A 247,023-nucleotide genomic window follows, 5' to 3' on the forward strand; every position below is an offset into this window, starting at 1 on the left:
AATCAGATCTGATTTAATGAATATCAGGTGCCTACCGCATACCTAGAACCATCCTGAGCAAATTGCTTCCCGCTGTCAAAATGACTATACTACTCAAAGCAATCTACAGATTCAATGCAATACCTATCAAATTACCAATGGCATTTTTCACAGAACTAAAACAAAAACTTTTACAATTTATATGGAAACACAAAAGACCCTGAATAGCCAAAGCTATCCTCCAAAACGGAGCTGGAGGAATCAGGCTCCCTGACATCAGACTATGATACGAAGCTACAGTAATCAAAACACTGGTTCTGGCACAAAAACAGAGACAGAGATCAATGGAACAGGATAGAAAGTCCAGAGATAAACCCACGCACCTATGTTCAATTAATCTACAACAAAGGAGGCAAGAATATACAATGGAGAAAGGACAGTCTCTTCAGTAAATGGTGCTGGGAAAACTGGACAGCTCCATGTAAAAGAACGATATTAGAACACTCCCTAACACCATACACAAAAATAAACTCAAAATCCAAGACCTAAATGTAAGGATGAATACTATAAAACTCTTAGAGGAAAACACAGGCAGAACACTCTCTGACATAAATCGCAGCAAGATCTTTTTTGATCCACCTCCTAGAGTAATGAAAATAAAAACAAAAATAGGGGGCTTCCCTGGTGGCGCAGTGGTTGAGAGTCTGCCTGCCAATGCAGGGGATACGGGTTCAAGCCCTGGTTTGGGAAGATCCCACATGCCACGGAGCAACTAGGCCCGTGAGCCACAACTACTGAGCCTGCGCGTCTGGAGCCTGTGCTCCGCAACAAGAGAGGCCGCGACAGTGAGAGGCCCGCGCACCGCGATGAAGAGTGGCCCCCGCTTGCTGCAACTGGAGAAAGCCCTCGCACATAAACGAAGACCCAACACTGACAAAAAATTAAATACACAAAATTTTTTGTAAAAATAAATAAATAAAAATAAATAAACAAATGGGACCTAATCAAACTTACAAGCTTTTGCACAGCAAAGGAAACCATAAACAAAACGAAAAGACAACCCACAGAATGGGAGAAAATATTTGCAAATGATGCGACCAACAAGGGATTAATCTCCAAAATATACAAAAAGTTCATGCAGCTCAATATCAAAAAACAAACAACGCAATCAAAAAATGGGCAGAAGACCTTAATAGATATTTCTCCAAAGAAGACATACAGATGGCCAGTAGGCACATGAAAAGCTGCTCAACATCACTAATTATTAGAGAAATGCAAATCAAAACTACAATGAGGTACCACCTCACACCGGTCAGAATGGCCATCATCAAAAATCTACAAACAATAAATGCTGGAGAGAGTGTGAAGAAAAGGGAACCTCCTACACTGTTGGTGGGAATGTAAATTGGTACAACCATTATGGAGAACAGTATGGAGGTTCCTTAAATAACTAAATATAGAACTACCATATGATCCAGCAATCCCACTCCTGGGCATATACCCTGAGAAAACCATAATTCAAAAAGATACAAACACCCCAACGTTCACTGCAGCACTATTTACAATAGCCAAGACACGGAGACAAGCTAAATGCCCATCGACAGAGAAATGAATAAAGAAGATGTGGTACATATACACAATGGTATTTTACTCAGCCATAAAAAAAGAATGAAATAATGCCATTTGCAGCAACATGGATGGACCTAGAGATTATCATACTAAGTGAAGTAAGTCAGACAGAGAAAAACAAATATCATATGATATCACTCATATGTGGAGTCTAATTTAAAAATGATACAAATGAGCTTATTTACAAAACAGAAACCAACTCACAGATCTTGAAATCAAACTTATGGTTACCAAAGGGGAAGCATGGCGGGGAGGGATAAATTAGGAGACTGGGATTAACATATACACAATACTACATATAAAATAGATAACTAACTAATAAGGACCTACTGTATAGCACAGGGAACTCTACTCAATACTCTGTAATAACCTATATGGGAAAAGAATCTGAAAAATAATGGATCTACATAGGTATGATATATATATAACTGATTCACTTTGCTATACATCTGAAACTAACACAACATTGTAAGTCAACTATACTCCAATAAAAAAATTTTTTTGTTTCCTGCTGGAACAAGGCTTTATGTCCCTTTAGAACAAATCTCTCCAACTCCTAATAAATATCTCAGAAGCTAAGTGGTCTTTCCTACGACTTCCTTCCCATTTTCTTTGCAGTTTCATAAAGTGATTTTGTTTTATTTACTCCAGTGAGTCATTAGCATAAGGAGCAAAATGACAACCGGTAACAAACAATTAGAGAGAAGAAACCACATTTTATTTGTTGTTGCATATCTAGCATCCAGCACATAGACTAGAGCTCTGGGATTGGCTGGTTTTGGTTTTGTGGCTTTTCGAATGATATAACACACATTTACTATCTGAGGTGAGGGAATATGACACACAGATTATTTTATTTTAAGGAGAGAGATTTTTCTAGACCTTCCAGTTTAGGTGGGTTATGATTGAAAAACTAACTAGGAACCCTCTCCCCTCCTCCTGAATCCATTAAAAATAAGGGGGAAACACTGTTAAAAAGAAAAACTAATTGCAATGGAGCAGGACCCTGTGGGGACCTCCCCATGGCCCCTGCCCCTTGTTTGTAGAAAACCTTTAGCCTTCTAGGCTTTCCCCCAGTTCCAAAGAGCAAATGTAATCAGGGAAGTGAGAAAAAAGGAAAATAGTGAAGCAAGACAAAATAATAATAGTTCAGCCATAAAACAAAGTCAAGGACCTTTAGTTCCTCCTCAAGGGCTATAGATAATATTCTAAGCCATATATATCCTTGAGCTGTTTTGCAGATACTGAAAACCCCACCAGGTGGAAGAAGTTAACTGCATGCTGACCACAAGCCCATAGACCTCAGACCGGTTGGAACTTGATGGCTGATGATGTTGATTCCCCAAATACCACCCTGTTACCTCACTGCCAACCAATCCAGAAGGATGTACACAAGCTCATCTGGCACATTACATCCTTACCCCTAATATTGCCTTTTAAAACCCTTCCCTGAAAGCCATCGGAGAGTTCGGGTCTATTGAGCCTGAGCCGTCTGTTCTCCTTGCTTGGCGCCACGTTGGGCACCTTGGAATAAATGCCACACTTTCCTTCATCACAACCTGGTGTCAGTAGATTATCTTTGCTGTGCATTGGGCAAGTGGACCCAAGTTTGGTTTGGTAACAAAATCAGTAACAAACTCCTATGCTCAACATCACTAATTATTAGAGAAATACAAATCAAAACTACAATGAGGTATCACCTCACGCCGGTCAGAATGGCCATCATCAAAAAATCTACAAACAATAAATGCTGGAGAAGGTGTGGAGAAAAGGGAACCCTCTTGCACTGTTGGTGGGAATGTAATTGATACAGCCACTATGGAGAACCGTATGGAGGTTCCTTAAAAAACTTAAAATAGAACTACCATATGACCCAGCAATCCCACTACTGGGCATATACCCTGAGAAAACCATAATTCAAAAGGACACATGTACCCCGTGTTCATTGCAGCGCTATTTACAATAGCCAGGACATGGAAACAACCTAAATGTCCAATGACAGAAGAATGGCTAAAGAAGATGTGGTACATATATACAATGGAATATTACTTAGCCATGAAAAGGAATGAAATTGGGTCATTAGTAGAGATGTGGATGGACCTAGAGTCTGTTATACAGAGTAAAGTAAGCCAGGAAGAGAAAAACAAATATCATATATTAATGCATATATGTGGAATCTAGAAAAATGGTAGAGATGATCCTATTTGCAGGGTAGGAATAGAGACACAGATGTAGAGAATGGACATGTGCACACAGGGAAGGAAGGGGAGGGTGGGATGAACTGGGAGATCAGGATTTACATATATACACTACCATGTGTAAAATAGATAGCTAGTGGGAACATGCTATAAGGCACAGGAAGCTCAGCTCGGTGCTCTTTGATGACCTAGGTGGGTGGGATGGGGGTCGGGGCGAGGGAGGTCCAAGACGGAGAGGATATAGGTATACATATAGCTGATTCACTTTACTGTACAGCAGAAACTAACACAACATTGTAAAGCAATTATACTCCAGTAAAAAATTTTAAAAATTAAAAAAATAAAAGACTCTTGCAAGGGAGCAGGAAGGAATATACAGGTTGCGTTATAGGTTCTCCATAAAACCTAGCCTAGAACTGGAAAAATATTAGAATATTTCAATATTCTTCTTAAAATTGATAGTTAAAATATCTGCCCAGTGTGATGGTTAATTTATGTGTCAACTTGGCTAGATTATGATCCCAGCTGTTTGGTCAAAGTTAGATGTTTCCATGAAGGTATTTAAATATACATATATATATATATATATATATATATATATGTATATTTAAATACCATTTTGTATCCTGCTTTTATAAACATCACATTTGGAGCATTTTACCATACCATTAAGTATTCTTTGAAGAAATGATTTTATTTATTTATTTATTTATTTGGTTACACAGGGTCTTAGTTGCAGCAGGTGGGCTCCTTAGTTGAGGAATGCAGGCTCCTTAGTTGTGTCATGCGAACTCTTAGTTACAGTGAGCATGTGGGATCTAGTTCCCTGACCAGGGATCGAACCCGGGCCCCCTGCATTGGGAGCGCAGAATCTTAACCACTGCGCCACCAGGGAAATCCCCTCTGTGAAGGTGTATTTAAATGTGATTAGTATTTAAATCAGTAACTTTGAATAAAGCTGATTACCCTCCATAATGTCCATGAGCCTCATCCAATCAGTTGAAGGTCTTAAGAGCAAAGACTGAGGTTCCCCAAAGTGAAATGAACTCTTTTCAAGACTGAAGCATAGAAACCCTGCCTGAGTTTCCTATTGTCCTGGGGATTCAGACTCAAGACTGCAACATCGGGACTTTCCTGGTGGCGCAGTGGTTGAGAGTCCGCCTGCCAGTGCAGGGGACGCGGGTTCGAGCCCTGGTCCGGGAGGATCCCACATGCCACGGAGCGGCTGAGCCCGTGTGCCACAGCTGCTGGGCCTGTGCTCTGGAGCCTGCGAGCCACATCTACTGAAGCCCACATGTCTGGAGCCCATGCTCCGCAACGAGAGAAGCCACCGCAACAAGAGAAGCCCACGCACCGCAACGGGGAGTGGCCCCCATTCGCCGCAACTAGAGAAAGCCACGCGCAGCTACGAAGACCCAATGAAGCCAAAAATAAATAATAAAATAAATTTATTAAAAAAAAAAAAAAAAGACTGCAACATCAACTCTTCCCTGAATTTCCAGCCTGCAGGCCCACCCTGCAGATTTCAGACCTGTTGATAGAGATAGATAGATGATGATAGATAGATAGATAGATAGATAGGTAATCCCATACTGTTTTTATTTCCCCTCTGGAGAACACTGACTAATAATTTTACTATACCCCAGCAGCAGGGCTATAGTTATATTTCACTATATCCTGGCAACAGGGATATAGTTATGCTTATAATTATAGTAAAATATATTGTGGTAATCATCTCATAAGTCAAATCATTATGCTGTACACCTTAAAATTATACAGTGCTGCATGTCAATTATATCTCAATAAAACTGGAAGGAACAAAAAAGAATTTCAATTCGGGAGACACAGATTCATGTAAAACTGTTCCGAGAGAGAGTCAGGGGCTTATAAAGACAAAAAGCCACAGGTTGGGGGCTTCCCTGGTGGCACAGTGGTTGAGAGTCTGCCTGCCAATGCAGGGGACACGGGTTCGAGCCCTGGTCTGGGAAGATCCCACATGCCGCGGAGCAACTGGGCCTGTGAGCCACAACTACTGAGCCTGCGCGTCTGGAGCCTGTGCTCCGCAACAAGAGAGGCTGCGATAGTGAGAGGCCCGCGCACCGCGATGAAGAGCGGCCCCCGCTTGCCGCAACTAGAGAAAGCTCTCGCACAGAAACAAAGACCCAACACAGCCCCCCAAAAATAAATAAATAAATAAATAAATAAAATTAAAAAAAAAAAAAGCCACAGGTTGACAAAAATTGCCTGATGAGAATTATGACTGACTCTGATATGAGTCAGGAAATACTTGTTCTTAAGGGATCACAAGTTATTTTAGGGTAGGGTCCAAGAAGTATCTTGAGTTTCTGGCAGATGTTCTGGATGACTTCATTAGGACAATAAATGGTCAAAAGGTCAGATTCCATCCAGGCTGAGATTTGCATATGTCACACCCCTTAATGGCCTCCCAGCTCCATTTTAGAGAGCCCTCTTTAGGGACCATTACTGACTCCATCTTTATTTTTCTTTCACAAAAGGCAGTATGAAATTTGTCCCTGACTTCTGCTGAAGTGAACAATTGTACAATACAAAGCAAAGAACCTTCGTATTCTATTACAAGTTAATCACTGAAGGGATGTTGCCTGTAAGCTTAAATTATACACAATGGCCCATCTCTGGGAACCCTGCCTCCCAGGTAATGAGCATTAAGCTAAACTACCTTTGTTTAGCTCCCAGGAAGCATGCCAACCAGGACCACCTGTGAATGACTGCAGGGAGGGGAAAAAAGTAACACCTCCCCCCAGGAGGCTGATGGGAACCAGGAAGTGTTTGACTTTACTCCCTCCCCTTTCAGTATAAAAGAAGCCTGAGTTCTAACTCAGGCTAGATGGTTCTTTGGGACATGAGTCCACCGTCTTCTCAGCCTGCCAGCTTTCCAAATAAGGTCGCTATTCCTTGCTCCAACAACTCGTCTCTCAATTTATTGGCCGGTCCTGCAGCGAGCAGTATGACTAACACAATGACCCCACCTCAGCTTGAAGGCATTCAGGTGAGCTTCAACTCACTGGCTAGTGTTGTATGGATAACAGAGTTTGCCACAGATTCCTTCCTTGCAGGCGAGGCAAAGTCTGTGCCACTTGTAAATTAGCATCGCTACCTGTACTAAGGTACGTGCTGTCGGGGAGAAAAAAAAACCTTCCTCTATCCTTCTAGGTTCGTCTGGCTGGTCTAAGGATAAAATTGATGTGAGATAGATTAACAGGAGAAAAACAAAAAAAAGCTTAATAACATGTATACTTCCTGTACACATGGCAGAGACCCAGGAAAACTGAGTAACTCACCAAAATGGCTAAAACCCTCCCCTTAAATACCATCTTCAGCTAAAGACAAAAGACGATGTTATGGGTAGTGGTTTGGGACTACAAAGTGGAGGAAGGCAATTCACATGGAGATGGAAAAGCCAATGTTTGGAACTCCCTGTAAATATCTGGTGTTCTCTTTACCGCACCTAGCCCATATTCTTTCTAGGTGTCTCTGGTGATGGCGGTCTTCTTGGACCAGGCCCTTTATCTAAACTCTTCAACAGTTAAGGGGGTGGTAAAAAGAAAGATTTCCTGAGTCTTCCACTTCTTAAAATTATTCAGCCTAAAATAATTCTCATGCCAAAGAGACACGTTTTGGGGTGACAAATTTTGCTTCCCTACAGTGCCTTGGGCCAGGTAGCAAAGGTTGATATGGAAACACAAGGAGGAAGCCACCTGCCTTTCCAAGGTAGTCCCTAATGGTTTGGAGGACTCGGCTAGATGCCTGAATCTGAGATTTGGAGGAGTTCAGCTGAGACCAACTGCTTTTGCTAAGTCAGGGTCCTGCTGATCGTAGCTCTGATTAAGTGTTGGCTAAGACAAGCCCAAAGGATTTGGTGCCCACCAATTTCAAGTTTGGTTGGACTGGTTACAGTGGCCGATGTTGGGGCTAAAACTCCTTCCGGAATGAGGGGTGGAATTGTGGGGAAGCAAAATTTCCTGGGATTTCTCAGCGATCTTGTAAAAAGCCCTGGCCCTCTGAGACTCTGTGCAGCGTGAGAGTCACATCTACAGCCATTTGTCTAGTTAATTGCTCTTATCTGAAAGGATTCATAAAGTTTCATCCCCCTAGGAGGACCAAATAGTTACAGCTCTGAGTAGTTCCCCGAAGGTGCACCATCTCCCTAGGAATTCACATTTCAAGGAGGAATGAGGCCCAGAAACTTGGAGACTCCGGGTCTGGCTCCTGGAGAGATTTCATCACTGGCAAAGCCCATTAGCTGTTCCCAGGAAATAAAAATAGAATCTGGGTAGTAAAATAAAGTCTAACCTTTTTTGCCTTTGTGCTTAGTCTGCTTTCACTGGCTCACAGGGTGCTTCGTGCAGAGGCCTCGCACCCGGCACTTCAGACCAGAGTTCCCGGTGTGAAATGGCTGTGCCAATGCTCCAGCTGGGGGTGGGAGGACCGACCGTACGCAGGAACGCTGCACACGACACCCCCATTCAAGATGTAGGTGGTGGGCCATGTGGGCACTGCGATGGGGAGCAGCTGCGCCTGCGCCTGCCCCTGCCCCGCGAGAACTCCTGCCCCGCGAGAACTCCACCCCCTCCCCTGCTGATGGGATCCCTATGAAGCAGCCCCGCCCACGGCCTCTTGAGCCGAGCTTGTGCCTCTTCATTCTTTGATCAGAGTAAAGCTTTCCTTTGCTTCTGAACCCAACTCATTCTACTGGTGGGAGCGACACTGGGCAGAAGGACCCTTGCTGGGGTGGGTAACAGTTTTACTTACATACCAAAGGCCAGAGTGAGGAGGAGATGCTTCCCAGGAGAGGAGGACGGCTAACTCCCGCCCCTTCACAAGCAGCAAAGAAAACCAGTTTCCTCCCGCCCTTCACCTGCTGGCGTAGAACAACTGACCTGTTCTCACCATGTTGCCCCAGGTGCAGGCCTGGACGAGGGGGGAAGGCCTGTGTATTTACTGTGCGATATTAATAAGAACTCTGTCTCCGATCACAATACGTTGTGGGTGCATTCAGGATAAAATTAAAGAGTATTAAAAGCCCAGCCAAAAGAAGAGAGTGTCTCAAAGAGGTCAGTTATATTGAATGCCAAGAGAAATGAGAAATTCAGATAGAGAAAGACTGGAAAGGTGTCACTTTGATTTAGCGATGTGGAAGTCATCGGTGACTTCGGAGTAGTTTTGAGAGAATGGGGGAAGGAGAAGACAGCCTAGAGTGGGTGGGGATACAGGCAAATCTTTCAAGAAGTTTGTCGTGGGTAATGAGATTACCTGGTACACATGAGAGGGAAAAAACAGGGTGAAAAGTTTACAGAGAGGAGATGTGAAATCGACATTGTGAAGAAAGAAGATGCAAATTAACTAAATAAAAGTAGTAGAATAATTTTCTTCAGCAGCACGTAGATGCCTGGGTGGAGGTAAGGGGGAAGAATGATAAGCAATCTCTTACGGAGTTCTGCCAACTAAGTACACTGAAAGGACAGAAGAAAAGGGAATAAAGGATGTAAGTTAAGAGTTACTAACATTTTAGCTCTTGGAATTGTTGGGAAGGAAAACACTTCCTCTACCCTCTTAGGTTCATTAATTGGGAATCTGCAAATTAAATTGACAAAAGCAGATTACCATGAGAAAAAACATTTAACTGTGTATGACTACATGCAGGGTTTCACAAAGAAACGTGATTTGAAGGGGTGGCTACAACTGGGGGCTTATATACTACTTAATCAGTGACAGGGAGTAGGAGAAAGGCATCTTCTGAAAAACATGACTTCTTGGTGGGGGGAGGGAAGGGCACTTATGGGAGAACAAATGACATTTAGGAAAGATAAATGTTACATTAGGAGAATATATGGGAGATATGGTAGTTTTATGAAACTGTCTGTTTGAGTCTGGTGCTTGGAACTTCCCTCTAATTTTAAGACTGTTTCCAAAAAGTAAGTAAGTAAATAAATAGAAAAGGTGAAAAGTCTTAGGCAAATTTTATTTCTCCAGGAGGAAAGATCTATGAATGAGTGTTTAAAGTTATATATACTAAGTTTTATGGCACTATAACAATCGTTATACATCAAAACATTGACAATAAGGACTTCCCTGGTGGCACAGTGGTTAAGAATCCTCCTGCCAATGCAGGGAACACGAGTTCGCCCTGGTCCGGGAAGATCCCACATGCCATGGAGCAACTAAGCCTGTGCGCCACAACTACTGAGCCTGTGCTGTAGAGCCCGTGAGCCACAACTACTGAGCCCGCGTGCCTAGAGCCCAGGCTCCACAAGAGAAGCCACCGCGATGAGAAGCCCATAGCCCTCGCTCGCCGCAACTAGAGAAAGTCCGCATGCAGCAACGAAGACCCAACACAGTCAAAAATAAATAAATAAATATTTTTTTAAAAAAACAAAACATTGACAATAGCCATAGCAGCAGTATATCCAAATGATGTCTGTCTAAATCTTTAGGTCTATATATAGTGATAAAATTGGAAATACAAAAAAGCTATCAATCAACACCACTATATATTAATGACAAGTTTGGTTGTCTGGGTGCTGGTATCAGGGCTCAGTTTGAGTATGTAAAACTCAACAGTGTTTTGATTCACAAAATCTGCTTAAAAGTAAGTTAGATGCAGAGAAACATGGTTTAAAATACTATATAAATTTTCATCATACACATATAATACAAAAATATTTTCCTTTAATAAAGATTTTCACATCATGTTTAATGGGAAACAACTAAAATGTTATGCAAACAACCCAGTAGGGAAATTTTTACTATTTATCTTTTAGATCATATAATTTTTCTTCAAAATCTGTACATATTCTTGTGACGTTTTCAAAACTAGATCTTGATTTAGATTTGACTCATCAGTAGCTCCTAGAGGAGAAGCTCTATAGGATCCAGATTCACATTCAGCAGCAGCTGAAAAGAAAAAGAAAGGATTATATTCTTTACCTAAAATACTTGAGTTAACTAAATATAAGTTAGTAAAAAAAAAAGCTGAGACCTTTCTAAGTGTTCAGAAGAATGAAAATTATCTATACACGACATAACACAAAATACAAGATTACTATTATATAATTTGCCCGTGGTTGCACGATGAATTAATTGCTCTTGTGGCTGAGTATCAGAGCTTCTGGTTTTCTCATTCTTCATTCATTTACTCAACAACCATCTGCTAAGGTGCTGAGACAAGCACTGAAATTACAAGATGAAGGTGACACAGTCCACCCTGAAAAATCATATACTATAAACTGGAAAAACAGACAAACAGGCAATTTCCATACAGAGTCATAAATACTATGACAGGTATGAAAGAGGGTACAAGGAACCCTCAGAAGTGACACCCAGCTTTGTGTCAATACTGTCAGCTCTCTGGTGGAGGTGGTATGTAAGTGGATACCTGAAGGACACGGAAAAAGTACGGGAGACGGAGGGAAGAAGCAAATACAAAGACTAAAGGTGAGGAAGAGCACCTGTGGGATTGTAAGCAGTCTATTTGACTGGATGCAGAGCAAAGGGGCAGAGGAAGGGAGTAAAGAGATAAGGCTGAATACTATGGCAGGACCCAAACTGATTTGGGTGCTTTTATTCCATGATAAGGAATTTGGAATTTTTCCTGAGAGCAAAAGATAAACCAATGACAAAGTCAATGACAGGAAATTTTAATGTCAGCCACTAAGTGACAGCTACACGAACGTGACTGCTTGAGTCTGGGTTTTTTGGCCTTAATCACTACCAGAAACTTGAGAAGTTGATGAACCCCATGTTTTCTAATAGTGTCAGTGTGCAGGCTGACAGTTCCACAGGGATGGCAGAAGTAGAGGAAGGATATAGCCAGAAATAAAAAGAAATACATAGACTTTTTGAGATTTTTTTTTTAAAGCTATGGAACATGATGAATAAATGAGGAATCAGGATATTTTTCATTATGAATGTTCATGCTTTCACATTTTTCATTAGATATGTATAAGAAAAGATATTTAACCTATCAATAGTATCTGTAATCCAAACAATGGAAAGAGATGCCATTTACTATTGAATATTTACAGTTTATTTCAGAAATCAATGTCTAAATTTAATTCATAAAGTTCGGCAACATACCTTTTTCTAGTTCTCTAGTTATATTTTTTTCCATCTCCTGCTGCATCTGAAATAAGTAAAATATTATTTATGTTTAAGTTAGACAAGAGACATTTTTGTAGGAATGATGTATAGCTTATGAAATGTGGCCTTTAAATAATACTTCTAGAGACTAGACCTAATTTGAGGATTGCTTAAACAGAAAAATAATCACATAAATAAAATAAATTCCTACTTATTTTGATTTTAGATAATAGAGAACATATATATGTAATGTTGTTTAGATTAATCTGATAAAAAGTACAATAAATATCAGTCTATTGAATATACATATTTCAGAGGGTGATATTTGATCTTATTGGTACAAACAAGTTTAAACGATTCAAGTCATATATTACAATGAATGCATTACTTTGCAATTCTTAGAAAAATTGCTCTTTATAAAAGTTTAATCAGTTTTTTTACTCTAATGGATTTTTCCTTAAAATGAGTTTTCCATTCTTACACTTCTATAAAACTAAAATTTTAAGGTATGTTCTATGGTAATAATTTTTCAACATAGAATCTTAAATACATAAAATGAAGAAAATGGTTCTGTTGTAATGTCATGTCAAAATTCTACCGGCAAAAATTTAAGTAAAGGTATTTTCCTGTCTATGTTAGGACTAAAACATTTATTTCAAAAAATCTGCAAGAAGAAAGGAAAAGTAGAGGCTAGAGCCAGTTTTCAAACTCAGTGTCTGATTCATGACTTTCTAGAATTAGAAACAAGGAAAGCAATATATAATTCTTTAACTGTAACTTTGTTTCCATTCTAGAAATTAGGGCCAACTTTTTGAAACATTTGACTAATTATAGTTATCTACTTAATTATGAAATGTGTGGGAACATTTCAAACTGTATTACAAGTGTCTCCACCTAGAGTGTTCTTTTAAAAATCTTTCTTATAAAAGGCACCCTCTCACTAAACAGGGTCTAAAATAGTATACTGAACATAATAAACACTGTGATGATAATGATAACATGATAGCCAACGCCTTTGTAAATTTTAGGTGCAAAGACAAATTTTTTGGCTAGCAGGTTTCCCAATATTTTCAGACTGTTTTCCATAACACTTTTCTGACAACAGCACTATAGAGAGGCCCTGTAAAATGAATAATGTGACAACATTATTAGACAGGTCTTGTGAAATTAATAACTCATAACAGATGAAGGAAGAAGGCTTTACCGAAATGATTTTTTATTACCATTAATAAACACTGCAAAATGTAGGTCACATTTTTACACGTGTTGAATTAGGGAATGACCCGTGTAACATTACTCTCTTTTCCCCCAAAAGCTCTTTTCCTAAATATGTACTTCCGAGACCCTTATGTTGATTTCTAGGTGAGGATAGTATTCAGCTGGAGGCAGTAGTTGGAAGTCGAACATTAATAAGGAGAACACACCTGCATTTTTCTTTAAACTTTTCCATTTAACAAAAACACAGAAAGGTGAGAAAATTATACACAGGAAAACAATATATCAGCAAGTTTTAATCCTAAAGATTTTTAGTTAGAAGGATTCTCTCATAACTGGTAGTTTCCAAACTATGTCCCATAGAAATGGAAGGTCCCACTGAGGACACTGCAGGATTGAAGGACAGAGAAGTCACAGCTTCAGGGTCTCCGGCCACTCCTTTAGCTAAAACAGCTCTATATTTGTCTCTGTTTTATATAATACAGTTTCATGCAAAAATTTTTTTTTTTTATAAAAGAAAGGTTCTTTTCCTTGAAAAAAAATTTTTTAAGGTATGAGAGTCATTGATTTAGTCAAAGTCCCTAATTTTACAAAAGAGGTAACAAAGGCTCAGAGAGACTTTGCCTGGTGTCACAAAGCCAACGGCCTTCTCACTGAGTCTAGAGTTCTACGCCAGCTACTTCCTCAGATTAAGAAGAAAAACACATAGATTTTTAACTATAACTCAGAGAAAATAAATATGTAAAACTTTGTCATGTAGCTCAATAATGTTTGATGCATGAGACATGAAATAGTAGCTTTCTAACTAAATTATGTTTTAAAGGCATGAACAAGAATAAATTATCATAACTCCTATTAGTAGCAGTCAATATATTTAATTTATAAAGCACAGAATTTTTTTTTTTAACCACAGGACAGGGAACTTAAAGGAGAAAATCTTTAGTTGAATCACGCAGGCCAAAACTGAGGAGATTCTTCTTTAAAAGGATATTCGTTTCCTCCAAATAAAACTTGGTTTACCGAAATGAGTCAACAAATGAATTATCCACGTTGCAGGTTATTTACGGCAAAATTTAAAACACAAAACAGATTTCTCTTTACCATCTAGCATACTTCAATCTCTCATCATTAGTTTGCATGTACAAAAAACATGAGTGTAATCTCAATTAGAATTTAAATCCAGTCAGAAATTACAGGCTAATTCCTTGGCCTAAAGTTTCAACGTGAGGACTTACACTCCTACCCTCCTCATGAGAGGAGGGGAGGTTTACCCAACGGGTGAATCTGGGAGAAGGAACTAAGAAGTGCTTGCTTGCTTCCGAATCTCTTCTTTGAGAAGGTGTGTGTGCCCTCGGCACTGGGAACTGGGGTCTGCTCTCATGCCCGCAGTAAGCAGCCTGCCCTGGGGCGGGGGTCAAGCATTTGCTTCCTCCCCTTAGGCCTAATTTGGGATGAAGTATTCTGAGGCCCACTGTGACTGCACACCTAAAGCACGTCCTCCAATTCATTACTTATGTGTCAGTAACAAAGCTCCTTAGTTGATCTCCAGCTGCTGACTCCCGCGTGCTGAACTCAGAAGGGGAAGAGAAGTGTCATCTGCCACCTGCCCACCACAGGTCCAACAAGGCAGAGGACCACACGACACTGAGGGAACGTTTTCTTCTTCTCCCCTGACTTTATAATTAACGTACATTGTTCAAAACAACCCCCACTATAAAGTAGGGGAAAGGTGAAAGGAACATTTTAGAAAGAAACGTAGTGAAGCCAATAACAATACGAAGCACAGCAAGTATGTGTTCCGTTCACTCAACCATAATGTATTACTGTTAAATTATATCTGAGACTGCAGGCTGGAAAATAATGTTGCACTCTCTTTTTAAGACCAATTTGATAAATATATACACACCACACACATACACATGCACACTCATTTCCAAAGTTAATTTATTTTCAGTAATTATTGATACTTTAAAAATTTGATATCACTCATTTTAAATGTCATGAAAATGTAATAAAATCAAGTCATTTAAACCACTTCAATTCATTATCCAATTGTAAACAGGCTAATGTATGAAGGAAATTACACTTGGCAGTCTGTAGACATTAAATACATGTATTTTGCTGCAGAGAGAAGAACTGAGGAAGAATTTGTAGATCAAAGAGCTGAAAAACTAAGTACAGAAAAAATAAAATGAATGAAAGAAAAAGAACTGTAAGAAGTTGAGCTATTACCTCTATCTTTCAAAAGAGAAAACGCCTACTCATTTGTCCATGTGGACAAAATGAAGAGGGAACAAGAAGGATTATACTGATATAATAAACTGAGACAATAAACAAGTTAACTGAACTCTGCCTGTGCCTTATGAGAAACTAGCTTAACTACTGTGGTAATTTGATTAGAGTTAAAACTCAGAGTGGATAGGCAGTGCCTTGGTGATGTAAAGAGGAGGCCTATTTTTTTAAAAGAAATGTGACTCAATATTCTGGTGAGACACAAAATGTTGTATCATATAAAAAGTCAAAGTCTTAGGAATATTAATTGTTTTAGCTTCAGTGCATTTGTATGACCATATTTAGAAAGAGAGTTGCTAAACTGAATGGACATTGCAGCAATTTTTTAAATTACTTAAATAAATCATTAGAAAAATTTTGAAAGTGTCAGTAATGCACCAAAAGTCCAAAATCAGTCAATGTAAAATATAGTCCTCCTACTTAAGACAGATTTAAAGGGCATTTATTAACTACTGTGGCCATGCATCGTGTTTGGCACACAAATACCTAAAAACTCTTGAACATAAAAAAATCTTCAAACCAGCGAAATTGTGTCTGTTATAAAATTGTCTGGAATAGATTTTTAAGTTTTCAGTTCTTGAAAAAATTCTATGTGCAAGAAAATCTAACAGTGATGTAGCTGTTCTGGCTAATGTTAACTTTTTGTATTTTATAATAATATAATTAAATAACACAATTGAAAAAAACTGTAAAATTACTTCTGATATATAGGACAAAACATCCCAGAATTAACTAGAATGTGAAAACTGAGGGTAAAATTAGCAAGACAGATACGTAGTAATCTCCTACCCCCACAATGGTATCAACTGACAAGACTGAACTTCATGTACTGGTGAGGGAGGTAATAAATCTAAGTGTTAGGTACATGGAGAAAGATTGCTGCTACAACCAGCGCAACTGAAACCACAGACATAGAGCAGTACTTTGCTATAATTATTTTCCTTAAAGTTAGGGGAAAATGCTGAGTATTCCTTCACAGTAGGAATAGTCCAAAATGTTAAAACCTTGCAAATAAAGGAGACTGATAAACAAATGCAATCCTAATGCCATTTTTAACATTTTACTTTGTAGAATCATAGCTAAAACCTTTAGAAGGCTATCGTTTTGTAATGTCCCATCCAAAAACCCACCCCCTTCTATCATTTTAGACAGTACGTTAACACCTCTCATAGTATTTATGTTTTCCTAGTAGAAATAATTATATTCCTAGCAATTCTAGAAGGCACCTTCTTTCTGTAAGTCTTACTAAGAATTATGTGAACAATAACTGTATAATAACTCTTCTGCGGCATTCTGTAGTGATTATGGAGACATGTCTTTGCATCTTGATAGAGTAAGTAGTGCTCTTCAATCTCTCTTATTAAAACCAGCACGATTTGGCAAAGACCCCACGAGGGAACTATGTATACCTAGTAACTACAACATTGAGTTTAAAATAAACTATTTTTTGATTTATCTAGAATTACTAAAAAAATAAACACCTCTTTCCTCCAAAAAAATTAAAGGAAAAAATTCCCGCAGAAATTTTCTCTCACGTTGTTTTTGCATTCACACACTCTTTCATCTTCATCTTGTAAAATGATACATTGTCTGATTTTTTGGGTGACAACTCATGAGAACATTCTAAGTTTACATCATGCTTAGCAACTGACAGAGGGCTTGACATCCATTTTCTTTTTGACCCTGGAGTCCAGTTTCACGGCTCTGAAGCACTTAGACCCAAGTTAGCCACAGCACTGTCTAAGAAACCTTAGCTTTGCTCTTCTATGATTTGTTACGACGTGAAGCCAAATGAGAAAACAGGCTGAGACCTCATTTAACAAGGGCTACTTTTCTCTGCATCAAGAACATCATGAAAACACCATCAAAACCATAAACCCGTGTGCACTGAGTGAAATGGATATTTTAATAACAATGATACACAATGAAAACTAATTGCAGTTTAAAGACTCCCCATCATTGCCATCTTAGTCATCATTCATCCAGGTGATGGCAAGATAGAGACATAATTGGACTTCATTTTAAAAATTTAAATATTTGCTTTATTTAACTATGTATTTAGAAATGTTCTACAATTGCTCAGCAAGACATTTTATAAAAATTCAATAAAAATGCTGTAAGTAAAATAGCAATTAAGGCTGCACTCTCATGTATGAAAATGACAAAAAATTTTAACTTAAAAACAGAAATTAACCTATTTAGTGCTACAAGTCTATTTAATTCACAAAAAGGATTTATCTAGGATTCCTTTAAATTAAAAAAATCCATATATGGTTAAGTGTTTGGATGCCAATCATTCACTTATGCTTAGGGGTAGAAAAACTAGGGTGCAGCAAAGCTTGAAAATGATTATGAACCATCGCCAAACTGAAGTCAATTAGAAAGTATATCTTTGGTTATTAGGCAATAATATTTAATTTCTAAAATAGAATTTAACTGCAGCTTTTCAAGAAATTTAAAATTTGTCAGTTTAATTACATTTACTGAATAAAGTTAATGATAAATCTCTCTTGAAAATGAGAAATCCAGGGACTTTAAAAAATCATAAAATTTCTGTCTATTTATTAGCACAATTAATTATGGCTTTTACTTCGTGTGCGTAAGTCAAATAAACAATTCAGAATTTCACCAAATTAAAAACAAGAATTATTATCAGAAATCTGAAACCCAAGGAAAAAAAGATAATATAACTAACCTTAGTCAAGTAAGTCTCCATGCTCTTATTTGAAGGGCGTGAACTTGAGGTAGAAATCTCTAAGTTTTCTCCTGGAGTAAGATTTCTATTGAGCACTAAACTATTATTAAGATTTCCAACACAAGGTGGCTCCAGGACTGGCCTCGTAGTAAGAGTGCTGAGTAAAGATCTGTTCTGCTGTTTCTCCACCAGTAGTTTGGTACTGATCTCTGCCAGCCTCTCATTAGTCCTGGGAAGATGGCAAAACACCAATTTCATTCATTTCATTTTCCCTAAATGATTCCTAAATGATTTGCATTTTTTAAATTGCCATAATAGTAAATGGAATGTCCCATTAAACCACGTTTTAACACTGAAAATAGGTCAGAGCAGACCTACTATAAACAATTCTAGGTGTAAAATTGTTCTAAAGAAGTATATATGTGTCTGAGGGATCCTTAACTAACAAGCAAGTCAAAGTCGGGAGAGGAGAGAAATGGCTTAGATGGCTTAACAGGTGACGCTTGCTGCCTTCTGCGATGGCTGCACTTAGACACTCATCTTTAGTGAACCAGTTCAGGGATGAAAAAACAAACCATACCTCAAAGACATTTTCAAGCATTTGCTTTCACCACCCCTGTATACACATTTCACTCATTACCTCAGAGAAATTAAGCATTCGGCACTGAGGAATCATCTAGAGCAGTGGTCCCCAACCTTTTCGGCACCAGGGACCAGTTTCGTGGAAGACAACTTTTCCATGGATGGGGGTGTATGTTCAGGCGGTAATGCGAGCGATGGGGAGCGATGGGGAGCAGCAGGTGAAGCTTTGCTGGCTCGCCCACCGCTCACCTCCTGCTGTGCGGCCTGCTTCCTAACAGGCTGCAGACGGGCACCGGTAACACTGTTACTGAGGCACTGGAGGTGGGATCTGCCCTTGCGGTCTTCCACACACCCCCTCACGCAGGCCACCGTGTTATTTTTAGACACTTTGTGAATTATACAGCCCTTCGCCCCTCTGTTACTTTCCCCTTGTTTCACAAGCATGCCTTTATGTAGAGTAGAAAAACTTCAAATACAGTAGTTTGTCTCAGGGCGCCCTCTAGCGATGATACCAAAGATCATAATCAAGAAAGTAAATTTACCAAATGCTAAAATGTGACGCTTTGCGTTTAAGCTGTAATCTTCCAAAAAATAATTAAACTCGTTAATATTTCTATTTACGGGAATTCCAACAAGAAATTTTATCTAAATTACAAAGTTTCAAAAACACTTAGCTTAAAGACTAAATCAGGTTAACTATTGGGTTGGCCAAAAAGTTCGTTTGGGTTTTTCCAGTAACATCTTACGGGAAAACACACACGAACTTTTTGGCCAACCCAATATATGAAAATATAAAAAATAAAGTTATGTGAAACCAACAAAAAGGTGGGGAGATGCAAACTGGACTAACATTTTAAAGGTGACTTCACTTACTAACATCATTTTCCAAAGTTATACTACCTAGTTAGCTTTCACTTCCTACTAATCTCATGAACCTGGCTCAATAAAAATTATGCTTTGGAGGCAAATTAATGAGCTAAATTTAAATTTATTTTCTATGATTCTATGTTTTGACTTACTTGTTTAGTTTATTTGCCAATGACTTTCTAACTTTTAGTTCTTCAAGGTAGAGTTGCTTATATTTTTCCAACTCTGCTTTATTAGAATCTTCTTGAAAAGTTTTCATTTTGGAGAGTTCAGATTCCAGATCTTTAATTCTGAGTTCCATTTGACTTCTTATTGAAGCATTATTATTCTCTCTTAACTGCTGTAAGTTTTCTTGAGATGCTGCTTGTGTCTAAAGTAAAATAAAAAGATACATGTTTAAAATAATTATAACCTGAATAATTATATTTGTGCCCTTTAGTTTTGCATCAATGATTCAGAGAGCAATTTTAAATGTGAAAAAAAAGCTGACCTTTAAAAATATTTATCATCAATGCAAACTGAGTTAAATCTTAATTATAAAATTAAAGTTGAATCATTCTTATATTCGTACTCATGTAATCTGATAATTCAAAGAATAATAGGACCAATTTAAACATTTTTAAATTGAACAATACAACTAAGAATAATCCAAGAGTACAGTACAATTTCTAAATCACAATATTTTTTTTAATCCTAATAGTTTTGTTTTATACCAGTTGGTCTTAAAAATAAAATGATTCTCTAGTGAGAATTGTTCTGAAAGATCAATTTAGTGAGAATAATGATGGAAACTGAAATATTTAAAGGGAGAAACAAATGCCACCTTCCTTCCAGAAATTTACAAAACAAACTGCTATAAGTAGAAGAAACACATAAAATGTATACATCCGAAATGTAATTTATAGTGAAGTGAATTAAAGCACATTAAAGATCAATAAATTAACCTGTAAAAATAGGTTGACTTCTTTTAATTTTTCTATTATATCCTGTCTTGCTCTTTCTTCAATCTCCCGTTTATACTGCTCTACTTGACTGTGTTCTATCATATTCATTTCTATATGACTTTTGAGGTTCACTACTTCTTGTTCCAACTTCTTTTTATTCTTCTCTAGTTTTTCACATTTCTTTTGTATTACTTTCATAGACAATAACTCCTGTTGAAGAACTTGATTTTTTGCATCCAGATGTAGACATTTTGAAGATGCAGTTTCCAGTTCTGCTGTAAGGTCATCAATCTGCATGAATAAAATAAAATCATTTGGTAATTAGAGACGTAGACTGAGAATAGCCTAACTCAAAACCAGTATCAACTTTTGAAATAAATTCAGTTACAATAAAATGGTATCTATATTGTAGCATGTAGGACCTTGAAGTACTAAGAAAATGAAGAAAAAAGTTCAAACCACCAAGAGCCACAAATATATATCCTTTACTGTCATCATTGTTACACAACATTTGCATTTGATTTTATACTCTTTTATTCTTCTATTGTTTCATGTCTGTCCTCCATAAAATGACTATAAGTCACCTCTTAGTAGAAAGCCTCTTACTCCTTCCCCACCCCCATCTTAACCCTCCATGATTTTTAAAGTTTTAGGGATATCATATTGAGTTATTTAGGGCTGAGTTAATAAATGCCTCCCAAAATAAGACTCTGAAAATCAGGCTCTAATTAATGAGTCTTGTCAATATGGCTTCTAATACCATAAGCCTTTTTCTGAATTACAAATATTTTATGCTAACTTGAATTGCATTCCAAGGAGAAATGCTTCGCAGGGTTAAGGCGAAATCACATCTCCCAGTGTAATAGTTTAGCGAGATGATCCACACATTTTCCTGAACAAAAGAGTGCCATTAATTCTTGTAACGCTTTGCTACTTTCCACAGAATAAGAGAACATACTAAACGAAACAAACAAAAAAACTTGCTGGAATTTCAACGACACTGAGTTGGGAAGAACTACTTCCCTTTAGACAGAATGATTATTTGGTAAGACAAGGCAAGTGGATGTGGTAGTTTTAAAACATGTCTACAAATTCTTTGACACTTTTCTCACGAAATTCCCAGGGCTTCACAAGACTGTTAATGGAAGCCTGACGGCCCTTGAAGAGGCTGAAGGTGACAGCTTCTAGGCAAGGGAAGAAAATGACACTGCAACTTGGAGGAAGGGGGACTCTAGCTACAAAGCAGCTGAAAGTAAAATTGATGAGAGGGATAAGCTAAAAAAAAAAGACTATTAAATATAAAGGATCCAGGACTCATTGGATTCAAATATCTTTATCCCATTTACAGCATCTCCACATGCCCAAATAATGCTAAAACAGAGAAATCGCTTCTGGGCTAAGATCAGATTTAGGGTGCTGCCAGGAAAACATGGTCTAAAGATGAAGCCAAGACTGTAGAACCCTTTACTAAGACCCTGGAAAGACTTAAGTTGGTGCCTCAAATTCCTTTAAGGATCTTAAAAAAGCATAAGAATTTTAAAGGCATCATCCTACAAAGTTTCCCGTCCTACAACAGCTTCACAAGAAGCCCAAGGGGAAGAGCTTATCTCAAAAAGATTTGGGAGGGTAGCTTTTCCAATGGCATGAAGCCCAATAAAATTCACAGGACACTCAAAGCTTTAAAGAGAACTGTGGTAGCAAAAACACTGCTTGCTAGCTTGGATTAACAAAGACCAAGACAGTACAGAATGAGAAGAGGCCTTTGGGATTTTCTTAGAAGTTCTATAAGTCCCCCTTCCTCCAGGTTTCAGTGTCCTTTTCTTCCCTTGCTGGCTTGAGAAACACTACTCAGCTGCAAACACAGGTCATTTCTTATGAAAAGGACAGAACAAAGAGCTCAGAGGGTACAGCAAAGGAGAATCACTTCCATGGTCGGGACTAAGTCCTAATCAAAGAGCTGGCAGCAGGTATCAGGCTGTATTTCAGAACTGCTATGGACCAGCATGTCTTCCATTTTCCATTTCTGAATGGGAGAGTCCTTAGCAGTTTAACAGGATGTTGGGTATGTGGGTGGCAGAAAATTTGTCCCTTTAGTTCTCAAGTCTTAGTACTGAGAGGATTGGTACTCAAGGGGCTATACTCTAGAAACCACACCCAGGAGCCTCATCCCCATCTGTACCCGGTGAAAGATGGTAAGATCCTGGACTCAAGCCTGAGCCTGACACTGTAACAATTGAGACTTGTGGGGGAACTGGGTAGGGATAAGTGTATTCTTCATGTGGAAGGAATATAAAAAATTGTGGCAGTGGGTAGATTATGCTGGTTTTTAAATGTATCCATAAATTAAAAAAAAATTTATTCCATAAAAAAAGGTAGACTATGGGCCAAGCATAAGTGACTTATTCCTAATGAACAGAATATGGTGAAAGAGCTGCTGTGTGAATTGCAAGGTGAGGTTAAACAAGACAATACAGCTTCTGCCTGGCTCTTAACCTTGGAACCCAGCCCCATGTTGTGAGGAAGCTCAGGCCACAAAGAGAGCTTAGATGTTCAGGGTAGGTGTTCCAACTGAGGGGAAGAGAGGCCAGCTGTCCTGGCTATGCTTTTCCTAAGTGTAGATTGTGAACAAAATAAACGTTGCTTATTTAAGCTACTAAACTTTGGGGAGATTTTTAGGAAAAAACAGAAAAGTGGATAAAAAAAAGAGATAATAAGAAACATAACTTAGACACAGTAGAAATTGGTTTCCTATAAACTGGAATCTAATAAGTGTTGAGATTAACTTAAAATGACAAACAATGCTGATGAGAAGAAGCAGATAACTAGAAGAAAGACCTAAGAACTATTCAGGAGGAAGTTTTCGGGGGGTTCCCTTCACTTACAATTTCTTACAAATAGGCAGGTATGCCTCTTTAGAATTTCCCCTCAAGTTTGAAGATAAGGAAGATTGGTAAGCAAGGAGACATATGAAGTATAATAGTTGAAAAACAACTAGAAATCGTCAGTTTAATTACCAAAATCAGACTTTTTTTACCTCATCTCAATTAACTGAAATTCTAAGGGATAGGCAGCTTTGAATATTTATTAATCTAGGACTCAATCTTCATTGTCCTTTCCTCAGAGAGGAAATAAAACATCATGGAAGCATTTTTAATCTTCTTAGTAGTAAAACAAATGCAGTGTCCTTTGGCAGTATATAATTAAATATAATTTTTCCTTTACCTTACTTAAATCTTGTTTGTAAGGGAAGGTAGGACTATCTCATTTTTACATTGTACCACAGTGCTTCTCTATATCATACAAATTGGCTTTGAAATTTTGAAATTCAAATTACTAATCTATTATTTATCCCAGATAAATTGATCGACTATTACCTTTTCTAAAAAAAATTTATTTTATTTTATTTATTTTTGGCTGTGTTGGGTCTTCGTTGCTGCATGCAGGCTTTCCCTAGTTGCGGTGAGCAGGGGCTACTCTTCATTGAGGTGCACAGGCTTCTCATTGCAGTGGCTTCTCTTGTTGTGGAACACGGGTTCTAGGTGCATGGGCTTCAGTAGTTGTGGCACACAGGTTCCACAGTCGTGGCTTGCGGGCTCTAGAGTGCAGGCTCAGTAGTTGTGGCGCACAGGCTTAGTTGCTCCATGGCATGTGGGATCTTCTCGGACCAGGGCTCGAACCATTGTCCCCTGCACTGGCAGGCAGATTCTTAACCAATGCACCACCAGGGAAGCCCTACCCAGTTTTGTTTTGTTTTTTAAAATTATTTATTTATTTATTTATGGCTGTCTTGGGTCTTCGTTTCTGTGCGAGGGCTTTCTCTAGTTGCGGCAAGCGGGGACCACTCTTCATCGCGGTGCGCGGGCCTCTCAGTATCGTGGCCTCTCTTGTTGCGCAGCGCAGGCTCCAGATGCGCAGGCTCAGTAGTTGTGGCTCACAGGCTTAGTTGCTCCGCAGCATGTGGGATCTTCCCAGACCAGGGCTCAAACCCGTGTCCCCTGCATTGGCAGGCAGATTCTCAACCACTGCGCCACAAGGGAAGCCCCCTACCCAGTTTTTAACAGCTATACTCTTAAAAATTTTTCTTTGGATGGGATGAAATAGTTATTCTATTCATTATGTGTTAAGCTATAAAGTACAGCTATGCATCTCTTTCTTTTTAAATAAAAGAAGGTAGATACAGAGAACTGTGGTTTCTGAGAATGCAGGATCTATGTCAAGAACAAGATCAGCGCTAGTGTTATACACAAGAACCACGTCAAAAGATGATTTAATTGTGAATTGCAACATGATGGCTTAGCGAGACTTCCAACGAGGAAAGCTGACAGCCCAGACTTAATCTTCTCCTAGATGGTGAAATCTATGGATGAGTCTATGAATTATAATGAGCTAAACATAATGAAGCAGATAGCAGACTAAGTCAGCAGATCTTGTGACCAAGATTTGATGGAAACTGGAGTGAAGTGGGAGGCACTGGGTGAGAGACTAAAGGTCTGAAAGGAGGGAGAAAAAAAGAAATGGACTTTACCTTTGTAAACCTACTTCCCATCATGTCATGGGGTCAGTGAGGCATAAGCTGGCCACAGGCTCCTTCAAGAGGCAAAAAACCTCCACAGAAGTGGAGTTAAAGACATTCCACTACACTGACTTTTTATTATTACATAAAACAACTGGTAATATGCAAGATGAGTAAGAAAGAATTCTCATAAAATGACTTGGTACTGGCATAGGACAGACATATAGATCAATGCATTACCATTGAGGATCTAAAAAGAAAGCCCCACATTTATGGCCAACTGATTGTCAGTAAGAGTGCCAAATAATTGAATGAGACAAGAATAGTCTTTTTAACAAATGGTACTGGGACAACAGAATATCCACATACAAAAGAATAAAATTAGACCTCTACCTCATACCATATGTAGAAATTAACTCAGTATGCGAGAGCTAAAACTACAAAATTCTTAGATGAAAACACAGGTGTTTATCTTCATGACTAGATTTGGCAATTCTTAGATATGACACCAAAAGACAAAAATCGACTAACTGAACTTCATCAATATTAAAGACTTCCGTGTTTTGAAGGACACCATCAAGAAGGGGAAAGGGCAAGCTCCTGAATGAGAGAAAATACTTGAAAATCCTATATCTGATAGAAGATTTGTATCTAGGATACAAAAAGAACTCTTATAATTCAATAATAAAAAGACAATCCAACTTAAAAATGGGCAAAAAGTTGAATAGACAGTTCTTCAAAGAAGATACACAAATAGACAATAAGCACATGAAAAGTGCCTCAACATTATTAGTCATCAGCAAAATGCAAATCAAAACCACAATGAGATACCACTTCACATCTACTAGGATGGCTATAATCAGAAAGACAGGTAATGACAAGTGTTGATGGGCATGTAGAGAAATTGGAATGCTTACACACTTTGGATAAAAATGTGAAATGGTGCAGCCACTCTGGAAAACAGTACAGCAGTTCCTCAAAAGGTTAAACAGAGTTACCATGTGATACAGCAATTCCATTCATAAGTATATTCCAAAAAGAAATGAAAAAAATATGTTCACACCGAAACTTGGACATGAATGTTCATAGCAGCATTATTAATAGCCAAAAAGTGGAAACAACCCAAAGGTCCATCAACTGAGGAATGGATATATAAAACGTGGTATGTCCATACAAATGAATATTATTCAGCAATAAAAAGAAATGAAGTCTTGATCCATGCTACAAAACAGATGTACTTTAAAAATATTATGCTGAATGAAAGAAGGCAGTCACAAAGGACCCCATATTCTGTGATTCCACTGACATGAAATATCCAAAATAGGCAAATCTATACAGACAGGGAGTACAGTCATGGTACTAGGGCTGGGAATATGAGGAAGGGAAAACTGGTACAGGGTGATGGCTAAAAAGTATAGGGTTTCTTTTTAGGGTGATGAAAATGGTCTAGAATTGATTGTGGTGATAACTGTATAACTCTTTGAATATACTAAAAGTCAATGAATTGTACAGTTTAAATGAGTGAACTGCATGTTATGTTCATTATATTTCAATAAAGCTGTCACCAAAAAATAATGGATGCTTTGGGGTAATGGTGTGCTGCTCAGCTTCAGATCACCAGCCATGGTTCAAGACACAGACAGTCAAAAGTGTGCCCTTTTTATGGAAAAATGATATAGGAAAAAGCTGTCTTTTTTACTGGTATCAAATCTAAAAAATTAACAGACAAATCTGTGTTTCACTGCTCAAAGCATGAAGTGATTTATATTTCCCCAAATTAAGTGACTTTTGGGTCCCAAAACTGATTAAAAATTACCTTATGTTTTAGCATATTAATCTGAATATCCATTTCAATTTGATTGGTTTTTAAATCTCCATGGAAACTAAGCTCTCCATTTTCATATTCATTTAACTTCCTTCTTGGCATTTTTAAGAGTTTCTTAAGTCTGTAGAAATGCATAGAATGAATAAGTCAAGTTCTTTAAGAGTAGACATTTAATAATTATTTAAACAGATATATGTTCTATCATATAAAATAAACTCTATAAATTATAATCCTTTCTCATCTGTTCTAATCTAATATTGCTTGAAAGCATAATAACTAAATTATAATCTTAGGTAAATAATATGAAGAAAAATTTTATGACACATGCTAAGAGTTAATATAGTGTGTGTATACATATAAAATATATTACATATATTATACAGTTCTTATAAGTAAGCTGTTATTAGTATCCATTTTTAGTATGTTAATATAAAATATTAACTTATTATTAAATATTAGTTATAAACCAGAGATCAGTAACCAAGCTGAAGAAGAAGAGCATATCATATATGAATGTTTTGAAAAGACACAAAAAGACATTTTGGTACTGACTGACCACAGCCTCTACAAGAAGCAAAGAAAGAACACACAAAAAACATCGACACTCACTCAAAATAGAAAAAGAAACAAGAAAGAAAAATCTTTGGAGTCTGAGTTGATGGGGAAAAAAACCAGGCTGAGCTTCATAAGAAAGGAAATCAGCAGGGAGAGAATGTGTACCAGTCTCTTCAAGCTGTTTTAAGAGATCTAGAAATCTTGCCCAGCACAATGTTAACAAAATGCCAAGCAATGTAGAGAAAATTAAATGAGAGAAAAATACTAATGAGAATCAGGGAAGAACCATAAGTATAATACCAAAATCCACAGATGCTCAAGTCCTCCTAAGCGCATACTTCTGTATACTTTAAATCATCTCTAGATCACTTATAATACCTAATGCAAGGTAAATGCTATGTAAATAGTTATAAATACAATGTAAATAAATGCTATGGAAATAGTTGCCACCTGAGGCCCATCCAAGTTTTGCTTTTTGGAACTTTCTGGAATTTTCTTCCCCCTGAATACCTTCAATCTGAGGTTGGTTGAATCTGTGGATGCTGAGGGCTAAGTGTGCTCAGCAAATAACCAGAAAGGAAGCCATGTGGAGGCATCACAGACATTGGGAAACACTCTATTTTTTTTTTTTTTTATCTGAGTGGTCAAAACATGATCACTAATTTTATTATTCTTTAAGTCATACATATGTTTTTGTATATATATTTTAGAACTAAACTTTTAGAGCAGAAAGAAAATATAAGCAAAATCAAGATAGTTTTTGAGGTTGTTAAACAGTGACACAAATAAGTTTTTAGATATTAAAATACTTGAACGCTGAAAGGGAAGAACACAACTAAAAGAAGGCAGGGTTACCAGAAAAGAGCAAAGATATCTTGCAGACATAAAAATTCAAGGTAGATGATGAAGAGCAGAGTGACATTACTATAGGCAAGGCACACTATTGTTATTGTTTTAGAAATCATTAAAGAGGAACTATAATACTGGGGCACTCAAAACAGTTTCAGATTGTGCTGTGAGTTTCTAAAGTAAACTTTTAAATAGGATGGATGACTTGCTGAAGTATGAATATACACATATAAAATGAATTTGTATCTAAGGTTTTAATAGAACAAAATTATAGTTAAATCAATTAATAGTTGAAATTATCAGAAATATTAAAATCTTACCCAGTAATCTCTTTTTCTAATTCACTATTTTTCTTCATTTCTTGATCCAAACTATATTCCAGAGACTGTTTTAACTCAGTACATTTCTTTAATTGCTGCTTTTCACCCTCAGACTTTGAAAAAAAATTTAAATTATTTTTTAAAACCTAGAGACTTACTCTTCTTTCTTAAAAATATTACTTCTCATGAGTTCATGAGTAATATATGTTTATAGTGAAACACAGTTTATAAACCTGATGCCAATAAGGACAGATTTCAAAAATAATGACTTTTCTTGAAACAGCTTAAATTGATTTTTCATTTTCATCATTTCATCATTTTTCTGGAATTTAAATTGCCAAAATTTATTTGTTAAAAACAGATGTTTTGGGACTTCCCTGGTGGCATGGTGGATAAGACTCTGTGCTCCCAATGCAGGGGGCCTGGGTTCAATCCTTGGTCAGGGAACTAGATCCCACATGCATGCCACAACTAAGAGGTTGCATGCCACAACTAAGGAGCCCACCTGCTGCAACTGGGGAGCCCGCCTGCTGCAACCAAGATCTGGAGCAACCAAAAAATATATATATAATTAATTAATTAATTAATTAAAAACCCAGAGGTTTTTATACATGTTAATGAAATTTTTTTAAAGAGTGGCTATATTTACATTTTAGTTTCTAAAGATGCCCTAGAAACATTTTCATCAATGGTTTAAGATATTCCAGGTTTTGTTAAATCACATCTTACTAATATAATTTTTGAAAAATTCCCACGCAGCATGAGATAAAGCCTTTCATTCTCTGTAAGCATTCTTCCATAGGTTTCAATTTCTCCATTTCTATTAACCATTCTTCTCTTTAAATAAAGTTTAAGTCTTCTATACACTAAATAAAAACGTAACTTCTTCTTGATTCTTGTAGCTTTTTCTCTCATCCTTTTTCTCCCCCACCCCCGCCACTGGACTCTTACATTCTTTTTTTTAATTAATTAATTAATTTTATTTATTTACATTTGGCTGCGTTGGGTCTTTGTTGCTGCGTGCGGGCTTTCTCTAGTTGTGGTGAGCGGGGGCTACTCTTCGTTGCAGTGCGTGGGCTTCTCACTGCGGTGGCTTCTCTTGTTGTGGAGCACGGGCTCTAGGCGCACAGGCTTCAGTAGTTGTGGCACTCAGGCTCAGTAGCTGTGGCGCACGGGCTTAGTTGCTCCGTGGCACGTGTGATCTTCCCGGACCAGGGCTCAAACCCATGTCCCCTGCATTGGCAGGCAGATTCCTAACCACTGCGCCACCAGGGAAGCCCTATCTGGTTTTTAACAGTTATACTCTTAAAAATTTTTCTTTGGATGGGATGAAATAGTTATTCGTTGCTACGCATGGGCTTTCTCTAGTTGCGGCGAGCAGGGGCTACTCTTCGTTGCGGTGCGCGGGCTTCTCATTGTGGTGGCTTCTCTTTGATGTGGAGCACGGGCTCTAGGCAAACAGGCTGCAGTAGTTGTGGCTCGTGGGCTCTAGAGCGCAGGCTCAGTAGTTGTGGCACACAGGCTTAGTTGCTCCATGGCATGTGGGATCTTCCCAGACCAGGGCTCGAACCCATGTCCCCTGCATTGGCAGGCAGATTCCTAACCACTACGCCACCAGGGAAGCCCTGGACTCTTACATTCTTTAACGCATGGTCTCATCCACAATTCATCTTTCATCACTTATTCTCTTCTTTTACACTAAATTGACTTTCAATCTTGTAACTCCACTAAAATTTTTGCGGGTCATCAAGAACCGTTTCTTCAGTCCTTACCCGGCTTTACTTCTCAGCAGCAACTGCTAACGTGACCACACTCTGCCTCAGCTCCTCTGAGCCCACCTCCGTCTGAATGACAGTAACCATTGATGTTCAATCCTTGACCCTTTCTAATCCTCTTTTTAAATTCTCTCAGGGTTCCTTACATCTCAAGGCTTCGTACCGGATTCCCTAACCTACCTTTCCAGCCTTGACCCCTTTGCTGAGGTCACCTGTACTCTTCTCTCCCCCTTCTCATTCCTCATAGACAACATCCTCAGCCACACTCATGAGCCACTACTCGGTGTGGATTATCCTTGTACAGAGCTATTCTTGGACACTTTATGTTTATTCTTATTGGTGTTACTTTGAGTGTAGTGTTATTTTCTAATCTTGGGGGGCACCCTCACCCTTAGGATGTTGACCAGCATACTTTGTCTTTATTTTCTTTTATAATGCGAAACTTTTTCACAAGGGTCAGATTACCAATTATTTGCCTTTGTTTTCTTTTTTTTTTTTTTGGCTGCGTTGGATCTTCATTGCTGCGCACGGGCTTTCTCTAGTTGCGGTGAGTAGGGGCTTCTCTCCGTTGTGGTGCGTGGGCTTCTCACTGCGGTGGCTTCTCTTGTTGCAGAGCACAGGCTCTAGGCACGTGGGTTGCAGTAGTTGCAGCACACGGGCTCAGTAGTTGTGGCTCGCGGGCTCTAGAGTGCAGGCTCAGTAGTTGTGGCGCATGGGCTTAGTGGCTCCCCAGTGTGTGGGATCTTCCCGGACCAGGGATCGAACCCGTGTCCAATGCATTGGCAGGCGGATTCCTAATCACTGCACCAGGGAAGTCCCTGCCCTTGTTTTCTTTTGAATAATTTCCTATTCCATAGAGACCTGACCTTATGGAAGTCTTCTGACACTACTTTCAGGTGAATACTCAACTATATTGTTTGGAGTCTTGAGTCAGCCAGAGCTCTCTCTTCTTCCCAGCCCAGATTCTTCACCTCAGCACTGTGCTGATCATATATCTTAACTCAGGTTGGCTCTGGCCTGGGGATTCCTGAGATGAGAACTTTCTAGAGAAGCCAGGGCTATTGACTGAGTTGGTGAAAAGCCGTCTCATTAAATTTTTGATTTGTGTAGACCTTAAAGTGGCCAATAATTCTGTGTCATAATCCTAACTCATTTCTATAGGAATCTACAGAAAATCCCTCATTATTTTTTTAATACGCTTAATCAGTGTGGGGTATTCTTACAAAATTTTCAATTTCTGATACCCGAATAGATTTCTGTTTGACAATGTAAGGGGACATCTGGCACTCTCATTCACAGAAGACTCCTTTTGTCAACATATTGTATTGTCACGTGTATGAAAAGTATGCTAATACAATGTGACTAATTTATATCAAGTCTAGAAAAAATAATTTTCAATGTTTCTTTGAACACAAGAAGGACCAGTCAACAGAATGTTCTAGTTCCCCTGACAGGTATATCTGTATAATGACACTGCATGAATCTAACTATTGTGATGGAAAGAAATGAGTTGTAGGTGCATCTACCTCATCCCTCCAACTTAGGGTTCACAATACAATCTTCTGATTTTTAAATCATAGGTAGCTTCCCCTACAAAGGAGAGTATAAACGGCAGGAGAATCCCTTTCTGCTTGGTAAATAGTTACATAGCTTTCACTATACATTGATAAATTGGAATCCTGGATTACACATCAGTCTTTTCTGAGACTGGCTGTTACAACTTTGAAAGGCTGAGTAACTCAAGTGTCTGGGAAAAAAATTGTTTCTGAACTTGCTATGCTAGGAGCACCTGTTACTATGTAAGGCCCTGATTGAGCAGCCATTTCTACTTTTTCACGGCATCTCTTTTCTTTTTTTAAACAAAAAAGGGGGACTTCCCTGGAGGTCCAGTGGTTAAGACTTTGCCTTCCAATGCAGGGAGTTCGATACCTGGTCAGGGAGCTAAGATCCCACATGCCTCGCGGCCAAGAAAACCAAAACATAAAACAGAAGCAATATTGTATCAAATTCAATAAAGACTTTAAAAATGGTCCACATCAAAAAAATCTTTAAAAAATAAAGTAAAATAAAATCAAAGAAAGGAAAAAATACATTCCTTTCAGAAAAATGCTTGTACAGTGACCTACTATTCCTTCTTGATAAAGAAAACGAACTACAACATTAAAAGTAATTCATTCTCAAAATAGCACTGGAGGATTTAGATTACAAGGGGAATTCAGAATTCTAGATCAAATCATTACTCAAATTTCTGGACTCAAACAGATATTTGTGTACCTCTGTTCATAGCAGCATTATCAACAATAGCCAGAAGGTGGAAAAATCCCAATGTTCATTGACAGATGAATGAATAAACAAAATGTGGTATATATAAAATATTGCTTTTGGACTGTCACCATCTTTTTAATTAAAATCTTACTACAAAAATCAATTTTATTATTTCAGTCAACTTCCTCTATAAAGAAGAATTATGCTACTAGTAGCAAGTAGTATCAATATAAAAATAAACTCTTTTATCAATGAGACTTTTCATATTGTCCAAAATATTCTTATATGTTACTAGTAAAAAAATTAAAATTCCTTTTCAGCATGACAGAAATTAAGAGATTGACTTACTGAACTTGTACTTAACAGGTTTTTCTGAAGCTGTTCAATTTTTCCCGCTTGCTTTTTGACTGTAGCTTTTAACTTGGCATTTTCAATTTCAAGCCTAAAATGCATATTTTAAAATAATTATTCTCACACATAGATTTTTAAAATACCACACATTTTCTGAACAAACACCTGCAGGTTCAATTACATACATTCTTAGAATTTTGAAAAGTAGATGATTTGGCAATTGTGCCATTTTCTAGTTGTGTTCTGTGGATAATGTGCAAAATTTAGAAATAATGGAGAAAAATTATGCATTTCAAAATAGCTCAAAGCTGAAATGTTTACCCAGCTTCACAATGACGTATTTATTGTCATTACTGATATAATTCTCATACTATACTGCTTATCTGCTCTATAGTTATACTTAAGTTATTTTCTGTGCTGCTTTAAATTGTACTTTTGGATGTGATCCTGCGTCTTCTCAGCACATCTCATGGCCTCTGTACGTCGATCCTGTGCTTCTTGCAACTAAAAGAAGAAAAATTTTTTTTAAATTACTGATAATCTAGCAAATCCGCCATCATCTGTTTTTGTGTCTTTCATCTGCATATCGTTTATGGCTACTTTTCTGTTGCAACAGCAGCGTTGAGTTGCTACAACAGACACCTTGTGAACCACAAAGTCTAAAATATTTACTATCTGGCCCTTTACAAGTTACTGACCTCTCCTCTAGTACTAAACCACAACATCATTCATGCTTTAAATTATATTTTATCAAATAAATACACAAATTTATAAATTGGCCAAATGGGGAAAGACATTTATATTTTTTATTCCATGCTCTATACCAACTATAATTTTAAATATCCACATATGTGAATGACCACAGCTCTTCCAGTGATTATGAACGTTCACACTACACACTACTGTTGGTGACAACCAGATGCTTCAGGGACTAGTGTGAGAGGCAGTATCTACACAGGAGCCAGAATGCGTGGGTCTGAGTCCCAATTCCACCAGTTATTTGCTGTATGTCCTTGAGCAAATTACTTAAATTTTCTGTGTCTCAGTTTCTCCAGCCGTAAAATGAAGATAATAATAGCACTGACCTCACTGGGATGTCGGGAAGATTAAACTGGGGGGTATACATAATGTATTTAGAAAAGTACGTGGTACATAGTAAATGCTAAGTGTTTACAATTATTACTATCGCTGTATTTTATGTTCTAAACAATTGGATATTTTAGGCAGATGGCATGCCAACAGAAGTGGTCTCCTGTGCAAGTCACACTGAAATCATTCTCCATACCATTGAAATTGGCAGTAAATGGGAAGCATGAGGACCAGAATGTACGTGCCCAGTACTTCAAAAACTTTCACTGATTCCACTAACCAACCAGTACTTTTTCCCACTTATAATAATTTATAACTTAACTTCCTCTCTGTACTACTCAGTGGGCAGTGATCATGGATTAAGATGCAAATAGCACCTCCTGGATTGAGTGGTACATAACTTACACGACCATCAGAGGAAGGGTTAAGTCACTGGCATGGAAATATCACCCTATTGCTAAATCAAATTTCTGAATCAATTCACTCCCAGCGACTGTTTATGTCTAGAAAGTACTCGGATGAGAAAATTAAGGTTATGTGGTATGGATATCGGAGAAGCTATCCACAGAGCTTTACAGTTGGTGAAATGCTGTAAATGTGAAAATCCCCAGTTCTGGCTGCATAATGAAGGAAGGCAAATTCAGATTTTTTTTTTTTTCCAGAGTGAGGGGAAAAAAAAAACGAGCATTTAATTGAACAATTCTCCTCTATTAGATTAAGAGCTTTTAATTTTATATTTAATTGCTTAAAATACATTTTAATAAAAGATTTATTGTATCAATATCTCCAAGAAGAAATTATTGGTATGGTATAAAGTACTTAATTGTATCCCAGCAACTGTTAAGCTAAAATATTTTCAATTTATGCAAGACAGGTACCATGCGCATATCAATAAATATTCCCTGTTAGACAAATTTATACTTAAGACAAGATTCTCTCTCATGAAAAAAATTAAAACAGTGTAAAACTAAGGGCTAAACTGTTCTTCACAGACTAGATGACAGGGTCAATGAGAGCTAGGACAGTCAGAGAGAGCTTCATGGAGAAGACTGGGGGCCAGGTCTAAATAAATGGAGGATTAGGCAGGAGGAAAAGAAACTGTAAAGACAGAAAGGACAGCATGAGTAAAGGCCAAGAAAAGGTGAAATCAGCCAATTAACTCAGAGGATAAAATCCAACAGCAGGGAAATAAAAATTATGTCCACACAGTAACTTGTAAATGAATGTTCACAGCAGCATTATTAACAACCCAAAGGTGGAAATAACCCAAAGGCCCATCAACTGATGAATGGATAAATGGCTTAGCCACATAACGTGCTGTTCAACAATAAACAGAAATGGAAGTACTGATATGAGCTATAACATGGATGAACCTCGAAAACGTTATGTCAAATGAGAAAAGCTAATCACAAAGGACCACATACTGTGTGATTCCATTTATATGAAACACCCAGAATAGGCACATCTACAGAGACAGAAATTAGACTGGTGGTTGCTGGGGCTGAGGGAGATGTGGGCCATGGGTAATGGCTAAGGGATGCAGGGTTTTCCTTTGCGGGTGATGGAGATGCTCTAAAATTGACTGTGGTGCCAAGTGCACGACTCTCTGAATATACAAGGAGAGACTGAACTACACATTTTAAATGGGTGAATTATACGATATGTGAATTATATCTCAATAGTTTTCTTAAAAATACAATGGCAGGATCTAGATAATTTTCTTAATTTTCTATTTTGGGTGTACATACTATACACGATCTGAGTATCTCTATGCTTTTACAATATATCTAAAATGAAAAGAAAATGAAGGCAATGCCTAACTTCAACTGGTTTGTATAATGACCTTTCTGCACAAGTTATTCTGAAATCCATGAAATAAATATACACAGATACTATATCCATTCACGAAAGTGAAGATGAAAAATGACAATTTTATGGAACATTCCATTAAACATTATCCTCTGATTTTATCTGGCTTGCTTCATCATGGTAGTAGAGATATCACTAAAAAATACTGTTTAATAGAAAAAAAAGTCTCTCAACTTCTGTGAGGAATCATGCACAATTCTCAACTTTCCTAAGGGTAAATATTGTAAGAAAAAATATATAATGCAAATGGCAGAATGAAAGTCAGAGTTTAAGAAACAAGTGCATTATAAAGATAACAAAATTGTAATAAATTTACTTGTAATGAAAATACAAAAGAAAGCCGTCCACGAAAATTAGTGTCCTAAAACACTTTATCCTATACATTAAGTACTGACACGTTAAATTTCATACATACCTGACTTGTGACTTGACGTAATTTTTTCTTTAAATCCTGTGCCTCATCTTCTAAATTAGTACGATAACGTGACGTGACCTCCAGTGAAGCCTCTGACATAGATTGTTTTTTTAGGGTATCAGCCAGTTCTTGTTGAAGTTGTCTCACAAGTGCCTAATAAGATACTCTATCACTGATTTTATAAATTACCTTATTATTAAGTTATGTTAATAATAGATAACTCCAACATATGTACTTTGAAAACTATCACCACAGACATCAATTCGCCTCCTTCTTCTTGTATGTGCACCTTCCTGCTCACTGAATTTGGTTAAAGACACAGAAGGTGTTACCCTCTGGCCTTGTCGCTATTAAGTTATTTAGACAATGGATTCAGTCCCGCTATCCACTCCCTGCCCTTCCCGATCAATTTGCAGAGCTTGAGGACCTCCTCAAGTCTCAGAAAGAAATGGGTGTGTAGATGGCATGAGTGGTGGGAACATCTTCCCTCTTCTCTACTGGGGGCTTCGATTAACTTCAGAGATCCTCACATATTCAATCCAGTGCTCAATAGATTCCTATCTCAGAATTAAAATGAGGTCATTCCCATTTCAATTCCTAGAATTAAAATGAGACCTTCAGGGCCTCCGATGCCTCCCGACGGCAGCCCCTATGACCCTGTCCCCCACTCTATTCTTGCTACTCATGAATCTGCCACCCCTCACTAGTCTGAAAATGGGAGTCCAATGCCAAATTAATAAGTCACAGAGAGCTACAATTCTCTTTGTATTGGACAAATTTATATCCAAATGATAGTAACTGAGGCTTGAAATGAGAATTATGAGCAAATTATTTGTAAAAATGTTCCAAGTAAATTATAAATAGAAGTGGGAAGATTAAATCAAGTATAGTTTTGCTAAAACTCACTACTTTAATCCCAAATTATGATTTAATGAAAAGTAGATGCCTTTAAAGAGTTGAGAGGTCATAAGAATACATGATTTGAGGCTGAACTATTTCCCAAATTAATTTAAATTGACATGAATAAAAATAAAATTATATCAACTAAAAAGTTATGACAAGCTACTGAAAGAAAAGTACTATGAGATATGGCATCAACACATCAGTTCATCTGGGAAATCTGGAATTGACTGTCAAGGTAATCCACACAACTGAATCTTAATTTCAAAATAATTCATTTTAGATCTGAGCGTTTCATTTATCTGCTTCATCATACTAAAATGTGGTGACATAAAGATTAAAATTATTATCTTAGCAGTAGAAGAGTAAATTACTAATACCTGTCTATACCCATTAACAATTTATAACTTAATCTCTTAAAATTTCATAGGTGACACGATGTCTCTACTCAAAGTAAAATACCTCTCAGGTCTAATTCTTTATTTGCTGGATACAAGGTATGCTTTTAGGCTGACTTACAGCCTATAGATTTATAGTCTATATATTTTTTATATTCAACTAGATTCAACATTTAGCCATAATCAAAATCACTTTGAATTTTCTTTCAGGAAGTCTGAGAATTATTTCTCTTCTTGGATACTTACTTCTCTTTCTGTTTTCTCATTTTCATACTGATACATTCTCTCTTTTAAATGATTACATTCGTTGATTAACTCCTTGTTTCTTTCCTCCAGCATCAGACCTTGTTTTTCACTTTCAGCTTGAAGTTTTTTCACAATATCCTGAAACTGGTCTTGGATGTTAATTACTGTCTTCTCTTTACTGTCCGCTTTGTTTTGCGCATCATCCAGTTGCTGTCTGAGCAACATGTTTTCACTCTGGAGTTGAGATAATCTCTCTTCTAAGGATTCCTGCTTTCCAATGTATTTATTCACTTTGCCTTGTTCGCTCTGATACATGTGTTCAATTTCCTTCTTTTGACACTGTGCTTGGCTTAGGTCTCTCTGTACACGTTCTAACACCAAAGTCTTTTCTCTGAGAGCATCTCTCGTGTGATGGAGTTCGGTTTCTAGGCTATTGAATTTACTTTCAGCTTTAGAAAGTTGCTGGGAAAGCATCTCGTTGTTATCGTTCAGGTTAGACACATCAAAATTCATTTTGTCCTGCAAGCGTAACCACTCATCTCTTGCTCTCTGGAAGGCAAATTCCAGGTCTCTTTTTGATGTCTGACTTTGATGGTGATCATGTATGGCAGTAGCCAGTCTAGAACGGTAGGATTCCACTTCTGTTTCCAGTCTTTCTTTGCTTTGTTTTTCATTCTCCAGCTTAGAGTTTAGCATTGTATTCTCAGCTGTCAGAACATTAAGCTGTCCAGTATATTGGAATATTGTCTTTGTTAATGTTTCCTCATTCAGTTTTATTGTCTTTTGAAGATCATTATTCTTTTCTTTTACAATTTCAATATCCTCAAAATATTTCTTTTCCTTTTCCTGGTTCTGACATTTTATTGTGTCTATTTCCAGTCTTAGCATGGCAATTTCATCCTGCAACATGTGGTTTTTATGTAACAGATCTTTTCCTTTTTCAGGACTAGGGGACACCTAAGTGAAACAAAGGAGATTTTTAGCTAGTACTCAATAAATTGACATTTCATGATTTCCTCTGAAAGACTAACCTATATGTTTTATACAATGAAAAGACTGCAATAAGTGGATATCCAACTGGAAAAAATAGGTTGGATACAAACCTCAGACTTCTTACAAGCAGAAATCTTCAAAAGTTCAAAAATTTAATTGAAGACAATGAATCCATGAAAGCAAAAAAGAAACCACAAGAGAATTCTTAAGAAGCTCAGAATTGGAAAGGCCTTTCTCTAAATTATAACAAACCCAGAAGGCTTAAAATAAAAGATTAATAAATCTGACTACACTTAAAAATTGCATCTGATGTGACATATTTATACAATGGAATACTACTCAGCCATAAAAAAGAATGAAATAATGCCATTTGCAGCAACATGGATGGACCTAGAGACTATCATACTAAGTGGAGTAAGCCAGACAGAAAAGACAAACATCATATGATATTGCTTATACATGGAATCTAAAAAAATGATACAAATGAACTTATTTACAAACAGAAAGAGACTCACAGACATAGAAAACAAACTTATGGTTACTAAAGGGGAAAGAGGGGGAGGGATTCATTAGGAGGTTGGGATTAATATATACACACTACTATATAAAAAACAGATAACCAACAATGACCTACTGTGTAGCACAGGGAACTACACTCAATATTTGGAAAAAGAATCTATAAAGATATATATATATATATATATATATATATATATATATATATAAAACTGAATCACTGTGCTGTATACCTGAAACTAACACAATATTGTAAATCAACTATACTTCAATAAAAAATAAAATAAAATACCACCCGCTAGCTTAAAAAAAATTACATCTGCTATCTAACCTATACAGCTACCCCATAGTAAAAGCCTTAGCTCTGTATATATTTTGACAGATTAAATTTCCTAAAAAATTTTTTTTCCTGAAAATATTCCATAAATATTCTACGTTTCTCATATTTTTATAGTCAGTTAAAAGAATTACATCTACTGATAACTGTACTAAGCACTTCTACAAATATCAATTAACTCATTTAGCTATGACAGTCCTGGAAATGAGGAAGTTAAAAATACAAGCAAGCTGCAGGCTTCTCCCCAGGTCTTCTGACTTTACTATGAGTCCTCTTACACCAAACCACAGCTAGTTCTCTAGTACAAACATATAAATACAAAATAAACCTTATATTTCACTAATGGTGCATACACTAGTGGTAAATAAGGTAAAATTTATAGAGATCCTAGAAAATCATGAGATTATTCGCTGCTGCAATAACTTTCACTCTCTCTTCATAATGCTTAAAATAGTAAGGTAGGGGGAAATACAATGAACTGTTTCACTAAAAATAAAATACTTAATAAATTATCACTAAATAAATATTATGGCATATCTATCACTATTTTCAAAAGTTCCTTGTACTGAAATAGGACACTACATGGAGCAAAGTGTTAATTTTCTCACAAGTAGAAGAATGACACCCAAAATACGGTCTCTGAACTGGCTATACCTTTCCTCCTTACCATCAGTGGAAGGGATAAACTAACCTCTCTATTAATCTATCAAGGAAGTGAAATCACTGCCAAAAACCATAATGTTGTTTTGTTTGTTTTGGGGTTTTCTTTTTTTGTTTGTTTTTATAAACTTTTATAAGTTTATTCTAAGGAAATAATTTTTTTAAGTGCTCAAAAATGTTTTTACAACTAATGTTGCAGCTTTTACGATACTGAAAAATTGTAAGTGATGTGAAAATGTCATTGATGGGGTACTGGTTAAAGAAATGACAGTGAAACCAAGAACAGACTCTGATTTAGACACTGAAAATGATGAGGTGCATAGTGATTGACATGTTCACTCCAAAGCAGAGGGCACGAACGTATTCAGTGCTGGGATTTGGTCGGGTAGTGTGGTCGATGGTGGAGCACACATGGTCTTCCCTGCCTAAACCACCATCAGGGTGCAGACTTTTCTAGATTGTAGCAATAGTTTTGAGATTATGAAAAGTTCATCAGTTCCTATGGAAAATATTAAAAGCCTCTCCTTGGATGAGGCTATTGTATGTCACTGCTTGACTGTTGCAGACAAATGGATTTGAATTAAAAATACTACTTGAGGGGCTTCCCTGGTGGCGCAGTGGTTGAGAATCTGCCTGCCAATGCAGGGGACGCACGTTCGAGCCCTGGTCTGGGAAGATCCCACATGCCGCGGAGCAGCTAGGCCCGTGAGCCACAATTACTGAGCCTGCACGTCTGGAGCCTGTGCTCCGCAACAAGAGAGGCCGCGGTGGTGAGAGGCCCGCGCACCGCGATGAAGAGTGGCCCCCGCTTGCCACAACTGGAGAAAGCCCTCGCACAGAAACGAAGACCCAACACAGCCAAAAAAAAAAAAAAAAACTCTAGAGGCCAGCTTTCTTTCTCCCTTTCTTTCTAAAAAAAAAAAAAAAAAAAAAAAAACTTGAATTAAATTTAATCAAATATAATTCAATTATGTTTGAATTAAAAATATTAAATATCACCTCCCCAAAATATACTTAAATAGGTTTTAAATATCCTCTATACTGTCTATGATGTATAGTATTGGTTTTTAAAATACATACATATACAGATACATACACACAAATATTTGAAAATGATTAAAGAAAATACCTCAGAATTCATTTCCTTATTAGTCATTTCTATCTCCTTTTGTTTGGCAAGGTGATTGGTCAGGATTCCATCTTGCAAAATTCTGGCATTCTGTTCTCGAGAAAGCTGCCTCTGAGTGTCATTTCGCTCTTCTACAACCTGGAGACACATTTCATGAGGTTTTTGGTCTCATACCATTAAAAAAAAAAAGTCAAAAGCTTAAGAGCAGAATTAAAAAAAAAAAAAAAACTGTTAAAAGGAAGTAGCCTTTTTAAATAAGCACAAGGATGTTTATCCCACATGAATAACTCAGATTTTAATTTAAATGACCGCCAAACTTATCACAAAGCAAAAATACAGGGAGATATAGTATTGTGAAAGAAAATCTTTTTACAAAGCATTTAACTAGTTCCATCACAGTCTCAAGGCAATTTAGCCTGTATTTTAACATAAAAAAGCCAAAATTAACACATGGATTGGAATTAAGAATATTACTTTCGAATGGACCAAAAATGCCAATCATTATGTTAATGATTAAGCTCAATTTACCTTCCATTCCTCCATTCAGAAAACATACACAGAGCATGTATTAGAAGCTAAGAATGGCACGAAATTAATAATTTAAGCTATAAATGTCATAGTTCATATTTAGGATGAGATAACACTTTTTATTTGTTTTAAACCTAAATAATATATATTAAATCAAAGAGATATTATAAATAATACTGATGAAATAGTGTTAGAAATTTGAAATTTTCACCAAAGATTAACTTACCTGATTCAGATTATTTCTCACAGTCCTCAGTTCCATGTCTAGCGCTCTGAGAGTGAGTTCAAGTTGTTGTTTCATTTCAACTTCTTTACTGTATTGCTCTTCGTTTCTTCTTAACTGCTCCCTAATTTTTTCATATAACATGTCAGCATTTCTTCTCTTCTCTTCTTCTTGTTTTAGGGTGAATCTGCAGTTAAATATGCTTACCTTAAAATGTGTTTTGTTAGAAAATAAAAAGTTCATTTTATGATCTGTCTCTTCACCCGTTGATTTAGTATCCTAATGAAATTTCTGTTCTCCAGTTTTTTTTTTCCTTTCTAGGTCTCATATTTTTAATTCCTCACTTCAATCTCTTCATAAAGATATATACACTTGAAAGGTAGCACTGAAAAAACATTCTGCCACTTAAGTAAGTTTTAGTCAAGAGTAACTCCGGTGAATAGTGTAGGAAAGAAATTTTGAAATTATTCAGTGAAGTTAGGTCGAAAATTACCCTGTTTTCCACACTGTCATAATTACTCCTCCTTTAGGACAGATAATTTAGTTACTAATTAAAAAGAGAAGCTGTTGTTTAGAAACAAGTTTATAAGATCACTAGAAATAAAATTTCAACTTCATAAAATACTACAGGTACCCCTAAATGACTTACAGTGCCAGATAAAATCTGCAGATGTCTTTTACAGAACATATATCTTCAGACGCTGTAATCCAAGACTAGGCTAGGGAGTCTAATATCTGTTGCACCACACTTTTTATGTTTCTTCTTTTGCAACATTTTCAACTTGTTGATTATTATCTATTTAATAAATCATTTTAAATCCCGTAAGGCAGGATCCATATTAATTAATTAAACAATAAAGAGTATTTTGTGCTTTCAGCACAAACCTTTGAACTAATTTTATCTCTGTATGAAAGAGAAATTGAATAAACTAATCAGTAATCACCTTCCATTTTTACCTTTTATTTCATCCATGCATATGTTAAGAATAAAACTGCATAATTTTTTTTTAATTTTGTCTTGAGAAAAATGGCCATTTCATACTTCTGTGGGTGGGAGTGTAAAGTAATATAAACTTTCTGGAGAACAATTTAGAAATATGGATCAAAGACCTTTTTTAAAAGTTCTCATACTTTAACCAAATAACACAACATTAAAGAATTTATTCAAAATAAATAATCAGAAATGTAGAAATGAATTTATAGAAGAGACGTTCCTTGTAGCATTAAATATAATACAGAAAAATGAAAAACAACTGAAATTCAATTTGTTAAAAAAATAATGACCATAATTCAAAAAGACACAAGCACCCCAATGTTCATTGCAGCACTGTTTACAATAGCCAGGTCATGGAAGCAACATAAATGCCCATCGACAGATGAATGGATAAAGAAGATGTAGCACATATATACAATGGAATATTACTCAGCCACAGAAAGGAACGAAATTGGTTCATTTGTAGAGAGACGTGGATGGACTTAGAAACTATCATACAGAGTGAAGTAAGTCAGAAAGAGAAAAACAAATATCATATAGTAACGCATATATGTGGAATCTAGAAAAATGGTACAGGTGAACCGGTTTGCAAGGCAGAAATAGAGACACAGATGTAGAGAACAAACGTATGGACACCAAGGGGGGAAAGTGGGGCGGGGGGATGAACTGGGAGCTTGGGATTGACATGTATACACTAATATGTATAAAATGGGTAACTAATAAGAACCTGCTGTATAAAATAATAAATAAAATTTTTAAAAAAAAGAGATTACAAAAAAAAAAAAATGAGGCTTCCGTATGGAGGACTTCTGTATGGCCATGAAAATGATGATTTGGAAATATATACATTCAATTATTAGTAGAAGTATTCACTGTTAAGAACTTGCTGTATTATTTCCAAGAATTTCACACTCTACAATACTAATGAAGTTTTCTCCCCTGTAAAATCCCAGCAGGTAAGTTAGCAATTATAAAACTTCCCATAGTATTAAAGTAAATACACATCTGTAGTATTACAGTAAATAAAAACAATTCAAATATTTCTTTAAAACCAAGATGTTCAATACCTCAAGCTGCAGAGCTCTTGTTCCCACTCCACTTTTTGATGCTCTAACTGTGATTTCATTTCTTTTGTTTCTGATAGCTCCTTTTGTAGCCCACTAACCTTACTTTCCATTTTTTTATTTTTTCCTGTAAGTAGTTCACAGTGATTTTTTTTAAGTTCTATTAATCTTTCATATGAGAGAACTGCATCCTGAATTTTCAATAAGCTAACAGAATCTGCATTAGGAAGAAAACAAAGATAGAAATAAAATATATGAGTAATTTTTGTGTATAAAGCACTGTGCATTTTCACCTTCACTCATCCATACATTGAACAAATACATTTTTTTTTTTTTGGCTATGCCCCACAGCATGAGGGATCTTAATTAATTCCCTGACCAGGAATTCAAGTGGCTAAATATACAATGCCCTAAAGAGGTGGAGGAAAGAGACAGAAAAAAAATATTTGAAGAAAAGAATGGCCAACAACTTTCTAAACTTAATGAAAACTACAATCCCACAGATCCAGGAGGATCTGGCAAGGAGAGGAGAAGTGGAAGTAAACTCTTTTGTAATATTCTTACCCTATATATGATGTGGTACAATATTACTTGAAGGTGGACTGTGATAACCCTAAGTAAAACACTGTAAACCCTAAAGCAACCACTAAAATAGCGAAACAAAAGAGTTACAGTTAATAAACCAAAAAAACAAAAAAGAAATAAAACTACACCATAAAAATTACTCGATTAATCTAAAAGAAAAAGAAAAGGGGAACAAAGAACAGATGGGACAAACAGAAATCAAACAGCATAATGACAGATTCAAACCTACTATATCAATAATCACATTAAGTGAAAATGGTCTGAAAACCTCAATTAAAAAGCAGATTGTCAGGGACTTCACTGGTGGTGCAGTGGTCAAGAATCCACCTGCCAATGCAGGGACACAGGTTTGAGCCCTGGTCCTCCCACATGTCATGGAGCAACTAAACCCGTGCGCCACAACTACTGAGCCCACGTGCCACAATTACTGAAGCCCATGGGCCTACAGTCTGTGCTCCACAGCAATAGAAGCCACCGCAATGAGAAGCCTGCACACCACAACGAAGAGTAGCCTCCACTCGCCGCAACTGGAGAAAGCCCGTGCACAGCAATGAAGACCCAATGCAGCCAAAAATTAATTAATTAATTAATTAATTATTTTTTAAAAAGCAGATTGTCAGACTGGATCAAAAAGCAAGACCGAACTGTATGCCACCTATAACAAATGCACTTTAAACATACAGACATAAATTTGTAATAAGGTTAGAAATAAGATATACCACACTAACATGTGACAAAACAAAGCTAAGCTAGAGTGGCTATATTAATACCAAACAAAGTAGACTTCAGAGCAAAAAACATTACCAGCAATAAACAAGGTCATTTCATAATGATAAGAGTGTCAATTAATAAGAAGCATAACAGGGCTTCCCTGGTGGCGCAGTGGTTGAGAATCTGCCTGCTAATGCAGGGGACATGGGTTCGAGCCCTGGTTTGGGAAGATCCCACATGCTGCGGAGCAACTAGGCCCGTGAGCCACAACTGCTGAGCCTGCGCGTCTGGAGCCTGCGCTCCGCAACAAGAGAGGCCGCGATAGTGAGAGGCCCGCGCACCGCGATGAAGAGTGGCCCCCACTTGCCGCAACTAGAGAAAGCCCTCGCACAGAAATGAAGACCCAACACAGCCATAAAATAATAAATAAAAATAAATAAATAAAGGGAAAAAGATGGTTTAATTTAAAAAAATAAAATAAAATAAGAAGCATAACAACCCTAAACGTTTATGCGCCTAATAACTTCAAAATATATAAAGCAAAACTTGAGAGAAATGCAAAGAAAAATAGACAAATCCACAATTACAGTCTGAGATTTCAATACCCCTCAATGAATAAGTGATAGAAAGAGCAGGCAGAAAATCAGCAAGGATACTGTAGACTTGAACACCACCATTCTTTTCAAGTAGCCATGGAACACTTACCAAAAAAAGACTATATTCTGGGTTATAAAATAAAGGAGTAAGTCAAAAGGATTTAAGCCATACAAAGTATGTTCTCTGACCACAAAGCAATCAAATTGGAAATCAAGAACAAAAATATTTCTGGAAAATACTCCAATATTTGAAAACTAAATAACACACATCTAAATAACCCTTGGATTAAAGAGGTAATGAAAAGAGGAATTACAAAGTATTTTGAACTGAATGAAAATGAAAACATAATATATTACAATTTGTAGAATGCTGCTTACTTGCATGAAAATTTATAGCATTGAATGTCTATATTAGAAAAGAAGGTCTCAAATCAATGACCTTGGCTTCCAACATAAAAATCCAGAAAAAGAGCAAATTAGGGGACTTCCCCAATGGTTCAGTGGTTAAGGATCTGCCTTCCAATCCAGGGGATGCGGGTTTGATCACTGGTCGGGAAACTAAAACCCCACATGCAGTGGGGCAACTAAGCCCGCCAACTGCAACTACTGAACATGCAAGCCACAACTAGAGAGCCAGCATGCCGCAACTACAGAGCCCACACACGCTGGAGCCCACACCCCATTTGGAGTGTCACAAATACTGAGCCCACACACCACAACTAGAGAGAGAAGCCCACGCGCTGCAACAAAAGATCTCGTGTGCCGCAACTAAGACCCAACGCAGCCAAAAATAAAATAAAATAAAATAAATAAATATTTTTTAAAAAAGAGCAGAGTAAACCCAAAGCAAGCAGAAGAAAGAAATAAAAAACATCAAAGAAAAAATCAATGAGAAAAAAACAAAACAAACAAAACAAAAAAGACATGGAAAAATCAATGAGGGACTCCCCTGGTGGCACAATGGTTAAGAATCCACCTGCCAATGCAAGGGACACGGGTTTGATCCCTGGTCTGGGAAGATCCCACATGCCGCAGAGCAACTAAGCCTGTGTGCCAAAACTACTGAGCCTGCATTCTAGCGCCCGCAAGCCACAACTACTGAGTCCGCGTGCCACAACTACTGAAGCCCATGCACCTAGAACCCGTGCTCCACAACAAGAGAAGCCACAGCAATGAGAAGCCCACACACTGAACGAAGAGTAGCCCCCGCTCGCCTCAACTAGAGAAAGCCTGCGCACAGCAACGAAGACCTAACACAGCCAAAAATAAATAAATAAATAAATAAATTTTTTAAAAAATCAGTGAAACCAAATATGTTCAGAAGATGAATAAAAGTGATAAACCTCTAGCCAGGCTGATAACGAAAAAAAAAAAAAAGAGAGAGAAGGCACAAATTACCAATTTCACAGAAATGAGTAATGAGAAATTACTACAGATTCTATAGATATTAAAAGACTAACAGAGTAATATTATGAACATTATGTAAATAAATTTGACAACTCAGATGAAGTGGGTAAATTCCTTGAAAGAGGGAAATTACCAAAGCTCAATCAAGAAAGAACCAATAAACTAAATAGTCCTATATCTAAAAAAGAAACTAAAGTCCTTGTTAAAGACCTTCCCACAAAGAAAATTCCAGGCCCAAATGGCTACACTGGTGAATTCTACCAAATATTACAACAGTATACACAAAAAGGCTTTATATTTATACCATGGTCCTACCTTTACACTCCATGCCAAGTTGTTCAATTAGCAACATGGAATTCTTATAATTAGAGTAAAGCATCTGGCAATCCTCAAAAGCTGTTTCAGATGACTGAGTTAAGTCATCAAGGTCATCCATAGAATTAATTTGCTCTTTGACCTACAAATAAAAAATACTATTTCACGATGTCCCCAAAATATTTATAAAATATACTAAGTGTACAGAGGTGATAAATATCTCTTTATTAAAGCAAAAACACAGATACTTCTTAAAAGAACAGATTTTTATCAAAGGGATAACTTTATCAACAGTGTTTCTAAATTATTTTTTCAAAGTAAATGTCTCCACAACAAAGGAAGATTTTCTATTTTTCCACTATACCTTTTACAAAGTAATTTTTTACTACAGGATAATATTTTTTATAATTAATTTTTTACTATACCTTGTTCTTTTCGTTAGATGTTTCCTCTGCAGCCCTAAAAAAACAAACGATTCTTTTCAGGCAAATATTAAATACTTAAAATACAAAGAATACCTAAATCTATTGTTTTTTACATAAAATCTTTGCATTGGTAATTAATTTTCTATAAAAGATTAAACAATAAATAGAAAGAGTAACATTAAAGGACAAAGAAAATATACCATAATAATATTAACAAAGCATTAAATTAGATCAAGCTGACAATCAAAGGAAAAGGAAAAACATAATGTTACTTGCATTATTTGATAGGAAGAAATATACCAGAGTTTTTTGTTAGTGTCATTTTCAAGAAAAATTAATTTTATGGCACTAAAACCTATTTGGAAAGTATTAAGTCCTTATATGAAAGAAATCCTTTTTTAATAATCATGATATTAGCTTTTTGAGGACTTACTATGTAACTGCTATGCATTATTATAAGCACCTTACATGTCTTAAAGGCATTTTAATCCTCACAACAATTCTGGGAGAGAGGTAATACATTAGGTCCTTTACACAGGAAGAAATGGAGCACAGAAAGGCTAAGTAACTTGCCCAAGCCCATACAGCAGATCAGCAGCAGACCCAGAATTCAAACCCAGGAAATCTGGCTTCAACACTTGTGTTTCACAATATGATGAGAAGGTAATATTTATTTTTAAGTGTTTTTAAGTAATATGATAGCAAATGAATCTGTACTATTATTCCATGTCTAGTTATAACTATAAATAATAATTTCTGAATCTTAGACATATTTTTTAAAAATAAAAAGACTTTAGACCTAGGCAATATTGGAATTCTATTTTCAGTAAAGATTTGCTTTTTGTAAAGAAATTCATCAACAGGCATTCATTCACCCATTCAGCTGTTTATTCATGCATTCAACATATACTTACTGAGCGCACAATACGTGTTAATGACACTTTTGGTACAGGAAGCATGACTTTTGTAATTTAGAACTTTATAATCCAAAAGTAATAATCTGTGATAGACTGTTACTAGTTTTTTTTTTCTATCGAATATAAACAAAATCTTACCCTTTTCCCTGGAATCTAAACCACTGTGAAGTTAACATAATCTGTTTTAGAGTACCTTACAAAACCATAGCCACTCATGATGATACTGTCATCTAGAATTATCAAGGAATGATTAAATCCTATTCAGTATGGCCTAAATGTTTGTAAATTTATGATTATATAATTTTTAAAAATCTATGTATGAGAGAATAACTTTTAAGTAATTATCTGCATATTCAATTATATAAGAATATTACACTTCAAAATCAATGAATAAGCCCTTACCATAAAACTATACGTGAATAGAAGTATTATGTACAATTAGTTTACTATAATATTTTAAAGATAATGTAATACAATCGATAAGCTTTCTAATATTGGACATGCAAACAAGATTAAACTGAATAAACGCATCCTCTACTGGCTCATTTCCAACAGCATACAAACATACTCTAAAAACTCCCATCTTAACATAAAAAGAGAAAGGAAACTCCCTTGAACTCCACATTCCTCTTCAGTTACCATCCAGTTCTCTATTGCCTTTCCCAGTAAATATTCCCTAAGGAGCCATTTATACTTATTCACTACAGTCCAGCTTCCATGGGGAATATTTATTGAAACTACTTCTGGTCAAAGCCACTCATCCTCATCTTAAACTTTCAGCAGCGTTAGTCTGGTATAGTTGAGAATTCTATGTCGTGGCCTGTACACTATATTATGCTGTTCTATTTCCAGAAAAAGTATTCAGTGCTAATATTTCTTGACCTAAAAATAAAGAATTTGTAGATTTTACCTGCCATCATCCTGATCTACTCCACTTAAACTGCTGTCATCATTCATGTGTAGCAGACCACCAATCAGTGAATCAGCCTTCTCAAACACTGGTGTAATCACACATTCTTTTGATGTCCACTTTTCATTTTCATTTTTCTTTACTTCCTTCATATGCACGCCAGGACCGCTACTTTAAAAAATCCATAAAAAAGCCAATGTTTTCTAATAATTCTACTGATAAAGAATAAAAAACCAATTTTTGTAAAATCCCAACTCTTACCCATCATAAGTCATTTATTAGTTCACAAAACAGTTATGAAGTACCAACCATATGTAAGCAAATACAAATTCTTGCTTCAAAGACAGATATACAATTATGATACAATGTGATATGTAAGAGTTGACATATGAAAGTTATAAGTGAACACAGGAAAGCTTTACAGAAGAGGTGAAATAAACAGAGGAGGTCATGAGGAAAAGAAAAGGGAGAAAATCATTCTACTTGGTGATTAGAATATGAGCACAAAGATTAGGCACATGGCATCTAGGTGTTTCCTAGGAACTTGGAAGGAAAAGTACAAAATACATGGAAGGAAGCAGAGAGATGAGTCTGGAAAGACATTCTGAAGAACCTCAAGTGCTACACTGAAAAGCTGAAGTTCACTGCCTAAAAGCAATGACTCTTAGACATGGGAGTAATAATTAGATTTCTACTATATTTTTTTGTTTTGTTTTGATATATAATAATGTTTAATTTACATGATTTTTTAAAACAACATGAGGTACATATAACATGAAAGAAGAACTCAAGGAAATATCTTGGGGGGAAAATTTACTTTTAAACACCCACATGTTGGGGTCATGTCAGCATCAGGGCTGAAAAATAGGTACCTCATAGTATCCCTCCACTACCAGCAACAATTTGGCATCTATCCATGGACAAAAGTGGCTTTGTGGGAGTTGCAGGATCCAGCACCATACACCAAGGGACCTGGGAAGAGTCCTGCCCACCCAAGTGGTAACAGACATACAGACCACATCCCAGCTGTGGACCCTGCATGGCCCATGAACTGGCTCCAGCCACTCTTAGCAACATCCAGGGAACCCCTGGAAAACACTGTCTTAGACAATCACCCACAGACGAGACAGCCTTTGTGGAAATCCAGGTTTCCAGCAGAGGAGTGCCAGCATACCACTGGAACAAAAAAATGCAAGTTGGGATACACTGGAGAGGGCAGTTATTAAAGACTGGAAGAGGTGACTGCTACTTCAAATGCACAGACAGCAATGCAAAACTTCAAGTAACATGAAAAAAAATTAAGAAAACATGACACTACCAAGAGATCACAATAATTTTCCAGTAACAAATCCCAAAGACATGGAGATCTGCAATCTACCTGATAGAGAATTCAAAATACTAGTTTTAAGGAAACTCAGTAAGCTACAAGAAAACACAGAAAGACAACCCAACAAAATCAGGAAAGTAATACACAAACAAGATGAGGAGTTTAACAAAGAGATAGAAATAATAAAAAAGAACCAAATGGAAATTTTGGAGCTGAAGAATACAATGAATGAAAGGAAAAATGCAATAAAGAGCACTGACAACAGAATGGATCAAACAGAAGAAAGAATCTGTGAGTTAAGAGATAGGAGCTTTGAAATTATCCAATCAGAGGAGAATAAAGAAAAAAAGAATGAAAAAGTGGGAAGCAAGCCTACATGAATTACCAGATACCATCAAAAGAAATAATTCATAAATCATTGCAGTTCCAGAAAGAGAAGATAGGGAGAAGGTGGCAGAAAGCTTATTTAAAGAAAAAATGGTTGAGAACTTCCTAAACCTGGGGAGAGATTTGGATATCCAAGTTCCTAAAGCTCACAGGTCACCAAACTCAACTTAAAGAAATCCTCACCAGGAGACACTATAACAAAACTGTCAAAAATCAAAGACAAAGAGAGAGTCTTAAAAGCAGCAAAAGTAAAGAGGCTTGTAAATTATAAGGGAACCCCCATAAGTCTATCAATGGATTTCAAGAGAGTAGGATGACATATTCAAAGTGCTAAAAGAAAAAAACTGCCAACCAAGAATACTCTATCCAGAAAAGTTGTCTTTCAGAAATGAAGGAGAGATAAAGACTTTCCCAAACAAACCAAAGCTGAGGGAGGTCATCACCACTAGACCTGCCTCACAAGAAATGCTGAAAGGAGTCTTCAAGCTGAAATCAAAGGACACTAATCAGTAACATAAAATATATTTAAATATACAACACACGGGTAAAGGTAAGTATACAGTCAAATCCAGAATACTCTAATACTGTAATACGGTGGTGTGTTAACCAATTAACTCTAGTATTAAGGTTAAAGGAAAAGAGTATTAAAAATAACTATAACCCTAGTAAAATATAAAATTTGTTAATCATGAACACTAGCTCAAATGAGCACTTGTTTTATAGGAAAATAACAATTATCTATTGTTAAATACTGACATAGGTTTACCTATCAGAATCTTCATTCTCCATAGTAGGAAACTGCTGGTTATTAGTTTTTCTGCTCTTTCTCTGTTGAATTAATCCACTATCATCAGCATCATATATGTTTTCTGATACTTCCATTTCCCTACTTTTGTGCTTCTTCTTTTCTTCTTCAACCTTTAATGAAAGTTTGACACTACATATAATTGTTATTACTTTATTCATTATTAAGACCTTTTCATTTTCATTAATTACTTGACTCAGAGTTTGCCCCGGTTTTAAGCAATAAAAATATTTTTGTGCTTACTTTAATTTTTTTAATTACAAGTCATTGAAATTTTTGTAAATTCTGCTTCTGTTTGAGGAAAAGAAATAAAATTTTAAAAATTTCAAAAAGGACTTTCTTAATGTTGTGCAGCTATTCACATCCACTCTTCCCCGTCTGATGGCAGAGATAGAGAAATAAAGAGACAAAGACACAAAATTTGTCCTCTTCGGTCTTTACCACCTGGATTTTGCATTAAACAGCCAAATTTAGAGGATGTGACACCTTGGTAACAAAAAGGAAACATTCAGTAACAAAAAGGAAACATTCTTCTTTCTGCACTGAAGCTATTCTTCCCCCACTGCCTTTTACAATTCTTTTTTCATTTGGATCCTGGGGATATCAAAAAAGTGATGGTGTTCACTAAAATATATGAACCAAAGTTTACCAAAAAACAGGTGTAGAGTGAAACTGATGAATTGTTAGTTAGTGTGGAATTCTGGAAAATGAGTAATGTCTCCCAATTTCACATTCAATAACCATGAAATTTTATAGCTAAAGGGTACAGAAGTAATTATCTACTTTAGCCTCACGATTTACCAATAATGGGAATAAAACCAAGAAAGGTTCAATGATTTGTCCAAAGCCCCTAAAGTGGCATTTCCTAGCATTTCCTGGCACCAAAAGAGATGATACAATTCTGTAACCCTGAATCTGATAAATTACCAAATGAATTCATCAAATCAATCAGATAAGTTAAAAGTGTGACTTTGGCAAAGTAATTTAATGCCTCAGTTGGGGGTAGGGCTCATCTCTTTTTCTTTTAAAGGAGAATATAGATTTTTGTCTATCTTTAAAACTCAGTCAATGCACCTCTTATACAAAAGAGCAAACAAACAAATTAAAAAATCTATTACTGGAAGGAAAAAAAAAACTCACCTCACGTCAAAACTCAGTTTTCTCCTTTGGAGATAAATACTGAATTTTTTTGCTGAGGGTTTATACTACCTATATGATAAAATCATACATGTCAAAACTTACCACATTTTATTAACATAATGTAAAGGTCTGACTCAACAGAAACATCTGAGAGTGGTGATTAAAGAATATGTGGGAGTACATGTATTTGTTATTAAAAATATCTTGAAGTGGCCATGTTGGAATTCTAAGTGCTAAGGGATTGAGTAAAGCAGAGAAGATCGCACACACTAAAGCACAATAAAGAGATTAGTTTAGCAGGAATATGTGTTTATGTCCCTTCTTTCAGTCACTGCTTCCTTCCCATACTATAGAAGTGTAATTTATATTTAAAACCCAGTAGATTAAAAAAAAACCCAAAACCCTAGCTTATTATATTTCTTAAGCAATTTCCTTTGTGCTTATTCTGGCTCAGGTCACATGGTATGTAGCTAAATTAGTTTCCCAGTCCATATGAAAGACTGACAGAGAGAGACTTAGGTTGATTAAGGAACAAAAACCATGAAAATAGTTTCCTATTATTTAGATGGCAGAAGTAATCTATTTCTACACAATCACCTATTTAGCTGACCCCATTTTATTCATAAGTGGAAAATCAGAATGGATCAGATCATTGATAAAGAGAAAGAACAAAGTAGCAGCAAATGAACCTCTACCTCTTTTTGAAGTCGAATTTTCTCTTTTTCCAAAGCCAGGAACTCTACTTGTAACATGCCTATCTCATTCTTAAACCTTTGCATATCTTGCTGTAATTCTTCATTTAGATACACTTTGGATGTTCTGTTACTATTCGGTGGAGAAGAACTCCCATTTTCTAATTCAGGTCCCATGCTTTTATAGTTATTAGCACTGCAATTATCTGCAAGCAATGGCTTCTGGAACCAGTCTTGTATTGGTTTGGTTTTCTTATAAGTATTTGTAATAGCAGAAATATCACTTTTTATTTGAATCATGTGTTTCATTTCATTGGAGCGGGCAAGCCATAAATCAAAAAGTCTTTTGGGATCACTAGACTGAGGTATACATCCGTTGTCTAATTTCCAATTAGTGGTATTTTGGTTCATATTTTGTAACATTTGCATATCAAACTCTTGGTCTTCTTGCACTTCAAATGCAACTACTGGGTCCCTTACTTTTTTATTTTCTGTATCATTATAAAAAATCTCCTCATTTTTGTTAAAAACATGTTCAGTGTCTGGTTTATCACTTTCATAGTCTAATTTATTTTCATTTAAATAAAGCTGTGAAGATGACTGGCAAGCATGTCCCCAGGACCCAGAGGTTAAATAAGATGGAAAAACATTTTCAAGACTGGGTTCTTTTTGTTCAGGAAATGCTTGGAATGCTAGAGAGATAGATACTCCAAATGCATCTTTTGCCTCACAGTCAGGTATATTATTTGTCAAATTAGAAGGTATTTCTTTTATGTTTGCTCCTTCTTTAGGGTTATCATGTAGTGGCTCTTCCTCAGGACAAACAGTAATTTTGTATTTTTCATAAATTTCACCAAACTTCTGCTCTAACTCATTTGTGATGAGTTTTAAGTTATTTTTCCACTCTAATTTGCCTTGTTTGATCCACATTTCCTCATACTTTTGCACACAAGGAAGTCCTGAACATACAGATATGTCCTCTCTATCACATTCCTTATTCATTTCTGGTTCTTGAGGCATTTTTTGCAGATGCAAAAGTGGAAGATTAATTGGCTTGATTTGATTTTCAGATGTCTTTTCTGTCAGGGTACATGTTTGTAAAATAACTTTATCCTTAAGTAATCAAGTACGGACAAAGAAAAATTAGAAAATAATTAAAATTTAACCCTTAAACTTCTTAATCTATGTTTAGCTACTCACAAATCACTGGATTACAACTAAGAAGTGAAAAATAACTTGCCTTAGCCTAAAACAGGAGAAAAACATGAACTCACAAACCCAATTTTGTCACTGTTTGTTTGTTTGAACTAAATAATTTGTATATGTTAAATCTACCAAAAATGAATTAGGAGATGATTTTTAATGTTACAAAGCCTTCCTTACTTAAAAATATTTCACCTCACCTTACCTTAAAGAGTCCCTATGTGCACGTAAGGATTTTTTTTTAAGGACTAGTAACTGGAGAATAGACAAACCATAAATTACTAGGAGCCAAAATCAATTAACACCAATCAGAAAGAGGAAAAAATTCCTAAATTTTAATGCAAATTATATACTATGATAGTATTATACATTGATATAATACCTGCTTTCATTCAGTTATATTATATTCTAATATCCACTAATGAAAGTGGATAAAACATTGTTTAATAATATTTACTGGTTTCCTACCCTGAAATGAAATAAATTAGAAAGTTATTGTTTGTACCCTAACAACAAAGGTCCAATTCTGGAAGGTTTGATTCCTTAATAGGCAATTGGGTTGATTGTATGACCCCTTCTCTCCCTGAATGTAGATCCTTAGGTTGATTATATAGAGATCACAAGACAGAATAAATCTTTAATCTTGGCATTAGTGACTGGCAATTTGAAACTGCAAATTTTGAACAGCTGGGAATGATTTCTCCTTCCATGACTCTAACTCATGGACCATCATTGACATATTGGTCATAATTTCAACTGCTTAATCATACGATTCAGTATTTGATTATCACCTTCTTTATCATGTAAGGAAGAAGCAAACAATATTCAGGAAATTTTTTTGCCTCAATTCCAAGGACAAAGTTTAACTATAAATTATAATAGATTCTAACAATATTTTAAGCTTTGTAATTAAAGCACTATAAAATCTAAATATTAAATTATTATCTATCGATTCTAAGAGGTTAATTTTTTTTGAAAGGTAATTTCATTTGAACTCTGTTATGTTGTTAAAGCATAGAAAACAATATTGAGCCAGAAATTTACATCTACATTCTTACATACCTGTGAGTGGTTATTTTCACTTCCATCAAGCCTTTCTTGTGCTTCCTCCGAAGTTATTTCTAAGTCTAGTTCTGCTGACAAATCTATATGTTTAGTTAAAATTAACTACTTAGAACAGTTAGATAAAAGACATAATCTTTATAAAAATAGATTTTAAAAATTTTATCAAATGACAATTTAAATTAAGTTTAATCTTTAGCTGAATATTTACTTCTTTAAGAAATACTTCTAATTACCTAAAACTTCAACAAACCATCTGGGAAATACCAGATGTCACCAGGTTACAGGCACACAAACATCTCAAAGATTCATTTACAAATTCATCCACCAAACATCAATGAACAGAACAATCAAAAACCAAACAAAATTTAAAAATACAGAACAAACATATAAAGTCACAATACACTCTGTTCTCTACTTCATACTAGTACTTATTTAACAACACCCCAAGCTTCAACTGCAACATTATTCATGGTTTCCAAAATTACTGTTACTTTTCATGCTTTTATCAGTTCCTTAATCTAAAATGTTTTCCTCTACTCTTCTGACAAATTTCTTTTCATCTTTTAAGACTCAGCCTGCTTTGTGAAGTCCTCCTTGATTACAGCTCTCTTTCCCCAAATAGGTATCTCTTTCCTAGTAGCTACCTTAGTACTTTATAGATTTTTCTAGTGTATCTTTATCACCTGAACTGTAAATTATTTCTTCACATCTATCCTCTTTGCTCCTAGACTGTAGAGGACAAGCTCTTGAAATCATCTTTGTATAAAGTCTTTTTTTACTTAATAATTACTTATTGAGTTCCTGCTCAGTACTAAACATTGCAGTTTAAAGAAGAATGTAGATAAAAGGTGTCAGGGATGGCTTTTCTAGAGATAATGCCTGAGCTGAGACTTAAACAGTGAGGAGGTCAGTCAGATTCAAGGGAATAGAGGGCAGGAAAGGGAGAGAGCATGGAAAGCTGTAGCAAGACAGGGAGAGAAGCATACATAAAACAGGGTGAATATTTGTCTAAAATACAGGGATAGGTAAGAGAGCATCACCAGCAGTTCAGAATTCCAGAGCAAAGGACAGAAAAAAGGGCTAGAGAGGGAGAGTCAGGTAGAAGTTAGATTATGAAAGCCTCGTGTCATTCTAAGATGGCTGGACATTAATATGCTTTAAAGAGTGGTTCACGATCACTGGTGCATTTGAGATAGATCACTCTAAATGCTGCGGGAGGGATGAATTTGAAGGCCATACAAATAAATAGAGGGAGATGAATTTGATGGCATTATAATGCAAAAAAAAGATGATGCAGGCCTACACTGAGGGACTGTTTCCAGAAATATTTAGGATATAAAATTACCAGGACCCAGCATAGAATAAATCTTTATTAAATGAATAAATGCACGAATCCTGGGTCCCTCAAGAACTAGACTCTGCTTATTACTTTATAAAAGGTATCAACTGAGAAGAGAAATGATCTGCATGAACTGTTTTAAGTTGCTTGTATTTAGTGTCCAGTTTTCCTGTTTCATATCTTCCTGTGTTGAGGGGGCTCGTATAGGTGTTTCATTTGAATTCGTGCTTCTTGGACCTACCAAGCTCATGGAGAAATGAGAGCAAACAAGTCACTTGTACAGATTAAAAAAACTTTGAGTTTATAGCTTGTAGTCACTACTCCAGGAGATAACTGAGAACCTTTTGTAAATGTAATATTAATTCTACAGGTAAGGAAAGACAAGAAGATAAAACTATAGGACTGAAAAAAGAAAACAGTGTATGATTTATTACTATAGCCCTGATCATATGACTGCTTCAGGGCACTAAATTAATTGGTATTTATGTAGAACATATATTAGATGTGGTTAATCAATAGACTGGGCATCCTAGTAGAGTTAGAATTGATTTTCCATATACTATTTTTAAATGATCAGCACTCCTTAAAACCAATATCCCTTGTGAACTATTAATTCATTAAAAATAATAAGTTGATATACAATGTGGACACAGCTAAAAAGGAGGGACTATGTAGCAATCCCCAATGATGCCCATTACCGTTGGGAAAGCCAATTCTAAAATATATAAACTCAGAGAAAATATAAGAAACAGTTTAGTATTTGGTTTTGGAGGTGATTTTTAGTTACACTGAATATAGTTATAACTAATACTAATGAATTCAGAGATAAACAAAAATAAAGCTAAGAAACTACATTTTGAGAAGGGAATCTTGAGATGTCTACCTAGGTTTCCCAACTAGTCGCAAAGTTCTAAATATAATCCTGCTACCCACTCTCAGGTGTATGCTAAATACTAGCCTAACGAACTTATTCTCTCTCCTAATTCTCTTTGTTATTTATTATGTTGCTTTGGTCAGAGGAAGAATGCAAACGTCTTGCTAAAAGACGTTTGGCTGCAGGTTGAATAAAAGGAGTAAACCCAAAGGAGATTTTGCCACAAAATGATTTTGGAAACATCAGGATTATGGTGAAGCCATGCCGAGGTGGCCTACGGTTGAGTGCTCTGTGCTTATTTATTACCTTGTTTGCTTTCTCTGTTTTCTGGCAGTTGTGACTCACACAGGTCATGGAGCGTGTAATTCCCTAACAGAAACACCGCTCCAATATTAATCTTTTCTTTATCTACTAAGGTCATCTGTCCAAATTCTGTGGATGCTGACTGATTTTTGGTCATTGATTGTGACACAAATGGATATTTATCATCAACTTTCAAATGCCCGGCTCTTTGACAAGTCTCATTATTGAGCGTCAAACTAGCAGAATCCCAATCTGAAAAATCTGAAAACAAAGTTTCCGTTTATTAGAATGTGAATACTAATACAAATTTGACTAACCTGAACAAATTCTTTCTTCAGAGAAGCAGTCCCATGTCCTCCTCTCCCCCCAAACACACTACTCCTTCCTAGCTTATTGTATCTTACACATCATTGCCATTCATATAGATACGCTAACTACTGTCTCTCATTTTTTCTACTTTTTAATTTTCTAGTATTACTTACTTTGATTCACTCATCAATCTCTATTACATATTCTGTATACCATAAGAGCTTTATTAATAATTAAGTTTCTTCAACATACGAATTTTTTCATTAACAAAATTATGTCTAACCATTTATTTTATGTTTAAATATGCATGACAGTATTGTGTGTTCCAGAGACATGGGTTTTAAAAAATCTTTTAATGAATGGTACTATTTTAATTACAATGAGATGGTCTTTCCTCAATGTACCAATATCTTCAGAACTCATTTTAGAAGCCTTGGATAAATATCATAAACTTACATAAGAAATGATAGCCTTGAGTGACTAATTGTTTCCAGGTAAAAACAGGATAAGTCTAGGTCCACACTAGATCCAAAGAGCATACAGTGCCATAAGACAGGAAATGAATACATAACAAAAATATTTTTCTTTTTTTTAAAAAAACTAAAATTGTCAGATTTAAATTTCTTAAGACAAATCAGAGCTGAACCAAGATGGTGGAGTAGAAGGACGTGCTCTCACTCCCTCTTGTGAGAACACCAGAATCACAGCTAGGTGTTGGACAATCATCGACAGGAAGACACTGGAACTCACCAAAAAAGATACCCCACATCCAAAGACAAAGGAGAAGCCACAATGAGATGGTAGGAGTGGCCCATTCACAGCAAAATCAAATCCCATAACTGCTGGGTGGGTGACTCATAGACTGGAGAACACTTATACCACAGAAGTCCACCCACTGGAGTGAAGGTTCTGAGCCCCACGTCAGGCTTCCCAACTTGGGGGTCCGGCAATGGCAGGAGGAGTTCCTAGAGAATCAGACTTTGAAGCCTAGTGGGATTTGATTGCAGGACTTCGACAGGACTGGGGGAAACAGAGACTCCACTCTTGGAGGGCACACACAAAGTACTGTGCACATCGGGACCCAGGGGAAGGAGCAATGAACCCAGGGGAGACTGAACCAGACCTACCTGCTAGTGTTGAAGGGTCTCCTGCAGAGGCGGGGGGTGGCTGTGGCTCACCATGGGGACAAGGACACTGGCAGCATAAGTTCTGGGAAGTACTCCTTGGCGTGAGCCCTCCCAGAGTCTGCCATTAGCCCTACCAAAGAGCCCAGGTAGCCTCCACTGTTGGGTTGCCTCAGGCCAAACAACCAACAGGGAGGGAACCTAGCCCCACCCATCAGCAGTCAAGCGGATTAAAGTTTTACTGAGCTCTGCCCACCAAAGCAACAGTCAGCTCTACCGACCACCAGTCCCTCCCATCAGGAAACCTGCATAAGCCTCTTAGATAGCCTCATCCACCAGAGGGCAGACAGCAGAAGCAAGAAGAACTACAATCCTGCAGCCTGTGGAACAAAAACCACATTCACAGAAAGATAGACAAGATGAAAAGGCAGAGGGCTATATACCAGATGAAGGAACAAGATGAAACTCCAGAAAAACAACTAAATGAAGTGGAGACAGGCAACCTTCCAGAAAAAGAATTCAGAATAATGATAGTGAAGATGATCCAGGACCCTGGAAAAACAATGGAGGCAAAGATAGAGAAGATGCAAGAAATGTTTAACAAAGACCTAGAAGAGTTAAAGAACAAACAAACAGAGAGGAACAATAACTGAAATGAAAACTACACTAGAAGGAATCAATACCAGAATAACTGAGGCAGAAGAACAGATAAGTGACCTGTAAAACGGAGTGGTGGGATTCACTGCTGCAGCAGAGAATAAAGAAAAAAGAATGAAAAGAAATGAAGACAGCCTAAGAGACCTCTGAGAAAACATTAAACGCAACAACATTCACATTATAGGGGTCCCAAAAGGAGAAGAGAGAGAGAAAGGACCAGAGAAAATATTTGCAGAGATTATAGTCGAAAACGTCCTCAACATGGGAAAGGAAATAGCCACCCAAGTCCATGAAGTACAGCGAGTCCCATACAGGATAAACCCAAGGAGAAACACGCCAAGACACATAGTAATCAAATTGGCAAAAATTAAAGACAAAAATTATTGAAAGCAGCAAGGGAAAAATGACAAATAAAATACAAGGGAACTCCCATAAGGGTAACAGCTGATTTCTCAGCAGAAACTCTCAAGCCAGAAGGGAGTGGCATGATATATTTAAACTGATGAAAGGGAAGAACCTACAACCAAGATGACTCTACCTGGCAAGGATCTCATTCAGATTCCATGGAGAAATCAAAAGCTTTACAGACAAGCAAAAGCAAAGAGAATTCAGCACCACCAAACCAGCTCTACAACAAATGCTAAAGAAACTTCTCTAAGTGGGAAACACAAGAAAAGAAAAGCACCTACAAAAACAAACCCAAAAGAATTAAGAAAATGGTCAAAGGAACATACATATTGACAATTACCTTAAACGTGAATGGATTAAATGCTCCAACCAAAAGACACAGGTTTGCTGAATGGATACAAAAACAAGACCCATATATATGCTGTCTACAAGAGACCCACTTCAGACCTAGGGACACATACAGACTGAAAGTGAGGGGATGGAAAAAGATATTCCATGCAAATGGAAAGCAAAAGAGCTGGAGTAGCAATACTCATATCAGATAAAATAGACTTTAAAATAAAGAATGTTACAAGAGACAAAGAAGGACACTATATAATGATCAAGGGATCAATCCAGGAAGAAGATAAACCAATTATAAATATATATGCACCCAACATAGGAGCACCTCAATACATAAGGCAACTGCTAACAGCTATAAAAGAGGAAATCGACAGTAACACAATAATAGTGGGGGACTTTAACACCTCACTTACACCAATGGACAGATCATCCAAAGTGAAAATAAATAAGGAAACAGAAGCTTTAAATGACACAATAGACCAGATAGATTTAATTGATATTTATAGGACATTCCATCCAAAAACAGCAGATTACACTTTCTCCTCAAGTGCGCACGGAACACTCTCCAGGATAGATCACATCTTGGGTCATAAATCAAGCCTCAGTAAATTTAAGAAAATTGAAATCATATCAAGCATCTTTTCTGACCACAACGCTATGAGATTAGAAATGAATTACAGGGGAAAAACATAAAAAACACAAACACATGGAGGTTAAACACTACGTTACTAAATAACCAAGAGATCACTGAAGAAATCAAAGAGGAAATCAAAAAATACCTAGAGACAAAAGACAATGAAAACACAACGATCCAAAACCTATGGGATGCAGCAAAAGCAGTTCTAAGAGGGAAGTTTATAGCTATACAAGCTTACCTCAAGAAACAAGAAAAATCTCAAATAAATAATCTAACCTTACACCTAAAGGAACTAGAGAAAGAAGAACAAACAAAACCCAAAGTTAGCAGAAGGAAAGAAATCATAAAGATCAGAGCAGAAATAAATGAAAAAGAAACAAAGAAAACAATAGCAAAGATCAATAAAACTAAAAGCTGGTTCTTTGAGAAGATAAACAAAATTGATAAACCATTAACCAGACTCATCAAGAAAAAGAAGGAGAGGACTCAAATCAATAAAATTAGAAATGAAAAAGGAGAAGTTACAACAGACACCACAGAAATACAAACCATCCTAAGAGACTACTACAAGCAACTCTATGCCAATAAAATGGACAACCTGGAAGAAATGGACAAATTCTTAGAAAGGTATAAACTTCCAAGACTGAACCACGAAGAAATAGAAAATATGAACAGACCAATCACAAGTAATGAAATTGAAACTGTGATTAAAAATCTTCCAACAAACAAAAGTCCAGAACCAGATGGCTTCACAGGTGAATTCTATCAAACATTTAGAGAAGAGCTAACACCCATCCTTCTCAAACTCTTCCAAAAAATTGCAGAGGAAGGAACACTCCCAAACTCATTCTATGAGGCCACCATCACCCTGATACCAAAACCAGACAAACATACTACAAAAAAAGAAAATTACAGACCAATATCACTGATGAATATAGACGCAAAAATCCTCAACAAAATACTAGCAAACAGAATGTAACAACGCATTAAAAGGATCATACACCATGATCAAGTGGGATTTATCCCAGGGATGCAAGGATTCTTCAATATATGCAAATCAATCAATGTGATACACCATATTAACAAATCGAATAAAAACCATATGATCATCTCAATAGATGCAGAAAAAGCTTTTGACAAAATTCAACACCGATTTATGACAAAAACTCTCCAGAAAGTGGGCATAGAGGGAAACTACCTCAACATAATAAAGGCCATATACGACAAACTCACAGCAAACATCATTCTCAATGGTGAAAAACTGAAAGCATTTCCTCTAAGATCAGGAACAAGACAAGGATGTCCGCTCTCACCACTATTATTCAACATAGTTTTGGAAGTCCTAGCCACAGCAATCAGAGAAGAAAAAGAAATAAAAGGAATACAAATTGCAAAGAAGAAGTAAAACTGTCACTGTTTGCAGATGACATTATACTATACATAGAGAATCCTAAAGATGCCACCAGAAAACTACTAGAGCTAATCAATGAATTTGGTAAAGTTGTAGGATACAAAATTAATGCACAGAAATCTCTTGCATTCCTATACACTAATGATGAAAAATCTGAAAGAGAAATTAAGGAAACACACCCATTTACCATTGCAACAAAAAGAAAAAAATACCTAGGAATAAACCTACCTAGGGAGACAAAAGACCTGTATGCAGAAAACTATAAGACACTGATGAAAGAAATTAAAGATGATACCAACAGATGGAGAGATATACCATGTTCTTGGATTGGAAGAATCAATATTGTGAAAATAACTATACGACCCAAAGCAATCTACAGATTCAGTGCAATTCCTATCAAATTACCAATTGCATTTTTTACGAACTAGAACAAAAAGTCTTAAAATTTGTGTGGAGACACAGAAGACCCCAAATAGTCAAAGCAGTCTTGAGGGAAAAATACGGAGCTGGAGCAATCAGACTCCCTGACTTCAGGCTATACTACAAAGCTACAGTAATCAAGACAATATGGTACTGGCACAAAAACAGAAACATAGATCAACGGAACAAGATAGAAAGCTCAGAGGTAAACCCACGCACCTATGGTCAACTAATCTATGACAAAGGAGGCAAGGATATACAATGGAGAAAAGACAGTCTCTTCAATAAGTGGTGCTGGGAAAACTAGACAGCTACATGTGAAAGAATGAAATTAGAACACTCCCTAATACCATACCAAAAATAAACTCAAAATGGATTAGAGACCTAAATGTAAGACCAGACACTACAAAACTCTTAGAGGAAAACATAGGAAGAACTCTCTTTGACATAAATCACAGCAAGATCTTTTTTGATCCACCTCCTAGAGTAATGCAAATAAAAACAAAAATAAACAAATGGGACCTAATGAAACTTAAAAGTTTTTGCACAGCAAAGGAAACCATAAACAAGATGAAAAGACAACCCTCAGAATGGGAGAAAATATTTGCAAACGAATCAACGGACAAAGGATTAATCTCCAAAATATATAAACAGCTCATGCAGCTCAATATTAAAAAAACAAACAACCCAATCCAAAAATAGGCAGAAGACCTAAATAGACATTTCTCCAAAGAAGACATACAGATGACCAAGAAGCACATGAAAAGCTGCTCAACATCACTAATTATTAGAGAAATGCAAATCAAAACTACAATGAGGTATCACCTCACACCAGTTAGAATGGGTTTCATCAGAAAATCTATAAACAACAAACACTGGAGAGGGTGTGGAGAAAAGAGAACTCTCTTGCACTGTTGGTGGGAATGTAAATTGATACAGCCACTATGGAGAACAGGATGGATGTTCCTTAAAAAACTAAAAATAGAATTACCATATGATCCAGCAATTCCACTACTGGGCATATACCCAGAGAAAACCATAATTCAAAAAGACACATGCACCCCAATGTTCATTGCAGCACTATTTACAATAGCCAGGTCATGGAAGCAACCTAAATGCCCATCGACAGACGAATGGATAAAGAAGATGTGGTACATACATATACCATGTGATACATACATGTATGTGGTACATACATGTACATACATATTATGTGGTACATAATATTCCATATGATGGAATATTACTCAGCCATAAAAAGGAACGAAATTGGGTCATTTGTTGAGACGTGGATGGATCTAGAGACTGTCATACAGAGTGAAGTAAGTCAGAAAGAGAAAAACAAATATCATATATTAATGCATGTATGTGGAACCTAGAAAAATGATACAGATGAGCCAGTTTGCAGGGCAGAAGTTGAGACACAGATGTAGAGAATGGACATATGGACACCAAGGGGGGAAAACTGCGGTGAGGTGGGGATGGTGGTGTGCTGAATTGGGCGATTGGGATTGGCATGTATACACTGATATGTATAAAATTGATGCCTAATAAGTACCTGCAGTATAAAAAAACAAACAAAACAACTAATACTAAACTTTCATTGGGTTATTTGTATGGAAATATGTTAATATAAATGTTTCAGACATTACATGAAATTCCTAAAAATCTTATATTTGTATTTGTATGGAAATATGTATGGAAATATGTTAATATAAACGTTTCAGACATTACATGAAATTTCTAAAAATCTTATATTTGTATTTGTATGGAAATATGTATGGAAATATGTTAATATAAATGTTTCAGACATTACATGAAATTTCTAAAAATCTTATATGTTCTGGTATAATGTTATAAGTCATAATCCTAGTTATTACTTTAAAATGTATATCTCAGAAATAACTAATTTTCTTGTCAACTGCATTATTATGAACTTTCATCAAATCTTTTACCGTGGTCATTTTTAAGTCTTTTGTCATTTACAGACAGTTCTGGGTGTACTCTGATGATTTTGCAAATATGTTCCTATAAAAGGGTTTCATCTTCAAGAAATTCATGGAAAAGACTCTGACAAGTACAGGTTTCTGGTAACTGACTGTACTGCTGAACTGAATGAATAAGCATTTTCAGAACTCTGATGAAAAACTGATGAACTCATAAAAGTGCTAACAAAAGATCAAGATGAAAAAAAACAATTAATTACATGGGACTGAGTGAACTGATGAGGATGAGTATAATTTTTGTGACTTTCTGTCTGAATTAAAAAAAAAAAAATCCCACAAGGACTCAGAGGCAAAGAATATACAAATCAATTTTCACTGCAAAGTAAAGGAGCTGTTACAGTGGAGGATTACTGGACTGAAGGTCAATATTATGACATAGTATGAGTGTGTTTCATGTTTGGTAATTGCAATCATTGTTGCTTTTGTTGTGGTCATCCATGTACAATGCTTGGTGTCAGTCTATTTATCTCTTGTAAAAATAAAATACAGTGTGTGTGTGTGTGAAAAAAAAAAAAAAAAAAAGACTGCGTCTAGGGCTTCCCTGGTGGCACAGTGGTGGGGAGTCTGCCTGCTAATGCGGGGGACACGGGTTCGAGCCCTGGTCTGGGAGGATCCCACATGCCACGGAGCAACTGGGCCCGTGAGCCACAATTACTGAGCCTGCGCGTCTGGAGCTTGTGCTCCGCAACAAGAGAGGCCGCGATAGTGAGAGGCCCGCGCACCGCGATGAAGAGTGGTCCCCACTTGCCACAACTAGGGAAAGCCCTCGCACGGAAACGAAGACCCAACACAGCCAAATAAATAAATAAATAAATAAATAAATAAATAAATAAAATATTAAAAAAAAAAACTTAATTATAAAAGACTGCGTCTAAAAAAAAAAAAAAAGACTGTGTCTATCAAATCGTCATTAAGGTATGATTACTTTCCCCCACTTTTAATAATCAAAGACCACACACACACACACACACACACAGAGTCTGCTAATCAAAACATCTGGTTGGCTTAAGCTCATCTGTGTAACACCACTAAAATGAAATAATTAAAGTTGAAATACAATTGACATGTTAGCAAGTGAAGCTTTACTCTAGGTAAAGGTCAGAGTTCAAATCAGCATTTTATAAAACTGGAAATATCTTAGAATCTAATAATTAACCTCTGAGAATCCCTAAGAAGTACAGAGATTCCAAACTGAGAACTTTAGGGTATTGAAACATACATAGAAACATCTGAGTTAAAGCTTACATTTTAAAAATATCTTTTTCTTATGCTTGTAAATATCTTTTTTTCAAAACATGGATACCAACAATAACATGTGCCTTATTTATGTCAAATCCTTCAATTAAATTTGCAGAAAAAAAAAGAATTAGGAATATGAAGACTGTGAGCATTTCAAATATTTTAGTGTACCTCTTTCCAGAGTTAAATTTGCACTGCAAAATTTACCTGATCTGGATGTTTGTAAATCCTTCATTCCTACTGTTTTATTAGGAACAGAATCTTTCACTCCAACTGCAGGCTGAATGGGTTTTGAAACAAGTTGATTAATAAATAATGTACATTTGATACAATCTGTAGTTAATAATTCAAGATAAAAATATAAGTTTTTACCTTCAAGTGAGGATATTTTTCAGGAGAATCTAAAAGGCAAAAGGGACATAGAATCAACTACACGTAACTATGAAAGCCAACTATATATTCATGCAGTTAGTACTGAGCAGAATCCTCATGCTTGGCCTTGGCAGTGAATACTTTAGGTTTTGGTGTTTTGTTTCTTGGGGGAAGTTAGGACAGCAACAAGACAGACATATGAATCCACTATAGATACTGAAGAAAAAATAGGAGTACAGGTTTAACAAAACATGCAGTTAAGATTTCAAAAGTAAGATTATGTTCCAAAAGCCTTTATAAAATAGAAAAATGCACATGTATCAATGTGAACATGCTGACTGATGAGGAGAAAAGTGATCTTTAATCAGAGGAACAAATCATGACCCCCGAGAAGGTAAATATGAAAGCTGATGGTAAAATGCAACAGCGTATCTTGAATGCAATACAGCAGCAACATTTACATCATTATACTACAAGTATTTATCATGTTCTTCAATTTGTCCTGTAATTTAGGAAGTGCACAGTTGGGATGACAGTTCAGTTGAATGTATAATTCATTTCTCATCAGAGAAAGTGTTATGAACTGATCAGCTTGGATATACACTTGTAGAATAATAGTTCATAAAAATATTCTTCTTTTTTTCCATACCCATGTGGGCTACTGGTATGCCTACATTTCTTGGATCCTCTAGTTTAGTCATCTTAAAGTTTCTCGATCCACTCATGCAAGAAGGTATATAAGACACATCTAAGAAATAATGTATAATAAGTTTTCAATATCGAAGCACAATTATCAAAAAGGAAAAAATAAATTTTACTGCCACAGAATTATTAGATATTAAAAATCTTTCATATTTCAAAATCAGTGTAGTATTTACTGAAAATAACAATTTTAGCATTTAGAGAATGAACCCTATTAATTTCTTTTGTTTCCAAAATTAGTTTGGTTTAGTATATCATGCTAATGTTTAAAAGGATTTTTGTGAAATAATTGTCATCAAAAAATTAGCTATCTTAGGGACTCCCCTGGCGGTCCAGTGGTTAAGACCCCATGCTTCTACTGCAGGGGGCACGGGTTCAATCCCTGGTCGGGGAAATTAAGATCCCATATGCCAAGCCGAGCAGCCAAAAAAAAAAAACAAACAAAAACCTATCTTAAAAAAAAAAAAACAGCCAATGCTTCCATATTCAAATTAATCTCATTTGAATAACACATACCAACACAACATATATCTTTGATGCCTGATAGTTACAAGGAGGAGCTGGGGTTTACCCCAATTCTGGCACCCACTGCTGCTTCCAGTATTCTCTGGAGCAGCAATGACCTAACCTTGTTTCAGTGTAAATACACTGAAGTCATCTAACAAGAGTTCTCTCAAGTTTCCTCATCACCTCCACAATTACCTCCCTAACACCTTTCTTTCCTCCCCCCTTCTTTTCACTATATCCTTTCCTCTTCAAAGGCAGTCTCTGGATCTGTGGTCTTAATCCTTCCCCTTTTACATTCTTTTTATGGGTCATCCCCACCACTTCTTTTTTCCTCTTTGCTTAGCAGTGGTGCCTTACATCTACAAATTCTACTTCAACGCTTTGCTTCCCTCTGGCTGTAAACACGCTCAGAAAGAAAAACAAAATAATGCTTTTCCTCGATCCTGTTCTGTCTTGAACTATCCGGTGGCTCTTCTTCCAGATTTCTCCAAATGCAAGCCTACGCCCTTGCGACTCTGAGAGCTTGTCAGAAATGCACAATCCCAGACCTGCTGCTCAGCATGTGCACTTTTCACAAGGTCCCCAGGGGACTAATTAAAATTTGAGAAACTCTGATCTATGAGTCTGCTTCTACATTCCCACAGTAAGAGTGGGAAAGCTTTGCTGTTCGTCTCTGACAAGTTTTAGTGCTGGAAGCTCACTTCAAATTTGTCTCACGTTTCAAATACTCTTATCTTCCTTTTTCTAAAGACCTATTTTACTTTGCCACCGTCCTCCAGAGACCTCCGCTTCCTTTTCCTTCATTTACTCCCTGTAACCTCTGCCTCTCTCATTCTTTATTCCTTCTTTCCTCTTCCTCATTTCCCGACTTTCCTTAGGTTGTAGAGTACCTTGAAACAGAACTAATAATTTAGCTCCTTAAACGGGACTCTCAATTTAATCTGTGGCTGACACCAGATGAGATACACAGCTTCCCTCCTTTTCTCATCTTTTTCCTCACTTATGCATTTGACAGGTGATTTTCTTTTTTTTTTTTTTACATCAACAGTGTTATATTTTTTAACAGTTTTCAGAATATAAGCTGCATAGCTTTTTAGAATAAAAAATGATATAACTTCAGGTACATGCTTTAGGACACTTGGTTAAACAACAAGCAAACTGTGTCTTTGAGGACCACCTCAAAAGGGTGGCACACTTCACAGTGTAACTTGATAACAGACATGGAGATAGATGATTATATCATGGCATGTTGTCTACAAAAGAACATCTGGACAGTCAGAACTTAAATAGAACACAGCACACAGTTAAGTATTCAAGCACTGCTTTTTGGCCAAATAAAAACTGCCTAAAAACTGTTGATGGATTTTTGACTAGAAAAAAAGATGTAGCTGCTTAGTTCTTCTGATACAGCACTTGTTTTCCAGAATGAGACAGGCTCAGTTCAACTTGAAATCAGTGTGAGGAATGATTCTTCCTCTTAACCAACAGGTGATTTTCTTTGCCTATTAGAATATATCAGAATTCCCATTTTAAATCAACATGCTGTCAAATGACTTTTTCATAAAAATACAGTTCTTACCTTCTACTTGTCCATTTAATATATTTTTTCCTCTTTGACCTGTAGCTCCAGATAAATGATCAACATACTTCTGTGGAAGACTCTCAGAGATACTCTGTTAAAATTGATATTAATAAGGAGTTGCATAAAGATTTCCTAATCCCCTTCTAATACCTGAAAATACCCTACTTTTTAAAAATTTCCTACTTTACAAGCAATTAGATTTAAAAATAAGAGAAGCATGGATTGAAAACCCAAACATTTAAATAGAAAACTTCATATACACTCTCTAGATCAAGTCTATCTTTTATCCTCATTTGGCTACTGACTCTGTAAACTGAGCATGGAAAGCCAGAGGAATTATTTTCACAGACAAAATACTGACTTACAGGCACATTTCAGCAAAGAATTAACTTCAAAACACCTAACTCTACTTTGCATTCCCTGTCAAAAGAAGAGAGTATTTTTAAAAAATATGTATTTAAATAAATTCTTTAATAAGTATACTTGCTATAAATTTAAAATATTTCTAAAGACAGAAATCTTTTAGTATTAAAATAATATACTTGGCATGAAACGAAACCATGAAGTATGTCATGTTGAGCATAAACAGAACACTGTAGAAGCTGCTTCATTTAGGTAAACAAGGGCTTACAAGAATCTGTTATTTGAAAAAATTTTTATTGGTAGGAAAAATAGTTGAATTAAATAGCGAAGTAGTAAGAAAAACTTTTATGTTTAAATAATAGCAAAAAATTTAAATATAGTTATGCAACTCTTCAAAAAAGTATAGCAAGCTTTAATAAGGGAAGAATAAGAACATTTATTTATTAATCATCTAAATGTGCCAAGCTTTTATTATGCACGTTTTATTTTCTACATACAACAACAATAATAAAAATGATTGTAAGGACAGTTACCCCACTTCCTGTTTCCTGGTCATTCCAAGATGCGAGAATGAAGTGACGAACAGATGGGATCCGCTGTTCTCTGTCCAGAATGTCCCTCCCCTGGACCCTCACATGACTGGCTCCTTCCCATCCTCCCCTTGGTAGCTTTTCTCACATGCAGATCTTTTCTGACTACCTAAATTCCACTCCCAATCCCATCCCCATCCTAACTACAAACTCTCTCAATGTTGTCTAATGTAACATTCTCCATTTTCTTTACATGAAGGACTTAACAGTGACTTATAAAGGATTCCTGTTTGGTTTTATGTTCCCAACACTACAGCCTAACCCCTCAATTGGTACAGTCAGTGTCTAACTGCCCAGCACATAGTTGGTATTCAATAACAGAATTTATTTAAGATCAAAACATTTAAAATGTCGAGAGCACCTCAAGTACCAAAGCACTCGATACCTATAGGAGATCTCCGATAACAGTCTACAGCCACCTAACATACCCCAAACTAGAAATCCACATGCCCATTCTAATTTCCCCATTCTTAACACTACTGTCATTTTATTGTCCTTCAGGTTTTAAAAAAGTGCCCCAGCATTTAGTGAGTCACTAATTGCCACTGTGATCATTTTTGTCTTACATTTCTATAGCACCCTTTACAGTTTACAATGTGTGTTCACAGCCGTTACCACATCTCTTCCCTATACATACCTGAGAAGTGGGTACTAGTACCATTTTTACGAAGGAGGTCACTGACACTCAACCAGGGTAGACAAGTTTTTCCAAGATCCCACAGCTAGTGACAGACCAGGATGCTACCATGTCTCTTGACTTTAAACATAGTGCTGTATCACTGCAGCAGTTGCCTATGTCTAACAGATCAGGCCCTTCTTATCTCTTTCCATAGCTGTCACCTTACAACAGGTCATCATTACTTTACATTTACGTTACTTCAAGTACGGCTGCCATAAAGGTACTCAACGCACACTATTTTAACTATCCAAAATGGTTTGTACTTATTAAAACATCGCTAAACCAAACTGTTGTTATTATAACGCCACATACTTATTATTCCCCATTCTTTTGCTTCTCTTGAAATGTTCCTTGCAGATCTATTTGACAATCCAAATGTAACAATACTTTCAAGTCTCAGGCACTATCTTGTTCAGGTCTAAGTGGTAAAAAACTACATTTCAACCTGTTTCTCTCTGAACCTCACTAGGAGTTTTACACATTCATATGTACCAAAGAAACATACATTTGCTTGGGAGACTGGGACTGACAGATACACCCTACTATACATAAAATAGATCAATAATAAGGACCTACTGTATAGCACAGGGAACTCTACTGAATACTCTGTAATGGCCTATATGGGGAAGGAATCTAAAAAAGAGTGGATATATGTATATGTACAAATGATTCACTTTGCTGTATACCCGAAACTAACACAACATTGTAAATCTACTATACTCCAACAAAAATTTTTTAAAAAAAGAAAAGAAAAAAGAAACATACATTTGGCCATAGGCTGACCTGGACTAATGCTTCAGTTTTTAGATAAATTTAACTTCAGAACCCAAACTGATTCCTTATGACTTCTAAGCCTTGGTTTTTGCTCTATACGACACTGGTTTCATTAGGTGAATCTTGCAAATTAACAAAAGTGCACTATGTGGTAGTTATTATATTTAGCACACAATTATTTAATTAATTACAGGTTAAAAATATAAGGAAAAAATTTTGATGGGCAAATGCAAAGGTGAGAAAGTAAAGTCAAAGCATCTCCCCTTTTATGTTTTAACATCACTCAGTGCTTATATTTTAAAATAAAAAAAAGTAATAATAATAGAAGACAGTACCTCAGAATCCCAAGGTGATTCTATATCTTCCTCTTCTCCTAATCCTAATGCTGACATCATATCTGTAAAACGCAGCCACAGATACATTAATGAGAACATTTACTACTATGAATTTTAAATACATATATAAGTCTATCTCCATCCACAAATATTTCAATAAAATAAAATAGCAGAAAAGAATTTCGGAGGGTTGAGGCCTTTTCAGGAAGAAAAAGTTGGTAGTAGTTGGGATACTTCTGAAGAAACAGAGCAAAAGAAACATACTTAAAAAGAAATGGATATTGGGACTTCCCTGGTGGTGCAGTGGTTAAGAATCCGCCTTGCAATGCAGGCAACACGGGTTCGAGCCCTGGTCCAGGAAGATCCCACATGCCGCGGAGCAACTAAGCCCGTGTTCCACAACTACTGAGCCTGTGTGCCACAACTACTGAAGCCCATGAGCCTAGAGCCCATGCTCCACAACAAGAGAAGCCACCACAATGAGAAGCCTGTGCACCGCAACGAAGAGTAACCCCCGCCTGGGCAATAAAGACCCAATGCAGCCAAAAATTAATTAATTAATTAATTAAAAAAAAAAAAAGAAATGGATAGTATATTTGGATCTACACACTTTAGATGTTTTTATACTAGCCTTTAAGCACAGAAAAAAATTCATAAATATTCACTAACTTACCACTCCTATTATTTTTGTGTGCTCCATCAAAAGAAGTCAAATTGTTATGATCTGTTTGCTCTTGCGGAGCACTTTCAATATCAGTATCATTTTCTTTTTCTCCAATTTCTGGATCTGTTGCTCCTTCCTATAAAAACAAAACAAAATAAAACAAACACCTAATTCCAGAAAACATCATATTCATTCATTTGGTCATTCAATCAATCAGTAAGACAACAAACATTTACTGGATCTATCAGATCATAGGCACTATCCTGGGAGAAGCTGGAAATATAAATAGAAGCCCGATTCTGCTCTGTATTCTAGGAGAAGTAGAGCTACATGACAACAAATAAGAAGAGAAAAGTATCATTCAAAAGCTCTACAATTGATGCGAACAGAGTACAGGAAGGGCACAAAGGAAAGAGAAGTCAGCTGTATCTGGGTAGCTCAGGAAATGCTGCAAAGACAGGTCTGTGTCTTAAAAGACAGACACAGTGTAGAGCGGGGATGTGAAGGGGATTCTAGAAAGGGCAGCCTGAGCAAAAGGACAAGGTGTGAAACAACATAACGAGTCACGTGGAAAACTAGAACACAGTTACTGGGAATGGTATGGAGAGACAAAACTGGAGGATCAGAACCAAACCAAAAAAAGCAAGTGTCCTCCTAGAACATGAACTTTCTCCTTCATGCGATAGGGATCCACTACATAAGTAGAGGCGTTACATCTTCACAAATATATTTTAGAAAGGTCACTCTGGCAGCAACGTAAAGATGAACATCAGGGGAGCAAAACTAGAAAAGAGCGTTTCAAAATTATAAGTGAGAAAGTAATAAGAAATGAAAAATGGTAAGCAGGTAGAAAATACTGAACTTGATGAGCAACAGGATGTGGTGATTTCAGGGAGGGATGGGGTCCAGGATTTTTCCTGCTTCGGTATTTCAGTGATGTTATCTACTAGGATGGGGAAGACAGATGACAGAGTAGCTTACAAAGAGTCAGGAAAGAGGAAAGCATCAGGGACAATGTCTTCAGTTTGGGGCATAACAAATTTGAGGCACCCAGGGGACTTAGAAGAAAGATTTGGATAAATACATTTGGATTAGTAACTTACAAACTTATTCAGGAAAAGCATATGATGTTAAGAAAAATATCTGTAAAATATACTAACCTGGTATAATTAAATGATGCAAACCTATGCAGAATTCTGAACTTTTGAAAATATAAACAAGACTGGGGAAGAAAACTATGAGATTCAATTTTTCGATTATATATTGCAACATTTGTTTCAAGGATATAAAATATACTCTTTCATGAATATGTGCAAATATTCATTTCTGGGATATTATAGCAATAAGCATTTTTAAGTTTAATGAAAAGATTTAATTGTAAAACACCAATTCAAGAGACTACAAGAAGACTCCTTTTCAAAAATTAATCTTAAAAGACAAGTTTTAAATTGTAGAAGAGAATGTTTATGTGATTATGGAATTATGAGGTATTTTTAAGTACTACTATGATGTAAGAAAGAAATATAAAACCCTATTTTAAAATTCACATGGTTTTCTTATTCACCTGTGAACAGCACGCTAATAACTCTTCCTATCTACGCCTTATAGAATGGCAGTTAAAGATTGGGGAAATGATTTAGTATTAAAAAAAATTAGTAAAACTATGATTATCCAAGTTGGAGATTTAAAAGTTCTCAGATACATCTATGATTAACAAACAGGACCCAAAATTCACATCAGGGAAGAACAAAGGGACTAAAAAATCAAGTAACCAGGATTCCTGAGTTTTACATATGAAAGAATTTACATGTTAGTTTAACTTGTATAACAAAATATTTACATGCTAGTTTAACTATAAATACCAAAGTTAATAAAGTTTCTCAAGAATAACATGAAATGTACCTATTGCTGGAGATATTTTAAAAAGTAAAATATTATCTTCCAGAGATAATTTTGTACACTCTGCTGGTAATTTTTCCTTCCTTATTATTTTATAATAACAAGTAGTTTATATTAGAAAAAAATCATAAATTGTGATTTCATTCATTTGATGTGTGTATATGTGTCCATTATGTGCAGATATTACTAGGAAAAGGTAAATCAGAATCTCTCCAGAAAAAAAGATTTCTATATTTTTTTCTTTAAGACTGTTGCAGTTTAAAATTTTCTCATTTAATGACTTGAAATTAAGAACCTCATTTACATAATCAGAAATTATAATCTTAGTGAAAGACTAGATAAAATACTTATTTATTTCCTCTCTGTTTATTCTCAAAAAGATCTAAAACACCTACCAAGATGATACCAAACAGTAAGATAAATTAGTTAAGTAAGTTAAGTATATACCAAACAGTAAATAAGAAACCACAAGAAACAGAAGGGCCAAAAATTCTTAATTCATAATAAATCTGATAGGGCCTAAAACAGAGCTCATCTTGCATTATCTATGAACAAAGGTTTTGCTAGATTAAATATAAGACATCACTTTATTAATTTAAAAGTGAGAATTTTTTAAAAAGGAAAAAACTTCAAATTAAGACTAACTTCCACATGGAACTATATTCAATATCTTGTAATAAACTATAATGGAAAAGAATTGAAAAAAAAAGAATATAGATATATACATTTATATGTATAACCAAGTCATTTTGCTGTACACCTGAAACTAACACAATATTGTAAATCAATTACACTTCAATTAAAAAACAACAACAACCACCAAAAAAAGGTAAGGATCAAATTTTCTTTCAGATCTTCATAAAAATCAACTATATGTCATTCAAAAGAGTACGAGCATTTTTTCCCATGACCTGACTTTCTCTTGTTAATTTGAATTTGAAATAATTTCTATCATATTTTATAATATAGAGTTCCTGCTCTCACTTAACCCCACTATTTCTGTTGTGTTTGTATAATAATCTCTCTCATCTTGACCCTCATTCAATCTTTACATTCATCTTGTCCTTCTTAAATGAATTCTTCCCCTTCATCCCCCTCCTCATCTTCATATTCATCTAGCTGTTCTTTCTAGTTGCTTTCTAATTCTTTCCTTTCATAATGGCATACTTCAGAATGGTTTACTGCCACCAACGTTCATAAATCTCAATCCTGCACATATATTGCTCTTGTTATTACACTGTTTTCTATCGTGATCTTGAGGAATTCCATTTCTGTAAGGGATCCTTTTCATCACTGTAAGAATCAGGGGGTTGGTATGTGAAAAAGCACAGAAAAAAAAAGTTAAAAACAAAACAGAACAACTTACCTTTGTAAGACCAAGGCCTGCTAAAGACTTGAGAGGTTTGGGGAGAGGTTCAGGTGATGGGAAAGCAGGATGAGAGACGCCCTGGAGTCTGATTGATGGTTTGGGAAAGGTTTCGACCACATCTTCATTTTCACTATCAAAACTATTGTCCTCAAAGAAGGTTCTCTTCTCTGGTCTCACGATGCCACATTTTGCTTCTACTATAGTGAAAACAAGGTGGAGTACATGAGAACATCTGTAATTTCAAATCAGTGAATAACACAAGAAGGACAGTCTTCAAATAACTTACTGTTTTTCTTGGATTGCTGAGAAGCACTCATTAGCTTTGTTAAGCTTGGTTTCAGGACATTCTAGAGAAGAAGACAAGAGCTTTAAGAATAAGAAGTATTGGGAATTCCCTGGTGATCCAGTGGTTAAAACTCCATGCTTCCACTGCAGTGGGCACGGGTTCAACCCCTGGTTGGGGAACTAAGATCCTGCACCGCTTGAGGGATCTTAATTCCCCGACCAGGGATTGAACCTCGGTCCTTGGCGGTGAGAGCGTGGAGTCCTAACCACTGGACAACCAGGGAATTCCCTGAATATACGCTTAATGGAATGCTTCAGAAAACACAGTGAAATCCCTTCATAATATGGATTTTGAGAAACAGAATTTTAATTTCTAAATTTCCATAATTTCGACAGTTATTTTAGTCTTAATGCAGAACCAAAGACAGAAAGAGAGAAAAAAATGCTCTCTCCTAACAACTCTATGATACCAAAATAAAAATTGTCCAAGAAAAAAGAACTAGATGATATATGCTATATAGTTTTGGAACTGAAAGGCCCCAGGAAAATTCTGTGATTATTACAATAAGTAACTGTACCCACTAAAGATTTCATTTAAGCATGAGTATTATATAAGTCACGTCAGTATGGTTGAAAAGTCACAGTAAGAATCCTTATCCTTGACCAAATTTTATATTTCCTCCCTTGTGGGAAAGCGCTTCCCAATACACTTTTCCTGTCACTATCTACTTCCCAGCCCATTTTCTCTTCAACCCCGACCTTCACTATTTAGCAAAGTAAAAACAAAATTCAACTAGTCATATTTTTATAAAATGGTTTGCTCTGACCAACTTTCTATTACAAACATAAAACAATGAGAGGTAGACCACTGCTAAATTTTAAAAGTTAATACTACACAAAACTAAATTCAAAGCAGGAAAACTAATTTCACAAGAGAGAACTTTTACCTTGGTATCAAAATCTAAGTCTTCATCGTCTGATGTAGGCCATGAATCATCAACACCAGGTTTGTTGGAAAGCCTTCAGAGCAAAAATATATAACAAAAATGAGTGACTTCATTTCTTTAAACAAAAACAAACAAAACAAATCAAGTGAAAGGTTGGTTATCTATATATTAAATGATGTTTCTTGACATCATTAAAATGTGGCCTCTGCTTTAGAAAAGCTTTTAGTTACCTATTTCTGCTTCCATCTCTCCCAACCTATGAAATATCTAGCTAAGACCCATTCTTAGTTCCCATAACAAAGGGTGACAGCCAATATACTGGCAGAGCCTGAGAATAATTTGTTTTCACCAAAAGTCCTAAAACCTGAACTGAAAACCCAATTAATGGGTAACATAACTTTTGTTTACCAGAACTGGAACAAACCTGATGACCTAAAACAAAGTACAAGGATATGTTGTTCCTTCTCCATTGTCCGTCCCTGGTTCAAAGACTAATCTGTGTCCGTCAAAAATGGCAGTCTTGGTTCTCCAGCAGGGAAACCACTTATTAAAGAAGGCCCCCGGGGCTTCCCTGATGGCGAAGTGGTTAAGAATCCACCTGCCAATGCAGGGGACATGGGTTCGAGCCCTGGTCCGGAAAGATCCCACATGCCGCAGACCAACTAAGCCCGTGCGCCACAACTGCTGAGCCTGCACTCTAGTGCCCGCGAGCCACAACTACTGAGCCCACGTGCCACAACTACTGAAGCCCGCGTGCCTAGAGTCCACGTTCCGCAACAAGAGAAGCCACCGCAATGAGAAGCCCATGCACCGCAACGAAGAGTAGCCCCAGCTCACCACAACTAGAGAAAGCCCACGCGCAGCAACGAAGACCCGATGCAGCCGAAAAATAAATAAATAAATAAATAAATTTATTTAAAAAAAAAGAAGGCCCCATTCCTTCCCTTTACTCTAAAACAGTACAGGGAGTCCCCTGAAATGTTTGAAAGTTAAATGTACAAAAGTCAAAGAACAAATTTATATGTTTAATTTATATGTTAAACTATTCCCAGAGAGATTAAAACATTAAAAATTATAAAGTCTACTTAGTTTTCCTATACAGGTCCTGCCTTATTCAGGTCCACATAAATAGCTAGCTCTTAAAAACCCTCATAGGCACTCAGATCCCCAAGCAGAGACAGTGCTGTAGAAACAGAGTCCTGGCAGCTGCACCTCTCTTTCCCTATGTACTGTCTAAATATCTTCCTTCCTATAGGCTCCCCTCCCAAATCACCCCTGTGCCTCACCCCTGAGGCCTGCTCAATGGCAGCCTCCAATCTTTAAGATTTCAGCCTGTGAAGGCAATGGTTCCTGAAGCAAGGATGGGCTCGGGACTTCCCTGGTGGCACAGTAGTTAAGAATCTGCCTGCCAATGCAGGGGACATGGGTTCGAGCCCTGGTCTGGGAAGATCCCACATGCCCCAGAGCAACTAAGCCCGTGCGCCACACTACTGAGCCTGCGCTCTAGAGCCCATGAGCCACAACTACTGAGCCCACGTGCCACAACTACTGAAGCCCGAGCACTCCGCAACAGAGAAGCCATTGCAATGAGAAACCCGCGCACCGCAACGAAGAGTAGCCCCTGCTCGTCGCAACTAGAGAAAGCCTGTGCACAGCAACAAAGACCCAATGCAGCCAAAAATAAATAAATAAATAAATAAATAAACAGATTTATTTATTTAAAAAAAAGAAAAGAAAAGAAAAAAGACTCTAGGAAAAAAGAAAAAACTTCAGAGAACCAGGCAAGGGTACTACCCTGAAGGGAAAACCAAAACCAGACTGGGAAGGCAGTAAGTAGAGAAATCAACTAGACAGATGCTCTGTGTAGATGTTGAATTTAATTAACATAACATGGTCTATAGGTAGATATTCTTCTCTTATAGAAAACTAATTCACCTTAAGGAGAGTAGACATCATTATATCTAAGAAGACCTGCCTAATGAGGTCTTGCTTATATAAAACCCTATGGTTCTGAGGCCTCAGCTACCTGAGATCTGCCATAACACCTTAATGGTAAATACAAGGTACTAGTTACCACTGCAATTGTCAAAAATATCAGGACAAAGGCTTGGACTAACCAGGCTTCTTAGGAAAACTCTAAATCAGAGTTAATACATAACTAAATTTGACTTTCTGAGTTGATCTGATTTGGGTCTGTATCTTGACCCCAGTGCTACACGGGTACTACTTATCAATCTCTGCTGAGGGACATGAGAGTGGATCTGGAGCTGACTGTCACATCATAGGTCAGCAACTTGTTAACTATGGAATCATGGGTCAATTAACCAACCCCTCCAAACCACAGCTGTCTAATTAATTAAAGCAAGCTATAATAGCACAGCTACTTTGCAAAGTGGTTGTGATGACTCTATGATGTAACAAATTTAAGCACATAATACAGTGTCTAACCCAGAGCAGAACACTCAACAAACGTTAGTTTCTTTTCTCCATGTTCCCTTAGTTAAACATACAAGTTTTAAAAATCCATAAAATCCTACCTGCTTAAAGACTCTTCTTCAGAACTCTCATCCACTATTAAAGGAAAAAGTAAAATAAATTTTAAATCAACAATAGAAAAATACAGAATATTAAAAGTGTAAGACTGATGTTTTGTTAGAAAGTATTCCTCTGCAGGCTTCCCTGGTGGCGCAGTGGTTGAGAATCCGCCTGCCAATGCAGGAGACACGGGTTCGAGCCCTGGTCCAGGAAGATCCCACATGCCGCGGAGCAACTAAGCTCGTGCGCCACAACTACTGAGCCTGTGCTCTAGAGCCCGCAAGCCACAATACTGAGCCCACGTGCTGCAACTACTGAAGCCTGCACGCCTAGAGACTGTGTTCCACAACAGAAGCCACCGCAACGAGAAGCCCGCGCAACGCAACAAAGAGTAGCCCCCGCTCCCGCAACTCCCCCACGTGCAGCAACGAAGACTCAACGCAGCCAAAAATAAAATTAATTAATTAATTTTTTAAAAAAAAGTATTCCTTTGGAACCACACCTGGAGAGTATACTAGAGTGAATGCTGATTATACCACTGCTAGGCAATTATGCATGAGAGCCATTTCCCCTCCTTTACATTTATCAAATGCAAAAAAAAAAAAAAAGAATGGTACTTATCAAAATTTGATACCTAAAAGTGAAGTGCTGTTTACAATGATCGTAATCCTAACCAAACTGTGAGACTGACAGAAAATGATATCATTAGTAGAATCAGTACCATAAACTGACAATAGCAAACTTAAATAGCATGATATTTCTGGACTTCCATCACTCAGAGCAGTGCGTAGAGAATACATGTATTTTGCCATCACATAACACAACTTCTCCAGCTCTTCAGTTCAGGGTGAAAACGCCCTCTCACAAGGAAGCCTGGTCTACGGGCACTGTACTTTAGAGCATGGTAAAACACAGAAAACATACTTTTTCTGGCCCTATTTCCAATTGTAAGATAAGCATGAAAGACTTTGTACTTCCAGTTTTATAAAGGATAATCTCCTGAAAGGGAGGTGGGGGAGGGCAAATGCGGTCAACTGGATGGTGAGGATGGAGAAGTTGAATTTTTTTAAAGTTTTAAATATATATACATTTTAAAAGTATAATCTCTTGAGACTGTCTCCTTCCATTGCCCGAGAGTCTATCTGGACCCACCACATAGAGCAGCATAGTCCAAACAGTTAGTGCTGTGTAGTAGTGAGGGATGTCATTTTTCTCAACCCTTCTCATTATGTGGCAAATGATTATAGAAATCATGCTTTTTCAGCTTGTAAGGCATATGTCATCGTATCTTAAGCTGACGAACAAAAAAAGGGAGGGAGGGAAGGAGGGAGGGAGAGACTCTGGTACTGCTGGACAACATTTCACGTGTGTTGTCATAATCTGATGCTGGGGGAATGAAGCACATGCAGCAACTCCACGGGGAGAGGACACCCGCAAGCTTGCGCCTGGTTTCCCGCAGACTTCACACCGTGCGCCTTTTCCCTTTGCTGATTTTGCTTGGTATTCTTTCACTGTCATAAATCACAAGCATGAGTACCACCACATGCTGAGTCCTGGGAGTTCTATGGAAGAGCCGAACCTGGTGTGGTTTGGGGAACCTCTCAAACAGTTGCATTGTTTACATGAAATCTGTATTATTTGGGTTGATGTGTTATATGTGATTACAGTCAGGTTATTTCACAGAATAACCTTCCTCAAATCTGTTTTTCTTGATATCTGCCTTGGAGATTCCTGTATTTCTATATCCATTTGAATAAAGGCATAAAAGGGATAGATGAAACAGTGATGTCAGAAACTAATTGAAACAAGCAACAATCCTATTTCAACCAGAAAAAAAACAAAGAATTCTGGCGATTGATAATATGTTCTAAAGTATGAAAGTTCCTATAAGGAAAATGAAAAGATCAGTTAATTTTCTCCAACTAAGCAGGGTTTAATTCCTCACAGTTGACTGCCAGGTTTTTTGTTTTGTTTTTGTTTTTGTTTTTGTGACCACACTGAGCGGCACGCAGGATCTTAGTTCCCCAGGGATCAAACCCATGCCCCCTGCAGTGGAAGCAAGGAGTCTTAACCACTAGACCACCAGGGAAGTCCCACTCCCAGGTTTTGACAACTCTGGGAAAACGTGGGCAAGCGTACTCACCAGGCCAGACCGTTTTCGCTGACCCTGCATGGGCACCTACCGCTGTTATGAAAAATTTAGGTAGGACCTTGGTAGATGTGATGATTTTTCCATATTTGGACATCGGAAGTACCACTCATGTAAAAAGTAGATGTTATGACTCTTTTTTTTTTTTTTTAATTTATTTATTATTTTTTTATATTTATTTTTGGCTGCATTGGGTCTTTGTTGCTGCGTGGGGGCTTTCTCTAGTTGCGGTGAGTGGGGGCGACTCTTCGTTGTGGTGAGCGGGCTTCTCATTGCGATGGCTTCTCTTGTTGCGAAGCACGGGCTCTAGGCAAGCGGGCTTCAGTAGTTGTGGCGTACAGGCTCAGTAGTTGTGGCTCGCGGGCCTCAGAGCACAGGCTCAGTAGTTTGGCACACAGGCTTAGTTGCTCTGCAGCATGTGGAATCTTCCCGGACCAGGGCTCGAACCCGTGTCTCCTGCATTGGCAAGCGGATTCTTAACCACTGCGCCACCAGGGAAGTCCGATGTTATGACTCTTAAATTGTCCTTATGAAAAGGTTACCACCAAAGAACTTTTAAGAGTTAAATCCAACTTTCTTTTCAGTAATTTTACTTGATATAATTGATACTCCCTCCTTGAAATTTTCATTTAAAAAAATTTTTGCAACATCACCACCATTCTCTCCTACTTTTCTTTTTTTTGTTTTTCCTTTTTAATTTTTTATTTTGAACGAGAGTTTTATTTAGCACACTCAGATGAACAAATATAGGAACTGATCTACCACACGCCACAACTAGAGAGAAGCCCGCACGCTGCAACAAGGGGCCTGCACGCCACAACTAAGACCTGACGCAGCCAAAATAAATAAATAAATAAATATTTAAAAAAAAAAAAAAAAGAAACTGATCTATGTGGAATAATGCTACTCCCCTCCATCTCAAGACCCTCAGTCCTCAGTTAAGGGCTTTGTAATTCCATTGACATCTTTTCGTCATTGGCTGGTACTCAAATTCCTTGAGGAGGATCCCTGCAGTATGTGACTCAGATTGTCCCCAGGAGACCTTCCCTTTGTCCTGCTGTGGAGCTCAGGGCCTGCCCTACTTTTCTCCAGCCCCTCCTCAAGTGTTCTTTACCAACCATTCCCACAGCACACTTTATGCACCAGCAAAACTGAACTGCTCATAAATCCTGCCAAGTTCACTCGTACATCTTAGCCTGTGCACTGCTGCTCTTTCTGCAAAACGTGATCTTGATAGATGTTCCTCCTGACAAACGCTGTCCATCTGCCTCTTTACCTGGCAAACTTCTCCTCACTCTGCACGATTACCTTAAAGTCCACTCACTTTTTAAAAACTCTAATTCCTCACCATGGACTTAAAATACCGGGCACATATGAAACACCAATTAAAAAAAATACATAAAGACAATTTATAAACTCCTAGTGGGCTCTGGGACATAGTAAGCACAGAATAAAGTATACTAAATAATAAAAATGAGCATTGTAATAACAAGCTCCTGGAGGGCAAGGACTGTGTTTTTTAAATGTTTGCATCCTGTGACATCAGAATAGTGCCTAGTACCTAAAAGATACTTGATAGTTATTTGTTAAGTGGACAAATTAACAAATAAATAAGAATGTTTTCTTTGAAAATTCCATTTAAAAAAATACACAAATTAACCAGGGACAACTCTATTATGAGCACCTTGAAGACCAAAGCTCTATTTCCTCTCTGTACCTCCTCTAACATGTAAAACCAACCTACAGAAGTTCTTTGATGGACAGAGGTCTACTATGTTGGAGGTGTCCTCATACAGATTGCACAACGCGCTCGGTGCCACATCTAGGGAACACAATAGTGTTTTTCTTAATGTGAGGTATTTTTGTGCTTTCATTAGAATTTGCTGAGTCTCCAGTTGGGCTATTTGAATATTATGATAATCCTTTAACTAATGGCAACAGAGCATCTCGTTCTAACAAAATTATAGTGTCATGACAATTATCCAACACACAGAAGAAAACACGTGGTTCTAATGAAGTCAGCCTATCTCACTCTGTTTGGACTTGTGAGGAATGAAGTTGGTAAGAGCGAGACCTCGCTGGTACAATAATATGGAAAATAACCAGTGCTTCTCAACCAGGCATTGCTTTTCTGACTTCTGTAGTATCGGTAGGTATCTTTCAAAAATAATCTCTTCTTGGTACGCTGCACACTGGCTCAGCTTTGCAGTTCTTCTTTTTTGCCATTTGTTTAAAGTACCAGGAAGGTACTGTTGAGTTCCCGGGCTTAAAGATGGTAACTTTTTTAGTGAGGCTAATCACTATACAATAACTAATATTCATGTGATTATAGAGGAAACATACAACATACTAACTTAAAAATCTTTTTTCTTATTTACACAAAGATATAATACGGGATTTTAGGGGCCATAATTAAATATGTGGATTTCTTTTCAGACAATACTGTCTCTGATTTTAAATTACCTACAATTAACTTAAACAATTCTGAATACTAGACTATTAAGAAATTAATTTAAAAAAATATATATACATGCAATTTACACACTGGTTTTTTTTATTATTAAAACTTCCTCACTCTTACTTTATCTATGGTAGGGTCACCAAGAGTAATTCACTATCAGACATCTTACCTGGGTTGCTATTTTGAGAAGGAGTTTTAGGTCTCTTTTCTTCTTTATATTCAGAAATCAGTTGGTGATTGCTATGTATTAAAAATGTGATAAATAACATTACTATTTTAATACTAATATGAAAAACAATTACCAAATATATTAAATTCTTAGATCACTTCAGACAATGTCAGAGCTATTATCAAAACTTCAATTGTGGGACTTCCCTGGTGGCACAGTGGTTAAGAATCCACCTGCCATCGCAGGGGACACGGGTTCGAGCCCTGGTCCAGGAAGATCCCACATGCCGCGGAGCAACTAAGCCCGTGCACCACAACTACTGAGCCGGAGCTCTAGAGCCCGCGAGCCACTACTGAGCCCACGCGCCACAACTACTAAAGCCCACACGCCTAGAGCCCGAACTCTACAACAAGAGAAGCCACCACGATGAGAAGCCCACGCACTGCAACGAAGTGTAGCCCCCGCTCACCGCAACCAGAGGAAGCCCGCGCGCAGCAACAAAGACCCAATGCAACCAAAAATAAATAATATATAAATTAATTAATTTTTAAAAATCATATTAAAAACCCAATGTGTGTGTCTTTTCATAGGTTTAACATTCTAATGTTGCAGTTTTCAGGAAAAATGTCAGTAATTATGGTGATTAGCTGTCCCTTCTTTGTGGTTTGTAATTCAGGGACTCTCAGCTATTCTATAATTTGTAACTGAATTTATTTATAAATATATGACCTCATTAAATTAGATAACATAACTGTTCCCCATTATGGCAGCTAATCGCACCAAGAGTAGAAAACTAATCCAAGTCCAGACCTGGCTTGGACCACTACTACTCCTTCTCTACCTACTCAAACTCTGAACCAGCAGATCTTTCTTAGGATGCTGCTTAAGCTCCATGATCATCTCCAATCCACTTGGAAGACATAACCCTACTTTTACAATGGATACTGACAAGTCCTGGACAGGGCTTACCTCTCCTAATGCCAACTAACCTACTTGAGATTCAGGGATTTCTGGTGAATGGGTTCCTTATGAGGCAGAATCTGAAGATACTTTGAAGGCTGAGGCAGATGTAAATCATTTAGAAGATTTTCATTATCATGGAAAACAGATCACTTGAGGGGCCAACCTCAGTTATGGAATCTCAGGCAAGTGGGCACCCACTACTCTGAGGAGGATGATATGGGACCTTCCACGACCTAAGAAAAAGTGCCCCACAGGATATAAAGCAGCCTTGAGGTTCAGGTCTGGTAACAAAAGAGAAAGGAAAGTCTGCTCCCTCCGGGCAGGAGCATTTGAACCTCTCTGACAGCCTAAAATGGTTCCCATTGACATCTGCCAGCAGAAAAGATAAGTAAGAGCCTCAAATGGTAACTCATCGTGAAGATCTGGGCTAAGATGTGGGCTCTACATAAGGTTTTTGAGTGTGTCAGGGAGGGTGTGTGTGGCTAAAGCTAGGAGGCCCAGGTGCCAGAACTGGGTGCTGGTGCTTTGGAACAGTGGCTGAGCTACAGGCATACGTATGAGAACTAAAAAAGTTGTCACTTTGAAGTCTAAGTGTGCATCACCATGAAGACAGGAATCTGGATCAGCCAGGGCATCCTGGGAGCAAAGGTCAATCGTGATCCGACTGCAGGACTGGCTTCTTTTTTCTTTTAAAATTATTAAAGGTCTTTATAGAGCAACATCCAGACTCCAGATCCAGCTGCCAAGGAGACCCTGCTAAGACCAGTTTTAGTAGCAACACTGCAGCAAGAGAATCAATGCAATCAACAGAATGATGAGAATGCCCTTTTTTTCCCCTCCAAAAGACTTGTGGAAGAGGACTGTCTCTTTGATCTTAGGGAATCCCTTAGGTTCTTGCAAAATTTAAGAGGGAGAGTATAGAAGTAAGTCCCCAAGAGAAGATATAGGATAGTCTGCTGAACCAAACATTTCAAGACCCAAATAACAAGTTAGAAAAATCAGAGCTGTGACACTACTTGTACCCCATGCATAGGGGTTACACTTGGAATGAAATGGATAATGTTAGGATCTTTAAGGATATAAACTCTTAAAGTCCTGAGATAAAGAATCCTCTGCCCACTGCTACATCTAACTAGTCTGGCCTTTCGGCTGGTTTCCAGCTGATGATGGGGAACATCTCACCACCATTCCCAAACTGCCCGCACCAAACTAGAACTCTCACCTGTCACATAAAAAGTAACAGTTAAATTATTTTTAACCACAGTTTAGTGATAACTGGCATTTTAATGTAAACACTTACATATTAAAACCACTAATAAGAGCATATTCTTCTGCGGTCCATCCATAGATATCTCGAGAAAAGACATCAATACCTTGCTGAAGAAGAAGCCTGACTATATTTGTTGATTCATAGTTTACAGCAAGTATGAGGGCTGTTCTAAAATAACAGAGAGATAACTTCACCCTTAGGAAGTTTAGCTAACTTACTTTAACAGCTAATTTGATATACTTTACCAAGTTAATATCTTGCCCATCCATGTAGAACTGACCATTTACATGTTCAAGTGTTCATCTTTGTAAATTACCTCCAAGGCTAAAATGAAGGGACAAAAAAGAAGCCTCCTGTCCCACTAGGATAGCATGTAGTAGAAATTGCTAATTTAAAGTCCTTGATGGACAAGAAACTATGCTGAGGTCACTTATCTGAAGCAGGTGAGTATATAAAGGAAGAATTCCCCATTTCTTCCTTAGTCTGTTACGTTTTACTTCAAAATCAGCCAGAGGTCAGGTTAAGGAAAAGCTATTTGCAGGCTTAAAACAATAATATTATTAATAATGAAATAAAAATAGTCATGGTTGTAGTTAATGATGCTGATAAGCATGTGCTAGGCACTAAATGAAATACTATATATGTAATCTTTCTTCCACACAACCACCCTTGAAGGATATACTACTATCCTCCTTTTCATATCAGGAAACATATTTGCTGATCATAAGTAACATTCCCAAGGTCATACACCTAATAAGTAGGAAAGCTAGGAATTAAACCCAGTCTGAATCTAAAGCCCATCACTTTCCTCTTTATCACCCACCTATGACTTGTCTTCATTGAAGGAAATGTTTATCCAATTAAAGCTACCTTTCTTCCTTCTACCTTCACCAATTAAAAATAAGAACATCAAAATGTACTAGAAATGAAAAAGGATAAAAACTGATGAGCCCAAAGTATCTGGTAATAGTGATTAACAATCACTTAGTGATAACCTAGTAACATCAGTATTCTTCAAAGAAAGTAATTTAAAGCAAAGAGTCATCCCAAAGATATGCATCTTTTAAGGAAAAATATATACAAAGTAGAGGTTAAAAAATTATTAAAAAAGAATTAAGAAATTCAATACTGTGTCATATGGTAAACTAAAAAGTAGAGTCCATACTTTATCAAGCTAATAAAACTAATATGAAATCCCTTAGCTATTATAAGATCATATGACCAAAAAAAGAAAAAAATCAGGTTGCAAATGACATCAGTCAATATTATAAAGGAATATGAATCCTGCTATATATTACTTTTCATGATACACAGCAGAATAATTGCTTTTCGACCTGACGATGTGTTGATTATACATTAATCCTCTTCTTACTAATTTAATCTCTCTGTTACCACTCTAGAACAGCACTCAGGTTTTTAAAAAGAAAAAGAACAAACTACTGTACCTTTTCATCTTATCAACTACATGTATATTTGCTTCTTTCTTTACTAAAAATTCCACCATTTGCTGATTGTTTTCACTTACAGCAAGTAAAAGTGGTGTGAGGTCCTCCTGTAAAACAGCAAAAACACTTTATATAGAATGTACAAAGTTACATATTTCTAAACTGTATTTTAAAACTTATAATAGATTTTCTGAACTTAAACATCTAATATAGAAAGTAAATAAAAAGGAGCCCCTTCCTTCTCACCCGCCCTGTGCTGCTTCCTTCCCTTTAAAATGCTCCTCCTCACTTCTTCACATGATTGACTGCAAAGTCATTCTCTAAAACTCACTTCCAACATTTACTGGTTCCAAGGATCTTTGCTTCTATCATGGAATTTATCAGGTATACTGTAGTTATTTTATTGCTCTATACTAGTCTATACACTCTAAACACTCCTCCAGAGATAATCATTTAACTATTAAATCAACTGCATATTTTAGGAACAATGCTGAGGAGAAAGATATAATATTGTCTGCAACATGCATAATCTATCCAACGATAACCAATTAACCTCATAAGGTTTACAGACGTTCCAATGGGAACATGATTCTTCACATGAACATGTAAAGAAAAAGAGTTTTTTTTAAAAACCAACTTATAAATTCTAACTTGAAAAATTCAATCCCATTCTTAAGAGATTCTTTTAAAATATGAAATAGATTATAAATTAATGACTGTTTTAAAATCTAGAAATATCTATCAAAATAAACTGTAATATAGGAATTGGAAACACAAATGCTTATGGAAGCAAAGTAGGTGACCCAAGTAAGTGAAGAACCCAGTTGAGGCCAGCAAACCGGAGAACGCGCCCCATACAGAAGGGGCACCCTTTGCACGGCAGACCAAACAGTAGCGTGGGCTCAAGGGAGACCAGATTGGATTCCTTAAGAAAAGCCTGAAATGCAGATTTCTGCATGAGTCTCCTAAATTTTAAATGCTGACTCAATTTGTGGAGGAAAGCTAAACACATCCAGGGGCCACGTTTAGTCTATAGCCCACTTGTGTTTTTATGTTTGCTGTGAGTGTTTCCAAACGGGTGGGTATAAAGCAAATATTTGCATGTAAAACCTTTCCTTTCTTTAGTATCATGTGTTTTACAAAAAAAAGTGGGTCCCAACATGTAATAAAAATTGCTATTAAGACTCATAATACCCACTTCAAGAATGTTTCCAATGCCTGTTAAAACTACAATCTATAATTCTCCCTAATGTTAACCAAATGGATAATTAGTTCATAAGACTGCTGAAACTAAATTATTAAAACAATTCCTATCTGTACTGTTACTAACTTCATGGGTTTTGATGTTTAAGACTATCATCTTGCTTATGCCAGGGCCCGGTGAACCTAACAGACACACTGCAAGAGTCTGTCATGCAGCTTTCACCAAAAGAAGGCTCATGCTTTACTATTACTGCAGTCAGGAAAACCCTGATAATGTTTGTGATAAACATCTGTTGACCTAATAACTTGGATAACAAAAGGTGCAAAATCCGCAAAGGGTCACACTCTATTTATTAAATGACTCACCATAAGCAAATTTCTAAAGACTCTCTGAGTGCCAGTGAATGATTAGTGGTTGGAAGGAAAAAGGAGTTATTCTTCAAGCCAATAGATATTGCCAATAATATCCTGTTTACCTTCTCAATCACAGAGGCAGAAAAAGATAAAAGTCAGGCTAATATTGTTGGAAAGGAGGGAGTTGATGGAAGTAGCATCTATCAAACTCCAACTCTTCTAGAGATTTCTTATTTTTGAGATCTGTGAATTTATAAATCACACTCATCCATTCCATGTTCTTAACCAAGGGCTGTATCAGAATCTCGAGGAAATATTTCCAAACACACACGTCCGGGCCTTCCTAGATTTATTTAATCAAAGTCTTCAGGGGAGAGCCTAGGCTTGTAAATTTTTTCCAAGTCCTCCCAGGTGACTGTGGTTCGCGAGCACAATTCTAGCTGAGAATTAGTGCAGCAGCCATGTCAGTCTCATCTCCTACCCACACGGCCAATTCCTTTCCTCAATTGAGGATTTGAATAAAAAAACAAAAGTGTAAGAGATAAGAGTCACCAAAACTACATTTAATTTTTCTGGGTAAATAGGTAGAACAAGGACGAGTAAACTCAAAATGCAACTTGATCTCATTACTTATAAACCCCTTACTTCCCATCAAGACATTCTAGATTTGAGAGCAGAGTCTAGACTCTTATCTAAGTGGCTGTTTCTGCCAAAACAGGATAACATGTCAGTTAATTATTTGTTCTTCTCCCTTATTTCCCATTTAATCACTACACGTTCACTGCCAATCTGATTTCCTCTGAGTCCTCCTAAAATTGATCTCTAGGCAGGGTTACAATTCACTCAGGCTCTTTCCCAAAATAAGAATTATTATCCCCGAACACTGAAAAGAACTTTGCCTAAATACATAAACTGAAGGGGGAAAAAAACCCCCAAAAAATCTCTACTTGGCATTTCCCAACTGCCAAATTTCCAAATTGGCCTGCATATTTCTTTTTTTTCTTTTAAGTTATTTATTCATTTTATTTATTTATTTATTTTTGGCTGCGTTGGGTCTTCGTTGCTGCACGCGGGCTTTCTCTAGTTGCGGCGAGCGGGGGCTACTCTTTGTCGCGGTGCGCGGGCTTCTCATTGCGGTGGCTTCTCTTGCTGTGGAGCACAGGCTCTAGGCGTGTGGGCTCAGTAGTTGTGGCTCACGTGCTCTAGAGCGCAGGCTCAGTAGTTGTGGCTCACGGGCCTAGTTGCTCCATGGCATGTGGGATCTTCCTGGACCAGGGCTGGAACCCGTGTCCCCTGCACTGGCAGGCGGATTCTTAACCACTGCACCACCAGGGAAGCCCGGCCTGCGTATTTCAACTGCTCTCTCCTTTTCCTTTTCCTTTTTCCCTCTGAAGCCTTAGGCAATGAGAGAGAAATCATTTTTACATAAATCATTTTTTAATAAAATAGGAACTTGTCAACAGTAGCAAGATTGCTATTATATTATAAAATGCTTTGGTTTTGTTTGAGTTTTAGGACAAAGTCTATCTCCAAGGCAAGTTTTGCATTTCTGTGTTGTTTTACACTAATCAGAAAAAAAATTTGAGTGGGGGAAAAAATATTTGGGGAAAAAAAAAGTCTTACCTTTAACAAATGCAATGTTTTCACAAATATCTGCCATAAACACATAAAAGAAAGCTATACCCTCTAATGCTTCTTTAGAAATATCATGATTTAAAGTGAAATCTTAGATAATTAATTTATTTCAAAATATTTTCACTCAGGGAATGCTTGAGCTTCCAAATATGTAAAACTGACCCCATCTATGTCAGCAGAGGGAGTTCCTGGCGGGGCTGCAGGGGGAGGAGGTAATGTGTGTCCCAAAGAAACAGCAGGAACAGCAGCTTCGCCGTCACCTGCTCCCCATGCACAGCTACGACCCTGCTGAGGAGCCGCCCGAGGCTGAGCGTGGAAGACCCCAAGGTGTACATGGTGGACCACATGGCCACCAGCATAAGTGAACACCTTGCTGGGTGTCAAGCACGACCTGCCCCACTTTCCCCGATCTTAGAACCTGGGGTCCTGGAGGGTTCGGGGCCTGCTGCCTGCCCTGGCCACCTGCACTCACCCAGCTCTCCCTGCCGGGTACTGGGTCTCCTTCCTCCTCCCATCCATCCCCAGCGGCACCCATTCCCTGAGCCCCTGCGAGCCGCCAGCGCCCCCCTCACCTCACTCCCCCCAGGTCTTCGTCTTGTATGGGCTCTGAGCCCACCACCCACTCCCAGGCATATCCTAATGGGAAGATTTTCCTTCTGGGGTAGAAGGGTGGCTGGGAGACAGAACTGTGCTCTTTCTGTGAGCACCACCTTTCTCCAGCCCGTGACTTGGCTTTGGAGTTGTTTCCATGGTAACAGGGCCTGATGGGTGGTATTCAGTATACATATTATTATAGATAAAACATCTGCAGCTAAAACAAAAAAAAAACAACCAACCATGTATTGCAAATATTTTGTAAATAAAGTTAGTTGAGCTATACCTTGTTCCTTGCTTCAATACTGGCGTCATGAGAAAGCAGCTTTGCCGCGAGTGATATATTCTGATAAAGGGCAGCATAGTGGAGGGCAGTGTTGCCACTGACATCCATGACATTTGGGTCGGCACCATGTTCCAGCAGAATAGTTGCACACGCCTCTTCCTGACATTGTATGGCCTATAAGTGTTATGCCAAGAAACAGACTGTAAACTCTAGGAATTCAAAGTAAACATTCCAGAAGTTTCACCAATTCGTTATATTTAAATGAGATAAATCCATTTTTATTCTAAGTAGTTAAATCAAATCCATCTCACGTTGACACTGTTGGCTACTCTGTACCTTCATCAGCGCCGTCCTGTTTTCGTTGTCACAGAGGTTAAGCTGGCATTTTCTCTCCACTAGGAGAGTTACCACTGCTGGATGGCCATTGGCACAGGCCAAATGGAGAGCAGTCCTACGAAACCGAGAGGAGATTTTAGGAAATTGCAGTGCACTATTTCAAAACATACAATTGTTCATGTAATTGAAAACATTTAATAGCATGTTATTCCTATCCCTTTAAAACAAATATTTAGTTTTCTTCTGGAGAAAGAACAATATGTATTAGCTCTTCTTACTCTCCACATTAATGAAAGAACAACCTGCTTGAATAGAAAGAGCATGACCGGGGCTTCCCTGGTGGCGCAGTGGTTGAGAATCTGCCTGCCAATGCAGGGGACACGGGTTTGAGCCCTGGTCTGGGAAGATCCCACATGCCGCAGAGCGACTAGGCCCGTGAGCCACAATTGCTGAGCCTGTACGACTGGAGCCTGTGCTCCGCAACAAGAGAGGCCGCGACAGTGAGAGGCCCGCACACCGCGATGAAGAGTGGCCCCCGCTTGCCACAACTAGAGAAAGCCCTTGCACAGAAACGAAGACCCGACACAGCCATAAATAAATAAATAAATAAATTAATTAATTATTTTTAAAATGTAGCTCCTTTGGAATTCTCCCTCCAATGTACCTTGCTAAAATAAACAGGCAAACAAATGAATACACTCCTCTCCACACACTTTTCATGAAAAAAAAAAGAAAGAGCATGACCTTGACATTCAGCTCAACTTGGGTTTGAATTTGACTTTAACTCTGTCACTTATTAGCTGTCACTTAGCCTTTCTGTGCCTCAATTTCCTCATCAACAAAATGGGGATAGAGCAGCAGTTATCTCACAGGACGCCACTGTGATGCTTAAATGAGAACCCATGCAAAGGGTTTAGAACAGTTCCTCACACAGATAACAGCTCAACAATTATTAGGTAATACTATCATAATTATTACTATTACTACTACTTTACAAGGGCAACATTTCAATTAAGTAAAAGGATATTATACCTCTTTTGAAGATATGTCTTGAGGACTAGAGAGAACACTGTACTTCAATGATTCTAACATGCTCATTTTCTCACATTTTAACATCTCTGATATTGGAATGAAATTTATAATTCACGATGTCTTACAACTATAATTGGTAGCACTTTTTGTTTGTTCATTTCTCATTTTTCCTGTTGGTCTAATTATCATAATGCCTTTGTGCCTAAAGTTGCCTTTTTTTTTTAATTTAAGTATAGGTGATGTATAATATTATATATTATGGAACTTCCCTGGTGGCGCAGTGGTGAAGAATCCACTTGACAATGCAGGGGACACAGGTTCGAGCCCCGGTCCCAGAAGGTCCCACGTGCCACAAAGCAACTAAGCCCGAGCGCCACAACTACTGAGCCTGCGCTCTAGAACCCGCGAGCCACAACTAGTGAGCCCACATGCCTAGAGCCCATGCTCTGCAACAAGAAAAGCCACCACAATGAGAAGCCCGCGCACCGCAAGGAAGAGTAGCCCCCGCTCGCCACAACTAGAGAAAGCCTGCACGCAGCAACGAAGAAGCAACACAGCCAAAAATTTAAAAAAATAAAAAAATAAAAATTATATACTATAGGGGTACAACATAGTGATTCACAATTTTTAAAGGTTATACTCCATTTATAGTTATTATAAAATATTGGCTATATTCCCCATGTTGTACAATATATCCTTGTAGCTTATTTTATACCTAATAGTTTGTACCTCTTAATCCCCTACCCCTATCTTGCCCCTCCTCCCTTTCCTCTCCCCACTAGTAACCACTAGTTTGTTCTCTGTATCTGTGAGTTGGCAACATTTTTAAAAATTTCTTATTAATATATAAAATAGTGGGGCATCATACAATCCATGGTGCCTTACATTAAATGAAATAATAGTCTATATAACAGGTCTACTGCAGTTCTAGTCACACGGTTGGCACTTAAATAACTTTTAGTTCTTAAAGGCATGATGGGCAATACTGTAACTCACCTATACTTCAATTTTAAAATAATAAAATAAAAGCAGCACGGGGAAAGAGAACTAAAATAACAAACAAAACAAGAATTTTTTAAAAAGTAATTCTAACTTATTTTCAGGAAACTTTAAGCCAAAGGAAATTCAGGATTCAAATGAATAGGGATGGCTCATTTTATTCAATATTTACGTTTATAGATTGTGTGAAATCAGACATTTCCAATGATCAATATTAGTATTTAATACCATTATAAATGTTCAAAAGGACAAGTAAAGGTTATCTTTTACAATTTCCTACCTTCAGAAATGCTTCTGTTTGAAAGAAGGGAGAAAAGCTTCAATTGAGACTAAGCCTTAATACTTCAATTTTAAATTTCTCATCTTGCTCACGGGGGCAACATAAAGTTTTTAAGGATGAAAGTGTTCTGAGACATAGATGCAGGATCCTGAGTAGAAAACATCTGCTACATAATAGGTATTCAAGTTATATTTGATGAATAAATGGATTAAACAATGGATAAACAGAACCGGAGAGTTCAATAATTTTTGTAACATCTTTATTGGAGTATAATTGCTTTACAATGTTTTATTAGTTTCCGCTGTATAACAAAGTGAATCAGCTATATGTATACATATATCCCCATATCCCCTCCCTCTTGCGTTCCCTCCCACCCTCCCTATCCCACCCCTGTAGGTGGTCACAGAGCACCAAGCTGATCTCCCGAGCGATGCAGCTGCTTCCCACTAGCTATCCATTTTACATTTAGTAGTGTATATATGTCAGGGCTACTCTCTCACTTCGTCCCAGCCTAACCTTCCCCCTTCCTTGTGTCCTCAAATTTATTCTCTGTGCCTGTGTCTTTACTCCTGTCCTGCTCCTAGGTTCATCAGAACCTTTTTTTTTTTTTTAAGATTCCATATATATGTGTTAGAACATGGTATTTGTTTTTCTCTTTCTGACTTACTTCACTCTGTATGACAGACTCTAGGTCCATCCACCTCACTACATATAACTCAATTTCATTTCTTTTTATGGCTGAGTAATATTCCATTGTATATATGTACCACATCTTCTTTATCCATTCATCTGTCGATGGACACTTAGGTTGCTTCCATGTCCTGGCTATTGTAAACAGTGCTGCAATGAACATTATGGTGCATGACTCTGTTTTTTTTTTTTAAACTTTGGGTTTATTTATTTATTTATGGCTGTGTTGGGTCTTCGTTTCTGTGCGAGGGCTTTCTCTAGTTGCGGCAAGTGGGGGCCACTCTTCATCGCGGTGCGCGGGCCTCTCATTATCGTGGCCTCTCTTGTTGCGGAGCACAGGCTCCAGACGCGCAGGCTCAGTAATTGTGGCTCACGGGCCTAGTTGCTCCGCGGCATGTGGGATCTTCCCAGACCAGGGCTCGAACACGTGTTCCCTGCATTGGCAGGCAGATTCTCAACCACTGCGCCACCAGGGAAGCCCGCATGACTCTTTTTGAATTATGGTTTTCTCAGGGTATATGCCCAGAAGTGGGATTGCTGGGTTGTATGGTAGCTCTATTTTTAGTTTTTTAAGGAACCTCCATATTGTTCTCCATAGTGGCTGTCTCAATTTACATTCCCACCAACAGTGCAAGAGGGTTCCCTTTTCCCCACACCCTCTCCAGCATTTATTGTTTGTAGATTTTTGATGATGGCCATTCTGACCGGTGTGAGGTGATACCTCATTGCAGTTCTGATTTGCATTTCTCTGACGATTAGTGATGTTGAGCATCTTTTCATGTGTTTGTTGGCAATCTGTATATCTTCTTTGGAGAAATGTCTATTTAGGTCTTCTGCCCATTTTTGGATTGGGTTATTTGTTTTTTTGATATTGAGCTGCATGAGCTGCTTGTATATTTTGGAGATTAATCCTTTGTCAGTTGCTTCGTTTGCAAATATTTTCTCCCATTCTGAGGGTTGTCTTTTCATCTATTTTATGGTTTCCTTTGCTGTGCAAAAGCTTTTAAGTTTTATTAGGTCCCATTTGTTTATTTTTGTTTTTATTACCATTTCTCTAGGAGGTGGGTCAAAAAGGATCTTGCTGTGATTTATGCCATAGAGTGTTCTGCCTATGTTTTCCTCTAAGAGTTTTAGAGTATCTGGCCTTACGTTTAGGTCTTTAATCATTTTGAGTTTATTTTTGTGGATGGTGTTAGGGGGTGTTCTAATTTCATTCTTTTACATGTAGCTGTCCAGTTTCCCCAGCACCACTTATTGAAGAGGCTGTCTTTTCTCCATTGTATATTCTTGCCTCCTTTATCAAAGATAAGGTAACCATATGTGTGTGGGTTTATCTCTGGGCCTTCTATCCTGTTCCAGTGGTCTATATTTCTGTTTTTGTACCGGTACCATAGTGTCTTGATTACCTTAGCTTTGTAGTATAGTCTGAAGTCAGGGAGCCTGATTCCTCCAGGTCTGTTTTTCTTTCTCAAGATTGCTTTGGCTATTCGGGGTCTATTGTATTTCCATACAAACGGTGAAATTTTTTGTTCTAGTTCTGTGAAAAATGCCATTGGTAGTCTGATAGGGATTGCACTGAAACTGTAGTTTGCTTTGGGTAGTATAGTCATTTTCACAGTGTTGATTCTTCCAATCCAAGAACATGGTATCTCTCTCCATCTGTTTGTATCATCCTTAATTTCTCTCATCAGTGTCTTATAGTTTTCTGCATACAGGTCTTTTGTCTCCTTAGGTAGGTTTATTCCTAGGTATTTTATTCTTTTTGTTGCAAAGGTAAATGGGAGTGTTTCCTTCATTTCTCTTTCATATTTTTCATTCTTAGTGTATAGGAATGCAAGAGATTTCTGTACATTAATTTTGTATCCTGCTACTTTACCAAATTCATTGATTAGCTCTAGTAGTTTTCTGGTAGCATCTTCAGGATTCTCTATGTATAGTATCATGTCATCTGCAAACAGTGACAGCTTTAATTCTTCCTCTCCAGTTTGGATTCCTTTTATTTCTCTTTCTTCTCTGATTGCTGTGGCTAAAACTTCCAAAACTATGTTGAATAATAGTGGTGAGAGTGGGCATCCTTGTCTTGTTCCTGATTTTAGAGGAAATGGTTTAAGTTTTTCACCATTGAGAACAATGTTGGCTGTGGGTTTGTCATATATGGCCTGTATTATGTTGAGGTAAGTTCTCTCTATGCCTACTTTCTGGAGAGTTTTTATCATAAATAGGTGTTGAATTTTGTCGAAAGCTTTTTCTGCATCTACTGAGACTATCATATGGTTTTTATCCTTCAGTTTGTTAATATGGTGTATCACATTGATTGATTTGTGTATATTGAAGAATCCTTGCATTCCTGGCATAAACCCCACTTGATCATGGTGTATGATCCTTTTAATGTGCTGTTGGATTCTGTTTGCTAGTATTTTTTTGAGGATTTTTGCATCTACGTTCATCAGTGATATTGGTCTGTAGTTTTCTTTTTTTTTTACATCTTTGTCTGGTTTTGGTATCACGGTGATGGTGGCCTCGTAGAATGAGTTTGGGAGTGTTCCCCCTCTGCTATATTTTGGAAGAGTTTGAGAAGGACAGGTGTTAGCTCTTCTCTAAATGTTTGATAGAATTCTCCTGTGAAGCCATCTGGTCCTGGGTTTTTGTTTGTTGGAAGATTTTTAATCACAGTTTCAATTTCAGTGCTTGTGATTGGTCTGTTTATATTTTCTATTTCTTCCTGGTTCAGTCTCGGAAGGTTGTACTTTTCTAAGAATTTGTCCATTTCTTCCAGGTTGTGCATTTTATTGGCATATAGTTGCTTGTAGTAATCTCTCATGATTCTTTGTATTTCTGTTGGCAGTTGTTACTTTGGAGAGTTCGATATTTTTAAAGAAAACTTTTGGGAAGTAAAGCAATACTTTTGCAATAGTAATAATCATTTACATTTGTATTTTTGATTTTTTATTTTCATAAGGACACAACTAAAACTCTATAAACTTTTGCAATAGTAATAATCACCACTTATATTTACTATTTTTTATTTTCACAAGACTGCAATGAAGTAAAATGATTAATCTATAATCATTTACATATTATAGGTAATAAAGCTACACAAAATCAAAAACGTGTATATAGCGAAATATATACCTAGTAAAATCTACAGGCACAGATAAAAAGATTCCCTTTACTTCTGAAGAGGCTAAAAGTTGCCAGAAGATATCAATCCTTGAAAAACTTCCACACAAAAATAGAAAGTGAGAAATTATTTTTATCTGTACAAGATTCATATTCGTGCTCTCTCTCAGGATTATTTCACTAATACTAAACATTTACTAGAATTTTTGTACATGTTCACTGTAGAAATCACAGATTTTTTTAAAAGGAAAAGAAAGCTTCACTTATAATACAAGTGCTCAGAAATAACAAATTTTATCACATTTTTGTACATACTTTTTTTTTTTTTAAAGATCTCAGAAGTCTTCACTGAGGAGGTAGTATTTGAGTTGTATTTATTTATTTTATTTATTTATTTTTATATTTATTTTTGGCTGTGGTGGATCTAAGTTTCTGTGCAAGGGCTTTCTCTAGTTGCGGCAAGTGGGCTCCACTCTTCATCGCGGTGCGCGGGCCTCTCACTATCGCAGCCTCTCTTGTTGCGGAGCACAGGCTCCAGACGCGCAGGCTCAGTAGTTGTGGTGCACGGGCCTACTTGCTCCGCGGCATGTGGGATCTTCCCAGACCAGGGCTCGAACCCGTGTCGCCTGCATTGGCAGGCAGATTCTCAACCACTGCGCCACCAGGGAAGCCCTGTACATACTTTTGGCTAAGATAAGACCATAGTCTTCTTGTGTTTATATATAATGAAGTTGATTTTTTTTTTCTCAGTGATCTACCAAAGTACATCTCTGCAGGTCAACATACATCTGTTATCTATGCCACCTTCAATGGTCATATATTACTCCATACCAGATACACTGCAATTTATTTATAAAATCCTTTGATTTCTTCTTAATACATTGCTATTTTAAGCAGTGTTGAGAACAACAAATTGTATGTTATCTATCTCTAATTTATCTCTAATTATTTACCTCTAATTTGTGTAAAGAGAATTGATGTGTAAAGGGAATATACATTTTTTAAATGTGGTACTTATCACCAAATTGCCTATTTGAAAAGTCAAAAGCAACTTAGGCTTTAAACAGCAGTATAAGTACCACTGTTCTTCATCTTCACAAACTTTGTGAAGGGAAAATGGTCTTTCATTCCTCTTTAACTTAAATTCCTTTTCTTACCAGAAATGCTAAAATTTTTCCTATATCCATTGGTCACTTATGGATATGCAAAAAAGTACTTTTCTCAATTTCAAATTAGAGGTTTTTTCCCCTTACTGATTTCAAAGAATTCTCTGTAAAATGAAGATATCTTTTCTTGCCTGATACAAATACGTTGATATATTTTAAAAACTCATTGTCTTTTATTTTGTTAATCTTCTTTTCTGATCTACAGAGGGTTTTAAATTTTTTATGTTGTTAAATCAACCTCCAGAATTCTTGCTTTTGAAGTCATTCTTAGGAAGATCTTTGTCAGCACAAAAAATGTATAAATAGGAATTTTGTTTTCTTCTGGTTGTTTTCTCACTTTGTATATTTAAATTTTTTGATCTGTACTCCATCTGAAACTTATTTTTGTGAGATAAAAATCTAGTAACTTTTCTCTAAATAGTTAGCAGTTTACTTCTCCACCATTTACAAACAATTTATGTTTTCCTTCTAATATGAAATGTCATCAGTTCAAGTTCTAAAGTCTTACATATATTTGGGTGTTTGGGCATTTTCTATCTGTTCCACTCACTCATCTGTCTTTTCAGTTGTTAGTAAACGAATAATTTGTGGCAACTTACAGCACATTTTGATATCTAGAAGGGCAAATCTTTGTCTACTACATAAAACTTTTAATTTCATCACAACAAATAAAGAAAGTATGTGTAACTCAAAATTTTTTAAACCATCATATGCTTATTTGGTTTAAATATGGGAAGACCATACATTTTAAGAAAATGAGTCTTCCTATTCAAGGACACAGCCATCTTCCCACTTCAAAGCTGTCTTCTAAGGTCCTTCAGTAGAGAACATATATACATAGGTGTACACGGATATAAAACGGATACTGCAGGTTTCCCTGGTGGCACAGAGGTTAAGAATCCGCCTGCCAATGCAGGGGACACAGGTTTGAGCCCTGGTCCGGGAAGATCCCACATACCGTGGAGCAACTAAGCCCGTGCACCACAACTACTGAGCCTGCGTTCTAGAGCCCGCAAACCACAACTACTGAGCCCACATGCCACAACTACTGAAGCCCGCGCACCTAGAGCCCGTGCTCCACAATAACAGAAGCCACCCCAATGAGAAGCCCACACACTGCAACGAAGAGTAGCCCCCGCTCCCTGCAACTAGAGAAAGCCCACGTGCAGCAGTGAAGACCCAATGCAGCCAAAAATAAATAAATTAAAATAAATAAACTAAAAAAAAAAAGAATCCACCTGCTAATGCAGGGGATACGGGTTCGAGCCCTGGTCCAGGAAGATCCCACATGCTGCAGAGCAACTAAGCCCATGCGCCACAACTACTGCACCCGCGCTCTACAGCCGGTGAGCCACAACTACCGAGCCCACGTTCCACAACTAACTGAGCTCGCGCGCCTAGAGCCCGTGCTCCACAACACGAGAAGCCACCACAATGAGAAGCCCGTGCACGGCAATGAAGACCCAACACAGCAATAAATAATTAAAAAAAAAAAAGATACTGGATTGTATCTGAAAAATTTTTAGTCCAGAAGTTGATCTGTCATGAGAGTTATTTTCCTCATTATGCACTTCTCTGTAACATATAACATTACGGTATAAAAATGTGTACATTAAAAATAAGATGCTGTTCATGTTTAATTTCGTTTCTGTGATTACTGACATTCAGTCAAATGACTTTAAAACTGTCAGTAAAGTGCTCTATAAGGGGAATCATAAGCGGGTCCGAAACCAGCTAAGGCTTTTGCTGCCTATAAAGTCTGCGGGGCGCGGGACCCCACGTAGGTGTCCACGAGCCTCGGAGGGGAAACTGACAGCAGGGGCCCGTCCCAGGCCCGCCCCGCCTCCTCCCGCCCGCCCCGGTTACCTGTTCATCTTGTCCCTGTCGTTCAAGCCATTCTTCCCAAGCAACAGAATCTGCTGCACTTTGGCTACGTTGCCCACGCTGGCAGCTTTGTGGATCTTCCCGAGATCCTTGTCTCGGATGTGGTACTCGGGCCGGGAGTTGACTCGATTACCGCTCTCTCTCCGCGGGCTGGTGGAGGAGCCCAAGGGCGACTCGCCCTTCTTACTTACGAAGCCAAAAATCTTCTTCATCGCAGAGCCTACAGGCTTCAGACACACCTCACCTCCCCCTCGGCTCCTCACAGTCTCCTGAGCCTAACACTAGCGGTACAGATAAGCCAACGCGGTCTCGCCACAACATCCCAGCTGGGAAGCTCCGCGGTTTCTCATCTTTCAGCCCAGATTAACCCTAGCCAAGCGATACAGCTAAACACTGCGCGTGCGCGCCTCGTAAGAAGGCGTCACTGCGCTTGCGCACAGAGGCTCGGAGCGCAGGAGTGCCCAGTGCGCATGTGCGAGGCCCCAGCGTCTGAAATCTCTGCGATTCTTTGTGGGCCGCGCTGGGTTCTTTTCCAACGGTGGTGCGAGCTGGCTGAGCGTTTCTGGACATTTGCAAATGTTAGACTCTCCCGTGAGAAAGTCGTCTTCGCATGCGACTGGGGCTAGAGTGGCGTGGAGCTTCAGGATGCTGAAGGCCTCGTCCCCCAGAGAGCTCCCCTAAGAAAACTCTCTAAATCTCCTTATTCCTCAGTTTATTCCTTTTCACATCCCTCTGGGCCCCAGCCTTTCTCCATGGAATTTAACAGATGTAACTACAGAAAGCTGTTTTCATGGTTCCAGAGATTGTGGCAACAGGTGTCATCAAGAGCAAACTTAGGAGAAACCAACGCAGGTTCTCCAAATGAAATGAAGACGCGTTTCCGCATGCCTCCTGACCCTCCCCTGTGGCCCAGCCTTCTGTCTGCACATTTTCTTCACTTATATTTTAGTTTTTGCTTTTATTTTACCCTAATTAAATCTTTGATCAATTCAAGATTTATTTTGGAGCATGGTGTAACATTTGAGAACTTTTAAAAAAATGGTTATTCACTTGTCCCAAACAATCCATCTTTCCTCACCTAGTTTACCCCTTAATCTTACATTTAATTCTCGGATGTTTTTTCTGTTTCTGGGTTTTCCATTCTGGTCTGCTTCTTCTAGCGTCAGTAGTGTATAAAATATAAATATCTATTACAGGTCCAAGGTTCCCCTCCTTATTCTTCTTTTTCAGTATTCTCTTGGAAATGTTTACCTCTACATTATTTGAGATGAATTTTTAATCACTATGCCAAGCTAAAGAGAGTTCTTAGTGAGATTTGGATTGTAATTAGGTTAAGAGAATTTTAACTGAGAATCAGTCTCTTGTATCAGTGTATCCAGGTACATGTTATGTCTCTCAATTTGTCTTATTTTATGTCCTTCATTAGCCTTTGGTAGCTTTTTTCATTATGTAAACCCTGTACACTTCTTGATATATCTATATCTGGGCTTTTTTTTTTTGTAATGGTACATTATTCTTTCATTATAATTTGTAAATAATTATTGTTTGATATCTGTATTCTCTTGACAACCAGAGTGAAGAACTTTTTTAAGCTATAATTTTGTAACAGGAGAAAGAGTTGATAGTTTCTGGCAGTACTTAAGGAAGGCACAAACTGGTTGGTATAGATTGAAGAATATTGAAGAATAGTATGCAGATGAAAAAAAATCAAGTAGAATGCAAACAAGGTACTCTGTTTTTATTGAGGTATAAGATCGTTGCTACACATTTAAAAAATCAATATAGCTAAATTTCCCTAAAATTCTATTAGCCAAATTTTTCAGTAATTAGCTAACTAATAGGGACATCTGACTTTTGTGTTTCCTCTTAATAGTCTCTTTGCTCCTTTGCTTTATCCACCCAAATTTGTTTCCCACTCCTGAATCTAATAATCATAGTGACCTTGTGGAATCTTATCATCTCCATTTTTATGAAACCTCTTATGCTTTATACTTGTCCAATAGTCTTTAAAATTTCCCAAACTTTAAATAATTTAATCTTTTCCCTTGCTTCCATCTTTCTCTATGTGCAATTTGTGTTTCCATCTTTATTCCATTTCTTAGGAATAAAGCAAAATAGGTTGACTCCATACTCCATACTGGTATAAACAGGCGACTGTATACAGAAACTCCTTTTAATGTAGTACTTGATCCAGTAATTATACAATTACTGTAATTATACAGTTACAATGCAGTTAAGCCAAACCTGGTATTGTGGGTGAAACAGAAGCAGAAGCAGTCTCACAACAACAGTTAATACAAAACCAGCTATCCCAAAACTCAGCAGGTTCCTATTACATTTGTTAATGATTTCAAGATCAAAATCATGTTAATGATTTTAAGAATTTTGATCAAATTAAAAAGTAACAGATACCACCATTGCACAAGATGCACCAGCAAAATTTGAAAGTTTGGCAGCCATATTTTACAGCAAGACAAATGCATAGATAATAATTTAGGTACTTATTCTTCAGAGGCCATTTAATGCCATTTTGTGCTTTGTAGGTTGAATGATTTGACAACAAATTGTTTGGAATTAGTGACTCAGAAGTCAGGTGTCCAGACCTTCAGCAGAAATTGCTGCTGGGGGAATTCCCTGGAGGTCCAGAGGTTAGGACTCCTCGCTTCCGCTGCAGCAAGCACGAGTTCCATCCCTGGTTGGGGAATGCGGCACAGCCAAAAAAAAAAAAGAAAGAAAGAAAGCAATTGCACCGAAAAACTCTGGAGGGAGGCAGGGTCCCTGTTGAAGTGATAGCTGGCTCCAGGACAGTGTCTTCACTGGTGAAAGAGCAATGAACAAAAACAAAACAAAAAACAAACAAAAAAACATTTCTCAGGTCTATCCAGCTTAGCTAGACCAAATGGTTTTGGTGTGTGTGACTGGTTTCAACTCTGATCACCCACAATTTTCTTCCTATAATAGCCCATCCATAAAATTATCTTTTGTCCTCTATTTGTCTCTGCAGTACTCCCCAGGGTGACCTATGATACCAGTAAAGGCTCCCTATAGTGACATCTGAAGAAGACTCTGACACTTGCTGATGCAGCCTGGAATGAGGGTCAAAGACACTACCAGGCTGTAGGGAGATAAGAACCACACACCAGGACTCCAGGTAGGTTGTCAAAATTTGGTTGACTCTAGTGTTTCTGTATAGACCAGAGATACTCAAGGAGTATAGGCTAGGCCAACTCTGAACTTCTGTATTTCCTTTGTCAAATGCTATCTGGATCCCCAAGCGCTTGAAAGCTAAGATTCCCAGATCTCTTTGCAAACAGATGCCCTCTAGAAAGTTGTTGCTTAGGGACTTCCCTAAGTGGTCCAGGGGTTAAGATTAACCTGGTGGTCCAGGGGTTAAGATTTCACGCTCCCAGTGCAAGGGGCCCAGGTTCGATCCCTGGTCAGGGAACTAGATGCCACATGCTGCAACTAAAAGTTGGCCCGTGTGCTGCCAACTAAGACCTGGCACAGCCAAATAAATATTTTTTTTTTAAAAAAAGGAAAGATGTTGCTTAGAGCTCCCATGCCTATCTAAGACTCAAATAATGCCCTGGTGGTTTCCTGCATACTTATTTAATAGATATGCTAATGGAATTAATAATGGCAGAGTAATATCTGTTTTATGATGAAAAACATCTGTTACGGATGCCTTAACAAATCCAGGTGGGTCCAGTGTAATCACAAGGGTCCTTCATATGTGGAAGGAGGAGGCAGAAGTGTCAGAATGATGTGAGAAGGACTCGACAGGTCATTGCTGGCTTTGAAGATGGAAGGGGCCACAAGCCAAGGAATACAGGTGGCCTCTAAAAGTCAGAAAAGACAAGAAAACTAATTGTCCTCTAGAACCTCCAGAAAGGAATGCAGCCTTGATTTTAGCTCAGTGAGAATCATTTCAGACCTCTGACCTCCAGAACTATACTATAAATATGTGTGGTTTTAAGCCACGAAATTTGTGGTAATATGTTAAGTGGCCATAGAAAATTATGGAGGGAGGTAGCTAGGAAGAATGGAAGAAGTGGAGGTAGAGGGAAACAAAGAGGATTGGGTAGAGAGAGTCTAAAACTGCAGCACAGTTCTAAAAACATTTCTGGCCAGGCCAAAGGGGAGTCCTGGAGCCAAAGTCATACGATAAAGAAATCCCGCATCTTCCAGGAATGGGCCTGTATTTTACCCCTATTGTGGGTACAATGGCTGGGAGCAGTTGTGGGATGCATGGGCATAGGACAGACACAGACGTGGATCCAGAAGGACAGCTGCTGGGGCTGTCAGTCTACTATGTGTCCCGAGTAGTTTCCCCAGTTTGCCCAGGACTGGGGCATTCTTGGGACACAGGACTATCAGTGCTAAAACCAAGACAGTCCTGGGAAAACTGGCATGGTTGGTTACCCTGTCCCTAACACTGGAGACCTGATCTGAGCATTTTCATGCCCAACATACCCCTCATCTCTGTGGCCCCCTTAGGATAATTTCTGCTTATCATGGCAGTTTATAGCTGGAAAAAAGTTTCACCCTCTTCCTACCTTCGCTACCTAGCCAGAGCAGACACCATCTGTGACTCCTGAGATTCCGTAGGCACACTGGGGTGTTTGTAACTTTTCTCTGTAACTCTCAGACATTGAAACTCATTAGGAATGCAAGTTAAAATTTCAGCTGTTTTACTTCCATGCTTCTCCCCCATAGACTCCAGACTCTCCCCTGTGCCCGACCCCCCAGCACTGTGAGGATATGGAGCATCAGCTGGCAACGTGCCTACTTTAGCCCTTCCCACGAGGGTCTTTGCTTCCTATGAGGAGAAGGCAAATATTGGTACTGAGCTTATTTTCTCATGACTACAGTCAGCCAGCAATGCACTTCCATCTACAAGAAAAATGGGTCGGCATCTCTACTTCATAAAGTCTTAAGCCGTTTTTTGCTCCAGAGTCTGTGGCAAACATAGGACCTCTTAGTTGTATAGGGAGTTGGTACCAAGAAAGGTGTTATGGCCATCTCCTTTGTGGCCAAATTTTTTCACTGGAAACAAATCAGGTGCCTCAGTCACCAACCTGGGACCCAAGTGGGTTCTAAGAGGGGAAGGAGGTAGGGCAAAAGCTTAGCATCACCCCTCAGAACTTTGCACGTGGGGGACCCAGTGTTAGGAGAATGAGGCATAGCTACATCCACTCTCACTACTAAGGTCTTCCTTCTTTAATATTTATTTTCTTACTTATATTTTCTAACTTTTCAGCAATAAACATATGTTGCTTTTGCATAGACATATAGTGATTTGTTTCTAGTTAAAATAAAATAGCTTTAAATATGTTTAAAGAAAGTTAATTTTTTTCTGTTAGATTACAAAATATATAATTAGTAAATATAAAAATATAATTATTAAATACTAGCCTACAGAAGAATAAGCATATTACTGGAAAACAGTAAGAGGTGAGAACTTATTAACATAAGAGAAACTATACAAATCAATGAGAATGATATAGATTATTAATAAATGGTTTGGGAAAAATCAATTAGTGATAAGAAGTTAACTACATATCTCGACATATACACCAAAAGAAACTCCAGGGTAGTAAAAATGTTTAGTCTTTTTAATGAAACCATTAAATATTTTAGAAGAAAATATGGATGAGTGGTATTATTTATAAGTTTTTGAAGATTTTTCAAACAAAAACAATGGAAGTGTCAAAAGAAAGTATCAGTACATTTGGCCACATAAAATTTGTGACCAAAAAATTTAGTATAGGGCATTCCCTGGCGGTCCAGTGGTTAGGACTTGGCGCTTTCGCTGCCAGGGCTGGTGCAGCCACAAAAAAAAAAAATCAGTATAAATGCAAATATAGATAAGGCATTAACATGCATAATTAATAAAACATTCTTTCTTTGTTTACAATCAAGGAACTAAATTTTTTAAAAAGATTTTTTGATGTGGACCATTTTTAAAGTCTTCACTGAATTTGTTACAATATTGCTTGTTTTATGTTTTGGTTATTTTGGCTGTGAGGCGTGAAGGATCTTAGTTCCCCAACCAGGGATCAAACCCACACCCACTGCATTGGAAGGCGAAGTCTTAACCACTGAACCTCCTGGGAAGTCCCCTAAATTTTTTTGTAATGATCAAAGGATACAATCAGTTCACAAATTAACCATGGGTACCAGAAGCTTTCTACTCTTACTTGATATGGATAGGGGTTCAACTTCATCATCTTGCCTCAAGACAACATTTGCTCATCAAATGCTGATAATTCTGTGATAATTTAATCCACCAAGATCTTGATATTCTCACTACCTTACAGGACATCAAATTTACCCATTATGTGGATGACTTCATGCTGACGGTATTAGGTGCATAGGAAATAGGAGATAGTTTGAAAGTTCTGGTAAAAATTTATTTTCCCACTGTTATGATTTATGTTAACCCTCTTAAAAAAAAAATCAGCATTATCCATTTAAAGAAATATTTCCCCCAGAGTTAAGCACAAATCCTAAACATCACCTTGGCATCACAAGTAATTCACAAAATATAATGCTAACCATATAATCAGTTCTAACAGTGACCAACAGCAGCTTTGGTGGATAAATGAAATTTGTGATTCGGGGTACTGAGAAGCATAGTAACAGTTCACTTTTACAAAAGGTGTATTTAAAAAAAAAAGAAAAGAAAAGGTGTATTTCCTATAAAACCTAACCAAGAGAGACATTCTTTTTACCTTATATGTACTCCTTTAACAACTCTTTCTTCAAATTTTATATGAGAGGATCTGAGGAGATCTTACGACACTAAGAAGAAGCATGAACTTAAGAACCTTAAAATCTAACAAGGATGAAGAAGCATACAGAAAGCAGGACCAGGGTACAAGTACGCACTTGCCCTATCAACTTCCCAAACAGGAAGAAAAAAAAATCACATGAAGTTTTGATAAATTTTGAAGTCAGTTTTCTTTGTGCTGTAACAGTATAAAACATTATCTTTCAGCAAAATTAAAAATAAAAAATTATGAACCTTTTGGCCTAGCAGAGTTAATGCTGACAAGATGCTTCTGCCTGGTGGGAGCTATGCTCCCTCCACCAGGAAAACATTGTGCATCAGGCTTTGCATAGTTTTTTTTTTTTAATTAATTAATTAATTAATTAAGGCTGCGTTGGGTCTTCATTGCTGCGCACGGGTTTTCTCTAGTTGTGGTGAGTGGGGGCTACTCTTCGTTGCGGTGCGTGGGCTTCTCACTGCGGTGGCTTCTCTTGTTGCAGAGCACGGGCTCTAGGAGTGTGGGCTTCAGTAGTTGTGGCACACGGGCTCAGCAGTTGTGGCTCGCAGGCTCTAGAGCACAGGCTCAGTAGTTGTGGCACACGGGCTTAGTTGCTCCGAGGCATTTGGGATCTTCCAGGACCAGGGATCGAACCCGTGTCCCCTGCATTGGCAGCAGATTCTCAACCACTGCGCTACGAGGGAAGCCCCAGGCTTTGCATAGTTTGATTCACAAGTTTCTTATAATCATTCAGTCATTTAATATCTTGGTTATAGTTGATTTGGGTTTCTTTTTAGGTAACGATCCTTATTTCCGAATAATATAAACACAGTCTCTCTTTTGTTCTTCCTGGAAATCCTTTAGCAACCATCTTCTCCAATCCTCTATATTTTGTCTCTTCTTTCTCCGTCTTCTCGCACCTCTGTCTCTTTCATCACCTAGTTCAGAACTTCCAGGAGAGTTATACAGACATTCCTAACATCTCAAGTTTACCAACAACTGGTCTTTAACATGCCTCAGGACTGTGAATGGAGGCAACTGGTTGATCAAAAGTAAAACACATCTTTTATGAAATCAATCCAGAATACTTAAGGAATTTCACATGCTGCAGGTCTTAAAGTTATCTTTTTATCCAGTTAACAGATCCTTCTATGTAAAAGATACTGTTAGCCTGGCACTCAGTTCTACCTTGCACATTTTATCTTCCAAAAAAGAAGGCAGATTTTCCTCAAGAAGACATTCCATCTTCTTTATTGTTATAGTCACTGCGGTATTTTCAAAGATGAAAAAACCGCTTACTACTCATATTCTCTATGGCATTATTTAACCGTCTATGGAGAATCTGACCCATCTGTTCCAGTGCTCTGCCTGATGGGGGAATTAGGATAAATCTACTGAATGCCTATTATTCTTTCACTCACTGAAAATTTATTAGCTGTCTACCTATAAAGCACTCCATTTAGTCTCAGAGATACAAGTGTTCAAGATTTCTTCCTAGAACTCAACACCAGGTGGGAAAAGGCAGACACAGAAACAATAAATTAGAGAACAGCTTTTTTTTCTTCTTCTTCTTTTTCTTTTGGCCGTGCCATGTGGCATGCAGGATCTTAGTTCCCAGACCAGGGTTCGAACCCATGCCCCCTGCATTGGGAGTGCGGAGTCCTAACCACTGGACCACCAGGGAAGTCCCCAAGAACAGCTTCTTATGAACATACAAATCAAACACTATGGAGAAAAACAGTTGGACATGTAGCCTAAATGGAAAAGGGCTGTAGAGAAAGACTAAGAAGTCATCAGCATACAGATGATACAAAAATATAGACAGAAGCTAAAAGGACCAAGGATATATAACCTTAGAGTTTACCAACATAAAATGGAGAGCAAAGAATAAGATCCCACAAAATAATTCCTGAATTTTAACATAATCATAAAAATGTTATCAACAGAATAAAGGGGGAAATAAGAGCTGTAATCAACTAAAAGCAGTTTCTCTTGTCCCTATTTTAACAGTAGAGTAAATAGATCATTCTACTAAATCCCTAGATTAGCTATTTCAATATTAAAAGTATTCAACTGGGGCTTCCCTGGTGGCGCAGTGGTTGAGAATCTGCCTGCCAATGCAGGGGACACGGGTTCGAGCCCTGGTCTGGGAAGATCCCACATGCCGCGGAGCGGCTGGGCCCATGAGCCACAATTGCTGAGCCTGCGCATCTGGAGCCTGTGCTCTGCAGCAAGAGAGGCCGCAATAGTGAGAGGCCCGTGCACTGCGATGAAGAGTGGCCCCCACTTGCCACAACTAGAGAAAGCCCTCGCACAGAAATGAAGACCCAACACAGGCATAAATAAATAAATAAATAAATAAATAATTTAAAAAGAAAGTATTCAACTGATAATGATTATGGAAATATAACATGACTAAATTGCATAGGAATTTTAAGGGGAAAGAATACTGAACCATAATATAGTACAATAAAATATCATATAAGGGGGAGGAGGAAATAAAATCATATAAAAAATACCAAGACATTTATGTTGCTTCCATGATGTCTTGGATATTGCAGATAGTGCTGGTATGAACACTGGGGTGTATGTATCTTTTCGATAAATGTCCACTGACAGGTGAATGGATAAAGAAGATGTAGTATACATATACAATGGAATATTACTAAGCCATAAAAAAGAATGAAATAATGCCATTTGCAGCAACATGGATGGACCTAGAGATTATTATATTAAGTGAAGTCAAGTCAGAGAAAGACATCATGATATCACTTATATGTGGAATCTAAAAAAAAAAAAAAAAAGATACAAATGAACTTATTTTATTTACGAAGCAGAAACAGACTCACAAACATAGAAAACAAATTTAAGGTTACCAAAGGGGATAGCAGGGGGGCGGTGGTGGGAGATAAATTAGGAGTTTGGGATTAACATATACACACTACTATATATAAAACAGATAAACAAGGACCTACTGTATAGCACAGTGAACTATAGTCAATATCTTGTAATAACCTATAATGGAAAGGAATCTGGAAAATAATATATATAGATATATATGTATAACTGAATCACTTTGCTGTACACTTGAAATACAACATTGTAAATGAACTATACTTCAATAAAAATTTTAAAAAATACCAAGACATTAGAAACTCTGTTAAAATAGTTACTCACACACATATCCCATACATGATTATGATGGAAATTACACAAATGTTTCAATTTTGAAAAATCTTATGAATAGAATTATATCACCCAGAAAAGTGTTCAAACAAAAATCTGTTAATATATGTAACCACTATTTTTGACTCATGGGATATAATTAGAAGGCAACTTCATCTCCCACTACCCTTTTAAATATTCAGAGGTTCTTCTCCCAACCCAGGTTGAAAACCCTTACTCTCAAGTAGTAAGTCCAGAGTTGCTTTAACTCACAAAGCACTGAAAAAGAATGTCCAGCCCCACATAACTATACATAACTATAAAAATGCCAAGTCAGAGTTAATCAGCTAGGCCATGCTACAGGCAGACCACCTGCAGTAGGGGTGGAAAGCAGGCATGGTCCTCTTCTTTCCTGCCTCATCCCATCCTTCCTCCTTCAGCTGGCTGATTATGGTTTCCCATGCTGCCAGGTTCAAAACCGCAGGGGGTGGTAGAGTTCTCATGTAAGATGGTTTTGAGCAGTCTGGCTCTGGCAATTGTTTTAAAGCTGACTCTTTCTCTCAGGGGCATTTCTGTGCCCACAGCTGTTCTCACCTGTAACTCCCTTGACCTAAGTCAATGTAATCCATTCTTTCTTCTTAGCTCTTAAGGAATCCAGAGCCCCACTTTGGACTATCCTGTTCTGAGGCCTGTTCACACCTCTAAGTGGCCCTTTTGTGCGGTATCCAATGTGGATCCACCACCATGGCTCACTTTCTCTCTTTCACGCTTGACGAACATCTGGTCCTCGATAAGCACTCAAACGGTCTTTGTCGAAGCAAATGCTGAGAGTGCAGAACAGTCTCAACACATTAGCAGTTCTTCTCCTGTCCTGAGCCAAAGCGACCTACCACTTCTTTCAGATTCCAGGCTCCCTGGGTATGAGTTACATTCCTGCTCCCAGAACTGCAGGAGATTAGATTCATATCGAGTTCCCCAAACTAGGTTTTACGATCTCTCTCCCTCTCACCCTCTCTCTTCGGCAGCTCTGTAATTTCTTTTTTTCATGAAATACATTCTCAAATTCATAACAGGTTAGCCACCCATTATATTCCCATATGAAGCACTGATACATAACTAAATTAAGTTTCTGTTTTAAAAGGTGGGGAGGGGTGTGTGTCGGGGAATCACATTCTTGCCCAAAAGAATAGGGATTCATGTGACAGAATGGGGGCAGGGGAGAATCTACATATTAATAAAATCCTCAGTTCAAATGTATCAACTCTCCAAATTTTATGTCCACGACTAGGTGTTATTTTTTCAATTCAAAGATCAAGTCTACATTCCAACATATTTTATTAAAATATTACATACTTACATTAAGAAAAATGCTTATAACTAGCCAGATTGTAGTAACTCAGCATTTACTTTAAAATGAATATGAACAAAGAATATCTAAAAATAAAACATGTATCAATTACCACAAGTAATCTATTTAATAGGTATAGGTTACTTGTAAAACTCTGGCATTGTGGTAGCTTTCAATAGACAGCTTTAAAAAGTTTACAAGTCCTCTCGAAGTCCATTCTTATTAAACTGATTTGGTTGAAATGTGATTCAAATAAGCTGGGGAAATACACTTTCAGCATGATGAGGGGAGGAGGTTGACAAATCATCTCCATTTTTTAAAAAGCAGCTATAAATTTGGATAAACTGTTTAATAAAACAGCCATTTCAGCACTCTGGAAATTAACTGAAGATCTACAACAAACTAAGAAGTGCTTATTCATGAAACCCAGTTAGGGAAAGAACCTGTGAGCCTGTGGGATTCCTGTGCTGCCACATCCTGGGCCAGGTCTACGGGTGCAGTAGTTCAACCAGGGCAACAGCAGACCCAGGGAACAAGGCTTGCTGTCACTGCCAGAGGGGACTCATTTGATATGACGCATTGTAAGTTAACCTGGGAGCTCAGTGGTAAGCAGACAAGGCTCAGTGAGGTTGTAGTCCTGTTTGGGGCAAACAACAGAGTAGTTAGGGATTTCACTGGAAGTTCTAGGAGGTAAGACAGCCATCTGGGTTTGATAAGCACTCTATATACTCCAGATGTACAGGCATGCAAAGCGGAAACTGAAGCTGGTTCAGGCCACCCACATACCATGGGTACATGGGTTGCCAAAGCCTGCACATATGCACAAGGGAGAAGCAAAAAAGCCCATCAGAAAGCGCAGACCAGAGCAGACTTTAAAATGACCTGAACACTGAATGTACTTGCCAGCCCACACAGATCCATTGGCAGAGTGGAGGCCTGACTGATCGGGTTTGAACACAACCTCTGTCCAATCTTTGGCTATATGCTAAGCTATGCAATCACAGCAGCAACACTTAGGAAGCAAGATTTAATATTTTAAAAAATGAGTAGAGACATCGGTGACTGCACACTGCCGTGGAGACAGATTTCACAAATTTACTGGTGGCAAGTTACTAAATAAAACAAGAACAACCCTCTGAGGAAAAATTCAGAATTAGTAATTGCTACATTATCTGAAATTCAACAAGATTACAAAGCACAGAAAGAAGAAAGTGTACCCTTACTGAGGAAGAAAAGCATTCAACAGGAACTGAGTACCTCCAGATGTTAGAATGAGCAAAGACTTAAAAGCAGCTATTATGAACATGTTCAAAGAACTAATGGAATTCATGTTTAAAGAATTAATGAGAGCTATGATGAAAATGATGTAATGCATGAAGAATCTCAGTAAAGAGATACAAGGTATATGAAAGAACCAGATAGAAACTTGGAGCTGAAAAATATAATATCTGAAATGAAAAATTCAGTTGAAAGAAGAAGAATCAGTGAACTTGAAGCTGAATCAACAGAAAGTATTCAATCTGAAGACAAGAGGGAGAAAAGCAATGAAAAAAATGAACAAAGCCTCAGAGACCAGATCAACATCAAGTACACCAACACATGTGAAAGGAGAATCCCAGAAGAAGAGAGAAAGGGCAAATAAATATATTTGAAGAAATAATTGCCAAAAACGTCTCAAATCTGATGAAAATCATTAATCTACAGATCCAAGAAGCTCAACGAATCCCGAGTAGGAAAAACTCAAGAATATCCACACTTATACACATCATAGTCAAACTGTTAAAAGACAAGGCTAAGAAAAAATTCTTGAAAGCAGCAAGTGAAAAACAACCTATTGGAAAAGAAGACCAAAATTACCATTAACAGCTGACTTTTCACCAAAAATAATGGAAGTCAGAGGCTGTGGGACGACACATTCTAAGTGATTAAAGAATAAACTGTTAATCATGTATTCTATATCCAGCAAAAATATCCTTAAAAAACAAAGGCAAAATAAAGACATCCCTAGATAAAGACAGAGGACTTAAGATTATATAAACCAGTAGTTAATGTCATTGTATTAAGTTGTTGTAACACGTACAGATGTAACATGACAACAATAGCACAAAGAAAAGAAAAGGAGATATACTGGAACAAATTTACTACATTTTGACAGAATTAAACTTGTATTATTTTGAAGGAGTCTGTGATTAAGATTGATAAATGCATATTGTCATCCCTAGAGCAACTGCTAAGACATAATTCACAATAGGAGGAACAGGGAATTTCCTGTTAGTCCAGTGGTTAGGACTCCGTGCTCTCACTGCCAAGGGCCCGGGTTCAATTCCTGTTGGGGAACTAAGATCCCACAAGCCATGCTGTGCAGCCAAAAAAAAGAAGAGGAACACAGGGATCTCTTTAGATATGAGAAAAACAGAAAACAAATAGCAAATGGCAGATGTAAAAGCAACTACATAAATATTAAATATTAATGAACTAAATACCCTACTCAAACAACATATATTTTCAGACTGGATTAAAAAAAAACAAGATCCATATGATAAAGGACTTATCTTTAGAATATATAATCTCTTACAACACAGAAGACAACAACCCAAAGAGTGGAGGGAGGATTTCAACAGCCATTTCTCCAAAGACAATATACAAATGACCAAAAGCCTAGCAGAAGATGTTCAAAATCACTAGTCCTAGGGAAATGTAAATTAAATCCACAGTGAGATTCTACTTCATACCCACTAGATTGGCTTTGTCAAAAACACAAGACTATAAGAAACACTGTACAAGATATGGAGAAATGGGAACCTTCATACACTGGTAGTTGGAACATAAAATTATATACTTTCAAAACAGTTCATCAGGTTCTTAAAAAGTTAAACAGAAACTCACATCACACAGCAATTTCTAGAAGTCTACCAAGACAAATGAAAACGTGTCCACACAAAGACATGTATACTCATATATATATATAAACACAGAGAGAAGGGGAGGGAAGGAGGGAGGGAGGGAAGAGAGGAGAAAGGGAGAAAGGAAGCAGGGGCAATAAAAAACGGGCAAATGAAAATAACTGGTATATCTGAATCAAGGGTATATGGGAATTCCTTGTATTATTCCGGTAATGTTTCTCTAAGTTTGAAAGTACATCAAAATTTTAAATTACCAAAATAAAAGGGCAAGAATATCATGTAGCAAGCTCCCTCTACCAACCTCAACGAAGACCATATACAGCTTAAAAGTTACTAGAAAACTGTACGTAATTTTAATAAAATCACTTCAAGAATATAATATGGTTGTAAAACCAATACAATGTGCTCTAAAATAATTTTTCTACTGAGTTAAATAAAGTCATCTGTAAATCCTGTAACAACACATTCATATTCACAAAACCTGACTGAAAAATAAAAACTTTCCATTTCTAACACAGCATAATTCAAAAGTTCACTCTGAATGGGACTGGGTTTTTGGTTTTATTTTGGTTTCAATGCAAAGCATAATTACATAGTTATTCATAATTTGAGGTGTTACTTGTTTATTTAACAAAATACTGCTGCTCTGAAATAAACTTCATTTTCAGAGCGATAGTAATGTTAAAAAAAAAAAAAAGACCATGAAAATGCAAGTTGCATTTTAAAAAGCTTATAATAATCATTTAAATTCTGATTGTATCTGTAGGTTCACAATTCTCTACTCTTAGATTTTTAAAAAAACACTTTATATATGGTCAATCTAGATCATAATTAAGTGCATCTTAATGAAGTTTTTTCCACTGATGTATGTAGAAATATGATTTATGAATAGCCAAATAGCATCATTTCTTTATCAAAGATAAGTGATACTATCTAGAAATAAAGACAATCCTTCAAAAATTTTATTTTCCTAAGTAAAAATACTTCCCAAGAGCTAAAGGCACAATTTCTATTCACATCTAGCACTGTAACCAACCATAAAATCATTACTTATTTTCAACTTAATAACTGATTGACATTTCTCAAACAAGCTGTTTTCAATCCTGATAGTTCTTTATTTTCTTTAATAAATTTGCTATTTGCAGTAGGTGTCCATCATGAGAATAATCAAAATTAGATAAATGTGACAAAAGACTGACAAAGTGTTTCACACCCTTGAGTGATACCAAGAATGGGAGAAAAGTGTTGCAAAATACGACTACTGCAGTGCTACTTATGGTCTTGCAATAAAACCAACAATGCATCAAGAGCTATCATCTCACATCCAATTTCTTCCCCTCAAGAACAATCTGAATCTCTTTGGCATCCAAAGTCTCATAGGTCAATAAAGCTTCTGCTAGATTCTTGTGCTCTTTTGCATGAGTCTTCAAGATATGTTTTGCTCGCTCATACGAATCCTGAAATACAAAGCAGATATGTAAGAGGCAGAAACCTTAGGAGAAGCAAAAACCCTAAGTGAGATAAAAGGCCTTTATGTACCCTAAAAAAATATAAAATCTATTGACTTCTATTTATAAAGATAAAAGCATTTAAAAGCTTGGTTCCCTAAAGATAACTCTTTCATACTTTCAAATGTTATATTTTTAATCTCAAAATCTATCATAGAGATAACTGAGGACTACTTAAACAAAAAGCTACTTAAGAAATAAAAGTATACATTGTACTCATCTGCTTTCTAAATAAGGTCTGTGAACATAGAAATCTATTTCTCTTTTCAATATACATGCTAAAAGGAAAGGGAGTTTGCTCCTTCTGCCTCTTGAGATTTCACCAATTTACTCAATCTAGAATGGCCAGAAAAGATATAATTTCCGTTCTTTTACTTGATAACACACTCACCTCTCAATACTGTAATACAGTATCATTAAAGGTGATCCCTGACTTCCATACATTTGATTTTTGTTTTTGTTGCAACCCACCTTGAACTTTTCACTTAAATCCTTCAACTCTCTTTCCAAAGGTGAGTCTGAATTAAGTTTATCAGCTTATGAATAACGGCAGTAATAACAGTTCATTTTTGGCAGTGTCATATTTGCCTGTACAATGTTTATGCCAATATTTTACTAGCGAATTATATTTTTGTCCTTATAAAATTGGGTGGAAAATGTAAAAATGAATTTACCAACACCAAGAAGCATAGGTCATATAAACACAATACAATTACTAGACATTTTGAACATAACCATGTCCAAGTAAAATAATCAAATTAAAGAAAATACATAAAATACTAGAAATATATCAGCTAAAGTAGAACTGAATATTTAAATCACAATGTAAACTGTTCTGGGCTTCCCTGGTCGCACAGTGGTTAAGAATCCGCCTGCCAATGCAGGGGACATGGGATCGATCCCTGGTCCAGGAAGATCCCACATGCCGTGGAGCAACTAAGCCCGTGTGCCACAACTACTGAACCCCCGCATCACAACCACTGAAGCCCGTGCCCCTAGAACCCATGCTCAGCAACAAGAGAAGCCACCACAATGAAGAGCAGCCCCTGCTCGCTGCAACTAGAGAAAGCCCATGTGCAGCAACGAAGACCCAACGCAGCCAAAAATAAAATAAATAAATTTATTAAAAAAAAAAAAAAAAAGGGCTTCCCTGGTGGTGCAGTGGTTGAGAATCTGCCTGCCAATGCAGGGGACACGGGTTCGACCCCTGGTCTGGGAAAATCCCACATGCCGCGGAGCAACTGGGCCCGTGAGCCACAACTACTGAGCCTGCGCGTCTGGAGCCTGTGCTCCCCAACAAGAGAGGCCGCGACAGTAAGAGGCCCGCGCACCGCATGAAGAGTGGCCCCCACTTGCCCCAACTAGAGAAAGTCCTCGCACAGAAACGAAGACCCAAAACAGCCAAAAGTAAATAAATAAATTAATTAATTAAAAAATATATATATATATATGAATTGTTCTTAGCCTATGGCCAGAATAAAATAAAGATCCAGTGTATGATCAGGGGTTCCAGTCTATGTCAAAGATCCAGTCTATGACATATTTAATCATGGCAGCAATGGTGTACCTATTAACTTTATAAAACAGAGGAATTTTAGTTTTTTTGCAAGCACCCAAATATTTAGGCACATTTTGACTAAATAGATAAATAAACATTAAAAAAAAAAGATCATTACCCTCAGAAGGATTCTGATTTCCTGTTCAATAGCAGATTGAGTTTCTGGACTCAGTTTCCCTGTATCACTGTAGGTCATAACTCCAAGCTAAAATCAATGAAAAGAAAGAAATCCAACAGAAAAACCTCCAACATTAATGTATGTAACAGAGGAAGTACTATCCTATACATAAGAAAATAAATATCATGGGGGCAAGGAAAAAATGCCCTTGAGGGCAAAAAAACTTCATTATTCTTCTGAAAGTATAATACTAAAAAGTGTGAGCAAGAGAGAAAATTTTAAATCCTAAGTATCGTTCTGAGTACCTTCTTAGAAAACCTTAGCAGTTATTCTAGTCCAGAAATCCACAATTCACAGAGTATTGGAATTGCTTTATGGAGCCACAGTGATAGTGTAGGAACGTGAAGTATGTGGAGAGGGCAAAGTAAGCAAGCTCAACAAGTAGGTCTTCGATGTCATAGGAATAAAAAAAGCTAAAGAATTTATATTATCATTTGGTTAATTCATGAAGTAATAACTCTTACTGTTTGAGCAGCTGGAATGGAAAGAGTATGTTACATTTCTCAGAAAATGACATTTAGTTTAGAGTAAGCTTTGTTAAATCCATTTGGAATGAGACAGGGGAAAATCTATCAATTTAAAATGAGAACCCTCTCTCACAAAGAGACACTTGGCACATCAACATTTGATACATGAGGAAGGATTAAAATTAGCCATTACCTTTTCACTCATTCCAAATTTGGTGACCATCCGCTTTGCTATTTTGGTTGCATTATCAAAATCACTGGAAGCACCTAAAATTTTAAAATATACATAAAACTCAAGTTAAAAAAAAATCTTTAAACCAACAAACACAATTTGAACCAAAGCTCTTCTTTACAGCCAACCTGTTGTAATATAATCAGTTCCAAATATAAGTTCCTCTGCCACTCTTCCTCCCATACTGACGTCCATCTGAGCAAGAAGCTGAGCTCTAGTTTCGTTCCATCGATCATTCTCAGGCAACAGGGACACCTAGACAATTGAAAAACAAAGAAGAAATTCAGACACAGTTTTGAAACACTTACATTAATAACCTGAATTATCATTTGTCTCTCATGACCTTACTTAATACCACAATGCTGAAAGCTCCATGGCATTTAATAGAGATGGTCATAGTGACTGATGACCAAACCAGCTATGTATAAAATGAGGAAAGCAAAAGTGCAGTTTATAAATAATAAGTAGCTAATGCTGCAATACAACTGTTTGTCCCTCGTTGCACAAAAATGTTAAAACTTCTATAATTAGAAAGATATGAAAATGAAACTTGTACTCAATGAGAAAAAACTTAGAAAAACTATTGAACCAGTCACTATGATACATAATTTCTTTTGAGGGGAAAAGAGCAACTACATATTTAAGAATTATATTTTGCTGTCATTCCTGAATTATATTTCATAATGTAAATATATTATCTGAAATATTAAGGATATCCTTTATTAGCAGAAAAATTTCACAAGTATGTCTGATTTCAAGACAGTTGAGGAAGTTAAAGAAGAAAGTATCAACATACCTAGGAAGTAGCTGAATTTTCTTTTGAAATGTTTTCATCAGCAATTTCCTACATAAGCTCCTGGGGAGCACTATTTGAAAGAAAAGAAAAACTAAAGATACTCACATGTCCAAGTGTTGGCCCTCGTGGCATGATTGTAGCTTTGTTGATAGGCATTGCATCTTTAGTGTAATATGCAATAATAGCATGACCAGATTCATGATACGCTGTGATCGTTTTGTTTTTGTTATCAATTTCCACACTTCTACGCTCAGGCCCTAAGAATAAAAATTTACTTAAGTAAAATACTCCATTAGGAAGGTATATTTAAATGAATGAAGCTCCTTTGCCTCAAAGTCACTCTTAAGAGTAATATGATTTAATATCATTAATAAATATTTTAAAAGTGTGAAAGTTTAAAAAATGAGTAGACTCCACTCTACAACACATGTAAACCATAATTTGTCAACTGAAAACCAAACTGTAAGAACTATCATCTTAATCCTTATATCAAAAGGAAAAGCTTAATTCTATTTCTAGAAAATAAACTTCTAATTTAACAGGAATATCATAACTAACCTGTTTTGAAGGCAATTCAAGATTTAAAATAAAAATTAAATACTGAAAAACAGTAAAATTAACTATTCTTTTATCAGCAATATCAGACAAGAGGAAAGACATGGGCACTCATGGCCCCCAAAGAGTGTAATATAAGTTATAATATATTTGTTCTGTAAGAGGCCAAACTGTGTGGCTGTTTGAGTATATATTTGCATGTTTCTATACCTTTCTTTTTTATAAACTTTCTCTCAAAATTAAGAGTTTTTTCTCGGACTTCCCTGGTGGCGCAGTGGTTAAGAATCCGCCTGCCAATGCAAGGGACACGGGTTCGAGCTCTGGTCCAGGAAGACTCCACATGCCACGGAGCAACTAAGCCCGTGCGCCACAACTACTGAGCCTGAGTTCTAGAGCCTGCAAGCCACAACTACTGAAGCCCATGCACCTAGAGCCCATGTTCCACAAGAAGAGAAGCCACCGCAATGAGAAGCCCATGCACCACAATGAAGAGTAGCCCCCGCTCGCTGCAACTAGAGAAAGCCCGCATGCAGCAACGAAGACCCAATGCAGCCAATAAATAAATAAATAAAAATTAAAAAAAAAAAAAAAAGAGTGAATTACCACCAAACCAAAAATTACCAAGTGGCAATTTAAAAAACAAAGAATTTTTTCTCTAACATAATGAACAGTATAAGATAGGGGAAAAAAAAAGAAGAAAAAAAGAAAACCTACCCATTAGGATTTTATCTTTGGAAAACTCTAGTTCCTTCATGGTAACCATTTCTTTTCCATCAACAGCTGCCTTTAAAGCAGCTTGGTTCACAAGATTCTCCAACTCTGCTCCAGAAAATCCAACAGTACCTCGAGCTATGATTTCTGGATCAACAGCTATATGCAGACAGGACACAATATTAAAATTTCAGAAGAGCTAATAAAAGGCTCTTCATAAAGAACTCACATTGCAAAAGAAAAAAGAAAATAGCCATCATGAACTGTAATTTTACAAAAGCTTAATTCACTAAATTCTAAGAGGAAAAAGCCAAAACTGCTATTAAACACACCATTAAAATTGTCATTGGGACAAATCACAAAAGTTCTTATATTTAAATAAGTTTGTGATAAACAAAGAAAGGTAGAGTTGCCAGATAACGATTTACAAAGCTTTAATTATGGCCTAACCACAAACTGAAAACGCACATTCATAGACAACATTTTGTTTTCAGAATTTCATCTTGAAATAACTTTGGACATAAAAGCCCCCCTTATTATCGGAAACATATTTGGTTTTATGAATTGATTCAGATATCTTTGAAAAGACTGCAGCTTTAATAGCTGCTTTTATTACTCAGGTGGTTCCATAATATTTCCATGTGTTTTGTTTTATAGTTTGCTTCCCCTCTTTTGGCCCCAAAGTGACTATATCATGAGGTACTATGCTCATAATATACAGGTGCTTTTTATATTATTTTATATTTTACATTCATCTAAAGAAACATTTATACATAGATTCATCAAGTATTATCTATCTCAGTACTCAAAACAAAACTTTCTTTAGAATCGGGATTCAAAATGACAGAATCTCTGGATACACAATAATTGAGAAATGGACTTTATGGACAAACAAGAGGAGAGAAAAATAGACATTTAAAGGAATTTGTCTTTTAAGACATCCTGAGTAAGGACCACAAACAGGGTGGATTGATATATTACCATTTTATGGAGATAATGTCTGTATCATCGAATTAGACTTACACTGATCAAACTTTATTTTATTGAGATACCACTTCAAGATTTCTGTTCGACCTTTTACATCTGGCCTTGGAACTGTAACCTGCATGTCAAAACGACCAGGACGTATTAAGGCGCTAAAGGGAGAATACAAAAAGAAAATATAAATTAATAAGCTGACTGTGCTGAAGGTCAAGTTAAACAGGACTGATATCCTAAAGAGAAGATGGAAAGACAATGGCAACCAATATTTATTTTGAACATAAATATTCAGATTAGTTCCTTATAAAACGTGGCTCAAATAACAGTTTCAATAACCGGAAGGCAGAACAAAGGTTCATATAGATAAATGTGTGCATCTAGATAGCATACAACCCTTCAGAGACAAAGACATGCAAGTCAGCCAGTCAAGGAACAAATAATTCTACAGCAATCTATTATGAGAGCTACACATCCATCTTACTGCTATTAAGTACGAAATGTTAAACTAGAGTCTTAGGCAAGAACTAACTATTAGATCAAATGAAAGTATGAATAACTTCTATATAATAAAACCAATAAAAATTTTAAACTATAGTAAATTTTATTCTAAAAATCCTCTCCACCCTCCACCCAAAAGCTTTGTGATGTTTAAGTTGTGAGAAGATTCTTTTAGCAGCTTTACTGAGATACAATTTTCATATCATAGAATTTGAAGTCGATAACCCAGTGTTTTGTTTTTTTTTTAACATCGTTATTGGGGTATAATTTGCTTTACAATGTTGTGTTAGTTTCTGCTGTATAACAAAGTGAATCAGCTATATGTATACATATATCCCCAAATCCCCTCCCTCTTGCTCCTTCCACCCCTCTAGGTGGTCACAAAGCACTGAGCTGATCTCCCTGTGCTTTGCAGCTGCTTCCCACTAGCTATCTATCTTACATTTGGTAGTGTAACCCAGTGGTTTTTAATATATTCAGAGTTGCCCAACCATCACCACAATCTAATTTTAGAGAATTTTTACCCCCTCCCCCCTCCTCCAGCTGAAAGAAACCCCAAATCTACTGGCAGTTATTCCCCATTTTCCCCAACCTCTGGCAACCACTAAATTACTTTCTGTTGCTATGGATCTGCTTATTCTAGACATTTCATATAAAAGCAATCATATAATATGTGATGTTTTGTGACGGGTTTCCTTCACTTAGCACAATGTTTTTAAAGTTCATCACTATTCTAGAATATATCACAAAAATTTTAATACTTACTTATCTAATGCCTCTGGGAAGTTTGTGGCTCCTATGATGATAACTCCTTCGTTGGGTTTAAAACTATTTTAAAAAAAAAAAGTACCTTTTCATTGAAAATTAAAACAGCACACACGTAGAAATGTTCTATGCAAAACTGTTTATCATTAATCTTACTAACAGCAAAGAAAAGGGATTGATCTTTTTAATGCCCAAAATGATAAGGCATCTCTAATTGTTTTTTAAAATGCCAGTGCACTTCAATAAAACTGTTAATAATAAATCACCAAATCATCTGTGGTTACATACCTTCATAATAATTTTTCTAGTTAGGAAGAGATGACCTGACACAAAAAGCTTGAGTCCCTGACTAATTTTTGAAAAATTATTTTCCAGTTTACCAATTCAAATTATTTGCTCCTAGACTTCCAGAATGCCTTATATGACTTTAAGAAACATTTTTTTGATCTACAGCAACACCCAAAGCTAGTCACAAACAGTGCAGGGATAAGGGTATTCTCCCTTTACATCTCCAAAGGGACTACTACTTTCAGCTGGAATCACTGCTTTCCTGTCATACTACAGTAAATGAAAAATCTATTTTTTAATTTAAGAGAAGTTGATATAACAATTATCAATGATCCCATTAGTAAAAACAATACAATAGTCAAAACAGCTTGTCTTTACTTCTTGCACGAGGGACTACTCTGTTGCCTATAAACATAAAATTTTTCCTATCTCTGGTATGCTACCAAATATATCACCAAATTCTAAAGACAGAGGAAGATTCAATTACCCATCCATTTCAGCAAGAAGTTGATTTATGGTCTGCCGTGAATATGGATGCATTGGAGATTCAATTCGCTTCCCACCAACAGAATCTAATTCATCAATAAATATAACACACGGGGCATTTGCTTTTGCTTCCCCTAAGAAGACAGAAAAGAGTCAAATAAGTTTAATAAAATCAATACTTTTTAAATAAAATTGCATAAATATTTAACAACTTGTAAGATAGTTAAAAAGCCAAAAAAAGACATTCAGTAGGGAGAAAATACATAAAAGGAGGTCCTTCTTAACTGATTTAAGAACAGTAGCCTCAGAAGAAAAAAAAAATTATACCATTGAGTATTCATTCCTCCTAGTTGTACAAACCATATACAATCAGATTTGAGACAAATACTTTTTAAATACATACTAAAGAATTGATAGGCCCGCCCCGCTTGCCCTTTCTCGTGGCCGGGCAGCTCTGTCTCATCTGTCCCCCTCCTCCTCCACCCCATCGTCCTGACTCTCTTTCCCTCCTTCCCTCAGAGGATGTCCTCCTTCCAGCTCAACCTCAACCCACTCAAGGAGCCGCTCGGCTTCAGCAAGGTCCTCGAGTGGATTGCTTCTATCTTTGCTTTTGCCACCTGTGGAGGTTTTAAGGGCAAAACAGAAATTCAAGTGGCTTGTCGTCCTAAAGTTTCTGACAATAAAACGATTACAGCTACTTTTGGTTATCCATTCAGGTTGAATGAAGCATCATTTCAGGCACCTCAAGGTGTAAATATGTGTGATGTAGATTGGAAAAATCATGTCCTTATCGGAGATTACTCTTCTTCTGCACAATTCTATGTTACTTTTGCAGTCTTTGTCTTCCTGTACTGCATCGCTGCTCTATGTTGGTTACACGAACCTGTATCGTGATAGTCGAAAACTTCCCATGGTTGACTTCGTTGTTACTCTTGTTGCCACTTTTTTGTGGTTGGTGAGCACTTCAGCCTGGGCTAAAGCTCTTACAGATATTAAAACAGCTACTGGTCGCAATATTGTCCAGGAACTTCTGCCTTGTAATCAACAAGGAGTGATATGTCATTTTGGCTCTGTGACTAGTATGGGATCCCTAAATGCATCTGTGATCTTTGGCTTTCTGAATATGATACTTTGGGGAGGAAATGCATGTTTGTGTACAAGGAGACCAGCTTACACAGTCCCTCAAATACTTCTACTTCCCATAGCCAAGGAGGTATTCCTCCTCCAACTGGAATATAATTTATTATTGAAGAGAGAAGTACACTGTTTGAAACAGATGTCTATACTATGACTTGTTGCCAACATCTTGAGAAGCATTTTTTGTTTCTAATAAAAGTAATGGCTTTTTCAATAAATTGGTGGGTTTAAAATTTTGCTGCTTTTTTACATAAAGCTTGTGCCTTTCCTAGAAATTTAAGATGTAAATGTATTCTCACATGTGAATTTGAAAATTCTGGGGCCTATTATGAGATGATACACATTTTTAAATGAACAGTAATTTCTTCACTAAGTTGTTTGCCTTCCAAAGTGTTTACACCTTAAGCCTTAACATATATCTTCACTCAGAAAAGAGTTATATTGTTATATCATAATAGGAAGAAAATCTCTATTGGAATATACACTACTGTAAGTTTGTACAGATCATATTCCTAAGACCTGTCTTCGTTTAAGAAAGTCTTGATTACATAAATCATATTTAGAAAAAACATTTAGTTCACAGTTTATATCTGAACATTGTTTACAGATTATGAAAGTTTTTAATACAAAGGCTGTGTGTATGTTTTATTTCTGTTTTTCTAAATGACCTACAGTACTTGATAGGTGTACTAAAATTGTTTTGGGAGTGGGGTTTAGAAATTTCTAATAGATATATAGTTAATTTAGTAATTCTCTTGCATGAGGTTTAAGCTTCCATTATGCTGGTTATTTAATAGATTGGCTATATAAGTAGAACGTGGTTCATCGAGATATTTTGATATGTACGGGCATTACTCCTAATGATATTTGTTTGCTGTCTTCTGTTGCTCATACTCCTTCAGTGCAGGCTGAGGCCTAGTCTCCTTGTAAGTAGAGTAAAATAATCTACCTTTTTTTGCAGACTCTATTCATAGGGTTACAAAAAATTAAGATTGCCTTTTACTTTTGAAACATTTAACATTTATATTCAATGAAGTTGCTATTTTGAGTTTAGTATTGATATTGTGAAAATGAATGCAAGTTGGATCTCATGTTTCTTAATGTTTATTCTTATTCCACAAATGGATAATTAAGGAATTATGCGTAATAAACAAGGAACCTAAGTGGGTTCTATTACGGGTGTGCTGTCTTTGCTCACACATCTGGGTATCTTCTGAATACGGGGCTTATTCACATTTTGCTACCTAATATTTTTGTTGTACAGGGCCAGATTTCCTACTACCGCATGATTGTTTATATGTGAAGCACATCTTACTATTGCCTTATTTTTGTTTCTTTTGTTCATGACAAGAATTGTCAATATGAGAATGTATATCTTTTATGCAACCAGCTTAATAAAGAAGTTAAAAGAAAAAAAAAAGAATTGATAAATAAGGTGAAAACAAAACACACCCCAAAAACCCCCAAAACAAAACAAACAAAAACCCAGCTTTTCAGTAGCACGCAGCCTCACCCAGCAATCTAGCACTTCCACTAGCTCTTCCGACTAATTGGGGAAAAAAAGTACAGTTCTAGTTTAGCTCACACACTAAGCTATCTGAAACCAGAACCCTACAACGGCTACTTCAGCCAATTATATCAATCAGAAACAGGTAGCAAAGAAAGGGTAAGAAACCCTCTTCCCCTAAAGTTAAGAGAAATTAGCACTGTATGAAAGATACATTAAAACCTACTAAAAAGATTTCTTATACGGCTGGCTCCCACACCCACAAACATCTCATCAAATTCTGATCCAGAAGCATAATAAAAAGGAACATCAGCTTCTCCGGCCACAGCTCGGGCAAGAAGTGTCTTTCCTGTCCCTGGTGGTCCAACTAAAAGAATTCCTAAAAGAAAAAATAAACAAGAATGGTTCAAATTAAAAATCAGAAACAAAGCCTGACATGAACTTATAACAAATAATTATTAATTTATATAGCTTTGCAGTTGAAGGCACATCAATGACCAATATTTCGAAACATAGCCAAAACATATTTGTCTCTACTAATGATTCACTTCAGGATCTGCTCCTTAACTAATTCTCCTATATCATTTAAATACTGTTTACATATTGGGACAAATGCTGAAATTTGAATATGACTTTGAATTAGATAATAGTTTTGGATCTACATTAAGTTTCCTGATTTTAATAACTGTACTGAAGTGGTGTAAAGAGAATATCCGTAATTCTTAGAAAATACACAATGAGGTATTTAGGGGCAAAGGAGCATGACATCTATAATTTACTTGCAAATGGTTTAAAAAATACATGTTATGTAAAGAAAGGAATGAGCAAATAGAACAAAATGTTAAAAAAATTTTGAGTCTCATGAGTTAAAAGTATGGAGCGAGTTCTTTGTACTATTTATTGTTGTAATTTACTTAAAGTTTGAAATTATAACAAAATTTTAAATTACCAAATAAAAAAAGATTACAGAACAGTATGTTCAGAATGACCACTTATTTGTAAAATAGCAATTAAGAATTAAACTTTGGGGCTTCCCTGGTGGCGCAGTGGTTGAGAATCTGCCTGCCAATGCAGGGGACACGGGTTTGAGCCCTGGTCTGGGAAGATCCCACATGCCGCGGAGCAACTAGGCCCATGAGCCACAATTACTGAGCCTGCGCGTCTGGAGCCTGTGCTCCGCAACAAGAGAGGCCGCGATAGTGAGAGGCCCGCGCACCGCGATGAAGAGTGGCCCCCGCTTGCCACAACTGGAGAAAGCCCTCGCACAGAAACGAAGACCCAACACAGCCATAAATAAATAAATAAATAAATTTAAAAAAATAAGTGTGATTTGAATAAAAAAATATAAAATCTGGTTAAAAAAAAAAAGAATTAAACTTTGATCAGTCAAATCTGATAAAAGTTAAATTAGTGACATATTACAGTATTTTGTCAAGTTATGCGAAAGGGAAGATATCTTACCTTTCGGAAGTTTACCTCCAAGAACAGTAAATTTTTGTGGATTTTTCAAGAATTCAACAACTTCTTGTAATTCTTGTTTAGCTTCCTCCACCTAAAGTGATACAATTTACCAAATAATTATTATATTACCAAGATACCCTCTTTGAATATCATAAATTTAACTGTAGATTAAATTAACTTGGCTTTTTGTTTCAGTGAAAGTATACAAAAAGGCCCCTTTAGAAATACTCAGAGTTTTCTCCTGACCCTCAATGCCAGTTATATGAAGTCTCCTTATATATCCCAACAAAAACCCTTTTTAACTGCTTCCTTTGGTTAAAAAGAACTGTTATATTCAAAATTCTTGTTAAATGTGTCAGTGGCATTTAATATAAAGAGTCACCTAGTAAGTTTCAAATCCAAAACTTTTTTGGACCTGGTTATAAGCTTCAAGGGCAAATTATGTGGACTTACTATATATTAATGATAAGGAAGTCTGTGTTTAAGTTATAACATTAATTTGTGATTAGTTATGAGATCATTTTCATTACAAGGAACTACTACTAGATTATAAACGATTTAGTTCCTGACAAATGCCAAAGGACAGTGAGAAAAATTAAGCTATAGTGTACTAACATTGTTTTATAAATGGCTGTGGTAAAAAAATTTTTAAAGATTTAATCTCCAAAATATAAAATATTGCAGAATTGAGATCCCTAGCAAAAATAAAGCCCAATCTGGCCAACAAAAATGGCAATCAGAATACTAGTTCAACTTTAAAACTCTGATATAAGATTAAGAAAGCTGCCTATCAAAAATGGTGAGCCATTTTCCTAGTCAGCATATAACCAGAAGTCACAGATGCAAATTCCTAGTGGCAAAACGATATCAGTCAATGAGTGCAGAAGGCCAGATGTAAAACAACAGTGGTGGCAATGTGCTGAACTGGAAAGCAACAGTCCCTTTAAAGACAACCACAACATGGCTCTGCCAAAGAATACAGGCCTAGCGCTCCAGCCTTCAATTTTCAAAAAACAAATGAACAAACAACCCGGAAATCTTTTTGTGGGTGAAACTTCAATTTAAAAATGTTGGCTACCAATGTAAATTAAAAATGCCTCTGCATGTGTACTTTCACATATTTATTTATTTTAAATTACACTGGCGTAATAACATATTTGCAGCCAACCTGCAACCTCACATTACACAACTTTAAATAACTCTCAGTGAGAAAGCTCAAGTACATTGGGCAGTGTTAAAAAGAAAGTACCTGGGAAGGGGTGAACATGAAACACATCTTTGGGCCAAAGTCCCACAAGACTTACCACCACACACACACACCTCAGATGCCAATCCCAAGTCTAGGTTGTCTCTGTGCTTCTACCAATTGGCTATAAACTGGAGGTTCCCACAACCCCTCCTTGTGTTTGATTAATTTGCTAGAGCAGCTCAGAGAACTCAGGAAACCAGTTTAGGCGCTAGACTACTGGTGTATTATGAAAGGATATAACTCAGAACAGCCAGAAGGAAGAGACAGGTAGGGCAAGGGACACAGGAAGAGGCACAGGCCCCTCCACATCCTCTCTGAAAATGCTACTCTCCTCACGCCTCCACGTGTTCACCAACTGAAAGCTCCCTGAACCCGGACCTGTTGGGATTTTTATGGGAGTTTCCTCACATAGGCATGATCAATTATTAACTCCCTTTCCAGCCCCTCTCCCCTCTCTGGAGAATACAGTGGAGGTGAAAGTTCTAAGATCCTAATCATGGCTTGATCTTTCTGGTGACCGGCCCCCATCCAGGCGCCCACCCAGAGCCACCTCATTAGAACAAAAGACACTACAGGAATTCCCTGGTGTTCCAGTGGTTAGGACTCCAAGTTTTCACTGCTGTGGGCCCGGGTTCAATCCCTGGTTGGGAAACCAAGATCCAGCAAGCTGCGTGCAGTGTGGCCAAGGGGGGAAAAACAAACAAACAAAGGACACTGCTATCACCCAGGAAATTCTAAGGGACTCAGAAGCCCTGGGTCAGGAACCGGGGTCAAAGACCAAACAGTAAAACAAAAGATGCTCCTGGTGCTCTTGGCACTTCGGAAATTACAAGGGTTTTAGGACCTCTGTGCCAGGAACATGGGGCAGAGACCGATATATATATTTTCTATTATTTCAACCTTTAGAATAATAAAATACAATTAAGATCATGTTTGAGGAGATCAAGGTAAACTTTTTAACTTACTCCTTTAACATGTTCAAAGGTAACATTTTTCATCTGCACAGGATCTACGGCAGAATCAAGCCCCGTTGTTGTCCGGAAGCGGACTAAAGGGACAAAAACAAATGTTTACAAATTTGATAGATTCATAAAATTCCAACTACCTTATTTTTCAGGAAAAAAATGTTTACATATTTGATAGATTCATAAAATTCTAACTACCATATTTTTCAGATGCAAGAAAGCCCAGAAAAATTAAATATCTAAGTTCACATATATTTAATCAGTGTGAGGAGTAGATATTAGGTCTTCTGGATTTTGAGATGGTGTTCAAGGAATAAATGATTCATAATAAAATGACATCTTTGCCTTTCCAATTAAAACTAAGAATTTTCCTCTTCTTATATCGAATAATAAAAATTTAAACCAATGGTTCTCAAACTCCATTGTACATAATTAAGAAACACAAAGGAATAATCATCAGAGCTCATCCCACACCTCCACCACCCTGCTGGTATCACCTATCATCCCTATATTGGTTTTTTTTTGAAAAAAAGGAGACAAGAGAAGGCAGATCTAGATATAAAAAGGCTATTCCTAGATGTTAAAACGTCATCTCAGGTTTCATGCCACTGCAACTTTTAAAATAACTGGGGCTACATGCAAGTTCTGTGAATGATTCCTTATACAGGTCAACCAATGTTCTTAATTGTAAATAAGTTTTTTTCTCTCAAGGTAATCCATCATAAAGAAAGGAGAAAACACGGGGTAAAAACTGAATGATAGCTGAAAAAGCAATTGGAACCGCTTAAACCTGACATTATTACTTCATTTTAGACTTGCAAACTGAGAAAATCTGGGACTCTATTTAAAGTAATTTTCCATATAAGTTAAGTTTTATGAAATTCAATTTATTATTGTCTTTGAAATAGATGACTATTACACTTTGTATTGCTATTATAAAATTCTTCTACATGTTTTTAAAATTTTATTATTGGATAGGTATCATTTTCTAAAAATCTGGGGAACTAACCACTACCAGAAGTAGATCTAACATTTCCACTCTAACATAATCCTTGGAACTTTAATTTCAATGCAAAAAACAACTCTAACATAATCCTTGGAACTTTAATTTAAATGCAAAAAACAATCTTAAAGTGACCCAATCTGAGAAGTCTTGACTTAGGAATGAAAGACCTAGACCCTGGAACTATAAACATTAATGTTTTCTTATCTCTAAGTTTTAGATAGACTAACTATGAAAAAGAAATGAGTATATAAAAGACAAAAAAAAAAAGTCAGATAAATATAAAGAGCCTCTACCAGATAAAAATGGGTTTTTTAAGAGTCCATAAATGCCAACTACCAGCAGAATAAAGACAATCAGGCGAGTTCTTCTTAGAGAATCTGGAGAAAAAAGGAAAAGCCTTAAATCAAATTATATCAATGAGAAATGACAGCTCAATGAAATGCAAATATTAGGTTACTGATGGTAATCACATTTCACCACATGCAATTTTGGAGCCTGGCATGTTTTACATAATCTCCATGATTGCCTTTCAGCACCTGTTACCAAAAACTCCATGAAGCCACTCATGCTTCTATCGCTGACTTTGGCTTCTCACTTCAGAAAGTGAAAAGTGCCAGCAGATATTCCCACTTCTACACCACAGCTTAAGATACAAATATAACGAAATATAACCAATAAAATGTTGGAAAGTTGTTAGAAAAGTTATTATAATCACTTAAAGGCAGGACTATAACTTTCTTTCGGATATTCTTCCCTAAATATGGATGCTGCCAAATCAACTCACCATTGGTTTTTTGTGTCAGTGCTTGAGCTTTCAGAAAACCCTCTGCAAAACCAGTTTTAAATGCATCTTGGTGAGCTTCAGGTATGTTTTTGGTTTTCATGAGTTTGTCCAAACTCTCAATGTCTGATCCTCTGTCCCGCAAAAGAAACCCCTAAATATGCAAATAACACATCAGTATCAGCTGACTATACAGATAATACTCCCCCAAAATATAACAACCACTCACAAAAAAATTCATTAAAATTCTAGAATTAAAAATTTTTACTGTCAATGTGAAGAATTAAGACTCAACAATAAATAATCAATGGCTAGGAAACTAACACTGGACCCTATACTTGCATCAATTAATATAGAGAAACTCTCTACATAAGACCACTAACTATACTGAAAACAGTTAACAGGTCACATGTTGACTTAGGGTTCTAATGGCTTAGAATAGGTCACATTCCTTTATTTCTGCTGGAGGAAAAACCTCATTCATTTATTAAATGTTTACTGAGCACCTTTCATATACTTGGTCCTGTATAAGTTCTGAAGATGTAAAGATAAATAACCAATCATCTGAATGTTTTCAGTCTATTGGGCAGAGATACACAAATAACTGAGGTTTTGAAATCATTTTGATACTATGTTAGAGGTACTAGGTATGGTGGTAAAACAAATGCTACCTAAGAAGTCAGTAAAGGCCTTACAGAGAATGGCATAGCTAAACCACAGGAACACAGAGCATGAATAATTTGACAGAGCCATGAAACAGCAGCCTTTAGTGCTCAAGAGCTATAAACAATCTTGTTTGACAGGACTTTAAAAAACCAAGAGAGGAGGAGGGTAGGGGGAGAGGAGGGGGCACACTGAAAGATGAGAACACAAAAATGGTAGGCAGAATGCCAAATGATGAAATGCCATATGTACCATGGCAGAAGTCTGACAATAAAGCAGAGGAATAAAACCATTACACTGATACATTTTAGACAGTCTGGTGGATGGCAGTCTGGAGGCTGGGCTAAAGGTAGCAAAACTAAAGGCAAGGAGACTAAATGAGTGTTTATGAGAGGAATCTAGGCAAGAAATAACTACGGTCTATCTATGCAGTGGAACTGGGGATGAAGACAGATTTAAGAAATAAATACTTGGGCTTCCCTGGTGGCGCAGTGGTTGGGAGTCTGCCTGCCAATGTAGGGGACACAGGTTCGAGCCCTGGTCTGGGAGGATCCCGCGTGCCGCGGAGCGACTGGGCCCGTGAGCTACGGTTGCTGAGCCTGCGCGTCTGGAGCCTGTGCTCCCAACAGGAGAGGCTGCGATGGTGGGAGGCCCGCGCACCGCGATGAAGAGTGGCTCCCGCTTGCCACAACTGGAGAAAGCGCTCACACAGAAACGAAGACCCAACACAGCCAAAAATAAATAAATAAATTTAAAGTCCAAATTTATTTAAAAAAGAAAGAAAGAAATACTTAAGAGGCTGGATCAACAGGATTTTAGTGATTAATGGATGTGGGAGGTGAGAGAAGATGGACAGATCATAGCTGTCCAGCAGGTTTCTAGCTTGGGTGGATGCTACTTATCCAAGAATACATAAGCAGGTGTAGATTGATAGGGAAAAAAAAACAACAGAGGAAGATGTCTAATAGGCTAATGGAAAGAGAAGCTTGGCACCCAGGAAAGTTCTAGCTATATTGATTACACAGGATATTAATCCTTTATCCTAAGTGGAAAGATCGAAGAAAATCTATTAGTCAGCAATAGAAATCAGATATTGAAGGTTCTTTTTAATAACTTGAAAATTACTGCTTTTTCAAACAACAGCATAAAAGGTCTAATTACCTTCACGAATGATGGTGCTGTATGTTGTGTTTCTGCTAATCTTTCAGAAGTGGACTGCAGACGTCGTGTCCTTGATTTTAAAGTTTTAAAACCCCGAGACTGTACGAAAACTGAATCAAACAGTATCACATTTACTTCTCATTTTAAATTTTTACAAGGAAAGTACGTAATAATCAAAACTCTGACACTATTCCCGTACATCCTAGTTATTATCTTATTTTTTTAACACAGTTCTTTGTTGTTGTTTTTACATTTTAAAATTACCAAGAAAAAGTAAAGGTGATTTACAGATTCAACCCGTTTTAATGACTTTAATTACAAGTGTGCTGAAGTGTTCCAGAAGTAACCAACTGAACAATTCCATGACTGTACTTCTATGTATTAAAACATGCTCTTTCTATAAAAATAGTACATAATTTTTTGCAATTGTCTTCTTTCCCTTAACAATTTATCATGGACATTTTTCAGAAAAGGTCAGACAGTGCATTCAGTTTAATGGCTGTTTACAGTTTTCCAATTTATCAGGGTATGGTAATTTACTCAACTACTTCCCTACTATGGGCATTAGCTGTTTCCTAGCTTTTATTGCTAAAAATAATGCTGCAGTTAAAAATCTTGTACATGTTATCTTTCACCACACACAGACTACATTCCTAAAAGTGACACTGTGAGACTTGAATTGTTTAACACTAAGAAACTGTCCTCCAAAAGGATGTTGTCAAGAATTTATACACCCACCAATGAATATGAGTGTCCTTTCCTCCATATCCTTTGCAGCACTGAATATAAATAAAAATCTTTTTAATTTGTACAAAATCTGATGGGCAGAAAGTAACATTTTGTTTCAATTTGCATTCCAGATTAGAAGTGAGGAAAATTTTTGAAAACATTTTTAATTTTTATTGATTATTTTTATTTCTTTAGTGAATTGAGCACTCATGACCTTTCATATTTTTCCATTTTCATTTGCAGAATATGGATGTTATATATACTTTTAGTCATGTATATTTCAAACATTTATTTTAATGTCTTTGTCTTTTAATTAAGTGATACAGTAATCTGTAAGGTTAATGAAGCCATGTCTTTTAATCTTTAGTGTTTTCTTCACTGTGCTTTGATTAAAGAGTCTCATCCTCACACTAAGATGTTAAAGGCAGTTTACTGACTTCATCTAATACTTCTACTTGTTTTCAGTTCTTTGGAACTTTTTAAAGGTGTAAGAAAATAATCTGATTCCCTTTTTATGCCCAAGTTTAAAATCAACTTCTTTATTTTCCTAACCAATGTTTCGAGTTTTGATTGGAGCTGCACAGAAAATCTGGGTGCAAACTGATAATGTTAGAACACTAAGTTCTTCTGAAAAGGACTACAGTACTCTCTCACTTTATTTTACTCAGCTCTTCTTTTATTTCCTTCAGTCAGGTTTCATACGCATACATATATACATCTGTGTGTGTATATATATATCATGTTGCATATTTCTTGTCAGGATACAAGATTTAATGGATTTTGAACAAACTGTAAATAAAACCTATTGCTAGGATATAAGAAAGCTATTGCTTTTTATGCATTTATCTTCTATGGCACCAGAGCAGCCTTTCAGTTGATTTTATTGAATTTTCTGGTAAACAATCGTTATCACCTAATTATAATTTTGCCCCTTTTAACTTATATAAAACTTCCTTTTTCTTTTTAATCAGATATTTCAGGATCTCCAAATTACTGAACAAAAACAGGATACTAGACCTCCTGTTTCTCATATTAATGAGAACCTAACAGATACACTTCAGAAATTTTAAAAGTATCTATTCTACAAGTTTTTAGGAAGCACAATAATTAGGATATATCACATGCCTTTTTATCATACACAAATAATAATCCTTTTCTTGTCTAATCAATTAACATGATAAATTAACATACTTCCTAATGTTAAATCATTCTTGTATTCCTTAATCATATTTTTTAGGATATTTCTATATGTGCTTTTTTAGACTTTACTTAGGATTTCTATATCTATATTAAGTGAAATTAATCTATTGTATTCTTTTTTGTACTAATATTTTAGTATCAGTAATCTCATGGAATAAACAGGGAAGCCTAGTCTATCTTTTTCTTTATTAAAAAAGTTTTAAATAACAGGAAGACTCCTGACCTTGGAAAACAGAATACAGCCATAAAACCATCTGAGCCTAGTGCCTTTGGGGCAAAGAGATTATATTCGAAAGATATTATCTTTCAAATTTTATAGTTATTGTCTTATCTCTTCCTGGGTCAATTTTGCTAATAATTTATAACTCAAATAATTATCTGTTTCAACATATTTTTATTTACAATATAAAATTATATACATTATAATTTTAAAATCTTCATTATCTGTGACAGTTCCCACTTTTCACTTCTAACACTGTATTTTCTCATCATTTCTTAATCAGACTGTTTGTTCTATTTTCTTTTCAAATTAAATTTATTCTTGATTTAATTAAGTAAAACCATTTCTTGCCATTATATTCACTTAATTTAATGTCTTATCCATATTAATTTCTCACGTTCTTTTAAAGAATTCTAAAAATAAATATTTAATCAATTTATTTCCCATCTTCCTTATTTCCTAAAATTCATACAGTGCCTTCAGCTTCAGTTTGTCCTCAACCCAAAGATTTAGATATGCAGATTTTCACTGTGGTTCAGGAATAATTGTCTGTAATTTGTTTTCTATTCCCTTCACCCACAAGACACTTAGAAAAGTATCTTTAAAAATTTCCACATATTTAGGAATTTTTTTTAGGTATCTTTTCTATTACTTGACTTCAGTTTTATCATATGATCAGAGAATCCAACCTTTGAGTTATAACTTTTTGAAAATTTATTAAGATTTTTTTATACCCTAATACATGCTCAGTTTTTTTCTTCCTTGAATATTTAAAAATGAGTGTATCATCCTTCTTAAGTATTCTTCTGTCTTCTACATTAACCATTTCTTCAAAGAACTACAAAAGAGATTTCTTTGCCCAACGTGGTGCCTCTCCTTCATGCTATAAATTTTCCTCAAACATGTGGAGATTCTTGCAAACCATTTGTATTTGTAAAGAAGAATACAGTGATCAGTACTGACTGCAGACAGGTGTCCTCAAAACTATCAAAGTGGTAAACATATTTAGACTACAAAACATGGACTTATGGTAAATGAGCGGGTACCTTTAGTGTATGATTCAAGTCCAAAGCAACCTGGGTTACTATCTTGTTTCTCTCTTTGGCATCAACCCTCAAACCAGAAGTCCCCTTTCAACATACACACACGGACACCTTACTACAAATGTGTTCTTCTGTCTAAAAGTTGCAAGCCAGATCTGTTCTGTGATTGGCCCACTTTTCGCAATCTTTCAACTGTTTCACTAAATCATCTACCCCAGAGCTCACTATTATTGACTGAGAACTTGGGGATTTTTCCTAAGTTCTACTGGAATTAGCATTACACACCTCTTTCATGTCACTCTACTATAAGCGTCATGAGGGTTGATAACATATGTCTTTTTCAGTTATATAACTATCACTCTCGCCTAACACCTATCAGTAGTGCCTGATATTAAATAAATATGAATGAATACATATTGGATTTTGATATCAATGGGGTTTCATCTACTTTACAAGTTCCAGAAAGTCATCAAATTTCTGGCCCATTTACAAAACCCCTCTGCTGCTGCCCTGAATTTTTCTCATTTTTATCTTTTTTTGTCATTGCAATGGGATTTTGAAAATGAGAGAAGTAAACAAATGTGCTTAATTGTTTTGGAGCAGGTATAGGTGAGCTCCCTAGAGTTTCCTTTACTGTGGCACTTGTCACTCACATTCAAAATCTAGTTATATTTCCCAGGTTAAAAATTACACAGATATACCCAAACTAGTTGATTCCAAATATTCTCCAAGTTCTACTGTGAGCTACAAATGAATGTTTCTAATCATTAATATCATTAAGAAAGACAAATCTGAATAGATTAAATAAATCTATTATTTTTTTCAAAATAAATACAACTGTTGCTTCATACCTGGCCAGTACTGAAGATCTGAACAAATTCTTTTAAGAGTTCTTGAATGTTGTCTGTACAAGCAAGAGGACCGTAAAGTACTAAATATATCTAAGCAACCTGGAGAGAAATTGTAAAAAGTAAATTTTCTGTCAAACAAACAAAAAAGTCATGAAATACAACAAATAATTTTACTGAATATTAGAAAAACCAAAATGAGTTTTGCCTTTCATTTGTCCATATATGACTCTGCTTTTTGATATTTTTATCTAAAAGCATTGCAAATTTAATCACATTTCTTCATCACATTACTGTCTATCACTTGTCCATTGGATTATCTTTTTTTATATGATATACAAATATAGCTGCCAATGAAATTAAATTCAAACCAAGAGGTAAAAATATATATGTCTAGCTAAAGTTACTTTTAGCTAAGAGCACGGAGAAACAAAAAATTGCTATTTCCTAGAGACAATTTCAAAACTCTAATCAAAAAAAAAAAAACAAAAAACCTCTAATCAACAATGTAATGAAACACTGGAAACCAGAGGTGTATTAATAAGTGGTATCAATTAAATTATCAATAGTACTAGAATGGCTTACCTTCATTGGAACACAAAATATATTAACTTACCGTATTTATTTTCAAAGAAGGACTGTGCAGATACATGAGATGTATGCCAATGGGAAGAAACGTTTTTGTCCTTACAAATTCCGGGAAGTAGACTGTCTACCAGTTGATCAATTTGTCCAATTTTTAATTCAGATAATCCAAGGTCCCTTAAGTTAAGTATAGGCTGTAAAAGATTAATTCAACCAAGTAAGCATTACTATTTTTTAATTTTTATTTTTTTACTGGCATATAGTTGATTTACAATGTTTCAGGTATACAGCAGTGATTCAGTTATATATACATACACTTATATATGTATAAATATATGTATTCTTTTTCAGATTATTTTTCATTACAAGTTATTACAAGATACTGAATACAGTTCCCTGTGCTATACAGTAGGTCCTTGTTGTTTATCTCAAGTAAGCATTATTATCAAGCTATTTAACTTGAAGAGTACTTATCAATTGAAACAATGTGAATTTTTAAAATCTAACAAATGTATTGATTCCCTGTTTCTTTCAAATATTTAAAAAATAAATTTGTATGAATATTTTTCTAGTTCTAGTTTTACTGAGGTCAGTCATGTGAGGTTTGACACATGGTTTGACAGGTTAAGAAAATCATATTCCCAATAGTATCACCAGTCTATGGAGCTTTAAAGCTTCCTCCAGTCCCTAATGACCATAAACAAAAGCCCATCCAATAAAGAATTGCTGAGATTCTTATTTGAACTGAAAGGTTCTGTTAAGTTAGCCATATCTAACTTCTAATAAGGAGGGAAATTAAACAAAGTAGAAGATGTGTGAAAACCAGTCAAGAAAATACACTCACCTTAAAACAGTTCTAAAATAACTAGAAATAGGATAGGGGTGAGCTATTTTCTTGTCCAAATGAGCTGACAGGGAGACACTAAGGACAAGCCCCAAACAGCTAAAACTTCAAGTAAGGAGAGCAAAAATAAACAGACCAAGTAAAGCATCAACTTTTTATGACTTGTGTAGTCAGATCCCCAGATTACATAGCTCTGGATTGATGTTCAGGAGTTTGTCAAATATTAGCTTTGTGACAAGTCATTCATAGCCTTAGAATCCCTTTCCTCATTAGGAAAATGACTATAAAATATATCCTGCCTATTTCACAACAAGATAATATGGATCAATGGAAGAGATGACGCCTTGCTCATCTACATATCCTAGGATATACAGTAAGATAAAGGCAAGATGAAATAAAATACTTAAAAGGTGCTTTTTAAGGTAATAAAAACTGTAGAATATAAAGCACATTATTATAATGGAATCAGAAGGACTACAATATTCAAGAGCTACAAAGATATTTTATCTTTTAAAATGGGGAAACCAAAAAGTCTATTTATAATACAAAGGGAAATGCAGATTTTTAACTAAGACAGAAATTTATGCCCCTTACATATTGAGTATCAAGTCCTAGGAACATAAAGAGAAATAAGGTACATATGAATATGATAATTATCATACAATAAGGTAACTGCTATTACAGAGATATTTTTTGAAAAGTCGTAAGAGAACACAACAACTAATTTCCTAAGTGATAAGGCTTCACTGAAGTAACACTTAATTCACAAATGATGGGGGCAGAAACCTTGGGGAAAAGGGCAAACAAAAAGTCATCAAAGGGCTTGGAATGTTTGAGATGCAGTAAAAAGTTTAGTGACCGAAGAAAGCACTAGAAAGATGGGCTATGGCCATATTGTGAAGAGCCTTGTTTGAATTTAATTCCATAGCTAATATCATTAGTTTTGTTTTATAGGAAGAAAATAGAAGACAAAGATGATAAGCTGGAGAACACAAGGCTAATGTAACAAGAGAAAAATGGTATGAAGCCGAACCGAGCCCTAAGAAGGATGCAAATACCAAGTCACAGACAACAGACATTTGAAGAAACCAGTAAAGTATAGGGATTGTGAGGGAGAAGGGTTCTGGATGGATGTGCTGGTTATTGATTTGTTGTCTCTTAGCTCCTCTTCATCCTTTTTTTGGCTCCATGTTCATGGATCTGGGCCCTTTAAATATTTTTTCCTTTGTTGGCTAGAACATTAAGCTGTCAGTAGAGGGCACTGGAGAGGCACTGTAGGAGGAGTTTCTGCTCCTGGTTCAGGCTATTGTGTTCACTCAGCAGGCTCCTGTGTGCAACGTAACACCCATGGTTTCTCCAGGAGTGGTTCCTGCCACTTGTGCAGCTTCTCCAAAGCCTGGCTCCTACAGTGCACAGTTGCCAGCAGTACCCAGCAGCTTTTCCAGTAACACACATCCCCATGAACAGCTTCTCCTGGTACCCAAGGGGGCAGATTTCCATCAGGTTCAGCTGGCACGGCACCAGTGACTCCTGTGCCATTCAGTGAGCCAAGGCCATGCCCTCTCCAACAACCTCAGAACCTCAGCCCAGGGGTGGAGAACTCTTCCTGGGAAGCTCTCAGTCCTGGGAGGATTAGCTGCTTCTTGAATCCGCAAGTCCTATATATTTGAATTTCCTTTACTTATTACTAGCCAATCCCTAGTTATTCTAATCCCCTGTTAGACCAGGGTTTTTAAAATATTAACTAAAAAATTATATATTTTTTACATTAAACATTCACTGTTCAAATGACTATGTGGTCTCTCTCTCTTGGTTGGACCCAGACTGATGAAGAGAGGCTAAAACCACCCTAAGATCAACTACACTGGAATCTGGGGAAGCAGCTCAGTTTTAGACATCTTAATTTCGAGGTCCTTGGAGCCCATCCAGAGGGGTATTTTAATAAGCCACCAGATAACTACTTTAAAACTTTAGAGATACTTTAGAGTTGGAGATAGATTTGGGAGTTATCAGCATATAAATATATACAGACATTAAGATATACAATCTGGGAGACTATGCAAAATGAAAATTAGATTACAGATAAATGTACACACACTATGTAAAAGGCTGGCAATAAAAAAGCCCAGCAAAACAGAAAGAGAAAAAAAAAACCCATCAATGTAGTTATCACTCAATTTATGAAAGTATTTTGAAAGCAGTGGATGTTCAGCAAGGTCAAATGATAAGGAAAAGATGAAAAAGATGTGGATTTTTAAAAAGGCCTGTACTTACTGCTAAGGAAGTCAACAAAATATACCAAAACAAGTCTATAAAATGGTAAAAGTAGTAGCCAAACTACAATGGGATGTAGTATGAATAAAAGTTTAGCAAGAATAGATATTAAGTTCAGAGTACTACTTTTTCAAGAAGTCTGAAAGCAACAGGAAAAGAAGTCAGTAGCTTGAAGGAAGTTGAAAGTTTTTTGCTTGCGCTGTGAAGTGGGTGTTTGGATGAGCAAGACCTGGTGAAAGCAATGTAACCTCAGAGCAAAGGAAGTGCGAGTAGAGATGATGGAGGATGCTTAAGAAGAATGAAAATGTTTGTGAAGCAATAACAAACAGTCATCAATGATAAACCATAGGAATAACGAAGGTAAATCAGAGGATAAGACACCAATTCTGTATTTGAGACCATTAGTCTTAAGCTCAGCACTGGCTTCTAGAGTTTAGCTACTTTTCAAGCCCTCAAAATGTACTTCACTACTGACCTAGCCATTTCACTTGATGAAATAGTCAAACATTTAGCACCACGGAGAGTACAAATGGAGTTGTTTAGAGCAGCAAAAAATTGGAAACAATTTCCAACAACAGAACATCATAAAATGAACACTCTGAAAGTCATTAAAAATAAGGAAAATGTATGGAATAAAAAGTTCTTAAGACTATTAAATGATCAAGCAAAATCTAAATCAGCATAAACAGTATGATCCAACTATTATAAAATATAAAAGTACAAGTGAGAAAAAGAGAAGCAGGATCATAGGTTAATTTAATTTCTTCTACCTGCATAATATTTTCCAAAATTTCTAAAATGAACATAATATTACTGCATGTAGCAATTTTGATACATGCAGTCTTATCATTAGGAAAGCTCTCGGGCTGTAACTTGGAAGAAGGGTGTCAACAGAAGACAAGAATGGATTGCCTATAGACAGAGGCAATAGGAATTTGGCAGAAAATATAAAAGGAAAGCACAGGGGCTTCCCTGGTGGCACAGTGGTTAAGAATCCACCTGCCAGGGCTTCCCTGGTGGCGCAGTGGTTGAGAATCTGCCTGCCAATGCAGGGGACACAGGTTCCAGCCCTGGTCTGGGAAGATCCCACGTGCTGCGGAGCAGCTGGGCCCGTGAGCCACGATTACTGAGCCTGCGCGTCTGGAGCCTGTGCTCCGCAACAAGAGAGGCCACAATAGTGAGAGGCCCGCGCACTGCGATGAAGAGTGGCCCCCGCTTGCCACAACTAGAGAAAGCCCTCGCACAGAAACGAAGATCCAACACAGCCATAAATAAATAAATAAATACTTTAAAAAAAAAAAAAAAAAAAAAGAATCTGCCTGCCAGTGCAGGGGACACGGGTTCAAACCCTGGTCCGGGAAGATCCCACATGCCGCGGAGCAACTAAGCACGTGTGCCACAACTACTGAGCCTGTTCTCTAGAGCCCACGAGCCACAACTACTGAGCCCATGTGCCACAACTACTGAAGCCCGCATGCCTAGAGCCCATGCTCCGCAACAAGAGAAGCCATTGCAATGAGAAGCCCGCCCACCGCAAGGAATAGTAGCCCCCGCTCGCCGCAACTAGAGGAAGCCTGCGTGCAGCAACAAAGACCCAATGAAGCCAAAAATAAATTAATTAATTAATTAATTAAAAAAGAAAAAAAAAAAAGAAAGCATAAAGACAAACTTTTCATCTAAGTAAAATTGTATCCCAAGACTCACCTCACAACCACCCCCCATCCCACCCCCACCAAAAGCAGACTTTTTTTTTTTGGCTGCGCCACATGGCATGTGGGATTGTAGTTCCCCAAACGGGGATCGAACCCGGGCCCCCCGCATTGGAAGCGTGGAGTCTTAACCACTGGGCCACCAGGGAAGTCCCGCAAACTTTTTTTCAACTCCTCCTCTACTGTCCTTTGCCATAGCCCCTGATATCAGGACTAAGAACATAAGCTATTTATGGTTAAAGAGGCTTCTGAGAAACTTAACTGTAGATTATAATGTTTACTATGAAAAATGTATTCTGAGCTACAAGCAACTATCTTATTAATGAATCTTGTAAACACAAGGTTCCTAGGTTGGGAATTCGCTATATCCTAGGCCACAATGATTTTATAATTCTCTGAATACTCAAGGTATGGTTTCATAGCTTATACATTTCACTTTCAGGTATCTATATTCTAATTGTTCAATTACACTGAAAGCTCCTATAAGGCAGTAGATGATAACTTCTTGCTATTCTATCTTTCCTGAGAATTATGGGAATTATGGAGTTAACTGTAGTTAACTGTAGGTTCCCTGCTACCATTGAAGCAACACAAAAGAATATCTAAACGTTACAAGCAGTAACGTAGGAAGTGAATACCAATACACTGCCACATGAAATTTTTTATAAATTAAATGTTAAAAATAAAATAAACTAATATTTCTATATGTACAACAAAGCCAGAGTTGGACATCTTTAAACGTAAAAGGGAGATTAAGGGAGATTAAGCTGAAGACAGAAATCACCCTGTTACAAATGCCTAAACATAGAAAGTTATTTCAGGCATGTTTACAATGTACTAAACTAAAAAAACTTTCTCACACACCCAGGGTAAAAACTATTACCTCATTGCTGGGAGCCTCATGCTCAGACACTACATCTCGATGCTGGTTTTGAGAAACTGATGCACTGATAGAAATAGATGTGCTTTTCGGTGAATGGAAGGCATTGATGAGATGACTCAGAGGAACTGTAACCTATAAAAAGATAGAAGTTGAAAATAAGTAGTGCTTTTTAAAATAAAAACAGAAAAAAAACTTGTTATTGTCAGGATTGGGTATTGTAAAAAGTTAAATATACACCGTATATCAAAACTATACATTGAAAATTATAAATACTCAGATTATTGCTGGTAGGAAGAAAACTGGTATATCCCTTCAGGATAGTATAGGGGTTATATACAGCAAAAGTATTAAAAATACATACATTTCACCATTCGAGCAATCTAACTTCTAGGGATTTATTCCAAGGAAATAATCTAGTAAGTAATGATCTATGCTTGCATATGCACAGAAGACAGTTTTCATCAAAATATTTGAAAATTTGTGGAAAGCTAGAAATGTCCAATAGGGGAGTGGCTACACAAATGATACCACCACAAAAATGAAATATTTCGCAGACATGAAACAAGTAAGCATATACCCAGAATTTTATACTTTTCAGCTTCCCCACTGCACCACCCTATTCTAAGTCACCATCATCTATATGTGGATTTTTACAACTGCGTCCTAACTTCTCTCTCTGAATCTGCTCTATTAAAGCCAGTCATATCTCATCACTCCTCTGCTCAAAACCCTCCAATGGCTACTCTCACAATAAAAGTCAACGTCCTAATAACGATGACAGAGAAAGCCCTCCCTGGCTCTTTATCACCTCTCCGAATTGATCCACCACTAAGTTCCCCTTCCTCCTCTCTGCTCCCACCACGGCATCCCCCTTTCTGTTCCTGGAACACACCTGGCAGGCCCTCACCTCAAGGACTTTGCACTGCTGTTTATTCCCGCCTGTCGAGTTAGTCACATAGTTTGCTCTCCCTTCAGTTCTTAACTCAAAAGTCATCTTTTCATGCATCTTCTCCCTGGACAACCTATGTAAGATTTCAGCAACCCTCCCCTAAAAAATATTCCTTATTGCCTTCCTCTGCTCTATTTTTTCTTCTTGACATTTTCATTATCTAACACACTTCATATATTTACTTATTTACCTATATATTGTTTACTAGAAACCCCAATCTAAGTCACCTCATTAGCGTAAATCCAGGTGTGATCCAAAGAGGGGCTTTAAGAATAAAGACACGCCCATCACACAGGAAATTTCAAGGGTTTTAGGAGCTCTGTGCCAAGAAGTGGGAACAAAGACCAAATAGTTTTTATTTATTATACCACATTCTCCCACTGGAGCATAAGTTTCATGTGGCAAGGGGTTTTTTCCTCTATTTTATTATTTTTTTCTATTTTATTTATAAATTATTTAATATAAACTGTTTTTACATTATACTTAATATAACTTAACACTTCATATTTTATTTTTCTCTACCTTACTTTCTCTATTTCATTCAATACTGTATCCCAGTGCAACAATAATGCACACAGTAGATGCTAAATAAATATCTGTTGAGTAAATGATTAAATTAAATGGGCTCTTACTATATGCCACATTTTGAACTATGTACCTTACTTATCTCATTTAATCCTCCTAACAGCTATAAACATTAGTTACTATTACGTTTCTATCACACTACTACACTTTCTCAGCAAGAAAGTACTATAGGAAGGATTCTAACCCAGATAATCTGACTCCAGATTTCACTTAAAGACTTTTCATCCCACTGTTATTGATACAGAAATAAATTCATAATATTGTTTTTTAAATGAAAAAAAGCGAGCCGTAAACCTTTATGTAACATTTTTTTTAAAAGTATGCATACACATATTTGTGTAGAGTTAAAAGGATGAAAGAACTTATTCTAAACTGTGATCTATTGGGGTGATGAAATTATAGGTGATTTTTCTTATTTATATTTTTCTTTTCAGGATTTTTGGCAATTAGCTTGTATTATTTTTACAGTCAGAAAGAAACGATAAGCTCTTTTCAAACTATTACAAGAATCAGGGAATTCCCTGGCAGTACAGCGGTTAGGACTCCATGCTTTCACTGCTGAGGGCCTGGGTTCAATCCCACAAGCTTTGCAGCGTGACCAAAAAACAAGAACAACAAACAAACAAACAAAAAACTACAGGAATGAAATTATTTTGAGATACATATTTTCTGTCTATACATTTTTTGGTTTTGTTTTTTTGGCCTCCCTGTGCGGCTTGTGGGAATTTAGTTCCCCGAGCAGGGATTGAACCTGGGCCCTCGGCGAGAGTGTGAAGTCCTAACCACTGGACCGCCAGGGAATTTCCTGTCTATAACCTTGAAAAGTTTTATTTTAATTAGTTGTACCTCTTCTCATTCAATAAAGAATTTAACCTGCTAAAAGATGGTTTGATCTCTCCTCAATGAAAAGGTTGAACTTCTGTGTCATATAACGGTCCTACATGAGTCCAGTTAGGACTGCCTATAGTACAGAAAATTCCTTCACTACCTCTACCGACATTGCATACCACCAACTCCATTCAGCTAATGATAAATTCTCCTAAAATCGGATCTTCCTGACATCAATTTCTTGCAGTTCAGTTTCAAAAGGTTTAATATTGAATTCAGCAAGCCAAGTCAAATTTTTTTTTTAATTAATTAATTAATTTTTGGCTGTGTTGGGTCTTCGTTTCTGTGCGAGGGCTTTCTCTAGTTGCGGCAAGCGGGGGCCACTCTTCATCGCGGTGTGCGGGCCTCTCACTATCGCGGCCTCTCTTGTTGCGGAGCACAGGCTCCAGACGCGCAGGCTCAGTAGTTGTGGCTCACGGGCCTAGTTGCTCTGCGGAATGTGGGATCCTCCCAGACCAGGGCTCGAATCCGTGTCCCCTGCATTAGCAGGCAGATTCTCAACCACTGCGCCACCAGGGAAGCCCCAAGTCAAATTCTTTTTCAAACGATTGGTAGGACTCCTCCAGACACCGGTCATCTTGGTAAATAACACCTACTTGCATCCAGCTGATCAAACCCAGAAACACCTCTTTCCATCATTCCTCATTAAATTCTATTCTTTTTTCTTTCTTTCTTTTTTGGCCGCACCGCGCGGCTTCTGGGATCTTAGTTTCCCGACCAGGGATTGAACCCCAGTCCTTGGCAGTGAAAGCATGAAGTCCTAACCACTGGACCACCAAGGAATTCCCTCTGTTCTTTTTTCAAAATAAATCTCATCCCCTTCTTTCCATAACCACTGTCACCACTTACCGGTGCATTATCCCTCTCTGGATTAGTGTAATAACATCCTAAACTGAAAACATTTCCACTCTGTCCTTCCACATTCTCCACACAGCAAGAAGCCAGAGTAATCTATTACTCTGTAATAGACTGTAATGTAAATCTGATCATGTTACTCCTTAACATGCTTAAAAGTATTCAGTGGTTTCCAATAAACTTAAAATGAAGTCCAAAGTCCCTTATCATAACACCCTGTATGATCTGCATCAAGTCTTCTCCCCAACCTCCTTTCCGTCACTGGCCCTTTAATTACCACGCTCTAGCCACACTGGCCTTATTCTTATTCCTCCAATCAGCTAGGCTTGTCACTATCTCAGAACCTCCAGATGTTCTGTCTACCTGTTCACATCTATTCACCCTTCACTTGGCTAACTCCTACTCATTTTTTACTTCATATCATCAAGATTCCACATTTGCTTTGTTCACCTAGCACATTACTGATGCCCAATAAATAACTAACCACTTCATTTTTATTACCCCACCAGTACTAGCAAAATTCAAAACAAAACAAAACAAAACAAAAGGGAGTGGAGGTTACACAGAGGGACATAATTATATGCTTTAACCAAGAAACTAAAGAACGTCAAAAATTATTTCTAAAACGGAATGTTTTCAAAAACCGTTTATTTGGAAAACTGTGAAGAACTCTCAAAAAAAAAATTAAAATGTCACCATCAAAAAAGATTTTTAAATGAACTTAGAACAAAACATTGTAACCGGTGATTACTCCTGAAAGAAGAATTAAAAATAGAAACGCTTGGAATCTTTTTTCTCTGCCCTTTTGCTTCAAAAATGAAAAGATGGGGAGGAGGCTGAATCAAAATTTTAAGTGCAAGCAGTCAATAACTTAAATATATCAATATATATTTATTAGTTACTTTCGGTCAAAAAAAGAAAGCATTCATAGAAGATTATTCAAATTTTTATAGCATGTTTGGGTTAAATTCCATTTAAAAGAAAGAGTAGAGAATCGGGGTTGTGAAGACAAAAGTCTTTGAAGAGGCGAAGGATGGAAAAGGAACATCACTTGCTCCCTTTACACCTACGGCAGACGTTTCCCCTGCCCCCTGCCCCCTCCCCACCCCCACCCCCACCCCAGAATGTCTAGCACTGAACAATGCCTGATGGATTCCGTAACAAAAATTCCACGCAATCAAATCGATAAGCCAAGGTCTCCATCACGCTCGTATTTTGCTTCTGCTTCATCGTCAGCCCTTTACTCTCAGCGTTGCCCCGATCCCTTCTCAACCCCAGGACTCCAACTGGATTAAACGCTTCCCTCCTACGATCCCTTAAGAGAAACCACTTCCAAGAAACGCAAACGGCAAACGCGGGCAGGGCGGGGGGAGAAAAATGGACTGGATGCCGGACCCACCTGGGGCTGAACGGTGCTCGACAGGGAAAACATCTTCTCCAGGCCGTCAGCGACCTCACCCGCCTGCCGAAACTGTCCCTCTTGTCCACGGCCCGGCGGGGAGGCGCTGAGCCCTTTTTTCCCCTTCTTTTCTCTCTCCTCTCGCCCTCACTTTTCCTAGAAACGGAAAATGGCCTCCCCTGCCTACAGCTGCTGCAAAGACAGACAATCTGCCCCGGAAGGCAAGGCGCTAACGCAACAGTACTTCCGGGGCAGGTGAGGCCACCACCCAGGGGCGTGCGTCAACGCTCCGCCTTTTAGGGGGCAGCTGACGCCCCCCAAGGTAGTTCACGTTCACGTTGAGTAATGCACGGGCCGGAGCCCCAAAGCTCACTGGCTGTAGTTTTCTTTTTAAAGGGGAAAGACACGGACCCTGTTAAATCTTTCTCCAGCTTCGTTATCAATACTTCCAATATATTTTCCTGTTCTGACTGGGCCTTGAGCTATTAATAAGCTCGTTTGCTACAATTAAGTGCTCTTTATCTTCCCCACAATAAATAACTCTTCCTATTTCAGATAGGCAAGTTACATCCTGTTAAAATGTCAAATTACAGGACCAGTCATGCGCATCCTGCTCATCCAGTTTCTCCACATTCTGTGATTTCACTGGCCATTGTTTCACGGACCAGACCGAACTGGTTTACGTTTCTCCCGCGGGTGGGAGGCCGCAAAGGAGTTTAAAAAACAAAACAAAAAAAAGTGGGATGAGGGCCGGGTGCCACCAGCCTCGTTTGGAGGTCGGGAGAAAACTCTTCAAATCCCTCGATTCAGATTCAAGCCTCCGTAATCCCTTTCCCCGTCTGCCAAGAACTATTTGTGCCGCCCCCTGTCCCTACAAACGAGGTACGTGAGCCGCTGTCACCCTGGAAGAGTCTGTGGTTGGTTCAAGAATTTCCCAGCTGCCCCGCCTTCAAGTTCATTGGCTTCTGCGTCGACGCAGAGCAGGTGACACGGGCGGGGCCGCACTGGATTGGGCGTGGCGTGCGCGGCGACGGGGTGACGTCACGGCCGAAGCGCGGCGTGGGCGGAGCCTCACTTTGAAACCAGTTGGCGGGAGTTGGGCTCCGGAAGGGGCCTTGGTCGCTGACAGAGACTTGCATACGGGCTGGCTTGCTGTGGAGACCACCGCCGGCGGCGAGATGGAGAGTGGAGGAGGCACGCCGACAGGGGAGTTCGTGAATAGGATCCCGGTGCCACGACCTCCCTCCATTGAAGAGTTCACCATAGTGAAGCCCATTAGCCGCGGCGCCTTCGGGAAGGTGTATCTGGGGCAGAAAGGCAACAGGTTGTACGCGGTGAAGGTAAGAGTCAAGGAATAAAGAAAGCGAAACAGACCGGCCCTTCGGCCCTCCTTCCCGCCCCCTGAACTGGGCAGGCCCCAGGGCCGCTGGAACGACTAGACGGGTGCCTGGCTCGCTGAAACCTCCGGAGCCCTGCGGGATGACTTCTCACTTGGGGTGGCAGAGCGGGCAAGTCGGTGCCACCTCTGCCCCGCCCTTCTCTTCGCACCACGAAAGCTTAGGAGACGCCAGAACTTCTGAATCCTTTTTACTAATTTGGGCTTTACCATGATTAGGGTTGAAACTTTAAATTTGAAACAGTTATTTCCATATTATATTTTAATTCTATCCATTTGACAGATTCATTTTTTTATTGAGATGTAACTGACATTTACTAGTTTCAGGTGTACAACATAATGATTCAGTATTTGTCTATGGCGAAGTGATCTCCACAATAAGTCTAGTTAACAACCATCATGACACAGCTACAAATTTTTTTTCTTGTGATGAGAACTTTTAAGATCTCTCTCAGCAGCTTTCAAATATGCAATGTAGGATTAACTGTAGTCAGCATGCTGTGATGTAGATTAACTTCTGACCTATATAACCAAAAGATCTCATTAAACCCCACTTTTCTCTTCATTCTATAAATCTAGAATGTACTTATATTTAAAGACGAAGCTGAAATATGTCCCAAATCACTCCTTTATCCTTGCAGTAGTATATATCATTCCAAAGCATTCAAGAGCTTTCAATATATTTGAAGCTGTTCTGGCCACTCTTGATTCTCATCCACTCCCATAGCTTCAGATTACTCACATCTCAGCACTGAGTGATGGTGATAAAGGAAAGAACCCAGCAGTCTGGTGCAGTTGCAACTTCCTGTCGGACATTGCTGTGTGAATATCTAGCAGGCACCTCGGAATTGTGCTTGCCTAACTTCGAACAATCCTCTCCACCTAACTGCCTCCTGTATTCCTTCTCTCCATGTAATAATACCACCATCTCTGTCATTCAAGCTAGAAACTTCAGTCATTTTAACTTTTCTCTACTTCATCTGTACATTCTCTCTCTCAACTAGGCCTGTCAATTCTGTCTCATATTCATTCGTATTACCCCTTCCATTCCATTCCCAAGCCTGCCCAAGTACAGGACTTCATTTTTTCCATTTGTTTCTTTTCCTTTCTTTCTTTCTTTCCCTTTCCTTCCTTCCTTCCTTCCTTTCTTTCTTTCTTTCTTTCTCCTTCTAAAAGTACAATTCAGTTTTTAGTAAATTAAAGATAGAGTAACCATGACCACATTCCAATTTTAGAACATTTCCATCACCCTGAAAAGACCTCTCTTGCTCATCTGCAATGTCTCCCCCCCTTAACACCCCTAGCCCCAAGTAATCATCAGTCTACTTTCTATCACTATAGGTTTGCCTTTTCTGGACATTGCGTATAAATGGAATCATGAAATATATGGTCTTTTGCATCTGGCTTTTTTCACTTGACATGATGTTTTTGAGGTTCATCAGGCCTTCATTTCTATACCTAGTCTATTGGAACAGGCCCCTAACTGGAATCACTATTTTATTCCTTAGACTGTGCCATGCAAGCTGAAGTCCAAACTCCTTAGGAAAGCAGTCATGCTCCAAGTTCTGGCTCTAAACTTCCACTGTATCTTCTACATATTCTATGTTCTAGCCACGCCAGACAATTGGCTAGTCCTTGAATTCTGTGTATTGTCTTGCTTCCAAACTTATGTTTATTCTGTTTCCTCCTTAAGTGCCTTCCTTCCACCCTTCTCTGCTCTTCTCCACCTGTGTTATTTATGTATTAAGGTTCATCTTAGCCCCCCTTCAAACCTTTCCTGACCTTTCAGACCCACCCTATTGAAATTAATTCTCCCTCGCTTCATATGTTCCCAAGATTTTTTGCGTTTCCTTCTATTATACTAACCAGTCACTATTAGCTGTTGAAATGAAGACACCAATACACTTTTTGATAAGTATTTGTGAATATCCGCTTTGTGTGTAGGGTCTGTGTACAGTGGTAACAAAACGAACATGCCCTCATAGAGCTTGCAATCTAGTGGAATGATAGGTGAAATCATGTTTCAGACTGGCTTTGTCAGTTTCCCTTGTTTTCAAAGGCTCTAAGGCTCTAAGGAAAGGCTCTAAGGCTGGAATTTACAGTGTATTAATGATTTTATTACATGTTCTATTGAATCTTTGGAAGAAATATGCCTTTTTTTGACTTGTAATCTTCCTGAGAATTGATCTCAATGTTACTAACTATTCAGTTTAGTGCTCCAATTTTTTTTTTAATTTATTTATTTTTGGCTGCGTTGGGTCTTCGTTGCTGTGCGCGGGCTTTTCTCTAGTTGCGGCGAGTGGGGGCTACTCTGTTGCGGTGCGCGGGCTTCTCACTGCGGTGGCTTCTCTTGTTGCGGAGCACGGGCTCTAGGTGCGTGGGTTTCCGTAGTTGTGGCACACGGGCTCAGTAGTTGTGGCTTGTGGGCTCTAGAGCGCAGGCTCAGTAGTTGTGGCGCATGGGCTTAGTTGCTACGCGGCATGTGGGATCTTTCCGGACCAGGAATCGAACCCGTGTCCCCTGCATTGGCAGGCAGATTCTTATCCACTGCGCCACCAGGGAAGCCCTAGTGCTCCAATTTTAATGTAGATTATCGTTTTGCTTCCTTACCAATTACCTTGAGATTTTAAGAGTAGTTATTTATTTTCTATAACACAGCATATGAGACTATTAAGTTTCAGTAAACTCTAACCATTTTTAAGAAATTTTTTTCCCAGGCAAACAAGCATACATTCTTCCTCTTTCTGTTTCTATTTCCATCCATCAAAGAACCAGAAATTTTAAAAAATGAATTAGCTACTATTTCTCTATGCCTACATTCCTGATTATCTGGGGACGTATTAGGAACATTACTATCTTTTGGCTTAGTTGTAAGGACAGCAGAACAGAATTTTTTTTCTACTAATAGGTAGGGTAGTCAGGGAGCATTTGCTTACATCTTTTTCCATATCAAAAGGGATGTGATACTTTTGCCACTTGATACCAAGATAAGCAGTTCTATGTTAAAAAAGTTAACAAAGTTTTGTTTTGTTTTCATCATATTAGCTGTTTTTCTAGCAGAGTTTCCCGCTGGCAATGTGAGGTCCAAACAACATCTGTGTTTTCTCTCTCTGATTGTTTTCATGATGGCAACTTGGAAACCTGAGAATACTTTGTCATAAAAAATAAAATGGATGTGTCTATTGTCATGTTACATACTACAGGTTGTCAAAAAAGCAGACATGATCAACAAAAATATGACTCATCAAGTTCAAGCTGAGAGGGACGCCCTGGCCCTAAGCAAAAGTCCTTTCATTGTGCATTTGTACTATTCACTGCAATCAGCAAACAATGTCTACTTGGTGAGTAAATAACTTGACATTTTCTCTTCATTCAGGAATCACTGAACCCAGTGACTTAAGAATTACAGTCTCTGGGTTCAGAGTGCCTGGGTTTGAATTCCAGATCTTGCACGTACTAGCTTTATGACCTTGGCCAAGTTACCTTACCTGTTCTGTTAGGGTTCTCAGGAAAAAGAACAATAGAGTGTGTGTGTGTGTTTGTCTGTCTGCCTGTGTCTGTGTGTGCGTGTGTATGTGTGTGTGTGTGTGTGTGTGTGTAGAGAGAGAGGGGGATTTATTTTAGGGAATTGCCCTACATGGTTATGGCGCGAGCAAGTCCAAAATCTGCAGGGTAGGCCAGCAGGCTGTAGACTCCGGGAAGAGTTGATGTTGCAGCTCAAGCTCAAAGTCAGTGAAGAGGTAGAATTCCCTCCTCTTTGGAGGAGAAAGAGATGACACCTCAATTTTTTTTCTCTTCAGGTCTTCAGCTGATTGGATAAGGTCCTCCCACATGATGGAGGGTAATCAGCTTTTACTCAAAGTCTAATGGTTTAGATGTTAATCTCTTCTAAAAAATACTTTCACAGCAACATTTAGATCAGTGTTTGACCAAATATCTGGGTACCATGGCTTAGCCAAGTTGACACATAAAATGAACTATCACACCTCAGTTTCCCCATTTGCAAAATGGACATAATAATAGTACCTACCTCAAAGGTTGTTATGAAATTTCAATAAGTTGATATAAGCTATGTAGAACAGTGTGTGGCACAGAGTGCTACAAATATTTGCTAAGTAAAGGATGCATAATAGAAATACTACATAAAGCTTGGGGTATAATAAGGAAAGATTTAGGGAAGTGGTGGATTTGGGGTGTATGGACTTAGAGAGTTGCTTGCTTTTCATTTAACACGGCAGCTTACACTCTTTTAATTCTAATGAGGAATTTGGGTGGGGGCAGGAAGAGGTGAGGATGGTAGGTGTTTTGACTTCAAGTTCTAGATGTTCTTCTGACTTCAGAGACAGTGTGTGGATTAAATGTTTGGTAACTCCAGTAGCTTCTGTTTAGTGTAAACAAACAGAATAATTGACTTTACATCTTTTAAGCCAGTAGTTGGCAAACTGGCCCATGGGCCAAAGAGCACAGGCTCTAGGCACGTGGGCTCAGTAGTTGTGGCGCACAGGATTAGTTGCTCCGCGGCATGTGGGATCTTCCTGAACCAGGGATCGAACCCATCTCCCCTGCAATGGCAGGTGGTTTCTTAACCACTGTGCCACCAGGGAAGTCCCTACTATAATATTTTTGAGTTATTATTGCTTAAGTCAGATAGGCGGCCATATCTTGTCTACTAACTTCATCACTGGTTTAGATGCTTGATGCTCAAAGTGTGTCCACAGACAAGCAGTATCAGCATTGTCTGAGAGCTTATTACAAATGCAGAATCTCAAGCTGCACTCCAAATCTGCTGAATCAGAATGTGATTTTGTTTGTTTGTTTATTTTTTGGGTTTTGGCCGTGCTGTGTGGCATGTGGGATCTTAGTTCCCCGACCAGGGATCGAACCCGCAGCCCCTGCAATGGAAGTGCGAGTCTTAACCGCTGGACTGCCAGGGAATTCCCCAGACTGTGAATTTTAACAAGATCCCCAGGCATGTTAAAGTTTGAGAAGCACTGGCTTAGACAAAAGATTTCCTAGAAATCAAAGCTACTTTGAGACAAAAAGATAAAGTATGACTAAACTTAGCCACAATAACAACAAATAATTGATTATTATTTTCCAGGTACTATACTAAGTACAAGAAACATAAAGATGGAAATGTTTATTACGGAAACGTTCAAACATATACAAAAATTGAAAGATTACTATAATGAACTCCCATATATCATCACCCAAGTTCACCAGTTGGCAACACTTCACCAAATTTGTTTAATCCATTCCAACTCCTCCACCAACCTTTCATGTAATGGTCTTGGCATCCTGTGATTCAATGCCTGGATTTTTTTTTTTTTTTTTAACATCTTTGTTGGAGTATAATTGCTTTACAATGGTGTGTTAGTTTCTGCTTTATAACAAAGTGAATCAGCTATACATATACATATATATGCGTCTCCCTCCCACCGTCCCTATCCCACCCCTCTAGGTGGTCACAAAGCACTGAGCTGATCTCCCTGTGCTATGTGGCTGCTTCCCACTAGCTATCTGTTTTATATTTGGTAGTATATATGAGTCCATGCCACTCTCTCACTTCATCCCAGCTTACCCTAATGCCTGGATTCTTTATTAAGGCTTTCAAAATGATGATTTTAAAAAATTCTATTATTCCTTCAGCTTTTATTAGCTGGAATTCTTCTATAAAGAGCTTTCCCTTATTATCTATTTCATTGCTCTGAAATACAGCTTGTCTAAGGAAGGCAGAATAAATGCTTGATTCTTTCCCTTTCATTACCAGTTTTCCGAAGTGCAACCTCTAAATAAGTGTGTTTTTTAGAGTATCTTTATGAATTCATGGAATGTTGTAGTTTTGATGTGTTTTAATCCATTGCAGTCATTTTTTTCTGTGTTTAAATTGTCCCATCTTTAGTGAGTGGGAGCCCCTTCAGTTAATTTCTTTGTCTTTTTATACTATCCTAGTATTCTGATAGCTTCCTTGCTTTCTGGCATGACAAGATAGTTAAGGCTCATTTTGCAAATGTCCTGAACTAGATCTAGGCAAGGAGGTCTAGCTCCTTTTTGGGAAATAGTGTCTAGAGACCATGATCTAGGAGGTAGTGATTAGAAAAGTTCATTGCCACTAGGTTGTCATTCCTTTTAGGCATTCTCAGTGGACAGACTAGGAAACACACATTTTTATAGAAAAATATATCATGAGTTCATGCTGATATTTCCAGGTCAAAGGAAAATTACAGAATTTTTGCTTAACATTTTTGAAAAATATATAAAATATAAAAATGTTTTGAAAAATATTTGTATTCTTTCACCCTGATAATCTGGGTTCCTAACTATATCTATATATCTATATCTATATCTATATATATGCATATAGTATTTTCAACATAGCAGTACCAGTATTGTTTTCCTAACACTAAAACAAATGGATTCAATTTAGGATTTCTCTGCAATTCTTTTTGCCCTTACGATGTATGTACTGTCAAGATTCTGTTCTCTGAAGTCACTTGAAATAATTCTGTGTGGTTATGAAACTTGAGATAGTGCAAAGTTCATTTATTCCCCTTTTGTATCAGAGATTTCTACTCGAAAAGGGAATCCATAAAAGTACTAGAAGAAAACTGATGTGATTATTTTAATAGAATGGTGCATGTCTTACTAAGTGAAAAATAAAGCCTACTTTGACACAAAATACCATATACATGGTCAGTAAGAAAGGGTAAATACCCCATTAGAAAAATAGGCAAAGAATACAAGTGATTCAGAGAAGAAATATGAAAGACTAAAAGCAGTGTAAAGATGCTAAATCTCCCTAAAAGTAAATAAACATTTAAACAAGTTCATTTTCTCTTCCTTAGATTGACAAAAAGTATTGATAATCATTGTTGATGAGGGTGTGAGAAAACAAGCATTCTCATGAGCTCAAATACAGTTATCTGTTTACTTACTTATTTCCCTACTACTAAACTATAATCGTTAAGTGCATCAGTTACATTTTATTCATGCTATATTCCCCATGCTAGCACAGTTTTTGTGCTTAGTAATGTTTTAATGATTCATACCATCAACAAATATTAACTAACCTCTGTGTACCAGGGAAGTGATTGCCTTAAAGAGGAAAGAAATGACCTTATATTATCAAGTCCTTAGTAGGCAATATTTTATAGCTTGAAACTATAGAAAATTTTGAGAATAATGACTAGTACATGTAGAAGGATTAATAGAGCTTTGCAGCCTCATAGCAGTAATGAATTCAGGCAAGAATCACGTATAGTCATATGATGCTAAAATCATTGCTTGAAAGTTTGTTGGGGAAAGAGGGTATTTACATAGTTTCAAAGTATCTTCCCCAGATTGCCTATTAATTACAAAGAGGGAGAAAATACTTCTTCAGTGGAGAAACCTGGAAGCCACCACCTTAACTAAGTCATCAAAGTTAAGATTACCAGGAATGGAACACACTAGTGTTTAGCAGTCTCATCTGGTGGAAGTCACTACGAAGTACTCAACGTAGATTTTGTAGTATTCTTGCCCAATATTCATAACCTGAATTGAATCATAAGGAAATAATCAGATGTCATGAAAGACCGTCCCATACCCCATCCAGCACCCTGCCAAAAAAGGCAAAAAGTTATTCCAGTTTAAAGGAGATGAAAGAGATATGACAACTAAATCTCATGCATGGTCCTGGCCTGGGCATGAGAGATGAGGAGAGAGGCCATCAGGTACAATATTGAGGTAATCAGAGAAATTTGAATACAGACTATACAACAGGTAATAACATTATTTTAGCATTAAATTCCGTGCATTTTATTATGCTATAGTTACATAAGAATGACCTTGTTGGGAGATACATGATGACCTCTTCAACTTTATTCTTGAGTTAGTCAGCCAAAATTTTAAAGTTATAGATTAATACCAGTTGCTAATGTCGCCATATTTTTTTAAATTAAACTGTTTAATCTGAACAAAAATACATGCATGTAAGATATTTATGTTAATGATGTTAATAATTGTGTTATGTTTATTATGTAACATAATCATGTTAATGATTAGCATAAATATTTATTTTTATATTCATATATGTGGAGAGGAAGAAAGCAAATGTGGCAAAGTGCTAATGATGGGCGAATGTAGATGAAGAGAATATGAGAAGTCATCCTGCTCTTCTCACACCTTTTCTGCATGTCTGAATTTTTGTTCAGACTGAACAGTTTAATTGAAATTTTTTAAAGTGTATGGCAGTATGAGTAAACCTGGTATTGATGTGTACTGAGTGACACCAAGAAAATGTGTCTTATGGGACCATGCTAAAAATGCATAACCATAATGCTCAAGTAAGACATTTTTAAAGTAGTCATATTGGTTTTATTTTGCAATATTTATATTCCTTTTGACAGGTAATGGAGTATCTCATAGGTGGAGATGTCAAGTCTCTCCTACACATATATGGTTATTTTGATGAAGAGATGGCTGTGAAATATATTTCTGAAGTGGCATTGGCTCTAGACTATCTTCATAGACATGAAATCATCCACAGGTAAAGACTGACTTTTCTCCAAACTATTACTTAAAGCACAAGTAATCAAATTATGTATTAAATATTTGAGTCTTAAATATTTGCATAACCCCACATATATGGGTTATCTAAAGTTTAGTAGTAACTTTTGTGAGTTTAGAAATTATATCAACTCTTCTTTCATCTCCCTGTGTGTTTTGAATATGTTGCTTTGTCTTCGGGTATCCCATTTTGTGGAGAATATTGAATCTTTTTTCCACTCCTTTAGCTGTACATCATACAAAAGTGCTATATTTTGTAATGCCAGCTGATTTACAGTGTTTTGCTCTTTGCAAAGAAAGGTTAAGTGGCTCTTTTCGATTAAGGCTTAATCTCACCCTCCTTGAAAGAGGTAAATATGATTTTGACCTGGCTTGAGGTTTATTTTACCTAATGAAGTTTATTTATTTTAATAGACTATGTAATGAATAATGCCAAAGATAATCTAGCATTAAATAGTTAACTTTCTTGTAGATTCAGATATACAAAATATAGTTCACTTTTGAGAGTTGTTTTCTGCACTTTCAAAGCCACCAGTGAGAGAAAATAAGTCGGGTTTGATTGTTCTGTAACTTTCTGGGTTTTTTTCTGGTAATTCTAAAATCAACACTAGCTCTTTTTTAGTTATCTGCTATTTGTTTTTTATATGTGCAGGGATTTGAAACCAGACAATATGCTTATTTCTAATGAAGGTCATATTAAACTAACAGATTTTGGCCTTTCCAAAGTTACTTTGAATAGAGGTAAGAAACACAGCAAGTAAGTACCTTTTAAAAAATCCAACACATTTTAGACACTACATTTCATTAACTTATACTGTTTTCTTTGTTAGTTTATAATGAATAAAATTTGATGATTATTTTTTTCTGCAATAGGCTAAAAAAGTATACTGGTATTTTCATTCAATTAAAGATGAAAACGGATTAACTAATCTTATATCCTCAAAGGTCCTTGAAGATCTTTATATCTTCAAAGAGGAAATGACAGTTTCTGTTCTTCCAAATTTTTATCCCTACTGAAACTGGTGCTGACCAATTAAACATCAGTAAAATGACTAAAATAACTACAACATGATAGACAACTAATACCTAAAGAAATTATTCAAATATACATGACCACCACCTTGATAAACAAGGGGCAGAGAAAATAAACACAGAATTCACAAATACATGTATATGGGAGTATGTTAATTTCACTACTCGTAGCACTAGAAATGCTAATTTAAAAAAGTAATAAATGAATCATTTTACACTATTAAGCTAGCCAAAAGAAAAAAAGGAGAGCTGAAGATCCAGTGTTAATGAGACTGCAGAGAGCACAGGAAGTTTTCCTAGGGACATTGTAAATAAGCATAGTTCTTTCCAAAGGAAATCGACCAGTATGATTTAAGAAACAAAGCTTTTAATTCTTTTCGACCTAGTGACTTGTGTCTTGGAATTTATTCTAAGGAAATGGTTCAAAAGAATAATATATATGAATAAAGTTGTTTGTAGCAGCATTGTTTCTAACAGGGAGAAACTAGAAACTACTTAAGTTTATTATAGAAACATGGAGAAATGACAGCTTCCTGACTTGGTAGCATGTTGTATTATCTACCAAAATGGCAGAGTATGGAAATAAATGAGCAGTAGAACCAAAGATTGGGTTATAAATTATTAACCATGGGATTATAAATATTTGAAAGTAAATAGAGAGCTACAATTCTTCATTTGCAAGTACAAATTTTGAAGCATTTTGAAGACCCAAAGATTTTTCATATGCTTGGTAAAATGTGACCTGAGTTGATGTGGACCATTTATAGTTTTTATTAATCCTACCTCACGTGACTACCCATACTTTTCATAGCAGAAATAATAAGTACAGATTGTAGATGAAAAGCACTAGGGATGTTCCATACTATACAGTATATTAATCACTTATTTTTCTAAAATCTAAACATTTTTTAATAAGGCAAATCTAACTCCTCAGTTTCAGAAAAGATATTGGGAAAAATTACAAATGAGAAAAATTTTGTATTTTTTTTCCTTTTTTCTTTTTCTTTTTTTTTTTTTTTTTTGGTCTGCGCTGTGCGCCATGAAGGATTGTAGCTCCCCTACCAGGGATCAAACCCGTGCGCCCAGCATTGGGAGCTCGGAGTCTTAACCACTGGATCGCCAGGGAAGTCCCAGAAAAATTTTGTATTAGGGTGATATTGCTGATGAATTTAAATTATTTTTGTATTATAATATTAATATTTTTTATTTTTATTTTTTCATATCTCATGGTTTAGCTTAAAGATGGCTCCCAAACATTGTGAATTTAGGTTAATATAAATAATTCTATGAAAAACATCTTGGGGGCTTCCCTGGTGGTGCAGCGGTTGGGAATCCGCCTGCCAATGCAGGGGACACGGGGTTCGTGCCCCGGTCCGGGAGGATCCCACATGCCGCGGAGCAACTAGGCCCGTGAGCCACGGCTGCTGAGCCTGCGCGTCTGGAGCCTGTGCTCCGCAACAGAGAGGCCGCGATAATGAGAGGCCCGCGCACCACGATGAGGAGTGGCCCCCGCTTGCCACGATTAGAGAAAGCCCTTGCACAGAAACGAAGACCCAACACAGCCATAAATAGATAAATAAATAAATAAATAAAAACAAAACAAAAAACAAACATCTTGGAGCATACGGGTTTTTCTGATTTGTTTTCTTTCTTTTCCTTTTTTTTTTTTGGATTGTGATTTTAAAAAACTCATGAGGTAAAATTTACCATCTTAACCATTTTTAAGTGTGTACTTTAGTAATATTGACTCTAGTCACATTGTTGTGCAACAGATCTCTACAACTTTTTCATCTTGTAAAATTGAAACTCAGTACCCCATTTTCCCCTCCCCGCAGCCCTGGCAGCCACAGTTCTACTTTCTGTATGAGTTTGATTACTTTAGATACCTCATATAAGTAGAATCATACAGTACTTGTCTTTTTGTGACGGACTTATTTCACTTAGCATAGTGTCCTCAAGTTCATCCATATTGTAGCATGTGACAGGATTTCTTTCTTTCTTAAGGCCAAATTTTATACACACACACACAGATATACATATGCGTGCCGTGTTTTCTTTATCCATTCACCTGTCGATAGGTATTTGGGTTGCTTCTACCTCTTCGCCATTGAGAATGATGCTGCAATGAACATGAGTATGTAAATGAGTCTTAAACACCCTGCTTTCAATTCTTTTGGGTGTATACCCAGCAGTGGAATTGCTGGGTCATATAGATCAAATTTTATTTTTAATTTTTTGAGGAACCTCCACTGTGTTTTTCATAGTGGCTGCACAGTTTTACATTTTACAATTTACCAGCAATGCACAAGGGTTCCAATTTCTCCACATTGTTTCCAAATCTTTTTATTTTCTGTTTTTTGATAGTGGCCATCCTAATGGGTGTAAGGTAATATTTCATTGTAGTTTTGATTTGCATTTTTCTATTGGTTACTAATGTTGAGCATCTTTTCATAAGCATGTTGGCCATTTGTATATCTTCTTTAGAGAAATGGCTATCCAAGACTTTTGTTCACAATTTAATTAGATTACTTGGGGTTTTTTGTTATTGAGTTGTAGTTGTTTCTGTATTCTGTATATGAACCCCTTATCAGATAAATAATTTACAGATATTTTCTCCCATTCTGTAGGTTGTATTTTCAGTCTGTTGATTGTTTCCTTTGATGTGCAGAAGTTTTGAAGTTTGATATAGTCCCATTTGTTATTTTTGCCTTTTTCCTGTGCTTTTAAAGTCATAACCAAGAAATCATTGCCATAATATTTTTTAACTTGTTTAATTTGTAAAATATTTTTAAAGAAGATTATTGTCGTTTTTATTGTTTCATCAAAGTGAGGTATAAATGAAATTCATTAAGTTCAAACTTTCGGCCTACCTTTTAAAGTCTTACACCACATACAAAGCATTACACTTCTCTTACTACTTTTGATAGCTAAAGAAAATAGTAAAATATTACGTGTGAGTGCTGAATGTTCTATTTTACAATGTTACACATTGAAACCTGATAAAAATCTGCATCATTTTCTATCTTGCCCTATACTTACATAGTTAGCTCACATGAGGGGCCCACAATTTATATTAATTCCTTAAATAGATTCTGTTTTTGAAATTTATTTTATATTCTTAATATTTTGATTCCTTTCTTAGCGTTTTTTACAACCTCCTTTTCTTTTTTTTTTTAAATGAATTTATTTATTTATTTATTTATTTTTGGCTGCATTGGATCTTCATTGCTCCGCACAGGCTTTCTCTAGTTGCGGCAAGTGGGGGATACTCTTTGTTGCAGTGCATAGGCTTCTTATTGTGGTGGCTTCTCTTGTTGCGGAACACGGGCTCTAGGTGCTCAGGCTTCAGTAGTTGTGGCACACGAGCTCAGTAGTTGTGGCTCACAGGCTCTAGAGCACAAGCTCAGTAGTTGCGGTGCACGGGCTTAGTTGCTCCGTGGCATGTGGGATCTTCCCAGACCAGGGCTCAAACCCATTTCCCCTGCATTGGCAAGTGGATTCTTTTTTTTTTTTTTTAACATCTTTATTGGAGTATAATTGTTTTACAATGTTGTGTTAATTTCTGCTTTATAACAAAGTGAATCAGCTATATGTATACATATATCCCCATATCCCCTCCCTCTTGTGTCTCCCTTCCACCCTCCCTATCCAACCCCTCTAGGTGGTCACAAAGCACTGAGCTGCTCTCCCTGTGCTATGCAGCTGCTTCCCACTAGCTATCTATTTTACATTTAGTAGTGTATATATGTCTATGTTACTCTCTCACTTTGTCCCAGCTTACCCCTCCCCCTCCGCGTGTCCTCAAGCCCATTCTCTATGTCTGCATCTTTATTCCTGTCCTGTCCCTAGGTTCATCAGAACCATTTTTTTTTCTTTTTATTTTAGATTCCATATATATGTGTTAGCATACGGTATTTGTTTTTCTCTTTCTGACTTACTGCACTCTGTATGACAGACTCTAGGTCCATCTACCTCACTACAAATAACTCAATTTCCTTTCTTTTTGTGGCTGATATTCCACTGTATATATGTACCACATCTTCTTTATCCATTCATCTGTTGATGGACACTTAGGTTGCTTCCATGTCCTGGCTATTGTAAATAGTGCTGCAGTGAACATTGTGGTACATGACTCTTTTTGAATTATGGTTTTCTCAGGGTATATGCCCAGTAGTGGGATTGCTGGGTTATATGGTAGTTCTATTTTTAGTTTATTTATTTATTTATTTATTTTATTTTATCCATTTATTTAATTTTTGGCTACATTGGGTCTTCGCTGCTGCACGCGGGTTCTCTCCAGCTGCTGAGAGTGGGGGCCACTCTTTGTTGTGGTGCGCAGGCTTCTCATTGCGGTGCGCAGGCTTCTCACTGCGGTGGCCTCTCTTGTTGCGGAGCACGGGCCCCAGGCACGTGGGCTTCAGCAATTGTGGCACACGGGCTCTAGAGCGCAGGCTCAGCAGTTGTGGCGCACGGGCCCAGCCGCTCCGCGGCATGTGGGATCCTCCCGGACCAGGGCTCGAACCCGTGTTCCCTGCGTTGGCAGGCAGACTCCCAACCACTGCACCACCAGGGAAGCCCTATTTTTAGTTTTTTAAGGAACCTCCATACTGTTTTCCATAGTGGCTGTATCAATTTATTTGCCCACCAACAGTGCAAGAGGGTTCACTTTTCTCCACACCCTCTCTAGCATTTATTGTTTGTAGATTTTCTGATGATGGCCATTCTGACCGGTGTGAGGTGATACCTCACTGTAGTTTTGTTTTGCATTTCTCTAATGATTAGTGATGTTGAGCATCTTTTCATGTGTCTGTTGGCAATCTGTATATCTTCTTTGGAGAAATGTCTATTTAAGTCTTCTGCCCATTTTTGGATTGAGTTGTTTGTTGTTTTGATACTGAGCTGCATGAGCCGCTTGTATATTTTGGAGAGTAATCCTTTGTCAGTTGCTTCGTTTGCAAATATTTTCTCCCATTCTGAGGGTTGTCTTTTCGTCTTTTTTATGGTTTCCTTTTCTGTGCAAAAGCTTTTAAGTTTTATTAGGTCCCATTTGTTTATTTTTGTTTTTATTTGCATTTCTCTAGGAGGTGGGTCAAAAAGGATCTTGCTGTGATTTATGTCATAGAGTGTTCTGCCTTTGGTTTCCTCTAAGAGTTTTAGAGTGTCTGGCCTTACATTTAGTTCTTTAATCCATTTTGAGTTTATTTTTGTGTATGGTGTTAGGGAGTGCTCTAATTTCATTCTTTTACATGTAGCTGTCCAGTTTTCCCAGTACCACTTATTGAAGAGGCTGTCTTTTCGCCATTGTGTGTTCTTGCCTTGTTTATCAAAGATTAGGTGACCATATGTGTGTGGGTTTATCTCTGGGCTTTCTATCCTGTACCATTGATCTATATTTCTGTTTTTGTGCCAGGACCATACTGTCTTGATTACTGTAGCTTTGTAGTATAGTCTGAAGTCAGGGAGCCTGATTCCTCCAGCTATGTTTTTCTTTCTCAAGATTTACTTGACTATTCGGGTCTTTTGTGTTTCCATACAAATTGTGAAATTTTTTGTTCTAGTTCTGTGAAAAATGGGTGGGCAGATTCTTAACCACCACGCCACAAGGAAAGTCCCCTCAACCTCCTTTTCTAATACTTTATTACCAAGAATTATTTTTTTGCCAGTTAGATATCACTCTTGTATTTATCTTTTTTTAATTGATTAATTTATTTTTACCTTTTGACCCCCTTCATCCATTTCTCCCACCCCCTACTTCCACCTCTGGCAACCACCAATCAATTCTCTGTATCCCTGAGCTTGGTTTTTGTTTTGTTTTGTTTTTTATATTCTGTATATAGAGAGAACATATGGTGTTTGTATTTCTCTGTCTGCTTAGTCGTACATGTTTACCGTATGGCGTGATGGCTTTCCTAGCTCTATTTGTCTTGCACAAGCCAACTTTACAGATAATGTTAATAATGTGGAAAGTGAGGCAAAGTTCAGAACAAATAAGTATTGACTTAGTCAATGACAGTTGAAGTTTTTGAAGAATATCATATACTTTTCTTTCCATACATAGATATCAATATGATGGATATTCTTACAACACCATCTATGGCTAAACCTAGGCAAGGTTATTATTCAAGAACCCCTGGACAAGTATTATCTCTCATCAGCTCTTTGGGATTTGTAAGTACTTGATAAGAAAAAACTCATACAATATGCCCTTTCATGATTGCCATTTAAATGAATTAAAATATCAAGCATGTTGACTTACTTCAACATTTTATCTACTGAGGTGTATAACAGTCTATGCATTTAGGTGGTGTTTTTGTGAAGGTATTTTTGTGAACAGATCATAGCATTTGTTTTTCTCTTTCTCTTTTTAATAGCACACACCAGTTGCAGAAAAAAGTCAAGATTCTGCAAATATTCTTTCAACCCATGTATCTGAAACATCACAGCTTTCTCAAGGACTAACTTGTCCTATGTCTATAGATCAAAAGGACATTACTCCTTATTCTAGCAAACTACTAAAATCATGTGAGTATAAAAGAAAAGGTAGTTTATTCCATTAAATGTGTCTTTTGAGGAACAAAGTATTTTGGAATATTCAAATATTCAAACGCTCTGTGGTATTCCTCTATTTCATCATGTAAATGCCATTTCTGACAGGGGTTGTTGCAGATCTTTAAATCAGCAGAATAAAATGTCAAGTTAATTCTTCAATTAGCTATAACATTGTAATGATCATTGGGTGACTATTAATATACTGAGTCTATGGAAGTCTTATATGGAGAAGATGTAGTACTTGTACTATTCTGTGCCTTTATAAAATTATTTCCAAAAGATTCTGAAATAAAATAGTTGAAGTAAAGGTATGTTTTTTAATTATTACACAATAAAAGACAAAAGTCAAGTAGTAAAGGAGGCAAGTGGGACATTTGTATAGCACTTAACCTCACCCTCTATAACTTATCAACAGTGGACAATTTAATTGTCTGCATGCATGTTCATCATCTTGGGAATGTGAATAATGATGCTTTGAAGGGTAATTAGTGTTGTTTTTTTCATAGATTTTACCTTGTTTTGAATTTTGTCCTCAAATCTGTACATATCTTGGATGGATGGATAGACTGATAGATAGAAAGAATTGCCTCCTTTTTACAAATGAGAAAATTAATATTTGAAAACTTTCAGTTACATACTAGTAAGTGGGTCAATTAATTCCTGACTGCAAATGTAGTTTTCTGTCCACTGACCCTTTCCTCTTGTTTCTTCAAATACTTCTGTGAACATCAAAATAGCTGAAATATATATATAACTTTGATAAACAGAAAACTGTTAGGGAGTTCCCTGGTGGTCCTGGTTAGGACTCGGCACTTTCACTGCTGTGGCCCGGGCTCAATCCCTGGTCAGGGAATTAAGATCCTGCAAGCCGCGTGGTGTGGCTGGGAAAAGAAAAACAAAACAGAAAACTGTTAAAATATAGGATATGCAGATGTGATTTATAGCCTTGTTCTTAAGGGAAATGATTCCATCTCCCTCAGCCATTTTTTAATCTGATCAGAACGTGGTAGGCACTGTGCTGGTCACATGAGTGAATATGAAGATGAATATGAGAGGTCCTTGCCTCCGGAGAACCTGTAATTTCGTGGTGATTGTAGGTATAAAGGGATAATAATAACAGTCCTATAAAATAAATGCCACAGGAAGAATACTATGATTCAACACAAAAAGTGATCATTGCTAACTGGAAAAACCAAGAATGGTTCTAAATAAAGATATAGGAACAGCCAAGCAGGACCTAAAAAGAGAAATAGGATCTTAATAGCTCCAAGTATATTGGAAAAGGGCATTTCAGATAGAGGCATGAGCAAAGGTATGGACACATGGAAGTATCTTCCATCTTCAGACAACAGGACAACGTGAGAATGGGAAGCACGTGCAAAGAAAAAGGAAGTTTAGCAGGTAGATGCGGAAGGTACATGGAGAAGGATCAAGTGTTGTTACAGAGAGCCTGGAATGTAAGCTGTAGAAAAAGGGGAGCCACCAAAAGTTCCAAAGCAGGGAATGGTCTGATCATATCAGTGATCCAGAAGGAGCTCAGTAGCAAATATACAGTGTGCAGACGCATTAGATCAGACACAAGTTCCCATGTTGCTGGGGAAAGGCAGCTGAGCAGTTTACTCAGATGTCAAAGTCAGTGTCCAGTGAGTCTCAGGAATCCCATTGAGAGGATTTATGTGCCAAAGAGAAAGTTGTTTTAGATGGACTTTCAAATCTCCTTCCAGTTTTAAAATTCTAAGGTTTATTAGATCAAAAAAATTATAGCAAACTAAGAATTTACTTGGGATTAAAGTCATGTTCACCCTTTTCAGGAAAGAGAAAACAAGATATATCTTTTTATATACATATAAAATCTTTATATGCATGTATTGTGATCTTTAGTAAAAGCATGATTATCTATTGTGTCTCATTTTAAGTTCAGGGCAACAATTTTTATTTTTTTATTTTTTAAAATTTATTATTATTTTTTGGCTGCATCGGGTCTTCATTGCTGCGCGCGGTCTTTCTCTAGTTGCGGCGAGTGGGGCCTACTCTTCGTTGCAGTGTGCGGGCTTCTCATTGCGGTGGCTTCTCTTGCTGCAGAGCACAGGCTCTAGGCGCGCGGGCTTCAGTAGTTGCTGCACACGGGCTCAGTAGTTGTGCACAGACTTAGTTGCTCTGCGGCATGTGGGATCTTCCCAGACCAGGGCTCGAACCCGTGTCCCCTGCATTGGCAGGCAGATTCTTAACCACTGTGCCACCAGGGAAGTCCCAGAGCAACAATTTTTAGCATCGTTATTTGTATATAAGATACAGGAACTTGTATCTTATAGATGGTGCTGCTTTCTTGCACTGGCTCACTCTTAGAGACAAATCATTATTATTTGTTTTACCCAGTAGTGTAAAAAAGTCTCTATGGATGTATATAATTCCACACTTGTAAGCATGTAAACCTCAACATTAAAATAAAGCCATAGTTTTAATTAAATACAAATTGAATCGAGTAAACGTAGTCCCATTCCAGCCTCCTATCACACCTGGATATAGCACATCAATAATGGTCCTTCATCAAGAAAAGTTTCAAGTTGGATAATGGTTATTCAAAAGGGATTTCCTCCTAATTATGTAAATTCGCTCCCTTGTCCTGATTTCTACTTTATGAATATTGAGAGTTTTGCTTTGTTTTTTAACTTTCAGAACAGTACTTGTATGCCAAAACCACCCAAAGCCATCCTTATGGATGAAATAATGTTTACATGGAAATAGTTCTGATATGAAATACTTAATACTTTTTCTAATTATCTGTAAAGATTCAGGATCAGCAGGAAAGTAGGAAAGATGTGACATAAGCTTCAATGTTTTCTCTTCCCCACAGGTCTTGAAACCGTTGCCTCCCACCCTGGGATGCCTGTGAAGTGTCTAACTTCCCATCTCCTCCAGTCTAGGAAAAGGCTGGCAACATCCAGCACCAGCAGTCAATCCCACACCTTCATGTCCAGTGTGGAATCCGAGTGCCACAGCAGTCCCAGATGGGAAAAGGATTGCCAGGTCAGAGTGACATTCACTTTACCCAAAACCAACTGTGTGTGTCAAATTAATGATAGAAATGCTATGTACCTTTTCATACAAATTCTGTAAGGAAATGAAATGGTTACATGAATGGCAGTCAAGGTATTCTTCATTTTCCTCTATAGTCTGTCAAATTCTCTTGAAATATTTCATTTCTCATTCAAATGTGAAATTATTCTTGCTCAGTATATGAGATTACAATTTTTTTATTTTTGCAGTATATTAATAGTAAATGTTTGCATTCTAGGCATCTAGATGGACTTCTTTTTTTTAATTCCCTACCCTGACACAGACCTTAGATTGTTGAGTTTTTTTGTTTTTGTTTTTGTTTTTTGTTTGTTTGTTTTTGTTTTTTAAATTAATTTAATTTATTTATTTATCCTTGGCTGTGTTGGGTCTTCGTTTCTGTGCGAGGGCTTTCTCTAGTTGCGGCGAGCGGGGGCCACTCTTCATCGCGGTGCGCGGGCCTCTCACTGTCGCGGCCTCTCTTGTTGCGGAACACAGGCTCCAGACGCACAGGCTCAGTAGTTGTGGCTCACGGGCTTAGATGCTCCGCGGCATGTGGGATCCTCCCAGACCAGGGCTCGAACCCGTGTCCCCTACATTGGCAGGCAGACTCTCAACCACTGCGCCACCAGGGAAGCCCCTGTTGAGTTTTTTTAACCTGTCTTATTTTAAATTTATACTACCTCCTTCTTTACTGTTTTCTGCCAGTTTCTCATTTAATGGAATGGTAACTCTTTTGGATCAGAAATAACTTTTAGACCACAAAGGTAATGTAGGTGTGTCTTTGAAAGTATCTATTCTAAGGAGATTGCTTACCAAGTGAATAAATTTACTGAAAGTTATCTTACTTAATTTATATATTCTGTTTTGGGCTTTTTAAAGCTATTAAAGCTGAGGGGAACTAAAAATATAATAAAGTTTCCTTTATAGAATGCTGACAAAATAATGTTAGCTTAGAATAATGTTAATACACAAAGAGTAAACCTTCCATTTGATAAAATAAATTGGACTGTATTTGCTCCTTATTCTCAGTAGCATGATTTTCTTCATTATTGTTGGATATGTGTATTTTAGGAGTAAGGTCAAATTATTTTTTAGTTAAGGCAGGGTTTCTCAATCTTTTTTCCTTCTCTCCTTATTGATTGCCCTCTAGGTAATAAATGCTTCAGGAAAAGCCAGATTTCCATTCTATTATTTTACCTCTTTTCTATTCAAGAAAGCATGTTATATAATATTTCAAACTATACATAGCTTAACCTTCTTCCTCCCTCATCTGCATCCCTAAGGAATGCAATGATTGGGTTACAGTAGAGCCTCTCAGGTTAGGTCAGAGGAGTGACAATGGACCACAGGGGACCGCTGATAAACTGTGCTAATCCCCAAATGCATCATTTTCTGTGCTTCCAGAGCAGTGAGTTGTACTTTAGGAATTGTCTTTTTGTTCACGACTAACTGCTCCTTACTATTACTAAGTAAGTTAATAAAGTTAGATTTTTCACATATCAAAAATATGCACTATTAGGGTTTATTGAAGATTCACTCTAATTGAGTAATCTTGTAAAAATCCTGATTACCATATGCCAGTTTGCAAGATTATGTCCAAAATTCTGATCCCATAAGGGCACCTGCAGAGTTGGAATTCAAACAGTCTTCAGGAAAAGCACTTTGTTATCAACGCATCATCAGTTTATATTGTTGACAATGGATATTAACTCCTGTTATTTTGGGTTTTTAATTACAAATTGCTGTTAGTTTAGCTTCATCTTGTCAGCTTGGTTTTATTATACTTGTATGAAGTGATACATGTTTTCATTAACAATATTTTTCTGTAATTTTCCATTAACTGTATTTCATGCCCTGTGATTGAAATACAAAACAATCATCCCTTTTGCACAGCAGATATATACATAATGTAGCCTTACCCTCAGTTTTGCCTGAATATATTCCTATTAATTTGTCCTATTTAAATAACATGTAATATACCATCAAATACATATTATAGAATAGTTGGTTTAAATTTTATACCAGTGTTTCACTCAAAATAATGTATATAAATGTATACTATAATTGTTTATATTGCTTTCTAATTCTCCATTATCATTGTTCTGTTTTTCCACGGGAATGTGGAAAGAGCTACCCATCGTAGCTTATGGGGTCAGTTATCCTGCTTAAGTGGGCAGAGGTTTAAAAGGTTAAAGATTCTCAGCTTTACATAATTTTTTTAACCGTTTTTCCCCCCCTCTTAGGAAAGTGACAACGCAGTGGGCTCTACAATGATGAGTTGTAATACAGTCGAAAAGCCTTTATGTACAAAATCTACAAATGCCATGGAGACCAAAAGTTTCAATAAAAGGGATCTTGAGTTAGCCGTTTCTCCCATTCATAACAGCAGTGCTGATCCTGCCGCTGGAAACTCTTGTGGAAACCTTGCTGGAAAATGTTCTTCTGGGGAAGTTTCTTGGGAAGCAAGAGAACTGGATGTAAATAATATTCATCTGGCTGCTGACACAAGCCAGTCTGGTTACCATCAGTCACATCAATGTGCTGTGGATTCCAGTGGGGTGCCTGAAGAACACCTTGGGAAAAGAAGTTGTAAAAGAAGTTTTGAGTTAGTTGACTCCAGTCCTTGTCAGGAAATTATACAGAATAAAAAAAATTGTATCGAGTATAAGAGTAGTAATGAAATGAGAGATGGTTATGCCAATCAAAGGACAGGCTTAACAGCTGAAGTCCAGGACCTTAAGCTGTCGGTATACAGAGATCAGCAAAATGACGGTGCTAATAAGGAGAACATGGGCAATTCTTTCATTGATAAACAACAAACCCCAGAAAAATCACCTGTCCCAGTGATAGCAAAAAACCTTATGTGTGAACTGGATGACGACTGTGACAAGAGTAGTAAGAAAGACTACTTAAGTTCTAGTTTCCTGTGTTCCGATGATGATAGAACTCCTAAAAGTATTCGCATGGACTCTGATTCATCTTTTCCTGGAATTTCCATCATGGAAAGTCCATTAGGAAGGCAGTCCTTAGATCCAGATAAAAGCATCAAAGAATCCTCTTTGGAAGAATCAAATATTGAAGACCTACTTCCTGCATCCCCCAGTTGCCAAGAAGGCACCTTGCCGAGAGGTGATGAGAGTCCTGCCGTCCAAGACAGCAACCGAAAAATGTTAGCTCCTTCTTTGGAGGCCTTGAAAACATTAACCTCTAAAAGAAATGCTGTGGCTTTTCGGAGTTTTAACAGTCATATTAATGCATCCAATAGCTCAGAACCATCCAAAATGAGCATTACTTCTTTAGATGTGATGGATATTTCATGTGCCTGTAGTGGTTCATATTCCATGGCTATAACCCCTACTCAAAAAGAAAGATCCTACATGCCATATCAGGTAAGTGATCACTTGCTAATGTTTCGTCCTTTAGATTTTAGAAAAATAAACTATTAAGGCCAGACACTTGCCTGTCAGCTAGACTATATAATATTAATCATATAGTTTTGTTTTGCTTGTTGGGACTCTATGGCTCCTTGGAGGTTTTAGTACAGAAAGGTAAAGCAGGTAGCAATGTTTATCATTCTTAACTCCAATGCCTCCTTCATTTGTATTGTTCTGTATACTTTCACATATTTACATATCACATGTTTACATATATACAATCACATATTTTCACTTGATCACAGCAACTCTGAGATACAAAATTAAAGTCCATCTACCTTACTGCCTTCTAAGGACATATTTAGATGATCTCTTTCCTTTATAGAAGAAAGTTGAAAAATAGAGATTTCTTTTTTTTTCCTAAACCTTTATCTTTTTAAACCCAAAGTTTCATTTTTTCCTTCCTTCGGAGAGACATCATAATACAGAAAGTGTAAACCTCGACTGTAAGGTTACAAGACTTGAGTTTTCTATTTAGAACTTACTGAGTGACTTAGAAGTCCTTATCTTCAGAGCCTCTGTCTGCCATTTGTCTGTAAAATATAATGACACCTGTCCTGCTGGTCCCACAGAGTCCTTGTGAGACAACAAAATACCTTAAAACCATAAATGCCAGTTAGCACGAGAGGTTGTTTATGTGTAGTTCTCTTGTATGCATTGTCCTAGTAATTCACTCATTTGTCAGCCACAGCCTCCCTCTGTGACTGCTCTCAAGCTTGTATTGATCCATCCTATCAAGAATTTTTTCTTGTGGATTTTTTCATTGTTGCTTGCATTTCCAGCTCTTACTGAAATAATTGGTGTTATCTAAGCTATTGAATTTCATTATTATAATTAGGGCTTTTTACAATAGGACTTTTCATAATTATAATTAGTTACAAGGCCATTTTCAAAACTGATCGAGTGGGACTTCCCTGGTGGTCCAGTGGTAAAGAATCCGCCTTCCAATGCAGGGGACGCGGGTTCGATCCCTGGTCAGGGAACTAAGATCCCACATGCCGTGGGCCAACTAGGCCGGCGCGCCACAACTACAGAGCCCACGTGCCCTGGAGCCCGTGCACCACAACTAGAGAGAAGCCCTCGAGCCACAACGAACGATCCTGCATGCCGCAATGAAGATCCCACATGTTGCAACTAAGACCCAACACAGCCAAAAATAAATAAATTAATTAATTAATTAAATACTTAAAAAAACCCAAAACTGATCAAGTATTTGAGTGTATCTTTTATGCCCAGCAGCCTAGCTTTTCTTTTGTTTTAGCATTTCTGTTCACTGTAAAAGGAATTAAGATATTTATTGTGTCTTAAACTCTTGAAATTAGCAGACCCCAAATCAGGTCACGTCAGGAACTCCATACCGAACTCCAAAGAGTGTGAGAAGAGGGGCGGCCCCCGTGGATGATGGGCGAATTCTGGGAACTCCAGACTACCTCGCACCAGAGCTGCTGTTAGGCAGGGCCCACGGTAAGGCATGCACATCTTGCGTTTTTGAAGTATCACTATGTTTTCTTCTGAGATAAATTGTTTTAAATTTCTTTAGTACTTAGATTGCATAAGGTAAAAGAAAATGAACTCGTGCAATACTCTTTTCTCACATATATGGCCTTTATTATAGGAAAGAAGACATGAAGCCATTTGTTCTTGGACTGCTGGTTTAGTCTCAATGATCCAGAGAAGTCCCGCCTTCCACCCCCTCTACTGTCTTTGTTCTAAATGTCTCCCCAGGTCTATTTTAGTTTGGGTTCAGGAATAGACAGTTGGGCCTACACTAAGATCCCACATGCCACGAGGCCAAAAAAAAAATCTGTCTCTAATCCTGACTTTCTCTAGGCAGCAGACACGTGGCCAAAGTGCCTATTCTGTATTCTACCATCATTCAGATGCTATGTATCAGAGCTCGACTTGTCCTCTAGCTTGCTGTTCCTCTGTTCCGTCTCTCTGTTCACCATCTTCATGGTGACACAAACATTGTCCCTACCTTCAGGCATTTAAATCCGATGAATTACATCTCTGCAGTGTGTCTCCTCACTTTCATCTCTGCCACTATTCCATGTAAGAACCTCATCTTCCCCTTTCCTTCATTTAATAACCTTCTCTTTGATCTCCTCAACTTCATTCTCTTTTTTGCAATCATTGCCACCAGACTTTCCCTCTTAAAGCATAATGGAGTTCATGCTACTCCCCTCCTTGAAACAGAGGCGGTGTTTGGCTTGGTGGCTCCTTCCTACCTGCAAAAAGAAAGCCAGGTCACTGGTTCGAGGCTCTGAGCTCTCATTGCTAGTCTCGTCTCTCAGTTAGTCTCTTTATAGGCCTTATCTTCCCATTTTACTTAGACACATTTATTTTCACATTTTCCATATTTTACACAACTGTTTTGCCTTAGTAGGTTTTTTTTTTTTTTTTTTTTTTGGCCGCACCATGTGGCATGTGGGGTCTTGGTTCCCCGACCAGGGATTGAACCCATGCCCTCTGCAGTCGAAGCGCAGGGTCCTAACCACTGGACCGCCAGGGAAGTCCTGTTTTGTTTTGTTTTGCCTTAGTTTAGAAAAGCCAGTCCCCAGTCACCTCCCTGTCAGATTTCTTCTCATCTCCTCATCAGTTCAAATGCCACCTCTTCCATAAAGCATCCCTTGATCAATTATGGAGAACTGATTATTCACTGCTGTATCTAGAGTCTAAGTTCTCCTTGTGCATAGCCCTCCAGGAGAGCTCCTTGGCAGCCCTCACTCACCCTTGTCAATAATCTCTACAGTGTTGAAAGCAGACACATTTAATATTCCCCTTTCTTTATCCGCCAAAGCATCTAAGTTCCTCTGGGCACTTAACTAGTTTTGGTACTTTGTCATTTTTGCTAAGTCACAGAGTTGCCAGCTCATTTCCTATATTATAATTTACATTTTCTCCAACTTAGGATACAGTATGAAAGTAAACCTCAAATGTAAAGATTTACTTGATAAGATCTTGCCACTCTTTTAGTGGGACATGTAGTTAGTTATCTTAGCTAGCTAGTGAAATATTCTGAAATTTTTATTTTCTATAAAAGTAATTTGATACATGGTGTTTAAAATAAATCATAGACAGCAATTTATAATTTTAAAAAACAATTCCCTGCTCTCTAACCTTTTCCCTGGAATCCCAGGCCCCAGAAACACTCACTTTGGCTCTTTAGTTTTCTTTTTTTTTTTTTTTTTTAATTTATTTATTTATTTATTTATTTTTGGCTGTGTTGGGTCTTCGTTTCTGTGCAAGGGCTTTCTCTAGTTGTGGCAAGCGGGGACCACTCTTCATCTCAGTGCGCGGGCCTCTCACTATCGCGGCCTCTCTTGTTGCGGAGCACAGGCTCCAGATGCGCAGGCTCAGTAGCTGTGGCTCACGGGCCCAGCCGCTCCACGGCATGTGGGATCTTCCCAGACCAGGGCTCGAACCTGTGTCCCCTGCATTGGCAGGCAGATTCTCAACCACTGCGCCACCAGGGAAGCCCTTGGCTCTTTAGTTTTCTAATTCCAAACATCCTGCTGAGACCTCTGATGCCCTCCATGTCTTCCCCTCAGCCAAGGGGACTTAGGGACCCTGGCCTGAGTTTCCACAGCTTCTTGTGCATATGTTTGTTTCAGCTCTCTTAAAATTGTGTTGAAATTACCTGTATTGTCTCTCGCAGAGTAGGGTGTTTTCTCCTTGGGGAAAGCTGTCTTCCTCATCTTTGTATCTCTTATATCTGGCACAATACCTGGTTTCTAGTTCAATGAATGATGTGAGAATGAACTCATAACTTTAAAACAATGTACCTAACTCCTGTTTTCTTACATGCAGGATCTCTGACTTCGGGTGAGTAAATTTCTCCATAAAGGAACATGGCAAAGCACGTTTAACTGAACAGTCAAAGTCTAACTAGATCACACTGCATACAAAATTTTTTTTCATTTCAGCTTATTTATGAACTGTCTTCTGTCTTCTGAGCAGGAAGACATCCAGAGAGATTGCTCTTCTCTGTGAAAACAAATGTAGGCATGTGGCATTTTTTTATAACTTTTAAAGGTAGCAGAGAGTGTAGATATAGCTTTTTTTTATTGCAACTGAAAAAATAGGCTTGATAAAAATATTAATATTAGTGGCTACAAAAGGGCTTGAATTTTCTAAACCATTCAATTCTATTATTATTAGAAAATAGAAAGGAATTAACAGGATCAATTTACAAATTAAAGAAGTGGGTTTTAAATTAGAAAGCCAGTAGTATAAAACAACTTTATTCTATATCTCTGGCTACTGATATATATTATAATTGATTTATTTTATAATTGATAATATGATTTATCACAATACATGATCTTATTAGACTTTGACTCAAGTATATGGGTATGTATGACATATCCATGGAGAAATCATGTGTTTTTGACATGAGTACATTTTCGGCTGAGCTGGGAAAAGGGTCCTAATTTCTAACCTAAGTAAAATAAATTAAAATGCACATTTTTTCCTGATTTCCCCCTACTTTTCTGTTATTTGGTTATATTATCTGAGCTGTTGGAATAATTCTTTCTCAGTGCCGCTTGAAAGGCCTACTAACCGAGGTGTTTTGTATGTTTTTATAGTGATTACTATAGAAATAGAAGCCCAGAGACTGTTTGTACCTTGTGTTCCTTAGGGAAGATGGGATTACTTGGCTTGCAGATGAAAAGGCACTCTAAATGCATGTGATATTTTTTCTAATGGCATATTCCATGATGCTTTCCTACTTGTTTTTTTTTTTTCCTACTTGTTTTAAAATGAAATGGTGGTAGTTGCTTAACCACAGTAATGAATTTTGTGAAACTGATTTTTTTTTATACATCTTTATTGGAGTATAATTGCTTTACAATGGTGTGTTAGTTTCTGCTTTATAACAAAGTGAATCAGCTATACATATACATATATCCCCATATCTCTTCCCTCTTGCGTCTCCCTCCCTCCCACCCTCCCTATCGCACCCCTCCAGGTGGTCACAAAGCACCGAGCTGATCTCCCTGTGCTATGGGGCTGCTTCCCACTAGCTATTTTACATTTGGTAATGTATATATGTCCATGCCACTCTCTCATTTTGTCCCAGCTTACCCTTCCCCCTCCCTGTGTCCTCAAGTCCATTCTCTAGTAGGTCTGCGTCTTTATTCCCATCCTGCCCCTAGGTTCTTCATAACCATTTTTTTTCTTTTTAGATTCCATATATGTGTGTTAGCATACGGTATTTGTTTTTCTCTTTCTGACTTACTGCACTCTGTATGACAGACTCTAGGTCTATCCACCGCACTACAAATAACTCAGTTTCCTTTCTTTTTATGGCTGAGTAATACTCCACTGTATATATGTGCCACATCTTCTTTATCCATTCATCTGTCGATGGACACTTAGGTTGCTTCCATTTCCTGGCTATTGTAAATAGAGCTGCAATGAACATTGTGGTACATGACTCCTTTTGAATTATGGTTTTCTCAGGGTATATGCCCAGTAGTGGGATTGCTGGGTCATAAGGTAGTTCTATTTTTAGTTTTTTAAGGAACCTCCATACTGTTCTCCATAGTGGCTGTATCAATTTACATTCCCACCAACAGTGCAAGAGGGTTCCCTTTTCTCCACGCCCTCTCCAGCATTTATTGTTTGTAGATTTTTTGATGATGGCCATTCTGACTGGTGTGAGGTGATACCTCATTGTAGTTTTGATTTGCATTTCTCTAATGATTAATGATGTTGAGCATTCTTTCATGTGTCTGTTGGCAATCTGTATATCTTCTTTGGAGAAATGTCTATTTAGGTCTTCTGCCCATTTTTGGATTGGGTTGTTTGTTTTTTTGATATTGAGCTGCATGAGCTGCTTGTAAATTTTGGAGATTAATCCTTTGTCAGTTGCTTCATTTGCAAATATTTTCTCCCATTCTGAGGGTTGTCTTGTGAAATTGATTTTAAAGAGTAATTTTCAGGCAAATTTAGTTCTAGACTAGAGTCTCAATTCTAAATTTATATTGAAGTTAATCATTTTTGGACTGAAATTAACCTTTGCTTAGGAAACATTTTGTTCATAGATGTAACTAAACAAGCATATAAACCAGATTATAAGGTCATGTTTAAAATAATGGTCTAAAACGTCTTTGTATACAAATGGTGCTTCCAATGAAGATTTTATTTAGAAATCAGTTTTACCTGGGCGTGGGATGAATTGGGAGATTAGGATTGACATATATACACTACTGATACTATGTATAAAGTAGATAATTAATGAGAACCTACTGTATAGCACAGGGAACGCCTATGAGAAGGAAATCCAAAAAAGAGGGGATATATGTATATGTATAGCTGATTTACTTCGCTGCACAGTATAAACTAACACAATTTTGTAAAGCAACTATACACCAATAAAAATTTTTAAAAAAAGAAATCAGTTTTACCTATTTATTAAGACTTATCTTCTAATTACCTCCTCAAGCAATAGTTTAAATGAGTATTTTTTGTTAATTTGTCCCTCTATGTTCTTAAAAGGAATAAAGCCACATTAAAACCTTCTGTAAGGGGACTTCCCTGGCAGTCCAGTGGTTAAGACTCTGTGCTTCCACTGCAGGGGGCACGGGTTTGATCCCGGGTTGGGGAACTAAGATCCCACGTGGTGTGCGTGGCAAAAACAAAACAAAACAAAAAACCCTCTGTAGGTAAGGCTTTCCCTAGTTAGCAGGTTATCCTCCAGTTGGCATTAATATTACTACCTCATCTCATTCCTTTGTGAAACGAGTGGGCTATAGAATCATCTGAATGTTATTGTTTCCTGATTTGAAATTAAGAAATACTCTTTTAGAGAATAATTTTTAGATTAAATGCATTCCTTGGTTGTGTTTTAGGATTTAGCACAAATAAGTATCCAGAATATCAGAGGTTATTAATAACTTTTTAAACTTTTTTTTAACTAGCCATGTTAATTGCTAATCTAAACTTCTATTGGGCTGGCGAAAAAGTTTGTTCGGGTTTTTCCGTATCAACTTATGGAGCCCAATATTTTCCAAGAAAATAATTACCACATTGCCTAAAGGAAGGTAATTTGAGTCTTTGCACGTTTCGAAGCCAGAAGAAAGCCTTAAGGAAACGAGCCTTTGGGTCTTCATTGTGCCCAAATATCCACAGTTAATGTTTTAGTTGATCAAACATTTATAGAAAATGCTTGCAAGTTCAGCTGCTTCCTCTTAAATTCCAGGTCCTGCAGTAGACTGGTGGGCACTTGGAGTTTGCTTGTTTGAGTTTCTAACAGGAATTCCCCCTTTCAACGATGAAACACCCCAGCAAGTATTCCAGAATATTCTGAAAAGAGGTGATTCTTTTTCTCCTATTAAGATAGATTCATTTATCTCATTTATCTCTGTGTATTATTGTCTTGAGCAATGATTAACAAGTTTATTTGTATTTATAGATATCCCTTGGCCTGAAGGTGAAGAAAAGTTATCTGATAATGCTCAAAGTGCTATAGAAATACTCTTAACCATTGATGATACAAAGAGAGCTGGAATGAAAGGTAAGGTTTTGTGTTAGTTAACTGTTTTACCCTTGATTTGTTGGGCCAAACTACTGATTTGGCTCAGTAGTTGTGGCTCGTGGGCTTTAGAGTGCAGGCTCAGTAGTTGTGGTGCACGGGTTTAGTTGCTCCGTGGTATGTGGGATCTTCCTGGACCAGGGATCGAACCCGTGTCCCCTGCATTGGCAGGTGGATTCTTAATCACTGCGCCACCAGGGAAGTCCCTGATATCATTATTGATTATCAAATATTTTTATGGACTTTGACTCCTTGTTGCATTCTTCACAGCCAGGTTGCCTCAAAGAAGACAAAATTGGTGCATTGTGACCCATTCAAAGGTTCTTTCCAGTGCAGGAAACTCCGATTAATTTTAAAACCCAATTTTGAAACTCCAGTAAATCTCATTAGCAGCTGCCTTAAAATCCTTTTTGTCACAATGTATATATAGAGACAACTAAGCACTGTGTCTCAAAATGCATTTCCATGTGAAGTAGGGTATATTACTAAATGGACTTTAGTAATATGTCATTCACATCAGCTTCTAGGTATTCCCTCCAATGAGGTCAACAGTTTATTCATTTAACAAATCCTATAGAGTGGCTTCTAGGTGCTAGGCAGTGTTTTCGTTTCGGGCACTGGAGGTATCCTAGGGATGAACCAGACAAATCCCTGTGCTTAAGTTCTAGAACTTACATTCTAGTGGAAAGACAGAAAGTAAACAAATACAGTCATAACATAACTCCATCTAGTGGTAAGTACATGAAGAGAGAAAGCAAAGTGAGAGGGTACAAAGTGAAGGCAAGAGTTTTATTTATTTTTATTATTATTTTTTTAAAATTTAATTAATTTATTTATTTGGCTGTGTTGGATCTTCGTTGCTGCGTGTGGGCTTTCTTTAGTTGTGACAAGCGGGGGCTATTCTTTGTTGCGGTGCGTGGGCTTCTCATTGCAGTGGCTTCTCTTGTTGCAGAGCATGGGCTCTAGGCGCGTGGGCTTCAGTAGTTGTGGCACACGGGCTTCAGTAGTTGTGGCTCGCGGGCTGTAGAGCGCAGGCTTGGTAGTTGTGGCTCACGGACTTAGTTGCTCTGCAGCATATGGGATCTTCCCGGACCAGGGCTCGAACCCGTGTCCCTTGCATTGGCAGGCAGATTCTTAACCACTGCGCCACCAGGGAAGCCCAAGAGTTTTATTTTTTAGATGGGGTGGTCAGGAAGACCTGAAGAGTGGAATCTGAGCGAAAACTTATGTAAAGTGAGAATGCAGACATTTGAAAACCGAGCTCTAAAAATTGCTTTAGGGGACTTGCCTGGTGGTCCAGTGGTTAAGACTCCAAGCTTCCACTGCAGGGGGCACAGGCTCGATCCCTGGTCAGGGAACTAAGATCCTGCATGCTGCAAGGTGCGGCCAAAAAATAATAATAATAAAATAAAAAATAAAAATAATAAAAATAAAAATTGCTTTAGAACAGCCTTCTCCACTGCTGATGATTTTGCTCCCCAAAGGACACTTGGCATTGTCTGGAGACATTTTTTGGTTGTGACGACAGTTGGGGGCATCTAGTAGGTAGAGGCCGGGGACTCTGCTCAGCATCCTACAGTGCACAGCACCGTCCCTGCTACAGAGAATTAGCTGGTCCCAAAGGTCAGTTGTAACAAAGTTGGGAAACCGTTGTTTAGAAAATGGCTATAATGCCCTGTAACCTGCTCAGTACATTCTTACCAGTGACCTCAAATTTTTGTTCATTTGTTAAATGAACAGTTTACCTAGTGAAGCAGATAGGGGTATTCTTCAGTTAAGAAACAGTTGTTTCAACAACTGTTTATTTAGTTAATCTTAACCTAGATTAGAATTCCTTTGCGGACTCAGTTTAAATAAATAGTTATGATGAGAGGCTCACGAAGCATCACATCACATCCAGATATCCCAGTTCGAGTTAATACTACAAATAACTCTAAAGTAACACATGCTTGAACCGTTGAGACAAATAAATTCTCTAAATGTGAATTATTTTTGCTCTTTTATCCCTTTTCCTACCAGTCTTTTAGTTTATAGAAAATCCATCATATATACATATTGATTTTCCAGCCCATTACCCCCAATACAAACAATTCTTTCCTGTCTGTGTAGTCGTCTTCTGATATTTTCCTTAAATTTGATTGCTTTTTTGGTTTGTATACTGCCTTAATTGACACTTCACTTTTTTGCCGTCTTTATTGTTGCCTAATGAAGTGAATAGTTGAGGAGAGGGGCGGCTATGTCTGCCAACTAAATACCTGTGTGATCAAAAGAGGAGATTTCATTTTACTAGATAGAAGGAAAATGTAGTTAAAGAGGAAGGCAAAGTTGAGATTTTGTAAGTGGAAGCAGTAGACTCAGATGTGGCCATACTGCTGGGCGGCTGGTGTGTTGTAGAGATGCAAGTCAGTGAAATCAAAGAAATCAAAGAACCAGGAAGAGAAAGAATGTGTCAGAAATATCATCAGTGTGTGTGTTGAAATTACCAGGAAGGATAAGGATGGAGCACAGGGAAGACAGCAAGGGAGTGGAGGATGAGCTTCCTGCTGAAGTAATCTAGGGTGACGATGCTGAGGATTACAGAGATCAAAGCAAGCGGCAAGGAATTGGAATGAGAAGTGGGGCATTAATCATGGGAGATTAGGATTAGTGGTGTGGAAGCTGTGTTGGGGAGCAGGAAGTAGGCCAGGCTGTCTTCTCTCATCGAGTCAGGGATTCTGAGAGAAGATGCAGGCAGTGAGAAAGATAAGCTTCTGTTAAGGCACCTGTCATATGCCAAGTGACATACAGAATGACACTGTGTGCTGTTGGGAAGTATGTGGTTGAAGAAAGAGATAGATGTTTTTAAAATTCTGTGAAACAGACATAGTAAGCCAGGGCAAGGTACATGTGAGACAGTCTCTCTTTAATTCCTGTAAAATAGGACTTTGGTAATGGTGTCATAATATCGTTTTGTTTGATATTTTTCCTAAGAGTTGAAACATCATCCTCTCTTCAGTGATGTGGACTGGGAAAATCTACAGCATCAAACGATGCCTTTCATACCCCAACCAGACAATGAAACTGATACATCTTATTTTGAAGCCAGGAATAATGCCCAGCACCTGACAGTATCTGGATTTAGCCTATAGCACATAAATTTTCCCTTTAATCTAACCTTGCCTTATACAATAAGCTAGCATAATTACATACGCCTTAATACTAGATTGATCTAAGGGGGGAAAAATCATTATTTTACCCGGATCAATGAGCTTTTCATGTATGTTACAGCTTCCACAGCATTAAAAGGCTATCGAGAACATAATCAGTAATTTATCTTAATCTCAGAGTTGTACATAGATCTTCAAAGCTTTTTTCAACTTATTTATTTTGTTGGTGTACTTTATGAAAATTAATGCTTCAGTAAAACTAGAAACATGACCACTTTAGAGAAAGAGTGAGCCTCGAGCTTGATTTTCTTTCTCATCTGTTCATTTCAGTCCACCATTCAGTTTGGTGTTAATATGACAAAAACATCATACAGTTTTATTTTAGTGTAATTTATCTGTACCTGATTGCCTGCAAAAGCCAATCATTTAAGGCTGTAACTGTGACCTCAAAAATGCAGTTGGAAAATTCCTTCATTCAGTAATATAACTCCTTTCAGGAATGAGGAATAAACAAAAGGACGAGGGTTTTGGCTTATTTTGCTATGAATACAGTTTTGCTGCCTTGACTGCTTCTGGTGCTTTTTCTACAATACATATGTATTTAAAATAGTACTGGAGAGCTTAGGTGAGATATATTGTAGCAATTTTAACAGCTTGTTCAATTTTAATAAAAAATGTAATGGTTTACATTTTTAAATAATTTGCTTAAAACATATGCAGCATTACCAGAATAGCCTAAAAAAATAACTACCTTACTTTCACTTAATAAATATAATTGTAACATACTTCGATATATTCTCTGTCAACATCATTCTTTTAAATATAGATACACTACGATTCATCTTCACAGGTCATATCTTAAATTCATTCAGGTTTTTTGCAGACTTACCCCCCAAAAGAGAAAAGTTCAAATTTAAATGTACCATGTGTAAATTTTCTGTTAATCTATTAAATACTATTGTTCCTTTTGCAAAATGGCTTGAGTGTTTTTACTTTCCATCACCATCCCAGTATGAGCCGTGTTACTAATGTAGTTGACGAAGATAATATAAGTTTAAAACTCTTACAGTGAAAGAGACACTGTAATAATCATTGCAGTGTAACTGAATCCATGATTTAATGGTTTTACTGAGCTTGTTTTAGTAATGACTACTCAGATTTAATCCTCCTAATAGTCACCTCTTCTAACAATAATATGTTCAAAATACAGTTGTTAACAGTTAAAACTATGTTTAATGTAAATTACATCTTTCCCTTAAATTAGGTAAAAGCTAGGATTATTTGCCATCCTCTTATGGAATTTTCAAGTAGTAGAAAGAACACTGGCTTTGGAATCAAGCACAAATGGTTTAAACCATTGCTCTGCCAGAGTAAAAAACCTTGGGTGGATTAAACTCTGATTGTCTACCTGTATTATGCAGATTAATTATGAGGAACTTCCAGGACACCAGTCTTATCAGGGATTTGAAACATTACTGAATAATCGAGGGAGATGTACATTGAACCTATTCCCAATGCAGGAGACGGTGCCCTTAAGTGGAAAAGTTAAGAACAGTTTGCTGTTGCAGCCCTAGCAGGTGCAGCTATGGCCACCTGGAATTCTGCATGCTGTAATGGTGTTTGCTGGGAACAAGTGATTTATTATCTAAACTTAAACCTTTTTGTGGGTTCAGATACTCATTAAGGAAAAACCTGAGACAGAACAAGAATGGAAAAATGGAAGTGTTTTGGCAGTTGTATGGATGTGTGTGCATACATGTCTTTGAAGAACACAGGTTGCTCTGCCAGCAGAAATCTGCATTCATTACTATATATAATTTTTATTAATTGAAAATAATTTTCTCCCCACTTCCACTAACTGTTAAACAAATATAGAAAGTGTATTTATTTTAGTGTACCTTTGTCAGAATTAAATAATACAAAGTATGTAGCAAACATAAAAGGTGTTTAATAAATGATCACTATTTGAGCCCTAAGTACCCTACTACTTCTCAGAATATTTGTCTTAATTTGGGGTTTGGGAAATGGTTGCTGTATAAAACTCTGCTATTATTCTCCAAAACATCTTGAACATCTCTGTTTGCCAGGAAGAACCATCTTGTTTTTAGCCAGTGAAGAACGTGCTCAGAGTCCAAAAGATTGTGCAAATATTTACCATTTCCACCAGGCCTCCTTTCAGTTAATACCAAGCCAGCTGTGGATGGGTCATTCTTATAACTATGGAAAGTGGACTGGTCACGGCAACATTTGAAGGAGGGAGACTGAATAGAAGGCTACTGAACCAGCCCACCTGGATTCAAGACATATTTTAGAGGTGGAATCAATACGACTTACTGATGGATGGGATGAGGAGGGTGAAAGAATGGGAGTTTTGAGCTGGATTGTTACATAGCATCATTGCAGCAAATACCCTTCCTATACATCCCAACTTACAACAAAGTGACATTTCAGACACCAGAAAAAAGAGAATATCCTATAAGCATCCAAAGAGAAAGAAAAGAGACTGGTAAGAGATAACAGAAAATATATATATTGGTCTCTGCCTCCTGTTCCCGCACAGAGCTCCTAAAGTACTTCTATCGATAATTTCCGAAGGGATAAGAGCACCAGGAGCATTTTTTTGGTTCTCATATTTGGTCTTTGACTCTGGATCCTGACCCAGGGCTTCTGGCTCCCTTGGGATTTCCCGGGTGATAGCAATGCCCTTTGTTCTAATGAGGTGACTCTGGGTGGGCTCCTGTAGGGGGGCCTGTCAACAGAAAGACCCAGCCATGACTAGAAGCTTGGAATTTTCTGGGACTTCCCTGGTGGTCCAGTGGTTAAGACTTCATGCTTCCACTGCAGGGGCATGGGTTCAATCCCTGGTCGAGGAACTAAGATCCTGAATGCCATGGGGCCAAAAACCAAAAACCAAACAAAGAAGCTTGGAATTTTCAGCCCCACCCTCTGTTCTCCAGAGAAAGGAGAGGGGCTGGAAAGGGAGTTAATATTTGATTGTGCCTATGTGACTAATCCTCCATCAAAATCCCCAAAGTACAGGGTTTGGAGAGCTTCTAGTTGGTGAACACATGAAGGTGCTGGGAGAATGATGCCCCCCAGAGAGGGCACAGAAGCTCCACACCCCTTCCTGCATACCTTGCCCTATGCATCTCTTCCATCTACACGTCCACCTGTATCCTTTACCATATTTTTTAGTAACAAACTGATAAACAGTAAACTGTTTACACATGAGCTGTGACTGCAAAGGAAGGAAAAAGAATGAAATCTTCAATTTTCAGTAGAGGGGGGACTTCCCTGGTGGCGGTGGCACAGTGGTTAAGAATCTGCATTCCCAATGCAGGGGGCTTAGGTTTGATCCCTGGTCTGGGAACTGGATCCCACATGCATGCCACAACTAAGAGTTTGCATGCCACAACTAAGGACCCAGTGAGCCACAACTAAGGAGCTTGCCTGCTGCAACTAAGAAGCTGGTGAGCTGCAACTAAGGAGCCCACCCACCTACTGCAACTAAGACCCGACGCAACCAAATAAATAAGTAAATAAATGAATTTAAAAAAATTTTTTTCAGTAGAGGGAAATAAATAGATAATTCCCAAAACAGAAGTATCAAAAAGTAGCAGTTCAAAAAAGCAAACAATGACGAACAACATAATTACTGAAATTAAAAATACCCTAGAAGGACTCAATAACAGAATAACTGAGACAGAAGAACGGATAAGTGAGCTGGAAGATAAAATGGTGGAAATAACTGCCGGGGAGCAGAATAAAGAAAAAAGAATGAAAAGAATTGAGGACAGTCTCAGAGACCTCTGGGACAACATTAAATGCACCAATATTCTAATTATAGGGGTCCCAGAAGAAGAAGAGAAAAAGAAAGGGACTGAGAAAATATTTGAAGAGATTAGAGTCGAAAACTACCCTAACATGGGAAAGGAAATAGTCAATCAAGTCCAGGAAGCACAGAGAGTACCATACAGGATAAACCCAAAGAGAAACATGCCGAGACATATTAATCAAACTATCAAAAATTAAATACAAAGAAAAAATATTAAAAGCAGTAAGGGAAAAGCAACAAATAACATACGAGGGAATCCCCATAAGGTTAAAAGCTGATCTTTCAGCAGAAACTCTGCAAGCCAGAAGGCAGTGGCAGGACATATTTAAAGTGATGAAAGGGAAAAACCTACAACCAAAATTACTCAACCCAGCAAGGATCTTATTCAGATTTGATGGAGAAATTTAAACCTTTACAGATAAGCAAGAGTTAAGAGAATTCAGCACCACCAAACCAGCTTTACAACAAATGCTAAAGGAACTTCTCTAGGCAGGAAACACAAGAGAAGGAAAAGACCTACAAAAACAAACCCAAAACAATTAAGGAAATGGTAATAGGAACATACATATCGATAATTACCTTAAATGTAAATGGATTAAATGCTCCAACCAAAAGACACAGACTGGCTGAATGGATACAAAAACAAGATCCGTACATATGCTGTCTACAAGAGACCCGCTTCAGACATAGGGACACATACAGACTGAAAGTGAAGAGACGGAAAAAGATATTCCATGCTAATGGAAATCAAAAGAAAGCTGGAGTAGCAATTCTCATATCAGACAAAATAGACTATAAAATAAAGACTATTACAAGAGACAAAGAAGGACACTACATAATGGTCAAGGGATCAATCCAAGAAGAAGATATAACAATTGTAAATATTTATGCACCCAACACAGGAGCACCTCGATACATAAGGCAAATGCTAATAGCCATAAAAGGGGAAATCGACAGTAACACAATCATAGTAGGGGACTTTAACACCCCACTTTCACCAATGGACAGATCATCCAAAATGAAAATAAATAAGGAAACACAAGCTTTACATGACACATTAAACAAGATGGACTTAATTGATATTTATAGGACATTCCATCCAAAAACAACAGAATACACTTTCCTCTCAAGTGCTCATGGAACATTCTCCAGGATAGACCATATCTTGGGTCACAAATCAAGCCTTGGTAAATTTAAGAAAATTGAAATCGGATCAAGTATCTTTTCCGACCACAACGCTATGAGACTAGATATCAATTATAGGAAAAAAACTGTAAAAAATACAAACACATGGAGGCTAAACAATATGCTACTAAATAACCAAGACATCACTGAAGAAATCAAAGAGGAAATCAAAAAATACCTAGAAACAAATGACAATGAAAACACGACGACCCAAAACCTATGGGATGCAGCAAAAGCAGTTCTAAGAGGGAAGTTTATAGCAATACAATCCTACCTCAAGAAACAAGAAACATCTCAAATAAACAACCTAACCTTACATCTAAAGCAATTAGAGAAAGAACAAAAAAACCCCAAAGTTAGCAGAAGGAAAGAAATCATAAAGACCAGATCAGAAATAAATGAAAAAGAAATGAAGGAGACAGTAGCAAAGATCAATAAAACTAAAAGCTGGTTCCTTGAGAAGATAAACAAAATTGATAAACCATTAGCCAGACTCATCAAGAAAAAAAGGGAGAAGGCTCAAATCAACAGAATTAGAAATGAAAAAGAAATACAAAGGATCATGAGAGATTACTACAAGCAACTATATGCCAATAAAATGGACAACCTGGAAGAAATGGACAAATGCTTAGAAAAGCACAACCTTCTGAGACTGAACCAGGAAGAAATAGAAAATGTAAACAGACCAATCACAAGCACTGAAATTGAAACTGTGATTAAAAATCTTCCAACAAACAAAAGCCCAGGACCAGATGGCTTCACAGGCAAATTCTATCAAACATTTAGAGAAGAGCTAACACCTATCCTTCTCAAACTCTTCCAAAAAATAGCAGAGAGGAACACTCCCAAACTCATTCTATGAGGCCACCATCACCCTGATACCAAAACCAGACAAAGATGTCACAAAGAAAGAAAACTACAGGCCAATATCACTGATGAATGTAGATGCAAAAATCCTCAACAAAATACTAGCAAACAGAATCCAACAGCACATAAAAGGATCATACACCATGATTAAGTGGGGTTTATCCCAGGAATGCAAGATTTCTTCAATATATGCAAATCAATCAATGTGATACACCATATTAACAAACTGAAGGATGAAAACCATATGATCATCTCAATAGATGCAGAAAAGGCTTTTGACAGAATTCAACACCCATTTATGATAAAAACTCTCCAGAAAGTAGGCATAGAGGGAACCTACTCCAACATAATAAAGGGCATATATGACAAACCCACAGCCAACATCGATCTCAATGGTGAAAAACTGAAACCATTTCCTCTAAGGTCAGGAAGAAGACAAGGTTGCCCACTCTCACCACTGTTATTCAACATAGTTTTGGAAGTTTTAGCCACAGCAATCAGAGAAGGAAAAGAAATAAAAGGAATCCAAATCAGAAAACAGAAGTAAAGCTGTCACTGTTTGCAGAGAACATACTATACACAGAGAATCCTAAAGATGCTACCAGAAAACTAGAGCTAATGAATGAATTTGGTAGTAGCAGGATACAAAATTAATGCACAGAAATCTCTTGCATTCCTATACACTAATGATGAAAAATCTGAAAGAGAAATGAAGGAAACACTCCCATTTACCAGTGCAACAAAAAGAATAAAATACCTAGGAATAAACCTACCTAAGGAGACAAAAGACCTGTATGCAGAAAACTATAAGACACTGATGAAAGAAATTAAAGATGATACAAACAGATGGAGAGATATACTATGTTCTTGGATTGGAAGAATCAACATTGTGAAAATGACTATACTACCCAAAGCAATCTACAAATTCAATGCAATCCCTATCAAACTACCAATGGCATTTTTCACAGAACTAGAACAAAAAGACTGCACAATTTGTATGGAAACACAAAAGACCCCGAATAGCCAAAGCAATCTTGAGAAAGAAAAACAGAGCTGGAGGAATCAGGCTCCCTGACTTCAGACTATACTACAAAGCTACAGTAATCAAGACAGTATGGTACTGGCACAAAAACAGAAATATAGATCAATGGTACAGGATAGAAAGCCCAGAGATAAACCCACACACATATGGTCACCTTATCTTTGATAAACAAGGCAAGAACACACAATGGAGAAAAGGCAGCCTCTTCAATAAGTGGTACTGGGAAAACTGGACAGCTACATGTAAAAATATGAAATTAGAACACTCCCTAACAACATACACAAAAATAAACTCAAAATGGATTAAAGAACTAAATGTAAGCCCAGACACTCTAAAACTCTTAGAGGAAAACATAGGCAGAACACTCTATGACATAAATCACAGCAAGATCCTTTTTGACCCACCTCCTAGAGAAATGCAAATAAAAACAAAAATAAACAAATGGGACCTAATGAAACTTAAAAGCTTTTGCACAACAAAGGAAACCATAAACAAGACGAAAAGACAACCCTCTGAATGGGAGAAAATACTTGCAAAAGAAACAACTGACAAAGGATTAATCTCCAAAATATACAAGCAGCTCATGCAGCTCAGTATCAAAAAAACATACAACCCAATCCAAAAATGGGCAGAAGACCTAAATAGCCATTTCTCCAAAGAAGATATACAGATTGCCAACAAACACATGAAAGGATGCCCAACATCACTAATCATTAGAGAAATGCAAATCAAAACTACAATGAGGTATCACCTCACACCAGTCAGAATGGCCATCATCAAAAAATCTACAAACAATAAATGCTGGAGAGGGTGTGGAGAAAAGGGAACCCTCTTGCACTATTGGTGGGAATGTAAATTGATACAGCCACTATGGAGAACAGTATGGAGGTTCCTTAAAAAACTAAAAATAGAACTACCATATGACCCAGCAATCCCACTACTGGGCATATACTCTGAGAAAACCATAATTCAAAAAGAGTCATGTACCACAATGTTCATTGCATTACTATTTACAATAGCCAGGACATGGAAGCAACCTAAGTGTCCATTGACAGATGAATGGATAAAGAAGATGTGGCACATATATACAATGGAATATTACTCAGCCATAAAAAGAAAGGAAATTGAGTTATTTGTAGTGAGGTGGATGGACCTAGAGTCTGTCATACAGAGTGCAGTAAGTCAGAAAGAGAAAAACAAATACCATATGCTAACACATATATATGGAATCTAAAAACAAAAAAATCGTTCTGATGAACCTAGGGGCAGGACAGGAATAAAGATGCAGATGTAGAGAATGGACTTGAGGACACGGGGAGGGGGAAGGGTAAGCTGGGACAAATTGAGAGAGTAGCACTGACATATATATACTACCAAATGTAAAATAGCTAGTGGGAAGCAGCTGCATAGCACAGGGAGATCAGGTTGGTGCTCTGCAACCACCTAGAGGGTTGGGATAAGGAGGGTGGGAGGGAGATGCAAGAGGGAGAGGATATGGGGATATATGTATACATATAGCTGATTCACTTTGCTATACAGCAGAAACTAACACAACACTGTAATTTATAATTGTAAAGCAATTATACTCCAATAAAGATGTTTAAAAAAAATAGTAAAGTAGCAGTTCAAACATATTGTTTAGAACCTTGGAGGTAAGTACAAAACAATCACCCAAAAGTGCTGAAAGTAGTTGCCTCTGGGGCAGAAAAAAATGGCAAAGTTTTTAAGGAAAGGAATAGTATCCAGAGCATAAATGGAAGAAACTAGCTCTTGTTAAAAAAAAATTTTTTTTTGTACATTTGCACCAACATTTCCAGTGTCTGCCTCTGCAAAAGGGATTTGGATTCTTATGTACTGATAGTGAAATAATAACCCCAGTCATTATTATTACCATCACAGTAGTTATCAGTTACAAAGTACTTACTGTATCCTGAACACTGTTCTAATATTTTATACATATATTAACTGTATGAGGTATTTTTATCCACATTGTATACATATGAAAACTGAAACATAAAGTAAGGGACTTCCCATGATTGCAGAGAATTTGAACCTAGACAGTCTGGCTTCAGAGCCTACAGTCAGTCCTGACAATCACGCATTTTCTATACTAGTCAGGACTCTGGTTCCAAGTGTCAGAAACCTACCTTAAACTGCCTTAAGTAAGAAGGCAAATTTATTAACCCATGTAAACAAACTGTATAAACATAGGGGTAGTGTTTTCAGAATTAACTGGATTAAAGGACTTGAACTCACTGTTTCTGACTCTTGTATAAGTTCCTAGGTCTAGATGTTGGCCTTATTATCTAAGGCTCCTCCAAGTGGCAGGATATGCAGCCCCAGGATCTCCCTGGTAATAACCTTACAGCCTGTAATTCAAGGAGAAAGAGAACACAACAACAGTGAGATACCACTACACACCTATCAGAATGGCTAAAACCCAAAACACCGACAATACCAAATGCTGGCAAAGACGTGGAGCAACAGGAACTCTTATTCATTACTGGTGGGAATGCAAAATGGTACAGCCACTTTGGAAGACAGTTTGGTGGTTTATTACAAAACTAAACGTAACTTTACCATGCAATCCAGCAGTCAGCTCTTTAGTATTTACCCAAATGAGTTGAAAACTTACGACCACACAAAAACCTATGCACAGATGTTGACAGCAGCTTTATTCATCATTACTAAAATTTGGAAGCAACCAAGATGTCCTTCAATAGGTGAATGGATAAATAAACTCTAGTACATCCAGACAATGATATATTAATCAGTGCTAAAAAGAAATGAATTACCTAAATCAGAAGTCAGCAAACTACAGCCCATGGGACAAATACGGCCCCCTACTTGTTTTGTAAATAAAACTTTATTGACACACAGCCATAAAAACATAAAAAGAAGTGAGCTATGAAGACATGAAATTACATGGAGGAACCATAAATGTATATTGCAAAGTGAAAGAAGCCATTCTGAAAGGGCTACATACTGTATGATCCCAACTATGTAACATTCTGTGAAAAGGCAAAATGCTCTCTCCTCTAGTTTCCTGAAATAAATCCAGAGAATAACTGTGACTGCTTCACTGATGGTCATACACCCCTCCCTAGGACTGTCACTGTGGTCAGGAGGAGAATGAGATAGACAATGGCCAGGTCTGAGTCACATGCCCATTACTGTGGCTCGGTGGGTGGGGCAGGATTACAGTGGAGGAAGAGGAGCTCTCTACCGCGGGGAAGGGCAAGGAGAGTGATGCTGTTATCAGGAGGAGGAGGGACAGGTGCTGGGCAGAAAAAATAACAATGGCTACACCTCACCTGTATTATGTACATATTTAAAAGTTCTTTTAGTTGTTTCTTTTGAAAAAGGAAAAGAACACTTACCGTTTTTCAGCTTGAAAAAGTGGTTCCATTGGGAAGGAGGATTAATGGAGAGAGAGAAGGTCAGTGGGAAAACAAGGGTTGAGAAGCAGAAAAGAAAAACAAATAGAGAAAGAAGAGAACTCAGTTAAGTGTATTAAAGGCCAAAAGACATGGCATTTCCTGTGTATGGGCAAAATTAAATTTGTAAAATTATATCTATATAAACTGGAACAATTTTATTCTTTAAATAATATTCTTATAGACAAAGATATAATTATGAGACCCAGTTCTAGCCAAGTAGATGGAGAAGGAGTATCCTGTGTGAGACTTCCAGGAAAGTTACTGTTTCCTGATCAGATAAGGATCTTTGCCTACCTGTAATGTAGACATTGGACCGAGATGTACAGCAGCCATTTAGCGAACATGAAGACAAGGCCCACACCCTAAAGATGACAGAACAGAAAGACAGAAGGAACCTGTGTCCCTAAGGACATTGTGGAAGCACCTTACCAGCCCTGGACTTCCTACCTCTGGACTCCTTGTATATGAGGGAAAAAAACTGAAGCTACTGCAGTTAGTTCCTATTACAGGCCCCAGAACACTGGTATCTTAATGTTACAAATAGCTAACATCACTTTTATCACTATCTGGAGAACTTACAAGTTATACATTTGTATTAAAAACATAAAACCTTCTCACCATTTTCTACCTAAGACCAAGCTGTATGTATTTAACATGGCTGACTAAGGCCACACTGAGTGGCTATGGGAAGCTACCTAGTTGGAATAAGAATTGAAACTAAGATTTTGACACGATCAGTAACATTTTTCAGCCAAATGACTAAATGAGTTCAACTTCAGCGTGTTTCTGATTTTTATAAAATTACATGTAATAGCATGGCTTTATTTTGAACGAGGCACAATTACTTCCTATGAACCCCTACTATTTATTCTCGTTTAATCCTTATATAATCAATGCACTTCTAACAGTAACAAGGAATAAAAACCATAACATTTTTCATTAACCTTTTATTTTTAACTTAATTTTACAATAAAGAAACAGAAAAGAAGTAGATCATTAAAAAAATACCATAGCTGTCAATTTTAAATGAGGTTCTTGTTAAACAAAGCAGTAACACTACATCCTATAATTACGTCTTTACTTGTATATACAAGAACTGTGTGCAAAGTGCTTTTCAACCTATAAAATAAGACTTTGGAATAGGATACAAATGGTTATCCCTAGGAGTTAGTTACCTCCAACTGCTTGTAATGAATCACAACTGCTTACATTCTTACTTTGCATCTTATTTATTTATATACTAAGAGAAAAGCCACCATTTTCTGATACCAGATTGATAGCTAATTTTTTAAAATAACTCCCGACCCACAGGTCTAAATTTTATTTTTACATATAATTCAGTTACTGGCTTCATTTTTTTCCCTAAATAAATAGAGGACAGCTTTTAAAAGGCAAATATTAGTAGATCTCTTTAGACAGATACATTTTAATCAAGATGGGATTAAAAAATAAAAAACATCAAGTTACATGTAAGAAAAAAAATAAGGAAAAAAAGAGTCTTCAGAAAAGCAAATTGTATTCTTACACTTTTTTCTTCAGATAAACAAAGAACCACCCTCTAGACTAGGGATGGATTACTTTCTCTCTTATTGAGAACACTCTGAACACATGATGCTAAACCCAACATCACACATACCAAGAATTTTAAAAATTATTTGATACTAAACCTTTGTATCAGAGAAATCTTTAAAGCATAAGGTACATCTACATGAGCAGGGCGTTTTAAAAGGTATGCAGGAAGGATAATTCCAAACAGAGCCTTCAAGGATCTAAATTACAGTCTTCTTCTTAGTCTAAATGTGGGAGGTGGAGGAGAGACACAAATTTACATTAGTTGGGTATGTCTTATTCACATGGAAGCATATGGCCTGCTAGCTTGCAGATCTCTCCAATACCCCTTGTGAAATAGGTGTATCTCCAATATTATACCCCGAAGGAAAAACTGAGGCACTAAGAGGTTAAGAGTCCGGTCTGTGTGGTTTACCAGTTGCAGAAAAGTGATTTTCATGTGTTTCCTCTTTGACCTTTGTAAAAACAGTATAAATAAGTTTTCATTTTATATTTCAAAGCACCCTATGAAGCAGAAACAAGATGTCCTCAGTTAAAGGAAAATTATTACAAAGGAATCCATGGATATGATTGAATACAAATCTTATTAATGATCTGCAGGTTCAGAACACATTAAGCCCATTCTTCATCATTTCCATTAGCAGGTTATTATGTCTATTCTGTGAATCATTTGTAAAAACAAAGCCTAGTACATAGGGCTCTACTTTGTCATAATGATGCCTGAACACTAAAGTTAGAGCTGTGCATGCCCAAGGAAGATTATGGGCAGCCCACAAAGTGGACACGGAGAAGATTCTTCCAGTCGTTTTCTACTGAATCGCATGGTGGTTCAGTGACTAAGAAAGAAAGTCGATTTCATCTCATTTGAAATTCACTCCTGGTTTGCATACTTTCTCATATTTAATTTAGAAAATTAAAAATACCCAGTTATAAATCTGTTCTTATTATCACAACTGTACCTTGGAAAAGCAGCTTATATTTCTCTATGGGAGATAATCAGGTAAACATGTTACCAAACAATAATTAATAATTTAATGTCCTTCAAGTTCAAGGGTAGGGTAAATCTAAGTCTGTTACTTATAACCTAGTTGAGATTGATTATTCAAGTATCAGCAATATTAGTCCTTAAAATGTTATCATTTGTGTAGTGCAAAATATATATATGTATATATGTACACAAACCAAACTACTGGACAACAAAAAGAAATGTAATCATCACAAACTAGGAGTTTCATGTGAGCTCCACAATCCGTTTCATGCTGAGGTCATCCAGGCCCAGTAGTCTTCTTCAGTAAAATATTTTCTTCAGTTCAATTTTCTTTGAAAAGAAAGGAAAAAAACAATGTCCTATGAGTATAAATGCAACCTGAATATGAAACACATCCATACCAAAGAATTCGCTGATGGTAACATAATAATAATATTCAAATTCAAAATAAGACCATAAAATTACAAATGATCCTTATGAAGTTACTTCATGTCACTTAGAGCTCAATAGGAAAGATCCAACTGCAAGTGATGACATTACCAAGTAGTTTCTAACAAACGATTTAAATGTACATTCCTCCTCTCATAGCTTCTCGATTCTCATCTTTTTCTAGTTGGCTATTCCACAGTTCAGATTTTTGCAAATTATTTCATAATTTTATCAAAATGGAAAGTTTTGAAACAAAAAAGCTTCATAAAACAACAAAAGGTTGACAGATACACAACCTGGACTGTTCATTTAATCAACACATATTATGTATCTGTTACTTTCCAGGCACTGTGCCAGGTACTGGGGATTCAGACATCTCTGAGGCAGGCTCTTAGTCCTCAAAAAAGCTCTCAGTTTAGTTGATGGGATGGGGATGGGAGGGACATATAAACCAACAACTCAGATGTGTATAATGTGATGGTTTTACTGATAGCAGAGTGAGCTACCAGAGAAGAATGGGCTTGTGAGCACAACAATCGCGTGTGATCTGAGTTCTGGGAAAGGACCCACAGCTGTAAAATCTCTATACCCTCCTCAGCATTCCAGATGCCAAAATGCCTGAAACTCTCTCATTACAAGTTTATTCCTCTCCTCCGCAGAAACGCTCTTATGCAACCCCCTTGGCAGGAATGATCTTTTAGATAATCAGACCACTCCTTATCCTCTGCAGAAATCTTATGTACACCTTGGCAGGAGTGACATTTTAAATAATCAGATGGATTTTCACATAATAGGAGGAGATTACTCTGGCATGAAGAAAAAAGGCCCCTGGAGGAAGAGAATCGTGGGTGGTTGTAAAGACTGTCTGAGTGAGACTTTAGCAGAAATGCTAGTTGGGAGGTGCCTGAACAGTTAGCAACACTTACTAAGAACCCATGTGATGCAGATTGCTATACAAGATTTACCAAATCTGTAGATGTACCAAAAAACACACAACTTGGTCTATGAACCCCCCAATCTTCAACTGTAATAGGGAAATAGAAGAGACATAAGTCACTATCACTATCTTTGGAATTTTGGGATGTTTTCCAGGCATTTAGTGAGCTCTTTCTCTCCTTTTATAAAAAATTAACTTGTACAATGTAGGGTATAGTGTGATAAGAGAAGAAAAGTTACAGAAAACAACAGATAAGGAAACAGGAATAACATTTTGCCTTTCCCCAGCCCACTGAACTCTCTGCTCTGCCTGGACTGCTGAGATTCCTTCCCTGCCTCAGAAGCCTGGGCCTGAATTTTTGGTCCAGTATCACCTTCCCCAGTCTCCATCTGAAGAATGTTTCTCCTGAGACCTGTCCCACCCTATCCAGTATTTATTAAATAAAAACTGAAAACTCATTGTCTCTAAGGAAACCACCTACCAGCACATTTATGAACCTGGACAGACTGATAAAGGAAAGTGGTTAGAAACATCCTTTCTTTCACATTACAGGCAGACCTTGAAGATCATGCAGGTTCGGCTCCAGACCATTGCAATAAAGCTAATATCGCAATCAAGTGAGTCACACAAATTTTCTGGTTTGCCAGTGCATATAACAGTTTACACTCTACTGTAGTCTATTAAGTGGCAATAGCATTATGTCTTAAAAAACTGTACATACCTTAATTTAAAAATGCTTTATTGGGCTTCCCTGGTAGTGCAGCGGTTAAGAATCCGCCTGCCAATGCATGGGACATGGGTTTGAGCCCTGGTCCGGGAAGATCCCACATGCCTAGGAGCAACTAAGCCCGTGTGCCACAACCACTGAGCCTGCGCTCTAGAGCCCGCAAGCCACAACTACTGAGCCCGTGTGCCACCACTACTGAAGACCGCGCGCCTAGAGCCCGTGCTCTGCAACAAGAGAAGCCACTGCAGTGAGAAGCCCGTGCACCGTAACAAAGAGTAGCCCCCCTCTCGCCGCAGCTAAAGAAAGCCTGCGCAGCAACGAAGACCCAACGCAGCCAAAAAATAGATAAATAAAAATAAAGTTCCCTTTAAAAAAAATTTTTTTTAAATATTTTATTGCTAAACAATGCTAACCATCATCTGAGCCTTTGGCAAGTCATAGTAGCAACATCAAAGATCACTAATCACAGATCACCATAACAGATATAATAATAATGAAAAAGTCTGAGATATTTCAAGAATTACCAAAATATGACACAGAGACATGAAGTGAGTGAATGCTGGTGGGAAAGCGGTACTGACAGCCTTGTGACGGGGTTGCCACAAACCTTCATTTTGTAAAACATGCAGTATCTGAGAAGTGAGGTCTTTTTGTGTAATAGATTAAGAATAGTCTTGTGGACTTAAAAGGTCTGCTTTCAGGGAATTCCCTGGCGGTCCAGTGGTTAGGACTCGGTGCTTTCACCACCGTAGGCCCGGGTTCGATCCCTGGTTGGGGAACTAAGATCCTGCGAGCTGCAGCCCTGCGGCCAAAAACAAAAAACAAAAAAACTGTCCTGCTTTCAGTATTTAACTCATGGATAATTTTAATAGCAGAATGACCAGGTTAGGTAACTGAGGGGAGGTAGTACCATAGGAGGCTGTTCAGGGCCTGATTTTGAACAGGTCTGCAGATGATACTCTTCATAACACATAAAGAAAGAATGTTTTTCAGATCCCCTGCAGAGTGATATGAGATCTCTTTTACTTTTAAATTTATATTTTTCTGATGTAAGCTATTATATATAGAATGGATAAACAACAAGGTCCTATGTATAGCACAGAGAACTATATTCAGTATCCTATGATAAACCATAATGGAAAAGAATATGAAAAAAAAAGAATGTATATATATATATAACTGAATCACTTTGCTGTATAGCAGAAATTAACATTGTAAATCAACTATAAAAAAATTCATATTCTTCTATACTGGGGAAAAAAGAATCAAGCAGTGGACCTTAAGTATTACATTTCATGTAAAAAAAAAAATTTTTTTAAAGCTTACCGCAAATAGATAACCACTTATTTTACATGTGTATAGGATTATCTCAGTGTGTGTTTGCATCCAGATGTTAAATAACATCAAAGCTTCTCCATGTCACATGGTACTTCAGCTGCCATCCTGCCAAGAGTGGGCCTTCAGCCATGTATTCAGCACATATTTATTGAAAGCCTAATACATGCCAGACACTGTGCTAGAGGATGAGGTACAGGGTGGGCCCTGTTATAAGTAGGGCACACCCTCTCCTGGCCACACTTTTCCCATCCTAAGAGGATTTCTAGATCTTTCTCTTCATCTCTAACACAGACCTGTCTTCTCTAAACCATGCACAATGTTCTCTAGTCTTCTTTCCTATAACTGTCAGATTAAAACCTGTTAAACACTGCCAGATTAAAAGATGCCTAAATCCCCTCAAGCCAAAGCTTATTTCCATCGCCAACCCCAGCTGACTCCTTACATATATAAGTAAACAATACATAAAAACACTATGTCTCATCAAAATGCAGTTGCAGAGCACTAATAATTTACAACTTTGAAGGATTAAATACCTAACATACATTGGAAACCTGGATAAAGATTCAATAATAACAAAGTAGAAAATTAGGAACAGAGAAAAGTTTCTCCATTCAGAGACATCTGTCAACAACTGAAAGGAATACTTAGGAGAAATGGCATATACTTTTACAAGTAAGGAACATTAAAAAAAAAAATAATTTTAGAAAAACTGCAATTTTCCATGACTGCTGAAGCAAAGTACACTTTGTTTTTTCAGTCTTTAATAAAGTGACAAGCTGCTTCAACCTTAAGCATGAAATAAATTAATCAAAGTAAACTTTAGCTTTTTTTGTCGTGTGTTGAATTTCTCTATTCTCCAATCCTCAACTTTCTACAAAGGAAAACATGAAAAAGAACTTTGAAATGCATTGCAAAACATGTAAACACCTCCTGTTAGCACCACTGTTGCCAGCCGCTTAAATCCAGTATAACCACATATTGAAAAAAGGTTTGGTTCTTTTTTCCTCCTATTATCAGGGATATTAGGATTTAAAACACTGTATAGCACCCAACCATCACAGGAGAAACACAAAATGTGTGAAAAAAGAAAAGAAAGGATTTAAATTAAGGTCTATATCTTTTTTTCCCCTTTTTTTGGCCATGTCATGCAGCATGCGGGATCTTAGTTCCCCAACCAGGGATTGACCCCACACCCCCTACAGTGGATGTGCGGATTCTTAACCACTGGGCCACGGTCTATAGTCTGTATCTATAGATATAGTCCCAAGGTCTGTATCTTAACAGCTGAAACGACACATACACAGATGGCTTAGAAAGGGGGTAAATGATACTGAGAAGGCAACTTAGGCTTCTGAAATCCCACAAAAGTTTTTTAAGTGAGCAAGTATATTCCAAGAACATTAATGTACCAGAAAACGTATTGGGTTCATTTATGAACATAAATCAAACAGTCTTAACATAAGCAGAGAACAAGGAAGACTAAACCAAGTCACCCAAGGCCACATGCATTTCCGTTTCTCTACTATGAAGCATTCTCACTGGAGCACTTAGACTAGTGTGCTGCTTAGCCCTTTGACGTAGGAGAAGGGTAAATGTTTGGTTTTTGCTTTTGTTATCACGTGCAGTAATTAGAAACATGGGTTCTTTGGTAATGGAACAACAGACCTATAATTATTTAAACTTGTAGATTTTTTTAAAATGTGTTTCTACTGCACATATGTAAGAGAGCACTTAAAATCTTACCACCAAATACCCTATCTCTTTTCCCCATCTGTTGTGACTTAATGGGAAATGGTGATGAAACACCAGAAACATAATCAGTGAGGCCACGAATGACAAATATTTGTCCATCTGCCCATCCAGGGAAAGTAATTCAGTTTACATAGTGTCCAAAAAAATGCTTTTAACAATTTTCTTGAACCCAAGAGTTTTGGCCTCAGGTTATTCCTCATCTAGACAATCTCAGAGCACCTGTAAGGACTCGAACCTATTATTCTCAGACTTATCTGAGTTATTTCCTGGCATCCAAACTGGAATTATGGCCCTCAAATTAGAATAAGCCCTATTTCTAGTCAACCACCAGGATGAACATTTTCTGAAATGCCAATGTCTATATTTCTAAGGTATAGAGAGCACGCAGGCATTATTAGTTTTCTTATCTGTTGTCCTTTAATGTTAGCAAAGGGCCCCCCAAAAAAAATCATACTTTGAGAACACTGTTTCTTCATAAGACATAAAACTTAGGCCTGTAATCATTTTCTTGCTGTTGCATAAACCAAAGGTGTACAAATGCATCAGATGCTCTCAAGTGAAAAAATTTTAATCTAACAAGTATCTAAAAACCCACTAGATATCATTTCCAAGGTAGTTTCAGTCTCATGATCAGTACAGAATGCTCAGTATGACGATCTATCTATAAAATGGACCTATCTCCCTAACTGCTGCTGAAAGCTCTGTCTGCTGTAGATTATAAGCGTTTACATACCACTTTGAATTATAAAACTATCGTATTACCTTCTCCTTCTTTGGTAATATAAATGCACCAACCACTGGGCAATAAAAGGCCATATGATAGCAAAGATTAATGCACCAGGAGACATCTCGAAGGGCCACCAAGATGGTCTCTGAGAAAATAAAATAAGCTGGTCACCAATCTATTACATATTGCATATATAAATTTAAAAAACACACCATAATTTTGAAACTATATAACTAATAATAGATCTCACTCCTGCTAAAGGGAGGGAGATAATTTTAGAGTGTAATTCAGTAAGTAGACTTTCAGAAGTACTTCAGACTTGGTACAAAACAAATATATTTTAAACTTCAAAGTTCTAAAGGGTAGACTTCATTTGGAATACTTTAAGGACATCATATAATCTAAATTTACTGTAACTTATTTGAAACCCTGGCACTTAGATTTAAGATAAGAATTTCTTACCGGTGAAGGGGGCTGATTACCAGTCTGTAATGCTGATGATTTTGCCTATCAACACAAATGAAACTGATTTAGCTTTGACAAAAAGAAAAGAAAAATACAGTAATTTTTTCTATTTCCTATCTTTTTTTAAAAAAAAAGGGTGAAATATTGGATTACTCTCGATTTTTCTGCTAACTATGCTTTGATTATCCCGAAACTCACAGTGACCAAATTAAAAGTCCCTAAAATTGCTAGCCAAATAATTATCTCTGACATTTTATAGTTCAAATAATATAAAATTATCCAAATAAAACCTCAAATTAATCTGAACCATTACTTCTTTTACATTCTTATTAAATTACTTACTCAACATTTCTTATTAATTCCTTGATTTCCATATAAACTACCAACTTACAAACACATTTGAGAACTATAGCCTTGATTATTAAAACTGTAAAAGTGTAAAGATTATGTGAACAATATCCAAATATCTGTTTTGGAGATTCATGATAAGCTATAGCAAACCATAGTGGAAGTCAAATCATAACTCTACATTTCTCTCCAGCTTGAAAGTTTTGATCCTAAAACTAATTTACAGTAAAGAATGGGTAAGTTAGTGTATTACCTCCACAGCATTTTAAAAAGAGATCAAGATAGAAGACAACGCTTACTACAAAAGGATAGCCCTTCAATGGTGAACCCTAGGACATTAGCTGTGGTCTCTATTAGTGCCACAAACTGCACTGTTCAACACTTCTTACTCTTCTTGTGTTCTTCTCCCTGTCTCCAACATGGTACTGCTAATTTTAAATGCTGAAAAATTCCAATTATTTTTAGTGGTATTTGGCTTTTGGGTCAGTCTTTTCTGAAATAATATTTTCAAAAGTAGATCCTTTTAAAAACCATTAAACTCCATTGATGTGTGTAAATCAGATTTTTTTTTAATCTAACAGCAAATATTTATTATGCCCCCTCCTTGGAACAAGGCTCTGTCCTTTAGCAGCAGTAAATAAAATAGTATATATATAGTCCCTACAATCACGGTGTTTATAGTCTAGCAAGAAAGACAGATATTAAATGCACACACCAAAAAATCACACATTTAACAAGAAAAAGCATTTTGTAAACTGTTACTGTTTAGCATTTTGTGGATCCAGAATTTGTCTCTTTCTTAGCAAAACATTCAAATCAGTGTATTTGAATATTCTTCTCATTGGAACACACCATATACCTCTTGATAAAACATAATCTGAGCCTGGTTCCCTAAACATATAATCTTACTTAACTGCTAAGATAAGCTTTGGGTATCATTTGTATGGTTCATTTAAATCAGATTAACACAGATTCCAATTACACACTGTTTGATGGGATCAACAGCAGATGAAGACAAGACAAATGAGGAAGGCTACCTGCGATGCTGTCAGCGTCTCCAGTTTGTGGAGTCTCTGAAGGACGTTCTGCATGTCCTCCTGCAGGCGCATGAGCACGAGAGCGATCTGCTCGTTGAGGCTGCCCCTCGACCCTCTGTCTGAACCCCAGCGTTCCCCATCACCTCCACTTCCCACTTGCCGACCTTTGCTTCCTTCGCTCAAATGTTGCATCCTGTGCCCTATTTTAAGAGAGCAAAATAAGTTAGTTTTAATCACTCTTAGAAAAGTAGAAATGGTGGGGTGTTTTTTGTGGTTTTTTTTTTCATTTTTCCTCTATTTCTTTGAGATCTAAATCTCCAAAGTGGAGTGGAAGCAATCAGGAAGTACACAAAATAAACTATTAAAATCAAAGAAGTTGACATAGGTATAAACTTCTATTTATAGTCTTAATTTTTTTTTTTTGCTAAGGTTTTATAATGTACCTAATATACTAGTACATGACTCAATGTATATAATACACAAATAATACACATATTTGGGGTACATTCTTAAAAATTCTTTACTAATACAGTAACAAGATTGAAAAAATATGAGGCTGTTTCTTTGGAGTATTAAAAGCTACACTAAAGAGCCATGTTTTCCTATTTGATCACTGTAAGCCTCCCAAAAGGTTTTTAAATGGTTTTTCTTATAAATTCCATTATACTTATATTGAAATCTCACTACTATTAACATTTTGTTGTCTATCCATATGTTCTTTTTTCTACGCGTATATTTACAGAATTGGCATTACCCCTTATACGTGATTTTGTGTCCTACTTTTAAAAAATATTATGAACATTTACGTGCATCATTAAATTTTACTCCAATTCCAAAAACACTGAAACAGCTATATGAATTCACTAGTAAGACCATGAAATAATTTACTCAATCATTTTGCACTTTTAGATAGTTAGGGTGACTCCAAATTTTTGCGATTACAAATAACATTGCAATGAATGTCTTTGTATATAAATTCTTGTCCAAATTTCTGTTGATTTCTTTAGGTCAGACAAATTCAAATAAGAATTCCTGGGTGAAAGGATAACAATTTTGTCGTGGTTCTTAATGAGTGTTGCCAAGTAATTTTTCACAAAGGCTGAAACAGTTTTTTGTTTGTTTGTTTGGCCTCGCATGTGGCATGCAGGATCCTAGTTCCCCAAACAGGGATCGACCCTGTGCTCCCTGTATTGGGAGCGCAGAGTCCTAACCACTGGACCACCAGGGACGTCCGAAACAGTTTTATATTGTAGTGTGTAAAAGGTACTACTATGTTACCTTACCCTTGCAGAAATGGAATATCACAAGTTTTACATGCTTGCTAATATAATACGTAAGTTTTGTTTTAAATAATAAACAGAAAATTGTCTACCTCATTGCCCTTTGGCATCCTGGAACCCTACAGAAGCAGGATTCCCAAAACTGAACTTGCATCAAGCAGTGTTTGGGGCTGTAAGAGAAATGGAATTGGAGCCATCTGCCAAGTTAAACCCCAAACAGTACACTGAAATGCTCAATGCCATCTTCAAGAAGACCTCTACTCTTGTATCGAAAAGGAAGTAAAATTTGAAGTGGTCATTCCTGAACTCAGCTATTGGTCTGGAATTTACACAGAAAAAAAAAAGTGCGAAGTCGAATTTGAGGCTTAGTTTTTTCCTGCATCCTTAAGAGCTTGACATATTCTGTGATGGTCTATCAGTGGGTACTGATGGTGCCAGAGAACTACTGCTGTCTCTGCTCACTTTACTACATCCTTTGTAATACTCAGTGTTCAAACCGCCTTCACAAAGACAGGAGTATCAGCCCATCCCCCTGTATGGGCCCCTGTGATTTCTGGGAGCTGTAGAGAGCTGTAGGTGGGTAAAGTCAGATTTTAAACAGGAAGCATTTCATATAAACAATTTTGTTAAATTACCTAAAGAAAGAAACCTGAATCCAAGGTTCTAGTAATACGTTGTGACCTTTTTCTTAACTAAATATTCACAAATTTGTATTTTTTCTTGTAAAGAGGGGCCCTCTGCCCAAACTGTATAAGCTGCCTTTCTTGAATAAATGAATGACTTGCATTTCTGCCATGTCAATTCTCTTCTTTACTGTTTCTAATGTATTTATAAGTTATATAACTATAACTTATGCCTCCAATTTTCCCCCTACCTATGCAATTTCCTTTTTTTAGGCCTTATCATCTCTGCTTCGATCTCCTATTTGTAAGTGTTTATATTCTTTTTTATTGAGTGAGGAATACTGGTTATCTAAAATGTTCTGTTTTCTGGCATATATATTCTTCCAAAACAGATCTTTTGTTTGCATCCTAAGCGCCTTTCCCCCTCTCCACTCTCCTTTTTATTTTTTCCTTGTCTGTAGGATTTCTACATAGTTCCCAGGTCAGTTTTTGTCAGCTTGTTTATCTATGACACAGGCAACTCTATCAATCTACCTAAATAGAGTGGGTTTCCTGCCACGTTGACATTGCCCTACTGGTATGTCGCCCCAGACCTGACCTTGTAGGCTTGATATCATTAGTGTCTGTTGCTTCTACATTAGGCTGTTCTGAGCGGGACTAGAGGTAGGGGCTGAGGTAACGGGGGAATTGTTTTCTATTCTCTTTCTTTGAACATTGTGAAATGCCCTGTGTTGGGGATTTTTCCTGGATCAGCGATATATATATATATATATTCAATGACATATATTCAAACGACAGATGGCCTTATATTTCAGATCATTCCTCCATATAAGAGGCCAGATGGCCTTTGGCAGTGACAGAGAATTATCACTGAGCAATTATCTCCCCCTGCCGCCCTCAGTGTCCTCAAGGTCAGAACTAGAAGAGGGAGGTCATGTCTGAAAGCAAACCCCAGTTTCTTCTAGCTCTGGCTGTGGTTCTGCTTGTCCCCAGGGGAAGGAGATGGGAGGGTATGTGAAATTCGGTGAAGTGGACACTAGGCTACCCAATCCTCCCTGTATCTTCTCTTTTTTTTAAGCCTCTGTGACAAGAGGTGATTAGTTCCACCAGATTATGCCCCATTCTCCAGCCTCCTTCTCAACCAGAGGTGGAAGAGAAAAATAATAACAAGTCTTGCACTCATTCTGGCTGTGTGTCCAAAAGAGTTCCAGAAGGATACTCTGAGTCTTCACCCTCGAGCCACTGTGGCTTCCAGTCTGCTTCCCACTAAATTGAGAGGTTTTTTTCAAAATTTCATTGACTCACCTTCATTCTCACTGTTTCTATACAGAACAGAACTTCCTATCTATTCTAGTTTCTTTCTAATTGTCCTGTCTCTCTGATACTTTGCAAAGTTTATGGTACGAGGATGAGTCCCTTATCTAGCTGCTGTTGCCATATACCTTGATATTATTTTCTTCTTTGTTATTCATTTAATTAGGTTGAGGGCGGGACATGTTATGACCATCATACACTTGACTATCTTATCCTAGGGGTCCCCAGAGCCTGCTTTTTCCCTACTGCTTTATAATATGCTATCAAGATTTATTAACCTATCCTATATTCAGAACACATAAAAGTCCTGACAAAAGGAATGCGTGTAAAAGTGTAAGGATATTAAAAGAATATAGTATTCCACTAATTAAAGTTAAATGTGAATTATTAGGAAAGACTCCCCAAAAGCACTGTTTTTTTCCTTTAGGTTGAATTTTGAATGAAGGGATAGTCAAATATCAACAAAGAAGAGACAAAAGACTATGCCAAATGATAGGAAAGACATAGACATGGAAGGGGCAAGCCAGTGGTGGGAGTGGGAAGATTTTCTTTACTTATTTGAGGTAGATGCTAAAAAGGAGAGTGATGAAAACATGAGGATGATAACGTCAGGAAGAGCAAAGGACAGGTCGAATCAAGTTCCATGTGAAGGTGAGGAGTGTAGGCTTTATAGGTAGACCTATATATATATAGGCAAATATACAGACAAAAAACACTGTATATTCTTCAATAGGAAGAATGTGTCTTAGTAAAAAAAAAAAAAACAGAGAGATTATCCTGATCACTTTGAGTATGTATTTAATTAGAAAATAAGAACAGTCATACAAGCTTAAGAGGTTTCTGAATCAGTGAAAAACGAAAAGCTTGGCCTGGCTATCAAATTGGAAAGGAAGGCATTAGAGAGAATGAATTACAGGTTTATCTGATGGACCAAATGTAGAAAGGGGGAGACAATGGTGACAATAAATAAGAAATACAGTCCAAAGTTTCTTGCCTGGGTGTCATAAGGGTAACAAAGAAAAATTTAGCATCTAGAATTATCAGGTTCCATAGGTATCATGGTACACAGGTTGATAACTACCAATTAGATTTACCAAATTAATTATGTTAGTAAGGTTCTCATTATCCTTAGTTATGTTTTTGTCCTTATACTCTCATATAGACCAAAAAAAGTACATTAAAGTCTCTTGAATATTAATATGATTTTCCCTATTTCTCCTTATATCATCTGCAGATTTTGCTTTTTGAAGTGTTGATGTTATATAAGATATTAACAATCTTAAGTCTCTACTGCACACCTTAACATTACAAGTGGCCCTCTTTATCTTAATGCTTTTTGTCCTGAAATTAATCTTCCCTGATATCAAGATTACTAACCTTGTTTTATTTTAATGTGCATTTGTGTGAGATACCTTTGCCTATACTTTTATTTTTTATTTTCTGAATATGCCTCTTGTAGACTATAGCATGAAGTTATTTATGCTTTGTTTTGTGAACCAATCCAAATACCTTCTTCTTTAAGTAGGTGAGTAGAGCCTGTTTACTTGTACTGCTTTCACAAATGCATTTGATCTTAAGTCTTTTATATTATACATTGTTTTATGAGTTTTAAAAAATATTTTACTACATGGTTTGTTTTCACTGCTTTTTTAAAAATGTGTATTTTTTTCTGATAAATTAGAAAGGTTTGTTTTTGTTCAAATGGCTATTTTGACAGTACCTATTGATTCTTTACTATAAACAACTGTAAATTAATATTCCTACTTTTCTTCCCCACTCAACTCTTTATTACCTGATCACATTAATATTTTTAATGTTTCCCTCTGTACTGTTAAATGTTCTTTTATCTCTATTACTTGATTTATCAGCTTGAAATGATGTCTTTTGACCTAAGCGGGGAAATGGGAAACAATAAGGAATTCAGATTTTCACCTATAGTAGGAAAAAAGCAGCAGCACAGCTGGAGCAATCAGTAAGTGAGTGTTCAAGGAGGTGATACAACATAAATTTGGCTACCTTAAAAAACTGCATAAAAGATGTGGAAATAGACATGTTTTCTCCCACACCTTCAAAGAATACACTGCTATGCCCTGTAGAGTCAAAGGAGAGAACCAGACATAAAGGAAAATGGTCAGATGTTCCGTGAGGATAACTTTCAACATTCCCTTTGCAGAGGGACAGTCCTGGTGCCTCTCCTATCTAGAACCTCCCCATTTCATTAATTCGTTTATAAAGACAGTGAGAACAAAAAACAAGTGCTACACACCTCTCCCTCTCCTGATGTTAGAGAATTCCTCACTTTCTCCAGCCCGTTTCTCACGGTGCGGCGCTCCACTGTTACTCCCGCCATCCTCTCCTCCGTGCTTTACTTCACCTTTGCCTTCCACTGCTGCCGCCTGTGTGTCCCCCCTGTTGCCATTCCCAGGAGATACTTGAACATCTTCAGGAAAACCAGAACTTTCCAAGGGCTGACTGGGATTACCACCCAAGTAATAGCGAAATGGTCCATTGTTTGACGTAAAGCTATCTAAAGACTACAAATGTAAAGCACGTAGTTATACACCACAAATTTTCCATGACAATCGAAGAATGACTGGTTTTATAAAGCGGTATTTTTGTAATGTTATAGAAAATATTATTTTTCTAAAAAATGTCTTCAATTCATATTCTGCCTCCCATCTGTAGGGGAGAAATGGGATAGAGACGATTTATATACAAGCAAAGAACTGAGATGTTTGGCAGTGAACTGTGCTCGTGACTCAGTCATTCATCCAAGAAACATTTAAATATCCAGAGTTACTGTATTCAAAAAGCACTGTCACAACACTGTAAATCAACTATACTTCAATAAAATAAAAAAATAAATTTTAAAATTTTTAAATTAATTTAATTTTAAAATAAAAAATAAAACAAAATAAATTTAAAAAATTTAAAAAGCACTGTGTTAGAACAGGGGTGGGGAAAGACCAGGGGGAGGATGTAAAAACAACGAACATAAATAAAGCCGTCAAAACCACCCTAATCGTTATCAGAAAAAGTTGTCCAAGAGAAAAAAAAAAAATTCATGTACTTTTAATGGTTTTCCAAATGTTAGTTTTCAATACCAAATCTTAATTAACTGAAATTGGAAAAGTATTTCCACTTAAAATTTCAGTCCAATGTATTAGTCAATGTGAAGAACAGATTTATTTGTTTGAAATTATTCAATCTTCTTGACTGTTATCAATGTCTCAAACATAAGGACTAGCATAAGGAGTTCACCTTCTGCCTCCCATCCCACCTCTCTCAGAATATTTATAAATGTAAATACATTATAAATTATAATATTTAAACATTTTTGAATATTCAGGAATTTTATATATTTTTTAATTCACAAAAAAAACAAAATACAAACGTTTAAACATGTTAGAGGTATGTTTTCAAAGTGGTGAACAGCATACACATCTGTTATTAACAGAAGTTATGCATGGAATTCTGATATATCACTTTGAAAATTTACCAATTAAAAAATGTCATTTTTACCTCTTCTTGTCCAAATTGCTCCATGGAATCACAGTAAACTTCACTGTCTGAATCACTCGTCAAATGCTGAATTGCTGAAACATCTTCAACATGATCATCATTTACATCTAAATATATACAAATGTCCGGGAAGAATAATTATTCTCTAATTGAAGACAAATGCATTTATTACATTTTCAAAATTTATCTGCCCTTTATTATTTTCATATTGGGAGATAAATTTGATTTACCATTTCATATTGGGAGATAAATTTGATTTACTTTCTTTTAACTTACCAAAATTTTAAATTTAGTCAGTAATTTTTATGTAAAAAGATTACAAAGTATTTATCATGGAATTATAAAAAGACACTGTCCAGATCAAACTTATAAAAACCTAATAACTTTATAAGAAAAAACTGACTACCGGCTAGGACCCTAAATTTGGGATGCAACTGTGCACATTTGGTTGTTATATTAAGAAATGGTACTTCTTGGTTTCTCTAGTGAATTACAGCAATGTCAATAATTCACTGTATACACACTATAGGCTCACTCCTAGAGCCGTAACTTACCCTTATTTTGCTGACCTGAGAACAAAAGTATCATCTAATTAGAGATGTGAGTTAAAAGAAACATCAGTAATAAAAGTAAAAATTTCAAAGATTTTATTTTAAAATTCCATACAAAAACACAATAAAAAATATTTCAAGAAAAATATAAAAGCCTTGGCCCTATTTTGGTCTTTCAAAGCTATAAACCCTTATAATATTAATAAACCTTAAGATGTTACTGAATAGAGAGGTTTTTAAAATTCTCAACAGCTCCTAAATATCCTAAAATTATTACAAGAATATATTATTCATAGGAAAGAAGCCAGAGAAACAACTTTGATGGGACAGTACCTTGGTGAACGCAGACAGCAGTTTTTTCAGTTTGCTCCAAGTTTTGATCTACAGATTTGACTGTCTCAGCGCCTCTGCCATCCAGGGAAGGACTGGCATGAATGTCGTTCTGTACACCCTGAACAAAGCTGTCTTTTTCATAGCCATTAGTGACAACGATTTCCAAGTTCTTATGGTCTGCAGATTTCTTCATCATTTTCTTATCTTTTATGTGAAAATGGAGAGATCCATAAAAATTCACGGTAGGAAAACTTCTGTACACCATGTTCTAATATCAGGTAGTCATTTCCCCAGCCTATCATAATCCATTTGAAGGGCTTCCTATGTGGATCAGAGAGATGGGGTGGGTGCTCCTTAAAAAGGGGTTAATTACATGCTGAGAGCTCACCCAAACTGTGTTGGTTTCAAAACTGCTTCAGTTCCCTGTGAATCTTCTAGAACCCCTTTTAAGAGTTAAATCTCTTGAGGTCTTTTCACTCTTTCAGGCGTAGGCAAATTGCTCTATGAGACCCAGCCATATATAGGTCTACATAGCCAATAAAAAGAGCCTTCAAAGAAGGTATTATTTGTCAGCCTTTACTGGAAAGTGAAGGCAAAACTAAGCTGTATGGTTTGTTTTAGTGTCTTTCTGCCTCCCCTTTCTAAACTAGTCTCCCCAAGAATCACTGGTACTCTTACTCACAAGGCCCCCCTAATGCAGTACCCCACGATTCCAATGTTCCCTCTTCATCAGAATCTCTGCCTGTATCCTATTCTCTGGAATCCATGCCATTCTTGACAAGATATTGAGAATTTAACTTGTCTCCTCTCCTTGGTAACATATGCATATTCATATTGGAAACAATACCTTAAATGAATACATTTCTAATGCAGCATTTCAGGCATTACATCTAGAGGAGTGGCCTATCCTCATTTGCCTTCAATTAACGTCAATCCATCTATGCTTAAGGTTGGCTGTCCCTGAACTCTGTAGTACAGCCTCTTGGTCCACAACAAACCTGGTTATAGGGTCAACAGCCCACATCCCTCCACGTGCCCTAATCACACACAATGCCAAATAAGTCCAAACCTCTCCATAGCCTTTCGCCTTAGTTAATGTAGAGTGATTAGCTCATAACTCAAAGATTACCGTTATCACTTTGTTCTGCTCCTTTCACGCCTTCCTGGGCCTCTTCTTCCTCAGATTCAGCTCCACTATCACTGCTTTCAGCTTTACCATTAAGAGTTTTGGCATTTGGTGTAGAAGTTAGAACATTACCAAGATCTAAAATATGAAATAACCATTTAATCTATAATGCTATAACACACAATCATGTTGTAATTTAAAAATAATACTGTAATTCACAAATAACTAATAAAATAATCTTGAAGTATAAAGTTAGAATTTTAACATATAATGAACAGAATTATTTTCTTTCACAGTAAATATATGTACATTACATTAATTCCTCCAGTTATCAGTTCACAACAAAATGATAAAGCTATCTTAAATCCTTACTGAACAAGGCAGTGGATAAATTATTTCTAAGGTAACATCGATCAAAATGTAAAGTTAAGAGATGAATGATCTTTAATACACAGTAAATGAAGAGACAGTTGCTATAGGCTAGCATGCTGAAAACATAAATAGCTTTGGCCCTAAAAGCAATCTTATCAATATTATAGTTGGACTACATTAAAAAGTTTTTGTTTTTGTTTTTTTTAAATTTATTTATTTTATTTATTTATTTTTGGCTGCGTTGGGTCTTTGTTGCTGTGCGTGGGCTTTCTCTAGTTGCAGCGAGCGGTGGCTACTCTTCGTTGAGGTGCGTGGGCTTCTCATTACGGTGGTTTCTCGTTGCGGAGCACAGGCTCTAGGCGCGCGTGCTTCAGTAATTGTGGCACTCAGGCTTCAGTAGTTGTGGCTCGCGGGCTCTAGAGTGCAGGCTCAGTAGTTGTGGTGCATGGGCTTAGTTGCTCTGCAGCATGTGGGATCTTCCCGGACCAGGGCTCGAACCCATGTCCCCTGCATTGGCAGGTGGATTCTTAACCAGTGCGCCACCAGGGAAGCCCAGTTTTTTTTTTTTTTTAATAACTTTATTTATTTATTTATTTTTGGCTGTGTTGGGTCTTTGTTGCTGCGCACAGGCTTTCTCTAGTCGTGGCGAGCGGGGGCCACACTTCGTTGCAGTGCGCGGGCTTCTCATTGCGGTGGCTTCTCTTTGTTGCGGAGCACGGGCTCTAGGCACACGGGCTTCAGTAGTTGTGGCTTGCGGGCTCAGTAGTTGTGGCTCACAGGCTCTAGAGCGCTGGCTCAGTAGTTGCAGTGCACGGGCTTAGTTGCTCCACGGCATGTGGGATCCTCCCAGACCAGGGCTTGAACCTGCATGCCCTGCATTGGCAGGCGGATTCTTAACCACTGCGCCACCAGGGAAGCCACTAAAAAGTTTTTTATCCTTTTATTACCTTTAGGGCTTCAGGTGCACAACTTACATTATTATGTCTTTACAGTTAAGCTTTTTAAAAAAAAAGCATTAGTAAATGTGATTAATCACTTAAAAAGGTAAATTGTCCTATCACCCAAAGTCATACCTTGAGAGTAAATACATGGAAGCGTCTCAAACATTAACATGGATAGAATCACCTGAGATCTAGTTAAAAGGTAGGTTCTGAATCAGTAAGTCTGGGGTAATCTAAGATTCTGGATTGCCATAAAGCTCCCATGTGATGCCAATGCTGATGGTTAGTAAACCCCATTCTGTCATATTGGGAATTATATTTCCGTAACTCTGAGATACTGAAGGCATCCTAAGTGGCTCTTGGCCAAAAACAGTGGCCTTCCTCCATAAACTTCTGGGCTTTATTTTCAATTACACAAGTCCATTTTGGAGGCTCCCATGCATCCCAAATAACATATAAAATCTCCATTCATCTTAAACAGTCAGGCCTATATTCTTATTCTTATTATATTCCCTAATTAGTAGAATTAAGGAGTAAAAATTCAACTCTATCATGGGCATTATGGTCTATTCTCTCTTAGAGAATCATGATGGCAGCATAGCTTTTGAATCTCCCTGAATTTCCCTGACAACCAGAAAAAAAATAATAACAACTGACAAAAAAATAAATAAAAAACAGAAACACTCACCACCCACAGACACCTTCAACAAAACAAAGCATCAGGGAATCCCCAAAACCCCCATCAAATGGAGGGTTGCAGCAAAACTACTTGACAGCATCACAGCAGCTCTGTGACGAGAGTTGCAGAAAGCACAGAGAATTACTAATAAGCCCTACTCAACATCCAAAAATCAACGTAGTACACCATATTAATAGACTAAAGGATAAAAGCCACAAGATTATCACAACGGATGCAGAAAAAGCACTTGACAAAATCCAACACTCTTTCATGAATATAACGCTGAAGAAATTGAGAATACAAGAGAATTTCCTCAATCTGATAAAGGGCATCTAAGAAAACTCACTAGAATCATACTTAATGTTAAAAGACTGAATGTTTTGTTGCTAAAATAAGGAAAAAGACAAAGATGTCTGGGCTTCCCTGGTGGCGCAGTGGTTAAGAATCTGCCTGCCAGTGCAGGGGACACGGGTTCGAGCCCTGGTCCAGTAAGATCTCACATGCAGCAGAGCAACTAAGCCCGTGTGCCACAACTACTGAGCCCGTGCGCCTAGAGCCCACGCTCCACAACAAGAGAAGCCACCGCAATAAGAAGCCCGTGCACCTCAATGAAGAGCAGCCCCTGCTTGCCACAACTAGAGAAAGCCCGCGCACAGCAACGAAGACCCAACGCAGCCAAAAATAAAATAAATTAATTTTTAAAAAAAAGGACAAAGATGTCTGCTTTTGTCATCTCTATTTAATACTGTACTGGAAGTTCTAGTTAGGGCAATCAGGCAAGAAAAATAAATTAAAGGCATCCAGACTGACAAGGAAGAATTAAAACGATCTCTGCAGATGACAAGCTCTTATACATAGAAAATCCTAAGTAATCTACAAAAAAACTATTAGAACTAATAAATCGTCAAGCAAGGTTGCAAGATACAAGATCAATATAGAAAAATTAATTGTATTTCTACAAGCTATCAACAAACAATCGAAAAATGAAATTAGAAAATTCAATTTACAATAGCAGCAAAAGAATAAAATAACTAGCAATTGAAAGAAATTAAAGAACATTTAAATAAATGGATTAGAAGACAATATTGTTGAGATGACAATACTTCCAAAAGTGATCTATGATTCATTGCAATCCCTAACAAAATTCCAGCTGGCCATTTTTGCAAAAACTGACAAGCTGATTCTGAAGTTCATAGGGACATTCAAGGAATCAAGAATAGTCAAAAATGGGAATTCCCTGGTGGTCCAGTGGTTAGGGCTCTGCACTTCCACTGCAGGGGGCATGGGTTCGATTCCTGATCAGGGAACTAAGATCCCGCAAGCCGTGTGGCATGGCCAGAAAAAAAAAAGTATAGTCAAAACAATGTTGAAAAAGAACAAAGTTGGAGAGCTTACACTTCCTGATTTCAAAACTTACTATGTATATATATTCTGAAAAAGCCCATGTGACATAGATAATCTGTTCTACTGGGCCTAAATGGCTACTTTTAACAAGATTCTTTATTTAAGAAACAAACTCAAGATTGCAAACTGTCTTGCAACTTGGCAATATCTTACAAAATTGGAAACACTCATCAAACGCCCACAACCTTTGATCCAATGATTATATTTCTAATATAATTTCTTACAGATATACTTCCACATATGTAAAGTGACATCTGTACATGGTTACTTTCAGCAGCATCTTTTGAAGATCAGAAGAGGAAACAATCTAAATTCCATTAGAGTGGTACAGGTTAAATAAATTATGGTATAGGTCTGCATCCCTTACAACTCTTGGATCTAGGTATGATTTGAAATCCAGAGTTTTCTAATTTTGCAAAGGTCATATACTATACATAATGTATAGTATATGACACCTTCAACAGAGTCTAAGACAGCTCTCACTAAAAAAAAAAAAAAAAAAATTAAGATATTTGTAGCAAAATATAAGAGCCGTACAAAATAGGATAAAAACTTAAAATAGCCTCATGTCATTTAAGGTCAAGGTTTGCTCCTCCTGTTCATGTTAGGACAGGTTTTGCTCTCAAATGGGTTATCAAAAAAGCTTTATCAAGCCTTTTGAACTCTTAAATTATAGCTAAGGGATTATGGATCTGAGCCTTTATTATCATTTTTCACTCTTCCTTGTTTTTATAGCTAGTTGTTTCAACATTTGCCTCTGGCAGTAGGCTGGACACAACCAAAGCAGGTCCTGATTTATTCCCCTCTGCATCCTAATAACACACTTCACAAACAGAAAACATTTTTTTTTTTCTGACTTGAATAAGTATGAATTATAAAGAAGATTATTTGTTAATATTTGACCCCTCTAGGTAGACAAATCAGATACAGAGGGTGTGGTACAGAGTTATGCCCAGTAAAAGTCACCATCAGTTACTATGGCGGACACAAACTGCAGGCCTTATGACAGAACAGGAAGATTACTGTTTCGATCAATTAGTAAAAGATGCCTTGTGAATGGAATGCCAAGAAAAAAAAACGGATGGCCAGGCTGATTTTTATTTAAAACATATATAATTGTCATTTAGAATGACTCCTACGAGCTCATTTCACTCTGTTTTCTAAAACAATTTAAAGAGCAAATGTTTATGGCTAATACCAGCAAATCTGCAGATTATTCATCTCCTGCTAGTACGTAAAATGATACGACTTTCAATTCATTACTGAGAACATGAAAACAGAACTCTAAAAAAAAAGACCAAGTGAGGTGAATTCACTGACGTCTTGTTTTAGCTAGCTACACTAGAGTTAAACCATACTATAAACATATTCACTTAAAATTAGCTAGCAAGTCATTTCAGCCATAGCAATATAATAGCTAATATAATTAGCTAATATAATTCATAAAGCAAAATAGAAAATATGAAATATGAATCATAAAAATAAAACCATGAATTGTTATAATTTTGTATACAAATGAACCGTCTGTCATGTTTTAATAACCTAAGGGCAAAAATTACGGTTTATACCAACAAGCACCTACTGAATAGCACAGGGAACTCTGTTCAATATTCTGTAATAACCTAAATGGGAAAAGAATTTGAAAAAGAAGAGATACATGTATATGTATAACTGAATCACTTCGTTGTACACTGAAACTAACACAACATTGTTAATCAACTATGCTCCAATATAAAATAAAAATTTTTTTAAACTCTGAAAAAAAAATTAGGGTTTATAATATTTTGGAACTTTGTGCAATGTATTTGCTTGAAAGAAAACTCTTGAGTGAAAAGCCCATAAGTTATATAAATTTGTGCAGAGTTCTTTTGGCATATAAATTTTAAACCAAAGTTTTACATGGATTTCATTATTCCTACCTTCTAAGTATTTAGAGATTTTCTCCACTTGGACTGGCATGTGAAAGTAAAAAAAAAAATTAGACATATAATATAAATATTAATACATGCATAATATATCAGCTGCTGAATGAAAAACTAGGTAAAAGAGTCCAACCTGAGGTTAAATCAGAACTTCTGCCACTCTTTTTGTCTTCTACAATTTCATAAAACGGACCAATGACATGTAGCAATTCTTCAACTTTTTCAGTCATTGGCATAGTTTCAAGAATCTGTAATCAAAAGAAACAAATCCTGTGAAAACAAACTATTAATGTGATCCACACTAGCACCAAATAATATATTTATAATTTACTTACCGATAACTTTGAGATTTGAAGTGCTTTTATAGACTCCTGAAAGTATCTATGTTAATTACATATTGATGCATATACCACCCTAGGAAAATTTCAAGTAAAGATTTAAAAGCGTTCTCATTTTGGAAACTATTTTACATAAGCTTCGTGTAAAATTTTATATAATAAGCTATAGATTGTGCATTAAGCACTAAAGACACTAATGTAAAATAAAATAGAAAATTGTGGGGTTAGAGTAAAATTATTATGTCTGTTCTTTAAAACCAAGGTAGTGTTTTTAAAAGGGTGTTAAGTAAAGTAGGAAATGGCAACCACTTTCAGACACCTTCATAACTACGGGCCAATTTAGAATCATCAAGTTTAAAGAGCAAGGTAAATTAGGTGGGAAAGTATTCAAATAAAGAGCCATCAACTGATGACTGACAAAATAAAGTATTTCTATATATGGAATATTTTGCAGATATTAAAAAGACTAAGATTAGTTCTGTGTGTGCTGACTGGAAAAATATCTATAAATTTTTTTTTACAGGCAAAAAGCTAGTAGCTGCACAGTATGTTTAATATGATACCATTATTGGTTTTCTTTCTTTTTTTAAATAATAGGATATATATATACACACATGTCTTTTCTGTATCAATCTACAAAATACAATTAAAAGTAATTACCACTAAATAGTTAAAATGGAGGGAATGAGGAAAGATTATAACAATATTTAAAGAAAAAAGAATGTTATCAAACCAAAGCTGTACATTATCGTTCTCTCTCTGCTTTTGAAAGACTCCTTTGTTCTGCTACTGATATACTTAACAGCCAAAAGAACTAAGCTCTGACCTCTTTTATAGAAAAACAAAGTCCACCAAATAAAAACTGTGAAAATGTAACAAAGTGCACAACTTTGAGCAATGTAGAAGACATTAAAACAAAACAAATTACTCTGAATCTACCAAATAAAAAGTACTACAGAGGTTAATACTATCAAAGCATCTGGCAAAAAAATATTCCTACAAATACTGAACCAATCTTTATAATTAAAATTCACCACAACATTGCCTTGGGTAATGAGGGGAGTCAGCTCTTTTTCTCTTAGGTTGCTGAATTACTCTGAATTAAGAGCTTTTAAGCAGTAACTGTAATGTATTAGCGGTTCTACCATTTTTAAAATATTTAAATCTTTTTCTAATTACAATAAAATTTATCTTATTCTACATGAAAAAATATATTCCTTTTTTACATATTTTCTCTATGTTCAAAGATTATTTAAGATTATTATACAGATCTAGATTTCACAACTTCTGATCCATTACCAACATATCAATACAAATGTTCCTTTATAAAAAGGCAGTAAGATCATCTTTAAAAATCCATGATTTCTTCATTAATTTGCTCCTTGAAGAGCTAGTTAATAAAGAATGCCCTCTTTACTAGTTACCAGAGAAACTAAAAGCATCCTTGTCTTATTCTGCTTCTGAAGGATTTTTGCATTCACAGAAAAATGCTTGTTACTGATAAATCCAGTGATAGAAACATCTCAACTTATGAGTCAACACTTGTATGAGAACACTGTTGAGCAGTCTTGTTACCTATTTCTCATAAAGTTTCAAAACAGAAATGTTTTCAAGACAGCCCAGTTAAGTCCCACACTCCTGAGTAAGGGAAATCAGTATTTGAAAAGATTCCTATCTATATACTTTCTGCAGAAGTCAACGATAGAGAAAGATAACAAAGATGAAAAAATGAAAACATGGGACTTCCCTGGTGGCACAGTGGTTAAGAATCCACCTTCCAATGTAGGGGACACGGGTTCGAGCCCTGGTCTGGGAAGATTCCCACATGCCATGGAGCACCTAAGCCCGTATGCCACAACTACTGAGCCTGCGCTTTAGAGCCCACAAGCCACAACTACTGAGCCCGTGTGCCACAACTACTGAAGCCCACATGCCTAGAGCCTGTGCTCCACGACGAGAAGCCATTGCAATGAGAAGCCCGCACACCACAACGAAGAGTAGCCGCTCGCCGCAACTCGAGAAGGCCCGCATGCAGCAACAAAGACCCAAGGCAGCCAAAAATAAATAAAATAAAATAAATAAACTTATTTAAAAAAAGAAAAGAAAAGAAAATAGCATGTCCCCACAACGTGGCACATCTGAAGAAAAAAACATTTACCTTAAGATGAACTTTAATGAGACAGATAAAGCCCTGATAAACTCAGTAATCTAGATTCTGTATTCTAACATATTACAATCTCTTTGTTCCTAAAAACAAAGCAGCTAATTTGCCTGATAAAAAAACTAAATCAAAGCTGCTCTAAATAGGGACCTCCCTGGTGGTCCAATGCGTAGGACTCTGTGCTCCCAGTGCAGGGGGCCCAGGTCCGATCCCTTGTCGGGGAACTAAATCCCACATTCATGCCACAACTAAAGAGCCTACATGCCTCAACGAAGATCCCATGGGCCACAGCTAAGACCTGGCACAGCCAAAATTAATAAATAAAAATAAAAAAAAAACTGCTCTAAGTAGTTTTATTTTCTATTGTGAATTATTTTCCCTACCTTTTTCATTTCTTCAACGTATGCAATCATGGCTTCCTCTTTGGTCATATCACCCAATGAATTCCAAGCATCCCTAGAAATAAAAATATCCAAATAACTACAGAAAGACACCTGATTTCAATTGCTCAGAATACAATTTATAGTTATTGCTATAGGATCATTAATTTAAAACAGGCTTTACTTAAAGCTATATTAATGTTTCCAAAGGATCTCTTTAAATGCACCACCTTGAAGAAAAATATCACAGTGAATAAAATGGCAAATTAAATAGTAGCTAAAACTAAGAAGTATAAACCTATCTATAGACCATAAATTATAGGGACTACATTATATAGTCTCTATAATCTCTATATAGATTATAGAGACCGTAGACGGTTCATAATTATTTGCTAAGAACTCTTTAAAAGTCTTTATATCATTATAAATAACAGTGACAAAAATGAACATTTTAGAAACTCTACATGAACTGTCACAGTCATGTTTCAAATGAACAGAAGTTTTGGTTAATTTTTTTTTTTTTTTATTTTTTGGCTGCATTGGGTCTTCGTTGCTGCACGTGGGCTTTCTCTAGTTGTGGCGACCAGGGGCTACCCTTCGTTGCAGTGCGCGGGCTTCTCATTGCAGTGGCTTGTTTTGTTGTGGAGCACGGACTCTAGGCGCCTGGGCTTCAGTAGTTGTGGCTCGCGCGCTCAGTAGTTGTGGCTCACGGGCTCTAGAGAGCAGGCTCAGTAGTTGTGGCACACGGGCTTAGTTGCTCCGCAGCATGTGGGACCTTCCTGGACCAGGGCTCGAACCCATGTCCCCTGCATGGGCAGGCGGATTCTTAACCATTGTGCCACCAGGGAAGCCCATGCCTCCGTTCTAGAGCCCACGCGCCTAGAGCGCATGTTCCACAGCAAGAGAAGCCACTGCAGTGAGAAGCCCACGCACCGCAATGAGGAGCAGCCCCCGCTCGCCACAACTAGAGAAAGCCCGCAGGCAGCAACGAAGACTACGCAGCCAAAAGTAATAAATAAATAAATTTATATTAAAAAAATAAGAGTCTAACACTTGAAAAATGGAAAAGGTTTCTTACTTCTAAAAAAAAAATGAAAATGTGAGGGACAGGAAAATTTTAAAGCCTCAAATAATGAGAAGAGCCCTTTGAAATTTTTGCCTAAAAAGAAAACCTCTCATTTTAGAGATATTTTCCAGAAGCAGTTTAACTCCACCAAAGTTCAATTCTGAGGAAAATCATTAAGTAAATAAATAACTTTTCTTCAAACAGCTTAAATAACATATTGCTCTTACATTTAACTTAATATGACTAGTCATAAAGATCTTAGAGGAAAGTACAGGACTAAGAAATCCTCAAAGATGAGGTATCACCTCACACCAGTCAGAATGGCCATCACCAAAAAATCTATAGACAATAAATGCTGGAGAGGGTGTGGAGAAAAGGGAACCCTCTTGCACTGTTGGTGGGAATGTAAATTGATACAGCCACTATGGAGAACAGTATGGAGGTTCCTTAAAAAACTAAAAATAGAACTACCATATGACCCAGCAATCCCACTACTGGGCATATACCCTGAGAAAACCATAATTCAAAAAGAGTCATGTACCACAATGTTCGTTGCAGTTCTATTTACAATAGCCAGGACACGGAAACAACCTAAGTGTCCATCGACAGATGAATGGATAAATATGTGACACATATATACAATGGAATATTACTCAGCCATAAAAAGAAACGAAATTGAGTTATTTGTAGTGAGGTGGATGGACCTAGAGACTGTCAAACAGAGTGCAGTAAGTCAGAAAGAGAAAAATAAATACTGAACACTAACACATATATATGGAATCTAAAACAAACAAAAAAAAGGTTCTGAAGAACCTAGGGGCAGGACAGGAATAAAGACGCAGACATAGAGAATGGACTTGAGGACACGGGGAGGGGGAAGGGTAAGCTGGGACGAAGTGAGAGAGTGGCATGGACTTATATATACTACTAAATGTAAAATAGCTAGTGGGAAGCAGCCACATAGCACAGGGAGATCAGCTCGGTGCTTTGTGACCACCTAGAGGGGTGGGATAGGGAGGGTGGGAGGGAGACGCAAGAGGGAGGCGATATGGGGATGTATGTGTATGTATAGCTGATTCACTTTGTTATACAGCAGAAACTAACACACCATTGTAAAGTAATTATACTCCAATAAAGATGTTAAAAAAAAAAAAAAAGAAAGAAATCCTCAAAGGAGTTTAAGGACTTCCAATGCAGGGTGAAGAAACTTAGCCATCAAAACATGTGGTTCTTGGGGCTTCCCTGGTGGCGCAGTAGTTGAGACTCTGCCTGCCAATGCAGGGGACATGGGTTCGAGCCCTGGTCTGGGAAGATCCCGCATGCCACGGAGCAACTGGGCCCGTGAGCCACAACTACTGAGCCTGCGCGTCTGGAGCCTGTGCTCCGCAACAAGAGAGGCCACGATAGTGAGAGGCCCGCGCACCACGATGAAGAGTGGCCCCCGCTTGCCGCAACTAGAGAAAGCCCTCACACAGAAACAAAGACCCAACACAGCCAAAAATAAATATAAAAATAAATTTAAAACAAACAAACAAACGTGGCTCTTAAAGACTTACTCTGCCAATTAGCACACTCTGTTCCTGACGTACATGACGTATGGTCATGTTAGACATCAGACATCCTGTTAGACATTTGTCACCTCTTCAATAGTGTTTAAGAACATCAAATGTTAGTCAACTGGAAACATGGCAGAGGTATTTTGTGATTCTATTAAATATATTAAAAATGAAATTTCTATTCAGGTACAGTGGAACAGGAGTGACAGCTTAGATAAAAAGTAAGGCAGAACCTGAGTCATGCTCCTAGTTATTTATTATCTCAATGGCTCAAAGCAAACAAGGTCACCTGACAAGCAAGAGGTCACTCTTCTTCTTGGCAGGTAAAAGAGGCAGAAGAGTCTGTTGTTTCTTTAATGTAGTTTGGGACTTATTCTTGGCATAATAAAAAGAACAAACTCCATAAAAGGAAACACTAATTGAAAATGCTTTTATATCTTTGATAAATCTACCTCTTTTGGTTTTATTGTCTTCTTTTCTTCCCCAAGACCTTCCTATTTGTGTGAAATTGTGTTAAGAGCACACAGAGGGAGCTTCCCTGGTGGCGCAGTGGTTAAGAATCCACCTGCCCATGCAGGGGACACAGGTTCGAGCCCTGGCCCAGGAAGATCCCACATGCCGTAGAGCAACTAAGCCCGTGTGCCACAACTACTGAGCCTGCGCTCTAGAGCCCGCGAGCCACAACTACTGAGCCCGCGTGCCACAACTACTGAAGCCCGCGTGCCTAGAGCCCATGCTCCACAACAAGAGAAGCCACCGCAATGAGAAGCCCACGCACCGCAACAAAGAGTAGCCCCCGCTTACTGCAACTAGAGAAAGCCCGCGTGTAGCAATGAAGACCCAACGCAGCCAAAAATAAAGAAATTTATAAAAAAAAACCAAAAACCCTTGTTTAAAGAAAAAAAAAAGAGCACATAGAGGATAAAAATGTATCCAGTACCTAGAATACTTTGTGCACAGAATAATCCATAACCACATAAGTAACAGTCATATGATTATTATGTCATTAAACTCAAAATTATTTCATAGCTCTCTACATAAAATTACCATTTATATCTTCCAATAGGATCCCAGAATCCAGGCCTTGATAGTTTACAGGGTCCTTCAGTTGCCTGCTTATAAAAGCTATAGAACTTGAGCATCATTTCATTTGTTGGCTGGAATGAACCTATTGGAAACATACATTAAGTAAGATCACTTGGAGAACACAATTGATGAGCTAATGCTTAGCTTACTAACAGTGACTTTTTAATATTTCATTAATAGTTCAGACAATTTATTCTTATTTTACAGAAACAAAAGTTATGGCTCAGTTTATTTCTTTGATTTGAAAAAACTCTGAGATTTTACACTTTAATAACAACACCTAATATAGTTCAATAAATAACAGAATAAATGAATAAACATGTTGTAGATGTAACCAAAATAACTGGCAAATGTCATTTTAAAAAAAACAAATAAATTAAAATATAGAATAACTGTATCATGCAACTGTAATAAGGTATTTCTATTAAAAATTTGTGACAAACCACACTGACTAGCACAAATGAAAGTTAAATGTATACTCTGCTTAATAAAACTGCAACAGTAAGAAATTCAACTTCTCTTGGCCAAATTTCCGATTTCTCAGGGGATTAGGAACTTTGGCTAAAGCCAACCAGTGTGTACTGTGGTAGAAAAAGAATTAATCCAAGATAAAACAGATTTCTCACTTCCTACCTCCGTAGTTTTGGACATGCCAATTTCTTGAGAATCAGTCTAGCTTATGTTTCTAGCTTATCAATAAAGTTTTTTATGTTTAAAGTTTTCAAATTGTTTGAACAAGTGCTATAAGTTGCAATACTCTTAATGAGAGAGAAAAATTGGAATATAAATGTTTTATAACAACTAACTGGCTAAATAATTATGATATACATAAATTATGGGATTATTTATAACTACCGCCCTTAAAATTTTTACTGTAGAAAAATATAAAAAATAGCATGAGAAAGGTTTCAAGATCTACTATAAAATGAGAGTTAAACAGCAGTTTAAAACAGCATATCCAGCAAAATCCATTTTTACAAAATAAGTACCTATATACTTAAAAAGCAGAGTAGAAGGAAACATGTCAAAATGTTAAAAGAGGACAGATATCGCTGTCATAGGCATATAGATTACTTCTAGTTTCTTTTTTGCTTATTTGCATTTTTTAAAAATTTACATTTATTGTGCATTACTTTTGTTCCAAAATTTATTATGAAAACAAAAATTAAAACTGTAAAAAGATGTTTTTAAAACTTCATAGGGCTTCCCTGGTGGCACAGTGGTTGAGAATCTGCCTGCCAATGCAGGGGACGCACGTTAGAGCCCTGGTCTGGGAAGATCCCACATGCCACGGAGCAAGTAGGCTCATGAGCCACAACTACTGAGCCTGCGCGTCTGGAGCCTGTGCTCCGCAACAAGAGAGGCCACGACAGTGAGAGGCCCGCGCACCGCGATGAAGAGTGGCCCCCGCTTGCCACAACTAGAGAAAGCCCTCGCACAGAAACAAAGACCCAACGCAGCCAAAAATAAATAAATAAATTTACAAAAAAAAAAAAAAACAACTTCATAGATTGCATAATAATCTGATAACATGTAGTAATCAAAAGCTAGTAGTTTATAAACATTGTGAAAATTACAACACAGACAAGCTGAGAGCTGGTGTTTCAGGTTTGGCCAGGAGTGAATAATTAATTCCAAAATCACAATAATAAATTATCTACACAATATATGCTCATTTAGGAGTATCCATTAGATACAGTGTTTCAATGATACAGTCTTTATATAGCAGAGGGGAAAAAAATGGAGAAACTATAGTTAAAAATGGTTACCTAGGACTTCCCTGGTGGTGCAGCAGTTAAGAATCCGCCTGCCAATGCAGGGGACACGGGTTCGAGCCCTGGTCTGGGAAGATCCCACATGCCGCGGAGCAACTAAGCCCGTATGCCACAACTACTGAGCCTGTGCTCTAGAGCCCACGAGCCACAACTACTGAGCCCGCATGCCACAACTACTGAAGCCCGCAAGCCTAGAGCCCATGCTCTGCAACAAGAGAAGCCACCGCAATAAGCCTGCGTGCCGCAACGAAGAGTAGCCCCCGCTCGCCGCAACTGGAGAAAGCCTGTGCACAACAACAAAGACCCAACGCAGCCAAAAATAAATAAATAAATAAATAAATTTATTTATTAAAAAAATAAAAAAAGGTTACCTATTTAAATGACACAAACCTAAATTTAAAACATCAAAAGCCTCATCTCATAATATCTTCAGTAAGTTAATCAACTGAGATTTAAAAGTTTATTGGTTAAGGTGAGTAACATATACATTAGGTTAGAGCAAAAACTAATAACATATATTGAATGTATTCTGTGTATAAGACACTAGATAAAGTATAGTCTCTGTCCTCAAGGTGCTCACATACAACATCTTACAGAAAAACCTGAACAAACTTTTTGGCCAACCCAATACATTTGATATGTGTTTAAAACATTATATAGGAAAATAAATTTCTAAAGGTCAAGGTCATACCAAACATGGGTGCTATAGGATTCATTATAACTTTATGCCATACATAAAGATTAAGCAACAAGCAACAAAAAAACTATAAGAATATTTGCAAAATAATCCAGGACAGATGACACAACTTAAAAGTTTTACTGGGCTTCCCTGGTGGTGCAGTGGTTGAGAATCTGCCTGCCAATGCAGGGGACACGGGTTCGAGCCCTGGTCCAGGAAGATCCCACATGCTGCAGAGCAACTGGGCCAGTGAGCCACAATTACTGAGCCTGCGCGTCTGGAGCCTGTGCTCCGCAACAAGAGAGGCTGCGATAGTGAGAGGCCCGTGCACCGCGATGAAGAGTGGCCCCTGCTTGCCACAACTAGAGAAAGCCCTAGCATGGAAACGAAGACCCAACACAGCCATAAATAAATAAATAAATTTTAAAAAATAATAAAAATTTTAAAAAAAAGTTTTACTGTAAAACTATTTAATGATTAATTATAACAATACTTCTGCTTCAATTATTATCTATTTAGTTTCAGGAGATAATAGTACAGTACTGAACATTGCCCCACCCAGCTGCCCTTTGGCAGAGGTTCTTAACTTGGCAATACCTTCTTAAATGTTATATAAACACAAACTGTATTTACACTTATATGGGTTTCCTAATAAGTGATATATGGTGTCAGCAAAGATAGCAAACTATCATCAAGTCTAGCTCTATCAATTTTCAAAAAATATAAAAACGTGTGGTTTAGAAGGATGAAGGTACCATTTAAACAAAACTCTTAGAATCATGCCTTCCTGTAAACTCTCTTCATCAGACATTTAAAAAATCAATACCTAAATAAGTTCCTATGTTATTTCTCTACATTTTGTTCATTCACTCTTTTCTTTCAATCCCTCATATGTCCTCCTCCAATTTGGTGTTTGAGATTACAAAAGGAAAGCTACTTTGTGTATATTTGTTTTCAAAACCTTTTGTATCTGCACTTAATGAATGTTTGTTAATGGTATTGAACATTCATTACTTAGCCAAATGATAATTAATGAAAATAGGGAACATGACATTAAATACTATAGTAATATATTAGTGTTATATTCAGTTAGTTTTACACTCTGGCACAATGATAGTAGTTAAAAGTATTATTTAAAAAATACACGTTTATTGTGGAAAAATATACATTTATTGCAGAAAGATATGAAGTGAAAAGTCAAATTCCCCCTTTCCAAGCCTCTCCACCGAAAAAATATTTGAGTAACGGCCTTAAACTTCCCAACATTTGTCAAAGACAGAAAATTACAAATTCAAAAAGCGCTGCAAAACCCCAAACAGCATTAATATGAAGAAAACCATACCAAGACAGATCATAATCAAACTGCTCAAAACCAACGATAAAGAGAAAAATCTTGACAGAAGCCAGAGAAACGACAGGTTAAATATGAAAGAACAGCTCCAATGACTTTTCACCCAAGTTGCAAAGGTCCCACATGAGTATGAAAAAGAGAACACTAGGACCATAGAACAGGTTTGTTTGTTTTTTTTAAGTAGTAAATATATATGTACTTTTTAAATATGAGAAATCGTTTTACAAATGAATATAGTTGCTCTTTCCTTTCTTTCCCTTCATATCAAAAGTTTTCAAAAAGTAGACTTTATGAGTATGCGGCCCTAGGCATCCCCATCCCAGATTTTTTAAAAACACACCCAAATCCGCAGTCATTAAGGGACTTTTCTTTTCGACAACAATATAAACTGCTTAAAATCTGGATAATATATTTGTCTCAGGCTTGAGAGATCAGCAGGCAATTAATTCCCATCCGACACCTCCCCTTCAGTTACATGCCTTTTCAACGCAAAAAAAGAAGTAGGTTAAATAAGCAAGACTAGAAGCAGAAAGAAGGTTAAAGGAGGTGAGATTCAGAAACTGGGGCCTCAAGCCTCTGCAGAAGGCTTGTCCAGCCGGGCCCAAGTGCACGTACCATTTTTCGGCAAACTCTGGATCACCTTCACCGCCGCCTCAAACCGGGTTTCATGCACGGATCTCGTGTCCGCCATCTCCAGCCTCCAGCGCCGGCCCCGGTCCCAAGGTCTGTCGGCTGGAATCAGGCAGCAGCAGCAGCACCAGCTTTCCCAGGAGCCTGCATGAAACTGGAACATGGAGCGCAGCCGCGGATCAACATGCCCAAAGGGAGGAGGACCCGGAGCGCAGCTGGTCAGTTCCCCGTGGCCCTGCCCTATCCAGGCCACACAGTCTGAGATGGCCCGGCTCCTTCCTCCTCCCGGGGGCGTGACCTAGGCTGTGGAGGCCGGGCCGCCCAGACAGAAAAACAACTCACCGAGAGGAAGAGCATCTCTAGCAGAAGGCGGAGGGGCCCCGGGCACTGGTGGTCGCTGTGCCGCTGACCCACCCGCAGGACCCTGGCGGAGCGGCCACACCCCCCATCCCGGCGAGGTCCGTCTGTCCGTCCGCGCCCTCCCCGCAGCCCCGCCCCAGAGTCTTGGGGGGACCCACTCGCTACCGCCACCGTCGCCGCGCAGCAAACTCCACCCACCCGCCCAGCAGCCTTGGCGATGACGCGCGCCGTCTGTCTGTCCCTGGAAAAGGGCCGGAGAAAGCGGAAAAGAAGAGCAGCGAGACGGATCAGCGGAGGGCCCCGGGCTCGCTGTTTGAACAGGCCCGACCGATGTGTCGGCGCCAGGGCAGCCGAGGCGGGGTTGCAGCGCGTGTGGGCACCGCTGGGCAAAAAAAGGACTGTGGTCCCCAGCGCCTGTCCTCTCTTAGGTTAAGGTTTGAGAAAGGTGATGGGACTTAAGCAAAGAGCTTTAGATCCAGAGAGGCCTGGTGCGAACCTTAAGTTCTGCCATTTAAGTTCTGCGACCTAGGGCAAGTTACTTAGCCTCTCCAGCGGCAATCTTCCTAACACCCGAAAGGGTAGATGAAAGGATTAGGGATGCTGGATGGAGGTGCTTAGCAGTGCTTGGCTTGCAGGTCTTTGACAGCTTTAGCCGCCCCGAGACAAGGACGTCCGATCAACAACCAAAGGAGAGGGGAGGTTGCCTGCTACTTAGACTGGGCGAGGGGAGGGAGAGCATCTTCCCTTGCACCACCCCCGACTTCGATCCCTAGGGATCCGGGCTCCGTACAGCTCCAGCCCGAGCTAATGGGCGACAGGGCGTGGGGGAGGGGCGAACGAGGGACCTGTAGGGATCATCAACCCTAGAAAGAGGTACCCTGGGCCTTCACCTTTCTAGCACATCGCCCCCCCGTCCTCAGGCATCTAGGAAGCGCCCCCAGGCCCAACGCGGGGGTACTGCTATAGGTTTTGCGGGTGGAGTCCTGCGACCCGGAAATCCCAAAGTCGCTACGTCCCTTTGTCAGTTCGGGATGGGGTAGGAGGGTGACTAGTCCAAATCTAGGCGCAGACTCTTAAGTTACTCTTCCCTTGGAGCCGCAGTGCCGGCATTTACCTTGGTATTGCCGGGCAAGGCCTGTCCGGTAAGGTCCCCGACGCCCGCCCCTCTCCCTGCCCCGCGGGCTTGTGGGAAATGTAGTCCCCGCTCCGGGCGCTTCCGGACACCTCCCTCTGGCGGCGGGCGTTCCTCCCACCTGTTCCGGTTCGTTTTCTCTGTCCCGCAGATGCTGGAGCTGTTGCGACGGAAATCCCGCCTTCCTGCTGCGTCGCACTTTGTGCTACTTCAAAACACCACATCCGCTTCCAGCCAAAGGGATAGACGCTCAGTGGTGCCTTTCAGAGGTATCCCAGTGGGACTGGACTGGAGTCGGAGAACTGGGGTCTTATTTTTTGCTCCTGATGCTTACTAACTTTGAAATCGTGTGCTTTCAGATTACCGTCCAGGTAATAAAAACTACGGCTTACTGAGTGCCTGATAACTTGCCAAGCACATAACATGTATTCCAAAAACGTTGTAGGGTGTTTGTCAATGAGGAAATTGAACCATATTAACTCATTTGCCCAAGGTCAAGTAGCAGTAAGTACAGGAGTAAGTAGACAGAGCCAGGAGTCAGTCAGTGCAAAAAACTCTTGCTTTATATCTTGGACTTTTTCCAGGACACGAGTGAAAGAAACAGTGTCCAACTAGGGAGATTTTATGTGTTTAATATCTACCGCTTCCACTACTCTTTCCTTGCTCTTTTATTATATATCCTTTTCAGTTCCAGTCAGTCGTGCATACTTATAAGAGGGCTTGGGTATTCATTTCGTATCTAGGACTCCATTTTAGCAACTGTTCATTAAAGCTTATGTAATAAGCAAATTTACAGTACATTGGTCTTTAAGTTATGATGAATAAGAATTTTTCCGCCATTGACTTCTGTTGTATTTCCATTTGCTGATACTATGAATTTCCAATCAAGGAGAATAGCATAAGGAGAAAAGAAATTGAGGTTATTCAGGAAAAGGTATTTAAAAAGTAGCTCCTTCTTGCAGCTGTGCTGGTTTAGATGTGGTACTTCCTACTGAAATGTAATGATGAATATGATGGATTGAATCAGTTCCTAAGGTGCCTTCCAATTACGTAATCCTGTAATTCTACCTAAAATATATCTCATGGAACACTAATGCCTTTTAGTACTTTCAGTACAGTGCCTAATATGAAGCATTTATTTTAAATTGAGATATATTGACATATAACAATATATTAGTTTCAGGTGTACAACATAATGATTCGATATTTGTATACATTATGAAATGATCACTGCAGTAAATAAAGCATTATTGATCATGTATTTCTACAGATATTTTAATTAAGAATGGGTCCACTTCTTACACATGACCACAAGAAAGGTAAAATAGTACGTTTAAGGGTTTTAAGAAACATAAAGGAATAAATATTAAAATAAAAAGGATTCTTTTAGATGCTCCTTCCTTTACAAACATTTTAAAAGTCCTGCTGTGGCTCATGTAATGTAATTGACACTGAAGTTACAAAGCCTTTCAGGGAACTCAGTCTAGTGTGGGAAACAGACATGTAATGTAATAATTACACCACAATGCAGAAATATTAAAACTGAAAGATATAAAAAACACTGTATTATGTGTAACAAAAGTCAACTACAAAAGTGTTCATAATAGCACTGTTTGCTAACAGCCCAAACCTGGAAGCAACTCAGTGACCATCAACAGTGGAATAGGTAAATATGGACTATTGAAGAGCAATGAGAGCAAATGAACTACATCTGTTCAGCATCTTCTGTGAATCTCAGAGGCACAAGGAAAAAGAATCTAGATTCAAAAGAGACCATATTGTATGATTTTGTCTACATAAGTTTCAAACAGGCAAAACCAACGTATGTTCAAATTCAGGCTGGAGGTACAGTGTCTGGAAATGGGAAGAGGGAACTTTGAGGTTCTAGTATTGTTCTGTTTCTTGAGTTAGGTGCTTCTTACAGGGGTACAGGGGTATGTTCACTTTGTGTAACTACTGAAATGCATAACTAAGATTTGTTTATTTTTCTTTGTATATGTTATCCATCCTTCAATTAAAACTTTCATTTAAAAAATTTAAGTGCCATGGGAACAAGAGAAAGATTAAATTTATGTGACAGATGAGGGGGATGTCACAGAGGAAGCAACTTTTTAGCTGGTTCTTCTGGAATGGGGAGAGAGTCATTCTAGGTAGAGGTAGAAAAGCTAAAACAGGTGATCATTTTGTAATGTAGAGAAATATCGTTATCACTGTGTTGTGCACCAGGAACTAACATAGTGTTGTAGGTCAATTATACTTAAAAAGAAAAACAAACTCATAGAAAAAGAGATCAGATTTGCAGTTACCAGAGGTGGGAAGTGGAGGGAGGAGGAATTGGATGAAGGTGGTCAAAAGATACTAACTTCCAGTTATAAAATAAATACTAGGGATGTAATATACAACATGATTAATATAATTAACACTGCTGTATGATATATGCGAAAGTTGTTAGAGTAAATCCTAAGAGTTCTCATCACAGGTAAAAAATACTTCTTTTTCTTTTTTGTTTATTAAACTTCCTGTGATAATCATTTCAAGATGTATGTTAAATCATTATGCTGTACACCTTAAACTTATACAGTGCTGTATGTCAATTATATCTCAGTAAAACTGGAAGAAAAAAAGCTAAAACAGTACACCATATGTGATTAGCAGCAAGTTTGTTCACATGATGGCAACATAGTTATGAGGGAAGGTGGGTCAAAGCGCTGGATGAAAGGTCAAAGCACTGATTGAGGCCGACTTGAAGGTCATATATGCCATGCAAAGGAGTTTGTTATGGATCCATGAAGACTATTTTTGTATCAGCTACAGTTTGGTTAGGAAAGCAGAACTACTATGATTGATACGGTATAAGAGATTTTTTTTTTTTTTTTGGCTGCGTTGGGTCTTCGTTGCTGCGCACGGGCTTTCTCTAGTTGTGGCAAGGGGGGCTACTTTTCGTTGCAGTGCGCAGGCCTCTCATTGCAGTGGCCTCTCTCGTTGCAGAGCATGGGCTCTAGGTGCGCAGACTTCAGTAGTCGTGGTACGCGGGCTCAGTAGTTGTGGCTCTCAGGCTCTAGAGCACAGGCTCAGTAGTTGTGGCTCACGGGCTTAGTTGCTCTGTGGCATGTGGGATCTTCCTGGACCAGGGCTCGAACCCGTGTCCCCTGCATTGGCAGGCGGACTCTTAACCGCTGCGCCACCAGGGAAGCCCGGTATAAGAGAGCAATTACAGGGATTAGAGTTTACATAACTGTGGGAGCTGATAAAGAGGCCTTTGGAACACTTTGCCTCTGTTTCTGGAGGTGAGGCTAAAATGGCTATAGGTCAGCATATCTTATAGTCAGGAACTGGTGTGAAGGACTGAAGAGCAAACTGAGACCCCTAAGCACAAACTGAAACCAATGAGGACAAATTGAATCCTATGTTATCTCTCACTGCTTCTAAATTCAGTGATGTGCATATAACCTTCAGAACAAAATGGTACCAGTCTCCATGGAGCTGAACTCATGCCTGACCTAAGACCCAGAGAAGCTGTGTGTCAAGCTGCTACTCCATGCCTGGTATCCTTCAGAGCTGCTTCACTTCTGCCTGCCAAACCTCACATAAATTCATCTGGGAGGGGACTTCCCTGGTGGTGCAGCGGATAAGAATCCACCTGCCAATGCAGGGGACAGGGGTTCAATCCCTGGTCCGGGAAGATCCCACATGCCGCAGAGCAACTAAGCCCATGCGCCACAACTACTAAGCCGGCACACCAAGAGCCCGTGCTCCACAACAAGAGAAGCCACTCCAACGAGAAACCCATGCCTCACAAGGAAGAGCAGCCCCCATTCACCGCAACTAGAGAAAGCCCATGCACAGCAACGAAGATCCAATGCAGCCAAAAATAAATAAAATAAAATAAATAAAAATTTTTAAAAATTTTTTAAAATTCATCTGGGAGATACAGTTCTAGCTTCTCTAAGAATGATGACCCAATACAAATTCACCACAGTTATAATTATTACTTGGAGTGGCCAAATTTTATTCCAGAAATATATAGAAAGATAAACATTAAAAAATCTAACAGGGACTTCAGTGGTGGTCCAGTGGGTAAGACTCCGTGCTCCCAATGTAGGCGCTGGAGTTCAATCCCTGGCTGGGAAACTAGATCCCACATGCATGCCACAACTAAGAGTCCACATGCCGCAACTAAGACCTGGCACAGCCAAGATAAATATAAATAAATAAATATTTTTTAAAAAAGAGTTCTCATCACAAGGAAAAAAATTTTTTTTTATATCTAACCTAAATAAAAAGAGAAAATGAAAATACAAAAACCCAACCTTGGCTGTTATTCGGAAATACCATCTGTTATGGACTGAATGTTTGTGTCCCCAAAATTCATATGTTGAAGCCCTAACCCCCAATGTGATTGTATTTGGAGATAGGGCCTGTGATAAAGGCTAAATGAGGTCATAAGGGTGGGACCCAAATCCAATAGGGTGGTGCCCTTATACGAAGAGGAGGAGACACCAGAACTCTTTCTCTCCACTATGTGAGGACATAGAAAGAAAGTACCTACCTATAAGCCAGCATCTTGACCTTGGGCTTCTCAGCCTCCAGAACTGTAAGAAATAAATTTCTGTTGTTTAAGCCACCCAGTCTATGGTATTTTATTATGGCAGACTGAATGGATAAAGACACCAGCCATAGTTCTGAAAGACAGCCAAAGAGGAAAAAGAAATGAGGCATAAATATAAGAAAGTAAGAGACAAAATTTTTATTTTTGGATAATAGAATTGTCTAGAAAAATAATATTGAATAAGCTAAAATGCTATTAAAATTAATTTGAGTTCAATAAGATGAATAATTTGAGATAAATATACAAAATCTATAGTTTTCTAATATTGGAATGCAGAAGTCAAGGCCAGATAGATTAAAGACTTAAATATAAAAAGCAAAACTAGGGGCTTCCCTGGTGGCGCAGTGGTTAAGAATCCGCCTGCCAATGCAGGGGACGTGGGTTCGAGCCCGTGTGCCACAGCTACTGAGCCTGCATTCTGGAGCCCGCGAGCCACAACTGCTGAAGCCCGCACGCCTAGAGCCCGTGCTCCGCAACAAGAGAAGCCACCGCAATGAGAAGCCTGCGCACCACAATGAAGAGTAGCCCCTGCTCACTGCAACTAGAGAAAGCCTGCACGCGGCAACGAAGACCTAACACGGCCAAAAATAAGTAAATACGATAAATTTTTTAAAATTTTAAATAAAAAAAATAAAAAGCAAAACTACAAATTCTTAGACGATAAGACATTCTTAGCTAATGCAACAAGACAAAAAAAATATGAATGAGATATAAGAATCAGGAAAGAAAAAGTGAATCTTTCATTATTTGCAGATGATATGTTTGTCCACGTAGAAAATTTAGGGGAGGGAATGCCCTGGCGGTCTAGTGGTTAGGACTTGGCACTCTCAGTGCTGAGGCTCAGGTTCAGTCCCTGGTCAGGGAACTAAGATCCCACAAGCCGTGAGGCGCAGCCAAAAAAAAAAAAAAAAAAAAAAAAAAATAGGGGAAGCAGCAGTTATTACAGTGAAGAAAGTGTTCAGCTGAACAAAAGGTCAATCAATAATGATCCCTTAAACCAACACTAATCAATTAGAAAGTGTAATAGAAAAATACTGACAACAGCAATACATTCCAAAGTACTAGGAACAAAAAATGTGTAATACCTTTATGGAGAATAATGAAATTTATCAATGGGCAAAATTATCAAAATTTATCAACGCAGCCAAAAATAAAATTAATTAATAAAAAAAAAGTTCTTAGAAGAAAAATAAAACAGCTGCTGCATTGCACAACACCAGAGGGTACCATTCGTGTTTTAATGGATATTAGTTGATGCCCCCGAAGTCATGCAGCACAGTGGTCTTGTTTATGATTAAGTGTTAAGGAAAGGTTTACATAACAAGCCCCCCAAAATAGAATTGTGAAAAGAACATATGGATACTTGTCTTAGCTTAGGCTTGCATTAACTAAATACCACAGACTGAGTGGCTTAAACAACAGACATTTATTTCTCACAATTCTGAAGGCTGAGAAATCCAAGATCAGGACACTAGCTGCCTGGGGTTCTTGGTGAGAGCCCCTTCCCTGCCTTGCAGGTGGCTGCCTTTTTGCTGTCCTTTCCTCAGTGTGATGAATGCTCATTGAGAGAGAGGTCTCTTTCTCTTCATCTTCTTATAAGGGCACTAATCCCATCATGAGAGTCCCCAAGTTCATGAACTAATCAAAACCTAATTACGTCCTGAAGTCCCCACCTCCAAAAACCATCACACTGGGGACTAGAGTTTCAGAATATGAATTATTTGGGGCAGAATAAACATTCAGTCTACAATATGTTTGACTACATCCAAATTGAAAACTTTGGTGTGAAAGAAGATATATATATAAAACTAAAAGCATGCTACCGATTTGGAAAAAAATCTTTCAACATACTTTTTTAATATAAATTTATTTATTTATTTTAATTATTTATTTTTGGCTGCATTGGATCTTTGTGCTGTGCGCGGGCTTCTCATTGCGGTGGCTTCTCTTGTTGCGGAGCACAGGCTCTAGGCTCTCGGGCTTCAGTAGTTGTGGCACACAGGCTCAGCAGTTACGGCTCACGGGCTCTAGAGCACAGGCTCAGTAGCTGTGGCTCACGGGCTTAGTTGCTCTGCAGCATGTGGGATCTTCCCGGACCAGGGATCGAACCCATGTCCGCTGCATTGGCAGGTGGATTCTTAACCACTGCGTCACCAGGGAAGTCCCTCAACACATATGTTGAGTGATAGTCTCTATATACAACTCCCTTCTCCCTTGTCTCTATGGAGGTTATAAAAAGCTAAGAACTCAATTTCCTAGACTCTCCTATAGCTAAAGGTAGCCATGTGTCACTGTTCTGGTCTGTGAGTGCAATGGCAGTTGCTGGATAGTGCTTCTGTGAAAGATTTTTTACAGGTAAAGATTTAGTTGGCTTGCCTCTTTGCCTTTTACCCTCATCCTTCTTCTTAATGAAAAGTTGTTGAAATGGATAGAGGTATAGCAGCTATCTTACCCCATATATAACAAGAGTCATGTATGAAGGAGAAGAGGAGCCTGAGTCCTTGATGACATCACGAATATCAGCACCAGCCTTGTTTGGTCTATTTGTCCTTCCAAATTTCCTGAATATAAAAATATAAACATCAGAAAGCTGTTTGCAATAGTAAACAGCTTGAAACAACCAAAATACCTTCAAATGGAGAATGCATAATAAAGTGTGGAACATTTAAACAATGAGATACTATACAGTGATGAAAAAGGAATGGACCATATTCGACTGTGAATCACAAGAATATAATGTTAAGTGGAAAAAAAATTTGTAGAATATATAAAACACAAAAAACAGAATTATAAATTATTTATACAAATGTAATATGTATAATATTTTTCAATAGAAAGATAAACACTAAATTCATGCTAGTCATTGCCTTGGTGGGTGGAGGGACTGGTTATGGTACACAAGGGTCTACATTTTTATCTGAATATTTTATTTCCCTTAAAAAAAGCAAATATGAGAAGTGTAACAAATTTTAATTTTGTAGAATTTTACCCAGTTGCTCCACATTGCTTATTGAATAATTCATCTCTTCCCCCCGATTTGAAATGCCCCCTTTAAAAATACTAGTTCCCACAACCCAGCAGCAACAACAAAAAACAGATTTAAAAACGTACAAAGGACTTGAATAGACATTTCTCCAAAGAAGATATGCAGGTAGCCAATGAACAGGTGAAATGACGCTCAGAATCACTAATCAATTGGGGAATGCAAATCAAAACCACAATGAGATACCACGTCACATCACATTAGGATAGCTATTATCAAAAAAACAGAAGATAGCAGTATTGGTGAGGATGTGGAGAAATTGGAACCATTGTGTATTGCTGGTGGAAATGTAAGGTAGTACACCTGCTCTGGAAAACAGTATGGCAGTTCCTCACAAAATTAAATATAGAATTATCAGGGAATTCCCTGGCGGTCCAGTGGTTAGGATGCTGCACTTTCACTGCCAAGGACCCGGGTTCAGTCCCTGGTCAGGGAACTAAGATCCTGCAAGCCCTGCAGCGTGGCCAAAAAAACCCTAAAAAAGATTAGAATTATCATATGACCCAGCAATTTCACTTCTGGACATGTATTTGAAAGCAGAAACTCAGACATATGTTTGTACAGTCATGTTCATAGCAGCACTAGTGACAAGACCCAAACGGTGGACCCCATTGTCCATGAACAGATGAGTAGATAAACAAGATGTGGAACATACATACGATGGAATATGATTCAGCCTTAAAAAAATGAAGGAAATTCTGACACATGCTACATGGATAAACCTTGAAGACATTATGCTAAGCCAGATAAGCTAGTCGCAGAAGGACAAATATTGTACTTGCACGAGGTACCTAGAGTAGTCAAATTCATATAGACAGAAAGTAGACTGCTGGTTGCCAGGGACTGGGTGGAGGCGTGAATGGAGAGTTATTATTTAATGGGTATAAAATTTCACTTTGGGAAGATGAAAAAGTTCTGGAGATGGACAACGGTGATGGTTGTACAACATTGTGGATATACTCAACAGTACTGAACTGTACACTTAAAAATAAAGCAGTAAATTTTATGTTATATATATTTTGTCACAATAAAAGCTCAACTCTATAAATTATATGCCCTTGGAAAATGTGAAAACGGTGGGGAAATGGAGAAATCCTACTTCACAGAACTTAATTTTGCAATGCAAATCTTTTTTTTTTTTTTTTAATAACTCAGGCCTTTGTGTTTATTTCAGCAAAACCAAATGCAGTAAACTGTTTTCATCCAGGATTAATCAGAACTAAAAGGTTGGACTGTTCTCCTTCAGAATAGGCCAGTGTGTTTCAGACGGGTAAATGGATTTGCCTTGAACAAGCAAACGAATGAACAAACTAGTTCCTATTATATTTGGGGGCTTCTTTCTGGACTTTCTATTCTTTTTCTTTTGTCTCTTTATCTATTCATGTGCCATTACCAAACCGTTTAAGTAATAGTAACATTTAAATATGTTTTGATTTATTTTGTTTTTGGATGTGCTGAGCAGCTTGTGGGATCTTAGTTCCTCCGACCAGGGATTGAACCCAGGCCACAGTAGTGAAAGCGCCAAGTCCTAACGACTGGACTGCCAGGGAACTCCCTTAAATATATTTTGATAACATATAGGGCTATATTTTCTTATGTAAAATAAAAACTCTTTACTGCAGTATTGTGGTGATAAAGTTTGAAAAAAATTTAAATGTCCTTCCACATGGAACTGAGTGAATAATTATGACTTATCCAATCGGTAAAATACCATAAAGAATAACGGGGCAGTTTTAATGTATGATATGGAATGATCTCCGAGATATGGTTAAATGAACAAAAAAGAAAGAAGGCAGAACACTATGTACTATTTAGGTAAAAATTTTGTTTTTATGGGCATAGAAGAGCTACAAGGCCTATAAGAAATTAATAACATTTGTTGCCCCTGGGGTTGGTTACTAGGAATCAGGTGTGATTCTCAATGCATACTTTTTTGAGCTTTTTGAATATTAAACCATGTGAATGTCTTACAAATTAAACTAAATAAATAAAATCTGAAAAAAAAAGATACTGTTTGCTCAAAACACTTATAGGACTATTAGGACTACATTCCTATTTACCCTGCTCCTTGGGTTGATATCAAAGTGTTGCTCTTATATGGACATCTCCATCGACTTGATCTGGTGGTCCAAGCATTTTACATACTTTTCAGACTAGGTTTCCAAGTAAGAAATGTGTTTTCCATCACCACGGAATACTCTTATACATATATTATTTAAAACAAAATTTTCATTAAATAATACTTGTGTTATATACTCTAAAATTGTCTCCTCTTTTTTATTTTTAAAAATCCTGGTCATGATCCATTTTATTGATGTTATGATCATAGTTAGAGATATTAACTAATTTTCTAATGAAAAACACTGGTGTTCTTTAAAATTATAGGATTATAATTGAATTCTTGCCAACATTTTTGAAGTATTCCTTATTGATTCTCTATGAAAATGAAAAAGAGTGTAATACTGGCCAGTAGTGGAATAGTTGAGTCTAAAATTCTTCTGCATCATGTGTAGAGTATTGGCCTAAGATATCCACACTTGCAATTTGCCAAAATAAAACAACATACAATCTAGAGGCAAAATATAGTAAATTTATGCCTTTATTATTTTATGGGATTCATATCTGTCAAGATAACAAATTAAACACACTAACAAAGATTGAGTCTTATTCTTTTTTTAAAAAATTGAATATTTATTTATTTATTTATTTTTTGGCTGTGTTGGGTCTTCGTTGCTGTGTGCCGGCTTTCTCTAGTTGCGGCGAGCGGAGGCTACTCTTCGTTGCGGTGCGCGGGCTTCTCTGGGTGCGGAGCACAGGCTCTAGGCGCACAGGCTTCAGTAGTTGCAGCACGTGGGCTCAGTAGTTGCGGCATGCGGGCTCTAGAGAGCAGGCTCAGTAGTTGTAGCACACAGGCTTAGTTGTCCTGCGGCATGTGGGATCTTCCCGGACCAGGGCTCGAACCCGTGTCCCCTGCATTGGCAGGTGGATTCTTAACCACTGGACCACTGGGGAAGTCCTTGAGTCTTATTCTTGAATTCACCTCAGCTGTACTGGACTCTTTAAATTGTTTTGGTAGTAGAAAGTCTTCGGTGGACAGTTTATTTAATCTCAGCTTATAAGAACACAACTGTCCATAAAGGAGTTTAACTGCACTCAGTCTAAAAAGGCTTGGATTCCACCATTGACAGCTGGTGCTAAGGAAAGCCAGGAGGTGAGTCCAGAGATAAGTCCCTGAAACAAGTGAGTCAGAAATTTTATATATCCCTTCCCCTCAATCCCGTTGGTACGAACTTCATCCTGCAGCCACATCTAGCCTCTTAGGAAAGCTGAGAAATGTAGTTTACTTGGATGCCCTAGTGAACAGTAGGAAAGGAAGAACAGATTTGTGAGGGCAAACAACAGTTTTGATCAGAAATGCTTATATTTATTGAACACATTTTTTTCTCTTTGTTTTTATGTTTTGCTTTTGCATGGGAAAATACCATGAGCAAAGACTAAAGTAATTGTAAAGTCATACAAGGTGTTGTAACCCATTTAATATCCTTAACGTATGAGGAGAATCTACAAATCAATAAGAGAAAGTGAACAACTTAATACAAAAAACTGCAGTGGACTTGAACGGGCAGTTTTTAAAAGTGGAAATCTGACTAATCAATAAATAATAAACATATGAAGAGATACTCAAGCATACAGATTAAAATAATGAAATGCCATTCTCCATTCAGTATACTGGCCAAAAGTATAAACACCAAAAATATTCACGGCAGGCAAGGATGCAACTAAAGGGACAGACTTGCTGACTGAGTATAAATGACTGAAGCTTTTTTTTTTCCTCTAATATTTGTCATTTCCTTCCTTCTTCTTTACTTAGGATGATTTAGTTTACTCATCCTTTTCCAGTGTCCTAACATGACAAGTTAGGTTACTGGTGTGAGATCTTCCTTTCTTTCTTTTTTATTGTGGGAAAATAAACGTAACAAAGATTTCCATCTTGATCATTTTCTAGTGCACAGTTCAGTGGCAGTAAGCACATTAACACTGTTGTAAAGCCAAGATCACCATCTACCCCTACAACTCTTTTCATTTTGTAAAACTGAAACTCTCTACCCTGTAAACAATAACTCCCCATTCTTCCCTCTCCCCAGTCCCTGGCAGCCACCCTTCTATTTTCTGTTGTTATCATTTTAACTGCTCTAAGCACCTCATATAAGGGGAATCACATAGTGTTTGTCTTTTTGTGACTGGCTTATTTCACTTAGCAAAATGTCGTCAAGGTTCATTCATGTTGGACTTCCCTGGCGGTCCCGTGGTTAAGACTCCACACTTCCACTGTAGGGGGCACAGGTTCAATCCCTGGTCAGGGAACTAAGATCCCACATGCTGCGCGGCCAAAAAAAAAAAAAAAAGTTCATCTATATTGTAACATATCAGAGAATTTCCTTCCTTTTTAAGGCCGAAAATATTCCGTTGTAAGTATATACCACATTTTGCTTATCCTTTAATCCATTGATGGACACTTCCTTCCACATTTAAGCTATTTTGAATAATGCTCCTATGAACATGGGTATACAAATATCTCTGAGTTACTTGCCTTCAGTTCTGTTGGGTGTATGCCTACAAGTGGGATTTCTGGATCGTATGATAATTCTATTTTTAATTTACTGAGGAATCTCCATGATTAGTACTAGTACTTATTTAGGACTGACTGCATTTCTGTTTTTGAGTTCTACGAGTAAGCCTGAATTTTCGTAATGTAATCCTTTTTTCTTTTTCTTTTTTCCTCCCCTTTTCCCTTTTTCTTTCTTATGGTATCTTGAGTTGTTTTCTGTAACTTGCAGCTAAAGAAATACTAACTTTACATGAATTGTCATTTGCCTTTAGACTTTTATTTATTTATTTATATATTTATTTCAGCACGCGGGATCTTTCGTTGCAGCGAGCGGGCTTCTTTCTGGTTGTGGCTCCAGAGCGCGCAGGCTCAGTAGTTGTGGCACACGGGCTTAGTTGCCCCTCGGCATGTGGGATCTTAGTTCCCTGACCAGGGATCGAACCTGCGTCCCCTGCATTGGAAGGCGGATTCTTAATCACTGGACCGCCAGGGAGGTCCCTGTCTTTAGACTTTTTAAATGTCATTTTGTTCAGTTGTATTAGTCAGGGAAAGAGAAATTACTCTAGATATTTCCAACAATAAGGGATTGGTAAAACCACCGGAAGGGTTAGAGGGGCAAAGTTCAGGGAAGGGCCGTTGCTAGTGCCCAGTTCGCCACTAGGTTCAAAGAAAGTGACCCTTGTTATTGCTGGCGAGGTCAACTGCTCTGATTGTCGCAGACACGTGCAGCATCCTCCTGAAGTTGAGAGAGGGAAGTGGAGGAGGTTGTGCCGGTTCAGCAGCTTCCAAAATTAACAAGCGATTAATTCATTCAAATCATGCTGGAAATATTGCAGCTTCTGGAAAAGAAGAAAACACAACATGAGATTTCAATTAAAGGGTATATTTTTTTCCCCAAGCACCCCAGGTGCCTTTCATTTTTAGCCATTGCTAAGTTTTAATTATTTCACGATAACAGCTTGCTCCACACTAAGATAACACTGGCTTGGCTTAATGGGTCCAAGAAAGATCTTTCTGTGTTAAAAGAATCAGGCCTGCCTGAAAACTGGCAGATGGGCTTGACCTCCTACAAATGTCATGACTCTGCATAAAAAGACACCCACCATCAACTATAATAA

The 247,023-nt window shown here is 37.4% G+C and overlaps 4 protein-coding genes and 1 pseudogene across 27 annotated transcripts; 2 read left to right on the forward strand and 3 right to left on the reverse strand.

Annotated features, from left to right (window-relative positions):
• Positions 1 to 9,788: 9,788 nt before the first annotated feature.
• Positions 9,789 to 112,649, reverse strand: ANKRD26 (ankyrin repeat domain containing 26). Of its 5 annotated transcripts, none has more exons than XM_082449564.1 (35): positions 103,509 to 112,649; positions 94,356 to 94,470; positions 94,020 to 94,193; positions 89,948 to 90,054; positions 86,270 to 86,340; positions 81,493 to 81,526; positions 78,956 to 79,028; positions 78,010 to 78,070; positions 77,721 to 77,920; positions 74,465 to 74,591; positions 73,792 to 73,853; positions 71,048 to 71,141; positions 68,909 to 69,007; positions 68,260 to 68,288; positions 68,095 to 68,167; positions 56,816 to 56,898; positions 54,554 to 55,663; positions 52,680 to 52,831; positions 50,200 to 50,367; positions 48,373 to 48,406; positions 47,948 to 48,089; positions 44,337 to 44,550; positions 42,279 to 42,462; positions 41,525 to 41,662; positions 37,890 to 38,846; positions 36,346 to 36,498; positions 33,406 to 33,476; positions 32,970 to 33,063; positions 28,582 to 28,694; positions 26,849 to 26,978; positions 20,520 to 20,810; positions 19,728 to 19,945; positions 18,127 to 18,355; positions 11,922 to 11,967; positions 9,789 to 10,739 (listed from the first exon to the last, which is right to left on the reverse strand). In XM_082449564.1, exons 1-35 carry the CDS (start codon positions 103,736 to 103,738, stop codon positions 10,603 to 10,605), a joined length of 6,213 nt encoding a protein of 2,070 aa, XP_082305690.1. In that variant the 5' UTR covers positions 103,739 to 112,649; the 3' UTR covers positions 9,789 to 10,602. The 5 variants fall into 5 exon arrangements, with proteins under 5 accessions (XP_082305690.1, XP_082305689.1, XP_082305693.1 ...); XM_082449563.1 differs by having other exon boundaries at positions 50,200 to 50,370; XM_082449567.1 differs by lacking the exon at positions 54,554 to 55,663 and adding an exon at positions 59,338 to 59,595 and having other exon boundaries at positions 50,200 to 50,370.
• Positions 112,650 to 118,804: 6,155 nt separating this feature from the next.
• On the reverse strand, positions 118,805 to 151,893 carry YME1L1 (YME1 like 1 ATPase). Its single transcript, XM_082449726.1, has 19 exons — positions 151,677 to 151,893; positions 147,001 to 147,132; positions 141,322 to 141,484; positions 140,709 to 140,807; positions 136,666 to 136,775; positions 134,845 to 134,995; positions 134,354 to 134,437; positions 133,055 to 133,137; positions 130,841 to 130,931; positions 129,606 to 129,758; positions 126,737 to 126,869; positions 125,962 to 126,024; positions 124,741 to 124,853; positions 123,721 to 123,876; positions 122,557 to 122,708; positions 121,784 to 121,910; positions 121,617 to 121,690; positions 120,897 to 120,983; positions 118,805 to 119,169 (listed from the first exon to the last, which is right to left on the reverse strand). Exons 1-19 carry the CDS (start codon positions 151,707 to 151,709, stop codon positions 119,026 to 119,028), a joined length of 2,148 nt encoding a protein of 715 aa, XP_082305852.1. The 5' UTR covers positions 151,710 to 151,893; the 3' UTR covers positions 118,805 to 119,025.
• LOC309654998 (synaptophysin-like protein 1 pseudogene) lies at positions 126,876 to 129,599 on the forward strand (annotated as a pseudogene). The gene has a single exon. The product of its transcript is annotated as a synaptophysin-like protein 1 pseudogene (transcript).
• A 708-nt stretch (positions 151,894 to 152,601) lies between the features above and the next one.
• On the forward strand, positions 152,602 to 227,669 carry MASTL (microtubule associated serine/threonine kinase like). Of its 10 annotated transcripts, XM_082449707.1 has the most exons (13): positions 152,745 to 153,016; positions 156,276 to 156,413; positions 161,460 to 161,599; positions 162,272 to 162,360; positions 168,710 to 168,819; positions 169,023 to 169,173; positions 172,055 to 172,227; positions 174,501 to 175,646; positions 177,014 to 177,155; positions 182,899 to 183,012; positions 183,112 to 183,223; positions 211,754 to 211,801; positions 227,120 to 227,669. In XM_082449707.1, exons 1-12 carry the CDS (start codon positions 152,855 to 152,857, stop codon positions 211,773 to 211,775), a joined length of 2,499 nt encoding a protein of 832 aa, XP_082305833.1. In that variant the 5' UTR covers positions 152,745 to 152,854; the 3' UTR covers positions 211,776 to 211,801; positions 227,120 to 227,669. The 10 variants fall into 10 exon arrangements, with proteins under 10 accessions (XP_082305837.1, XP_082305838.1, XP_082305830.1 ...); XM_082449711.1 differs by lacking the exons at positions 211,754 to 211,801; positions 227,120 to 227,669 and adding an exon at positions 188,465 to 189,401 and having other exon boundaries at positions 152,602 to 153,016; positions 183,112 to 183,213; XM_082449712.1 differs by lacking the exons at positions 211,754 to 211,801; positions 227,120 to 227,669 and adding an exon at positions 186,202 to 187,352 and having other exon boundaries at positions 152,604 to 153,016; positions 183,112 to 183,213.
• Positions 197,679 to 236,506, reverse strand: ACBD5 (acyl-CoA binding domain containing 5; the record flags this gene model as incomplete). Of its 10 annotated transcripts, none has more annotated exons than XM_082449753.1 (14): positions 233,627 to 236,506; positions 232,138 to 232,306; positions 227,679 to 227,799; positions 224,013 to 224,085; positions 221,264 to 221,378; positions 221,128 to 221,160; positions 215,816 to 215,950; positions 214,687 to 214,890; positions 213,803 to 213,909; positions 212,547 to 212,814; positions 207,064 to 207,263; positions 205,676 to 205,720; positions 205,249 to 205,358; positions 197,679 to 199,633 (listed from the first exon to the last, which is right to left on the reverse strand). In XM_082449753.1, exons 2-14 carry the CDS (start codon positions 232,211 to 232,213, stop codon positions 199,621 to 199,623), a joined length of 1,500 nt encoding a protein of 499 aa, XP_082305879.1. In that variant the 5' UTR covers positions 232,214 to 232,306; positions 233,627 to 236,506. The 10 variants fall into 10 exon arrangements, with proteins under 10 accessions (XP_082305879.1, XP_082305875.1, XP_082305874.1 ...); XM_082449749.1 differs by having other exon boundaries at positions 232,138 to 232,296; positions 233,627 to 233,813; XM_082449748.1 differs by lacking the exon at positions 233,627 to 236,506 and adding an exon at positions 232,495 to 232,640.
• Between the last annotated feature and the right edge of the window lie 10,517 nt (positions 236,507 to 247,023).

This window comes from Balaenoptera physalus (assembly GCF_965194825.1).
Source record: "Balaenoptera physalus genome assembly, chromosome: 2".
NCBI lineage: Eukaryota > Metazoa > Chordata > Mammalia > Artiodactyla > Balaenopteridae > Balaenoptera > Balaenoptera physalus.

What these genes read in the sequence shown, in the direction of transcription:
- ANKRD26 (XM_082449563.1), bottom strand. Translation starts at nt 103,738, where the DNA reads ATGAAGAAGATTTTTGGCTTCGTAAGTAAGAAGGGCGAGTCGCCCTTG. An exon ending in GTAGTTGATAAGATGAAAAG is followed by an intron (nt 86,341 to 89,947) that starts GTACAGTAGTTT and finishes TTTAATACATAG; the next exon opens with CAATCACCAACTGATTTCTG. An exon ending in AAATTCGACTTCAAAAAGAG is followed by an intron (nt 52,832 to 54,553) that starts GTAGAGGTTCAT and finishes CTTTCATTAAAG; the next exon opens with GTTGAAGAAGAAAAGAAGAA.
- YME1L1 (XM_082449726.1), bottom strand. Translation starts at nt 151,709, where the DNA reads ATGTTTTCCCTGTCGAGCACCGTTCAGCCCCAG. An exon ending in AAAAAACCCATTTTTATCTG is followed by an intron (nt 133,138 to 134,353) that starts GTAGAGGCTCTT and finishes TTGTCCCTTTAG; the next exon opens with TCCGCTTCCGGACAACAACG. An exon ending in AATTTGGAATGAGTGAAAAG is followed by an intron (nt 120,984 to 121,616) that starts GTAATGGCTAAT and finishes CATTGATTTTAG; the next exon opens with CTTGGAGTTATGACCTACAG.
- MASTL (XM_082449711.1), top strand. Translation starts at nt 152,855, where the DNA reads ATGGAGAGTGGAGGAGGCACGCCGACAGGGGAGTTCGTGAATAGGATC. An exon ending in CAGCAAACAATGTCTACTTG is followed by an intron (nt 156,414 to 161,459) that starts GTGAGTAAATAA and finishes TCCTTTTGACAG; the next exon opens with GTAATGGAGTATCTCATAGG. An exon ending in TCATCAGCTCTTTGGGATTT is followed by an intron (nt 168,820 to 169,022) that starts GTAAGTACTTGA and finishes TCTTTTTAATAG; the next exon opens with CACACACCAGTTGCAGAAAA.